A 284,378-nucleotide genomic window follows, 5' to 3' on the forward strand; every position below is an offset into this window, starting at 1 on the left:
CGCCGGGATTGGTGATGTCGGGTGTCGGCTTCGATGTCGAAAGGTTTTGGGGGGGCCTTGAGGGCCTTTTAATCAAATCCGAATTGTTGAGGGATTATTGTTAGTTTTAATGTTGTCACATCCTCCCGCTTCAAAGTTTTAAACAATGATATGCGTCCCCTCCATCGCAATTGTCTAGGCAAGGTCATGAAGATTAACGAAAGCTTTTAATCTTACTTTAATCCCGCGACGCATGAATTTCCGAGCCGAGCCGAGCTCGCCAGTCAATTGCGGATGATTTCTTTTCTTCCCGCACGGCACGACCCGGAAGGGCGGTTCCGATCTTCCGTTGCATTTCCTTAGATTGAGGTTTGTCCGATCCGAGCTAGCTGGGGCAAGACTTCTCGAGATGTGTGTGAATTCTTCCTCGTTCCCTTGCATCGGCTTACAACTAAACGGGGAAGATGCGCGTGAGCGTGAAGAGTCAAACTCTTCCCTTTTACGATTGAGAAGCATGTTTACCGTGTCCCCAAATGATATGCGAATCTTCTGATCTCGATTTAAGTAATCTAAATATAAAAAGGAAATTATTTATAAAAAAAGGGATAATGACACAAGTAGTCCCTGAACTTTGACTTAATGTGTAATTTGGTCCCTGAACTTTTAATTTGTTCAATGTAGTCCCTGAACTTTAACATAATGTTCAATTTGGTCCCTGAACTTTTAATTTGTTCAATGTGGTCCCTAAACTTTTAATATGTGTTCAATTTAGTCCCTGAACTATATGAAAATGTTCAATATAGTCCCTACACTTGAATTAATGGAAGGACTATATTGAACATTTTCAAATAGTTCAGGGACTAAATTGAACACATATTAAAAGTTCAGGGACCACATTGAACAAATCAAAAGTTCAGGGATCAAATTGCATATTAGGTTAAAGTTCAGGGACTACATTGAACAAATTAAAAGTTCAGGGATCAAATTGCATATTGGGTCAAAGTTCAGGGACTATTTGTGTCATTTTCTCTAAAAAAAAAAAGGGCCGAACAAGAAAAGAACTGAGAATGCTTTTTTTTTTGGTTGTTTTTTCGAGGGAGAACCGAGGGTGAGGCTCCAAGGCAAAGCCTCGTGGGGATGGCAATTCACGAACATCCACGAAAATTACATTTGATTGACGATGGTAGGCCTATGAAAACTACGTCGCTTCCTCTCTCTCTCTCCCCCTTCAATAACGACAACCCACCCGTCGTCTTCCTGTGTATTCAAATAAACAAAAGACGACGACGACGACGACGACGGCGGCCACGCGAGGGAAGGAAGGTGCGTGGTGGATGATGGCTTACTGTTTTTTTATATTGGGGGTGCGCTTCGCTTGGCTGAGGTTCACCTACCGTTTTTGACGCATGGCTTTTTACCCGTTCGCCCGCGATTTCCAGATGGATTAGTCAAACCTTGAAATTGCCACGATCACCGCCCCTCGATTGCCTAAAAGAAACACGACTCTATGCATTGAAGCAAAAGCAAAAGCAAAAGCAAAAGCAAAGCATGTTGGTGCGCTACAACCGCCATTGCAATTTGGCTATTTAGGGGACTCCGGAGAGTTGAATGCGAAGATCATCTTTTGCACCCTTTTCTCGTTCCTTTTCCTCCGTGTTGAGGAGTACATAATTCGCGACCTTCGGTTCTTACCCCCCCTTCCTTTCTCTTCTTCCTCACTCGATGTTTAACATTAAAAGGTTCGTGCTCGAGGGCGCTTCGAGGCAAAAGTTTACATTTGGGAATTCCTCCATTCCTGCAATTTTAATAGGTTGGCTTTTCGCAAAAAGGTTTGCTCGAGCAAGGAAATGCATATGTTATCGTTGGGTCACCTTTACGAGCATGCTCTAACGTCAGCACGTGATATAAACATCGAGATCGAGTGATTTTCAAATTCAATTGTAAGGAAAGAAAGAGAATTCGAAATTCGAAGAGTGTTTTGGATATCACATGTTCGGCATAGCAAAATCTACCCGGGAAAAATTTGTGGAGAGTGCAATGGAGTTTATATGGCTTTGGCGGCTTATGGCGACAAGGTGCTTGGGAAAAATCCTAGGAGAAACAGAGTTGCTAGTATATCGGTTCAGGATAGAATCGGGAAGCAAACCATACCTGCCATAAGAACCAATTCGGTTCTCGGTTTTCAAAAAAAGTGAAGTCGGTACCATGCGGTTTTGGTCAATCGGGAACCAAGGTTGAGCATGTTAGGATTGTGTTTGACCAATTACGTGGTAAGACTGTTGTATCGTGGACATCTATGATTCATGGGTACGCTCAGAATGGCTAGCCGATGGAAACTTTGACAATTTTCAGCCAGATGAGGAAATCGAACGTACATCCTGATTAGATTGCTCTTGTGATTATCTTGAACAAGGGAAATCTGTTCACAGTTCTGTCATCAAAGATGGATCTTGAACTTGAACCTGAACCAAACTTGCTTATATCTCTCACAGCTTTTCATGCTAAGTGCGGTCTTGCCTTTACTGCCCGAACATTTTTTGATCGGATGGAGATTGCCGAACTTTGAGGCAAAAGTTTAAATCTACTAATTTCACCATTGCTATGATTTAATAGAAAGATTTACATTGTGGACTTTTCGCAAAAGATAGCTCAAGCAAGAAATGCACATGATATCGTCGGTGGTTTTGTACATTCGTAGGATTATTTTCGTCGACACGAGCGGGACTTTGGGCACTGTGGTTGGGATTCAACTTCTCAAACACAACTTGGTTTTCGTAAGATTATCATTAAAATTAACTCTAAAGTCATCGTCAATCTTGTCAATCCAGTTTTGCAACTTCTCACTAATAATGCCGGCCTTGCTTTTGCTTTTAAAGATAATCATCCTGCTAACCGGCTTGCTAATCATCTTAGAATCGATAAGTGCTCGGACATTAGATTTTTTTTTCACTGCCCCATAGAGAAAATTACTTCATTTTTTATTATGTGGTAAAATAGGAATTGTAAATTTGCATTAAATTTTTGTATCCGGCTTTAATTTTTCCCAAATATGTCTGTATATGTGTGTGTATACATGGAAAAGACGATTCAGACGGCCAAGTTTAACGTCTATATTGACATTTTTGCAACTAGTTAAATTAAAAAAAAAAAAAAGAAGAAGGAAATTTCACTACAGGATACGGCCACTGCCGTATCCCACTGTATAAAAAGTCTCCGTACCCCAAGGGAGTACCGCGGATTCAAAAGTGGGCGGCGGAGTGCGCGTGCAGGGTAAAAGGGAGCCGCACCTGCACGCACCTAATAATTTCTTTCGTTTTTTCTTTTCACCCGCACGCACCTTTGATTATCATTTTTGTTAAGTCAAAAAAAAAAAACTTAAAAAAAGAAGAAAAGAAAAATTCGAAAAAATCAAGTATATTTTTTGTGCCCTATATATGTTCCCAATCTCTCTCTCCTGTCTTCTCTTTCTCTCCTTCATTTCCATTTCTCGTTCGCTCAGATCTTGCGAAGCAGTTGCCGCCGGTGTTCCTCCGTCGCCGATCGGATCCAGGGGCTTTCCGGCGAGGCCCGAATTGGTGTCCAGATTCGTCGGTTTCGGGCGGTGGATTGCGGCGGGGGAGGGGAGGGGAGGGTCTTTCTGCTTCGCGGGAGTGGGAGCGAGAATTCGAGGGGAGGCGGGTGTTGGGAGCGAATTAGGGCTTTGGGGAGAGGAGGATTTGGATGTTGTGTTGTTCCGTCGCGTGCAGCTACAAGAAGACGTCCAAGAGAGCGCTGAGGAGGGACTGTGGGCTCGTGATCAGGGGCAGGTCTCGCTGGGGCAAATGCGGCTGATTTGCTCTGCGATTCTATCTGGTTTCTGAGCTGGTCTCGGTGAATTTGGGGTTATAATTATCTGGGTGTGGTCTGATCCTTCGAAGAACGAGGAAGATTCTTTTTTTAAGTTTCCATAATTGTGCGATGACGCAAACGGATCGGCACTCGAAGAAGGTAAGAGTCCCTCCTTTCTTGCGTTGCTGCGTCCCTTTCTTGCGGGTATTTTGTTTGCGAGTCGCTTTCGGCTCGAAACTTGTCGTGTTGGAAAGACAAAATTCGATCTTGGTGGAGTTTGTTGAGACTTTTTTCGGAGAATTCATGTTCATCTCACGTGATTGATGTACCGTAATAACAGTAACAAATTTCGGGGCCGTAGGCTTGGATCTTGTGATTTGTTCTTTGGTGGGGTGGTTCATATTTTGTGATTGATTGATTATGAATCTATGATAACTTCCTTTTTGTGGGGGGTATTGGCTTCAATCTTTTGCGTCGTTTTCCCTGTTGATCCTGATTTAACTGCCCTTCTCCGAGTGCTTTTTGAAGAAGTGAGTTATATTGGTTCTAAGCCATGTCCTTATTGATTTTCTTTCTTCGAATTTCTCCGCGTGAAGCATTTATGTATTTACCTTCTACATGTGAAGTTTTTGCTAATATCTTTGTGGAAGATCTGCGATAGCAGTACTGAACTCGTATCTACTTGACGGATTGTATTTCTACTTGACGCATTTATATATTTACCTTTTACATGTGAAGTTTTTGCTGATATCTTTGTGGAAGATCTGCTGTTGCAGTACTGAACTCGTATAGCTTTTCTACTTGACGGATTGTATTTCGTACTTGGAACTTGCTTTTTGAGATGGGTCCAGGACACGATGCATAATGTGATTTATTTTCCTGTTGAACCTTTTTATGTTTGTTCGTGGTGTTTAAGACTCCTTAGGGATGATTGTGGTGGGAATCTTCACTTTTTGTGCCTTGCTGTAGCCTGCGAGTGGTTTGTTCTCAGCTGGTGTCTTGTTGGAAATGCCTCCCATTTCTATGTTTTTTTTACCATGACAATTTTTATTGGCTTCAGTCTGAAACAGCTCATTTTGTCCTCTGCAGCTGAAGGAGATGGAGTTCTTCACTGAGTATGGAGATGCCAATAGGTACAAAATCTTGGAGGTAATTGGTAAGGGAAGCTATGGAGTTGTTTGTGCAGCTATTGACACGCATACTGGGGAAAAAGTGGCTATAAAGAAAATAAACGATATCTTCGAGCACATTTCTGATGCCATTCGAATCGTTCGAGAAGTCAAGTTGCTCAGGCTTCTGCGACATCCTGATATTGTTGAAATCAAGAGCATCATGTTGACCCCCTCGAAGAGGGAATTCAAAGATATTTATGTTGTTTTTGAGCTCATGGAGTCTGATCTTCACCAAGTCATCAAAGCTAATGACGATTTGACCCGAGAACACCATCAATTTTTCCTTTATCAAATGCTACGGGCTTTGAAGTACATGCACACGGGTTTGTTATCAGCATACCATCTATTCTCACAATTTTGGCTTCTTCGCTCGAGTTGACGCTCTTAGCAGAAAGCTCTTGCTATGTCTAGATACTTCTGCTTTCATCCTTTTTTCTTTTTCTTTTTTTTATTTGGGCCAGTTCTTTTCACCTTCTTATTTTCGGGCCTTTGAGGGGCTTTCCTTCAAGATTTTGATTCTAATTGTTAGCTCTTTGGTTGCAGCAAATGTCTACCATCGAGATCTTAAACCAAAAAATATATTGGCAAATGCGAACTGTAAACTGAAAGTTTGTGATTTTGGATTAGCAAGAGTTGCTTTCAGTGACACGCCGACGACAATATTTTGGACGGTATGTTGTTTACTGTGAATTTGGTGACCTTGTGTTCCATGTTATGCATAGTGTGATGAGAGCACGTGGCAGCGCAATTACTTACTATGGTCGTTCCACTGGTCACCTCGCAGGACTATGTTGCTACAAGATGGTACAGGGCTCCAGAGCTATGTGGATCTTTTTTTTCCAAGGTATGGCTTGCGGAACATGTCCACCCTGTCTATCCATGGGTCCCATGGGAAATATACTGGAGTCTGATCTTTGTTTCCTCGGCTCAAGTTTGGTAAATTTGTTTTTGGCATAAGTGATAATCATGTGGTGTAGGTGAGACATTCAGCATCCTGTATATTTGTAAGTTCTTCTGCACGGAATAGTCTAGATATTAGAGATTTAGTGGTGTAATATGCACCATAAAACTGTTTTGAAGCTCACTTTTCGTGAATAGTTGGTGTTTTGGATAAATAGCCAAGCGATAAGTTACATACTGTGCAGAATGTGTTCTGGGTGCTTTATAGTAAGCAGTAATGCTAGATTAAAATAATTGTTGTTCAGGGAGGACTATTGAACTCTCCTGGAAGTTGAAATATCTTTAAATCAGGTAACAAGTGTCCGGTTATGCTGTTCTCCAAAAATGATTTAATGTCGTGGCTTCCTTTTTACTGCATGCTATACCTTTATCTGATCTGTTTCCAACTCGAATGCAGTATACACCGGCAATTGATATTTGGAGTATCGGTTGCATCTTTGCGGAAGTGTTGACTGGAAAACCATTGTTTCCTGGAAAAACCGTCGTTCACCAGTTAGATTTGATTACCGATCTTCTTGGAACACCTTCAGCAGAATCAGTATCTGGGGTATTGTATCTATTCTTTTATCTTCAGTGTCTTCTCAAGTTCGTTCTTCTTCGTAGATTGTGGTTTTCCTTTTCTTTCTCTAACCCTGCTTTAATGTGGAAATGCAGGTTCGCAATGACAAGGCAAGGAAATATTTGACAGAGATGCGAAGAAAGCAACCTGTGTCCTTTACCCAAAAATTTCCAAATGGAGATCCGCAGGCTCTCAGGCTGTTGCAAAGACTGTTGGCTTTTGATGCAAAGGATCGGCCTACTGCTGAGGAGGTTTGTTTGATCTCTGTTGTGGTCTCTTCCAAACATAAATCTTATAGTATTTATTAGGCGTAATGTGGAAAAGATGCTGATGAGAAGCGCCTGGTTGTTGATTCCTTTTGTATTATTCCTCTGAATTCAAATGAAAATTTTCTGCTCTTTTATTTAAACAGGCTCTTGCCGATCCTTACTTTAAGGGTCTAGCCAAGGTTGAGAGGGAGCCTTCTTCTCAGCCCATATCAAAGTTGGAGTTTGAGTTTGAGAGGAGAAGGTTAACTAAGGAAGATGCTAGGGAACTTTTATACCGGGAGATATTGGAATACCATCCACAGCTACGTAAGGACTACATGAACGGAACTGAAAGCACCAATTTTCTGTATCCTAGGTTCTACTCTAAATCCTTATTAAGTTCACTATCTCCTATTCCGATTGTTTACTGGCCCTTCTTATGATATAATGGTTTTATTCGTCGGAAGCAGTGCCATTGGTCAATTCAGGAGGCAGTTTGCACATCTCGAGGAACATGGTGGGAGAAGTTCTCCGGTTATACCTTTAGAGAGAAAGCACGCGTCTCTCCCAAGGTAGGACCTCTTTTTCTTTGTGGCCATTTGGTCTTTAGTCTTGAAGACATTGACTGACATTCCTATGTGGTTGTTCATTTTTGAAGAGTCTGCTTTACTATACTGGGTAGTTTTATTTTAGGTAACTACTTGCAGTTTCATTGTCTTATTACTGTGGCTGAGGTAGCCAATCAAGAGCAAGTGGGCTTCTTTTGAGTATGAGAGTTACATGGCAAAATAATTTCCTGGTCCCCCTTTTAAGTCTAAATTGTGACATACTGATGTAATTTGTTCTGCCTAGTTTCTTCAGAATTTGTCTGAACATCTGATGTGTATGATGATGCCAAAGGGCACAACAGAGCTGCACACTAAAATCAAGTCATTCCTTTGACAATTTGATATGGAATCAGAATGTTCCCTATTGTAGAACTCATGAATGTGGCAATAACTTTGTATTTTGATTTGTTTATATTATTTTGCAGGTCCACAGTGCACTCCAGTACAGTTTTTCCCAATCGTGATTCAAATTTTGCATCGAAAGATAATCAACAAGTTAGTGAGGAAGCGTCGAAGAACTTTGGATTAGTAGATGCTATTTCCAGCAATCCATCGAAGGCTATACGGCCACCTCCAAGGGTACCAAGTGGTATTGACATTTCTTTGCTTGGTTGCAGCTATTTTATGAATTTGTTTAACCAATTTCTAGAAGTTTTTTTTTTGAACATCACTTGTCATACTGGTATGAAAACTTCATATTGTTTCTTGACTGCGGAAACATTCTCGACTCTTTGTCGGGAGCTTATTAGGTGGATCTCTACTTCAATTTTTATTTGAGTGTGCATTTTCAGTTCGCCACATTCTACATGTCTGTTTTGGGGCTTGTGGCTGCTAGTTAGCTTTTTCACAATTAGTGTTTTGAGAACTGGATCGGACTGATCCATCCAATCTGGTTTGATCCCTGGTATTGCACTTAGCAGAAGACAGGTTGAAAAGATCAAACCAGTATATTGTGCTTTAATTAAAAAAAAAAATGGGAGGCAAAGCCGGAGAAAAATTAAAGTAAGAAGCGATAGAAGCTTGCATACTAATTAACTTATACATTCTGCTGATTTGCTTGCAGCAAGGCCAGGCAGAGTTGTCGGACCAGTACTACCTTATGAGAATGGTAGAAACATGAAGGTTGATTCTGACAACAGAACTGCCTTCTACAGAAGTGCCGCAGTTCCCTCTCAATCCATCTCTCCACAATGTCTTATCAGGCCACATTCGGCGAACCAAGAGAAGCTGGCAAGAGAAACTGACAGTAGCCATCTACAAGAAAAACGAACACAAGGCTCCCAATACAAGATGGCAGTGAATCCGGTCCCTGGCATGGCCAAGATAGATGTAAATACAAATCCGTATTTCCCAACCCAGGCCGAGGTAGGGGTAGGGCAGTTAAAGGATAGAATTGCTATAGAAGCTAAAGTGTTTCAGGCACAATCTCAGTTTGGGCCCGTCGGTGCTGCTGCTGTTGCCATCTCGGCTCACAGGAATGTGGGTTCGGTTCAGTATGGCTAGTATCCGCGCGAGTCGTCCCTTCCCGAATGTCCTGCATGGCCGGTCGAGAGGGTCTTCTCAGGGACTCCATACGTGGCTGATTTGAGTTTAGTGGACTCCTTGTGTCATTATTTAGGGCCTTGTATGATTTTACAGATGTACGCCATTGATTTACTAGTGAAAATAACCCGTCATTCTTCCAGAACGTCTTCGCCCTTTGTATGTCAATCCATTCAAATTTAACACGCACCAGCACCCTCCTCGCTGCTTCTTTCCAAGAATCGACTGTTTAAAAAGAAATCCCTTGGTCGGATGGTTTTTATATTCAGCTCGCTTTCTCTTAGTTGTCTACTGTGCTTGACTATAGATAATAAGGGAAATACTTAATGGACGTATAAACCTACGAAAATGCGTTGTCCGTTGAATGTTGAATTTTAAAGATACTGTTTTGACCGCGTGGCTTGGCAATTGTTGTCTAACGCGTACAGCCGAAATAGCACAGCATTCTTGTAACGAATCACGCGAGCAGCGTCATGACATCCCCATGCTTTTCAGATTCCCGAACATAAAGTGAGAAAAAGAGGCAGCTCCCTTTGGCAAAATGGTCTAGATTGGCGACTTCAAATCGAAGACTGGTGTCATCCATTTTCTTATTTTCCAGCTACCTATCGGTTGCCCTAAAAGGCTCTTGTCAATGCGTGTTGTAACAAGAAAAAAGGTACATCCTAATATTGATGTGTAATATATACTTATATTAGGTTGATTTGACCATTCAACGTGCGCTGATATAGGTGTTTAGCTCTCAATGGCAAATATGACTAGTGAAATGTATGGACGAATACACGCCAGAGTCCTAAAATCTGTCACGTTAGTCCTTCCATAAGTTCCGCTAATTTATAGTGAACGAAATAGTCTCGGGTGGTAACTTTTTCGTCCACGTGGCCGTTAATAAGCTTACGGAACGTTTTTAAAACTAAAAAAATACGTTTTGTGTTAAAAAAAAACTGAAAAATGAAAGAAACAAAGTAAAAAAAAAAATTAAAAGGAGGGAGCAGGGGATCGGGGGCGGGGGCGGGGCAGGGGCTGTGCCGCTGCCTCCTCTGTAGCTGGCGAGGGTGGCCGGAGTAGGCGAGGGCTTGTTGCCGTCGCCTAGGTTGGGGCAAGCGCAAGGGCCCTTGCCCAGCATGCATTGAGCTAGGGCAGCAGGCCTTTGCATGCTCCATCCGGGGGCATAGGGCAAGGGTCGCCACCCTTGCTAACACGGTGACAAAAGAGGCAATGAACCACCCCGCCGCCTTTCGATGATCTCTATTTTGCGCCACATCAGTGTTTGCTTGGGCGAAAAATAAAAGAAATATCAATAAAAACTGTCACATAGATTTTCTATCCATGAACGTAAGAAAGGGTGACAAGTTTTAGAATTTAAAATGTACGATGGAAAGCTTTAAGACTTGACACGAGTTTAAGAACTCATAGTGTAATCGTCCCTCAAATGTAAGAGTCCCGCAATCTTTAGAATTCTAAGCATGGTGTTCTTAATTACCAATCCTCACATAAAAATCTTGCCAATCAATTTCAATGAATGAATAAGCAAATATCAAACCATAAAATGAATCTAGAAATCGCCAAATTTGATTCCGGGAATCGATTCATTATAATGTTGACCAAACATGTAAGTGGTAACCATCCCCATCCTTCTAGGATTTGTTGTATTTTGCTCATTGGATCAGGTAATTGTCAGCGTCTTTCACGTGTTTATGCGTACGAAGCATTGCTCGATAGTTTTCGACAGGTTACAGAAGAAGAAAAGTGGTAAGCATGGGATCATTCCACTAATTGTATTCTTATATAAGAAAGAAACATGTCATGAACTACAAACGAAATTTTCGACAACGGTATGATATGCTATCCTATGGTTTCACTGGTCAAGCAAAATTCCTATCATGCTATGCTGTTCTATACTTTTAGTATTAAAAAAAAAAAAGCATCGTACTCATCATATGCCTTCCGACGGAACAATTATGTCGAAGTCGCTTACAGTCCATTCGGCGACTTGATTATCGTTCACGTATATTTCTGTTCCCAAATCGATTGATGGCCAATGCCTTTCAACGGGTTCAGTGCCTGGATCCTGCAATTTGCAAAGTTGAAAAGACCCATCTCGAGTAATGTCATATTTGCATCGTTCATATGAAACGTCACCTGACAATGCATGTTCTTACCTGGTAAAAGTAAAGTGAATGAGAGAGCCTTCCAACATCAAGATACCAAGTCCTAGGATCACCGATCCAACCCTCACCCTTCTTTGTAGGGTACCCGTACTCTCCCCACACCGGATGCGGCAGGATTTGCAGTATTTCTTGGGCCTGGGGATTGCTGTACGCGTCGCACGGGCCGTATGGCTCCTCCTGGACTTTGGCGTTCCCGGGAGCGCAGTACACGTGGTAGGCTTCGTAGGGGAAGTTGGCCTCGTCCGTGCGGTGTACTCTGGTCCCATTCGGGAAGGTGTGGATCGGTGGGCAGTTCTTGAGGTTGTCCGGCCGGCACCACGCCTCCATCTCGGGATTTATGATCATCTCGCTGTACCTGGTAATGTCTGTCTTTACATTGCCGTCGCACGGCTTCCCGTTGTTCTTCCAACAGCTTCCAATGTCCATTAGGTAGAATTGGCTGCTTGGTCCTCCTCCTTGCTTTATGTCTAATGTGAACTTCACCTTGAAATTGGGTGATTTTGGAACCTATACATGGAAAATTTGCAGTGAAAAGTACCATTTTGATTGCGTCAATTCTATAAAACTGTCCTGTCATTGATACATAATTTTGATTTCTGGATAGATGAAAACATAGATGTAATGTGAGGTGAAATCAACTGTCCTGTCAAAGCACGCTTGCTATTTCACTGAGGAGCATTGTACTTACTATTTTAGTCATTCCCCTAGTTTCATAGTGATAACCTCCCGAGAAGCCCGTCGTGGCGTCCGACCTCAAGTAGAGCATCAGCCATGGATACTTCTTCGATGTCTTCAACAGATGATGAAACACCCAACTCCCGTTTCCGATCTCCTTCTCCCACGTCACCGAGAAAAAAGAAGTCTCGTTGGCATGAATTGCCTTCTTGACGTCAGTATCCAAGTCCCATGTCCCATAATACCTGCCTCTGAGTTTATTAGGATTCCGGATGCTGGTGTAGTCGTGGTAAATCAATGGCATGTTCATGCATCCGTCTCCGAAGCATGGGAACCTCGACTCGGGTGGGAAAATGGGCGCCTCTTTGCCGTTTTCCTTGCACCTTTGGGACACGGTGTCCAAATTGCCGCTCTTGAGCATGATCATCCAGAACTGCCACGGCATCGGTATATCGACTACTTCGCACTTATTGCCCAAGTACACTTCTTTCCGAGCTGCGTACCCGTTCACGTCAGACGCCTTTATTCCTTGGTATGTTGTAGAGTTCAATATGCCGAGCCGGTTTTCTATTTCGTTCACCTTGTGATTCAACTGCACTGTAAATCGGATCGAACAACATGGACTAATCACTAATGCACTTCACCATGTCGGGCAAAAACCAGATCTAGTGAAAAATAAATCGAGATGAGTTTTCTTTTTTCTTTCTATCAACAGAGATGAACTTACTTGGTGTGGAAGAATAGTCGACATCAAAGCAATCTGCCATTCTAGGACTGCCCATATTAGGGGCTTCTTCGCCGACCTCGTTGCACTGATTCCAGGCTTCGATCGCGACCCTTAGATTGTCATTTTTCATGCCGGGTTGCCCAACTGCTGAGACATATTTCGAAGCAGGCCACTGGATTGCCGTAACGTTTTCTTCCGCGGCAACCATGCATGGTCCAAGGAGACAGAGGGAGAGCAAGAATGACGAGAGGAGTCTGAACTTAGCCATTCTTATGCTCCACACGAGTAGCCAATGTAGTCAAATGCACAGTTTACCAGATGTCTACAGGATGTATTTATAGAACTGGTTAGAGCTAGCAAACTTAACAGAGCATCGGATGAGAACTCGTCTCAATCTTCTGTTCAGTGGCTTAATCACAACAAGATTCAAAACATGTACGTTTTGTTTTGTTAGTTGCTCAGATTTATCTTATCGTTCTATCAAATGTATAATTCAAACTTCATCTAGTGAGCAAAAGAAGCACAAGCTCCGTACAGAGTCCACAGACCCTCATCGTGAGTTTGCACAGAAAAGGATGGATAAGATGTCACTAAGCATAGTTTCTTATGGCTTTCTAAGTTCACTAGCCGAAGACCAATATAAAATGATGAACCTATATAAAAAGCATAAACGTCTTATTTAATCTGTGCACCAATTACAATATATTAATCAATAAAACAACAAAACTTATAAGTAATATCGACAGTTATGTTGGTATATCGTCTTAAATTATATCCCAGTTAGAGTTTAGAAAAGGGCGTGACTACCTAAATTCGTATAATTTTAATAATCTAGTAAAGTATCTTTAATAGATACAAATATCCTTACAGTCGTTATAAATATGGCCGTGGAAGACTCTATCAATCTACAAATATGACATAAAATACCAGAAGAAATTGTTTAAATTTGAAAATGATGGCTATCCGCAGGAAGTGACTGAGGAATAGGATAAAAAAATATTGCTTGAGGCGGTTATGAAGTTTTTCAATGTGGGTAGGCGGTTGGATTTGAGATTTAAATTGTAATTACGTTTAGAAACCTTACAGAAAATTTGTTGTAAGTTCAAAAATGGTGCTTAGCACAATTCTGCAATTCAGTGAGGGAAGTTTAACAGGAAGTTATCCCAGAAATCTTGTGATGGTCAGGCAAAGAGATCATATGTATAGTTGAGGTTCCTCTTTTGACAAGCTAAAAACATGTTTGAGGCAAGCGATCAGGACTATGAAACAGTGTAAAATGTTTGTGGTTCGGAGTAAATAGGAAGAGGTAATTCATCAGTAGCCCATGAACACCTCGTGAATTGCTTTCATTGGGATCTTGTACTTACTTATCGGTGGCTATATCCCTCCACCAACGGCTATGACCATCATGAGCATGGAAATGGCCCCAAAAGCCCAAACAAAGCGGTGAACCTTCACGTGAACCCATCAACCCTTCCCACTTTCATCTATAAAGAAAAAAACATTCCATTCCAATCCATCACCAGCACAAGATCTTCTTGACACAAAAAGATGTGCACCAAGTCTTAGAGTTCAAGGGGATGGAAGCATTGTGGAACTTGGAAGACAAATGGAAAGTGTCGACCCAAGAAGCCTTCTTGCTATTTGGGTGCACTGCTTTTGCTGTGGCTGGGCTTGGAGCTGTTGCAGCATTCCTCAAGAGAGCAAGAAAAAAGCAAGTGCAAGTCACCAATGTGAGCCAAGAACTGACTGGGAGTCACTCTTTCCATGAAGAATGGCCAGAGCCAAGCTGTGGATGGGTTGCAATAAAGAGGGTGTTGATGGGTTCGCTGAGGTGGAGCAGAGCGAGCAAGTGGGAGGAGAAGAATATGGGGGGATGGGGGGAGAGGCGGCCGCCGCCGCTGCTTGCGTTGGAAGGTGATGTTGTGGGGTGGCAGAGCCACAACTCGGAGTCGCTTGTGTGGCAGAGGCCAATATTAATGGGAGAGAAGTGCGAGCTCCCGAGGTTTAGCGGGCTTATTCTGTACGATGAGCGAGGTCAGCCCCTTAGTGGTTCGTCAGAGGATGCCGGCACCGATCAGGTCATCAAACTCTGCTTCTTTTCTTCTTCCTTTCCTTTTGACCAGATATTAGAAATAGAATCACTTGAAGTGTCCGAGTAGTCCTGGAATGCGAGCAGTTAATTAGGCTAGAGCATTTCTTCAGTGTGCTCGGCAGATATCATTTGATGAATGTTGATCATTGGCAAAAATAGCTCAGTTGGAAAACCCAGGGATAGATCGTCTCGGTATGCCATTATGAGTATGAGAATTTAGAATGCAGCATCTCGCAAGAATCAAATATTCATGCAAAAACTCTACCTATGAGATAGAGCCAAAGAATATGATGCCCAGCAATTCCGATGGAAACATCTTAGAGTCTGCTATTGCCATATTTGAGCAATAGACAAAGCAACAGCACTTCCTCCCTATTCTGTCTATTATTGCTGCGATACTTTGCTCGCAAGTGACATGGTTTGTTTTTTTGGTCGAAAAGTGACATGGTTTAGCTTGTGTTACATGCAGGAGAAAAAAACCAGTGGTGGGAGCACAACTCTGAAGGATTTGCTGTGATTTGCTTGTCAAATTTGTCAGTATTCTTCTAGCTGTAGGCAAAGGGGGTTTCTCCTGGATATTGTAACCTCTCCTATGTGAATGAAGCCTTTGATCGGACAGTCTTCACATAAACTAGTATGAACTAAATAGCGTCTCAGTAGAAATGATTGGCAGCTTAAGTTCATACATAGAAGAAGATCAGATTGCCTGGTCAAACGTCATTAGAGGTATCTAGGTTTCTTTCACAGCATTTAAGACTTGCTAGATGAGTAGAGATGTTGCAGTTCATTCATTTGAGGCATTTCAAGAGAAACAATTTTGATCAGAATAGGAACTTTCTTGGAGCACTCTTCCTTCATTCGCTACACAATGTCTTCTGAAAAAAACCCTAATTCTCATCTGACTGCTGGAAGCAAATTGAATGATGCCAGGCTATCTTTCCTCATTTAATATTTTCCAGGTGGTATTGCACCGTCTGCTTTCTGCCTCACTTTGGCAACTTATTTATCCACCCATTGCCAATAGTGGACGTAGTTCTTATAAAGTTGAGCCGTGCCACGGGTTTCCAATTTAACCGCATCAGTCTTGACCAGCACTGCCATCTCTCCCAGAATTCACCAGTAGTGAATTAGCCTATCTTGAGAACTGAGGCCCACCTTATTAACCTACTTCCGCACAAGTCCTGATCAGAGTGAGAAAACAAATAAACTCAAACAGCTGGATATGCCCCTTAACTTAAGTTGAATGATTAAGTCGTTAGATCCTCATTATAGGTGCCAAAGAGCCATTAACCAAATCTCTAGCACTTACACTTAACTCCTGAAGAATATTGGGCAATAACAATGACCGGGACAGCAACTAGTTACCGTTTGAGCAATAAAAAGAAAAATCCTCAACACTGCATCATCAAATTGGTTCAATATGCTCTTTTTGTTGCTAATTATTAGAAAAAGATTACCTCACTCAGTTTCAAGTTTCATTAGATCAAATCATGCTAAGCTGCCCAAATAAATAAAAGAATAATTTAGGGGGTACAACTCAGGTAGCATTTGCACCAAGACTACAGGGACAGCATTTTCCAAAACAGGACGAAGATAGTCAAAGTCATAATTCCTTAGCTGAAATTGGGGCAGCAGAGATATGATCAGCAGCAAGACACTCACGAGACCAAACTACGTTAACCATCCCAAGAAGGACTTAGAGCACGTGTGCAGTGTGGGAAAGGATCAATTGGGAAATTATACTGTGTTGGAATTTGTTATTTAGCTGTCATAGCTATTAATTAGCATGTTGGAATGTGTTATTTAGCTGTCATAGCTATTAATTAGCTATTAATTAGATCCTACCAACTACCTATTAAATAGGTTTTTAAATAGGACTTATCTCTTACTAGTTCCTGTTGTGTATAAATAGAGACTTGTTGTAACTATTGTGTATATGAGAAATAGATACGTCAGTATTTTCTCTTTCAACATGGTATCAAAGCAGGTCTCTGTTGCATCATCACTTCTCTCCTAAGAAGAGCCACCAGCCTCTCCCTTACGTCCAAAAAAAAAAAAAAAATTTCTGGTCTCTCTCTTTGATCATTTGATCACTATGTTAGAAGAATCATCAATCACTCAGTCTAATCCCCCATCACTTCTTCCAAAATCCACCGAACCTCATCCTATTCAAATCACTTCCATTAAGCTTAATGGAGATAACTTTCTTCAGTGGTCTCAATCTGTCCGAATGTATATACGAGGCAGAGGAAAGATTGGCTATCTGACTGGAGATACCGCAGAACCAGCGATAAATGACCCCACTTGGGCTGTCTGGGATGCGGAGAATTCGACGATTATGACGTGGCTGACCAACTCAATGGAAGAAGATATTGGTGCAAACTATCTGGGCTATCATACTGCTAAGGAACTTTGGGATGCCGTGTGTGAGATGTATTCAGATTTGGGAAATCAATCTCAAATCTATGAGTTAACCTTGAAACTGGGGAAGATGCGGCAAGGAGAGGAAATTGTTACAAAATACTTTCACTCTTTGAAATGTTTGTGGCACGAGCTAGATTTATTCAATGACCATGAGTGGAATTGTACTGACGATGGTAATCGGTACAGGAAAATTGTAGAAGCCGAACGTATCTACGCTTTCCTGGCAGGACTTCGAGATGAGTTTGATGAAGTTCGTGGCAGAATACTTGGGAAGCAACCTCTTCCACCTATTGGAGAGGTCTTCTCAGAGGTTCGGAGAGAAGAAAGTAGACGGGGAATAATGCTGGGCAAGGCGACAACCAGTGGAAAGGATGGATCATTGGATGGTTCGGCATTGGCAACTTCCGAAGACAAGAAGAGCCATGTTCCTACAACAAGGGTCTCCGGGCCAAATGTAAGCAGAATCCCTGCTAACTTGCGAAGATCAGATGGGAGACCTCGTATTTGGTGTGATGTTTGCAACAAACCTCGTCATACACGGGAGACATGTTGGAGGATTCATGGCCGACCAGCTTCATTTAGCCGTGATAATAAGCCATCTCAGCGTGTGCCTCCTGCAGCTAACGAGGCCACCATATCCCCTTTCAGCAAAGAACAACTAGACCATCTTTTGCAACTACTTCAAGCTGGGTCTGTATCGGGTAATCCTACTGCTTCGATTGCCCACCAAGGTAGAAATTTTAAAGCCCTCTCCTGTTGTTCGCAATCTGTACCTTGGATCATCGATTCAGGGGCATCTGACCATATGACTAATATTCCATATTTATTCACATCTTATGTTCCTTGTCCCGGCAACAAAAAAATTCGGATTGCCGATGGGAGTTTTTCGTCTATTGCAGGCAAAGGATCAATTCCACTTTCAGATTCTATTACACTTCATAATGTTCTGCATGTTCCTAAGTTAGCTTGTAACCTACTGTCTGTTAGTAAACTTTCCAAAGAGTCTAACTGTCGTGTTGTCTTTTTTGCTTCCCATTGTGAGTTTCAGGATCAGATCTCGGGGAAGATGATTGGCAATGCTAAGATGAGGGATGGTCTCTACTATTTTGAAGAGTTTTTCTTTGATAAAAAAGCTCAGGCGTTTGGAACTTTCAGCTCTTCCTCTGTTTTCAGTTCTTCCTCTGTTCCAGAAAAAATAATGGTTTGGCACCAAAGATTAGGCCATCCTAGCTTTGGCTACTTGAAATATTTATTTCCTCATTTGTTCAAAGGTGTGGATGTTTCTTCGCTACATTGTGACAATTGTGTTTTTTCTAAAAGTCATCGTACTCATTATAGTCCAAAACAGTATCGTGCATCATCACCATTTTATTTAATCCATAGTGATGTTTGGGGTCCTTCACCCGTGCCAACAAAAACTGGGAAACGATGGTTTGTCACCTTTATAGATGATCATACCCGTTTATGTTGGACATACTTGATGAGTGCTAAGTCTGAAGCGGAGTCTATGTTCAAAATTTTTTATCAAATGGTTGTGACTCAATTCAGCACTACTATTAAAATTCTTCGTACGGATAATGGTACTGAATATTATAACCAGTATTTGGGGAGTTTTTTGAGAGAAAAAGGCATTTTTCACCAGTCCACTTGCCGAATTACACCCCAACAGAATGGCATTGCTGAACGCAAAAATCACCATCTCCTTGAAGTATCTCGTGCCCTTAAGTTTTCAATGTTTGTGCCTAAATATTTATGGGGGGAAGCTATGTTAACAGCATCTTATCTAATTAATAGGCTGCCTACTCGGGTATTAAATTACATTACTCCCTTAGATTGCTTCAAAAAAGTGTATCCCACTGCCCGTATTTTTTCTGATATTCCTTTAAGGGTGTTTGGTTGCACTGCATTTGTCCACCTCCCAAGTCAGTGTCGATCTAAATTGGATCCTCGGGCTGAAAAGTGTGCGTTTATAGGATATGCACCTAACCAAAGAGGTTACAAGTGTTACAATCCACATACTGGCAAAACTCATGTCACTATGGATGTCACATTCTTAGAGTTGCAATCGTTTTTTTCCAACACATCTCTTCAGGGGGAGAATGCTGAGGTTAGTGAAGAGATTTTGTGGCAATCAAACTCTCCTGTTCTTCCCACTCCTTTGTCTAAAAACTCTCCTGTTCTTCCCACTCCTTTGTCTGAGTCTTTGGAAAAACCTTTGCCAGACCTTGATGTGTCAAAGACAGGGGGAGAGACAGGGGGAGAAAAAGTTCAAAATATGATCAACAAGCCCGAGCTTCAGGTTTATACTAGAAGAAAAACTCTTCAAAAGGTTGCTGATCAGAACTTTGTCTTGGAGCCTCATATGTCTGCAACCCCGAGAGATGATTCCTTGCCTTTGTCATCAGGTGATCCTAGTAGTACTTTTTTTCCCTCCATTCCAGTCTCAAATTCTGATATTAATACCTCTAATCTTGATATGCCTATAGCTCTTAGAAAAGGGGTTAGATCATGTACTCAGCATCCTATATCAAAATATGTGTCGTACCAAAAATTGTCTCATCATCATAAAGCGTTTGTGTCAAACTTGTCTCACATATCCATTCCTAGAAATATCCATGACGCTTTGAAGGATCCAAAGTGGAAGATGGCACTAGAGGATGAAATGCAGGCTCTTACAAAGAATGGCACATGGGAATTGGTTGATACACCGGAAGAAAAAAAGATTGTTGGTTGTAAATGGGTATTTACTATAAAATGTAAACCTGATGGGAGTGTTGAGCGGTATAAAGCCAGGCTAGTGGCAAAGGGGTTCACTCAGACTTATGGAGTAGACTATCAAGAGACTTTTGCCCCAGTTGCCAAGATAAATTCTGTTCGGATTTTACTATCTTTGGCTGCTGTTTTTGATTGGCCCTTATACCAATTAGATGTGAAGAATGCGTTCTTGAATGGTGACTTGGAGGAGGAAGTGTTTATGAGTTTGCCACCAGGTTTTGCAGAAAATGAAGGCAAAGTCTGCAGATTGAAAAAGTCATTGTATGGACTTAAACAATCTCCAAGAGCGTGGTTTGAACGGTTCGGGAAAGTGATTAAAAGGTTCGGCTATCACCAAAGTCAAGGGGATCACACTCTATTCTATAAACACTCAAAGGAAGGTAAGCGTGCCATTCTAATTGTCTATGTTGATGATATAATACTGACCGGTGATGACAAAATTGAGTTGGAAAGCTTGCGAAAGAAGCTGGCTGAGGAGTTTGAAGTTAAGGATTTGGGTGTTTTGAAATATTTCCTTGGAATAGAATTTGCAAGATCCAAGAAAGGCATATTCGTAAACCAACGGAAATACACACTTGATTTGCTCAAAGAGACAGGTTTGTTAGGATGTAAAGCGGCGGATACACCCGTGGAGCCAAATCTGAAACTTGAACCAGCTAAGGCTGAAGAAGTGATAGACCGAGAAAGGTATCAAAGGCTTGTCGGTCGACTTATTTACTTATCTCACACTCGACCTGACATAGCGTTTTCCGTAAGTATGGTAAGTCAGTTCATGCACTCACCAGGGCCAAGGCATTTTGAAGCAGTATACAGAATTCTACGCTACCTAAAGGGAAGTCCTGGTAAGGGGCTAATGTTTGAGAAACATGGACATCTGGAAATTGAGGTGTTCACCGATGCAGATTGGGCTGGAAGCAGTATGGATAGGAGATCTACTTCAGGCTATTGCACGTTTGTTGGTGGAAATTTAGTCACTTGGAAGAGTAAAAAGCAGAGTGTGGTGGCAAGAAGTAGTGCTGAAGCTGAGTTTCGGTCCGTAGCACATGGTGTCTGCGAAGTTATGTGGATTAAAGGCATCTTGGATGAACTACAAATTTTGAGCTCCACACCAACGAAAGTGTATTGCGATAATAAGGCAGCAATTGCTATTGCTCATAATCCTGTGTTACATGAACGAACAAAGCATGTGGAAGTTGATAAACACTTCATCAAAGAAAAACTTGATAGAGGGCTAATTTGTATGCCGTATATTTCAAGTGATGAACAGGCTGCTGACATTCTGACCAAGGGACTGCACAGAAGACAATTTGACCGTCTAGTGAGCAAGCTGTCTATGGAAGATATCTTCATGCCAGCTTGAGGGGAGTGTTGGAATTTGTTATTTAGCTGTCATAGCTATTAATTAGCATGTTGGAATGTGTTATTTAGCTGTCATAGCTATTAATTAGCTATTAATTAGTGTTAGCTGTCATCCTACCAACTACCTATTAAATAGGTTTTTAAATAGGACTTATCTCTTACTAGTTCCTGTTGTGTATAAATAGAGACTTGTTGTAACTATTGTGTATATGAGAAATAGATACGTCAGTATTTTCTCTTTCAACATACTGCCAGGTGGTAGGAATCAGCTTTTTGTCAATGAAAAGAACAAAGGGAACAAATCGAAAAAGAACTTCCACCTTTTCGAAGCGATGATGCTCATGCAATCGGTGCCACCAAAGGTTCCTTCAACTTGTCTTTAGGTCTACACTTAAAGTAGAAGTACAATACCAATTGTATGATACCCAAGACAGTTCCAATCCCATTTGGAACCTGACATGTAGGGAAAAAGGTGAGACCATTTCTGTTTAATGAGTTTTAGTTTCAAAGTAAATTGAATAGAGGAAATTCTAAACTGAAATTAGCATTACAGATAACAATAAGAATAGTAGAATGAAATTAACAGGCTTACGTAAATGAAGACATCATCATTAAACAATCCATAGAGAAGGAAGGACGTGCTCATCAGGAATGTGGAAAGAGAGAGATAGAAGGGCATGAATTCAACACTCTTAGTCCGGATCACCAAATTCTGGAAGAGAGGTCTGATTGTTTAAGATCCTCGATAGCAAGTTAGCTAAAATAATGCAACCGCTTTGATGGATAAATAAAATAAAAGCCAGTCACTAAATGAACTTACAATTACAAAAAGTGGAGAAGCAAACATTGATATGAGAGAAGCACCACTCAACAACCCCACAGTGATCCTTCGCAGGGCAAGTTCAGGTATTTGTAAACTTCCGGCAACTACAACTGCAAATGCACCAATAATTGCCAGGAGAAATCCTGTCATCCTCACCTGCCAACAATATCAAGGATTTCTCAACACAAGCTTTCAAGAGCTTTAGAAAATACAAGCATGTGCAGAAAGGAAGATGTGCCTTTTGAATTAAAAAAGACGGGTTAACCTTGTTTGCTTTGTCAGCATATGTTATGAAGAGAATTATGTAAACAAACTGAAACACCGCACCCGCTGAATTGACCGTCATAACCAGGAGATTATCATCTGATACAAGGGGCGACCCATACCACATGCAAATCAAGCAATTTAGGAGGGCATATATGTATGGCAAGCCAGAGAAATGTTCCGTTGATTTGTTTCTGACAATTCTTCCGAATGTAGATCTGCAAATTAAGGAATTCAAGAACACGTTCAATAGAGAAACTTGTGACTCAAAATGGAAATGGAAATGGAAATGGAAGTACTTGATCTTGCATCTTACATTGGTGACACGAATAGGCCAATAGCAAAGATATTTCCTGCATCAGTGCATTGATCAGGCTCTATCACAACATATTGCTGAAACCAATTTTCAATCAAACCCTTCCCACATAAAATGCGAAAAAAAAAGATATGTATTCAGACATAGGTGGAAGTCTCTCCTTTGCTTGTACTTGTGTTGCATACCATTCTCTTACGCTGTTGCTGGATTCCTTTAGTGACTTCAACAAATGTAAAGTATTGCGAATCCTTTATTAGTCAAACAGCAAATCCTTATGCATTTCTTAAGGATCTCGCAGCACAAAGATGAAGAACACATACTCTCAAGATTAATCTCTCTGTTGTAGGCATTTGGAAGTCCTTGAAGAGACAAGCTTTTGGTTAACGTCAAGGTCTCAAGTTTTGCACCCTCGCATCGATGCTAAAATAAACAATTCTACGTGAGAGCAAAAAGTCCCAATTGGCATTCCTCATAAGTTTCGTCCCGTTTTTTCAAATCTAAATATAAAATTTTCGCCTGTAACCCATCTTCTTGTTCTTCTTCTACCTGGGTGCTGGGTACACGACCAGTTTTTTAAGCTGTTGTGAATTCAGATGATGAAGAAGCTCATGGTATTTCCTAGTCTAAGATCGCCAAAAGGCCATTCTATTCAGCTTCCAGTTTCGAGTTCAACTCCAAATGCGTGGTTTTGCAAAATCAAGAACTAACAACAATTTCAAAGAAAGGAAGACAAAAGACAAAGGACCCAGAAAAATCAGCCACAATACTTGAAGTTCAGGAATTTGAGAGAGAGAGAGAGAGAGAGACAGAGAAGGAAAAGTACCAGCTGCCCCAGCTGCATCTTTGCAAACTCTGGAGATCATATACAAATGCACGGGGGTCATCGCTTCTTCAACGCCCATGAACCTTGCAAAGTTTTCTGGGTTGGGGTCATTCAAGTCTGCGCCTTTTATGCGAGAAAGTGAAGAGCCCGTTTATGCAGAGGAATATGCCCCTGGTGGGTTGTTATTGGAGGGGGTTAAATTATAGGCGTTTTCACTGCTCCCCACCACGTCCTTTTCGGGAAGAAAGAGCCCGTGACACCATGTTCGGTCTATCTAATCCGACAATCAAATACAAGATTGTTTTTTTTTTCCTTTCCACGTCGAATGACCCTACACCAACACCACACACCACACACCACCATGAATGGTCTTTCTCCAGCCGACACTAGACAGGGACAAGAAGAAGACGATGATGTCTGCTTCAACTTATGAAAGGCACTTGGGCTTCTCCAAATGGCTCATGTGGTTCCCTACCATCTGGGTGATCATGCCTGTAATTTCTGTGCCTTGGTTGAATTCTGTTCTGCTGATAGTTTTCTTTTTTTAATAGTCAACCAAATAACAGGATAGTTAAAGAGAACAAAATTAAGAAAAGATTTGATTACTAAGTAACTAAGACAAAAAAAAAAAAACCGGAAGCTATTCAACTGCATATATATTACTCGGATGTAGAGTCTCAGGTGAGCACTATACCGATTCCTACATTACCACCTGAATGTTTGCAGCAATATTTATTTCTATAGTGTTATATCGGTCATATAGTGTCCAAGCCAATTTTCATGCATCTCGACTAATCCATCTCTCCAGTGCTCCAAAATCGGTCCGGCGCATTCGATGTTTTACTCTTAAATTGCATGAATTTGAACAAAGTAAGAAGTTTTGGGGGAAAACTCAATGGGTGGATTTTAACCTAAATAAACTGACCTTGAGTTGATGGCCAAAAATAAAAAACTGGACCTTTTAGTTTATGAAGCTTAAATTAGAAAAAGACAAATTTGAATGGAATTAGCCGTTCTCGTTAAGAATTGCTTACCTAAAATAGTATATTGGTACGAGGAAATTATGATCAAACAAGAACAAAAGTGATAGATTTATAGGCATTGTTTTGCGGTTGTACACTCTTGGTTCATGCCCATTTGTCATTTGCTGCCAGCCCAAAAAATTAGAGCACCCACTTTATGTGAAAAAAAAATAAACGAAAAACTTATATTAAAGAATGCAAGCTTTTCAAGATTTGTTCTTTATCGGGGTGAAAATTTCGGATTTTTATGTTTAGAAAGATAACTTACCAAAGATAATGAAGTTTTAGAATTGATTTTGGGAAAAAAAGAAGAAGTAGAGATTTATGATGTCGTTCTATGAAATGTTAAAGATTCTGTTTCCTTTTCAATGACGATTCTTTTCCTCGTATAATATGATACCATTGTAATTTGCCACAGGTTTGTCATGAAATTTAATAAAAATTTGAGATCACAATTCTCTTCTGGATTTACTTTATTATATAGAGAAATTTGACTTGGAGAGTAGCTCTTAAATCAAAAACATAAACTTGGTTCTGACTTTGGTAATATTAATCACCAAACATGATGAATTCTATCCTTGAAAATGTATAATTATGGTTATGTAATATCTGTATCTTTATTAAAAACAATGACACAAAAATAAAATAACTAAAAAAATGATGATCTTCAACACAAACTTCTATGATATTCACAACGACCAAAATCACGGATAAAAGCAAATCCCACTTTGAAGTTTACTTTCCTAGGTGTTTGGTATTCAAAATAAATGGTTAAGTTTATTGAAGGTCTTAAAACTTGTTATGAAAGTGCAATTAAGTCATGCATTTAAAAAAAAAATGCAATTAAATCCTTAAACTTATCACAAAAGTGCAATTGAATTCTAAAACTTTCAAAAAAATACAAACGAGTCCTAAAATTTGTCACGAAAGCGTAACCGAGTCCTAAAACTTTCAAAATATGGCGTGTTCGGCGTCGACTGGCGACTTGGACGAAGCCGCTCGCGTGTTGTTCCACCGCACGGTCGAGGTTGGGGGTCACCCCTGGAACCCGTGCGGCTCCCGATTGGCTCATGATGTTCGCGTCGATTGGCGGGCTGCTGGGATCTCTCCCGGTGACTACGCCTATACCGCGCTCCTCCGCGGTTTTTCCGTCGAAATGAAGTTGGAAGATGCGCAGCGAGTCCTGGTCGATATGGAAGAGACTGGCATTGTCCCCGATGTCATCCTGGCTATGTTGCCTTGATTCATTGGCAATGCAAGAGCTCCAATGTGGGGGCGAGCCTTCGCATCGGAATCGATGCATGACTTGCAATCATCGAGTCCCAATTTTCGTGTCATCAGCAGGCAGTAGAAATTCGTCGAGAGGGACATTCTCGCGTTATCGCAATTCGATGAAAGGAAAAGGTCCGGGTCCGATTCCTCTCGATCCTTACCCAATACTAACATTGTCGGTTCGAGATTGCAGGGCCGCGATTTTCCGGCGAGATTCCTTCACCGCACGCTCCAAATTCGCCAGCAGTCCGAAGGGCGAATCCGTCATTTCGGCTCGGCCGACGGCTTTCCGTAAAGGTCTCTCGTACCATGATGGTCGTCCTCAAACGAGGGCGGTATATATATATAAAATTACACACGCCGAGTTCCCCTGTTTTCCCTCTCCGAAATTCAATGATTTCTCCGCTCCTCGTTTTTGCGAAAAAACGCCCTGAGTCTTCGCGGTCGTCCTACATACATCCTCCTGCATTGATCAGGCATTGATCTTCGGTCAACCCCATTTCGCCGCGAATCCGGTTGGTGTGGCGTTGATGTTTGTTTTGCCGTTTGATTCGTTTGTTCTTGTTTGGTTTGATCAGAAAAATGTCGGGTTCGTCGTGGTTTGGTGATTCTGTGGTGATTATTAGTGTTGTTCCGCTCTGTTCGTCGCTTTGCAAGTTCTGGGTTTCTTGAAATCCGCGCTCGTCGTGCGTGGATCTGTTGCGAATGTAGGCGTCAGGCAACTGATCGGAAAGAGTGCGCGCTCGTGCTGGCATTCGTCTCTCGGTTTTCTCTCGAGTGTCTTTATGTTTGTAGTAGAATGAATTGAGGGCATATTCGTTCTTGAAGGCCAATAAACAGTGCAACTTTTCTTGTGTTGCTGCTGATATAATTGTCGTAAACACATTGACCTGCGTAAATTGTGTGATCAATGTATTGGGTTCTTACTTTTGGCGCGTCTGATAGCTTGTTTATTGTTTCTGTATATGTTACTGATCAGACTTTCGGTTCCGTGTTTGTTTTCTCGTTCATTCCCAGCAGAATCTCTATCGAGATGACGAGTTATACCCCCAAAAACATTCTCATTACCGGGGCTGCCGGTTTCATAGCATGCCATGTCACCAACCGTCTCACTCGCAACTTTAAGGAGTACAAGATTGTCGTGCTTGACAAGCTCGATTACTGCTCGAACCTGAAAAACCTCCTCCCGTCTAAATCCGCTGCCAATTTCAAGTTTGTGAAGGGAGACATTGCCAGCGCGGACCTTGTCAACCATCTTCTCATTACAGAATCCATTGACACGATAATGCACTTCGCCGCCCAGACCCATGTCGACAATTCTTTCGGCAACAGCTTTGAGTTTACCAAGAACAACATTTATGGCACTCATGTCCTGTTAGAAGCATGTAAGGTGACTGGCCAGATTAGGAGGTTCATCCATGTTAGCACCGACGAAGTTTATGGAGAGACAGATGAGGATGCCGTCGTAGGAAACCATGAGGCCTCTCAACTTCTCCCTACGAACCCCTACTCTGCCACGAAAGCCGGAGCAGAAATGCTTGTCATGGCATATGGCAGGTCCTATGGGCTACCGGTGATAACAACCCGAGGGAACAACGTCTACGGTCCAAATCAGTTCCCTGAAAAATTAATCCCGAAGTTTATCCTTTTGGCGATGGGAGGAAAGCCTCTTCCAATTCATGGAGATGGTTGTAATGTGAGGAGTTACCTCTACTGCGAAGATGTTGCCGAGGCTTTTGAGGTAATCCTACACAAAGGGGAGGTGGGTCATGTCTACAATATCGGGACAAAGAAGGAGAGGAGGGTGATTGACGTGGCGAAAGACATATGCAAGCTTTTCTCCATGGACCCGGAGACCTGCATCCAGTTCGTGGAAAATAGACCATTCAATGATCAGAGGTACTTCTTGGATGATCAGAAGCTGAAGAATTTGGGTTGGTCCGAACGGACTAGTTGGGAAGAAGGGCTGAAGAGGACAATGGAATGGTACGTCAAGAATCCTGACTGGTGGGGAGATGTGTCTGGCGCTCTGCTTCCTCATCCAAGAATGTTGATGATGGCTGGTGGGGTTGAGAGGCATTATGATGGGCTTGAAGAAGGCAAAACATCACCTCTTCCATCTAATTCTGATCAGACCAATATGGCAGTTTCAGGCGAGAAACCGTCGTTCAAGTTCCTGATATATGGTAGAACCGGATGGATTGGGGGCTTACTCGGAAAGCTGTGCCAGATGCAGGGGATTCCATTTGAGTATGGAAGAGGGCGTCTCGAGGACCGGTCACAGCTCTTGGCAGACATTGCGAATGTTAAACCGACACATGTTTTTAACGCTGCTGGTGTGACTGGTAGACCCAATGTGGACTGGTGTGAATCCCACAAAACCGAAACAATCCGCGCAAACGTTGCTGGAACGCTAACATTAGCCGATGTCTGTCGGGAACGTGGACTCCTTATGATGAACTTCGCCACTGGCTGTATATTTGAGTACAATGCTTCCCATCCAGAGGGCTCTGGCATTGGCTTTAAGGAAGTGGACAAGCCAAATTTCATTGGTTCCTTTTACTCCAAAACCAAGGCCATGGTAAGTTATACTTGGAATTTCTTTTCAGATTTGGCAAATGCTGTTGGGAAGCTAATAATTTGTTTCGCCTTTTCTTCTTAATCAGGTGGAAGAGCTTTTGAAGGAGTATGACAATGTCTGTACTCTCAGAGTCCGTATGCCTATCTCATCGGACCTAGACAACCCACGCAATTTCATCACCAAAATCTCTCGTTATAGCAAGGTGGTTAACATTCCCAACAGTATGACCGTCTTGGACGAACTCCTGCCGATTTCCATAGAGATGGCGAAGCGGAACCTGAGGGGTATATGGAACTTTACGAACCCCGGAGTTGTGAGCCACAATGAGATCCTGGAGATGTACAAGAGCTATATTGACCCCAAATTCCAGTGGGTTAACTTTACTTTGGAAGAGCAAGCGCAGGTGATCGTCGCCCCACGGAGCAACAACGAGATGGATGCGACCAAATTGAAGAACGAGTTCCCCGACTTGCTATCAATCAAGGACTCGCTCATCAAGTACGTATTCGAGCCGAACAAGAAAAGCATCACGAAGTAACTGGCTGTCAGAGTTAGGTATCCGGATTGGTTCGTGCTTAAATTACACGAGATGGTCTCTTACACTTCTTTAGCTTTCTTTAGAGTTATTGTTTGTTCGCAATTACCAGCATCAGGTCCTTCTCCTGTCAGAGAAACCGAAGTTGAACCAGTTAGGGACTTCTTTCTCTGTTTTTTTCAATTCTAGCTCACCCCATGTGATGGTGGTAGAAGCTAACTACGGAGATGCCATTATATTAATAAAGATGTAACCATTTTTTATGTGTTCATCCTGCGTGTTCATCCTACGTGTCATCCTACTTGTCTAGGAATTATTAACAATCACTCCACGTGTACTTAGGGCAATACTAAGAATGGGAGGGACATTTTTTGTCTTAACCACCGTTTTGTATCAATTTTCTCCAAACAGTCTCTAACCGCAATTTTTAGTAGGAAAGTAAATGGTGATCAACTGTTGAAAATGCAAACAGAAAGAAGCTCCATCTCCAGTTCCATGTATCCCTCATTGCTTTTATTCAACTACAAAATAATTGAGTATAATTATTTTTCTGTTCCCTTGAGAGAGATAAGATGAAGATGGTATGAGATGCTGAACAATCCATCATATCTCGCCTCATTGCGCATCGATGATCAGATTAACCGCCACAATGCAATGTAGGATCTAACCAGCCCAGCATTTAAAAGGAGGCATTGACCTGTCAGATGAAACTTAGCAACTCGATGGCAAATTTCTGGGAGTACGTGGTCGATGAACGAAAAGCCTGTCGTAGCTCATCTTATAGTTGTTGGAACCCAATAAAATGAAGATGAAAGGGGATATTCTTATTCACAGATATGACAAAAGGCAGTGAATCTCTCATCCTTTTATATAAATTGACCAATTTCTCATCCTTCTACTGCGGGATAATCCAGAGAAAGTCTCCAACTTAACATGATCAAAAGCTTCAGACATCTTGTTAGAATCTAAACATCGAACTGCTAGATCTTAGCATAGCTAACTTCTAAGGATCAAGAAGGCGTTCTTTCTTTCATGAATCAAAGATTCTTCAAGGATTCCTAGAGACTGCATAGCAATGAGTGTTAACTGAAAATATACACTTGACTATATGGACAAGGAAATGCAACAAAAAACTCAAGGCTTTAACTATACGCTATGGACATGGAGAAGAGAGAATAAGGTTTTCTCTGACTTGACAGCAATGGTTACACCCATCAGGTCAGGACAAACAAATCAGATGAGGTGATGAGATCCATCGAGACTGCAAAACAAGTCAGAAATATCATACAAGTCGATCAATATGCAAATTGTAGGTGAACATAAGCACCAAAGGACAGGTCAAAATTGCAAGGTACATGGACATACCTTTAACAAACTAACTTGCTTCAACATAAAGGGCTATAGCCTGGGTTGTGGATGACTTGAGCTCTGACATGAAGAAAATGCAAAACATTGAAATGGGCATGCATGAACGAGAAACAAAGAACTTGCGCAGGTATGAAACCACGTTAGCAATGAGCAAACCTTCTGATTCCATCTGCAACCAATCTCTCGTGCAAATCAATGCTTGTCGGATATCTGGGTCAAGTGAACTTTGAACTTGATCGAGCATTCTGGCCCCACTAGTAAATGTTGATTCTGGAGCGACAGTCGACATGGGGGTGCCTAAAACATCTCGTGCCATCATGGACAGTATAGGGTAGCGAGGAGTGTGAACCTTCCACCAATTTAAGATGTTAAAATCACAATTTCGAGGAAAGACTGGTTCTTCTAAGTACTTGTCCAAGTCAGATACCGCACTTTGACTCTGAGATGTCTCGTTAAGGAACTTGTCAAAGCCCTTCAGTCTATCTCTAGAGTCACCGCACGTACTAGGCAAGCTGCTGCCAGGTAAAGCCGAACCTTGATCAACCAATGAGGAGCAGATAGAATATGCATTGAACAATTGTTTAATCCCATCAGATATCTCTTTTATTCTATCCAGAGCTGTACTGCCATATATCTGAGAGTAGTAATACTCGACCAACTTCATCTTGAATCGCGGATCTAAAATGACTGCAGCAGCCAAAGACAAACTACATTTGTTCCAGTATTTGTCAAACTTAGTTCTCATCTTCTGCACCATGATACTAATGAAGTCATCAGGGTTCTTGCACCATTCAATCAACTGGATGTATACATGGCAAATCTCTGGGAAGTAGACATTCGCAGTTTGACATTTGTTGCTTGAAAGGACATTCGCAATGTCATACAAAACTTTCAAATATCCACAAACGGTCTTTGCCCATTCCCATTCTGCATCGCTTAAAGCAGATGTGTACAAGGGGTCATGCTCTTTCAAGAGAGAAAATGCACCCCTATACTCTAATGCTGCTTCAACCATGAGATATGTTGAGTTCCATTGAACTGGGCAATCAAGTGCCAAGCTCTTTGGGCTATTAATTCCAACTTGTTGAGCAAAATCATTGAGCTTCTCCAGATTTACCTTTGAACTCTTAATATATCTCACGCTTCCACGAATCTTGTGTGTCACCTCTCGCAGTGCTTCAATTGCATCTCGCACGATGTCAGTCACAACATGTGCAGCTGAACGAACATCCAATAATTGACCAGCACTCAAGTGAGGCTTGTTCTGAGAGATCTGCTCTTTAATTTTCAAGACAATACCCTCGTCGGCGGAACAATCATCAAATGTCACAGCAAACAACTTGCAGTCAACATTCCATTCCGTTAGGCAATTGATGATTACTTCTGAAAGCATATCTTCCGTGTGAGAAGAATCAAGTGTGACAAAATTAAGAATCTTCCTCTTCAGTCTCCACTTCTCGTCAATGTAATTTGCCGTCAAAGACAAATGTTCAGCATTTTCTATTGAGAACCACTTTTCAATATTGACATTGATTCTTCCTTGCAGATTATTTAATGCTAAACGCACTTTCTCCTTCTCTTTTCCGTAGATTTCCATGCAGGAATCCTCAACAGCACCATCAGATGTTACATCAAAAAGTGGCTGAAGGTTCTTGACAAATACTTTAAATCCAACGTGGTCAACCATGGCCAAAGGGTAACCATGCAAAATGATCATACGGGCAAGATCAAGCCTACTGCGATCTTGATCAAACTTACTGCTTCCAGGACTAATGATTTCATCACGCTTCACCTCATGATCATACTTTATAGCCAATGGCTTAGCATAATCTTCTTTTCTCTGTCCCTCGTCGTAGCTAATGCCAGCAAGGGCAAGCGTGCTTTCCTTTTTCCTTTTTTTTGCTGAAAGCAGCTGAGACACGTCGTAGTTAGATCGTTTCAAGCATCGCATCAAGTGATTCCTCAAATGTGTTGTTCCGCTATTACTTGATCCGCTGAGTTTCTTGTTACAGTGTAGACATACAGCATGACATATATCTGACTTTCGGACACGTTCAAAATGATTCCAAACAACGGATGTCAACCTTTTCGGTTTCTTAATGGCTGAATCGTTTGATATGTCCATAGCATCAGGTCAAGATGAACCAAAAGCTACACAGATGAAAACCATATGAGTGATGCATCCATCCGTTTTGCAGCAAGAAAAATCTCTCTCCTATAATTCCTATCCACAGGTTTTTATCACCTCCTGGACAAGCCCAACATCAAAATTAACACAAAAAGCACAACATGCAACTCTCTAAACACATTAACGCAACCTTTCCACAGGACACCACAACAATTCCTTTCTAAAGGTTGATGCAAGAACTCTTGTAATAGCACATGGGACCGCGTATACATAACGGGAGTAGAAGGACGATGAGCAGACGGAAAAAGAGAGATACTGATTGGTAGAGACCCAAAAACCTAAATCCACACCAATGCAGAAAGCACTCTAAACAGGGAACAAAACCCAATTGCATGCGTTCGACGTTACTCGAGAGACGGCGGAAACACATCGATACGTGCGCTAATCGTCCCGATACATTGCGCGAACGGAATAATCGACTCGTCGAGAGACACACAACCAGCCAAAACTACACCATGCAAGCCATGCACCATTTCAACCCCATGTCCTAAAATGACCACAATTCAGCACACGGGTTGGCAAAAATCCCAGATAAAAGCAACGCCAGCAAATGATTCGTTCCAAAAATCTTCCACTACACAACACCAGTCACTGCACGAAGCACTCGATCACCCACAACACAATTCCGAACCTCAATCAACATTTCAACAGGTTCTCCGAGGTAAGGTGAACAAAAAAACCCGGGTCGAGACAGATATCGGAGAAAACACGACCAAACGCCCGTAATCGGGAACGTAAGACGGGAATGCCATGATCGGCGGGATCGGGAAACTCGAGGAGGGAGGGAGAGGGGCGGGCAGTTCTTACCGGCGAGAACCGGGGCGGCAGTTGGTCGCGCTGGTCCGGAGTCCGATCGGAGGATCCGGTTTGGATTAGGGTTACGGGGTCGCGAAAATGGACTCTCCTCCGAACGATGGGTTTGGGTTGGGGCGAGATCCGAGTCGGGCGCTGATGAGATGGGGATTTGGGTGGTGTTCGGCGGGTCAACCCGAGATCTCGGGTTTATAAGATCCGGAGAAAACGGGGAGAAAGAAAGTGGGTGGAGCGACCCGGATCCGAACCATGGTGGGTCGGGAAGTGGTCATATCGAACCCGCCGTAGTTCGGGTCCGACGGTGGATTGCCGGACCTTTAGTCCTGTGTCCGGACCCCTTACCATTTGGCAATTGACAATTGGCAATTTGCGATTGGCCATGGTTTTTAAGAAAATCACAAATGCTTAATATATATATGAATTTTTTTTTGTTATAAGGGGAAATACTAAAAGAAATTTCTGGCAGATTATATAATTATACATTATGGGTATAGAGATCAAAAGGAAATTAGATTTGATGGATGTGGAAATGCAGTTCTTTGTGTGAGTTTACTAAATTCTTTTGTCTGCTTAGTTAACTTCTTAAGTAAAAAAATAAATTTGAACATTTCGGTCACTAGCAAGTGATCCCTTGTACACATATTAAACATCGTAATAAGGAAATTTTTTCATTTCCAAAAAAATAAAATAAAATAACCTTTCTAGTTAGGTGTAATCGGCGTGTTAAAAAATGAAAATAATTACTCAATAGGTATGGTTAGCAAGTATTCCAAAGACGCAAATTAGCAATAGCAAGACTCATTCGTAATTAATTTTGTTCATGGTAAAAGCAGATAAACTATTTTTGATAATATGGAAAAACGACTTTCAATATATCTATGAATAGTGACTTTTGCACAATGAATGACTTACATATCGATCTAGCTAGTGTTGGTATAATCAATCATTTAAAAATTTCTATTGAAAAAGCATTTCTCAAGGCACTGTTTAACATTTTGAATTTTGAATGAGATAATATTGCAATTTCCTATGCAACAACTAATTTTTTTGTAATACGTAGGGTCAATACTCGAAAAATTAAATATTATTTTCTCATAAATTTTTTATTCTTTTCTCCGGGTAAAATAGGGGTGGGCCCATTGGGCCTGGGTTCGTGGAACGAAGACCGGAGGAACGACAGAGCCATCTCGGAGAAGCCGAAGAGGAAGGGGGAAGACGGGGAAACGATTCAAAGCAAATCGTGCTCGAGCCGCCACGCCAATGCTCGCGACGGTGTCGACTGAAGAAGGAGAAGGAGAAGAAGAAGGAGAAGATGGCGAGCAGGAAGCTGCTGTTGCTGTTGAAGCCCTTGGATGACTACGCCGTCGCCGCCCAGTCCCACGGCCTCTCTCGCATCGCCAACCCCCAGGTCCTCTTTCCACTCGCCTTTCTTGCTCTCCACCTGTTTGACGAAATCCCCGATCGAAATGCGTGCGGAATCGATCGATCGATCCATCGATCTTGTTTCTTCGTGCTCGTGAACTTCGCTTAGCACGAGCGAGCAAGCGCGATTCTGGGTTTAGCCGGCGTTGGCTGATTTTTCCCTAGGTTAACATTGACATGGACTATGGTATTTGACGTTGAGGGATCAAGAACATTGTGGGCAATCTTCGTGCAATGTTTGTCTCGGCCGTTGTATGACGTGGTTTCCCCGATAATTTTTCTTTTTTAGATTCTGCATCATTTGGAGAGCAGGAGTAAGGTGCACCGCGAGGCCGTAGGGTTCTGCCAGAACGTGTTGCGGCGGAAGCTGGTTGACTGGGAGCCCATCTTACGCGACAATGTGTCCCAGCCGATACGGAACGTGGACATGGTCGTCACTGTCGGCGGCGATGGGACTCTGTTGCACGCCAGTCATTTCGTAGATGACTCGATTCCACTTCTCGGCGTGAACTCCGATCCCACGCGAGTCGCCGTGGTACTCGGTTTGTTTGATTTACTTGCGTTGTTTGTGGTTTGGCAAGTCTTTACATGGCAAGAAATGAAGGCCCCACAAGCTACGATGTTGCTCTGCTGTAGGTTGAGGAGTTTGGTAATCAATATGATGCAACGAGAAGCACTGGCTACCTCTGTGCAGCAACTGTCGATAATTTTGAGAAAGTAAGGTTTCCTTATTTGTCTATCCAAAAGTTAGGGATTTGTAGACCAATTTACTGTTCCATCTTCTGTAATCGAGTGGAAACTACTAGTTCAGTTGCACCATGACACAATCTTATGCCAACTTTTGTGTTAATGAGATAATATGTGCTAGAGTACTGGATTTTCTGGTATGAAGGGAGGGCTTTTGATGTATTGTCCTTCACATTACAAACACAATATGGTTTATGTATCTGGCATTGGCAATGCTTAAGTCCCTAGCTTGGTTCTGCCCGTCTTAGGTTTAAGATTTCAGATTTCTTGCTCAGCTGGCTTTCTTAGGTAGGTAGATCACTATTAATCTCAGTTGCAATGATGCTGATGCCGATATAATATACAAGTTTGAAAGTCATATTTAATATGGTAGAATCCGGTCACTCCACTGTTTTGTATCTCCAACAAAAGTCGACAATCTCCATGTCCCTCAGCAGAATCTCCAGTTTGACGGTGACATGAGTCTTAATGATTGGAGAATCTCTTCCAGATACTAGATGACATTCTCGAGGGTCAATTACTACCATCTGAACTATCAAGGATATCAATCTGTGTGAACTCAGCACCACTGTCAACATGTGCTCTCAATGATGTACTAATTGCACATCCATGCCCGGCGGCGGTCTCGCGATTTTCATTCAGGTCAGCAGTTCGATGCAGTGTGTTTGTTATATTACTCTCATTTTGGTTGGTCTTGTGGGCTACCTGAATGTCACCTACTTGTTTACAGAATCAAAAGCAATGGCCAGTCATGTTCCCCTGCGGTGAACTACCGATCAAGTGGTCTCAGAGTCTCGACTGCTGCTGGATCAACGGCTGCAATGCTCTCAGCTGGTGGATACCAAATGCCCATTTTATCTCAGGACCTTCAGTATATGGTAAGGGAGCCTATTTCACCCAGAGTGGCTTCTAATCTGATGCATGGATTTCTCAATCCTGACCAGAAGACGGAAGTTGCATGGTTTTGCAAAGAAGGTGCGATATATATCGATGGCTGTAATGTGTGTTGCACAGTCAAGGACGAGGACACACTTGAAATATCTTCCGAGGCCCCGGTTCTAAAAGTCTACTTGCCTCCTCGTTTATTAGAAAAGCAAGTACTCCCGATTAGGCGTACTTCTGACGCAGAGACACCGAAAGTGTCTTGCATGTAAATAACATTTAAATAGCATGTAAATAGGCTGATGTCTGTTGAACCTGTCTAGCTATGCTCCCAAGTCATTTGCTGCTTGAAGAGCGATGAATGGGTAGCGGATGCCTTCCTGGCGGTGGGCCGCTTATCAAAATGTGTCGTTGACAAAAGCTAGAACTAACGAATTTGACAATCTTGTGAAGTTGATTATTAATTACAGTTCCTAATGTGCATTATGATCTTACGTTGGTGGAGTAGTTTATGTGGTTATCATGGTTTTCTAGTGCATATTCGAAGCATTCAGAAACGGTCGGCAAACTTTGGGTTCGTAACTTTTCAGACTATCTGTTGTTGCGATGGCAATGGATGGTCTTTCTGACCTGGATAAGCATATGTTTAAATTGAATGGTGTTGCCCGGCGGCCATTTGCCTTGATGCTTCATCTGCCTTACCATTTATGTCCAGCAATGGGATTGGGATGGGAATTAAATGCAACTTAGTTTGAGTTTCTGCAACTGTAGTTGGGAACTTTGAGACTCCAGAAGCAATTGGTAACTATATTAAGGCCCAAGCCCCTTCCACCCCAAGCCCCTTCCACCTGACTCCAGGTAGCTATTTTCTTCCCACTGCTCCATCTGAAAATCAAGCTGCATTCTAGCATCTGCAGGAGGAAAGTGGGATTCTGTTTTCTTCCCACTACCGCTTCCACCTGACTCCAGGTTTATTTGTGTAGTTGCGCCTTTCCGACGCATGACACAGAGAGCCCCAGCGCATCGCGAAACTCATTATTTTCACGAATGCAGACCACTTGATGTCTGCTCTGTTGTGGGTACGCTCGAAAAGGCCCTCTTGCAGGCGTGTTTCTTTTCGGCGATGTGAATATCTGACACCAGCAATTGGCATCGCTATGGACCACAGAAGATTGAACAAGCTGCGACGTACCAGCATATAACTCCCGAGTGCTTAGGTACCCAATCATTCATTCCAGCAGTTAATGTTACCCAACAAGGTAAAAGTTCCCTCTCGCTAAGTTGACAGAAAACCATGACTAAAAAGAGTCCTCAGATGCCAGCTAGAAACAACTCAGCTAGAAACAACTCGAGTCTTTATCAGGATTAGGTGTCGACCTTGGCTAGCGGTGAAATTTCTTGAAATGCCTCCAAATGGGTTTGCCGTGGAATCTTGTCACCTTTGAAGAACACCGGCAGATCATTAGCGAAACACATGAATAATTATCAAAAGGAAGTCGTAAAGCTACGGTACAAATGTCAATTCAGTCCTAAATTTTTTTTAATTAAATCAACTTAGTCCTAAATCTTTTAACAATTTACCAATGAAATTGACTGGAAAATTGCTGACATGAACGCCGGCCATCTTACGTGCCATTGTTGACGTTGATATAGATAATTTTTGTAATATTTTTATGAATTTTTCTTTTAATTTATCCATATCAGCGCCGGTATGTACGATAACCAATGTTCACGTCAGCGATTTTGTCCAGAAATTGATGAAAAATGATTACATTGATCAAATTGAAAAGTTCGTCACGGAGCACTACCCCCGCACAATTTAGGATCCTTTTGCTGATAATATAAAACGGGTGGAGATTAAGCCTTTGGACCAGCACGTTAGGGACACTGATAATAAGCGTGATCCAAACGATGGGGATGGATCCCCGAGAGAGAGCCTACTAAGGGCTTGTTTGGTTCAACTTTGAAAATGCTATTTGGGGGAATGCAAATACCTTTGGATGAAAGCCCATTGGGGAAATACAAATGGTATTTGGTAAAAATATTTTGTAAAGCTACTTTGGGCAAAATATAGTGTTTGGTGAATTTTTTTTGCAAATGGACTTTGAGAATTATCTTATTTATTAAAAAAAAAACTAACCTACCCATCGCCGGAGCCGGTCGCCGGCGAGATAGATCTGGCGCCGGCGGCCGTCGCCTGAGGTCGGGCGACCCCCGGCAAGCCAGATCTGCCGCCGCCGGCGCTCGCCTGAGGCTAGGTGACCCTCGGCGGGGGTCGCGCGACCTCAGGCGGCCGTCGCCTGGGCGGTCGCCCGATCCCAAGCGACCTCGCCGGCTGCATGGTGAAGAAGATGAACAGCTTTAAAAAAAAATAAAAGAGACGTGAACAGTAACATTCGTGAAATCTTTGAAAGCTCGAAATTTGGTCGGGCCAGAACCACTTGGGCTTCAACATTTGAAATGCTAGCATTGGCCAAATGCTAGCATGAAAGCTGAACCAAACACCCTAGCATTTTGAGAAGGGCTTTCGAGGCTCAAAACCCCTCTCCAAAGCTGAACCAAACACCCCCTAAGTGGTGGTATCTTTTCGGCCTCCCCGCCGATACAGCGAATGCGGTCTCCTGTGCCAGGAACAGGACACGCTGACTTTCAAACCCCGCCCACGTGTCCCCATCTCCGCCTCCCACACGGCCTCACAAAAAATATCCTCCATTTTCCCCCAATTTTTTTATTTTAATATTCATTCCGCCCCCCCGCCCCCACACTTCCCTTTTTTAAAAATTAATAAAATAATAATTCTCCCTCTAAAAGGAACCAGCAAAAAGAATGGGAATCCCACTTTCCTCACGCCCTTATCCCCCCTTGCGGTCTCTCCCCCACGCTCGACTTAAACCCTCTCCACATCTTCCTCCTCCTCCTCCTCCCCCTTCGACGCGCATTAAATTCCTTGCGACTCGACAAATATCTCTCCCCTCAAAATAGCGAGCGCAGAGAAAAATCGCAGTTCAAATCCCTAGATTTCTTCGGCCCCCCCGCTCTCTCTCTCTCTCTCTCTAGAACAATCCGCTCTGGTTGAGCTGGAGGGGTGGACCGGAGGAGGCGCCGGCGGTCGTGGGGCGAGATCAAGTTCTGGGGGATTCCGGTCGCTGCGTGTGTATGTGTGCCTGGGGGGCGTTGTGATTGATTGTGTGGATATGAAGATACAGTGCAACGTGTGCGAGGCCGCGGAGGCGAGCGTCCTGTGCTGCGCCGACGAGGCGGCCCTGTGCTGGGCCTGCGACGAGAAGGTGCACGCCGCCAACAAGCTCGCCAGCAAGCACCAGCGCGTCCCGCTCTCCACCTCCGCTTCTCAGATGCCCAAGTGCGATATCTGTCAGGTAACGTACGGCTGCGGGTCGGGTCCTCTTCTTCTCCGTGTGTGTTCTTTCGCCCCGATTCCCCGTGTTCGTTTCCTTCCGCGTGGCCCGCCCTCTCGAGCCTCGCGTTTGCTTTCCGGCGGTGCTGGGTTAGTTGGGGATGAATCGGTTTTGTGTCTTTTTTTTTTTGTTTTCCGTTTCGTCGGCGAATCGCCGGCGATGAGTGATTTCTTGTGTTCTTGCGTTAGTCTTTGTTGGCGTCTGCCTGGTCTGTGCACTTTGAGGATTTTAGAAGGGCAGGTGACAAAATATTAGAAGTTGTGTTGTCCTGTCTTTTCTTTTTCTTTTTTTTTCCGATGAAGAGCTCCCGAAAGATATTTCTTGCCTCTGGATCGATTGGTTATAGATTGTTTCGTATCTGACTGGTGGTAGGAGTAGACTGGAAATCCTTAATTCGCTAATTTGCTTAGAAATTTAAAAGAAAAAAAAATGAAATCTGTTAACTTGAAATTAATAACACATTTGAAAAGTTACCATCGTTTGTTAAAAGTATATTCTTTGTAAATAATGCGGCTTGTAATCTATTCTTAAACGATTGACACCCATCACCATTGATTGGGATAGTTGGTCAGATTTTCAAATTATGACTACCTATGTCGAGGTGACGGAGGCTGCCTGCGTAACAAATAGTATTTGTTACCCAGGCTGTGTACCATACGCAAATCCAGAAAACATTGCCATTCGCAGATCAAGAGATGTAGTTTCAGCTCAGCTGAAATGTTCGGTTGTATAAGCTTTTTGTCTACTCTCCTTATAAGGAAGAGCCTATCATGTGATTAGTGATCCAGCTGAAATGAGCAGAGGATTTCCATTTGTCTTATTTATTTGATGAATGATCAGTTCTCATCCATTGAGTAAGTCTCTGATTGCCAAATAGTATTTCATCTGACTGCCTTTGCTTGGATTTTAAAGAAAATGTAATCCTCTCTCTATATGTTGAAAGAAGAGAGGTTTTACGCAACCTGTGGGGAAAGTTGATGTAATTTCCATACATTTTGAAGATGGCATTGCCACCACTTCGGCTGGATTTACAATTTTCACTTCTCGGATGTCTTTCAAACGAAAAAGGGTGCATTTTCTTTGTCAAATATAATTGATGCAATGCGCATTCCCTTGACAGGAGACAGCTGGATTTTTCTTCTGTCTAGAGGATCGAGCATTACTCTGTAGGAAATGTGATATAGCCATACACACAGCGAATACATATGTGTCTGCTCACCAAAGGTTTCTTCTTACTGGAGTGAAAGTGGGTCTTGAATCTACCGAGCCTCATCCCTCCTCTTCATCGATAAATTCACAGCCTGGGGAAAAGATCTCTGAAAAATCAAAATCTTCTTCTTTGTCAAACGGAGGCACCCAATTGCCATCACACAATGAGTATAACAATATCCAACCTGTACACACTGATGGCGTTGGAAGCTTGATAACCACTAAGTTTCCATTTTCTGGGGGTTCTGCAGCTGCAAGCATGCCACAGTGGCATTTAGATGAACTTCTTGGATTCAGCGACTTTAATCAAAGTTTCAGCTACATGGGCAATGGCTCGTCTAAGGTATGTGTTAGGCCAATTGTTTTTCGTGTTTCCTGTCACTGTTCAGGTGATTTTGTCAATTCTCCACAATCAATGCCATTGTTTTGATGTGTTCCATCTGTTGTGGGTGGGTTGTGCTTCTGGTGGGATAGATGGCAGAACCTCAATTCTCGGTCCTCCATTGGGTGGGTCATTCACTTTCTTGTTTGATCCATGTTCTTACCTTCATGTGACACGAGCAAAAGATGCTGCTAGTCTTGCAAGAAGGTGGAATTTTTTGGCAGCTCATCATTTTCGTATGATGTCTCCTGCTACAGTTTGTGTCATTTTCAATTTTTCTATCATTTTTGAAATTTGGTTCATGTAAGACCGAGTCAAAATTGCAGGTCAAGGAGCTTTGGATTTGAATTGTTGTTGTGCACAATGTCTCCTGCTACAGTTTGTGTCGTTTTCAATTTATTAATCATTTTTGAAATTTGGTTCATGTCAGACCGAGTCAAAATTGCAGGTCAAGCCTCTTATTCCATCGGAAGTTCTACATGTGGGTCTGTAGGTGTTTGGAAAACTGCCTGTTGCTTTGAAATGTGATTGAGCAGTTTTCCTAGAAATAATCTGAATTGAGTGGTTGAGAGGTAAGAGATTGTTTTAGCGGTGGTCCAGCCAGGACCGACATCAATAGGGTCCAGTGTTCCATTCCTAAAATCTGACCCCATGTCTACCTTTTAATAGAAAAAAGGAAAAAAGGAAGGAAGAAAGAATCGGGTGCTCTTTGGTCTTGAGTATTGATGTACTCCAATTTTTTCACATCTGAGTCATGCAGGGGTAGAGTTATCTGTAACTAACAATACTATAGCAACTCTGTGTCAGTGTGCTCATAAATAATGGCTAACGCAGTCTGTAATTTTTTGTTGTTTTTCCGAGGTCTTCCAGGCTGACAGCGGCAAGCTCGGAGACTCTGATTGCTCCTCAATCATGAGAAGTTCCGAAGAAACAGGTGACGAATGCTTGGGCCAGGTTCCAGATACTTATTGGGCTGTGCCTCAGATGTCTTCACCTCCTACAGCTTCAGGTTTATACTGGCCAAAGAGTGCTCGGCGTCAACTCGATGCTGCTGCTTATGTTCCCGATATATCTTCCACACCAGAGAACGACTTCCTGTGTCAAAGAAATGATCGCAGCTTAAAACGTCGAAGACAATCTTAGACCATTGGTTTAGCACAATCTGGTCGTGTAAAGAGGGGGGGAGAGAGTGGGATTTCCTTTTGTGGTGTGCCTTCTTAACGTATTTCAGTGGTCTCGTTCTGTCTTATCGCTAACAGTTTAAAGCTTCCCAAGTTCTGTAGTAGGCCTGGCCTGTCTAAGTAGATATCTCAAGATGGGATGACGGATCGAGAAAGCCGAAGTGAAAATTCAGGCAAGAACTCGTTGATAGGCGTTAGTTCGAGTTTGCTGTATGGTAAATGATTCACAGGTTGTATGCTGGACAAAGTAAATTCAATTTCAATAATAGTATTTTCGTCATTCCGGGTACAGAGGACTGCCATGATAAGTGGATGATCCCCTTCGGTTAATACATAAAGTTACGGATGTATGGTGGCGGAATCCGTTGGATTGCAAAACAATGAGTTGGGCGACGGTAACAATATGACGGTGAAACTTTCACTCCTCCTACGTGAAGGCTCTTTTGCTGCTTTGGTTTGCCTGCCCACCTGTCTGTCCTCATGGATAAAGATATGACCGGTCTCGATTCTTTTAGCTAGACCAGTCGACGACACTTCCGCGACTACGAAAACACACGAAATCCGACGATCTACGAAAGCTCACGTCCGGACCATCGGACCAAAGATTCCGTTATGACTGTAGGTCCGATGCCCCAAAACAAAAAGATCTGTCCTGTCTTGTCCTGTTCTGTTTAGCCTTCCCACGCCCGCATATGTCCGGGTCGAACTCGACGGTATCCATCCGCGTCGCCAGTTCACTTCGCCGGCACTCAAAAAGACCAAAGATGTCTTCTTTGTCAACTCTCCTCCTCCTCAACTATAAACCCCCTCCGATTCCTCCCTCTCGCTTCTTCCTCCTCCCCTCGCCGACTCTCCAGAAACCGCCGCCGCCGCCGCTCCTCCTCCTCCTCCCGAATCATCTCCGCCGCAAGCCTCGGCTCTCCCGACCGGTGGCGGCGCTGCCGGACGCGATGTCGGCGCAGGGAGCTCTCTCGGAGGCCCTGGCCCTGATCCAGTCGGCCCCTCCCACGTGGAAGTCCGCCGTCTTCAGCAACCTCCTGATCTTCGTCGCCGGCTCTCCCATTCTCGTCGCCGGCCTCTCCGCGTACGGCATCGGGGCGGCTTTCCTCCTGGGGACTCTCACCTGGCGTGCCTTCGGTCCCTCCGGGTTTCTCCTCGTCGCCGCCTACTTCGTCATCGTAAGCTCGAAACCCTCGAGATCCTGAATTTGATTTCCGTTGCTTATAGCTTTCGCATTTTAGCGCTTCGCGGACCTTTATCTCCATTTAGTGAGGGACTTTGATTTGCAGCGTCCTGATCGTTGTTGAGTATGTTCCTGGTCGGTAATCGCTATTGGCATGTTCCGATTGGTAGTCATGTCTGCTTTTGATTGTGATTGGGTTTTCTCATTCTATCTGTGTACGGTCCTCCTCTGCTGCTCTCGCTTCTAAGCTGCCACTCATGGTCGGTGTAGTCGATTGCTGTGTTCTGAATTTGAGATTTGAGGTCTTTATCTGTTGTTAATTGAACTGGATCCGTTAGGGAACAGCAGCGACCAAGGTGAAAATGGCACAGAAGGAAGCTCAGGGGGTTGCCGAGAAGAGGAAAGGAAGAAGAGGGCCCGGAAGTGTCATTGGTTCCAGTGCGGCAGGTTGTGTCTGTGCTTTCCTCTCTATATTTGGCATAGGAGGCAAGGCGTTCTCGCATCTCTGGTTACTTGGGTTTATCGCTAGTTTCTGTACTAAGTTGAGCGATACAGTTTCGAGTGAGATCGGCAAGGCTTATGGAAAAACGACGTGAGTAATGTTTCTCACCTGCACTTGAGTTGAAGTTTGATACTTGATTCTTGTGTTTGTGATGATAACTCATCACTTTTGTATTAGCTCATGATATGTTCTTCAAAATCGATTCCATTTTCAACTCCCCTGTTTCTTCTGTGATTTCATGCTGCCCGTAATATTCTTCCTGTTTTTTACTAGTACTTCACACTCCTCATGTCATTTTGCCTTGAGATTGATGTAATGGCTGCAGAATACATCGAATTATTACTAAGAGGCTGAAGAATGATAGTGATACTAGTGATTACATGAATAGATCTATTGGTCTAGAGAGCACAACTACTTGCTTGGCAGTGTAGTTAGGTCATGTTGCATGAGATGTAGAATCATAGAAGTTCATGTGCACACATATTGAGAGGGAGGGAGGGATGGAAGGAGATAGATTCCCTAGGAATTGATCAGTTTTATCATAATGGAACCGTCAGTTATGTAATATGAGGAAACTTCTGTTATTTCTTTCTAGTAACCAGACAGCTAACTTTGGGCGAACTTGGTGGTTGTCGTTGTGAAAGTGGATATCATGCTTGAATGCTTTTGCTGTTTAGTTCCTGGATACTATTTGCTTTCACCATGCACCATATATGTACCTCATCATGTATTAATGGTTTTTCTTCATCAGTTATTTAGTGACCACCTTTAAGATTGTTCCTCGTGGAACGGAAGGCGCTGTAAGTCTCGAGGGAACAATTGCTGGGATTGTGGTATCAGTTCTTCTGGCCTTAGCCAGTTTTCTCCTGGGGCAGGTACTTTGGTCTTCTCAATCCGGGCATTATTATGAAACATTTTGCCTGGACTTATTTTCTGATTCCTTTACTTAATCATGTGTGCGTTATATAGGGCCTTTCTTATTTGCTCTACCGTGCTTGCTAATGCTGTGGACACTGACTAGGCTATGTTAGCTTCAAGTTTTAATGATCTGGCATTTAATCTCCTTGCATGTCCATACCCAAGTTTAAATTTGATTCGTGCTTCTGTTTGGATTCATCAAGTTAACGTGTGACCTTTCTTTGTCTGTCATTTATTTACTCTCTCTCTCTCTCTCTCTCTCTCTCTCTCTCTCTCTCTCTCTCTTGTTGGGTCGAGACAGATAAAAGCACCTGAAGCCGTCATATGTGTCGTAGCTTCACAGATTGCTAATCTTGGCGAGAGTATAATAGGGGCTGCCTTCCAAGAGAAGGAAGGATTCCGTTGGGTAAGGACTCATTTTGATTCCATCACATTTATTTCCTGTCTGAGTTCAAAACTTAAAAGTGCCTATTACTAGATGATCACTAATACACCGTGAGTGATGACAAATTACGGAGATCCATCTGTGTTGTCAATTGCCAGCTGCAGTTTCTCTCAGATATGGATAAAGCTGGTCTGCTTCATTGCATTACATCCTAATATTGCTCACAATTTCTCTGGCTCCCTCATGCAGCTCAACAACGATGCTGTCAATATCATTAATATCTCCATGGGCAGCATATTGGCCGTTCTGATGCAGCAAGTTATTGTTCCAAATTTGTGACGGCATAATTGTCAACAGTACGAGCTCTCAAACATCGATAAAATCAGGCCAATTTACACATGCGGAAGGGCAAACGAAGAGAGAGATAGAGAGATCCTTATGCTCAAAGCGGAGATACCAGATTTGGACGACGGTTACACTACTGTGGATGGGGGACATTTAGATCCCTTCAAATTCAGCAGCAGCATTCAATTACATTCGTCTTGCCGAGTGCTTAAGGCCAGACTGAGGACGGCATCTGGGGGAAGGACGGTCTCAATGTTAGGTCGATGTAATTACGGCATTCTTGTTTGCCAATGCGATTTATGCTGTGCAAGCATTGTACAGTTCTGCTACATGACGTTTCGGTATCCATATCGATGAGAAAGGGGATGCATATCTTGAAGCCATTTATCAGGAACCAAAACACCAAACAATATCTTTCACGATTAAGAGAATAGAGCGCGAATAGCCTGCTTTATCTAGAACTTCATGCCATCGTTTGGTCACATGCGGCTCTTTCATTTTCATTCAAAGTCAAATGCTCGAAATCTTTTAAACTATACAAACAACACACGTAATCATAACTTTTTACTAGTTTTCAAGAACTCCGAGACCTTTCGACCTTTTCATGTTTTGAGGGGAAAAAAATTTGAAAAAATTGAGAGAAGCACGTTTTGGTGTACATCAAAACGAAAAGTTAACTTTAATTTAATAGGAAAAAAATGGTGGGCAGGCGGTAAACTTGTTGTCCATCCACGAGACGTCAATGCTGCTAGCAGTTTAACCTTAATTTTATCGAATGTAACATGCAAACTACATTTTTGTTAGTGTAAAAAAAAGTTAAATAATTTGTGGAAAGAATGAAAGAGGCCATATAGGCCCAGCCCATGAACTCCGAGGACTCCTTATCCACTTATCAAAAATCGAACAGATAGACAGAAGAACAGGACGCGACCTTTGGCTCACTGCTCTTGAGCGAGCGAGAGAGAAATGGCGGTCCTCTGCGCATCATCGTCATCATCTTCTTCTTCTTCAGCATTCTTCGCGTCCGCCAAATGCAACCCCTCCCTCTCTCCTCTCTCTTCCAAGAGAAGCGTCGCCGGACCTTCGTTCGCCCTCACCAAGCCCGTCGCCGCCACGGTCGGCAGGCGCAGCCTCGCCGTCCGGTGCCAGAAGGACCTCTCCGTCGTCCCTCTCGACCAGCGGTGGATGTTCGAGGAGTCCGAGGTCGACGGACCTGTAAAACCTCTCTCTCTCTCTCTCTCTCGGCGTTCTTTGTGCCCTTAGTGTTAATTGTACGCCTGTCCCGTCCGTTTGGCTGCTGTTGTAAATGGATTGTAGGAATAAATTTTGTGGGCTTCTGATTCTTTGTGTGAGAGGGATTTTGGGCAATGGGAGTTTCCCCGTTTGGTTGCTCTTTAATGGGGAAGGTCAGCGATGTTGGAGGTTTTGCGATGTCATGCGTGTTGCGGTTTGTTTGTAGGACATTTGGAATAAGACGTGGTATCCTAAAGCTGGAGACCATGTGAACACGGAGAAGCCGTGGTACATAGTGGACGCCACGGATAAGATACTCGGTAGACTCGCGTCGACCATCGCTGTTCACATCCGTGGCAAGAATCTGGTGACGTACACTCCCAGTGTGGACATGGGGGCTTTTGTGATTGTGGTATGTACTTGAATACGGTTATGCATTGCAGTATATTGCATTCACTGATCGAAGTAGACTAGCCGATAATTTAAGTCCCAGTCATTTCTTATTGAGAAGTAAACGTTGCAAGGTACACACCATGGCCGAATTAGTACCTTCTTGTCTCGGTTCCGATATGTGTTCGCCTCTCCCGATTAGGCACATGTTTAATATGGTTGATCTACGATCAATCAGTCCTTACGACACTACACAATTTGGACCACAAAAGCAGTTGAAAACATTGGACTTTAGATAATATTGCCTTCTTGCTGATGCTAATTCAAATTCGTGTAGCCCTATTCTCTTTGGTTAGGTATACCCGAAATTCTCCCTATGAATATGCTAAAACAACTGCTTTTGCCAGTTTGATAATCAATTAGTTCTTATGTTGGAACTTTTCGAATTGAAGTTCACTCGATAAAGTTTCTGACCTGGTACTTTATCACTCTTTAGGGTAAGCTAGAAAAAATAAGGTTCATGCTGTTTCCTTTACCATGAGAGGAGAAGCAGCCAGTATGATGAGAATGTTTACTTCTCCGTGACAGTTGAAACTTGCTATGGATTCTGCTGCAAGGATTTCAGATCAGTTCCTGTCATTCAATATAACTGTGTGAGAAGCAAGAGAACTTGATGTGTCATTACCATTTACTCGTGCGTATCTCTAGGTAAATGCTGAAAAGGTTGCTGTATCTGGAAAGAAGAGGACCCAAAAGCTCTACAGGAGGCATTCAGGAAGACCCGGTGGTATGAAAGTCGAGACATTCGACCAACTGCAGCAGAGAATTCCTGAGAGGATTATTGAACACGCTGTTCGGGGCATGCTTCCCAAAGGAAGGGTAAGTTTTTAAGTCTTGATAATCAAATCCACACGCCTTCACCCCTCCTCCTTTTGCATTACATGGGCAGATTTAATGGTTGCTCTCCACCATAGCCACAAGCTTTCCCCCCCTTTGAGATGAGTATCTTCCATTCTATTATTTGCCTCAACTTTTCAGACTGGTATTTCTCTGTGGCATTCTCTGTGGGATCATGGGATGGGAGATGGAGGACATTAAGATATTTTATTTGCTGCCTAGAAATACCAGAAGTTTCGGTACCGACATATATACAGCTGTCAAAATGTAAGTAGAATTGAAGTGATCTAGATGCAAGAAATGAGAATGCTTAATACTATTTTACTCCAGCAATAGTGTGGCACCCTTAACGCTCTTTCAAAATGACCAAGTCTTACTTGGTGGCAATAGTAATTTCTTTTCAATTTTTATATTTTTTAAAATCAGGATACGGCTTAGCTTACATTCATTCAGTCGATTAATTTAAGCATCATCATGGCTCCTGGTATTCTCTTAAAATTCCACCCTTTAACTTAAGGATGTAGTAGCCATACATTCCCTTATAGTAGAATTTATAGTTGCCAGCATCTTTCTGTGAGGGATTGAACTATGCTTTGTGTGGCTGTTCAGTGGCATCATATGAAGGTATGAGAGCGGATATTGTATGGCTCACAGTATGTACCTCGTTAACTGTTAGCTGTTGCCCTGTACTTTATATTTGATATTTGAACTCTTCTAGGGACTCACCTTGCTTCTTTTAAGTTCTTCCGCAATGCCTAAGATCATTCCAAGTAATAGAGTTTTTTTTTTGGTTGAACAAGTAATAGAGTTTAGCAGCTTAGAATGAGGTCTTTTGCGTGCAGCTTGGCAGAGCATTGTTCAACCACCTTAAGGTTTACAAGGGCCCAGAACACCCCCACGAGGCGCAAAAGCCCATTGAGCTTCCCATCAGGGACAAGAGGATACAGAAGGAGAGATGAATGAGAATTGGTATTTTGCTGAAGAGAATTATAACAATTATGAATTGTACTCGTAAAGAATTGCTAGTCTTTAGTTTCTTTTTTGTGCAATGAAGTTTGAATTTTATTCACAGGGCTCTGCTTCCCTCCATTTCAGTCTTGTTGTCTTTTCCGCTTTGTGCGATAGATGCAGGCATGCCACACTGAAGTCTAGTCTGCCATTGTTTACACTGACTGCTGAAGTTGAGTTTACTCTGCTAATCCATCTACAGTTCTTTGGATTTGAAGAAATGAGGTGGAGGGTTCTGTAATTTAATGCAATTCATTGAATGTTTTGCATCAACAGAGAATTTTTTTAGATTGGTTATCTCGTGAAAGAATCGTTCATCTTTCAGTAATGCGAACCATGGAACCGAGATGCCTGTCCTAAGAGTGCTTATGTGGGTATTGGGTATGGAATGCACCATATTGCTCTGAGGGTTGCTTTAGTATGCAAATGTTAGTTGGCTTTAGTGAATGGTACTTTCTTTCTACAACATATCATATTTAAGGATGATGTTATCTCTTGAAAATAACTATTGATGAACTTTGAACCCACATTCATAAAGCTAGAAAAAGGATTGAGGTATAGCTGAGGCTGTAGTGGATCGACTATGTGAACTTTAGCTTGTAGCATTTGTAGATGGGCATGGAGTTCATATGTTAGTAGCGCACGGGACTTAAATGGGAGCACAAAGCACAACGAAAGTTCTGGTTTTGGTTTACATAACTGTATCAGAATTACATTAGGCTCTATAATTCGGCATCTCAAAATTTCTCTGTGGATGGCATTAGAGCTAGGTTCACTTGTTTTTCGCTCTAAAAAAAGATAAGTAGAATATCGCTACTTCAAGCCTTATGAAACATGAACTACTGCTTAATCCTGTTCTAGCTTTATTAACAACGAAGCCCTACATAAGATTAATAAGGTTCACATGTTTTTGGCTATCGAATAATTCGTTAAAAATAAATAGAATGAGAGGTCACCCTCAGAGCAGCAAAATCAAGAATAAAACAGGAGCTAATTCAACAAAAACAAATCCGACATGCGCTGGTAACACAGCATGCCCAGCTGATTTGTGTCCATGATGGGAAGGTGGAGCTGCCTCCGGTTGAGGACTGGATGCAGGAGCCACCGGCGCCGGAGGACTATAACTGGAAGGTGGAGCCCCCGCCACTGGTTGAGGACTTGGAGCCGGAGGCGCCTCTGGTGGACTGGAGCTGGAAGGTGGAGCCCCTGCCACGGGTTGAGGACTTGGAGCTGGAGGTGCCTGTGGTGGACTGGAGCCGGAAGGTGGAGCCCCTGCCACTGGTTGACGACTTGGAGCCGGAGACGCCTGTGGTGGACTGGAGCTGGAAGGTGGAGCCCCCGCCACCGGTTGAGGACTTGGAGCCGGAGGAGACTCTGGTTGTGGACTGGCAGCCGGCCCCGCCCCTGAAGTTCCGTTCGGGTTGCTGGAAAATAAAATAAAGGAAATTCAGCGTGAAGTTATGATTCTCTCCTTATGTAAGATTTCAGGAAAGAGAAGATTATGAGGGAATTACATCAGGATTAGGACCGTGTTGAGGAGCTCATTCCAAGTGTCCGGGACTCCGGCGAGACACCAGTGACTGCAGTCGTCGATTGACTTTCCTTGGCCAGTGAAAATGGAAGGATGGCCATCTTTCCGGAGCTGTGTGAGCAATGTCAAGTCGAGTAGTTTCGCCGGCTTCTGCATCAGACTAATCACTTTCTTAACAGTATCCTCTCCTGGAATACTAGGGCCCGGATAAACCGATCCCTTCACCGGTTCCATCTGTCCTTCGCAGGTCTGTGTGCTGGTTTCATTCCATTCACTGCCACTAAATTTCATTCGAAGGAGGGAGGTTCAGGAAAATTCATTAGCACAGATTATTACTGTTAAATGGACTCGTACTACGAAGGTGGTGTGAACTTATAGCACTGTGAGAAAAAAAAATTGCAGACTACTATTCAATCTCAGATCCGCTGAAGCTATTTGAGAAAGTGTGCCTAGATAACAATTCTCTTAAAATCATAAAGACCAATTGCGAAATCAAAGTTAAAACTGAGAAAGAATCAGTGAGAAACATGAACCTAGTATGAAATGCACAGAACTCAGAATTTGCCTGACCTGTGCATTGTAGTGTATCCTAGAAAGTCCTATGACTGGCAGAATACTTTTAAGATGGTATACTATAAAATGTAAAAGGCCGAAAGAGTAAGAAAAGGTGAGGCAGATCGTAGCTTACTCGAAATGAGCAGCAGAAACTCCCTGGAAGAAGACTTGAGTGTCCACCGGATCGATATTGGCATCGATCCATCTGGACCAAGTTGTGAGCGCTATCTCGTACGCTTCCATGCGGTCCATTTCTTTCACCGTCATGTTTCCTACTTGGAAGTAATCCCACCTGCATTACACATGACGAGATCATTTTTGTCGTTCCGTTTCATCATCTCATATAATTTTTTAAGGGAAATAAAAATATTGATTGACTGATGCGAATCGTCCCCTCACGTCTTCGATTGTCCTTGGTGCAACCACCAATGGTATGTGTTGAATATCAACATGTCATTGCCTAACCATTCGTTGCCGGTGGTGATACGGTCCAGCTTCAGTACTCGTCCGATTTTCTCTGTCACCACATCTACCAGGAATCCATTTTTCAACCACATCACTGAAACTCCGTATTCCTAGAGACAAGCACAAGGTTAAAAACTACTGAGAACTGAAAAGAATCGTCGCACAACCAAGTTGGTCGGAACTCAGCATTTTGTGATGTAGCAATCTGAACGAATTGATCATACCGGAATAGAAAAAGTCGAGAGCTTCCCTTGTTCTGTTAAGTCGTACTTAGACCCTGGAACGGCAGAGTGAAGCGCGCATGTCAGCGACTGCCACATGTTTTTGCTCAGGGAATCCCCGACAAACATTATCTTCTTGCCCCTTTCCCTCTCCAGAAAATCGCGGCCGATGAACCTGCCATCAACGAAGTGCTTTAGGTGACATATTTCTCTAGGATCTTCCGGGGCTTGAATGAGGCAATTGAATGTATGCATAACAGCAGCCAGTAGCATCATCCAACGCGCAAAATTCAAACGAGTCCTATGACTGACTTAAGTCTAATTGTAACCAGAATCTAATAGCTCTATGCCCTTGTCTCATCCTTAAGCAAAAACAAAAACAACAAAGCCAAAGTAAATATTGCATTCTGGACTGTGATAGACATCGATGACATACCGTGGAAGGTCGCATCCGCTCGGCTTCCATCTGTACTTAAGGTAATCCTTATCAGTCCTGCCATTTTTCAGGCAGTCAAATCCTTGGTCTATGAAGGGGCAGTTCGAAGCTTCATAGATGGGGTGTGAATCATCATGAACCCAACTCCCTTCGTACAGATTGCAGTTCCTTAGCTGGTCGTCGATGTGCAGTTCATCTGCGATCCCCTGGCAAGACAGAGACCCTATCCCAAACACAAAGAAAGCCACAAGGCAATGCCAGGAACCGAACCCAGAAGCCATTTTCGACAGAGTCTTTGGGAGAAAGTCTACGAGCACTGAATTTTCCAACGCAGAAGAAGGAATCGGATATGACTCACACCCTCAATAAATCACAAAGCAAGGCAAGAAATCTTCTCTTCCGCGTTTCTTATTCTGGAAGCACTGCCACTGCATGCCACAAAGAATTTCCTTTTCTTAACTAAACTTAGCGCGGGACGATCTTCTCTACACGGAAAGAAACGATCCTCCATATCAAATTATTCTGACAGGAAACGCAGAGAGAGAGAGAGAGAGAGAGAGAGAGAGAGAGAGAGAGAGAGAGAGAGAGAGAGAGAGAGAGAGAGATTTGTTTCCCACTTATTCGTTCGGCTTCTGGAAATCTAGCTGGATTAAATAAAGATACTGGCTTGAGATAGAGCATGGAAGGTAACAATCTTCCATTTATAGTGTTGCCATTATAAGAACTTCTCTTAACCATTACCACCGATCCTTATCTTTGATATACCAGCACATCAATGGATATCTCTTAGGAAAAACATAGAAAAGGAAACGAAATTACTCATACTCACTACTTCCTTAAACAATTGATTGACCGAGGAGGTACATGATCGTTGCTCTTAATGACCACTTTTCGAATTTTATGCGGACACCAATATCCTCGAGGCGTGTGCGTGCGTGTGTGTGCTTATACGGAATTCGTGTCGAGAATAGCACGCAGTATTTCGTTCCAAGTGTCGGGAACGCCGGCGAGACACCAATGACTGCAATCAATCTTTGCTTTGCCGTGAATTCCGCCATATCTAGATGGGTGCCCGTCTTTCCTCAGCTGCGACAGCGTTGTTATGTCAAGCAAAGTGACGGCCTCGGCAGTTGTGGACATGTTGGCTAAGACTTCCTTCACCACGGTCACCGCCGGAGGCAGACCTGCAGGATACACGGGCCCTTTAACGGGTTCCGTTTGCCCGCTACATGTTGATTTTGGTTCTTTCCATTCCTCGCCCCTGCAATCATATTATAAGATGTCAAAGAAATGAAGCATGCCGATATATGTATCTATATACATGTATCAATTAGTCTTTCTATCACATCATTGGGTAGAACACAGCGTTGTATGTACCACCTGATAATATCTTGTCAAACTAATGAAAGTTTAAGAGAGATTACTTGTAATGTGTGGGAGAAATTCCCTGAAAGAACACTTTAGTAGCGGTCGGATCGATGTTGGATTCTACCCATTTCGACCATGTGGTCAGTCCGTCTCGGAAAGCAACCAAGCGGTCCATATCTTTGAGTACTGTGTCGCCTATTTGAATATAGTCCCACCTGATACACCAAAAATATATCAGTAGCTCAAGAATGACAGTTTTTCTTCATAGTGTTTTGATCTCATTTTGAAAAGCATGGTTAAAACTATGCTCGAACGAGGAGTTCCAATTCCTATTACAGGTGAATTTGTTGACTTCGTTGAAACTATTCTCTCACGATTCATTCCCTATACATCAGACTTAACACTTGACGCGCAGCAATATCTCACGGTTGCATCTTGCCTCTGTGAAGCCACCAGTGCCATGTGTTGAAAATTAGAACGTCGTATCCTTTCCATGCGCTGCCGTTAGCAATAGAGTCGACCTTTAGGACTCTCCCTATCTTCTCCTCGACAATATCCACAAGGAAATTGTTTCTTGATAGCACAATGGATATCCCATAATCCTGCAAAACAGTATATTAGTTTTCTAACATCGGTTCACTTTATAGTCAATGAACCAGAATGATGATCGATGTGAATGACTCGCGTTAATTTATGCCTCGAGTTTCAGCCAATTCGATGGATGCAAATCGATCCGAGCGATTTTAGGAGCGCGACGAAATCGTCTAAGTTGGTCAGAATTTCTTCACCAACTTCGCGCGAAAAGAAATATCCGAAGTTTTGTCCCTGAAGGATCGCACGGGACTGAAGCAAGGTCAGAGAGAGATTTGCTTCAGCTGAAAAAGGAGGTCTCCACGATCTTTGCATTTATTCTCTTTCTTGGTTTTACGTAGAGACTCCACCGCAAGAAGAATTGACCAAAGAAAAAAGTTGTGGGGTTGTTTTTTCCTCTTTCATTAACTTCTTTGTTTCTTTCCTTAGCTTTTTCCTTTGGTTGTAAAGGAAAGAACAATGAAGCTTCCATGTAAGGACCTGCGGCTACCACTATGTAATATTGTCCGTTTTGAGCCAATTGACCCTTTAAAACCTTATCAACTAGCCCAGGACTCCCCCCTCGGCAATGTGAGATAAGAGACGTGCGCTCAGCCTCGCCCTGCGCATGTCCAGGGTAGAGGCGCAACCTCTCCTGCTATCCCTCATCCTGTGCCCGCCACTTGGGGTCTGGGTCGTCACATTCCATGTGCGCATTAATTGAAGGAGCTGAACGACAATGGACAAGATCTGTGAAGACGGCGACCCACACCTTCTTATGATTATCTTCAAAGGTTATGGGCGCCTTCTTGACTTCCTTCTCTCTTGAAATTGCTCCCCGCTTCCATAAAAGCAAGAGACGGAAGAAGAAGAGAGAATGACGGACTTTAGAGAGCTCCAGAGATGAAAAGGGAAGGAGGAGCTCTCAAGAGACGGAGAGATTTGTGCCAAGAGCGAGTCCATCGAGTTGAGTTATTAAACATTGCGGGTGTTGGGTATATACTAGGATTGGAAAATACTCGAACGTGTGAGTGATTGTAAATTCTGTATTTCTCCTATTTATTAGTGGATAATTTGTTGGCTCTCCTCCGTGGATGTAGGTTCCGATATTCGGACGGAACCACGTAAATTTTTTCGTGTCCTTTTATCGTTCCTCGTTTTACTTCTCTGTTGGTTTCTATAGCTCCCAACTTAATTGCAAAGTTACAATCCGCTTCCGCTGTGTCACCGAAATTAACAACTCGTACGAAGTAAATAGTGTACAACTCATTGTAGTAGGCAGGCTAATATCGATAGCGAAACTCACCGGGAGGATGAAAGCGGAGAGAACATTGTTTGTGGAGAGTGTGTACTTGGACTTGGGAACCGAAGCATGCAATATACAGGTGAGTGACTGCCACTGATTGACGCTCAGCGAGTCGCCCACAAATAGCATCTTCTTCCCCTTCATCCTCCTCAGGAAATCCTGGCTATCGAACCTGCATCACATCATCCGATAGGAATCACTCGCTCCCCCTGAAGAAATTACAGTATCCAACCACTCCAAATATTCGTAAATCATCAAAACAGTCGCGACTTCAAAATCCAGGACGGCTTTATTTCCTTGAATATGAGACAATTTTGTGAAAAAGATCAAAGAAATGGACAGAGAGTTCAAGATTGCGACGTGTATACTTGGGTAGTGCACAAACACTAGGCTTCCATCTGTAATGCAAGTAGAATTTATCAGGTCGTCCATTCCCCTGGCAATCAAACTGTTTCTGGATGAATGGGCATGTCGAGGTGTTGTATAGAGGGTATGATGTGTCATCATACACCCAACTCCCTTGGAATAAATCACAATCACCAGGGTGTTCATTTGGCTCTCCCTTGGCAATGCCTTTGGCTCGGAGAAGACCCCAAATTAACAGAACGGCATACGCCGAGCTGATCCGACTTTTGAGACCCATATTTTTGGGCATGAGCGCGAGAGTGCACACCAGATCGAGATGATTGGACCCCAGTAGGTTGAGAGAGAATTTATATGAAAAATGTAAATCACATGGAGTTTGCCATGTTTTTTTCGAAACTTTACCTATTCTCCACGGCAGAGAAACTATGTCATGGGTTTTGAGTGTCTACTCAGAGGAATAAGAGTGCATGATTGTTCTTAGTTCAGTTCTCAAAAACTGAGGTCAATCATTCTTTCGTTCAGGGTTCTGCTGTTTAGTCCTCCAAAGCCTCAAATATAATTTCTTGAATTGTCTCAAGAACATAAACCATGAAAACAGATTTGCAAACTTTCGTAGTACTTACGGAAAAAAAGTGGCGGGTCTGTTATTCATTTGCTTATGTTAGATGAGTTTTTCTTGTGGCTGGTTCTATCTGGTAGGTCTGTTGTCTGAGAGTTTCATTAGGAGAAAAATGAACAAGAAGAAACAAGATTACCATATATCAATTTGGTAATGCAATATGAAGAGGCAACCAATCCAACAAATTCTATTGCTTTATTATCTCCTAATTCAAATTTCTCATTATGAATGGGACCCGAGATGAGCCTCTCTTTGTTAAAGAATGAGATTGTAAAGAATCTCGTTCCAAGTATCTGGAACGCCTGCTAAGCACCAATGGCTACAATCCGTCGCCGTTCTCCCACCAAGGCCATATATTGAAGGATGTCCATCTTTACGCAGCAGCGACAAATTTGTTATGTCCAGTAACACCACAGGCTTCTTGATCTTACTCAGTACACCCTTCAAGACCGCCACAGCTGGTGGCAGGCCCCCTGGATAAGTCGAGCCAAGCACCGGCTGCTTCTGGCCTAAGCAACTCTTTGCGCTTGGTTCACCCCATAGAGTTCCACTGATACATTAAAACATACATGAATTAGAAGAATTACGACATATGTTGAATATTTAAGAACTTTCATAGGGTCATTCCAAATGGTTTTGAGGATCAGTACTCGTAATGAGAGGGAGAAATTCCTTGGAAGAAAACTTTAGACTTGGCTGGGTCGATGTTGGTGTCGACCCACCCAGCCCAAGTCGTTAGTGCCTTCTCGAAAGCGACCATACGATCCATGTCTTTGTAAATCTGCTTACCTTCTTGTATATAATCCCACCTGGGGCAACGACAAAGCATATGAAAACATTAGTCCAATTTCTCCCATATAGATCTGATATTAAGGAAGTCGTTCTCTGTCTGTTGCTACAATGACACTGTTCTTAATCACGTAGAGACGTACGGTTGAGTGGGCCCTCGGCGGTTCCACCAGTGCCAGGTATTGAAGATGAGCAGATCAATCCCCATCCATAGTTTGCCTCCTTGGATCGAGTCGAGCTTCAGGACCCGTCCGATTGGTTCTCGCACCACATCCACTAGGAACACATTGCGATCAAGCATCACTTTAACCCCATAGTCCTGCGAAAGTACAAATCATGCCTCGGACAACATGTATCTCGATACAAGCACACAAATAGGAACTTGCTCGTGCTCCTCTGTTAGTTCTTGCTCAGCATGCCTCATCAGTTCGTGATGTTACGCTTTCAATGTGACATAAGAAACGAAAAGTGCGATTACAGCTAAAAAGGATTACAATGCGCGCGAGGAGCAGCGATTTCGCGCCTTTTTTCAAGCGACTTTTTGGGGGGGGAATGGAAAGGACAATCAATTTGCAGTTTTGCAGGAACGGAAAACTAACTTTTAAGAACACTCGCATGCAAAAGATGGGGCAAGAGGACCAAATGGTCGGCCAAATAAATGACAAAAGCTACTGTCGTTAGCCCTGGGATTCATGTGTGGCTCTCAGATAGATGAGGGTGAGACAGATCGAATTTTTAATAGAATCTCCCATGAAAGCTGCTGCTCCTTTAAGTTTATATAATAGTTCAGAAGCAGCTCAACTTTTCTCTGGGTTTTAGCAGACACTGGCAGAGTCAATGAATGTCAGCTAATGAACAACTGTTGCACATGCAAGGTCTATAATGACATTGCAGTCAGGAAAACATGGTCATTGTAGATGAAAAAACAATGAGATCTGAAGACTTCAAAATATGGTCAATTCATATGGCCACTGAGATCCCAACCAGATTCCTAGTAAGAAATCCTGCAAATAAGATCTGTGCTACCTCTGATCTCACATAATCTAATCCAATCTAATCTAATTTCAAACCAGAGTGGAAGAATGAAAGCAATGAGACACGTACCGTTAAGGCGAAAGTGGAGACGTCGCCTTGTCTCGTAACGTTGTACTTGGCGTCGGGCACCGCCGAGTGAAGCATGCACGTCAAAGACTGCCACTGATTCCGGCTAAGCGAATCCCCCACGAACATGATCGCCTTCCCCCTCATCCTCTCCAAAAAGTCACGGCCATCAAACCTACGGAATCGACAAGCCAAAATCGATAAATCATCCCCTCCTAGAAACGGAACCCAATCCTGATCCACAGTTACAAAAGCCGGAAGGAGCTATTTCAATAGTAAACCATGCACGATCTTTGGTTTAACTAACACGAAATCTATAAGGGGCGCGCACTTATATAACTTATTGTTAATTCGTCGAATTAATTATAAAAATTATTAAACGTGACCGCTTAAGAGTCTCCCTAATCGAAGTATTATTACATACATAATATTTAATTGTTAGAATTTGATAAATCTCTCACGTGAAGTACCGCAAATTTTAAAAATGAAATTTTGTCAAATTCAATGCAACGCTAGTTGCTGCTGCAGCCCGTGACCGTCCGTGAGCTTGACGGAACTCACCAACCGGTGAGCTTTGAGTTTCCCGGGGGAAAAGCAATCTCTGTCGTATTTTTCCGCTCTAGCTATTTCCACGCGCTCCGCCTGAGCGTGGCATGGACAGCCCAATCGACGCGCGAGTAGCTCCTACTGTCCTTATACAGTGATGAACACGCGCTGCCGCTCCGTGGAAATAGTAGGCGTGAAAATCATTAGCTGTGTCGCTTCACGAGATGCCACCCGGACACGAAAGTGATGGAATAAAAAAAAGATTTTTGTTGATAAATTTCGTTATTATAAATACTAAATTACTAATTTAAGGGAATGTTTAACAAGGAATGTAAATATCGATTACGCGTAACATTAAAAAAAACTTTTCATGTTTGGAGCAAAATCGAATATCGAAATAGCAACATATACTTCTCTTTTAATAACGGGAATAATGAATATCTTGAAAATCGAAGATTCCTCCCTATACTTGACTGCTAAGTAGGTTAAATGGACCCATAACCTATTTATGGTGAGCTTTTTAACTTATGATCCCTTTATAACCCGTATCTTAATTTTAAAACGAACCCGGTTATGACCCATTTTCATAACTTTGAGTTAAGATATGGATTTTTGACATATTTTAACAGTTCTAAGGCGAGCCAAAAATCTTTCTTTCTTCCTGAAAAAGGGTGTTTGTTGGTAGTCAAAATGACAACATCTATAACCAGGATTATATCGGCAAATTCAGAAGCCATGTTACAACGGGGGTGAGCTTGACAAAGGAAAGCAAAATCCGTCACCTTGATTAATTGTATGATTTATTAAAGATTTGTTATCAGATTTAAAGGCGGTGGCTTCTACGATAGGGGGGGCGCAAAATCACTTGAAAGTTTAGTATTAACAAATCGTTGCTGTTGTCCACTGTCGGTGGGGACATATTTGTTGGCACAGCAATTGTCAAAAAGAGAGAAAACTTTTTGGGTTACGAAACCATGGTTGTTGCGAGGGAGCTCCGCGACCGCACGAAATGGGACCATTACAGAACACACACAGACGCCCATCAAGCTAATCCAATCAATGCCGCAATGGGTTTCGTTTCCTGCACCTAAGGAAGCGATAAAGGCGAGCGGAGAGGAGGGAGAGTACCTGGACAAGGAGCAGCCGCGGCCGAGGGGCTGCCACCGGTACTTGGCGAAGGAGAGGTCGGGGCGGCCGTTCCTGAGGCAGGCGAACTCGCGCTCGATGAAGGGACAGACGGAGGAGTTGTAGAGAGGGTAGGATTGGTCCGCCACCCAGCTCCCCTGGAACACATCACACCCGGGGTCCCTGTTGCCGCTTCCTAGCGCTGCTTCCGCGCCCCAGGTCCCTCCCCATATCAGCAACGTCAAGACCAGTTTCCAATGGAAAGAATGCGAAGGAGAAGCCCATCTGCATTGCCTCTGTACCCACCAACCCCAACCCATTTTTTCTCTCACAGCAACATAGCAAACACAAAAGGCTCTTTTTGCAGAGAGAGAGAGAGAGAGAGAGTGAGTTTGGATTCTGGGTTAAGATTTAAGGTGGGGGGTGAGAGAAACCACAGGTTATGGTCCACTGAGATACAGGCGTTTGTTGGATTCTACTTAATGTACCTTCTTTGGTTTTTCTTTTCTGGCTAGTCGCTTAATACAGGATTTGGTTTCCGTTTTCGGTAGAGGGCTGGGTTAGGAATTATAGGATTTAGGAAGTCGCAGCAGATTTGACCTTTTTCGGCTTTGCTGAGCTAGTTGTAGTTGTAGGAGTAGCAGCCAATCACCGCCTTTGATGTTGACACTTCAGGTTGGTGGGGCCCACCACCTCGTCGTGGGATGTCAAGTTAGTCATCTCGGATCTCGGAGGGAGCAAACGAGCCCATTGAAATTCAACTTGTTTGATTCTCGAGAAAATGACACAAGTAGTTCATGAATTTTGGCTCAGTATGTAATATGGTCCATAAACTTTTAATTTATTCAATGTAGTACCTGAAATTTAACTCAATGTGCAATATGGTCCATGAACTTTTAATTTGTTCAATGTGATCTCTAAACTTTTGATATATGTTCAATTTAGTTCATAAACTATATGAAAATATTAAATACAATCATTCCATTAATTCAAGATCAAGGACTACATTAAAGGTTTTCATATAGCTTAGGGACTACATTGAATGTGTACCAAGAGTTAATGGGCTAAATTGAACGAATTAAAAGTTTATGGATCACATTGAACATTGTGCCAAAATTCAAGGACCACGTTGAATAAATTAAAAGTTCAGAAACCACATTACATATTGGGTTAAAGTTCAGGGACCATTTGTGTTATTATCCATCGATTCTTTTGACATTAACTTAAGACCGTTTTCACATTGATTCAAACCGTTTCTACAGTTTTTGTTTTTTTGGTTGTAAATGTAGTATTCCCTTTTATCGTTTATCAAAGATGGGATAGATGAAGTTGGCTAATTGTCATGCCCCGAACCCCATCGAGCTCGCGACATCTCGCTCCGGTCGAAATGTTGCGACGTCCCAGGAACGTCGCCGACCCAATCCAAACATCAGAGCCACATGCGGAAGCGAATAACAAAATCCCGGACAAATATTGACGATAAACGGGTAGAACAATGAACAATCCAAAGAACCACATATTCATACAACACCAAATATACAAACATCATATTACGTACATAAATACGACTAACATCCTCAGTCACCGTTTAAACAAAAGTTCAGGGGTTTGGTTATCTTAACTTCACTATCGGATAACCCAAGTTATACAACCCCTAAAACACCCTAGGGAAAAACCTAAGGGTCGCCATCTTCCATTCTCGCTTCGAATTTTCGGCTTGAATCTCCGGAACTCACCGCAGCCTCCACCGGCACCAACAACAGCCTCCCTGACTTCCAAAAAGAAAAGGCACACTTCCCGGTTTAGGGCCGGGTTCGAAAGTGGCGGTTATACAACCGTGAGACGAATCTCAATAAGTGTACAACCCCAAACCCCACGTAGGCACTCGCGCACCGCCGCACGAAAACACACATAACACACAACGATCGGCCAAACTAACAATCACATGCGACCCTACCGGAATCCATCACGCACGTTCCCGCACGTTAGACAATAACACACCAACACATCACAAAGAAGGAATCACAGACGCGCGTACCTCAATTATAAGACAGAAACCACTGGGCACGTCCCATACCGTGCCTAGCAGTTTCTACCCCATAATTAAGCATCACATCGCGCGATACAAACACACTCGCACGCTACTCACACCATGCGTCACTTTCCACAATCCTCTCGCTTGTCTTGCCAAATCCCACTCATTCTCAACCTTTCCACCACTACCGCGCCCGCGTAAAACGCATCAGGCCAACGGTCTTCTGACCTCGTCAGGCATCGTCACCCCGTCGGGCCGGGCATCGTTACCTTGTCAGGGACGGCATCGTCCCGCGTAAACGTACACGCCTCAGGACGGAATCCTACACACACTTTCCTTCTACCGCGCCCGCGTAAAACGCATCAGGCCAACGGTCTTCTGACCATGTCAGGCATCGACACCCTGTCGGGCCGGGCATCGTCACCTCGTCAGGGACGGCATCGTTCCGCGTAAACGTACACGCCTCAGGACGGATCCTTTCCAACCAATCCTACATTTCCGTACCCTCGTTCCACTCAAACCACACTTACACATGGCCAGCAACACTCACGGTCATACACAACCTCACGCCTTACACACAATCCACCACGTATGGTCAAACATACACACCTCACACACATTTCACGATTACTCATTCTCGTCACACGAACACGCACACATAACCACACACTCTTGGTACACAAATTCATTGCACAATCACACTCCCATACTCACACACCTCACGGCCACACACACGAGGCACACGGCCAAGCCACATTCAGTCCGAAACACACACCAAACAAGCCAACCATCACGAGCCACACAACCATATACAAAGTGCCATTCGAGGCATAATTCTACCAATCAATCGCACAATTCAGTCACAATCAATCCACAACACCTCAGCCATCATCGAGCCTCCTAAACCTCGCAAATTTCCTTGCCAACTCAGTCTTCGATTCAGCCCACAACAACCCCACAATCAGCCTTCAATTTAGTCCTAAAATAGCCACATGAACTACCCGAACTAAATCCTAAACATGCCCTACGATACCCGAACTCCTAAATGACATTTGGGGAAAACACTTACCCAAAAAGGCGAGACAGAACGGGCCGGAACGGGTCGGACAGCAGCAAGAATGGGAGTAGCGCCGGCGACGTCACGGACGGTGTGAACGCATTTACTTTTCGTAGCTGTACACCGTACGGACAGTGGCTGGGACGTGGCCTGGCGAGGTGCCGGTGGGATAACATGCCGCGCAAAGCGTCCGTACGGTCCGGCGTGAACAGTGATCCGTACGGACGGTGAACAGTACCCCCCGTTACGGACACTGTACGGACGGTACTGGGCGGCGACGTATGGACGTGCCGGACGGCCGGGTGTCAACGAACAGCGATCGAGCTCCGCGAAGCTCCGGCGTGCATCTTTGCGTAACGGGAAGAGAGAAAAAAGAGAGAGAGAGGGTTATGGATCGAAACCGGGCCGTGGTGGCCGAACAGTGAGAGGGAGGTCCAAGGGTGCTGTGGCGACGGCTGGTGGGCGGCCAAGCATCCCTGGGTAATGCTTCGCCGTGAACAAGCACTTAGGCTTGAGCGAAACGTAAACTGCAGAAATGGAAACGGGAAAAGAGAGAAAATTTTGGGGGAAATGGCTGAATGGTCTTCACGAGAAAGAGAATAGTCTGGTCAAATGAGTCAAAGTTTGGTGTGAGTGGAATCCATGTGTCTCAATCTAGGCCAATTGGACAATTTTGCCCTTGATCCAATGGCTATCTTTCCTTCTCATCCAATAATTTAGGGGTGAAATGGTCTTTTGTCCCTAACCATGGTTGACCAGACCTGGTTTAATCCCAATTAACCTTGGTTAACCCCAAAATTTTGACCAATTTTCGGAATTAAATAAAATGGTCTTAGGGGCATTTTCGTAATTTTCCGATCCCGAACCGAAATTCCAATTTTCGCACATACATGTTCCATATGTGCGTGGCCAACATAATATGGCGTCGGAATCGCGAAATTCATTGCGCAAGCCCTCGAAAATCCATGTCAAAGTCTCGGGAATAAAATAATATTATTTTTCCAATTTTTGTCGAAATTCCAATTTTTGGCCAAAACCACTCTGAATGTGCGTGGCCACCCCAAAATGACCTTGGCCGCGAAAAATAACCTCAAACGGCCTCCGAATCCAGCTCTGCCCAGGGGCAAAACCGTAATTTTTCCGCCCTGACCGAAATCCATTTTTTTGCGTAAATGGGTGGCCCCAAGGTTGGCCAAGCCAAAAACGTCATCGGCCGTCCAAAATTGTCACTTTCAAAATTCTCGATTCCCGGGCCCGAATTCCAAGAAATGACTAAAATCGAACAATCGCGATTTTAGCTTATCTCTGGCTAACGGGTGGCTCATTGGGATTACGCGCTCTCGACCCGTGACTGACACTAAGTCAAATCACGTTTAAGTTTACTCCACCCGGGACGACCTCGGTTGTCATATAATTGCGAGGGTCTCTGTCGCTAGTTCCTTCGGACACGATCAATCAAGTAGACCGGTCTCTTGGCTCAAAACATTCCCTCGTCAATCCATATGGTCAAAGATTGAACCCAGGTCGAGTTCTTTGGTCGTGCGAACTCAATCCCGTAACGGCCCTACCCCTAAGGTTAGCATCCCGAGAATGCGCATTTCCGGGTGAGATCTCACTATAAGTGCATTGATCAAATTCATTTCCTAAATCCCGGGAAAATGATCGAAAATTCAGACTGTTACACTGGTCATCATCCACACTAAAGAGAGAAACTCCATTTTCTTTAAACAATTCACGAGTAGCAACATATAACAGGTCCAACTCGGGAACAAAACACATCCATAGCAAGAACGTGCCGCTTCGCACATCTCACCATTCAAACAATGGCAAGATTCCCACCCTTGCAGTGGCAACCATCCACATCATTAATGTGTGAAGAAGTCGTAACATCGTCTCTGTACGAATAACAATATTGAAAGAAACAGCACGAATACAACCATCAAACAACAAGCCTTCAGTCTTTTGGCTTTCCCCTGTAATTAGTTCACAATACACAATTATTGCACTGCATAATAGTCGTCGTTTTCTTTATAGTATCGATACCTTCAATTTCAAATGCGAACAAAAGAGAAATTCGAAGCGAAATTTAAGAGTTCCTTTCGATGGATTACCAAATAAAGCCCTAGTTCTTTAAAAAACGAATTAACTTAGAAGATAGCAAATTATTTCTTATTTTCTGTTCTGCCAGTAATCAGTGTCCAGATTTATCGGATAGAGATCATTAGCAGATGTAGAAGAAGCGGTTCCAGTCCATGGCCCTTCAGTGGACATGCTCTTGGTGATATTCTCACCAACTTCCTGATCTTCTTCACCTTTGAAATGCTTCCTCATCGCCTCAATTGTCTCCTCCGTTGCAATAGCACCCTCAGTGTCCAGCACTGGAACAGCAGCCTTGCCTTCGAGCATGCTAACCACAGATGACATCGGCGGCCTGAGTGCCGGAGTCGCATTAGTACACAGCAGAGCTACCTTTATCATCGCCAACACCTCCTCTTGGTCAAATTGAGAACCCAGCCTCCGATCAACTAGATCCATCAAATTTCCTTTCTCCTTCAAAAGTCGTGCCTAGAAGTAGAAATAAAAAGGAAGATATTTCCCTCTCAAGCTTCAGGTACTGATCAGTTGCAGAATATGCTCAGAATACTAAAACAGGAAGAAAGGAAATATATTCTGCCCTCAATAATTCCATGACAAAAGCAGTTGATGAGCACCTGCTAGCTTTTCATCTTCGTTTTAAGTTACAAATGGAAGGAAAAAATCTAAAGAGTCGATCCAGATGAAACATGATTTCTTTACCAATTTTAAGTAGAAGTTAGTAAACTCAAACATTAGTTGATCACTTGCTAGCTAACGGTTAACCGGTCGCAAAAAAATTACCACCACTGATTTAAAATTACCAGCTCTAATCGAGTTTTACAGGCAGGAATTATTTGTCAGTTTGTCATTACATGAAACAAACAGTAGAATCGTCCATCAATGGTTTACACCATTCGTTGCCTTTTACTCTCAATTCTAGTTTAACAAGAATTACCTGATTATGAAACTTAGGTGAAAATCAGATTTAACGGGGACTAATAATGATTGGTTTACTCAAAGCGAAATAAGACCTAACGTAAGGACTCAATTATATGGATGCCATTTAAACTCAAATCCAAATGGAAAGTGTATGAATATTTGGGTCAAGACATGGTCTTGAAAACTTTTTAAATCCCACAGTAACTGTCAAAACTCAAAAGTACTCGAAGGACTCGTTTGGCGCTAATGAAACTACAGGGAGTACGAATGTCACGCATAAAACTATAAGGACTAAAACTAAACTAACCCAAGTTTTAAGGAACCCAAATTTCAATGAATAGAATTGTCTTCAATCCAAAGAAAGAATCTACACGATTCCTTCAAATCAGGCGGTAGCCCGTTGTTTTGAGTTTCAATGTGTCACTAGGTAGGTTCCAGTTTCAATTTCTTAGAACCAGACTAATCCGTGACCGCCCGCACCCCAAGTCGCACATCTTAAGCATGAACACCATCGACTAGCTATCTCAAGGATTACTTTCTCCTTTCAAATTCAGTGTAGACCAACATAATAAGAAGAATTGGATTAATTTGAAATGACAGATTGCACTTAATGGCATGAAAATTGGTTAAAAGGGTTTCAATAGCTGGTAATTGTAACTCTCCTTTGCAACCATTAAAAGTGCATATGAGGAGTTACATGCTATGTTCACGCTTCCTTAATCCATCTTTCAACCAGCACTAGCAGAGATTTAAATATGGATACTATCATAATAAGAAACTTTTGAATGCTAGAGTTAATTACCCAATCAAGAAGATAAAAGCATTTCTCCTTCTTTTGGTAACTGGTGTTGCTCCTGCCACTAACAACTTCTAAGGCGACGATGCCAAAACTATAAATGTCGGCTTTGTCAGTGAGGTAACCATGCATTGCGTACTCCGGAGCCATATATCCACTGCATAACAAGAAAAGAGCTTGTGTCTGTAACAAGGCAAATGTCTTAGATAGCACTTAATATTTTCTTCCGAAGATACATTTTGCTCGTCCCTCTTATCTTCCTAAAATACAAAATAAGGAGATATTCCTAACTGTGACACCATGGTCTCAAGAGTCAGAGGAACAAAACAAGTGCATCCTAGAAATTTTTTAATAGGATTCCGCCGACAATATTTCAAAATAAGAAAGAACATTTGTGGTTCTATATAACTTTCAGGGTTTACGTAGCTTCGTAGTTGGAAAACAAGTGCATCCTTATAACTTGGAAAAGAGGCTCTTTAACTGAAAAAAGAGTTGGAAGCAGCTGAGACAAGATCTGAATACATAGGCAGCAGCTGTAGGAGGATTCCTAAAGCCAAGCCCAGAGGCAAAAAAGCTTCGTAGTTCTGTTGTTGTCATTGTTGCTGTAATTTTCTAAAGCCAAGCCCATTTTTTGAGCACCGTGCTTTGGGATGATGTGAGTCAACCACAAAGCTCTATTCAACTCACTTTCCTTGAATTAGACGAGATTTTTCTACTCCATTCTTTTATGCTGTCACTGGCTCCTAATTAGGTAAACAGGAACACAAAGCAAGAAACTTACTAAGTTCCAGCAATCTTGGTGCTAATATGTGTGTTGTCCTCCTCATCAAGCTTTGCTAAACCAAAATCTGATATTTTGGGGTTGAGATCCTTATCCAGTAAAACATTAGTAGCTTTGATGTCTCTATGCACAATCTTCAGCCTTGATTCTTCATGAAGATATGCCAACCCCCTGGCAATACCCACACATATCTTGTGTCTTGTCTGCCAATCCAACTTTAACTGAAATTCTTCAGGACCTTCAATTGTATCAGAAGACATCAAAACTGCTTTACTGCCATGTCATTAACTGAAGTCAGTGAAGCACAATGTGATATCAAATTACCAAATAAAGCGCGAGCAAGACTGTTATTTTCCATGTACTCGTAAACCAACAAAAGTTGATTTCCTTCAATGCAGCATCCATAGAGTTTCACAAGATGCGGATGTTGAAGAGCAGAAATCATCCCAAGCTCAGTCACAAACTCACGATTTCCTTGCTTTGATTTGGATGAAAGCTGCTTCACTGCTATAGTGGTGCCATCTGACAGAAGACCCTGCAATCGAACTTTGGCATCAGATCTATGCTGTGAAGATTTAGACATTGAATGCTGCTTTTCTACAGATATTTTTTGTTGGGGATTGGGGGAAGTTGGCTCACCGATTTTCCAGCATACCTTGTATACAGAACCAAAACCACCTTCTCCAATCTTATTGGCAGCATCAAAATTGTTTGTAGCAGCTTTAATCTGTCGCAAGGTAAATGAACCAATTTGCAACGCTAGAACCTTCAAATCTGCACAAAGTTTTGGAACTTCTCAGAATTTGGAGGAGTCAACAGCTAAAGTATGTAATCTACTATCTAACAAAGACGTAGCAACTCCTTCACAATGTACCAGAAAACCTTATTATGACTATTTGGTCTGAGCAAGCTCAGGACAATATATCTTAGCATCTTGAAAATTATTTTCTAGGAAGCTCTGGCTTCGGTTGGCAGTATGTACTTCGAAAGATGAAATGAGAATGTCCTCAGGGTATTTAGTAGTGGGGGAAAAGAAAAATCATAGAAAAAACCCACTTTGGAAATGTAAGGCAAGGTTTGTATGTTTTTTTTTTTTGGTAAGGAAGGTTTGTATGTTTTGATGTCTGGTGTATCCGAAGTTCCAGCATTTATTTTCGATGGCTTGAAACATAGACTTAGTATGTATATGGTCGATCATGCCCCCAAGGAGACCCAATACACACACACACATCTAAGAAAAAATCTACAGTCCTCTTCCCATAACTATTTATCACTTCATTTTTAGGATTTTTAAATAAAAACTTAGTTCATTGAGTGTAACAAATGGATCGATGAAACTTTAGCTGTATTATGGCTTACCAATAATTTCTTTTCTTTTTGTGTCAAATCGAATTTCCAATGTAATGCACAAATGCTGTGCATCAACAGTCAGGAGAACTGTGTAATCTAGTTGCAGTATTGATGATGCATTGTGATTACCCCATCCCCCACCAGAAAAGGTAAGAAGAAGGAGAAGAAGAAGAGTCACGCACCAACAGTTTGACAGGACAACTGTGTGAAATATAAATGATGAAAGGGGGAATGTATTCAGAATGCATAACGTTCTATTTCTTGACAGATATATGTGAACAAAATAACAGAGATAATTCCAGGTAAGCAACTACCTTGTGCCAATTCATCTTCACGTCCAAGACATCCTCTCCACCAAAGGATAACCAGGATAAGGAAAACTACAAAAACTACAGCAGCCACAATCCCGACCATTGTGCCAGCAGATATGCTGGTCGACTCTGCTGGGGGTTCAAAGTCTGATGAAGAAAGAACACAAATATTTCGGATAAATGGGGTAGACATAAATGCGGAAAAATATCTGTAGCTTCTTGTTGAACACAGAAAGCAATAGATGGGACAGCACACTAACTGAGAATAAAAAAACATGAAAACCGCTCAGAGTACTCTACAGAAACTATCAGATAAATGAGCACAGGAAGAAATCATCTTTGGAATATGTAATACTAAATACAAAGCGAAAAAGAAAAGGAAACAAAATATGCTCTTCATTCTCCAGGCTGTACTGTATAATACAGGCGCAATGGTCATTGATCCATAGCAGAAAAGTGAACGAGGCTATCATTTCACAGTCTAAATAGAAGGATTAATACAGAGAAAACATGCTCAGCTAGAAAGAAAACAAAGTAAAACTATAACCAATTTTCACCCTCTTAAGAGAAGAATAATGGATCTATGTCAGCTACTATGAAAATTGATTCGATCAACTGTAACGTATGCCAATGGCCTGAATCCAACAGTGAACATTTGCAACCAAACCAAGTAACTGAATAGCCTATTGATGACTTCTGGGGCAAGACAAAATATGGGTATTTTTTTCCAATATGAACACGAGTAACTTTCTCAATGGAGAAGCACCAAGTGAAATGTGGAAGCGTCTGTCTGCATACCAGGATAGACGGAGATAGCAGATATAAGAGGACCATAGACTCCTTTGGTAGGTATAATATTGGTTCCTTTCCCAGCCCAATAGAAGCGTATCTCCAGAGTGCCATTGGTCACATTGGCAGTAAAATTTTTTACGACCTCCTTTCCAACTCCACCTGCTTCACTCTCAATGTTGAAATCTTCCAAGACTAATTTCCCCTGAAATAATGTTTAATCTGATTCAAGTTGAGTGTCTCCACATTGAACATGGTGAAACTTTCAGTCTCAGTAGAATGTAGAAATTGTGATCAGATCATGATTTGCAAATACGAGATATTTAGATAAAACAACCCAACCATCACATATTGAGCGCTTATATGCTTTACATATTAGAACCAGCATTGCATGATGCCCAAAATTTACCTGTATATAAACATTAAAAGCTCGCCTTCCAAGGCTTGTGTAACTTTCGTTGCCCGTGAACGTTATCTCCGCAAAATGAAGGCTTACATTGTAGATCTCATTCATCAGACAAAAACCATAATAAGTTAGAGAGATAGCAGAACGCCGTGCTGTCATGTAAAGCTGGGGATTTTCCATGGACAGTACGGATACATTGGCAGCTACATATCTATCTGGATCGACACCGTCATCAAGGAAGTGACCAGTGTTACTGTAGCCCCAGTAATTTGCACTCGAGAAGGAACTTGAAGCAGCTCTAAGCAACGGCCATGTATCATCGTTGTATGTGTTGTCCCCTATTCTTTCTTCGCTCCCACCGCAATTTATGAAGAGATTATACCGATCTGGATGGAGTAAAGAAATAGCCACAAAGAGAAAAATCGAGTTTTCTTCTTTTTGTTAATATGGAGTGGACTTTCCAAACACACTAAATGAACCGGCATTCACTTATATGAAAATCACATAGAAACTCCCAAGTTTATGAGCAACATGTTATTTCATGGACGTGGCTTTCAAAATTTCTAGACTAATTAGCATTAACCATCAAAGATTGACACAATAGCCAAGAGGAGAGTTGACAAGGAGATACACAGAGAGTATGATACAATATCAGGATCTGATGATAATGATAGGATATACAGCAGATTAACTTACCTTTTGTGCAAGGTTGATGATTTTTCAAACATGAGACAAGTCCACTTGTGGCATGATATGAGGTTCTGAGCAAGTCAATAAAGATTTTAATGTTACAATCATCATCATTCTGAATGAAGTTCAACGCTACGTACATAAAAATTTAAAATGCAGGTCCTTGGAAATCCAAGTCTCTTGGTGAAAAATTTAATCTCAAACATACACATTGTCAACCGCCGAGCTTGCGAACAAGTTGCTGTAGAGAAAATACAAAATCAACATTCAGTAGAGAAATGGAAATCTTGTATACAGGATTATAAGTTACTCATAACCGCACATTTGAGGGGAGCCCTGGACTTAGAATGAAGGAAGTAGTACATACACATCTCGTACTTGACATCCTCCCCCTCCATCATTGAAGTTGTTGTATGATAGATCACTACACAGAGAGATAGTCAACCATTTCCAAAATCTCATCAATTTGAAGAATACACTGACAGTCATTCCATCAAATGATTATTATGTACAAAAAGGGAGATCAGTTGCAAAATAGGGACAGGTAAGGCAAGTTGAAAGGCAAAAACATCATAAGGTGATGAAAGTAATATGTTATCTTTATTCAAGATATCTTATCTTAAAATATTAAAAGGACAAAGACAAATTGGAGTGAACGGAGACTTTAGAACTAGTTGGAGTACATTAATACATTTTTACCTAGTAACAGTACAACAAACATGATGTATAAGGCAAAGAGGAAAAAATATGACTATGATTCCAACGACTCCTAAGTCGGATATTCTTATTAGAAAATATCCAGACCACCATTTAATCGTTAACACTAGCTCATAAAAGCTTCATTGTTATGCCCATAAGATAATATCAACTTTCTCCTAGGTACACTCATTTTGGTTGTATAGTTTCTCAAATACACAAAACCATAAACATGCCCAAGCAACTAATCATATTGTGCGGGTGATGCGTTAGACAAACTTTCAAAGAGGATTTATAGGAAGCAAAAAATTTCTTAATGTTGTTTTATCATTCCAAGAGGTTTGAAAAAGATCTAGAGCTGGCGAGGGCTGTCTGTGTAGAGGAAAGTGGGGGCTAACTTGGCACTTCCAAGAAAATCCACTGTATATTCTTTCATGCATACCAATTCAGCCTCGTCTTACATATAACTTTCCAAAAAACAGATGCCAACAAGGAGAAAGGTACTTATGATGTTTCCATTTAACTCCGTAAGCTACAAACCATAAAGACGCAAGATGGGAATGCATAATTGCTTACTACAGTGCAAGATTAGCGAGATAGAGCTAGAGGCAAATTCGTGATTAAACAAGATGGGCAGCAAAGCTTACGCATATTTTACTTCCTCCAGGATCCAATCAGGGACTTCTCCAGTCAATTGGTTTCCAGTCAGATAGCTAAACAAGATTGTTTGATTGAGTCAGTTCCTCGTGATTATAGAGTTATACCTCAAAAACGCATTATTTAGCCGATTAAAAGCATTTAATCATTAGAGGTGTAGAAAAAAATCAATAAACTCATGATATCAACATAGAGCTTTCAGCTGGAGATGAAAGATGAAGGAAATCAATGACAGAGGAAAACCTTGATCCTTGCAAAACTTGCAGAGCCCGGGTTGCCATAACACTAATACACAAAGGGCGCGCATGATAACCATTCTGTTTTTGTCTATAATTAATTTTCTGTTCCCGAAAACAAGTTTGGAACAAAAATCCATTTGGTAACACAATTCCATTTTTCTATTTCTGGAACAAAAATCAAAATAAAAAAAAAGTAGGTTTTTTGTTTCTGGACGAGAAATGAAAACCATTTTTAAAATAATCTGTCTTCTCTCTTCAAAACACATCTTTTCCTAAATTTGGCCCCGGTCTGACCTGGTTAGACCGGTCCGAACCGATTTGGTTCGGTTTATTCCCGATGGGGAAAATAAAAAAAATTCTAAAAAAAATCAGAAAAACTGTAAAAAAAAAATTAGAAAATTCAAAAAAATCAGAAAAAAAAAATCAAAAAATTCAGAAAATTAAAAAAATAGAAAATCCTGAAAATTCCTAAAAATCTCAAAAAAAATTTCTGAAAATCCATAAAAATTGAAAAATTCCGGAAAAATTCATAAAAATTTCCAGAAAATAAAAAAAATTCAGATTTCGGGAAAATAGGAAATTTGATGAATTTTTTCAAAAAAAAATCAAAAAATCAAAAATTTCAAAACTTCACAGAATAGCTTAGAATACCTGTGGCCACTCATTTTGAGTGAAATTTTAATTTTTTGAAGTGCCCAAATGGTATTTTTGAAGACTCCTTAGTTTAGGGATTTAAAAGGGGTTTTAACCCCTAAAAAACTGTAAAAGGGGTTTAACCCCCAAAAGGGGTTCTAAAAAAAATAGATTTCTGTTCCGGGAAATAGGAATTTGTGTTGTTATCAAACGAGTTTCTTTCCTCAGAAACTCGTTCTGGGATCTGTTCCAGGAATTGTTTCTGGAACAGAATGATTATCATTCGCGCCCAAAGCTGAACATAATGAAGGATACTATAATGCAAGCTTATTAACTATTTCCTCGCAAAAATGTTCTTGTCCTTCTAAGACATAAAATAAATAAGGGTTAATACCACGAAAAATCCTAAACTGGTACACTTGTGACACATTTACCCCAAACTATTTTTTTGACCATAAAAAACCCCAAACTGGTACACCTGTGACAATTTTACCCTGAACTATTTTTTTGACCACCAAAAACCCCAAACTGGTACACCTGTGACAATTTTACCCTGAACTTACCACAAAAAACCCCAAACTGGTACATATGTGACAATTTTACCCTGAATTAAAATTTTAATATTATTTTTTATTTTTTTTCGAATTTTTATTTATTTTTTATTCTTTTCTTTTCTTTTTTTTCTTTTTCATCTTCAAACTCTGGCCGGTCGCCGGTCCGGCGACCGGCCAGAGGCGGAAGCCGGCGAGGGCGGCCCTCGCCGGTGTCGGGCGAGGGCCGCCCTCGCCGGTGTCGGGCGAGGGCTGCCCTCGCCAGATCCGGCAAGGGCGACCCTCGCTGCGTAGGGCGAGGGCTGCGCCTCGCCGGACTGGCGAGGGCGACCCTCGCCCGACGCAAGCGAGGGTCGCCTCGCCCGACGCCGGCGAGGGCGGCCCTCGCCGGCTTCCGCCTCTGGCCGGTCACCGGACCGGCGACCGGCCAGAGGTTGCAGGTGAAGGAAAAAAAAAGAAAAGAAAAAATTCAAAAAAATAATATTAAAAATTAGTTCGGGGTAAAATTGTCACATGTGTACCAGTTTAGGGTTTTTTGTGGTATGTTTGGGGTAAAATTGTCACAGGTGTACCAGTTTGGGGTTTTTTATGGTCAAAAAAATAGTTTGGGGTAAATGTGTCACAAATGTACCAGTTTAGGGTTTTTCGTGGTATTAACCCAATAAATAATGAGGGAAGATGTGCCGATATCAAATAGTCAACTGTTGAGCATAAAGATGAAAAGATGAGCCATTGTTAAACAGTCCAAGAAGCTTAGGACTGCAGGCTTTCATCATTAGGGAAAAGACATCAAGGTCCTATCTGCAGACCTTCTAGACCCCGCGAGAACTACACTCACCAAACAATCTAGGGCCATTGTTGTGTAAGAACCAAATAGAGAGCCTAAGGACTTTTGCTATGTTTAATCTCCTATACATCATAAAACAGGCGCACCGGGCATGCATTAAGCACATGCACATACGACTGTCAAATACTTAAGCAACACTGATCCATTTAACTCTGCCAGCGTAAACATGTAACTCTATTGAACTTTGTGAATCATGCTCTTTAAGCAACATAATATCATCCTTCTATGTCTGCTCCAAGACTAGAGTCCCACCAAGATAATTTGTTGACAATAACCATAAATTCATAACCCAAATCATTGTAAAATAAGGATGGTGAAACAATAAGCATTCAAGACACGAGGCCTTTAAGGGTTATTAACTGGACGTGTTATCGCGGTCTAAGTTCTATTGATAGCTCAACTACTTTATAGTAAGAGTTGCCTATAGCTTCGCCAGTGGAACAACTTGAGATTTTAGATCCTTATACAAAATATGAAAAAGAAGCCTACGTTCAGCATCAAAGTACTTACATATAATCTACTACTTTCAGGCTATTGAAGGAGAGAGGGATTATGCCACTCAGTTTGTTGAAGCTGAGGTCTCTGCAAAACAATTAAATGGAAAGGAGACGAATATAATGAGAAGATTGTTTTAACTGACTCCCACCGGACACTGTTTGAGTATACTTTGGAGGATTGTACAAACACAGACAACATCAATGAACCTACAAGTCCAGTTCAGATGTTTAGACATACAGGTGAATTCCCTGGTACCTATGGTTTCTAGCAGACATTCATTTCCAGAGGCATTCATCGCATAAAATCGCTGTTCATCAAGTTGGTCACACGCTGTAAATATACAAGAATTCTGCGGTAAATCAAATTTACAACTTGGAAATATCAATTTATATAACTAGAAATGCTACGCGGGCACTAAATTCAATGCATCCCTTGGCATGCAACATATTATAGTTCAAATTGGGAGATTCCATTTATCTAATAGGACCAAAACTAAAGCTAACCATAATTTTTTGAACATGTCTCCTTCATAACATTCTATTCATGAATAAAGGGTGGCTTCTAAATACTTGGGTGCTTAGAAAGTAGAATATCAGATTGAGTGAATAAAAAATCAAAATAAAGTGAGCATTTCAAAGAACAGGAAAGCATGATAGTGCAGTCCAATATAATTGTTGTTGGAGAAATTACAACCTAGTCGAACCTAAAGAAAAGGAAATGGAGTATATGATAAGCTGCAGCAGAACCGCAGAAATTCGGTAATTCAAGATGTCAGAAAATCAAAGAATAAGCGTTGATGGCTGATGATGACAGAATGGCAAAAAATTGCCGCTAAATGTAACATTTATAAAATCTTACAGAGATGACCAGATGAATAAGAAGAATTGACTTGTACAGAGATGCACTTGAAGCCATGCTCTTGTTCGAACTAAGAACGTCATGGCGGACAAATATACGACAGTCAAGCATAAACTCCAGTTAGATCTTGTGGGGCTGAGTTCAAGAATGTAAACCACTCAAAGGAAAGTTTCCAGACAATCAACCACTAGAAGTCTCCATTTTGCCTTAATTCTCTTGAGAAGTAAAGATAATAGATCAAAGCAAAAGTAAATTAGACGAAATGGGCACCACAACCAAGGTAAGAATTCTTTTGGTTTCTATTCCTGGAAAAGTGAAAACAGAGAGAGAAAAGGTCCATATACTTTTGCGCGAAAATGTATATTCTAGGGCAGAGGCCACAATCACCAGAAACTTAAATGCCACATCACAGTCCACAATTCAGCAATATCAACATAAAAGATTAAAACACCAATGAAGTCGGTAAGGGACCTTCAAGCCATCTTAAATGAGGTTTTTAACGGCAACATATAGTAAGGGGAAAGCCTTTTTACTCACAATATTTTTAGCTTCGTCATTTTTGCTAGATAATCAGGTAGCTCTCCTGTGAGATTGCAGCTCCTCAGCATCCTATAAGAGAAAAAGCACTGATATTGTCACTTTGGTAAGACAATTTGGCTCTTTTGCATTAAGTAAACTATTTGTGAAGGAGCATCGGTCTCACAATCTCTCAATATCTGTACAGTTAAGTTGTGGAACTTGGGACTCGGGTCCATCGAGGTCAGTTATTCTCCTGCATATCAAAATCAAATAGCGAACTTTATGAGATTGACACCATTTTAAGAAAGGAGAGATCAGATCGAAATGCCAAAATTCTACACTGACAAGTCGGACAATTTCTCCAAAAGTGAGATCCCGGAGGGAATTGGCCCTTTCAATCCACTTGCTTGAATAATCCTGATCAAACAATTCATAGATTGAATTATCTTGGGGGTATATCTATATAGACTGACTTAAAAAGGTGAAGAAGCATTAAGCCTTACAGTTCTTCAAGATTTGTCAAGTTCTGAATAAAATCAGGTATCTTTCCCGTGAATTGATTATCACTGAGTCGCCTGCAGTGAATTAAACAACAAGATTCATGTGAAGAAGAAAGAGTAGAAGTATCTAAATATTAGTAGAGTTTTGTGGAAACTAGAAACTAACAGCTGTTGCAATTTCGTCAAATTAACAAATGTTTGAGGCAGCTCCTCGGTGAAATTATTTGAGGTAAGGTGCCTGGAACAAGAAAATACCAATGGGATCACATTGGTTAATTGAAGATGAATGCTAATCTCTCGACAGATCTCTCCAATGGATAAAATTCCCTCGCCAGATACAACATCATCAGCAAATAAAAGCTCGATGTCTAATGCATAAATTTGCATCAAGAGACTCACAATATAAGTAACTGGGACAAGTTCCCCAGCTCTAGAGGTAGAGGTCCAGAAAGCTGATTGCTCTCGACGACTCTGAGTCAGAAGAGAGTTAACATCTTCAAACATGAACCAAATTTAACAAAGTGAAGAGGCCAAACGGGAGCGGCGGGATGAGTGATCACTTACAATTTCTCCAATGTGGATATGTTCCCCAGCTCCTTCGGGATTGGACCGGTTAATCGGTTTCCGAGTATAGAACTGCACCAACATCATTGCGTTTCCCCCAATCAATAGAAGATACACACTCTATGCCGTAGTGTGTGTGTGCGTGCGTGTCACAGAGAGAGACAAAGAGTACATACATGTTGACCAACTTCGTAGAGCCCCATTCTGTAGGAATAATGTTGTTCAGGTAGTTGCGAGTGACATCACTGTTTAGAGAGAGAGATTATCATGATGCTTGTGAAGAAGAAGGAGGAGGAGGAGGATAATGGAGGCTTACAAGTTTTGGAGGTGAGGCAATCTGAACAGTTGGGGCGGAAGAGTGCCGGAAAGAGACTGCTCCTTGAGAACTCTGTTTTCACATGACACAAAGGCTTGTATTCTATCTCTACTTGAAAACTAGGCATGAAGCATACTTTATGATTTGTATTTAATCAAAAAACATGTTATTCTATTATTAAAAGTAGTTTATGATATAAATAATATTATGATTGAAATAATAATTATATAACAATTCGAGCATTAATTCATATAATTAGCAATAAACATCGTTATATGATGAACAATACAAAATTAAGTTTCGACAATTTAGATAACCGTACCTAATAGTAAGCAACTATTTTTATTGTATTAATTTTAATACGATAAATGATTATATACCGTCAAGATAATATTGACCTATTATTTAATATCTTAATACTAAACTCGAGCGGTGATGGACGCACTAACAAATACCACTAATTTAAATTGGAACGTTATCGCTTTACCGAAGACTCTAAACATGCCCTTCCAGATCAACGTTGAGAAAGCACCTTTAGCCAATTACCCTAGTAAAACTACCCCTATTTCTTTTAGAGGTATATCAATTCGAATTGAAAGTTTGACCAGAAGTGGATTATATAACTACGACATGATAGAAATTACAAGTGACAGACATCTTTTTTATTCTTTTTCTTCCCATTCCATCTTCACGGTTTCGAATTTCAAAACGAAAATACTATTTGCAAGGGCGGCTTATTTTCATGGGTAAGTTTCAACCGCGATCCTCGAATTTAGTGCATTTTGCAATCCAACTTCTGGACTTTGATTTCAATGCCCTAATCCACTGAAATTCCACATTCTTTTTTGTGCTCAACACATTTTTGACCAAAATATAGATCGATCTTTTCGGTGAATGCTAACATAGTGTCCAGATCAGTTCGGTGTTCACCACATCAGCCAGCTGACTTTATAACGAGATAAAAAGATTGGTGCGCAATCACATGATTGATATTGAAGTTTAAGCTATAGGAATCTATGATTGTAAAATTCACGAAATTGAAATTTTTCTAGCCAATTTATTTGGAGAGAGAGAGAGAGAGAGAGAGAGAGAGAGAGACATGCTGACGACATGGGGAACGGTGTTATTGTCGGCGTCGGTGAAATTTTGGCAGGTGACAGCGTTGGAAGTTTCATCAATCACTTTGTTGTCACCCCATCCACCCTCTAAGTCTACACCGCATGGATCTGCGTCGAAATCCCAGTCCTTTTTCCCCAACGTCGCTGCTATTTCTCGCAATGCATCCACTGAAAAGGATGAAGAGCCGACAAGTCAAAAGTGACAGTGATATCTCATGCAAAACAAGCACAAACGTTATCAGATTCGTGTGTGCTTGGGGTTGAATATATGTATAACGTCTTTCTTAACCTTATGAAAGAAAGCACAAACAAATACAACTCGGTGTACGTGCGAGCCCAAAACAGGAGGAGGAGGAAAAGGAACAGTACGATGAAAGCGGTACAAGATTGGTGGGTTTCTTTATTTTCTTCTCACCTTCGTCGTTGGGCAGAAGAGTGGAGGCAGCAGCAAAGTGAATAGCGCAAAGAAGGACGAAAACAGAGAAGAGAGATCGAGCCGAGAAGAGAATCATCATCATTTCAGTCTCGAGCTCAACCGACAGAGAGAGAGAGAGAGATGAGAGAGATGAGAGAGAGAGAGAGAGAGATATGATTGTTAAGTAAGTGGGTCTTAGCTTCATGCATTTATGTACATGTACGAAAAGAGGGAGGGGGGAACAACGCTCTTGTACGTCTACATGTGAGAGAGACGACGACCCCCAAGTCTTCCTCGAATGGATGGATATTCCACCTAGAAGAATGCAGTAGTAAAGCTTTTTGTCCAACCTTCTTACGTAAATTACTTATTTTTTTATATTGAAATAATTAAATGACAGTTTTTAATTTATTTTGAGAATAATAGTCTAGATCACAAAAAAAAAAAATTTATAAGTTGTTGTGAGATTTACTTCTTCAAAAATTTGTGACTCCCAACATGTTGTTACTTTTACAATGGCTCAAAAATTATTACGCTAGCAAAGCTCACTTTGTCATACTGCCAGTTTACCTAATAAAAGTCTCTTCATTTCTTAAAGGGGAAATACCATCAAAAACCCCAAATTATGCCACTTGTGACAAATTTACTATAAACTTTTTTTTGTGATACAAAAACCCCAAACTATGCCACTTGTGACAAATTTATCATGACTTTTTTTTGTGACACAAAAATATAAAATTATGCTACTTATAATACATTTCACCAGGCGACGGCGGCGGCGGCCGGCGGCGGGCGACCGGCGGCGGCGGCGGGTGACCGGCGCGACGGCGGCCGGCGAGCTGCTGCAGGGGGCGGCGGCTACGGCGGCGGCGGGGGGCGACGGCTGGCGGTTAGCGACCGGCGGCCAACGGTGGTGACCGGCGATCAACTTCCTCTTCCACGGAAAATATTTTCCCTCCCATGGGCAATTTTGTCTTCAATTTGAGGGAAAATGATTTCCTTTTTGTGAAAAGAGGAAATCATTTTCCTCAAAACAATGAAAGATTTGGGAGTGGGGAAGGAAAATGTTTTCCCACGGAAAATATTTTCCGCCCCCGAACACCGGAAAACGCGAAACCGCAAACGAACACAGCCTAAACGAAGAAAAATCAAACTCGTTGAAAGTAGGACCTGAGTCAACATCGGTGTGTTTGTTTCGTCCACGTAAAGCCCCCAAAACTTTTTGATTTTTCAAAAAGGTTGTCCTTTTCCTACCCAAAAAAATAAAAAATAAAAAGGGGGTCGTCATTTTCTTCCTTTTCTTTTTCTTTTTGTCTTTGCTTTTTTGCTTTCTGCTTTTTCCAATTTCCACTTGCAATGACTGGCTCTTATCTTGGCTTTATCTACTCCCGATTTTACCGTCGACTCCTTACCACGTGTCTCTAGAAGGTTTCTCAGAGGGGGCCAAAAGAGTAACTTCCCACTTCGAGGAGTCGTCGGGCGATTCGACGAGACTGTGTTCCAGACCGAACATTGTTCTCACGGATCGAAAGGGGAAAAGTCGTTGTTCAGGTCTTGTTAAAAGCTGTCATAAAACGTTCGTTAAGCACTTGATAAAAGAAATTTTGTAATTTTCAATGCGTTATCTATTTCGTGTATTTGAAAATGAAAATATCTCTCTAATGGGCATGGTTATCGAGTACATCAAAACATTGAGTAATAAGATCCAACCATTTTTTGTTTTTTCTTTCGTTTTCTATGGTTCAACCGAAAATTGCGCATGTTCATGAAACTTGTCTGGCCGCCCAACAAAGAAAAAGGCTGGCTAGCGTTATTCGCAGGCTACACTACGGCGGTCAAATGCCTTTTTCTTTATAATTTTTGTTTGTTTTTGCTCTCACACTTTAGAAGGAGAAATTTCCCCATGGATGGAAATGTCTCGTCGTGTTCAAAAAATTATTGATTTTTCACGCCTAAATGGTACTTTCATGAATATCCTTTCACATTCCAATCGCAAATATATTATTGCATGCATTAACGCAGTCGAGAGTTGATCTGAACGCCAATGAAAATACGTGTGGACTAAATAGAGAATCTTCATCCAACTGCCGAATGATTAAGATATGGGAAAAATTATCATATCAAGCAGGAAAAGTATGATTTTCAGCATATGAATATGAGACGAAGAGTCTAATGCCTTGTTTTAAACTTTGAAGCCCATATTTTTCCTTCGGGCTAACAATAAGCACACATATGTAAATTCTCTATTCCTTTATAATATCCCAATTCGATTTACATGTTTCCGATCTCTGTAATTTCCAACTTTATTTTGGCCTAAAATGCACATGTCATGATTGTCATCATCCAATGAGAGGAACGCGGATTAAAAGACAATGTGAATAGATGAGCTCGAGAAAAACCATTTCCATGCTTTGCGAATTTCTTGACATCAACTCCTTTCCAATTTTTAAACCTTCGTATGTCCTAATAAGAATAGTCTAAACCATTTAATGCTTTTCCATTACCAAGATGGTCGTTGGTCTTCATTTGAAAACCTGCCCCATCCATGAGCCATGGGAAAAGTATCTCGCCTATCGAATATATAGCGTGCCACCCAATTTTAACTTAAACTAAAATTTGAGTCCATTTCTTTTCGTAGGGATATGCAATCATCAAATTGAGGATAATTATTAGACTGACAAAAAAAGAGCCCACCTGAATATCACTGTTTAAATAAAATTTCACTAATGATTGCATTCATCGTCAGAAATTGAACCTAAACCTAAGTGATTGACGAACCATAGATAGATGGGAAAAAATAAGTCATCTTACCTCTATAGTGATTGGCCATTGCACCGTGCCAATAATATCAGAGTCACGAATAAATCTCCATCCGACGTGATGGGCTCCAACTCCAAGTGGATGCGATGGCCCGCTCATTGTACGCAGTCCAGCTTGCATTCTCTGACCCACCCAAGTTGCGCAGGTAAAACCAAGAACCAACGGTCAACGTCACCTCCACAGGGGAATTGACTTCACTTAGTTCCCAAAATTTAATGCTTTGCATTGCACGGAATCGAACCTATTCTTGCTAAATTTTTTAATGCAGAGTTAAAAAAAAAAAAGAGAAGTAAGGAATTGTTTGATATTGAATTGTTAGATTCTATTTATGATTCGACAAGAAAGTAAAAGAATATCTCCTAGAGTTCATGGTCGACTGAGATATAAGTGTTTTTCCTTCAAATTTGTCACGGGTGTGTCAGTTTGAGGTTTTTTATGGTTAAAAAATTAGTTTTTGGTAAATTTGTCATTAGTGCACTAGTTTGAGGTTTTTCGTAGTAAAAAAATTAGTTTGCCCACAATGCTAGATAATAGAATAAATCACATAAAAGGAGGATAATACTATCTTAATATTATACTATTGTAAAAAATGTCATTAATTTATTATACTATTACTAATTTAGTTCTAAACCTTTTAATTGTATCAATCGAGTCCTAAACCTTTTCACTTTTGCCAATTGAATCTATCCAACCATTTTTTGCTGGAAATCACTGATGTGGACGCTAGCCATCCTACTACGTGGCACAACCCGCGTTAACGTGGATAATTTTTAAGAATATTTTAATTTTTTTTTCAATTTTTTCTTTTTGAATTTTTTTTCTTTTCTTCTATTTTCCTTCTTTACTTTTTTATTTTTTTTTCCATTTTCTCTTCTTTTCTTTTATTTTTTATTCTTTTTATTTTTCCCTTTTTCCCTCTGCCGACATTAGGCGAGGGCAACCCTCACCCTTGCCCGATCTTGCGAAGGGTTGCCCTCGCCAGCCTAGGCCTGGGCGTCCCTCACCTTAGGCCGGCGACCTTTGCTGGCCATCGATGAGGTCTAGTGATGGTTGGCAGAGGGATGAAGAGAAAAGGAAAAAAAAAAAGAAAAAAAGAGAAAAGGAAAAAAAACGAAAAAGTAACGAAGGAAAAGAGAAAAAATGAATAAAATGAAAAAACAAATAAAAAATTTCAAAAAATACTAAAATATTATTAAAAATTATTTTCGCGGACACCAGCTGTGACATTCCGAATTTCGGCCCATAGTTGGGATTTATAAAACGTGTAATTCGTCAGTGTGCTTATAGTAAAATCTCGCCCGGGAACTGATCACTCTCGGTTATTGTTTTAAAATTGAGATTTCGCTAGAATCGCGCTCGATCGAATTTGGCCGTTATTTAGACCCCGAACTTGACAGTCGATTTTCGGGAGTTTCAGGACGAAATAAATTGGACGGTGTCAATATTATCGTAGCCAGCGTTGAGATTGTCAGGAATAATGGAAAAAGGGAGTTTTTGACCGGGTGCGAATTTGGACTAGTAGACCTCCCTCGATATAGTTTGATTTAATTAATTTGGCCTTTGTCCCTTTTTATATGCGAGGCTTATTTTGGACCGGTAGATCACTTTCGATTTTGAATTTGGGTCATCGGATCGCATTTAATATTTGATTGAAGTTAAATTTTTTTATTTTTTTTCTCTCTCTCTCTCTCTCTCCCCGGTCACCTCCCCCTGCGCACGTCTATCCCTTCTCCCCTGTGTCAGACCCATCCCTTCTCCTTCTCTCTCTTCCTTTTTCTTTTTCTTCTTCCTTCTTTCTTCTTCTTCTTCCTCCTCCTTCGCCGCTCGATCGTTTACGCACGCTCGCACCGGCCCGACGCCGACCGAGGCTCGCCTCCGGCCCCGTCGCCATCGGTGCCGTCGCCGCCGTCGCCCGACCGAGCCGTGCCGCCGCTCGTCGCCCGCGACCGCCGCTCGACGGCCTTGTCCCCCTGTCGCCGGCCACATCCCGCACGCGCACGCGAGCAGACGGCTTGCAGCTGCGTCCGCCGTGGTCCGGCGTTGCCTGGCCGTCCGCCGGCTGTCCTCCGTCGCCCGGCCACCCGAGACGCCGCCGTGCCACCTCCGGCCGCCGCGCGACCCTCTCCCCCTGTTTCTCTCTTCCCGACGCCTTCCCAGGTTTCGGCTCCCGGCCTCGCCGCCGCCGCGTGCCGTCGTTCCGGCCGCCGCCGCTCGGCCTCCGCCACCCAGTCTCTCCCCTCAGCCACCTCCGCCGACCTGCCGCTACCCCCCTTGGCCGCCACCACCTTTCTTCCTCTGTTTTTCTTCCTCCCCGACGCCTCCCCTGTTTTGGGCTCTCCCCGGCGCCGCCTCGACCAGCAGCCGCGCGCCGCCGTACCGGCCGCCGTCGCTGCCCCGTCTACCACCACCTAGCCCCGGCGACCCTGCCCAGCCAGCCCGAGAGTGCCCCGAACCGTGGCCGAGCCCGCGCCCTTGCTCGTACGGTTCAGCCGAGGGGGGAGGGGCGTCACTGTTCATTCCGGGGGTACTGTTCATCCGGGGCCCGTTACTGTTCATTCCGAGTACTGTTCATCGAGGCCCATTACTGTTCATTCCGAACACTGTTCATCAGGGCGTTACTGTTCATTCGGCACTGTTCATTCGGCCCGTTTTTGAGCCCGTGCGGGTTTTTCCCGAGCCAAATTGAAGTAAGTGACTTCCTAAACCCTACCTAGTACTTTGGGTATTTTATGACTTGTCTCGGGTTTAGAACGGTTAGAGCGTGATTTAATTTAATTATATTATGATATAATTGTGCTAATTGGATTGGATAAAATGATGTGCATGATTTGGGTGATCGTACGTGGCCGACTTGAACGTCGGGTTTGTGGATTGACGTGGTGAGTTGTGAATATGGATGGTTTAATGCAATTGGCGTGAAATTGATTGAATTGAATGGCGTGTGCATGCCTGTCGATTATAAGCCCGGATTGATCGGAGGGCTACGGACTTGGGACGTGTTGACGGCGGTCCGTGTGAAGGCATGAATGGCCGATGTGCCAAATGGATTCGGGCTTGAGACGTGTTGACGGTGGCCCGTTAAAGGTGTGTTGGACCGGGACGTGTTTACGTCGGTCATTGGAATTTGAGCCCGGATTGATCGGAGGGCTACGGACTTGGGACGTGTTGACGGCGGTCCGTGAAAGGAAAGTGTGGCTTGGGACGTGTTGACGGCGGCCACTGGAATTGATTGAATGGTATGGCTTGGGACGTGTTGACGGCGGCCATTGAAATTAATCGAATTGTGTGGCTTGTATGCCTGTGAGACCGGACTTGAGACGTGTTGACGGTGGTCCGTGAGAGGAAAGTTGGTTGGACACGTGTGTGCGATGTGATTGATTGGATTGGTTAAACGTACGTGTGGTTGCTTGGTTGAATTGGTTGAATGTGAGTGGGAACGTGTGTGCCGGGTGATTGTGATATGGTGGTGAACTATTCTTGCATTGTCATGTTTGGACTAATATGCAGGGTTGGCTCGTGATTCGAGGGCAAGGTAAGTACAATGATGTGAACTATATATGTTAAGGGATAGATTGCATGTACGACTTGTCTGGGTACGCATTGGCCTACGTGGGGTATAGGGGGTTGCTTATTGAGACTCGTTCTCACGGTTATTATATAACCATTTCAGATCCGCGACCGTGATCGATTCGGAGATGCCGCTAGAGCTCCACAGGAATTGAAAGATAGATCATTTACCCTGTCTTTTGAGTACCTTTTGTAGAGGAGATAAGTTTGTCAACCACCGCCCCCTTTTGAAAATTGTGGCTTTAAATTTGGTAGACTGGGTTATTGTTTTGTAATAGTGACTGATTTATGATGTATGCAATTACTGTTGCGTGCTATCCCTTTGTTATTGTTTATTGTCTGGGTTAATTAATTTCGCTTCCGTTTGCCTTTATTGTTGGGTATTTCGTTTGGGTCGGCGACGCGTCCTGGGACGTCGCGTTCAATACGACCGTGGAAGGGGTGTCGCGAGCCCGTTGGGGTTCGGGGCGTGACACCAGCCGTGCAATGCCACGTAGGACGGCCAGTGTCTACGTTAATCATTTTCGCTCAAATTGATCGAATGGACTCAATTGACAACACGTGAAAATATTTATGACTTAATTGGCACATTTAAAAAGTTTATGCCTGAATTGACAAAAGTGCAATAGGTTAGAACTTTTTGGACAGCTTTTTTCTTAATATTAAGCATTTCAAATTTGGAAAAGAAATAAATGACAGTTAACATTGAAGTTCAAAAAGTAAAAATTGTAGTCTTTCTTGACTACAACGGTTGGCCTATTTTCGAGCCTATTTGGATGTCTAATAATTGTCCCTAAGTAACCAGGGACTATTTGTCAAATGCGTCGTGCTCGTTGTTTTTTTTTGTTTTTTTGTTTTTATCGAAGAGCGCATCAGTTTACACCGTCCCAGTATTCCTCTAGGATGCTCTTCAACAAATGTCCCATTCCCATCTGTGGGACGTGTGTATGGGACATTAGAAAACATGTGAATTTTTGTGTCAAATTTGGGCAAGGAGTCACGGCCCTCCCCTAGACCGGGCGAGGGCTGCTACTGGCGGGGGTCGGCCACCATTGGTGACCCTGGGCCAAGTCTGGGCGAGGGCCGGCGACCCTCATCGTGTCTGGGGGAGGGCCGTGACCCTTCGCCTGTCGTCGATGAGGGTCGCCGGCCCTTGGCTAGTCCGGTGACTCCTGCTTGCCGTCCCCCACCCTTGTTGGTCCCTCTTGGCGATGATGGGGCGGCGGTGAGGCTTGCAAGCTGCGGCCCTCCCTCCTCGCCTGTCCTCCTCCCCCTTTTTTTTTTTTTTTTTTTCTTTTTTAAATTTAGCTTTTTTAAAAAAAATTATATAAAATAAAATCAATATTAAAATAATAAAAAGTCACATCATCGCCACTCAGCATGATTGAATCGATTTGATAAGGAGGAGAACATTAGGCATCAATCGGAGAACTAGCCTAACCTCACATACTAGCCTTCATGTAGGTCAAGGGTATTATAAGATGGAGGGCAGAAGGACTCGAATTTGGGATCAGTCACCCACAAGCCCAAAGCCCTTACCACTCCACCATCCCCCTGCATGTGTCCATGCAAGACTTTCTTTGTTTTGGCTTCTAAGGCTGCGAATGACAACCATTTTGTTTCAAAAATTAATTTCTATTCCTGGATGAGTTTCTGAGTAAAAAACGACGTTTAATAACGATACAAAATTTTTGTTCCCGAAACAAAAATTTATTTACTAACGGCACAAAATTTCTCCCTCTTGGGTGGCCGGTGAGTGGATGGCAAGCGAATGATGGCTGGAGGCAGCAGGCGACGGGAGGAGGGCAACGGCAGGAGGAGGGCGGCCTGTAGCAGGAGATGATGGCCGGTGGACGGCGGGCGGCGGCCCATGGTGGTCAACGGCAGGAGACAAGCGGTGGCAGGGGGAGGGTGGCTGGCGGCGGGAGCGATGGCCAGTGGACGGCGGGCGGCGGCCCACGGCAGCCGATGAAGGGAGGCGGGCAACAGCGGGAGGAGGGCAGCCGACAGTGGGAGACGGTGGTTGGTGGATGGCGGGCGGCGGCGGCTGGCAGGGGGAGGAGGGTGGCGGTGGGAGGAGGGCGATCGGCGGTGGGAGTGGTGGCGGGTGGACGCCGGGAGGAGGCGGGCGGTGGCGAGAAGAGGGGGGCTGGCGGCGGGAGACGAGGCCGGTGGATGGCAGGCGGCAGGGGGAGGCGGGCGGCAACGGGAGGAGGGCGGCCGATGGCGAGAGATGGTGGACAGTAGGCAGTGGTCCAATGCGATCGGCGGTGGGAGGCAGCCGGCGACTGGAGGCGACCGGCGATGGGAGGCGAGAGATGGTGGACGGTAGGCAGCGGTCCAGTGCGATCGGCGGTGGGAGGTGGCCGGCGACTGGAGGCGGGCGGCAGCAAGAGAAGGGCGGCCATCGACGGGAGACGGTGGCCGGTGGACGGCGTGCTGTGGCCCACGGCGACTGGCGGTAGGAGATGGCGAATGGCGGCAGGTGAGCGATCGGGTAGTAGCGAGGGCAAGCGATGAGAAGAATTTACTCTTCTCATTTCTGTTTCAGAAATAGAATAGCAAAAATTTTTAACTTCTAATTTATGTTCCAAACCTATTTCTGGAACAAAAATTTGTTCCAGAAATAGAAAATGAAATTATGTTACCAAACATATTTTTGTTTCAAATCTATATCTGGAACAGAAATAGAAAAACAGAATCGTTATCATTCGCAGCCTAAAAATTCAATAATTTTTAAACTCAAATATTTGAAAATTTATAAAAATATTATATGAGAACTATTGTGGCAAATGAAAGTTTCAATTGCTTATAAATTAAAAAAATAGTCCAAATTATGTGCGTAGCTGGAGATTTGAAGAAACTTTTAACTGTTTACATAGTCATCGTCGAAAAAGGCTGAAATTTTCCAATCAGAGTACGAGTCATGGAGTCGTCGATGGAGCATGTTCTAGATTTGGTCGAATTTGGAACCGGAGCGAGGGGTGTTTGTTGCACTTTGACTTGCTTTTGGCCTAACATGGCCTCTGTTATCTCCGTTCCATGTTATAAATGTAGACACCAACCGCAGAAAAACCACGGCACGTGAACCTAAGTTTAGACTTAGACCACATAATAATGGTTCCACGGACGAAGTCATGCACAAGACTTAATCAAGACTTAATCAAAACGTCATCTTCTATGCATGTCTAATCAGATTAATGTCGAGTCGTTGACGGTTATTTTTAATATTGTCAACAAACGCAATTATATTCAACACGCAAGTTTAGGAGAGCTTTGCAAATTCCAAGTTGACTTTAAACGAAGAATTCTAAGCATGTAATCTCGTCACTTACCTTGAAGTCTTTCTTGACTACGAGAAACCATGTAGATTGGAACAATTTTTTAGCATGTTTGGGATGTCTAACAATCGTTCCTGAGTTTTTTTTTTTTGGAGCAATCGTCCCCGAGTAAATAGGCACAATTTGTTAAATGTGCCAAGAACGTCAGGGTTTACACTGTCCCAATTTCCTCTGGGATGCTCCTCAACAAACGTGCCAAAGATGGGACGTGTGCATGTGAAGTTAAAAAACTTGTGAATTTATCGTGTCATTCCTATGGGTTGATCAGCGAATGTATCTTTGTGATCAATATGTCTTGAGCAAAAGGGCAAACACTCTCACAATGTAACCCTCGTCCCTCCGCATGATATTTGTTGCGAGCATCGGACTTGAACCCCATAAACAACCTATAACATATAGCTTCAATTAGTATCCATGTATAAAAGATATGAAGAGACTATTATATTGAGAGAAGGATTACCTTTCAATAGGGTACATGTATATTATTAGCACTAGTCCACCAAGTTTGCCTCATCTACGAAGTGAACGATTGGGTGAACCATAATGGTGAAGAATTCGGGAGGAATTTTTTTTTAGATATGACTAAGAACCAAGCTTACTTCTCAAATCAGAAAGGATGATTCGGATTCAACCATTGCCTGTGTCTCATATGTTATAAATTTTGGAATAAAAAAAATTATCTGAATTTATAGTTTATTTTATTGAAATAGTGTCTGTTTAGAATGCAACGTTTTCAAAGAAAGGTTGCATCTGTTTTAGAAAACATTGATCTATGTTCATCATTTCTGTCTCAATATTTTTAACTTCTCGTTGTTCCTTTCTTAAAAATACGGTCATTGTTTTCAATTATTTCCCTTTTGAGACATCTTGAAGAAATACCAGAATTGCTAACTAATATTCTCATTTGAGCCTTTGTTGTATCCTTGAGGATTTTTGCCGGTAACCATTAGTAACACTATGGAGCAAATAATTCCTTAAAGACAGTGTCTTTATGCCTTAAAGTCTAATTCCATTCTTCCCGATTGATTTTTCCCAACTGAAATAAGAGCACAATGAAGGACAATTTCGTGAAGCACGCACAATTTTGATAAAGAGGTTCATCACAAGCTCTCAACAAGTTACCATGAAGATTCATATCTTCAAGAGTCGTGTGGCTCCTCATCACAATCACCACTATTGTCAACAATTTGGTAGTTTTTCTGCTTCATAAGATATTAATAGTTTATCAACAATTTGATCAAGAAAAAATAATGTTTTTACTGAACTAATGTCGTTTCGAAGATCTTTATAGATGTTGAAAAGATGGAGTATACTGATTGAAAAAAGCATATAAAAGGATAGATTTCAGAGACACGCCACACAAGTTTTCAAAATTCCCATTCTTATTGAAATTTTTTGGTTTTTCAAATTAAACATGTATTCAGGAAAAGAAAAAATCGAAAATGAAAATTGAAAGCTATCCAATACATTTGATAATAGCAGTAGATATATACTTTCATATTGTATTAGGCCATAACAAATTAAATTGATTTAATTAATATTGGCTTAATAAAGGTATGAAATGAAAGATAATTCATTATAAATAAAGTTAAATTTAAAAATATATACTTACACAGAAGGAATTTCTTATGAATCCATTAAAAATGAACTAATTTTGTAAAATGAAAATGATAGTTTTCCTGCTTCATAACGAAATTGATAGTTTATCAACAATCTGATCAAGAAAAAATGTCTTTAACGGTTTAATCTCATTTTACAACACAATCGAAAATTGATTATATTTTGAATTTCACTTAAATGAAGGGTGTGTTTGTTTGAGTATAAGAAATTCCCGCGAATTAATTTTCTGGACTTTCGTGTGTTTTGTTTGCCGAAAATGAAAAACCATTCGCGGTCAAATAGAAATATCCATACTTAAAATAAAAGGAAAATGAATTCCCTAATGTGAAAAAGGGGAAAAGCTTTTTTCTCGAAAATGATTTTTATGAAAAGCACATTTTTTTATCATGAAATTTTTCCCGAAACAAACATGTCCATAAATTGAAAACATTTTCACGAACCAAACGGGCTCGAAGGTTGAGTCTCCGAGAGTATCTCACGTGAGAATCGCACAGGACCTCGTGCCCCCGTTAACATCATGCAGGAGGCACGACGTGAGAAAAACGTCGTCGTACGACAAGATCCACGGACATCCTAAACGAAGAAAAATCACAACTCGTTAAAAGTAGGACCTAGTCAGTTTACTTGTCAAGCCGCCCGACAAAGAAAAAGGCTAGCTAACGTTATTAGCAGACTGCACTACGTCGGTCAAACGCCTTTTCTCTTTTTTTTTTTCTTTATTATCTTTGTTTGATTTCGACGGAAATAAGGAGCCCTAGCTAGCTCCATGATTTGGCAATTTGCTTTTGCTTTCACACTTTAGGAGAAATTTATGCCGATTGGCTTCTTTTGAACTTTCCATGTCCCCTTTTTTCTTGTGATCGGAAATTTCCCCGTGGATGGAAATGTTTCATCGTGTTCAAAAAAGATGTCGGATTTTCACGCCTGAAAGGTACTTTCATGAATGTCCTTTCACATTCTAACCGCGAATATATTAGTGCATGCATTAATGCGGTTGAGAGTTTGATTCGAATGCCAATGAAAATATGTGTGGACCGGATAGAGGATCTTCATCCAATTGCTGAATGATTAAGATGCGGGGAAAATTATCATATTAAGCAGGAAAGATATGATTTTCAGCATATGAATATGAGACAAAGAGTCTAATGCCCTATCTTAAACTTTGAAACCCATTTTTTTTCTTCGAGCCAACAATAACCATACTTATGTAAATTCTTTATTCCTTTATGATATCCCAATTCGATTTAAATGTTTCTGATCTCGATAATTTCTAACTTTATTTTGGTCTTAAATGCAAATGTCATCTTCCAACAAGAGGAGTGCAGATTAAAAGACAATGTGAATAGATGAGGTCAAGAAAAACCATTTCTATGCTTTGCGAATTTCTTGACATTTAACTCCTTTCCAATTTCTAAACCTTCGTATGTCCAAAAAAAAACAGTTTAAACCATTCAATTTCTAAACTTTCATATGAAACACCCTGCAAACCCTATAAACCAGTTAAGTCCAATTCTTTGGCTCCCGACCTAAAATAATTTGCACGCAATTGGTCGTACCATATATGTTGAATATAAACAATGGAAAAAGTTGTCTTGTCAAAGTGGTTCCAAAAGAAAATATAAATCATATATATGGAGTAATAATACTTCAGGATTTTTAGGATAATAATTGAGTTGTACCGTTGTCGAGTCCAAAATATTTTGCACCATAGTTTATATCTCATTCATTAAGGGTTGCTTGTACATAAGCATATCTAAATCTCTATCGATGTTGACAAGGGTTTCAACCCATTCAAAATGGAATCATTCGAAATATAGACAAATCCAGGGAAAAGTGCCAAAAAAATCCTAAACCTTTTGCATTTGTGCCAATTTAATCCTAAACCTTTTTTTGGTGTCAATTCAGTCCTAAACCTTTTACATTTGTGCCAATTTAGTCCTAAACCTTTTTTTTGTGCCAATTCAGTCCTAAACCTTTTGCATTGGTGCCAATTCAGTCCTAAACCTTTTGTCTTTGTGCCAATTCAGTCCTTCCGATCAATTTTGGCCGGATTTTGCTGATATGGACGCCGGCCGGTCACCGATGCTGACGTGGACAACTTTAATAATATTTTAATATTTTTTGAATTTTTTTCTTTTTTTCTTCCCTCCCCTCCCTCCTTCCTCCAGCCAGTCGCCGCACCGGCGACCGGCCAGAGGCCGGCGCCGACGAGGCTCGCCCTCGCCGGCCACTGGCGAGGCCCAACCTCACCGGATCTGGCTAGGTCGGGCCTTGCCCGTGGCCGGCGAGGTCGACCTCGCCGGCCTCTGGCCTTTGGCCGGTCGCCGGTCCGGCGACCGGCTGGAGGAAGGAGGGAGGGGACGGGGAAAAAAAAAGAAAAAAAAAATAAAAATTCAAAGAATATTAAAAATATTATTAAATTTGTCTACGTCAGCGCCGGTGATCGGCCGTCGGCCGGTCGGTGTCTACGTCAACAAAATCCGATTAAAATTGATCGGAATGACTAAATTGGCGTAAAAACAAAAGGTTTAGGACTGAATTGGCACCATAAAAAAGGTTTAGGACTAAATTGGCATAAATGCAAAAAGTTTAGGACTGAATTGACACAAAAAAAGGTTAAGGACTCAATTGCACTAATGTAAAAGGTTTAGGACTTCTTCGGCACTTTTCCCAACAAATCCAAGTCAACTATGCAACGCTCTTTCTTGGGCTGCTCATAAAAGCTCTTTTAACTTGGTCATGAGATAACAACAATTGATTAATACCAGAAAAAAAATTAATGTCTGTAGATCAGACGAGTGGGGAGATGCATGTGTCCATGCTCGACTTTCTTTGTCTTGGCATTTAAAAAGGTCAAATGATTTTTTTTTTACCTGTCCCACCAAATTTAAAATAAACCCTCGAATATTTGAAAAATTTATAAAAAAGATCATGTGAGAACTATTGTGGCAAATGAAAGTTTCAAGTGCTTATAAATTTTATAATAAAAAAAAAAATCAAATAGCTATCAGTAGAGATTTGAAGAATAGTCATCGTTGTAAAATTTTGTACTTTGTCTTGCTTTTGGCCTGACATGGCCTCTTTTATCTCCGTTCCATATTATAAAGGGTTAATATCACGAAAAATTCTAAACTTGTATACTTGTGATAATTTTACTCCAAACTATTTTTTTGACCATAAAAAACCCAAAACTGGTACACTTATGACAAATCTACCCTGAACTATTTTTCTGACCACCAAAAATCCAAAACTAGTATACCTGTGACAATTTTACCCCGAACTAATTTTTTAATATTATTTTTATTTTTCGAATTTTTTATTAAATTTTTAGTTTTTCTTTACTTTTTTTTTCCTTTCTCTTCAACCTCTGGCCGGTCGCCGGACCGGCGACCGGCCAGAGGCGGAAGCCGGCGAGGTCGGCCTCGCCGGCCACTGGCGAGGCTCGACCTCGCCGGCGTTGGGCGAGGTCGGCCTCGCCTTGCAACGGCGAGGTCGAGCCTCGCCAACGCCGGCGAGGCCGACCCGCCCAATGCTGGCGAGGTCGGCCTCGCCTTGCAATGGCGGGGCCGGGCCCTCGCCCGGATCACCGAGGCTCGACCTCGCCGGCGTTGGGCGAGGCCGACCTCGCTGTTGCCCAGATCCGGGCGAGGCTCGACCTTGCCGTTGCGTGGCGAGGCCGACCTCGCCCAATGCCGGCGAGGTCGACCTCGCCCAACGCCGGCAAGGTCGAGCCTCGCCAGCGGCCAGCGGGGCCGACCTCGCCGGCTTCTGCCTTTGGCCGGTCGCCGGACCGGACCGGCCAGAGGTTGAAGAGAAAGGAAAAAAAAGTAAAGAAAAAATAAAAAAATAAATAAAAAATTTGAAAAATAAAAAATAATATTAAAAAATTAGTTCGGGGTAAAATTGTCACAAGTATACCAGTTTGGGGTTTTTGGTGGTCAAAAAAATAGTTCGGGGTAGATTTGTCACAAGTGTACCAGTTTGGGGTTTTTATGGTAAAAAAAAATAGTTTGGGGTAAAATTGTCATAAATGTACCAGTTTAGGGTTTTTCGTGGTATTAACCCTATTATAAATGTAAGACACCAACCGCAGAAAAACCACGGCACGTGAACCTAAGTTTACACTTACACGAAATAATAATGGTTCCGCGAACGACGTCATCCACAAGACTTAGGGTGTATTTGTTTCATGAAAAACGTAACGTTTCTGAAATATATTTTTTGGAAAATCATTTTCCAGAAAAAAATGGTTAATTTTCCTTTATTTGGTGATATATGATTGAAAAAGTTTTCTGGTGTTTGGATCTCATTTGAAAAATAATTTCAAAATGCGTTTGTTTCGCCAACCCGTGCTTGTGGCCTGTCGCTGAGGCTGGCGACCGGCGGAGGGAGGAAGAAGGAAAAAGAAAAAGAAACAAAAGAAAAAGAAAAAATAAAAGAAAAAAGAAAAAGAAAAAAAATAAAATAGTAACAAATTCAAGATAAGCAATTTCACAAAGTGTTTTCACCTTCTTAGATTAGGAAATTCATTTTCCAAATTTTATACAAGAATGCTTTCCTTAATCGAAAAGTGTTTTCGGTTGACTTATCATTTTCGGTAAACTAAAGAGTGAAAGTTCAGAAAATGGATTCGAAGAAAATACTTTCTCTCATACAAACGCACCCTTAACCAAAACGTCATCTTCTATGCATGTCTTAATCAGATTAATGTCGAGTCGTTGAGGGTTATTCTTAATATCGTCGACCAACGCAATTATATTCAACACGCAAGTTTAGGGGAGCTTTTGAAGATTCCAATTTATACTTTAAATGATGAATTCTCAGCATGTGATCTCGTCCCTTACCTTGAAGTCTTTCCCGACAACGAGAAATCATGTAGATTGGGACAATTTTCGAGCGTGTTTGAGACGTCTTACAATCGTCCCTGAGTAACTAGGGACGATTTGTTAAATGTGCCAAGCACGTTGGGTTTTACACCGTCCCAGTAATCCTCTGGGATGCTCCTCATCAAACGTTCCAAAGATGGGACATGCGCATGCAACGTTAAAAAACATGTGAATTTATCATGTCATTCCTATAGGGTCGGTCAACCAATGTATCACTACAAAAAAATATGAAATTAGCGACGGAAATTTGCGATGGGAAATTTTTCATCGCTAATTTGCGACGAACTTTGCGACAGATTTATAAATCCGTCGCAAATTAGCGACGGAATTATTTTTCGTCACAAATTTGCGACGGAAAATTGGTCGTCGCTAATTCCGTCGTAAATTAGCGACGACGAATTTTCCGTTGTAAATTTGCGACGAAATTCGCGACGAACTAAAATTTGAGTCCATTTCTTTTCGTAGTGATATGCAATCATCAAATTGAGGATAATTGTTAGACCGACGAAAAAAGAGCCCACCTGAATATCACTGTTTAAATAAAATTTCACTAATGATTGCATTCATCGTCATAAATTGAACCTAAACCTAAGTGATTGACGAACCATAGATAGATGGGAAAATAAGTCATCCTACCTCTATAGTGATTGGCCATTGCACCGTGCCAATAATATCAGAGTCACGAATAAATCTCCATCCGACGTGATGGGCTCCAACTCCAAGTGGATGCGATGGCCCGCTCATTGTACGCAGTCCAGCTTGCATTCTCTGCCCCACCCAAGTTGCCAAAATTTAATGCTTTGCATTGCCTGGAATCGAACCTATTTAATGCTTCCACAGCGGAATTGACTTCACTTAGTTCCCAAAATTTAATGCTTTGCATTGCATGGAATCGAACCTATTTTTGCAAATTTTTTTAATGCAGAGTTAAAAAAAAAAAAGAGAAGTAAGGAATTGTTTGACATTGAATTGTAGATTCTATATATTAATTCGATAAGAAAGTAAAAAAATATCTCCTAGAGGTCATGGTTCACTGAGATATAAGCGTTTCTCGGATTCTACTTTATATATCTTCCTTTTTGTTCTTTTTTGGTTAGTTACTGGAATATGGGATTTGGTTTCCACTTTCGGTAGAGGGCGGGGCTAGGAATTAGGAATTACGAAGGTGCAGCAGACTTGCTTTCTGCTTTGCTGAGTTGTAGTTGTAGGAATAGCAGTGAAGCGCCGCCTTTGATTGTGGACACTCCAATTGGTGGAATGACTAGTTATGATCCCATTGATATTTCAACTTGTTTGATTCTTTTGACATTAACCTAAGATCGTTTTTGGCAGTGACTCATAATACAGAACCATTGATGGAACGAAGGAGTCCGCCGATGAGGTAGTAATCCATCTAAAAGGAACGGTGAATATAAATGCAAGTTTCTACGGATAAATTATTTGTGGGTACAGTATTCTCTTTCATCACTTCTCAAAGATGGGACAGATGAAGTTGGTGGAGCATCATCCCCACCAAAGAGAGAAAAACTCGCATTTTCTTAGAATAGTGCCTAGGTAGCAATATATAACAGGTCGAGATCGGGAGCAAAACACATCTAGAACAAGAATGCGCCACTTCGCACATCTCGCCATTCAAACAATGAAAAACTTTTGTAGTAGATTCCCACCCTTGCAGTGGCAACCATCCACGTCGCTATTGATTGAAGAGGAAAAGTAGCAACATCGCCTCTGTTCGAATAACAATATCGAAAGAAACAGCGTGAGCACAACCACCAAAACACAAGCAATTTTCTTATGGCTTTCCCCAATAATTAGTTCGCAATACACAACTACTGCACTGCATAACATCTAGCCAATATTAGAGGTACATAGCTGCAACAGTATCAAGAGCATCATTCTTAACAATACACATGAATTTCACAATAGATCAACCCACAAAAACCTGATGTAGGAAGCACGAATCGACCTCCGATCGTCAGCTTGATGAAAATCGGACAGAACTATTTTTTTTCACATTTTCTGCTCTCACTTTCTCTCTTGCTATTACTTCACGGTTGTTGACACCTAAATTTTGGCTCATCATTTAGAAATAATTACACAAAAATTAGGGACTAAACTTTAGCCCATGACAAAAATTTTAAAGTTAAATTGCATAACATTTAGTTTTAATAACATTTATTAAGTAGCTGCATTTGTATCGGACCGGTGGCGGATAGTTCTGAACTTAATTGAGCCCGTGTGGATTGGGAACTTGGCCAAGCCCATTCATTATTATGGCTGAATTTTTTTTGCACGTGGGGGAATTTAAAAAATATATATACACAGAAGTTCGCGATCTTGGCAAGGGAAAAATATAAAACGTGCGGATCTTTATCTTTGGAATGAGCAGAAAGGAAATTGCGATAGGCGTGATGCGAAGGAACGATCTTTAAGAAAGCCTATATTTCTAATTCGGTGTCACTTGGTCAATAATAGAAGAACAAAGTACCCACAATTCATTCTTGACCGAGATGGGCGTTTAGGCACGTGTCCGAAAATATCCTCTTTGATCTGCTGGAGATATCCATAATTCCTTGGGCATTACTTTTCGGTCGTTTGAGGGAATAAGTAAAAGTGAGTGAGATTCGGAAAACAGTAAATATGAAGAAGATGGCAAGATCAATTTTAGTGGGTATGGGCAATAATCGGCTAAGCAAGGACAAGAAAGAAGATATCCAAATGTTTTCAGTGAAGGCAAGCATTCGAAAGCGATATTGCACGCTCATGTCCATATGGCAAACATCTTTACAAGAATTGGAATCTGGGAAATCTCACCCAAAAAATCAAAAGCTTGGATTAGAAAAAGAGAGTTGACAGAGCAGGAATCGGTCAACAAAGGGGAGGAATAAGATATAAAATATTCAGGGTGTCCGTCAAAGGAAAGAAAACTTTGTTCTTTCCTTGAAGAGATTCAGCTATCCCGCTTATAAAAGCAAACCAACTACGTCTTCGCTTGCTCTACTGATCTGTCCATCTAAGTCTCGTTGTGTCGTGGCATTAGTTGTTGTTCTGCGCTGAGTTGCTGATCCGGCGACGTCCTGCCGTTACTGCACTGAGCAGACGACCGCTCCAGCTTGTTCCTATAATCTTAGCACCAAACTAGCGAACCAAGGTGAATTCTAGCAGGTTCTCAATGAGTATGAATCTCCTCGGCATCCTCTTAGTCCCTAATTGCTAGTTCCCACGGTGATAGAAGACAACCCGAGGTTGTCCCGAGGTTGATCAGCAAAGCAAAGATCGTGACTTGTTTTGGCTTTTGGTCAAAGCAGTGGAACTTGTCTCCTATTGCATGGTGAATTGCCTGTGAAGTCTTGAGAAAGAAGCAAAAAGGTCGTGATTCTCGGCGGAGATTATTTGGTCAAACTAAAAGACCAAGAATTAATTTACTAGGATCTCCTTTGGCGAGCCGCCACAGTTTTCCGATTAACCAAGTATAACTTCACCGGCCACACGAGCTATTCCTTTGGAGTTCAAATTTGGAAAGTTATTTGCGCATTTAGGTAAATATCTTATCCGAGTCAATTTGGATATTTTATTTCTTATTATGTGCTTATCGTTATCTAACTTTGCATATTTGTGCAATAGGCACAATTTCAATTAGGATTTATCTCCTAATCCGCAACGCGATATGATCTTTTGATTCTGTCTATTACCTTTTAGATTGAATTATTAGATTGCGCGGTTAGAAAATCTATCTTGATCTTTAAGCCTTAAGATTAGGATATTGATTCTATTTTTGCGGAAATATCAAGTTGATGGGATAACGTTTCTAATTGTTGTTGTCTTTGGTGGGTGATGTTTTGTTTATCTTTGATTGCTTACTCTAATGGTAGAAAATGCAAAAAAAATTTACCTGTTATATAGGTTAATTTTAAGATGAAAGAAAACGCCCAAAAATACCTGATTGACTTGGTGTGTTGATTTCGTTACTTTGTTGATGATTGTTCTTTTAATGATTGCGCACCTGCATGATCACTCCCTGCATGTTAGTAATCTAGCTTAAAATTAATCCAAGCTACTTGCATAAACGTTTTCAAGAAAATGAAGTGGTATTGAAAAGGCATTAAAGAAATCTAGCGTAATCAAGTCCCCGAATTCATTTAATCTCTTGTTCGTAGAAATAGAGTAATTCTCCCACACTTTACTTTGGCTTCTAATCGACCCACTAAAAATAGATTAGTGACGATTCTTAGATAATAATCATTTGCATGTTAAGAACTTGAACTTAAAGTTGCGAATTGGCATGAGTTTGGGAGAGCCCGAGCTAGATTTTGGCTTAGTAATCTATTAGCCGAATCCCGTCGCGACAACGTTAATTATTCTTTGTGGCTACCACATATAATAGAGATAAACCCTATTTATGTAGGTCAAATATGGCCGCTCATTATTTTTCCAGATTATCATATAGGCTCAAGCTTTTTAATTTGCATTTCATTAGGCTTTTTCCATATGAGAGTGAGCCCCACCCAACAGATTGGTGGATCTTTTTTATTATTTTCACCTTCGTCATCGGGCGGAAGAGCGGATGCAACATCTAAGTTAGTAGCGCAAAAGAAGAACGAGCACAGAAATGAGAGATCGAGCTGAGCAGAGATTCGTCATCATCCCTCTCTCCAGTTCAACCCAAAGAGAGAGAGAGAGATCTCCAGTTCTTTAACCGAAGTCTGCAAAAGCAAAACTTGGCTAAGTGAGAGAGAGAGAGAGAGAGAGAGAGAGAGAGAGAGAAAGAGAGAGAGAGAGTTGATTGTTAAGTGAGTGGTCTAACTTCATGCATTAATGTACGAAAAAAGAGAGTTGATTGTTAAGTGAGTGGTCTAACTTCATGCATTAATGTACGAAAAAAGGGAGAAGGGACAGAGACCTTCCGCTCCTGTATGTCTACATGTGAGAGTGAGAGCAAGAGGGAGAGCGAGAGCGATGTCTGAAAGTGAGAGACGACCCTAAGCCTTCCTTGTATCATATTCATCGGAATGGAGTAAGCTTTGTTCCAATTCTTCTTGCGGAATAACTTTTTTGTACCGCCAGTTCACCTAATAAGACTCCATTTATTTCTTGAAAAATAAATAATTTAAAAAATATTTTATAAAAAATGATCGCTTGTATCATTTGAAATAATTATCCAATAAAAAATATTTTCATTCTACATAATAATAATAATAATAATAATAATAATAATAATAATAATATATGTAAACATTTTTTTGGACAATGAAAATATTTTTTGTTAATTCATTTTTGTAAGCGATATAAGCCATCATTTTTAGGAAAATATTTTCCGAATCATTCATTTTTTCACGAAACAAACGGAGCCAAAAAATCTCATTCTTTTCCTTTAAATTTTTCCCCTCTCTCATTTTGTTCTTCCAAAGATGGTAGTCTTTTCAATTGCTTTGATTTTGCTATGATCACGACTCAGATTTGAGTTATTAGACCATCCATCAACGGTAGAGTCCAAATTCCACGATTCTTACAAATTTCGTCAGTTGATTGAGTTGTGCCAAAAAAAATTATATTCACTTTTTTTGACAAATAATTTTTTTCTCTTTTTTTTTTTCAGTTCGGTTGAAACAAATTATTTTCTTTTTAATAATCCAGATGCACAGATGCGGAAACCTGGCTATTTTGAAGCTAATGAAACACCCTATAAGCTCTATGAACCATTAATTATAGGTTTTTGATCTGTTGGTCAAAGTGATTACTCATACTATAATGGGTTAATATCACGAAAAATCATAAATTGATATATATGTGACAATTTTATCCTGAATTAATTTTTTGACCACCAAAAATCCCAAACTGGTACACCTATGACAATTTTACCAAAAACTAATTTTTTGACCATAAAAAACTCCAAACTGATATACCTGTGATAAATTTACCCTATGTTAGTTTCCGATAAATTTTACCGTCAAATTACTGAGTTTGATAACACGCGGTAGTTGACGGATATACCAATTTGGGATTTTACCTCTCTATTTGTCACAAGTTTGCGAATTTGTGATTTTTCGTGATATTAATCTAATTTAACGGAGGGTAAATTTATCACAAGTGTACCAATTTAGGGTTTTTGATGATCAAAAAATTAGTTGAGGTAAAATTGTCATATGTGTACCATTTTAAAGTTTTTCATAATAAAAAAATTAGTTCGAGATAAAATTGTTACAGGTGTACCAGTTTTGAATTTTTCGTGATCAAAAAATTAATTTAAGATAAATTTATCGTAAATATATTAATTTTAAATTTTTTATTATAAACAATTAATTCAAAATAAAATTATTATATATATTAATTTAAAATTTTTCGTGATATTAACACTACTTTAATAAATATCTCAGGACTTTCAAACAATAATTGAGTTGTGCGATCGTGGAATCCGAAACAGTTTGTCCCTCAGTCTATATCCCATTCATTAATGGTTTGCTTGTACATTAGCACAGATTCGAAATGGAATATATTCGAAACAGTTTGTCTCTATCGATGTTGACAAGTGTAGCACCCACTGAAAATTGAATATATATATTCGAAATAGACTCTTGCTTGAGCTGCTCTTAAAAGCTCTTTAACTTGTCCAGAGATAACAACAATTAACTAAAAAGTAATACCAGAAGAATTATATACGTAGATCAGACACGTGGAGATACATGTGTCCGTGCACGAATTTCTTTGTTTTGGCTTCTAAAACTCCAAATAACTTTTTTTTTGGGGCGTGGATCATTGTCCCGTCTACCGGAAAGGACGAGGAGCAGGCAGGGGTTTCGGGGGCTGCCCCGGTAGGGGTTCATAGCTGGTAGTGCTCTCGCGAAGCCATATGACTTTTATAGTTTGGACTCGTATTTTATTGATAATTTAGATTTTGACCCATAAATATCTACTGTTGCCTATATATATTATCTTTATCTTGTATAAGGGATGTAACAGAGAGGTGCAATGTGCGAATTATAGTAAAATCCTCTGCTGGACGTAGCCCAGATTAAAATGTGAATCGGGATAAAAACCTTGTGTTTTGATTTCTTTTTTTCGCTTTTACTTTCTATTTCTTTATGATTGTGTGCCGAATCCTAACATTTTTTACCTTCCCACCAAATTTAAAATAAAACTCAAGTTTCGAAAAATTGTACAAAAAATATATGAGAACTTATGTGGCAAATATATGAATCCTATTGATTGAAGAGGAAAAGTAGCAACATCATCTTTGGTCGAATAACAATATTGAAAGAAACGGCACGAATACAACCACTAAACCACAAGCAATTGTCTTTTGCCTTTCCCCAATAATTAGTTCACAATACATAATTACTGCACTGCATAACAGTCGCTGTTTTCTTATTATTATCTGCACCTTCAGTTTCAGATGTGAGTGAAAGAGAAACTTCAAAGCGAAATTTAAGAGTTCCGTTGAAAGGACCAAATATCGCCTAGTTCTTTCAAGAACTAATTTACTTAGAACACAGAAAACTGTTTCTTATTTTCTGTTTTGCTAGAAATCAGTATCCAGAAGTATTGGACAGATATCATTACCAGATGCAGACGAAGCGGTTCCAGTCCATGGCCCTTCAGTGGACATACTCTTGGTGATATTCTCACCAACCGCCTGATGTTCGCCACCTCTAAAATGCTTCCTCATGGCCTCAATTTTCTCCTCAGTCATGATAGCGCCCTCAGAGTCCAGCACTGGAACAACAGCCTTGCCTTCAAGCATGCTAACCACAGATGACATCGGCGGCCTGAGTGCTGGAATCGCATTAGTACACATCAGAGCTACCTTTATCAATGCCAGCACCTCCTCTTTGTCAAAGTGAGAACCGAGCCTCCAATCAACTAAATCTATCAAATTTCCTCTCTCCTTCAAAACTCGTGCCTAGAAACAGAAACAGAAACGGAAAGTGAAGATATTTCCCTTTCAAGCTTCAGGTACTGATCAGTTGCAAAATATGCTCTAAATACTAAAGCAGGAAGAAGGAAATATATTATATCCCTCGATAATTTCGTGACAAAGGCAGTTGATAAGTGCCTGCTAGTTTTTCATCTTCGTTAGAGGGTATAAATGGATAAAAAGAATCGAATGAGTCAATACAGATCAAACATGATTTTTTTACCCATTTTAAATAAAAGTTAGTAAACTCCAACATCACTAACCGTTTGCCAAAAAATTACAAACACTGCTTTAAAATCACCAACTCTTATTGAGTTTTACCAGCACGAATTATTTGTCAGTGTCATGAGATGAAATAGTAGACTCGTCCTTGAATGGTTTACACCATTCATTGCCTTTTACTTTCAATTTTAGTCTAACAAGAAATACCTGATTATGCAACTCAGGTGATAACTAGATTTAACGGGGACTACTAATGATTGTTTTTGCTAATGATTGGCATACTCAAAGAAAAACAAAATCTAACTTAAGGAATCAATTATATGAATGTGAAAAAAGTTATCCTCAATCGAAAGTTCATGGATATTTGGGTCAAGACATGGTCTTGAAACTTTTTAATTTAACAGTAATTGCCAGAATTCAATAGTAGTTGAAGGACTTGTTTGGCGCTAATGAAAGTACAGGGAGTATGAATGTCAAGCATAAAAACATAAAGACTAAAACCGAACTACCCCAAAATTTGACCCCAAATTTCAAGGAATAGAATTTTCTTCAAATCCAAAAAAAAAACAAAAAACAAATCTACATGATTCCTTCGGTCAGGAGGCAGGCCCCTGTTTCGAGTTTCAATGTGTCACCATGTAGGTTACAGTTTCAATTTCTTAGAACCAAACTAACCCGTTACTGCCCCCACCCCAAGTCGCACGTCTTGAGCATTAACACTATAGACTGGCTATTGCAAGGATTACTTTCTCCTTTCAAATTCAGCGTAGACCAACATAATAAGAAGAATTAAATTAATTTGAAATGACTAATTGCACTTAACGGCATTGAAATTCGTTAAACAGTTTTCAATAGCTAATAACTGAAACGCTCCTTCGCAATCATTAAAAGTACATATGAGGAGTTATATACTATGCTCACGCTTCTTTAATCCATCCTTCCACCGGCACAAGCAGAGATTTAAATATGGATATGATCATGATCGACAACTTTTGAATGCTAGAGTTGATTACCCAATCGAGTAGATAAAAGCATTCCTCCTTTTTTTGGGAACTAGTGTTGCTCCAGCCACTAACAACTTCTAAGGCAACCACGCCAAAACTATAGATGTCAGCTTTGTCAGTGAGGTAACCATGCATTGCGTACTCCGGTGCCATATATCCACTGCACAACAAGAAAAGAGCTTGTGTTTGCAACAAGGTAACTGTCTAAAATAGCACATACTTAATATTCCTAAAATACGAAAGAAAGATATATTCCTAAATGTGACGCTATGGTCTCAAGAGTAGAGGAAAAAACAAGGGCATCGCAAAAAATTTTTTTTGATTGAATTTACCGAGAATATTTCAAAAAAAAGAAAAAAGACCATTGTTGTTCTATATAATTATCATGGTACAAATATGACTTTAGAACTTGGAAAAGAGGCTCTCCGACCGAAAAAAGAGTTGGAAACAGGCTGAGCCAAGGTCTGTGAATACATGGGCAGCAGCCGTATGAGGATTGCTAAAGCCAAGCCTAGGGGCAGAAAAGCTTCTTAGTTTTGTTGTCATCGTGCTTGCTTTGTATATTTTGGTTTTAGTTTTTAGTAATTCACTTGAAAGTGCATCATCTATGTCAATGTCATGTGACACATATTTACTAAAAATTGTGTTTTTCATGCAAAGGAGGATATATAGATTATATATATTGAAATTTTTAACATACAGTAGTTGTCGTTGTTCATTAAATTGTTTTGCATTAAGTTGATTGTCATTGGGTTAACATAATAAAAACAATTAAATTACGTATATAGGTTGTTAAAATGAATTGCATCATAATTGTATCATAATAATTTCACAAGCTTTTTGTCCGAGTGAACACATTAGGGGGCACATTGAATTAACATAAGCAATGTTTATCTTGAATTGTTCTTATGTAGTAAATGGAGCAGGTAGGATATTATCAATCTTTTTGAGTAAAATCTCGCGTAGGAGGATATGAACTTTCCAGAAATTGTATTAGATTATCTAAGTTTGTTGAGATAACGGAAATTTGTTAATGCTATAGTTCTTCTTTGTTGAATTAATGTTAGAGTTTGTAGAACGAACTTACAGTTTTATCTTTTCCCTAATTAATCACATTCTTTTCATCGACAAGTTGACTTTTCACACATGCCAACGCAAACGTCTAAAACATGTGAACATGCTTATTTATGTTTTTCCGCGTGTAGACAACAGAAACGTAGGGGAATTAGCTCGGGAAAAGTACCAAAAAAGTCCTAAACCTTTTGCATTAGTGCCAATTTAGTCCTAAACTTTTTTTTGGTGCCAATTCAGTCCTAAATCTTTTGCATTGGTGCCAATTTAGTCCTAAACCTTTTTTTGGTGCCAATTCAGTCCTAAACCTTTTATTTTTGTGTCAATTTAGTCCTTCCGGCCAATTTTGACCGGAATTTGCCGACGTGGACGCCTGCCGGCCGGTCACCGGCGCTGACGTGGCGCCGACGTGGATAACTTTAATATTATTTTAATATTTTTTTGAATTTTTATTTTTTTTCCTTTTTTATCTTTTTTTTTTCAATTTTTTTTTTGATCTCTCCCTCCTCCCTCTGGCAGGTCGCCGGTCCGGCGACCGGCCAGAGGCCAGAGGCCGGCGAGCTCGACCTCGCCGGCCACTGGCGAGGGCGAGCCTCGCCTTGGTCGGGCGAGGCTCGACCTCCCAGATCTGGCGAGGTCGAGCCTCGCCCGACCAAGGCGAGGCTCAAGCCCTCGCTGGAGGCCGCGGCGAGGGCGAGCCTCGCCATTGTCGGGCGAGGCCCGACCTCGCCGGATCGGCGTGGTCGAGCCTCGCCCGGCGACCTCGCCGGATCCGGCGAGGTCGGGCCTCGCCCGACCAAGGCGAGGCTCGAGCCCTCGTGGAGGCCGCGGTGAGGTCGGGCCCGGCCCGACCATGGCAAGGCTCGCCCTCGCCGCGGCCTCCGGCGAGGGCTCGAGCCTCGACATGGTCGGGCGGGGCCCGACCTCGCCGGGATTTGCGAGGTCGAGCCTCGCCCGACCAAGGCGAGGCCCGCCCTCGCCGGGCGAGGCCGCCCTTCCCAGTGGCCGGCGAGGTCGAGCTCGCCAGCCTCTGGCCTCTGGCCGGTCGCCGGACCGGCGACCGGCCAGAGGGAGGAGGGAGAGACCAAAAAAAAAAAGGAAAAAAAAAGAAAAAAAAGGAAAAAAAAATTTCAAAAAAAATATTAAAATAATATTAAAGTTGTCCACGTCGGCTCCACGTCAATAGCGTGACCGCGACAGGCGTCCACGTCGGCAAATTCGGTCAAAATTGGCCGGAAGGACTAAATTGGCACAAAAATAAAAGGTTTAGGACCGAATTGGCATCAATTTAAAAGGTTTAGGACTGAATTGGCACCAAAAAAAGGTTTAGGACTAAATTGGCACCAATGCAAAAGGTTTATGACTGAATTGACACCAAAAAAAGGTTTAGGACTAAATTGGCACTAATGCAAAAGGTTTAGGACTTTTTTGGCACTTTTCCCGAATTAGCTCTATTGCCTATAATACTAAGTTATATTCAAATTAACAAATACATGAGTCAATAATCAATATCAGAGTATCATTACTTAATGGTAGGTTATGTGACATAATTAACATTGTTTCCTAATTAACGTGAAGAGTGGTGGGACAGGCATAAAGCTTTGTGGTTAAGCTACATTTGTTGAGTACCGTGCTTTGGAATGATATGAATCAAACGCAAAGCTCCATTCAACTCACTTTTCTTAAATCAGACTAAATGTTTCTATTCCATGCTTTTATGTTGTCACTGGCTCCAAATTAGGTTAACAGGAACATAAAGCATGAAACTTACTAAGTTCCAGCAATCTTGGTACTGATATGTGTGTTGTCCTCGTCATCAAGCTTTGCTAAACCAAAATCTGATATTTTAGGGTTGAGATCCTTATCCAGTAAAACATTAGTAGCTTTGATGTCTCTATGCACAATCTTCAGCCTCGATTCTTCATGAAGATATGCCAAGCCCCTGGCAATGCCCACGCATATCTTGTGTCTTGTCCTCCAGTCCAACTTTAACTGAAATTCTTCAGGACCTTCAATTGTATCAAAAGACATCAAAACTACTTTATTCCCGTGTCATTAGTTGAAGTCAGTGAAGAACAGTGTGATATCAAATTACCAAATAAAGCACGAGCAAGACTGTTATTTTCCATGTACTCGTAAACCAGCAAAAGTTGATTTCCTTCGATGCAGCATCCATAGAGTTTCACAAGATGTGGATGTTGAAGAGCAGAAATCATCCCAATCTCAGTCACAAACTCACGATTTCCTTGCTTGGATTTGGATGAAAGCTGCTTCACTGCTATAGTGGTGCCATCTGACAGAAGACCCTGCAATTGAACTTTGGCATCAGATCTATGCTGTGAAGATTCAGTTACATTGATTGCTGCTTTCTACAGATCTTTTCTGTTGGGAATTGGGGGAAGTTGGGCACGGATTTTCCTATATACCTTGTACACAGAACCAAAACCACCTTCTCCAATCTTATTGGCAGCATCAAAATTGTTTGTGGCAGCTTTAATCTGTCGCAAGGTAAATGAACCAATTTGCAACTCTAGACCCTTCAAATCTGCACCACGTTTAAGTTTGTAATCCACTATCTAACAAAGACGTAGCAATTCCTTCTCAATTGTACCAGAAATATTGTTATCTGAGCAAGTTCAGTACTGAATATCTTAGCATCCTCAAACTGATTTTCTAGGAAAGTCTGGCATTGGTTGGCAGTATGTACTATGGAAAGTAAAATGAGAATGTCTTCAGGGTATTTAGCAGTGAAGGAAAAGAAAAAATCATAGAAAAAGCCCACTTTGGAAATGCAAGGCAAGGTTTGTATGTTTCAATGTCTCATATATGCGAAGATCCGGCCTTTAGTTTCAATGTCTTGAAACATAGACTTAGTATATATTTGGCCAAGTGTGCCCCCAAGGAGGGCCCGGTTTATATGTACACACATCTGAGAAACAATTTAACATTCTCTCCCTATAACTATCTATCCCTTCGTTGGGTGAACCAAATGGATCTATGATACTTTAGCTCTATTATGGCCTAATAATAATTTATTATCTCTTTGTGTCAAATGGAATTCCAAGTGGAAAGCACAAATGCCATCCATTGGGTGAACCAAATGAATCTATGAACTGCGTAATCTAGTCGCAGTATTAATGATGCATTGTGATTACCTCTTCACCCACCAGAAAAGGAAAGAAGAAGAAGTAGAGTCACAACTGTGTGATCAAGCTGAAATATAAATGATGCAATGTGATTACCCCTCTCCCCCACCAGAATATGGAAAGGGGAAAATGTATTCAGAGTGCATAACATTCTCATATTTCTTGACAGTTATATGTGAACTAAATAACAGAGATTCCAGGTAAGCAACTACCTTGTGCCATTTTATCTTCGCGTCCAAGACATCCTCTCCACCAAAGGAAAACCAGGATAAGGAAAAAAATAAAAACTACAGCAGCCACAATCCCGACCACTGTGCCAGCAGATATGCTGGCTGACTCTCGTGAGCTGGCCGGCTCTTCTGGGGGTTCAAAGTCTGATGAAGAAAGAACACAAATATTTACGCAAAACTATTTGGTTAAATGGGGTAGACATAAATGCATAAAAATATCTGTATCTTCTTAGTGAACACAGAAAACAATAGATGGGACAGCACACTAATTGAGAATAAAAAAAAAAAAATGAAAACCGCTCAGAATACTCTACAGAAACTATAAGATAAAAATGAGCACAGGAAGTATCATCTTTGGAACACGAATACTAAATACAAAGGGATTACGAAAAAGAAAAAAATAATCTACTTTTCATTCTCGAGGCTGTACTATATAATACAGGTGCAATGGTCATTATCCATAGCAGAAAAGCAAACGAGGCTATCATTTCATAGTCTGAATAGAAGGATTGAAGATACACAGAGAAAACATGCTCAGATAGAAAGAAAACAAAGCAAAATCTGACCAATTTTCGCCTCTTAAGAGAAAAATTATAGATCCTAGTCAGCTACTGTGGAAATTGATCTGATCTACTGTAACATAAGCCAATGACCTGAACCCAACAGTGGCCATTTGCAACCAAACCAAGTAACTGAACATCCTATTGATGACTTCTGGTGAAAGACAAGATAGGGTATTTTGTTCAACATGAATATGAGTAACTTTCTCAACGGAGAAGCACAAAGTGAAACATGGAAGTGTCTGTCTGCATACTAGGATTGACGGAGATAGCAGATATAAGGGGACCATAGAATCCTCTGGTAGGTATATTTTGGGTTCCTTTCCCAGCCCAATAGAAGCGTATCTCCAGAGTGCCATTGGACACTGTGGCGCTAAAATTTTTTATGACCGCCTTTCCGACTCCACCTGCGTGAATCTCAATGTTGAAATCTTCCAGCACCAATTTTCCCTGAAATGATGTTATTAATCTGGTTCAAGTTGAGTGTCTCCATACAGAACAAAGTGAAACTTTCAGTCTCAATAGAATGTACAAATTGTAAAAAGATAATGATTTGCAAATATGAGATATTTAGATAAACTTCCCAACCATAACATATTGAATGATTTATATGCTTTACATATTAGAACCGGCACTACATAATGCCCAAAAGTTACCTGTATATAAACATTAAAAACTCGCCTTCCAAGGCTGCTATAAGTTTTGTCGCCTGTGAACACTATCTCCGCAAAATGAAGGCTTACATTGTAGGGTCCATTCATCAGACAAAAACCATAATAAGTTAGAGAGATAGGAGAACATCGTGCGTTCATATAAAGTTGGGCATTATTCATGGACAGTCTGGATGCATTTTCAACTATATAGTTATCTATATTCCTGGAGTCATCAAGGAAGTGACCAGTGCTACTGTAGGCCCAGTTATCCCCCAGGAAGAAACTTGAAGGTGTAGGCTGCGCTATATCACCATTGTATTTGTTGTCTCCTATTTTTACTTCGCTCCCACCACAATTTATGAAGAGGTTATGCTGACCTGGTTGGAGTAAAGAAATAGTCACAGAAAAATCAAGTTTTTTTTTTTTTTTGGAGCCCAGACACACTAAATAAACAAGCATTCCCTTTTGAAAAATTACATAGAAACTCCCGAGTTTATGAGCACCACATTATTTCACAGAGGCGGCTTTTGAAATTTTTAGAGCAATTATGCATTAAATAACAAAGATTGACACAATAACCAATAGGAGAGTTGACAAGGAGATAAATTTGATGAGAAAAGACATAGAGTATGATGCAATATCAGGATCTGATGATAATGATAGGATATACAGCAGATCAACTTACTTTTTGTACAATGGTGATTTTTCAAACATGAGACAAGTCCACTTGAGGCAGAATATAAGGTTCTGAGCAAGTCAGCAAAGATTTTAATGTTATAACCATCATCATTCTGAATGAAGTTAAATGCTACATACATAGACAATTAAAATGCAGGTCCTTGGAAAATCCAAGTCTCTTTGTGAAAAGTTTAATCGTAGACATACATATTATTAAGTGCCGAGCCTGCAAACAAGTTGCTGTAGAGAAAAGGCAAAATCAACATTCAGTAGAGAAATGGATATTGTGTTCACATACAGGATTATAAGCAACTCATAACTGCGCATTTGAGGGGATCCCCAGACTTAGACTGAAGGAAGTAGTACATACACAGATTTGTTTTGACATTCTGAACCTCCAGCAGTGAAGGAGTTGTATGATAGATCACTACACAGAGAAATAGTCAACCGTTTAAAAAATCTCATCAATTTGAAGAATACACTGAAAGTCATTCCATCAAATAACTATTATGTACAAAGATGTAGACCGTTTGCAACATATGGACAGGCAAGGCAAGTTGAAAGATGAAAACATGACAAGGTGAGTAAGTAATATTTTATCTTAATTGAAGATATCTTATCTTAAATTATTAAAAGGAGAAAGACTAATTGAAGTGAACAGAGACTTTAGAACTAGTTGGAGTGCATAGATACATTTTTACCCTGTGAGAGTATAACAGTCATGACATATAATACAAAGAGGCAATAATAGAACTGTGATTCCAATGGCTTCTAAGTCGCATCTTCTTATAAGAAAAAATCCACACCACAATTTAAATGTCAAAACTACCTCATAAGAACTTCGTTCTTACGTCCATAAAATAATATCAACTTTCTCCTGGATACATTCATTATGGTTGCGGAGTTTCTCAATTACACAAACCCACAGAAACATTGTTATCAGCAATCAATAGCCCAAGCAACTAATCATATTGTGCGGGTGATGCGTTAGACAAACTTTCAAAGAGTATCCTTCCAAGAGGTTTGAAAAAGATCTAGAGCTGGGAACAGCTTTTTGTATAGGCGAAAGTGGGGCAAACTTGGCACTTCCAAGAAAATCCACTTTATACTCTTTCATGTGTACCATACAATTCAGTCTCGTCTTACATATAACTTTCCAATTAACAGATCCCAACAAGGAGTAAGGTAGTTATGATGTTTCCATTTATCTCCATAGGCTATAATCCATAAAGATGCAAGATGGGAATGCATAGTTGCTAATCGCAGGACAATTTTAGCAGGATAGAGCTAGAAGCAAATTCATAATTAAACAGACATTTTCTTCAGGCAGCAAAGCTTACACATTGTCTCCACTGTCCAGGATCCAATCGGGGATTGCTCCAGTCAATTGGTTTCCAGTCAGATAGCTAAGCAAGATTATTTGATTGAGTCAGTTCCTCATGTACTTTACGCACAAACTATAATTATTTTTAAGTTATACCTCAAAAACACATCATTTAGCAATTAAAAAGCATTTAATTACTAGTGGTGTAGAAAAAAAATCAGTTAAGTCTTGATAACAATATAAAGCTTCAGCTAGAGATGAAAGATAAAGGAAATCAATGACAAAGGAAAAACTAGGTCCTTGTAAAACTTGGAGTGCATGGAGAAACATTACCATAACACAAGCATAAAAAGCCAAACATATTGAAGGATACTATTGTACTAGTGTCAAAGTCCGATTACTCCCGTATTTATGTGGGCTGAAAATTGGGGCTTTGTGGTGTCAAGGTGAAGAGTGAGAAAGCAGAATTGTTGAATTGTTGGCCTATTTTTGTCTAGAATTCTCTAGTCCAACGTAGGACGCAAGAAAAGCTAGCTGCAAAAGTCTTAGGCGGTGGCTAAATTGTCAATATTTGCAGAAAAAAAATCTTGAAGAGTCCGTTGTTGAAGTAAAAAATTGTAGGACAAAAAATCTGTAAAAAGTCTAAAATTGTTAGCTCCATAGTCGGTGAAATTTGCCTATAAATAGGGAAGGACGATCAGCCTGGGAAATAACAATTAGTGTGTCAACTATCACACGCACACACGTCCTCCTCTTGTAATACTGAAACTATTTAATAAACATTTCCTTTGTACCTTCATTCCCTTGCCAATTCCTGTCAACCTTTGTCCATTTGCCTGATTGTTGCATGAAGAACTCACGCACATCCACTTGCACACACTCACCAAAAATTAATTCACGCTTCCGCATACACCAACTGTGGTATCAGAGCTACGTTTTTTGTTGGTATTGGGCGTTTGTCCGAACCACCCGGTCCTAAAACTACCCATCCAACTATCCAACAACTAACCTATGGCTAACGCTGCCTCATCCTCATTTCCCATTCCTATTTTCGATGGGAATAACTATGACTATTGGAGCATTAAAATGACTACTTTCTTGATGGCCCAAGATTTGTGGGACATCGTAGAAAAGGGTTATGAGGCTCCGCAAGAAGGTGCAAGCGTTCTGAAGGATCAACTACAAAAGGACGCAAGGGCGTTATGTGTTATTCAGCAAGCACTCTCGGAAACAGTATTTCCGAGGATAATTGGAGCAAAGATGGCAAAGAAGGCTTGGGAGATACTGCGAGAAGAATTCCAAGGATCAGAAAAGGTACGCACTATTCGGCTTCAAACACTGAGAAGGGAATTTGAGAATTCTAAAATGAAAATAAATGAGATTGTTCAAGAATATTGTGGAAAATTAAAAGAACTAGTCAATAAAATGAGAGCCTATGGAGATGAAATTACTGACCAAAGGGTTGTAGAAAAAATATTGGTTTCACTTACTAGAAAATACAATCCTATTGTCACCACTATAGAAGGAACTAAGGATTTGACTACCCTGTCAGTAAGTGAATTAATTAATTGGCTCTCTAGAAGCACATGAGAAAAGTTGATGGCACAAGATGAAGATTCAGTTGAAAGTGCCTTTCAGTCTAAAATAAACATACGATATCATCAATCTAAAAATGGAGGAAGGGGCTCTTGGAAAAATAAAAGAGGAGGAGAAACTACTCAAAAGGGAAAAATATCCACCTTGTGGTATTTGCAAGAACACTAATCATCTGGAGAAAGATTGGGTTTAAAAATAAATCCCAATGCCACTTTTGTAAAAGATATGGCCACATAGAAAAATATTGTCACTCGAAAACAAATAATCGAGCCAAATATGTTGAAGAAAAAGAAATTGAAGACAACACATTCTACGCAGGCGAAGCGGCAAATGATAAGAAAAATGACACGTGGTACATTGATAGTGGGTGTAGCAATCATATGACAGGGAATGAATCTATATTTGCCAATATTGATACGTCGGTGAAATCTCAAGTGAAATTAGGCAACGGCGAATTAGTCGATGTGAAAGGAAAAGGTACTATCACCGTTGAAACAAATAAAGGCCCAAAATATATTCATACTGTTTATCTAGTCCCCAGTCTTGCACAAAATCTTTTGAGTGTGGGCCAAATGATACAAAGTGGTTATTTGCTATACTTTAGAGGATATGCCTGCATTATTTATGATAAATACAAAAATATTATTGCCTCTATTAAAATGGAGAATAGGAATTTTCCTATTCGATGGAACTATGTCAGAGATATAGCCATGAAAGCTCAACTTGATGATTCATGGTTATGGCATCGAAGATTCAGCTACTTCAACTTTGCTGGGCTAAAAATTCTCCATTAGAAAAATATGATGAGAGACTTTCCAACAATTACAGAAATTTCAGATGTTTGTGAAGGCTGTCTTCTTGAAAAACAACAAAAGCAGTCCTTCCCATTTGGAAATGCATGGAGAGCAAAAAGACCGTTGGAAATGCGGTCCAATGAGGACCCCAACACCCAGCCAAAATAAGTATTTCATTAATTTCATTGATGACTATACTAGAATGACGTGGGTTTACTTTCTTCGAGAAAGATCAGAGATTTTCTCTATTTTCAAGAAATTCAAGAACCACGTTGAGAATCAAAGTGGCTAAAGAATCAAAGTACTAAGGAGCGACAGAGGCACGGAATACAACTCAAGGGAGTTTAATAAATTCTGTGAAGACGAAGGAGTCCATCATCAACTAACTGTTGGCTACGCCTCAGAGCAAAATAGAGTAGTAGAAAGGAAGAATAGAACAGTCATGGAGATGGCAAGGTCTATGCTAAAGCAGAAAGGCATTCCCAACTCGTTCTGGCAGAAGCAGTCTACACGGCTGTGTATATCTTAAATAGGTGTCCAACTAGAGCAGTTCACAATAAAACTCCAGTCGAAGCATGGAGCGGACGGAAGCCTTCGGTGAAGCATCTCAAAGTCTTCGGCTGTATATGCTACATCCACATTCTTGCTCAAAAAAGGAGCTAGCTCGATGAGAAGACGGAAAAAGGAATCTTCCTCGGCTACAGTGACCAATCAAAAGGCTATCGGGTCTACAACATAAGAACTAAAAAGCTCATGATCAGTCGAGACGTCGAGTTTGATGAGAATGCCGCCTGGAACTGGGAGGAGGAGAAGATCGAGAAGAAGTATGTCACCTTGCCAGACAGACTACCAGCACGTGAGGAATCAACTACACAAGAAGAAGGTGAAGCGTCCGAATCCACCACTCACATTGTAACACCACCATCCTCTCCAAGAGTGACGCAGGAAGACTCTACTCCGGAGTCTCCAATTCTAAGGGTAAAATCTCTTAGAAAAGTTAATGAAACATGCAACTTTGCAGCTTTAAAACTAGAGAACTATGAAGAGGTTGGCAAAGAAGAAGTTTGGATTGAAGCTATGAAGGAAGAAATCAAGATGATAGAGAAGAATGAAACGTGGGAGCTCGTTGATCGCCTCGAAGACAAAGAAATTATTGGCTTTAAGCGGGTCTACAAGACGAAGCTCAATGCAGATGGATCTATTCAGAATCATAAGGCAAGACTCGTGGCGAAAGGATACTTGCAACAACTAGGTATCGACTATACTGAAACTTTCGCTCCTGTTGCTCGTCTTGATACTATTCGTGCACTTATAGCTCTAGCAGCTCAAAAAGAATGGAAGATCTATCAACTGGATGTAAAGTCCGCATTCCTTAATGGATATCTTCAAGAAGAAATACATGTGGAACAACCACAAGGCTTTACCATCAAAGGCCAAGAAGAAAAAGTCCTCAAGCTCAAGAAGGCCCTCTACGGGTTAAAGCAAGCACCACGAGCGTAGTATAGCAGAATAGATGAATACTTCACCAAGCAAGGATTCAAGAGGAGCATGAGCAAGCCAATGCTCTACATCAAGACCCACGGTAAGTTAGACACTTTCATCGTCTCTCTGTATGTGGATGATCTCATATATACAGGGAACAATGAGAAGATGATTCAAGAATTCAAAGAAGAAATGATGAAGACATTCGAGATGACGGACTTGGGCTTGATGCACTACTTTCTCAACATTGAGATCGACCAAAATGAAGGAGTCTTTATCTCGCAGAAGAAATATGCTGAGAATCTCCTTAAGAAATTCAAGATGAACTATTGCAATGCAGTTGCAACACCGCTCGTGACAAATGAGAAACTACTAAAGGAAGATGGAGCAGAAAAAGCTGACGCCTCCCTCTACAGAAGCTTGATTGGCAGTCTACTATATCTCACAGCTGCACGACTGGATATCATGTACGCGACAAGTCTACTATCACGATTCATGCAGAGTCCGAGGCAAATACACTTTGGAGCTGCTAAAAGAATTATAAGATACTTACGAGGAACTACAAACTACGGCATTTGGTATCGCCCAAGTGCAATGGATAAGCTCATTGGCTACACTAATAGCGATTGGGCAAGATCAGCTGATGACAGGAGGAGCACCACAGGCTATGCATTTACACTGGGTTCTGGAATATTTTCATGGACATCCAAAAAACAAGACTCAATGGCACAATCTACTACAGAAGCTAAATACATCGAGGCTGCTACGACCACTGGTCAAGCAATATGGCTTCGAAGAATTCTAGAAGACATTGGAGAAGCACAGAAGGAATCGACTCCGATATATTGCAACAACAAGTCCTCGATCGCCATATCAAAAAATCCTGTCTTCCATGGAAGAACCAAATATATAGACATCAAATATCACTTCATCTGTGAAGTGCAAAATAATGGAGAGATCGAGCTCAAATATTGCAAGACCGAAGATCAAGTCACGGACATATTCACTAAAGCACTACCACTAGTCAAGTTCGAGATGTTAAGAAGCATGCTTAGAGTAACACAAAAATGGATCAAGGAGGAGTGTTGAATTGTTGACCCATTTTTGTCTAGAATTCTCTAGTCCAACGTAGGAAGCAAGAAAAGCTAGCTGCAAAAGTCTTAGGCGGTGGCCAAATTGTCAATATTTGCAGAAAAAACTCTTGAAGAGTCGGTTGTTGAAGTAAAAAATTGTAGGACAAAAAATCTGTAAAAAGTCTAAAATTGTTGGCTCCATAGTCGGTGAAATTTGCCTATAATTAGGGAAGGACGATCAGCCTAGGAAATAACAATTAGTATATCAACTATCACACGCACACACGTCCTCCTCTTGTAATACTCAAACTATTTAATAAACATTTCCTTTGTACCTTCATTCCCTTGCCAATTCCTGTCAACCTTTGTCCATTTGCCTGATTGTTGCGTGAAGAACTCACGCACATCCACTTGCACACACTCACCAAAAATTAACTCACGCTTCCGCAAACACCAACTGATATTGAAGGATACTATTGTACTAGTGTCATAGTCCGATTTCTCCCATATTTATGTGGCCGAAAATTGGGGCTTTGTAGTGTCAAGGTGAAGAGTGAGAAAGTAGAAGGTTTGATACAACTAATTGGTGGGAATAGCGTAAGGGTGTTTGTGCTAGAAATCTAGGAATGGGATGATTATCATTTTAGAGAATCTCCTAAGGCATGTCTGGTCTCCGGTGCACAAACTAGTCGAGAGCTAATGCCTTTCTCCTTATAATGGCCATAGTAGGCCGAAACCAATTGTTGTGTTGAAGTGATATGTAGGTCTTGCTTGAGGGACTAGATGCTCTTGCTGAACTGGGCATCATACGATTCAAAATAAAGATGTCATTTGCCATACTGTCCTCGGGAATGATCTATTTAGGGAAGGCTGGCCTAGAGTTCTCAATTTATCAAGCACCACACTGGCTCATACTCAAGAAACTTTCAACTCATGACAAGTGGTACCAGAGCAGGTTTGCCAAACTGTATAGGCGGATGCCAAGAAGAGATAAGTTGCCATGTTTCCGACAAGAAGAGAAACCTCCGTTAGTTTGCTAAAAGCAAGAGAAGCCCAATTGGTGAAAGACAGCGCCACCAAGGGTTGGCTCGGGAACCACAGTTGTTGACTCGGGAGAGCACAAGTGATTAGAGATTCGCTAACAGCTTTGATAGGAAGAAGCAGTCGATGGATTGGAGTGGCCTATTGTGTTAAGTGAGCGTTTTCCATTCACGTAAGTCCCAAGGGAGTGGCAGGGATAGGTTCTTCAAGGAAGCGACAGAATATCGCACAACAAAGGTGTTGCGGAAATTGGGAGGGGGAGAGTGTCACAATCCGAATTCTCCCATACCCTTGTGGGCTAAAAAGTGGGGCTTTGTGGTATCAGGGGTGAAGAGTGAGAGATACAAAACAGTAGATACAACTGGTTCGTGAGATAATCGTCAAGGTGTTTGGTCTAAAAATCTAGGAATCGGATGATTATCATCTCAGAGGCTCTCTGAAGGCCAGGTTGGTTTTCCATGCATGATGATGGCCATGGCTAGCCATGGCAGGGCAAAAGAAGTTTTGCTAAAGTGATCAGTATGTCCTGCTTGAGGGACTGGATGCCTAAACTGAATTGGGCGTGATACGATTCGGTGTGAGAATGCAATTCGTCACTCTATCAACGGGAACAATCTATTTAGGGAAGGTTGACCCAGTGTTCTTGGCTCATCAAGTGCCGTCGGGGATCGTCCTCTGCTGGGAAACTTTCAGCCCATGACACTCACTTACTAATTATTTCCTCACCATAAAGTTTTTGCCCTTCTAAGACATAAAACAAATGGTTAAGGAAGATGTGTTGTTGTAAAATAGTCAATCGTCAGGCAAAAAGATGAAAAGATGTGCCAATGTTAAACAGTACAAGAAGCTTAAGACTATAGCTTCTTAGCATTTTCAAAACTAGGGACACGACATCAAGGTCCTATCCGCAGACCTTCTAAACAATCTAGGCCCATTGTTGTGGAAAGAACCAAATAGAGAGCCTAAGACTTTTGCTATCTTTAATCTCCTATGCATAACAAAATAGGAGCACAGGACATACATTAAGCGCATACACATACAACTATCAAATACTCAAGTAACAATGATCCATTTAACTCTACCAGCGTAAACAAGTAACTCGACTGAAACTAGTGAATCATGCTCTTAAGATCGATCTATGTTTAGCTCCAAGACTAGAATCATGCTCTACTAAACTTGTGAATCATGCTCTTTAAGCAACAGAACATCATCGACCTATGTCTGCTCCAAGACTAGAGTCCAACCAGAAAAATTAGTTAACAATAATCATAGATTCATAACCCAAATCATTGTATAATCTGGATGGTGAAACAATAAGCATTCACGACACGAGGACATTGAGGGTTATAAACTGGACACATTATTGCAGTCTAAGTTCTATTGATAGTTCAACTACTTTATGGTAAGAGTTGCCTATAGCTTGGCCATTGGAACAACTTGAGATTTTAGATTCTTATACCAAAGTACGAAGAAGAAGCCTAAGTTCAGCATCAAAGTACTTACAGATAGTTTACATTTCCGAAGGAGCTAGAGATTGTGCCACTCAGTTTGTTGAAGCTGAGGTCTCTGCAAAACAAGTATGATGAGAAAAGAGTTTTGATTGACTCCCACCAGACACTCTTTGAGGATACTTGGGAGGATTGTAGAAACACAGACAACATCAATGAACATACAAGTCCAGTTCAGATGTTTAGACATACTGGTCAACTGCCTAGAGCCTATGCCTTCTAATAGACATTCGTTTCCAAAGGCATTTATCGCATAATATCCATGTCCATCAAGTTGGTCATATGCTGTAAATATAGAAAACTCCGTAAATCAAATTTACAACTTGGAAATTTCAATTTTTTAAATAGAAATTATATTCGGGCACTAAATTGAATGCATCCCGAGGAATGCAACATATTATAGTTCAAATTTGAGATTCCATTTATTTAATAGGACCAAATCCAAGGGTAATCATAATTTATTGAACAGATTTTCTTCTTAAAGGAACGACGACTCAATACTAGGGTGCTTGGAACATATAATATCAGCTTGAGCGAATAAAAAATAGAAAGCAAAGTGAGGATTTCAAAAAACAGGAAAGCATGGCTCTGCAGTCCAACATAATTAATGATGGAGAAATTACAACCAAGTCGAACGTAAAAAGAAAAGAAAAAGGAATGGAGTATGTGATAAGCCATAGCATAACCACAGAAATTCTGTTATTCAGAATGTCAGAGAAACAAAATAAGTGTGGATGGCTGATGATGAGAGAATGGCAAAAAATTGCTGTTAAAATGTAGCATTTATAAAATCATATAAAGATGACCAGATGCATAAGGAGAATTGACTTGTATAGAGATGCATTTGAAGCCATGCTCTCGTTCAAACTGAGAATGTTATGGCTGACAAATACTCAACAATCGAGCATAAAACTTCACTGAGATAATATGGGGCTGAGATTAATGTAAACCATTAGAAGGTAAGTTTCCAGACAATCAACCACCAGAAGCCTCCTGTTTTGCATCAATGCTCTTACGAAGTGAAGATAAAAATCAAAGCAAAGTACATTAGACAAAATGGGGACCACAACCAAGGTAAGAATTCTTGTGGTTTCTATTCCTGGAAATAATGTGAACAAAAAGAGAAACAGTCCACACGCTTCTGTGAAAAACTGTATATTCCACAGCAGAGGCCACGATCACCAGAAACTTAAATGCCACATCACAATTCACAATTCAGCAATATCAACAGAAAAGATCAAGACACTGTTGAAGCGAGTAAGGCACTGCTGACGTTCAAGGCATCTTAAACGAAAACTAGTAGAAATTTCACTCATTAAGGGTAAGACTATTTGTTCTGCTTGGAATAGGCAAAGGGGGAAGTCGATTTCCACTCACAATATATTTAAATTTGTCATTTCTGCTAGATAATCAGGTAGCTCTCCTATGAGATTGCAGCTCCTAAGAATCCTGTGAGGAAAAAAGCCAATATTGTCACATTGCTGAGACGATTTGGCTCTTTTGCATAAACTAAACTATTGGAATAAAGACACAAATGGTCCATGAACTTTGGCCTAACGTGCAATGTCATCCCTGAATGTTCAATTTGGTCCTTGAACTTTAATCCAATGTGCAATGTTGTCCTTGAACTTATAATTTGTTCAGCGTGATTTCTGAACTTTTGATAAATGTTAAATTTAGTCCCTAGACTACATGAAAATATCTATTGTTATCCTTCCATTAATTCAAGTTCAGGCACAACATTAAATATTTTCATATAATCCAAATACTAATTAAACATACACAAAAAGTTCAAATACCACATTGAAAAATTGAAAGTTTAGGGACGACACTGCACATTAAGCAAAAGTTCAGGGACCACAATAGACAAATTAAAATTTGAGAGCGACATTATATATTGGGCCAAAGTTCAGGGAACGTCTGTTTCATTTTCCCTAAACTATTTGTGAAGGAGTAGTGGTCTTACAATGTCTTGATATTTGATCTATTAAGACGTGGAATTTGGGACTCGGTTCCATTGAGGTCACTTATCCTCCTGCATGTCAAAATCAAATACGGAACCGTATTAGATTGATACCATCTTAGGGAAAGAGAGATCAAACTAAAATGCTAAAACTCCATACTGACAGGTCGGACAGTTTCTCTAAAAGTGCAATTCCAGAGGGAATTGGCCCTTGCAATCCACTTGCTTGAATAAACCTGATGGTACAATTAATAGATTGAATTTTCCTGAAGGTATAACTACATAGACCGACGTAAAAGGTGAAGAAGCATTAAACCTTACAGTTTGCTGAGATTTGTCAAGTTATGAATAAAATCAGGTATCCTTCCAGTGAACTGATTATCACCAAGTCTCCTACAGTGCATTAAACAATAAGATTCATATGAAGAAAAAAGAATAGTAGTATCAAAATATTAGCAGAGTCTGTGGAAACTGGGAACTAACAAGTCCTGCAATGTCGTCAATCTAACAAATGTTTGAGGCAGTTCCCCGATGAAATTATTTGAAGTAATTTGCCTGAACAAGAAAACCCCATGATATCTCATTGGTTAATTGAACTTGAACGCCGATCTCTCAACAGATCGCTCCAATTGATCCCCCACCAGATACAAAATGACCAGCCAATAAGTATTAAATGCCTAATGCAGAGATTTGCATCAAGAGACTCACAATTGAATTAACTGGGACAAGTTCCCCAGGTCTGGAGGAAGATGTCCAGAAAGCTGATTGCTCTCAACATTTCTGAGCAGAAGAGAGGTAATATCTTCCACATCAATCCAATTTAAAACAACGAAGAAGCCAAACGCGAGTGGTGGACTGAGTGATCACTTACAATTCCTGAAGCGTGGATATGTTTCCCAGCTCCTTCGGGATTGGACCAGTCAATCGGTTTATAACTACAGAACTACACCAACATTATCACGTTTTCCCAATCAATAGAAGATACACCCGCATCTCTATGTTTGTGTGCCGTAGTGAGTTTGTTTGTGTGTGTGTGTGTGTGTGTGTGTGTGTTAGAGAGACAGAGAGACAGAGCACGTACATGTTGACCAACTTCGTAGAGCCCCATTCTTTAGGAATAGTGCCGTTCAAGTAGTTGCGGGTGACATCACTGTAAAGAGAGATGATGATGATGATGTTGCTTGTGAAGAAGGAGGAGGCGGAGGATAATGGAGAGGCTTACAAGTTTCGGAGGTAAGGCAATCTGAACAGTCGAGGCGGAAGAGCTCCGGGGAGAGACTGATTCCTAAGAACTCTGTTTTCACAAGACAAAAGGGCTCGTTCTATCTTTACTTAAAGCAAGGCATCAAAATGATGTTAAAAAGTGGCTATATACATCTACATATCAATCGATTCTAATTGAAAAACAAAAGTTTTCGAAAATTGCCTCAAAAGAGGAAGGTTTTGTTTAAGCAAATGAATATATAGCTTATGTGAAAAGCATGCATCACTCCAAGCACAACCCTGCCATCCATGGCAAATCCATAAGCTTATTTAGTTACAGCACTGAATTAAGGCCGTAATGTAATTGCGTTGATCACATTGTTTGCTTACATGAATGACATATTTAATAAGAAGAGAATAGCATCGGAATTCTCAAATTACCCCTAAACATAAAGTAAGAGGGAATATAACAATTATCACTTTGATATTCAATCATGATTTTTGAGTTTAACACTCCCATTAATCACTAAAAATATAATTTATAATGTCAAACATTTGTTTGTATTTTAATAACTCATATATGATTATAATAAATGTTAAGCACATAACATGTGATTGTATTAATTAAAACTATGAAAATTTAGATAATCATATCGTGAGAAATTAAAATTATGCTCATAATTACCTCATGAATAATTTTAATATGATAAATGATTTATGTATCGTCAATGCATTTTCGACACAAAAATAGGCCAATTTTTTCAATAAAATACAAATATATGGTGCAAAGAGAACCGGTTCAGTGTTTACCACATCAGCTATGACTCTATAAAGAGATAAAAGATTGGTGCACGATCGCTTGATTGATATCAAATTCTAATTAGGAATCTATGATCGTAAAATATAGGAAATCGAGAGAGAGACATGCTGACGACATGGGAAACGGTGTTATTGTTGGCGTCGGTGATATTTTGGCATGTGACGGCGTTGGTAGTTGCACCGATCACTTTGTTGTCACCCCATCCACCCTCTACACCGCATGGATCTGCGTTGAAATCCCAGTCCGATTTCCCTAATGTCTCTCCTATTTCTCTCAACGCATCCACTGCAAAGGATAAAGAGCCAACAAGTCAAAGAGACAGCAATATCTCATGCAAAACAAGCACAAACGAGGTCAATATGGCGTTACACGTTCGAGCCAAAGCCAGAAGAAGGAAAAGGAACAGTGAGAAAGCAATACAAGATTAGTGGGGTTCTTTTCGATTGTTTCACCTTCATCATCGGGCAGAAGAGTGGAGACAGCAACAAAGTGAATGGCGCAGAGAAGGACGAGCGCAGAGAAGAGAGGTCGAGCCGAGAAGAGATTCAACATCATTTCAGTCTCAAGTTCAACCCAGAGAGAGAGAGAGAGAGATCGATCTCACGCTCTTCAACCGGAGTCTGCCATGGCAAAACTTGGCTAAGCGAGAGAGAGAGAGATGATTGTAAGGTGAGTTCATGCATTTATGCACAAAAAAGGACGGGAGAGGGGACGTAGACTTTTTGGTGAGTGGTCCAACTTCATGCATTTATGCACAAAAAGGGACGGGAGAGGGGACGTAGACTTTCGCTCTTGGACGTCCGTATGTAGTCATGGCCATGGGCCGGTTTTGGCTCGGAACCGGCCCGGTCAAACCCGGGCCCGGCCCATTGACCGGGCCCGCGGTTCGAAACCGGAACCGGCCCGTGGCCTACGGGCCCGGTTCCGGCTCCAAAATTTTTGAACCGGAACCGGCGGTTCCGGTTCCGGTTCCAAATTATTTTTAAAAAAAAAAATTTAATATTTAAAAAAAAATTCATTATTTAATTTTTTTTTATAAAACAAATTGAACTTTAATTGCCATGCATTGTAAGTGCATTGATCTCCAATTACAATGCTTGGCTTGAGTGTATTGAACTCTAATTACAAAGCTTGGCTTGGGTTTTATAAACAACCCCTTTGATGGTCTCTTCATTCCCAATCGATGTGGGACTCTCGGCTTGCCTTGAACACCTTCAATGTGAGACTCTTGGCTTGTCTTCATGCAAATGCCAAGAGTCCCACATCGAATGGGAATGAAGAGACCATCAAAGGGGTTGTTTATAAAACCCAAGCCAAGCCATGAGCATGTGAAGTTGTATGCATTTTGTGGTTACGATCCTTTGCTAGTTAAGAGCAAAGGGTTCCATTGGACCGCCTAGAACCGGACCGGACCAATGGTCCGGTTCCCGGTTCTATGATTTGCCGGTCCGGTTCCTAGTTCTAAAATTAAAGGACCGGTCTTACCGGTTCGGTTCCCGGTTCCGACCGGGAACCTATAATTTTCATTTTGATTATAATTTATATTGAATAATTCATTATTTCATATTTTTATAATTCATTATTTTTTTTATTTCATAATTTATTTTTAAAATTTTTAAATTACGAACCGGAACCGGCCGGTTCCGGTTCGGACATGGCCACGAACCGGAACCGGCCGGTTCCGAACCGTGGCCATGACTATCCGTATGTGAGAGCGAGCGAGAGGGGTGTGAAAGTGAGAGAGACGACCCCAAGTCTTCCTCGAATTGATATTCCATCTAGAATTGAGTAAAGCCTTTTTGCCCTCTTTTCGTTTTGTTCTTCCAATGACAATATTCTTTTCATGATCATGATCTCGGATTTTGGTAATTATACCTTCTATCAATGACGGAGTCAGAATGCCACGATCAGCTGATTAAGCTGTCCATAAAATATTTTCGCTTTTTTGGACAAATCTTTTTTTTCTCTCTTTCCGTTTACTTCAGTTGTTTTTTTTTGTGTGTAAATGTAAGTAGTATTTATAAGATGACGTACAGAAGCTTAGGGGCATTCCCCAGCATTACAAATAGAACTAAGATCACAAAAAAATGGAGTGGGGGAGTCTCCATATAGTAGCCAAAGTTTCATTTGTTCGGGACGGTCTAAAAGATTTGTAGTGCGAAGCTCGCATTCTGACAAGTTTGCGAACTTTAGCCAAAATGATAAGGGCGTCATTTGACTTTTGTTGGAAGCGTCTACGATTACGTTCCATCCAAATGCAGTATATGATCGCTAGGAAAGATACCTTCAGAAGTCTCGCCGCCAAGTCCTCACCTTTTGTAGCCTTGATAATCCATTTAAGTTCATCATTCCATCCTTCTACAGGGCGTCGAATTCCGTATTGTGCAAGAATAGTGCGCCAAATGCTTCTGGTCCAGGTGCACTGGAAGAATAGATGGTCTTTGCTTTCCAGACCAAACATACAAAAATTGCAATGAATATCTACTTCAGGCTTCCAACGTGATATGATTTCTGCTGTTTGTAGTCTATCTCTACAAACTAGCCAGCCGATGAAGTTATGCTTGCTAATACCTCCTTTCCAGATCAATTTGGACCATTCCACAGCCGATCTCACATTTATGGTTTCATCGTATACCTCTTGGCAACAATATCTTGGTCTAGATATGATTGAAGCTAAAGCCGGTCTTAGTTGAAGAATACAACGCCAACTCCATGCCATAGAGCCCTTGATTTCAAGCTGCATAATCGAATTGCCTCTACACTTGGTGTCACGCCCCGAACCCCATCGGGCACGCGACACCCTTATCTGGTCGATTTATGCGACATCCCAGGATTATCGCCGGCCTCAAATCGCCATCAGAGATTTACAACCACAGCGGATACTAACAATTAACCCGGACAATTAAACTGGGGAGAATATTCAGGGAGAATACACATATTCGATTTCCATTAACATTCTTATAGAATATTCACAACTTACAACCGCCACAATTTACAACCATCACATACACTTGCACACCGTATTACAAACCATCAATATACCAAAAAGATCGATGACCTGACTTTCTATCCCAAAAAATGTTACTTTCCAAAAACCTACTAGGAACCCCTGAACTAACCCCTATGCCCCTTGCTAGGCGTCCATTCTGAGTCTGACTCATCATCACCGGAGTCTGAACTCCCCTGATCCGATGGCTCCTCCGAAGACTCCGGCTCCGCCTCAATCACAATCGGATGATCAATGTCACCCGACTCAGCTGGAGCAGCGTTCTGATACTCCTCAGCTAGAAAATCGAAGAAATTATACTCCGGCACGTAATTGGGATCCATATATTCCTCAAACGGGAGTATAGACTCCGGGTCTCCTGCCGGCTCATCCGACTCCTCAGACTCGACCTCGGGCTCCACTTCTTCGGGTTCCTCCTCGTCTGGTTCCTCCTCCTCTGGTTCCTCCTCGAGGATTGGTTCTAAATCTATGTCCATCGGGTCATCCTCAGCTTGCGATGCTTCGGGCTCGGGCTCATACTCAGCCTCCGAAGATCCCTGAGCGGTTGGTGCTGGATGCATCCCAGACTGCGCTACGCTAACCTCCGTACTGGTCAACTCTCCATCAATCGGGGGTATAGCAGTCGGGTCCCAATCCTCAACTAAATCAAACGGAATATCGAAACCCCTAACGGGCCCGAACTCATCCCCGTCAGCATCTCGGAAGAACCAGGCAATGTACTTATGCTCTTCCCAAAGAGGCAAACCTACATCTATAAACACGGTAGAAGTGTGCTTAATCCAGGTCATCCCATCTCCCATCGGAAATTCTATAGCGTCAACCTCGGTGTGCATTGGGACTCCAAAACGTTCTGGTGGTAACGGTGGAGGATTCATGGTTCCTGTCGGGGTTCTGAAATTGTCGGTTGAAACAACCGTGAGAACACTTCTCAGCAAGTTCACCCCTAAACCCCACCTAGGCTATCACGTACCTTCAGACAATCACCCAAACACACAATCACACACATACCATCATCACATAGCAGGTACATCAACACAATCACTAGCATGCACAATTCTCATGTCATGCGCTCGTTCCGTTCTCATCATATCTCCTCCACATTCCTCGCTAGTGACCTGCGTAAACGTACACGCCTCAGGTACACTGCGACCTCGTTCTCATCATATCCCATTCACATTCCTCGCCAGTGACCCGCGTACACGTACACGCCTCAAGTACACTGCGACCTCTTTCCACAACACTTCCAGGCCCTCGTAAACGTACACGCCTCAGGCCATGTTTCTTGCCCGCGTAAACGCACACGTCTCAGGCTCAACACCTACCACCTACTGCGTAACCCGCGTTGAAGTACACGCCTCAGGCTAGCAGTCTTCCGGTAATACCGAGCATCGTCCCGCGTAAACATACACGCTTCAGGACGGCACAATTTTCCACAATCACGCGTCATGCCACATTTCTTTCTCACACAGGCACATGCTCAACATGTATTTACCAAACACAACTGGCTAATCACACGTGGCCCGTGCACGCATCAATTACACACAATCCCATGCTCACTCAGCATTTAACACGGCCAATAATAATAATTAAAATAATCTGGCCCACGCGTGCACCCAACAACCATAATTAACTCAACCAATCGCACAATCACACATTTAATTTCACCATCCCAACTCAATTATATTCCAAACGCACAATAAACACAGAAATTGCTATTTTTCTCTAACCAAACGACGTCAAATCGATTCCGGTCCTTCACAGGACTTTCTCACCATAAATTCTCGGTTCTAAAAATCTAACTTGCATCCCGATCGGCCCATCACGGCCCCATGAACAGTAGACCATAGCCACTGATACTTTCGAATTTCCGATAAATAATGCCCGAATTAAATCCTACGGCCCGCCACAAAATTTCTACTCCCAATTCATGTAATTCCGCACCTAACTTTTACCAGATTTCGCCCAAAAATCGCCCGTCGATACCCGACGTCCTAAATTGGGTTTAGAGCGCGACTTACTCGCGTTCTAGACTATCGCGGCTAGAACGGAAAGAGGCGGCGCTCAATCGGGAACGGCGGCGACGAAGAACGGCTCCCGGCGGCGGCGATCGGCTTGGGTGGCGACGGCGCGGCTTGGGCGGTGGCCGGTGGGGCTCACGGCCAAAGGGAGGACCGAAAAGGAAGAGAGAGAGAACGGCGGGATGGGGGCGGCGTGAGGGGTGCGAGGCGGCGGGTCGGTGGCGCGGCGCGGCACGGCGGCGATCCAAGCGGCGGCGATCCAAGCGACGGCGCGGCGGTGATCGGCAAAGAGAGAGAGAGAGAGAGAGAGAGAGAGAGAGAGAGAGAGAGAGAGAGACAGAGACAGAGAGAGAGAGAGAGAGAGAGAGAGAGAGAGAGAGAGAGAGAGAGAGAGAGAGAGTATACGGTGGAGGGGGAGAGGCTCACGGCAAAGAGGAGATTTCACGGGGAGAGGGGGGGAAAGAAGAGAGAGAGGAGAGAGAGAAAGGGGGGGGGGTCAAGGGCTTATATCCAATTTTGATCAATTTTTGGTAATTTACCAAAATACCATTGCCCTTTAAAACATGCCCTTTGATAACTCTCAAGGGTAAAATGGTCCGATTCTCCGTTTCTCATCAAAATCAAGTTTTTCTGAAGGATTCGGGCACAACAAAAATTGCACGTTACAACCGCAACGTCGTCCTAACGTCCCGTTGTGACTTCCAAATTTTTCGGTGTCCGATTTGGGCTGAATTAAATAATTCAATTCTATTAAACGTAACTCGAGCGTTTCTCAAACTAACGGGTGGCTTGTTGGGGAAATTCGCTTATTTGACCCGTGACTGACACTAAATCGAGTCACGTGCAATTTATTCAGACCGTCACGACTTCGGTTGTCAATAAAATCGCGAGGATCAATTACTAGATCCGTGGGGCACGATCATTCGGTATAGGTTCAGGATCGTTCGTCAATTCATTTCGTGGTCCAGCGGTATCACCCGCGATCCACTACTGTGACAGTGGCGAATTGACCCATGACTATCCTTAGATCGGCCAACAGTGGCTCAAAATATCACCTCGACGATTTAATGGTCGAAAGTCAATTCATGATCGAATTTTATTTAGTCGTACGAATTTAATTTCCCCGATTAGCCTTTCCCTAATGGTTAGCATCCAAGGAATGATCAGTTCCGGACGAGAACTAACTACGAGTACATTCAGAAAACTCAGTATTTTACAAATCCCAAATGAACTATTTTTCAGGATGTCACACTTGGTACTATGAACCCATTTACTCCACAAGGAAGATGACGGACAATTTATGAGGTTCCAAAGCATACGGCCAAGCAAAACTTTGTTCCATAATTTTAGATGAGGCAACTCTAGACCTCCTTCCTTTTTTGGCGAACAAACAACTTCCCAAGCAACTTTGTGTGATCCGTGGCCTTCATCCGTTTACTTCAGTTGTTACCGGCTACTATTTTTTTTAATACTCCAAGCACCCGCACCCGGAAACTCAGTTTATTTAGAGCCTTGGAGGCCAATGAAAATAACCAATAAGCCCTATAAATCGGTTAAATCTAGTTTCTTTGTCCCCTGACTCAAAATAATTTGCATGTAATTCATGGTATCATATAAATTTGAATATAGACAATAAAAAATTTGTCTTAGTTGAAGTGATTACACGAAAAAAAATAGCATATATGTTGAATTTGGAATTCATTGTCGGTGGACGGCATAATAATGCCTTAGGCAACAATACTGAACAAGCTTGTCATTCATTAAAGAGAATACAAAAGATTAGTTTTCTTGGCATTACGGTTCAAATAAATATAACTAAAATGAGAAGTTATTGCGTGAATCGATACTAAGGGTGAGCTGTTTCATGTTCCGTATAGGTTCCACTCATGATAATAGGTTCCTCATTTTTTGGAACTTGAAACCTACCCTATCACAGGTTCGAAAGTCGGTTCCAGAGTCTACTCAGGTTCCACCTATATTAATTGAACAATTGCAGTGAATCATCACCTTTAATAACCATCACTTACTGCTATGATCCACTAACCACAACTTATATTTAGATACACGAAGAATATGAAACATTAACAAGTCTTAAAATGAAAACTCAGACTAGTGGTTCCAGATCATACACCCATCATCTAATGCCATGAAACACCGTAGGATCACGAGAAGACAGGTTCAGGTTCTAGGTTCCAGGTTCCACCTACCTAGAACCTGGAACCTACCCGTCGAAGCAGGTTCCCCAATTTTTTAAACCTAGAATCTACTCTGCATATCTTAGAACTTAGAACCTACAGGTTCCCATGGGTCAAGTTTTCAGGTTCCAAGGTAGAACCTGGAACTATGCTCACCCCTACTCTCTCTCGAACAGATTTTGAATGCGTGCATGCATTAGGGGTGAGCATGGTTCTAGGGTAGAACCTGGAACCTGAGAACCTGATCTGTGGAAACTTGTAGGTTCCAAATTTCAAGGTATGAAGGGTAGGTTCCAGGTTTTAAAAATTGGGGAACCTGTTTCGACGGGTAGGTTCCAGACCCAAGTTCTAGGTAGGTGGAACCTGGAACCTGGAACCTAAAACTTAAATAATTTTTTTGTGTTTTTCTTAGTCTATGTATTCACGTGATCCTGCAGTGTTTCGTGGCGTGAGATGATAAGTATATAATCTGGAACCACTAGTCTGAACTTTCATTTTATGACTTTTTAATGTTTCATATTCTTCATGTGTCTAAATATAAGTTATGGTCAGTGGATCATAGTAGCAAGTGGTGGTCATTAAAGGTGATGATTTACTGCAATTGTCAATTAATAATACAGGCGGAACTTGGGTAGACCTTGGAACCTATGATAGGATAAGTTTCAAGTGCAAAAAATGAGGAACTGATTCTCACGGGTAGGTTCTAGATTCCAAGTGAAACCTGTACGGAACATGACCCTGAGTATCGATTCACGCAATGACTTCTCATTTTGATTGTTTTTATTTGAACCATAATGCCAGGAAAACTAATTTTTTGTATTCTCTTTGGTGAATGATAAGCTTGTTAAGTATTATTACGTTTATTTTCGTTTTGTTTAACTAAAAATGAAAAAAAAAGAACCTGTTAGATCCTGGAACATATAAGAGAGTAGGTTTCAGATTCCAAATTCCGACGGATAGGTTTCAGGTTCTAAAAAATGATGAATATGTACCCGAGAATAAGTTTCAGGTTCCAAGTTAAATCTGTAAAGAACTTGAAATCGCTCACCCCTAACATGCATGGGGTGCGTACAATCAGAATGTTAAAGAATGAAGAGTAAACGTCTTGCAGTACGCGGTACTCAGTTTGTGTCGATACCTTCTTTTGAAAACGAAACTGAGATGTGAGGTAAATATCAAAGCTTTATATAGATCTGAAAGTTTAACGTGACCCCATATGATCTTATCACTTATCCAATTAAAATTCTGTGATGTTGACATTATACAGTATTTTAGATATTTTTCTATATTGAATTCATTCTGTCAGACCAGTGGTCTTGTGTCGGGTAGCAATAATTGAGATTGATGGGCCTTCCTGAATATTTCCACCAATTCACATGAAGACGACCTGCAATTCGCAGCACTGATCTTGCTATGCATGGAAAAATTTCTGCTCTTTTTAAAAGGGAAAGAAAAGGTACCATCACATAATTATGTGAGAAGCAATATAATTATCACGAAATAAAGATTCTCTCTATCATCAGCCAGCTAGTACCCACCAGCAATAAGATGGCTGAGTAAATGGCATTATTTCTTGGGTGCGAAACTGCACTCTGGATTGCAATGTGAATGGACCAATTGGTTTTTTGACCCCCCTGATTTGGTCTAACTTGAGAAGATAGCTGACTAGTCCTCTCTCACCTAGCATATATATACATTGTTTACGTTTCCCACATCAAGTGTAGATTAAATGTCCTGCTGGTCAACCCTCTGTTTGTGACTTTTCTTATGCTATACTAAAATGGAAGGTGGCATTGACATTGTATTTTGATGACAATGAAATGACTCTTGATCACTGATAACTACTTATCTTGCAAGCTCATCTTCCCATACATGCAGCTTGTATAAGCACTTAGTTTTTAATTGAATCAAGTAAATATGATGCGCTGTCCGGACTCTACTCGTTGCTCTACAGTCTCGAGATTGAATAAGCCTTTCTTACTTGAGGACGAGCCGATCTTAATCATCTTAACCAAGGGGCGCTACCTTCCCTGGCTCCAAATCATTCTGTGCTTATCCACAAAACATGCCACGTAAAATAAGTACTTAGAAGAGCTTGTATGCCTGGAGTCTAGTATTACCAGGGTCAAATTCAATTCAAATGGACATTTGAGACTTCAAACAACGGAAAACTTAAACCGACTCACACATACCTGCTAGTGTACTTGTTCATTTGTTCCTTCTTAATCTCTTTTATATCTCCATCAATGGATACTAGTAATTAACTGATTTTCAACTTCTGGTTTGTGCTTGCAGTTGATACACTAAACACAATCGCCATTAAAATGCAAAACCCATACTGCCATGTAACTGAAACAATATGCAGTGAGGGTATAGGTCTAAACGTAACGATCTTGCCTTTCAGAATAATAAGCAGCGTGACTTGCAACTGTTCCTTCATTAACAGCACAGTTTGCCATGTTACGAGGATGTGTCGCGACCTAAATTCCTCAGGCTAATGGATTATTAAGACTAAGCCTAACTCGGGCCCTCCCAAGCCCTATCAATTCGCAACTTAAGGTTTAAGTTTTTAACATGCAAAAGTTTTCATGCTTGGAGTCGCCACTAATCTATTTGTGGTAGATCGATTAGAAACCTAAATAAAACATAGGGAGATATGTTTTATTCCTATGAACCAGAGATTCTAAGCTCGGGGACTTGGTTACGCTAGATCTAGCCTAACGCCCTTTCGGTACCTTTTCTTTTCAAAAAAATATTTATGCAAGCAGTCTAGATCCATTTTATTACCTAATCACTAACATGTAAGGTGTTCATGCGAGTGCGCAAACCACCAATTTAACACCCAAGAAAGCAATAAATAAATTGCAAGATTAGGAGAATTACGTACCTTAGAGCAACGCAAGCATCTGCATTGTTAGTAGAAAATCACACAGACAATCCTAATATGATTTCTAATTAACAAAGCAAGGCACTCAAGATGTTCTTTAGGGTTTACACTTTATTAAAATGCAAACTAACCTATATGCAATAACGTGCAAAAAATGACATGCGATTAATGCGAACTATATGACATGCGACAATATGACCTATTTCTAATGACGGGCAAATGATTTATTTTTGGTATTTTTCCAATGAAATTCGGAATTAAAAAATAACCTAAATAATCTATTAGGATTAGTATAATACCTAATTTAAACTAGGAAATAAATTATCTCAAGTCCTAATTTAAATTAAATAATTATCCTATCTTCTAGATACATTTAGGGTTCCCTAAATGTGCAAAACTTCTAATTTAAATCCTAACTAACATATTTTTGGATTTTCTTTATTTAAAAAAAAAATCAAACAAAGATAACAACCGCACTCAAACAATCCACGCAATCCGCAAGATTCTTCTTATCAAATTTGAATTAGGAAAAGAAATCAAATTAACAGTCATATCTATAGGGTTATAGATATCGACGGAAAACTGATTATTCGAATTTGGAAAGCAAATAAAATCTATTATTGTATCCAAGTAATTATGGATAAGATAACGATTTTTCGTATCGCCGCGTATCGTACCTTAAGGATAAGGTCGGATAGTCGTCCAGATACGTTTGCCAAATTAGAAAAAATTCTTAATTTAGGGTATTTTAGAATATTGCAGATATCGCAAATAATCCTAAGGTATCTAATCAATCACGCAATATTCACGGAATATTCAAAATATTCAAACAAAGAATTTAAATATTTTGAAAAAATACCGGATAGAGATTTTTACCTGATTTGCGGATTACTTTCCAAGTTTGGACTGGCGGATGGAGACGGGGTGGCTGGCGGCGGGCGCGGCCGCGAAGACCGCGGCGACGGTGAGCCGGCCTTGCGTGGGATGGTGTTGCTTCGGTGTGGACGGCAGCTCGCGGCTAGGGGAATGACTCGCGGTTAGGCTCCACGGCGTGGTACCTCACCTTTATGAAGTCCACACCCTGAGATTTGTGGCCCGCTTGATGAATGTCAGTAAATTTGCAAGAAAGAACAAATGTGGACTGCAAAGCACGGGCAAAAACAAAACTTTGGGGCCGGCGGACTCTCTCTTTGATGGTTCCCTAAATCCGGCGAGAATAGACCAAAGATTCTCCTTCTCTCGATGTGCGCTGAACAGAGAAATTCTAGTTGAATTCGCCCTTCGACTGCCGAAGAAAAATCGCCACCGCTTCAGTCCCTCTCTTCTTGTTTCGAAATTTCCACCAAAGCTCTTTGATCACCGCTTGGACTTTTTCCTTTGACCGAAGATCTGACCTTCCTGCTTTGTCAATTGTGGCGTAAAGAACTTGAAGGAATGATGGTGGAAGGATGGTGGTGGTGATAATAGATGATTGCCTAGCACCGGAGGAACCACCGCGGGAGGAGAGGACTTCTCTTCTTTTTTCACCGGGAATCTCTCTCTCACCCTTTCAATCTCACGTGTGTCTCTCGTGCTCTCAAAGATTGTCTTCTTGAAAATTATGAGAGTCCCTTTCATTGAAGGGTATAATCACATATTTATATTGCAACCCTCAAATGGGCTAAATTAATTTGGGCTGATTTAAGCTCAAATTAAAATAACAAAGCCTTTTAGACTTGTGAATTTCGGCCCCCGTCTTCTGAGCGAGACAAGCTTTGTTCGGTACTCGAGCTTGATTTATGCAACGGATTTTCAACTTGCTCACTGCTGCCGGTCCGATGTTGAATGCAATTAAACTATATGATCCTAAACTATATGCTATGCGATTTTGATATTGTTGTTTAGGGGTTAAAATTTAATCCCTAAGTTTCTATGTAATTAATCATTAAATGATGTGCCAAAATTTAGGTGTCAACAGGATGTAAGTATGAACTGGCAGTTTTCTTTTTTTTGTTTCCCTCGGTATCCTTCTTTCACATGCATCAATTGCAATTCACCTATTCTTCTTCGTTTTGCAGCCAGCTGCAGGGACTCAATTTGACAGGGATTTTTCCTGATGAATTCGGTAACCTCACTTACCTAACAGAAATGTGAGTTAGACTTGACTGCATGAGATCTTCCCATCTGGAAGATAATTAGGCCAAAGAACTTGAATGCGTATGATGGGCCATGGCTCTTTATTTTCGTGGGGAAATCACAGAAAAGCATGCTATGAGTTGGGTGAAGACTATTCTGGTTACACCTTATCTTATTATTGACCATGTTTTCCATAATTCTTTATTGATCTTTCTTAAGCACCAGGTTATCAATCAAGCATGTATTTGTCTGAGAAATGTAGCAATCGTGTAAATCTAAACCAACCAATTTGTCGGAAGTTTGGCAAACTATTGCTTGAGAATTGTAAAAGTTCTAAAGCATGCGTTCTTTGCAAGCAGAGACCTCACTCGTAACCGCATCAGTGGACTGCTCCTCCCTACTCTTACTCAGATACCACTTACCATTCTGTAAGTTAATCTTATCATACATCATTTATCATTGTTACAATTTAATTAGGAGTTCTTAAAAAAGAAGCATAATTTTGTTTTCAGTTTGGTACTTCAGGTCAGCACTTGGAAATCGCATAAGTGGTATTCCCAAGGAAATTGGCAACATTAGCACGCTGGAAGAGCTGTAAGACTTGCTGTAAATTAGATGCTTTTGTATTGAGGATTTGTTTGACCTGATAGTGATAATTTTATGCCTATGATAGTGTACTAGAGGACAATATGCTTGAAGGCGCTCTTGAGCCAAACATTGGAAACTTGAGCCGCTTAAAGAGACCGTAAGTAAATTGGAGTGCATTAATTGACACACTTTTGCCTGGACAACACATTTCAGAAGTCCTTGCTTAGGGTGTGCATGGCAACGATTTTGTTCCCGGGAACTGATTCTGTTCAGAAATGATTCTTTTTTATTCTGTGCTCGAGAACTGATTCTGAGCATTTGAAGGCGTTTGGTAACAGCCCAAAAATTCCATTTCTGAAATAGTAAAAGAACAGAAATGCGTTTGGTAACGGCATAAAATTTCTTTTTATTAATAATATTTTAAATATTTTAATATTTCTTTTTTTTTTCTTCTCCTCCTTGGCCATGGCCAGTAAAATATTTTTTTTATTAATAATACTTTTATTAAAAATAATTTTTTTTATTTTTTTGGCCATGGCCGGTAAAATATTTTTTTATAAATAAATTTTTTTATTAAAATATTTTAGTAAAAAATATTTTTATTGAAAATATTTTTTTCTTTTTCTTTTCGCCATGGTCTGGTCGCTGGCCATGGCGGGTAAAATATTTTTTTTATTAATAATATTTTTATTAATAATTTAATAAAAAATATTTTTATTGAAATTATTTTTTTTATTTTTTTCGTCATGGCCTGGTCGCTGGCCATGGCCGGTAAAATATTTTTTTTATAAATAAATTTTTTTATTAAAATATTTTAATAAAAAATATTTTTATTGAAAATATTTTTTTTATTTTTTTTTCCATGGCCTGGTCGCTGGCCATGGCCGGTAAAAATTTTTTTATTAATAATTTTTTTAAATTTTTTTCACCATGGCCTGGTCGGTGGCCATGGCCGGTAAAATTTTTTTTATTAAAATATTTTAATCTCGCCAGATACGGCGAGGGTGGCCCTCGCGCCGGACATTAGAAGTTACATTAAAAACCAAGAAAAAGAAGAAGAAAAAAAAACTGATTCTCATTTTTGTTCCCAGAATCAAGAAGCTACTTTTTTTTTATTCTTGATTCTGCTTCAAAACTGATTCTGGGCACAAATTTGCAAGAATTTGTGCCCAGAATCAAAAAATTAAACAAACGGATTTCTATTCCCAAACTGATTCCGGGAACAAAAGAACAGAATCAAACACTATTTGGCAAGTTGCCATACGCAGCCTTAATGTTTGTGAGCTCTACTGATTGTGAGATTATGAAATAAAAGATTTGACTTTAATCTTCCTGCTTAAATTGGAAAGAAGATTCTCTTTGTTTGGGGATTTAAAAATGAACTTTGTTCTATGTTCTATGCACTTATACATTGAGACTTGATCCTTCATTGTTCCTTATTCCTGGATTGTTTTTTTTTCCTTTGCAGCCTTCTGTCTGCTAATAATTTCACGGGAACGATACCCGAATCCTTTGGCAATATGAAGAACTTAGAAGATTTGTAAGTGGCATCATATCACCTTTTTTTTAATTTCTCAACATACTGAATTTCGTTTGAGGGATTTTGATTTATAGACCACTTGCAGTCGTATAGATGGAAGCACATTATCAGGAAAGATACCTGATTTTATCGGGAATTGGACCAAAATTACAAGATATTGCGTCTCCCAATCCTTCTCAATTAGGGCCAAAAAGATTTATTTATATGATTTATGAGATACTCGAAAGTTGTTCTTATATTACAGCAATAAATTTTTAGGGCAAAAGTACACTAGAAGTGCCATAACTTATGTACGGCGATCACTTTGGTGCCACAACTTTTTTTTGGATCACTTTGGTGCCAACATTTTTGAAAATCGATCACTTTAGTGCCAATGCTGACGTGGCTCGCCGGAAATCCGATGTGGCGCTGACACGGCTCGCCGGAGAGGTCCAGTCAGCATTAAAAACAAAAAACGACGCCGTTTAGCCCGCTGACGTGTACTTTTTTTTAAAAAAAATTAAATTATATTTAAATTTAAATTTTAAAAAAAAAACCTGAAACTTGCAGCAGCGGCGAGGGATCCCTCGCCGCTACTGCCGCCAACCCACCACCGCCGGGAAGGGCCGGCGGTGGTGGGCGTAGTGGTCGGCGAGGGTCGCTGCCCCGGCCGGGGCCGGCGACCGTCGCCGAGCCCGGCCGAGTGGTCGCCGGCCCCGGCCGGGCCCGGCGACCTCGCCGAGCCCGGCCGAGGGCTGGATCCGGCGAGGCGAGACCTCGCCGTCGCGACCCTGAGCGACGGCGAGGCGAGCCTCGCCCAGCAAAGCGACGCCGGACCTCGCCGTCGCACGGGTCGCGACGGCGAGGTCTCGCCTCGCCGGACGAAGCGAGGCCGGACTCGCCGTCGCCCGGGTCGCGAGGCGAGGTGGCGAGGCGAGACCTCGCCGTCGCGACCCGGGCGAAGGCGAGGTCTCGGCCTCGCCTTTGCTGGGCGAGGCGAGTCCTCGCCGTCGCCGGGTCGTGACGGCGAGGTCTCGCCTCGCCCGGCGAACGCGAGGCCGACCTCGCCGTCGCCGGGTCACGACGACGAGGTCGGCCTCGCCTTCGCGGGCGAGGCCGACCTCGCCGTCGTGACCGGCGAGGTCGGCTCGCCTTCGGCCGGGCGAGGCGAGACCTCGCCGTCGCGACCCGAGCGACGGCGAGGTCGGCCTCTCCTTCGGCCGGGCGAGGCGAGACCTTGCCGTCGCGACCCGGGCGACGGCGAGGTCTCACCTCACCCGGCGAAGGCGAGGCCAGACCTCGCCGTCGCTGGGTCGCGACAGCGAGGCCGGACCTCGCCGTCGCCCGGGTCGCGACGGCGAGGTCTCGCCTCGCCGGATCCGGCCCTCGGCCCGGGCTCGGCGAGGGTCGCCGGATCCGGCCCTCCCGGGCTCGGCGAGGGTCGCCGGGCCCGGCCGGGCCGGCGACCCTCGCCGACCCGCTCGCCCACCACCGCCGGCCCTTCCGGCGGTGGTGGGTTAGGGCGGCAGCGGCGAGGGCTCCCTCGCCGCTGCTGCAACTTTTTTTTTAAAAAAAATTAAAAAATTCAAAAAAAAGCCACGTAATTTCCATCGTGTACAAGTCAGACCATTTTTTTAATATAAATGCCAGGTCAGCTTTTTGGCCGGAGTCACTAAAGTGATCGATTTTCCTCCGACTTGGCACCAAAGTGATCCGAAAAAAAGTTATGGCACCAAAGTGATCGCCGTACACAAGTTATGGCACTTCTAGTGTACTTTTGCCAAATTTTTAGGGACATGCAAGGCACATCTATGGAGGGACCTATTCCTTCAAGCATATCTTTGTTGACAAATTTGAAGGAGTTATGAGCATTCGATCCTGACCAATTATTCTTTTTTTTTTTTTTGATAACCCAGGGAACCCCTGCACGGCCGACATCTGGGGAGTAAACCCTGGGGGCGACACGTGCTAGCCACCACACACGTGCCACTGGTTAAGTCACCCTGCGGCGCCCGGGATTCGAACACTCAACCTTTTGCGAGAGGAAGAGTGCGCGTTCCAGCAGCGCCACCCAGGCGGGTGGTCTGACCAATTATTCTGTCTCTTATAATCTTGTAAGCCTGTGTTTTATCACAAAAGGGTAGAATGGATCTTAATGTTATGCGATGGACTGGTTTTTTATGCTTCCAGGAGAATATCTGATTTGAAAGGTGCAAGTTCAAATTTTCCTAATTTGAATGGGCATGAACATGGAAATATTGTGAGCTCCATATCATGAATAATTGATTTGTTTCTTTTGTCTCTTTTTTATAGCTAAATTACCACTAACAATTGTTTTTCACATCTCAGGATTCTGAGAAATTGCTTGCTTACTGGCTCAATTCCAGATTACACTGGGGAATGGAAAAGTTTGAAAATATTGTAAGTTGCTATAATGAGGTGGATATTTCATTTGATATCAACATATTCGCGTGCTATATCTTCTTTTCTTTGAAAAGTCTAGTGGAACGGTTATTAAGCACCGACAGATTTTGGACTTGTCCCAGCAGATTATTGCATATTTTGAGAAGAGACTTGTTTCTCGAATGAGGAAGGCCTCAATCTGAAGATCAAATTACATGAACTTCTGCATTTTCTTGAGAAAACTATTTGATTTGTCTCCTTTGTTTTATCTTTGAGTGGAGACCTGAGCTTCAACAGATTGACCGGTCAAGTTCCCGACACGATGGGAGATTCTATAGATTACATGTAATTACAAATTTTCTTGACTTCTTATAATGTCTCAGCAACTATGTAGTTGACTTTCCTTCCTCATTAGTATCATATTCACCTCATATAGTTGGATTCCGAACAATTCTATGGACAAGTTACATAACTTTTATTTGTGAACGTAGGTTCCTGACAAACAACTCCCTTACTGGAGCAGTACCCAGTTGGGTAACAAGCAGCAATCGTTATCTGTTAGTCTCCTATGAACATATCCTATTTTTTGTTCTTAGTTTTCCATACGATCGTCATAGATTGCGGGATTCGACTCATAATTCTTAGGGGAAAAGTGCCAAAAAAGTCCTAAACCTTTTGCATTAGTGCCAATTTAGTCCTAAACTTTTTTTTGGTGCCAATTCAGTAATAAATCTTTTGCATTGGTGCCAATTTAGTCCTAAACCTTTTTTTGGTGCCAATTCAGTCCTAAACCTTTTAAATTGGTGCCAATTCAGTCCTAAGCCTTTTATTTTTGTGCCAATTTAGTTCTTCCGGCCAATTTTGACCGGAATTTGCCGACGTGGACGCCTGCCGGTCACCGGCGCTGACGTGGCGCCGACGTGGATAACTTTAATATTATTTTGAATTTTTATTTTTTTTCCTTTTTTATCTTTTTTTTTCCATTTTTTTTTTGGTATCTCCCTCCTCCCTCTGGCAGGTCGCCGGTTCGGCGACCGGCAACCGGCCAGAGGCCGGCGAGCTCGACCTCGCCGGCCACTGGCGAGGGCAGCCTCGCCCGGCGAGGGCGAGCCTCGCCTTGGTCGGGCGAGGCTCGACCTCCCAGATCCGGCGAGGTCGGGCCTCGCCCGACCATGGCGAGGCTCGAGCCCTCGCCGGAGGTCGCGGCGAGGGCGAGCCTCGCCATGGTGGGGCGAGGCCCGACCTCGCCGGATCGGCGAGGTCGAGCCTCGCCCGACCAAGGCAAGGCTCGAGCCCTCGCCGGAGGCCGCGGCGAGGCGAGCTTCGCCATGGTCGGGCGAGGCCCGACCTCGCCGGATCGGGCGAGGTCGAGCCTCGCCCGCCGACCTCGCCGGATCCGGCGAGGTCGGGCCTCGCTCGACCAAGGCGAGGCTCGAGCCCTCGCCGGAGGCCGCGGCGAGGTCGGGCCCCGCCCGACCATGGCGAGGCTCGCCCTCGCTGCGGCCTCCGGCGAGGGCTCGAGCCTCGACATGATCGGGCGAGGCCCGACCTCGCCGGATCTGGCGAGGTCGAGCCTCGCCCGACCAAGGCGAGGCCCGCCCTCCCCAGTGGCCGGCGAGGTCTAGCTCGCCGGCCTCTGGCCTCTGGCCCGTCGCCGGACCGGCGACCGGCTAGAGGGAGGAGGGAGAGACCAAAAAAAAAAATTGGAAAAAAAAAGAAAAAAAAAGGAAAAAAATAAAAATTCAAAAAAATTATTAAAATAATATTAAAGTTGTCCACGTCAGCGCCGGTGACCGGCCGCCGGCCGGCAGGCGTCCACGTCGGCAAAATCCGGTCAAAATTGACCGGAAGGACTAAATTGGCACAAAAACAAAAGGTTTAGGACTGAATTGGCACCAATTTAAAAGGTTTAGGACTGAATTGGCACCAAAAAAAGGTTTAGGACTAAATTGGCACCAATGCAAAAGGTTTATGACTGAATTGGCACCAAAAAAAGGTTTAGGACCAAATTGGCACTAATGCAAAAGGTTTATGACTTTTTTGGCACTTTTCCCTAATTCTTAGTGTGAGACTCGTGGGTTCACATCTGATATATCACTCTTCAATGTTGTACTACAATTATTTGCGGGGGTGAATATGCGCACTAACTAGGTCAAGCTATGAACTGCAGCGACTTATCCTACGACAATTTCACCAGTTCTTCTACAACCAGTTGTCAGCAATCACTAGTGTGAGTCAATGCACATTCTCTCTTTAGGCAGAAATTTTCTAGTTTTGTCTCGTTCCCACATTTCTGGAGTACGTTATTATCTTACTCATTGTGTCGCTTTCCAGTAATTTGGTTTCCAGCTATTCATCCAACGGAAACAACTCGTAAGTTTCTTTGACTAAGACCTATACCAATTGTTGATAATTGCATGTGAACATTATTATCGACAATCTTTCTGGTTTATCCCATTAGGCTCTGGTGCTTGGAGAAGGATCTACCCTGCAGCGGGAAAGCACAATGTGAGTTTTACTACGTTTGAATTGTTGTTGAGCATGAACTGTCGAGCTACTTTTGTCCCCTATCATGTCTTATGCAATATCATCCAACGACACATGCAGACAATTCCTTGTTTATCAATTGTGGAGGAACCGAAATTACTAATGACGGGAATCAATATGAATCGGACACTAGTCCGTACGGGCCATCATTTTTCTCTTCTTCTTCTTCAAAAAAGTGGGCTTACAACACCACAGGGGTTTATATGGGAAATGATGCCGCTGAGTACATAGCGAATTACCCACATTTTTTGAATGTGAATGGCTCAGGAGTTTACCAAACGGCTCGCCTTTCCCCTTGGTCGATCAGATACTATGGCCTTTGCTTGATGAAAGGAAGTTACAAAGAGTAGCTCCATTTTGCTGAATTTCAATATTCTGATGACGAAACATTTAGCATCCTCGGGAGACGTATATTCGATATATCGATACAAGTAAGTGAAGTGAAATTTGGCACCTGATTATAATTTTAGTTTCATCTATTTTGTTGAGTTATCGTCTTTTGTTGAGGAATTTGACTTGGGAAATTGTTTTTTTTTTTTGGGTAAATGTAAGTAGTATTTATAAGATGACGTACAGAAACTTAGGGGCATTCCCCAGCATTACAAATAGAACTAAAATTACAAAAAATGGAGTGGGGGAGTCTCCATATAGTAGCCAAAGTTTCATTTGTTTGGGACGGTATAAAAGATTTGTAGTGCGAAGCTCGCCCTCTGACAAGTTTGCGAACTTTAGCCAAAATGATAAGGGCGTCATTTGACTTTTGTTGGAAGCGTCTACGATTACGCTCCATCCAAATGCAGTATATGATCGCTAGAAAAGATACCTTCAGAAGTCTCGCCGCCAAGTCCTTACCTTTTGTAGCCTCGATCATCCATTTAAGTTCATCATTCCATCCTTCTACAGGGCGTCGAATTCCGTATTGTGCAAGAATAGTACGCCAAATGCTTCCGATCCAGGTGCACTGGAAGAATAGATGGTCTCTGCTTTCCAGACCAGACATACAAAAATTGCAATGAATATCTACTTGAGGCTTCCAACGTGATATGATTTCTGCTGTTTGTAGTCTATCTCTACAGACTAGCTAGCCGATGAAGTTATGCTTGCTAATACCTCCTTTCCAGATCAATTGGGACCATTCCACAGCCGGTCTCACATTTCTGGTTTCATCGTATACCTCTTGGCAACAATATCTTGGTCTAGATATGATTGAAGCTAAAGCCGGTCTTAGTTGAAGAATACAACGCCAACTCTATGCCATAGAGCCCTTGATTTCAAGCTGCATAATCGAATTGCCTCTACACTTGGTACTATGAACCCATTTACTCCACAAGGAAGATGACGGACAATTTATGAGGTTCCAAAGCATACGGCCAAGCAAAACTTTGTTCCATAATCTTAGATGAGGCAACCCTGGACCTCCTTCCTTTTTTGGCTAACAAACAACTTCCCAAGCAACTTTGTGTGATCCGTGTCCTTCTGTATTTCCAACCCACAAAAAATGTCTAATCTTCTTTTCAATTTCATATATAGTTATTATGACTTGGTGTGCGATAGGGCTGCACACAACAATCCCACAAGAGCACCATCTTTTCTTATTGAAAATCTTGTTAATTCTGCAGGGCAATCAAGTGTTGAAGGATTTTAATATTGCAAAGGAAGCGAGAGGTGTTGGCAAGAGCATAATCATGGACTTCAATAATATTTATGTTAGTGGCAGTACTTTGGAGGTTCATTTATATTGGTTAAGGAAGGGAACCACAGCCATTCCTTATAGAGGTACCTATGGACCACTTATTTCTGCTATTGCAATGACACGAAGTAAGTCAACGCTGATGTAGAGATCTCTCATATTCTTTTCTCATGTGGTCATAGAAGCATTCACGTATAAATCTGTCATTTTTTTCCTGCTCGTAGACGCTGATGCTGGAAGCGCTAGACTATCGGCTAGAGCAATCACTGGAATCGCAGTAGCTTCAGTGGTTCTCCTTGTATTGATATTACTAGTCCTTTGGCTAACAGGATTATTAGGTGGCAGAGAAGTTGGAGATCCAGGTGAGACTATCATACTAATATGTCTACTCACGCAGGAATCTTTCACTCTTTGATTCATCGTACAAGTATGATGCTTAAATCAAGGCTATATTTATCTACTTTCTTTGTATTTTTTGTGGAGTTCTTATGAATAAACCGTGACACCAAAAGTTGGCCTTTTTTCTATTAACTAGGATTGCGTGTCTATGAGGCATGTCCATATAGGTGAATCCTCCTCAAATTGAGTGTTTGTTGTAGAATTGTGCTTTTCCTTCGGTTATTATTATTGCATTCCTGATGTGTACACCTTGTGTTTTTTTTTTTTTTTCAGAATTACATGGGCTAGATCTCCAAACTGGCCATTTCACTTCAAGGCAAATCAAAGCTGCTAGGGGCAACTTCGACTCTATGAATAAGATAGGTGAAGGAGGGTTTGGGCCAGTTTATAAGGTAATTCACAATATGTTCATAACTTCATCCTCCATTCAATGTGAAGGAAGTGTTTGATAAATTCAATGTGTCTTTGTTTTAGACTTACCAACCCGGATCTTGTCAAGCTAACCATTTTTTTGTAATGAAATAACATGTGACCAGTTATGAGTCATAAATTCATATGATTAATCTCAGGGAACACTGTTAGATGGAATTATAATTGCTGTGAAGCAGCTTTCTTCTAAATCAAAGCAAGGCAATCGTGAATTTGTCAACGAGATAAGCTTGGTATCTGCTCTCCAGCACCCAAATCTCATAAACCTTTACAGCTGCTGCATTGAAGGAAATCAGTTGTTGCTAGTTTATGAATATCTAGAGAACAATAGTCTTGCCCGCGCACTTTTTGGTAAAGGATGCTTTCCCTAAACTGACTAATATGCTATTAATGAGCATTTAACTGAAAACTCTCTCTCTCTCTCTCTCTCTCTCTCTCTCTCTCTCTCTCTCTCTCTCTCTCTCTCTTCCCAGGACGAGATGAGCAGCAGATCGAGTTGGACTGGGCCACGAGAAAGAAAATATGTTTGGGAAAAGCCAGGGGATTGGCTTACCTTCACGAGGAATCTAGGTTGAAAATTGTTCATAGGGACATAAAAGCGGCAAATGTGCTGCTTGATAAGGAACTAAATGCCAAAATCTCAGATTTTGGTTTGGCCAAACTCGATGAAGAAGAGAATACGCATATCAGCACGAGGATAGCTGGAACAATGTAAGTCTTCTGTTATTCTGGTTAATTCTCTTCCTTTAATTTGCTTTATCTAATGAACTTTTGATTGCTAAATATCTATAATGTTTTCCCGGAATGTCCTCCTTCTATTGCCATATTCACCATTACTATTTTGGCTTGCCTCAGAGGTTATATGGCTCCTGAATATGCAATGAGGGGCCACTTGACAGACAAAGCCGATGTCTACAGCTTTGGAGTCGTCGCTTTGGAAATTGTCAGCGGAAAGAGCAACACGAATTCTAGGTCGAAGGAAGAATTTGTTTATCTCCTTGACTGGGTAACGTATAGCGTCTTTAAGTTCTATAGAAATTATGCAGCCAAGCTTTTATTGGACTTGAAGCTCTCTTTCTCTACTTTCTGCGGGTTTGCTTTGGGGGCTTGCAAGTAGAATGATGGCATGTGACTTCATAATTAAATGATGGAACAAGCTATTAGGGACAAATTCGATCAGAGTAAATAAATAAATGGAGTAATTTCTCTAAAGGACTTCTCCCTAAAAAGAAAAAGAAAAAAGAAAAAGAAAAGATGGGTTAGAAGCTTAGAATATTGATATGTATGCATGAGCATGCTCAGCGGTGGAGAATATGAATGAATGCATGAACATGATGAGATTCCATCTTAATTGTTCCTAAAACTGTTTTCTAAAAGCAAGATAACCCACTAATCTTCTATTTCTATTTGTACATGATGAAAGGCCCATGAGTTACAAGAGCAAGGGAACATTCTTGAATTTCTCCAACTGCCACTTCCTAGCGAACATCCTTAACACTTCCAATCATTGAAGAGTGATAAATACTTCTGCAACGGATGAATCAGAAGCTTCCCAGAATGGTTGTTTTGCTGCTCCTTGCAGATTTGAGCCAAAGATTCAAACTTCATCTCACTTGATTAAGTGAGATAATGAAGGATTGGAATTATAAGAAATTTGCAGTGGATGGGGCTGACAAGATAATGAAGGATTGGAATTATCAGAAATTCAGCTCATCTGATGAGGTCCACCGAGATCTTTCCGGGGAAAATGGTGAAGTTCAACCCTTTAATTCTGGCGTGAATGGTCGCGAGCAAGCAATGGAAAATGCAGCTTCGAGGGCAAAGGATGAAGCAGGCTTCACTATAAATGCAAATGCCGAGGCACAAGTTAAACCATATCAAAGGAGAGATTTAAATCAAACAAATGGAAGAACGACCAAATATAAGTGGCGCACTCAAGTGTCAGATACAGACGATGCTCGATCAGTAAGTAATGATGAATTGCACTATAACACGATAATTTTCTTGGCAGTTCTGATCATTAAGTTTGCCGCATTGCAAATGAGATTCATGACTAGATTCTTGGCGTTTCCAATCTGGTTTTCATACGACTCCCTTCACGTTTTTGCTGTTTCCACTTCAAACGCTGGATCACATCAAGGCAACTCTCAAGAAAAAAGAACGGAAGATTTGCGAAGTAACAATAGCAGGAGTCACATTTCTGATATCAAAGTGGCTGAGCGACAGTAAAAGAAACCTGCATTTGGCGTTGAGATTTTGTTGGGCCCTATGCTGCTCAATCTACGTTTTCCTCATGCTTCTCGGATTACTAATCTTAGGGTTTGTAATGGGTGGTTTTGCAGTGAAACACTTGATGATCAAACCAATTCAGACAACAGAGACCCTGAATTTTGATTACACTAAACCTAACCCAGTAGCCTTGTGCCGTTTACGCTGTTTTTCTGCATCGATAGCTCTTCCAATGAACACACTGTTCATCATTTGGAAGTGACCATTGCAAAGAGCAATAATGGCATTCCCCATAACCAAGAACTGAAGGTCACAGTTTCACTCAATATGCCGGAGTCTGAACACAACCGAAAGCTTGGCGTCTTTGAGCTATTAAATCTTGTTGAGAGTAAGCATGTCTATAAATGATCTTTCTTTCGCATTCTGTTTCATTATCCGAGGAACAATGATAGGCAGGATGAGTCGTAGATAACTTGGGTTTTGGAGATATATCTTTAGAGTGCTAGAATTTCTATTGAACTACTTTGAAGGTGAGACTGGAATTTCTTTCTGCAAATGGAGTCGCAGCAAGTTCGAGCTACCCGACCATGCTGCGCTTCAAAAGTCAATCCACTTGCTTCGCGGAGACCTTTCTCAATTGTGCTCCTCGCATAGTTGGTCTCCAATTAGAGTCACAAGTGCTCAACATACACATGACCGAACACATCAATGCACCGGAGCCAACTTCCTGCCTGAAGGTGATCGTGGAAGCAAGAGCCGACAACCAGCCTGGTGGTGGCATACCAGAGATATACTCTGCGTCACTTGAGCTCAAATCTCATCTCTCTTGCTTAAAGAGGATTGTTTCGAATTGGCAAAAGACGGTCTTCATTTGGGTCGGTATGGTGTCATATTCTGTGGAGTTGGTCTTAGTTCTTCTCTTCTGTCACGCCCCGAACCCGAACGGCTCGCGACACCCCTTCGATGGTCGTATTGAATGCGACGTCCCAGGACGCGTCGCCGACCCATACGAAACACTCAACGATAAAGGCAAGCGGAAGCGAAATAGAAATAACCCAGACAATAAAATAATGACCAAATTGTAGCACTACAACAATCACAAATACACAACAACAAAGGAAACCGTGGTTTGGGTAGCCTACTACACTATACAAGAGAGGGGCACCCAAATATGAGACGAGGCGACGGCGACGGGGCCGGAGGCGAGCTCGGTCGGCGTCGGCTGGGCGAGCAGAAGCAGAAACCAAAGCAGCCGCGGGCGAAGAGAAAACCAGAGAAGAAAAACGAAGAAGAAGAAAAAGGGGAAGAAGAAAGGAAGAGAGAGAGAGAGGGGACAGAGAGAGATGGGTCTGTCAGGGGGGAGGGGACGCACGCGGGGTGAGGGGAGGAGAGAGAGAGAGAGAGTGAGAAAAGTCAAATATTGCACTCGAGTGCGATTCGACGGTCACGATTCGAACCCAAAAATCGATCTAACGGTCCACGAAAATTCTAATTAATTATTAGGAAAAAGGGCCAGAAGAAATCAAATAGAACACACTACGAGGGAGGTTTACTAGTCCAAATCTGCACCCGGTCAAAAATTCACTTTTCACATATCCCGGGCAACATCGAGGCTGGCCACAATAATATCAACACCGTCCAATTAAATTCGTCCCGAAACTCCGAGAAATTCGACACCAAAGTTTGAGCTCTCAATAACGGCCAAATTCGATCGAGTGCGATTCTAGCGAAATGTCTAATTTAAAAATAATAACCGAGAGTGATCAATTACCGGGCAAGATTTTACTATAAGCACACTAACGAATTACACATTTTATAAATCCCAAAAATGGGCCAAAATTCGGGATGTCACAACTCTTCCCCCCTTACAAAAATTTTGTCCTCGAAATTCACAATCCAATCCAACTATTCAAACAAATGGGGGTACTGGTGTAGCATCAACTCTTCACTTTCCCATGTCGCACCTTCGGTTCCATGGTGCTCCCAAATCACCTTGACCGTTTCGACTGACCGCTGAACCAACTCGGGACCCGTGATACTCTTCTCACCCACTTCATCCCAACAAACCAGTGTTCTGCAAACTCTGCCATACAATGCTTCAAACGGTGACATTCTGATACTCTGCTAATAGCTATTGTTGTAGGCAAATTCAACCAAATGCAATTGTTCCTCCCGGCTACCTTTAAAATCCAATACACATGCCCGTAGCATATCCTCCAAAGTCTGAATTGTCCTTTCAGACTGGCCATCTGTCTGTGGATGATAGGTCGTTCTAAATTATAACTTTGTTCCTAATGCCATATGAAGACTTTTCCAAAAAGCGGCAGTGAATTTAGGATCACGGTCTAAGGTAATCATCACTAGCACTCCATGTAGACGAACTATCTGTTGCACGTACAGCTCTGCGTACCTTTCTAGCGCGAAGTCCTTTCATACTAGCAGAAAATGTGCTGACTTTGTTAGTCGGTCGACTACCACCCAAATCGAATCATGACCCCTTTTGACTTCTCAGTAAACCCATCACAAAGTCCATCTTTATGTGTTCCCATTTCCACTCGAGAATTTCCAATGGCTGCAACATTCCACCCGGCTTGCAGTATTGCGCTTTCACTTGCTGACATGTTAAACACTTGGCCACGTGTTTGGCTACATCTACTTTCATGCCGTTCCACCAATAATGTTGTCGCAAGTTCTGATACATCTTCGTACTACCCGGGTGAATACTGTAATTACTACGGTGAGCTTCTGACAAAATCTCCTCCTTAAGCTCTGCATCACAGGGTACACACAACCGTCCCCGGAACTTCAGAATCCCATCCTCGGATACCTAAAAGTCCGATTTCCTCTTTATGATATCCATACTCAGAATCTTTTGAATCTCTGGGTCCGTCGACTGTAAGGCCTTGATCTTAGTTTGAATTTCCGGCTCAATCCTTAATGCGGCAAGCAGACTTGAGACCCGACTCACCTCAAACTTAAATTCCGAATCCCACACTCCCTCTAACAGAGTCCATTCCTTGACCATCATATGCGCGATGCTCGATTTTCGACTCAGTGCATCCGCTACTTTATTAGCTTTTCCAGGGTGATACATAATATTGCAGTCATAGTCCTTAAGGAGTTCCATCTAACGACGCTGTCTCAAGTTCAATTCCTTTTGGGAGAACAAGTATCTTAAACTTTGATGGTCCGTATAAATCTGAAATTTCTCCCCACACAGGTAATGTCTCCAAATCTTAAGAGCGAAAATAATCGCAGCCAACTCCAAGTCATGCGTCGGATAATTCTGCTCATGTGGCCTCAATTGTCGCGATGCGTATGCCACTACTCTTCCATGTTGCACTAGCATGCATCTCAATTCTCTTAGCGACGCATCACTGTAAATCTCATATCCTCCCGGACCTGACGGAATTGTAAACTCCTTTTGCACTTATCCGTCCATTCAAACTTCGTTTATTTCTTTAGTAATTGCATCAACGGCGTCGCTAATGCCGAAAATCTCTCTACGAAGCGTCTGTAATAACCCGCTAGACCCAAGAAGCTCCGAACCTCGGTCATTGTTGTTAGCCTCGGCCAATTCGTGACGGTCTCATTCTTTGTCGGGTCTACCGTAATTCCTTCTCCGGATACCACATGTCCTAAGAATACTACCCGATTTAGCCAGAACTCACACTTACTAAACTTGGCATAGAGTGCGTGTTCTTTTAAATTCCGTAGAACCATCCGTAGATGTTGCTCGTGCTCCTCAAGGCTCCTTGAATACACTAAGATATCGTCGATGAATACAATAACAACTGATCCAAGAATTCCCTAAACACCCGATTCATTAAATCCATAAACGCAGTAAGGGTGTTAGTCAATCCAAATAGCATCACTGTAAACTCGTAGTGTCCATACCTCGTCCTAAATGCCATCTTCGGCACATCCTATTTCTTAATCCTCAATTGGTGATAGCCAGTCCTCAAGTCGATCTTTGAGAATGTCGACGCTCCTTGTAACTGATCAAACAAGTCATCAATCCTTGGCAACGGGTACTTATTCTTAATAGTCACCTAGTTCAGTTATCTCTAGTCAATGCACAACCTCAATGATCCATCCTTTTTCCTCACGAACAATACTGGTGCTCCCCATGGAGACGCACTCGGACGAATAAAACCTTTATCCAATAATTCCTACTTTTGGACATTTAATGCCTTTAGTTCTGACAGCGACATTCTGTAGGGTGCTTTTGAAATCGGTTCTGTACCAGGGCCAACTCAATTACAAACTCCACTTCCCTATCAGGTGGCAATCCCGGCAATTCCTGAGGAAAGACATCGGGAAGATTACACACCTCGGCTATGTCCTTTAGCCTTGGTTCCTCAACCAACTAGTCAGCCACAAAATAATTATCTTTCTATGCCTCAAAAACAAAGCTCAATCTACCCAATTTCAATCTAACGGTCTCCCAAAAACAATCGCCCTAGTTCTTTACAAAATCTCAAACTTCCAAGCGAAAGCTCATTCATCCAAATCTTGTCAAAGGATATCGTCAGTAATTCCAAAATACAAAAACTGATTGCGTCAATTTACCATGAGCAATTATACATCTTACACGACCATTCGAATCTAAAATTTCCAAAAATCACTTCTAATACACCCAATATCCTTACACATCGTACTTAAAACCCTTAAGACAAGTCCTCCGCTTCCTTCCCAGCCACAACTTACACTTTTCCTTACGCCCGTAGTCGATTCTGATTATTCGGTGGAGCAGCTCCCGCTTGATGTTCTACTCACGGTTGCCACGGTTGCATCGGCGGCCTAACCCGTCGGTTTGGGCAGTTTCTCACTTGGTGACCTCGCCCACCACATCCAAAGCATACTCCACCCCTACTCGGGCAAGGTCCATTTCCATGTCTTCCCCCACAAAGTCGACAAGTCGAATTCGAATGGTGAGCCGGCTTCCCGATATTCTTCCTAACGGGAGGGACGAAGCGACTATTTCCCATCATTGGCCTCCTTCCAACTTGACGATCGTCCCCAGCCGGGGCATACCGCGATCTAGGGGCGGCAGCCCGACCTATCAAATCACGCTCAATTGCCTGGGCCCGATCATAAATCTCATTATAGCCCCTCAAGTTCAATGAGATCATCTGACTGCGAAGGTCCGACTTTAGTCCATCTCGGAACCTCCTGGCTTTGTCCGCTGGGTCCTCTACCATTCTTGGGGCAAACTTGGACAGCCTTGCGAACTCGGCCTCATATTGATCTACCGACATCTGACCCTGGCGAAGCCTCATGAATTCTGCTAATTTCTGCTCTCGGGCACTTTCCGAGAAATACTTGCCATTGAAGGTCTCGGTAAAAACAGTCCAATTCGGGGCAGTACCAGCGGGGAATACTTGACCTCGGGTGGCTCTCCACCAATCACTTGCATTATTCTGAAGCTGGTAGACTGCTAGCGTTACCTTTTCTTCCTCAGTACACCCCAGCATCTCAAAAGCTTTCTCTAGCTCTTCTACCCATCTCGGTGCAGCCTCGGGATCGCCTCTCCCATCAAACTTCGGGGGTTTCAACCTCAGAAACTGTTCGACCAGCTTAGACATTGGTCTGATTGCATTTACTTGGCCCTGAGCTGGATTCCCATCATTCCCGTTGTTCCCATTGTTTCCATTAGCCCTAATAGCGGCCTCTGCAGCAGCAGCGACAGTAGCATTTCGCTCTTCAGTCTGTCTACCCATTAGAATCCCGACTTCTTGTAGTGCCCTCAAAATTCCATCCACCCGGGGATCCTCGACAACTCTAGCTTGCGGGGCCACACGACCTCGACCTCGACCTCTTCCTCGGCTACTCATTCTCACTGGATCTCACACCCGCCTACCTGCTATAATTCCACTCAGGAATTAGAGACCTAGACCAACTATACCAGTCTAAAGCCCTAGGCAGTGAATCACCACAATTTACTTAGCAGATAGTCAATCACAAACAACACCCAATCACAACTAATAGGGTTCATGCACTTACCTCAAGTCCTGACGCACCTGCATTTCACATAATATTGCATAAAATCACTCCGCAATCACAATCACACAGTCTGGGGTACGCATGTCACACAAGTCTCCCTAACTAACTACCCCAAAGTCATCGCTCCTTATCACTCCAGGTTTCGACCAACTTGGATCGAGCTAACCTTGCTCTGATACCAAATCAACCGGGATGTCACGCCCCGAACCCCAACGGCTCGCGACACCCCTTCGATGGTCGTATTGAATGCGACGTCCCAGGACGCGTCGCCGACCCATACGAAACACTCAACGATAAAGGCAAGCGGAAGTGAAATAGAAATAACCCAGACAATAAAATAATGACCAAATTGTAGCACTACAACAATCACAAATACACAACAACAAAGGAAACCGTGGTTTGGGTAGCCTACTACACTATACAAGAGAGGGGCACCCAAATATGAGACGAGGCATCAAATGCCCCAGGTCATTCCCGGTTTCTGAACCGCACATGACGACTATCCGTCACTCCAAACCTGAAAATGTTTAACAACGGGGAATGAGATAAATCTCAATAAGCAGACAACCTAAACCCAACCTAGGCCAATGCGTACCCAGACAAGTCTAAACATGCAATCTAACTATCCACATAACAAATTTCACATAATGTACTTACCTTGCCTCAAATCACACGCCATCTCAGCACATTAGTCAAATCATGGTAATTCAATAATATCCCGAAAATATAACACAATCACTCGAGCGCCATTCACACTTGCACTCAACCAATCCAACCAAACATCCACACGTACATTCAACCAATTCAACCACTCACATTACGCACACGTGTCCAACCAACTATCCACGACCCGCGTCAACGCGCCTTAGGTCCATTCTCACAGCCCGCGTAAACACGCCTCAAGCCTAGTCACACGACCCGCGTCAACACGCCTCAAGCCCAACTTTCTTTCCAATGACCCGCGTAAACACGCCTCAGGTCCAACTTTCCTTCCACAGCCCGCGTAAACACGCCTCAGGCTCAATCACATTGCCCGCGTAAACACGCCTCAGGCCCAACTTTCTTTCCAATGACCCGCGTAAACATGCCTCAGGTCCAACTTTCCTTCCACAGCCCGCGTAAACACGCCTCAGGCTCATTCAGACAAGCGCATGCGCCACATTTCATGGAGCACATACAATCGCCACTAGACAAATCTCAATAATCCGCCAACCCATCTCATATAATGCTCAATCACACGCCAAGGCCAATCTACCAAATTCACATTCAAGCATTAAATCACACATGGACCATCACAAGTTAACCCGCCATTCAAACACTCCCGGCTCCTCATTCAATCACACCAAGCCGGTCCTTAGACCGCCACAACTCAGTTTACACTTTCTCATTAACTCGGCCCAAACAAACCAACACGAACAATCGCCAATCGAACATTGAATCACAAGCGAACAACTAATAAACTCAACATAAATTTCCAGCATTATACGACCTCTAAACCAGTCATAAAATCATCAATAAACCACCCCGATTCAGCCCATACTCTGGGCCATTCGTTCACCTCGAACCAGCCCACAATTCAGCCACCAAATTTCGCTAAACGGCCACCAAAACCACGCCGAACAGCCCATGACAGCCACTATATCCTCTATATTCAGCCCACACACGAACCCCTAAACAAGTCTAGCATTACCCATCATCCTAAGCCGGGATTAGGAAGTTGCTTACCTCGACTTGAGCACGAAACGGGCAAGGGCAGCGGGGACTCGCCGGAACAGTAGCGACAACGGCGATCAACGAGACTCTCGGCCACTGCCGGGCGACAGGGGCGGCAAGGGAGCTCTGGCTGAGGCGGCAGCAGGGACGAGCAAGGGCCTCGCCGGAACAGCAGCAGCTCCGGCGACGGCGGGCGGCGACGGCGACGGGAGAGTAACAGGGGAAGGAAGCAGCAGCAACGTCGTCTGGGTTGTGGCAAGGCGGGCGGCGGCGAGTTGGACGGAAGAAGTAGCAACGTCTCGGGACAGCAGCAGCTCCGGCGTTCGGCGGCGGCCCACGGCGGCGGCGGTCGGAGTAGGGACGAGAGAGAGAGAGAAAGGAGAGGAAAGGGAGGGGAGCGGTGGCCGGAACAGAGGAGCAGCGGCCACAGTGGCGCCGGCGGCAGCGGGGGCGGCGACCAAGCAGAAAAAGGGGAGCTGGGTGGTAGTGGTGAGCCGGTAAGGGCAGCGGCGGCCGAGACGGCGGCGTGCGACGGTTTCTGGCGAAACAGGGGAAGGCGCCGGGGAAGAGAGAAATAGGGGGGGAAACTGGTCTCGCGGCGGCCGGAGGCGGCACGGTCGAGGGAGGACAGGCCGGCGGGAGGCTGGGCAGCGCCGAGTCGCGGCGGTCGCAGCCGACAAGCTTGCTTCGCGCGCGCCTCAGCGGCAAAGCCCGGCGATGGGCGATTGCGGCGACGGACGGCGACGCGGCTCGGTCGAGGCGGCTCATGCGGCGACGGCGACGGGGCGGGAGGCGAGCTCGGTCCGGCGTCGGGCCGGGCGAGCGTAAGCGAAACCAAAGCAGCCGCGGGCGAAGAGAAAACCAGAGAAGAAAAACGAAGAAGAAGGGGAAGAAGAAAGGAAGAGAGAGAGAGAAAGGGGACAGAGAGAGATGGGTTTGTCAGGGGGGAGGGGACGCACGCGGGGTGAGGGGAGGAGAGAGAGAGAGAGAAAAGTCAAATATTGCACTCGAGTGCGATCCGACGGTCACGATTCGAACCCAAAAATCGATCTAACGGTCCACGAAAATTCTAATTAATTATTAGGAAAAAGGGCCAGAAGAAATCAAATAGAACACACTACGAGAGAGGTCTACTAGTCCAAATCCGCACCCGGTCAAAAATTCACTTTTCACATATCCCGGGCAACATCGAGGCTGGCCACAATAATATCGACACCGTCCAATTAAATTCGTCCCGAAACTCCGAGAAATTCAACACCAAAGTTTGAGCTCTCAATAACGGCCAAATTCGATCGAGTGCGATTCTAGCGAAATCTCTAATTTAAAAATAATAACCGAGAGTAATCAATTCCCGGGCGAGATTTTACTATAAGCACACTGACGAATTACACATTTTATAAATCCCAAAAATGGGCCGAAATTCGGGATGTCACATCTTCCGTAGAGGAGTAATTATTCCCAAAGGAAGGGCGTAGACCATGGCAAAAAGGCACCACATGAACATCACATCCCCGCACAAGAGCAGATGAAGAAATGACTTGAAGCTGAAGCAAGCGCTCAGCCTTCGGTACATCTTTCTTCCTACTTGGAGTAATTTGGGAAGGTACTTAGCTTCCATGACCGACCGCTACTGCTGATTTTGAATAATTCAGGAAGATGGATATTTTGAGTTGCTCGAAAGCAATTCAAACAAACCACATTTGTATCAGCTCAAACGAGAGATCTTTTTCTCACCTGACTGACAGTATTAGTGTGGAATGATTATTTACAATCGAATAAACGGCACTTTTCATGGTTTAGGCCTTCAACGTTTGTTACACTCTAGTATTTCCTAGTGTCATTCCATGAATTTATTCAAGCTCAGCTACTACTCTTAAACAAACATGATTCCTCTGCAAACAAGATTAGTGAAGAGACAGGCCCTACATGCTTAAATTCTTGGCACGCCATTAACTTAAACATTAGGTATCGTATGTTCTTAGCGTTAGCAAAATGATAATATATGACCCCTCGATGATAAAGACAGAGGCATTACGTTTTCATGGCTTGAAATATAGAACCCACCATGTCAAACTTTGTGCCAAAGAAACAGAGTGACGCATGGAGCTAAAAGGGCTTCCTCTAAAATTCAGGAAAAGAATTGGGATCAATTTGGTAATCTGCTTCTGAAATCATCAACTTTCATTCTCCCAAAAGTGCAAGAGATGTAAAATGCGGACAAATAAAAACTCATCCATTGCCTCAAAAGTGGGGAAATACTCACATGGTATCCTGTGCTAAACATACGTAACACTATGTACACTTCCAACTGCAAATTAAGGGTGTGATGCAGTCAAAACTCAACACCGCTGCTTATCTGAACGGAGAAAGAAGGTCTACCGACAGTGGAGAGCGGCGCATCCACTCTGACAACTACTACTGAGCTTCCCACATTCCCATTCCACTTAGATCTCCCAATCTGCGTAAGACCCAGGGAGGGATTAACACGCAAGGACTCAAAAGAGGCCACGACGCCCCTCGCCCAGAGGCTAGGGTTGGCCTGCAACCTCGCCAGCCTAAGATAAGGGAAATATATATATATATATATATATATATATATATATATATATATATATATAATTAAAAAATTAAAAAATTTATCTATATTAGCAATTTCCGGTCAAAATTTACTGGAATGATTAAATTGGCAAATTGTCAAAAGGTTTGAGGACTAACTTGGCACAATTGAAGGATTTAAAACTGAATTGTCGCAAATGCAATAAGTTTATGACTAAATTGGCCAAATTGAAAGACTTATAGCTATATTAATACAAATGTAACAGGTTTAAGACAGGTGCTCCTTTGGGGACTCGAGAGAAGCATCCCTAGTAGCTTGGACAGGGAACTTGACTTGGCATCCCGATTTTTGACCTAGGGACGTCTAGAAAACGTCCTAGACTTATATAGAGAGGAGTATGGTTCTCACACGACAAACACACAAAACTTTGTGCCCATTGGTATCAAACCAATATCGATTCATACAAGATAAATTTTCTAATCAATAATTAGGCCAAAGAAAGAACTTTAATTTAATTAGTTTTTTTTTTATCAAAATGTTTTATTTTATCCAAAAAATCACCAAAGTTTTTTACGTTGTTGCAAAACATTGGATTTTTATGAATACCATTTCTCTTTCTCCAATTGAGAGGATAGAATTCTTAATTCTCTATGTCCTTTACTTGATAAAACTTTTTCGGGAACAAACAACAAATCATAATGATTTTTGTATCTATTTTCAGCCATTTTTTAATGTCTTGCAATGGATTTATCCAAATTAATCTTAGCAGCATAGCCTTTTTCTCGGTATCTGTGATTAATTTAGTTCTTACTCTTATGAACCAAATTAATAGTTAGACTTTGGTACATACTAAATTGTCCTAAGTCATTCTTTATACCCCGTTAACACCACGCAAGTGCTCTGGGGGACACGACAAAATCATCCCCGATAGCTTTGTACAGAAAACTTGTGGGGCGTCGTCTGATCAAATTAAGGCATCCCAGCTTTTGACTTAAAGATGTCCGGAAACGTCCCAGTGGCTTGAATAGAAAACTTGCGAGAAGCTTCCTCAGCGTCGTCCCAATTTGCAAAATTCAGGGACGTCTAGGAAAACGTTTTTTGGGGCTTGTTTGGGCTATCGTCCCCATGCAGAAGGCATGGCGTGAAAAAGACATCCTCGTGCTTGAAGATCTCAGGACATATCAAGAAAGGCGTCCCAAGGGTGGGACGTGATTATGATGACGCCCTAATAATTGACAAGCCAAGGACTCTTTACTTAGTTTAGTTGTCCCATAAAACATGTCCCAACTTATACTGTTTATTGCAGTACTTTCTTTACTCTATCTATATATATATTGAAAAAAAAAAAAACTTCAATCCTAACTTTCATATGCTGCTTTCCAAAAGTTAAAGTACTTAATATTAACTAAAAATCAAATTGAAAATCTACAATTGGCTAATAGGCACAGCCCCTCGAATAAGATTCAAGGTATCAGAATCTGTGGGGCATCTTTTTTTCTCTCTTATTCCCCGATCTCTTTGTGGCCAATTAATTAGCTTTTATTTTCTCAGGCATTTTCTATGGATGATCCTACCGATTTTTCTCTTCTTCCTTTTTTTTTTTGGCTATTTTTTCCCCCATAAACATTTTAGGCTCCGTTCCTGAAGCATGGAAGAAGCCCCATGAACTCTCAAGTAGAGACAAAAAAAGAAAACAGCCAAATCTCAATCACCTCCCCTTTTGCGAGAAAATATTAGGTGGTCCCGGCGCTCCACGTCGGTGTGATCCCGGATCACTCATGAAGCGCCACGTGGATCCACTTGGCGCCGTGGGGCCGGCGAAATTTTTGCCACAAAAAATAATCCTCTTTTCTCTCGATCTCATTAGCCTGCACGCTAGGCTAGCTCTGCGCCCCCCCTCTCTCTCTCTCTCTCCACATTTATCTCTTCTCTCTCTTCTTCTACGTTCTTTTCCTTTGAAGAAGAAAACCCAACGCCCTTCCCTCTCTCGCTCTCAAATTTCGCTCGGTGTTCCCAGTTGCTCCGGCGCACGCTGCATCGCCATGTTGCTGCTTCGGCTTTCCTTGGCCCCCGCCGTCGCCGACGAAGCACACCGCCTTGCTCCGACGAAGCAAAGCCCTCGTCCTCCACTCTCTCCCTCCGGCGCTCCCTCTATGCTCGGGCGCAGCTTTCCTTCGCTGGGTGGCCGAGATCCGGGGATCCCATTTTGACTTCATTCAGGTAGGAATGATGAAACTCGCATTACTCTATTTGCTTTCTTGAATCTACATCTCTGCCATGCCCAATCAAACGCTGAGATATGTTTGGAGTCTTGATTTCTTTTACCCTTTTTCTAATACTTTTAAGATGGAAAATTTTAATTTTGAGTTCATTGAATATGAACTTGTTATGGCATCACTTGATGAGCCATGTTTGTATGTCGGGTGACCACAAGGATTTCTGCTGTTTAGGCGTGTTCTGCCAGTGATTATGCTGGTTGGCAGGGTTATGGCATGACCGAGTCAACTGCAGTTGGAACCTGAGGCTTCAGTACTAAGAAGTGTCGAAAAATTTCTTCCATTGGACTTTGGGCTTCAAATATGCAAGCCAAGGTGTTGGGCTGCAAGACTGGATCCTTCTTGCCTCCAGGCAGTAGTGGCGAGCTTTTGTTACGAGGACTTTCAAATCCGAAAGGTAAAATTTTCTGTTTTTTTTTTTTTTTTTAATTTCTCATTGGACTTTCAAGCAGGTAGTGAGAATTTTGTTTTGCTAGATTTGTTTTAACTTCTGGAGAAGAACCACGTGCATACTGATGTGCTTGAATTACTTTCCAACTGCAGTACTGTGTCTGTTTATTAACTGCAAAAATCTGTTTTATAGGCTGCATATGACCTCCATGCTTAGAGTACTCTTCTAGTGTTTCTTTACTTCTTTCTGGCTTCTGGGGATTCCATAATTGTGCAAGCAGTCAACGACCATAAGCTTACCAGTACCCCTCCAACTCCCAGTAGTTCTGGCTGGGCATTTTGGGACGAGCGTGCAGGGATGAGCTCAACTATAGTTCCTGACCAGCATCATCAGTCCAGCTGCCGATCTAGCCTTGGTTCTGATGGGGTTGCATCTCCTTATGCAGGAGGAGAAGCTAGCCATTTTCATAGAGCAAGAGAGGATTTGCAATCAATGGTCAAAAGCCATTTGAAATGCCTTTCGAGAGAAATTGGTTTAGGTATGCGAGTTATATATATGCTCTAGTAGATTTTTGGTCCTATTATTATGCATTTTATGCTCTAGAATCCCATGCTTGTTCTCTTTATGACGCTTTCTTTCAAGTGCTTATTGCATTTGTTTTTTCCTGGATGGGCAAGGTGCATTTCATGTGGTGAACTTATCGATATAATCGTCGATGCAGGTCATGGTGAGTTTAAGGAAATAGCGAGGTGTTCCGCTCACTGTCTTGGCTGCTTGCAGCCCTGAGCGAAGGAGGAGCGAGCTCTAGATGATCCCTCCGCCATCCGTTTGTTCCCATAGGGACAAAATGGCAACTGGACAGACAAGTCTGATGAGAGGAGTTTTGCTCAAACATGTTTCGATGTTTTCATCAGAGGTGTAACCCAAAACATAAGGTACACAAGACTACCACCACGTTGGCTAAGTTTAGGTCTTTACGAATTGACAAACATGGGTTGCCACTTTTTGCACGTCCATCCTTTCTTGGCGGATTTAGATGAGAAGTAGGGGGATTTTTGTCCATACTGATACTAGATTTATTGTTCCCAAGAGGATCCATTTTTCTGTGATTACATTGATGACATTTATTTTTTGGCTGAAGGGGTCCTACTTCTGGAAAGAGGTGGGTTGATCAATCTCAATAGTACTCTTTTTTCTTCCCAGGCGGTTCTCTCACTTGTCCATCTAATTCAATTGAATAGGAGTGGTTAATTCACTTTTCAGAGAGTAAATTCAGACATTTTCAACTAGTCAAAAGTTTAAATGTGGCATGGAATGTTCTCGTTCCTATGTGCTATGATTTGGTCACTGGAAACAGAGGAAAATGTCATCAAGCAAGACTAGCATTGACTGATGATATTTTTTCACTTGAATGAATATAAGAATGCCTGAATGCGATGCCAGGAACCGTGAAAATCCTACCTCCACTCCATTCCTAACACTTCCAAGTTCTAACTACGGAAAAATTTGGCTATTCTTACTCGATATTCCTTGCTTTTTTGACAGTGCTTGTATGAATTTATGGATAATACATGGAACATAGACGTAAAGAAAAGTTCTTCAATATCGTTACCCAAGCATCACATAGGAGCTATGCACGTCGAAGCACATCATTCCCATTTAAACTTAACAATGATAAACAACAAACGAGGATGATACAGCATTTTTCCTAAGGCCAAAATCAAAGTCGACAAGCAATGAATTACATTTTATCTTATAAACCTTATTCCCTTGCTTCCTATTTTAATACATCAGCAGACAACACATTCAGCCTGGACCAACCATAAAGATTGCAGGGCGAATTCTTGGTCAAGTAAGCTCCAGACCACCCGTCATTCTGCTCCTACTCATAAATTATCATGACAGTGGACCATAATAGCTCAGACACAATTCACATTTGTTTTCCCTCCCTCTCTTCACGATCCTTGTCCAACAAAGGCAATGCTTGACTGCGGCTGGCACCAACAAAAGGCACATGTTAGAAACAAGAACACCACTCTCACATGACAAGTGATAAATTGTTCAACGAAAATGTTGAGATTGTTCCGCTAAGGCCTTTAACAGCAGAACAAATTCACCACAGAATTCAGCCTATCTCTTAACAGTAGTAAGAAATTGAAACATTGATTCTTTGCTTGTCATCAAAACAAGATGTAGCTGAGAAAAAAATCCCGCAGCAATACTCACCCCGTCCAACATGGCCATCAAAATGCTCGCTCCAACCAGGAAAATTCTAGCATTTTTCTTCCAGGCTTGTTCAAATTGGGGCAGCTCATCTAGATAGTCATGGTGTTACATATATGAGCTATATGAATAAACCTTTTTTCGGAATCCGGCATCCAACAAACAAGAAAATTCAATACCTTCATTTAGGTTGGGCAGAGTCTGCATGGTATCCACCTTAGCATCAGAATTAACCTTCCTAGAAATAACATGGCCCTGTAGCAAGTATTGCTGTGGGTGTTGGTCATCTCTCGAATATGCCTTTTACATAAACCATTCCCTTCTCACTGAGCTGAAGCTCCTTCCTCATCTGCTCTACTTGCTGATCATCCCCCTGAACAACAATCTCTGATAGCGTCCCGTCTTCCACCACATCTTTACCTTAATTTGCTCCTTCCTCGATGCCCTCTTCTAAAAGAACCACTGCAAAATATCATATCAAGGGTTCAGAATATTCACGCGTGATTTCCGTTCTTCAGAAATGAGGAACACTAGAACTCAGACTCTTCAAGGAAAGCTCAATGCAATGATCCAAAACTAGTTGTTACCCGGAACAGTTATTGTAACAACAAGGCCAACGCTAGCAAGGCCAATGCAGGAGCAGAATGTCAGCAATGCCGCTTGCCCTTGGCTCGGACTGATCATCCCTTCAAACCTTCAAACAAGGACACAAACACAAAGCAAATTAATCAGCAGCCCTTTTAGAATAGAGCATCATGCTTGGGTTTGTTTTCATTTGCCGTAACAATGGTGGCAAAAAATCATAAGGGGACTCCCTCTTCCCCCACCCCCCATTTTGTACCGAACCCACCACCACCAAAGAGAAAAGAGAATGAAAAGACCAATGTTCGTGGATCAAAGCATGTAAGGCGTAGTGAATTGGTCAATGCAGATAAGGGAAATAAAAGAACGACTTTGGAGGAAGAGCGACGAAGAGAGAGAGGGCTTCGTGCGGCTTTATGGAGAAGAACAGAGGCGGGCGACCGATCGAGCGACGGAGCGAGCGCCGGAGCAGAGTGCGAGTTTTGGCTCCAAACATATCTCAATGTTTGATTGGGCATGGCAGAGATGTAGATTCAAGAAAACAAATAGAGTAATGCAAGTTCATCATCCCTACCTGAATGAAGTCAAAATGGGATCCCCTGATCTCGGCTACCCAGCGAAGGAAAGCTGTGCCGAAGCAGAGACGGAGCGAACGCCCGAGCGTAGAGTGAGCGCCGGAGGGAGAGAGTCGAGGACGAGGGCTTTGCTTCTTCGGAGTGGGGCGGTGTGCTTCGTCAGCGACGGCTGGGGGCAAGGAAAGCCGAAGCAACAACATGGCGACGGAACATACGCCGGAGCAACTAAGGGCTCCTTTGGCAAGTTGCCAAATAGTAAAAGTTTTTATTTTTTTATTCTCAGAATCAGTTGAAAACAGAAATTCATTTGTTAAATTTTTTGTGCCCGGGCACAATTTTGCAAAAAATTGTTCTCAAAATCAGTTTTGGAACAGAATTAAGAAGAAAAAAAAGTAGCTTCTTGATTCTGAAGCAATTTTTTCATTTTTGGATTCTTCTTAGTTTTTTTTCTTTTTTTTTTGGTTTGTTGCTCTTCTTCTTCCCGACCGACCACTAGCCGCCGACGAGGGTACCCCTCACCGCTTGGGTGAGGGCGGCTTGCGGCCGCGACAGCAAGGCCTCGCCCAACTGAGGCGAGGTCGGCGGCGAGGGCCGCGACACCCTCGCTGGCCCTGGCCTGTGGCCGGTCGCCGGTGTCGGCCGCCGGCTATGGCCAAGGAAGGAAAGGGAAAGAAAGAAAAAAAAAAGAGAAAGAAATATTAAAAAATTCAAAATATTATTAAAATATTATTAATAAAATGAAATTTCATGTAATTACCAAACGTATTTTTATTCTTTTTCTATTCTAAGAATAGAAATTTTGAGCAGGTATCAAATATTTTCAAATACTTAGAAATTATTTTCGGGCACGAAATAAAAAAAAATCATTTCTGAGTAGAATCAATGGATATCTCTTAGGAAAAACATAGAAAAGGAAACGAAATTACTCATACTCACTACTTCCTTAAACAATTGATTGACCGAGGAGGTACATGATCGTCGCTCTTAATGACCATTTTTCGAATTTTATGCGGGTGCCAATATCCTCGAGGCGAGTGTGTGTGTGCTTATACGGAATTCGCGATGAGAATAGCACGTAGTATTTCGTTCCAAGTGTCGGGAACGCCAGCGAGACACCAATGACTGCAGTCAATCTTTGCTTTGCCGCGAATTCCACCATATCTAGATGGGTGCCCGTCTTTCCTCAGCTGCGACAGCGTTGTTATGTCAAGCAAAGTGACGGCCTCGGCGGTTGTGGACATGTTGGCTAAGACTTCCTTCACCACGGTCACTGCCGGCGGCAGACCTGCAGGATACACGGACCCTTTGACGGGTTCCCTTTGCCCGCTACATGTTGATTTTGGTTCTTTCCATTCCTCGCCCCTGCAATCATCATAAGATGTCAAAGAAAGGAAGCATGCCGATATATATCCATACACATGTATCAATTAGTCTTTCTATCACATCATTGGGTAGAACACAGCGTTGTATGTACCACCTGATAATATCTTGTCAAACTAATGAAAGTTTAAGAGAGATTACTTGTAATGTGTGGGAGAAATTCCCTGAAAGAACACTTTTGTAGCGGTTGGATCGATGTTGGATTGTACCCATTTCGACCATTTGGTCAGTCCGTCTCGGAAAGCAACCAAGCGGTCCATATCTTTGAGTACTGTGTCTCCTATTTGAATATAGTCCCACCTGATACACCAAAAATATATCAGTAGCTCAAGAATGACAGTTTTTCTTCATAGTGTTTTGATCTCATTTTGAAAAGCATGGTTAAAACTATGCTCGAACGAGGAGTTCCAATTCCTATTAAAGGTGAATTTGTTGACTTCGTTGAAACTATTCTCTCATGATTCATTCACTATACATCAGACTTAACACTCGACGCGCAGCAATATCTCACGGTTGCATCTTGCCTCTGTGAAGCCACCAGTGCCATGTGTTGAAAATTAGAACGTCGAATCCTTTCCATGCGCTGCCGTTAGCAATAGAGTCAAGCTTTAGGACTCTCCCTATCTTCTCCTCGACAATATCCACAAGGAAATTGTTTCTTGATAGGACAATGGATATCCCATAATCCTGCAAAATAGTATCTTAGTTATCTATCATCGGTTCACTTTATAGTCAATGAACCAGAATGATGATCGATGTGAATGACTCATGTTAATTTATGCCTCGAGTTTCAGCCAATTCAATGGATGCAAATCGATCAGGCGATTTTAGGAGGGCGACGAAATCGTCTAAGTTGGTCAGAATTTCTTCACCAACTTTGCGCGAAAAGAAATATCCGAAGTTTTGTTCCTGAAAAGCACTCCACGCGAAATGGCAGAGTTGTTCTCTTTCTCTTTGACTCACGCACGGGACTGAAGCAAAGTGAGAGAGAGAGAGAGAGAGATTTGCTTCAGCTGAAAAAAGGAGGTCTCCACGATCTTTGCATTTGTTCTCTTTCTTGGTTTTGCATAGAGACTCCATCGCAAGTAAGAATTGACCAAAGAAAAAAGTTGTGGGGTTGTTTTGTCCTCTTTCATTAACTTCTTTGTCTCTTTCCTCAGCCATTTCCTTTGGTTGTAAAGGAAAGAACAATGAAGCTTCCATGTAACCATGTGTAATATTGTCCGTTTTCGGCCTATTGGCTCTCATGGCTTTAAAAGCTTATCAACTAGCCCAAGACTCCTCCCCCAGCGATATGGAACAAGAGACATGCGCTTAGCCTCCCCTGTCATCCCTCATCCTGCGCCCATCACCTAGAGTCTGGATCGTCACATTCTCCACCCCTTACGAGCATAGGATGCATAGGACCCTTGCTGTGGCCCAACATAGTGTTGAGAGTCGGCTTTGGTACCACCTGTAAGGACCTGGGGCTAACACTGTGTAATATTGTTCGCTTTTGGCTTACTGGCCCTCACTGCTTTAAAATGCGTTACACAGAATAGAGAACCTCAAGCCTTATCAACTAGCCCAGGACTCCTCCTCTCGGCGATGTGGGATAAGAGACATGCGCTTAGCCTCGCCCCGCGCATGTCCAGGGTAGAGGCACGGCCTCCATTGTCATCCCTCATCCTGCTTTCGCTGCCTAGGGTCTTGGTCGTCACATTCCATGTGCACATTAATCGAAGGAACTGAATGTCAATGGACAAGATCTGTGAAGACGGCGACCTACGCCTTATTATGATTATCTTCAAAGGTTATGGGCGCATTCTTGACTTCTTCTTTCTTGAAATTGCTCCCTACTTCCATAAAAGCAAGAGACGGAAGAAGAAGAGAGAATGACGGACTCTAGAGAGCTCCAGAGACGAAAAGCAAAGGAGGAGCTCTCAAGAGACAGAGAGATTTGTGCCGAGAGCGAGTCCATGGAGTTGAGTTATTAAACATAGCAGGTGTTGGGTATATACTAGTATTGGGAAATACTCGAGTGTGTAAACTCTATATTTCTCCAATTTATTAGCGGATAATTTGTTGGCTCTCTCCCGTGGACGTGGATTCCGAAATTTGGACCAAATCACGTAAATTTTTTTGTATCTTTTTATCGTTCCTCGTTTTGCTTCTCTTTCGGTTTATATAGCTCTCAACTTAATTGCAAAGTTACAATCCGTTTCCACTGTGTCGCCGAAATTAACAACTCGTACGAAGTAAATACTGTGCAACTCATAGTAGTAGGCAGGCTAATAGCGATAGCGAAACTCACCAGGAGGATGAAAGTGGAGAGAACATTGTTTGTGGAGAGAGTGTACTTGGACTTGGGAACCGAAGCATGCAATATACAGGTCAGTGACTGCCACTGATTGACGCTCAGCGAGTCGCCCACAAATAGTATCTTCTTCCCCTTCATTCTCCTCAGGAAATCCTGGCTATCGAACCTGCATCACATCATCCGATACGGATCACTCGCTCCCCTGAAGATATTACAGTATCCAACCACTCCAAATATTCGTAATCATCAAAACAGTCAGCGACTTCAAAATCCAGGGCAGCTTTATTTCCTTGAATATGAGACAATTTTGTGAAAAAGATCAAAGAAATGGACAGAGAGTTCAAGATTGCGACGTGTATACTTGGGTAGTGCACAAGCACTAGGCTTCCATCTGTAATGCAAGTAGAATTTATCAGGTCGTCCATTCCCCTGGCAATCAAACTGTTTCTGGATGAATGGGCATGTCGAGGTGTTGTATAGAGGGTATGATGTGTCATCATACACCCAACTCCCTTGGAATAAATCACAATCACCAGGGTGTTCATTTGGCTCTCCCTTGGCAATGCCTTTGGCTCGGAGAAGACCCCAAATAAACAGAACGGCATACGCCGAGTGGATCCGACTTTTGAGACCCATATTTTTGGGCATGAGCGCGAGAGTGCACACCAGATCGAGATGATTGGACCCCAGTAGGTTGAGAGAGAATTTATATGAAAAATGTAAATCACATGGAGTTTGCCATGTTTTTTTCGAAACTTTACCTATTCTCCACGGCAGAGAAACTATGTCATGGGTTTTGAGTGTCAACTCAGAGGAATAAGAGCGCATGATTGTTCTTAGTTCAGTTCTCAAAAACTGAGGTCAATCATTCTTTCGTTCAGGGTTCTGCTGTTTAGTCCTCCAAAGCCTCAAATATAATTTCTTGAATTGTCTCAAGAACATAAACCATGAAAACAGATTTGCAAACTTTCGTAGTACTCACGGAAAAAAGGGGCGGGTCTGTTATTCATTTGCTTATGTCAGATGAGTTTTTCTTGTGGCTGGTTCTATCTGGTAGGTCTGTTGTCTGAGAGTTTCATTAGGAGAAAAATGAACAAGAAGAAACAAGATTATTATATATCAATTTGGTGATGCAATATGAGGAGGCAACCAATCCAACAAATTCTATTGCTTTATTATCTCCTAATTCAAATTTCTCATTATGAATGGGACCCGAAATGAGCCTATCTTTGCTAAAGAATGAGATTGTAAAGAATCTCGTTCCAAGTATCTGGAACGCCTGCTAAGCACCAATGGCTACAATCCGTCGCCGTTCTCCCACCAAGGCCATATATTGAAGGATGTCCATCTTTACGCAGCAGCGACAAATTTGTTATGTCCAGTAACACTACAGGCTTCTTGATCTTACTCAGTAACACTACGACATATGTTGAATATTTAAGAACTTTCATAGGATCATTCCAAATGGTTTTGAGGATCAGTACTTGTAATGAGAGGGAGAAATTCCTTGGAAGAAAACTTTAGACTTGGCTGGGTCAATGTTGGTGTCGACCCACCTAGCCCAAGTCGTTAGTGCCTTCTCGAAAGCGACCATACGATCCATGTCTTTGTAAATCTGCTTACCTTCTTGTATATAATCCCACCTGGGGCAACAACAAAGCATATGAAAACATTAGTCCAATTTCTCCCATATAGATCTGATATTAAGGAAGTCGTTTTCTGTCTGTTGCTACGATGACACTGTTCTTAATCACGTAGAGACGTACGGTTGAGTGGGCCCTCGGCGGTTCCACCAGTGCCAGGTATTGAAGATGAGCAGATCAATCCCCATCCATAGTTTGCCTCCTTGGATCGAGTCGAGCTTCAGGACCCGTCCGATTGGTTCTCGCACCGCATCCACTAGGAACACATTGGGATCAAGCATCACTTTAACCCCATAGTCCTGCGAAAGTACAAATCATGCCTCGGACAACATGTATCTCGATACAAGCACACAAATAGGAACTTGCTCGTGCTACTCTGTTAGTTCTTGCTCAGCATGCCTCATCAGTTCGTGATGTTATGCTTTCAATGTGACATAAGAAACGAAAAGTGCGATTACAGCTAAAAAGGATTACAATGCGCGCGAGGAGCAGCGATTTCGCGCCTTTTTTCAAGCGACTTTTTGGGGGGGAAAGGAAAGGACAATCAATTTGCAGTTTTGCAGGAACGGAAAACTAACTTTTAAGAACACTCGCATGCAAAAGATGGGGCAAGAGGACCAAATGGTCGGCCAAATAAATGACAAAAGCTACTGTCGTTAGCCCTGGGATTCATGTGTGGCTCTCAGATAGATGAGGGTGAGACAGATCGAATTTTTAATAGAATCTCCCATGAAAGCTGCTGCTCCTTTAAGTTTATATAATAGTTCAGAAGCAGCTCAACTTTTCTCTGGGTTTTAGCAGACACTGGCAGAGTCAATGAATGTCAGCTAATGAACAACTGTTGCACATGCAAGGTCTATAATGACATTGCAGTCAGGAAAACATGGTCATTGTAGATGAAAAAACAATGAGATATGAAGACTTCAAAATATGGTCAATTCATATGGCCACTGAGATCCCAACCAGATTCCTAGTAAGAAATCCTGCAAATAAGATCTGTGCTACCACTGATGTCACTTAATCTAATCCAATCTAATCTAATTCAAACCAGAGTGGAAGAATGAAAGCAATGAGACACATACCGTGAAGGCGAAAGTAGAGACGTCGCCTTGTCTCGTGATGTTGTACTTGGCGTCGGGGCACCGCCGAGTGAAGATGCACGTCAACGACTGCCACTGATTCCGGCTAAGCGAATCCCCCACGAACATGATCGCCTTCCTCCTCATCCTCTCCAAAAAGTCGCAGCCATCAAACCTACGGAATCGACAAACCAAAACCGATAAATCATCCCCTCCTAGAAACGGAATCCAATTGCGATCCACAATTATAAAAGCCGGAAGGAGCTATTTCAACAGTAAACCACGCACGATCTTTATTTTAACCAACATGAAATCTATAAGGGGCACGCGCTTATATAACCTATTGTTAATTTGTCGAATTAATTATAAAAATTATTAAACGTGACTGCTTAAGAGTCTCCCTAATCGAAGTGTTATTACATACATAATATTTAATTGTTAGAATTTGATAAATCTCTCACGTGAAGTACCACGAATTTTAAAATGAAATTTTGTCAAATTCAATGCAACGCTAGTTGCTGCTGCAGCAGCTCGTGACCGTCCGTGAGCTTGACGGAACTCATCAACCGGTGAGTTTTGAGTTTCCCGGGGGAAAAGGAATCTCTGTCGTATTTTTCCGCTCTAGTTAATCCCACGCGCTCCTCCAACGCGTGGCATGGACAGCCCAATCGACACGCGAGTAGCTCCTACTGTCCTTATAACGTGACGGACACGCGCTGCCGCTCCGTGGAAATAGCAGGGCGTGAAAATCATTAGCTGTGTCGCTTCACGGGATGCCACCCGGACACGAAAGTGATGGAATAAAAAAAAGATTTTTGTTGGTAAATTCCTTTATTATAAATACTAAATTACTAATTTGACAGAATGTTTAACAAGGAATGCAAATTTTTTTTTTTTGGGTAAGGTCAAGGAATGTAAATATTGATTTACGCGTAACATTAAAAAAACTTTTCATGTTTGGAGCAAAATCGAATATCGAAATAGCAACGTATACTTCTCTTTTAATAACGCGAATAATGAATATCTTGAAAAATCGAAAATTCCTCCCTAAACGTGACTGCTAAGCAGGTTAAATAGACCCATAATCCATTTATTGTAAGCTTTTTTGTTGAGGAAAACTCCTAATGATTTTGAAGTTGACAAAACTTTTCGTGTTATTGTAAATCTGATACTTATTCTGAACTATTTTATTCCAGGTATATATATTCTAGAAGCTCAGAAGGAAGTTTTTCAGACTTTACAAGCTGTCAAAATGAGTAGTTCAGACTTTAACATAAAAGAGATTCAGACTCAGAACGAGAAAGTTCAAACTCAGAATGAGAAGTTCAGACTTTAACATAAAAGACACTCAGACTTTATAGATTCATATCTTACTGAAGACCCACATAATCTTAGTTCTGAAAAGCTGACGCAGAAGTTATTCAGATGCAGACGCAGACGCAGAACATCTTCAGACGCAGACGCAGAACTCAGAACGAAAAATAACAGCTAGTGATCTGGTATGGATTTCATAGAAGAAAATTTTTTATTGTTTCAATCTAAGACTATAATTGATTGACAATCAAATACTATGACAAGTATGAATTACAACGGATAAAGCTTTACTTATGAAAACTAAGATTCTGATTGTATGGGCGACCAGAATCAACGTGATTCAGATTTTGTTAACCAACGGTTACTCAATCTATTTTATACAAATCTATCCAAGATGAAGATTGGAAGATGATCCTCTGAAAACTGTCCAACGGCTAGTTTGGCAGTAGAGGAGTATAAAAGGAGATCTATGAGAAGCAGAAGGAAGTACGAAATCGAGAATCAACAAGTCCAAAGTCTGAGCATACTCTGATCCTTTCTCTTGTCTTTCTTGAGCCAAATATCAAGATCTTGAGGGATACTTTGTAAAAGTGATTGTGTGATAGAGAGTCCTATCATACACAAGAGTGCTGTCACTCAAAAGCTGTAATTCCTCTTGATTACATAGTGAAATCCAGCCGGTAGGCTGTTAGCGTGGGAGAGTGGACGTAGGCTTGTTATAAGCCGAAACACTATAAACTTGTGTGCAGTTTTTCTATCTCTTATCTCTTACTTTACATACTGCACATCAAGAGCACTATCTATATAAACTGTTTTGAATCTGAATTTTATTCAGACTCAACTGTGTTCATTCATTTCCGCTTAAATTATTAAAAATTATTTAAGATTATCTATTCACCCCCCTCTAGGTGATCCTTGCTAGATATATCAATTGGTATCAAAGCAGGTTGCTCGTTTATTGAAGTGTTTTACTTCTGAGCTAACGATCTATATGGCTAGCTAGAGTGCTTCAGGTCTCATTGAAGGACAAAGCAACAACAGACCACCATATTTCGATGGCAAGGAATATAGTGTCTGGAAGAATAAGATGAAGGCATTCATAAAGTCAATTGATCACATGAAATGGGATGTCATCATCAGAGGAATCAAACCAAAATCTTCTGATTCAAAAGAAAAGACAGACGGAAGCATACCAACAGATCCTCCATTATCTCAAACTGAGATATTAAAAAGAGAAACCTTAGATTTCAAAGCAATTTATTCTTTTTATTGTGCCTTAGCACCTATTGAATATAAAAAAATTGCTTCTTATGAATCAGCTAAGGATATCTGGGATACTCTCTACATTACTTATGAAGGAACAGATCGAGCCAAGGAAACTCAAATCAATCTATTGCTTGGTCAATATGAAGCCTTCAAAATGAAGCTTGAAGAATCAATTGCTGATATGTATGACAGGTTTGCTGATATAGTAAAGAGTCTTGCATACCAAGGACAACCAGTCTCAGATGCGATGAAAGTCAACAAACTACTGAGAGGACTGTCAAAGCAGTGGGAAAATATCAAAACATCTCTTCGAGAGAGACAAAGGATCATGCCTCTATCAGTAAATGAGTTAATTGGAACTCTTCAATCATATGAAACTGAGCAACGGAATGAGGAGAATGAATCCAGAGGTAAAAAGTCAATTGCATTAAAAACTAACATTGATTCTGATGCAGATTCTGAAGATGAAGATGTTGATGATGAAGAGCTGGCTCTCTTCATAAAGAAGTATAAGAAGATGAAAATCAAAGGAAGAAACCTCAAAGGGAAGAAGCCTTTTGAGAAGAAGAAGGCTTTCGATGAAACAGAAAAATCAAAGGAAGTAATCTACTTTCACTGTAGGAAACATGGATATATCAAGCCAAATTGTCCACTTCTGAAAATAAAGACCAAATTTGAGAAATCAAAGAAGGCCTTAAAAGCAGAAACCTGGAATGATACAGAGTGTGAAGACAGTGATGAAGATATCTCAAACTTCTGTCTGATGGCTAAGTCAGACTCAGACTTAGATTCAGATTCTGATGCTAAATTTGAGATTGAGGTAAAGCATTCTGAAATGCCCATTGAAGTGTCAAATTACATTGATGAATTATGCTTTGAATTTAAGGCTGCTCTTAAAAGAATCTCTTCTTTGAAAAAGGAAAATTCATCACTGAGGTAACAGGGTGTTTCAAAAAAAGAAAAAATCGATTTCCTTCAAAAAGAATTTCATCAAGTCAAGGAAAGTCGAGATTTTCTTTCCAAAGAAAATGCTATTTTGAAAAAGGAAGTTTCAGAAATTACTTCCAAGTTTTCAAAAGGTTCAGAAACCTTGAAGCATATTCTTTCTATACAAATTCCTTACTACAACAAATCTGGTCTCGGATTTGTGAAGGAAAGTGATAGTTTAATTGATTTTCCAAAAGTCAAGGAGAGATTAAGGCAAAGACCTCCTCGACAAGTTTATAAAAATCATTTCAAAAGGAATTTTGTCAAACCTGTTGGCCAAAGTGCACTCAAGTGCTCAAAATGTGGAGATTCAGAACATTTTAAGAATGAATGTCCTAAAGTTTGGAGACCTATTCGAAGAGACTTTGTCACGCCCCGAACCCCCGTCGAGCCCGCGACATCCCGCTTCAGGTCGAACGGTTGCGACGTCCCAGGTTATCGCCGACCTCAACTAAACATCAGAGATTTAATCGTGCAAACGGAAACCATAAAACACCCGGACAACTTAGACTAGGGAGAATTGGGAGAATATACCTTTCCATTTCTTGTTCAACTTGTTCCACCATATATATAATAAAACAAACCTCTGACTACCAGTGCACACTTTACTGAAACTACCAAAATCAAAAAGGAGTCGATGACCTGACGTTTAACCTAAAAAATGGTTCCCATCTAAGGCAAGCTTTCCCACTTCTACAAACACGGTCATCGTGTGTCTTATCCAAGTCATCCCGTCACCCATCGGAAACTTAGCTACCTCATACTCCGTATGCACTGGTACTCCAAAACGTACTAGTGGCGGTGGTGGAGGGTTCATCGCTCAGGTTGGGATTCTGAAAATTGTTGGTTTACACAACCATGAGATTATATCTCAGCTAGTACAACCCTAAACCCAACCTAGGCTATCACGTACCTCCAGACAATTACGCAATCACACACATTCACGTACATCAAGTAATCACAAAAGCAGGCACATCAATTAATATGGTCAGGCTCAATCATGCGCACACCCGCACTCAATCACAACTACATCAGATGCAAACACGCGCATGTACCATTCTCATCCCACTGTTCCTTCCATCCTCATTCCTCTTTCATATTTCTCGCCAGTGACCCGCGTTGAAGTACACGCCTCAGGCACACTGCGATCATTCACCACATCCGGCCCGCGCACCCGTTCACGCCTCAGGCCCCAATCGCGACCTGAGCATCACACGCCCCAGGCCCGATCCCAACTCAGCCCGCGCCAAATGCGACAGGCCTACATGATTGAAACCCGAGCTTAAGATGCCTCGGTCCAATCCCGGTCTCACCCGAGCTGATCGTGCCTCGGACCGATTCTCATACTTGCTTTTTCAAGCCTCGGCCTGTGCCAAATGTAACAAACCTACGTGATCGCTGCCCGAGTTTACGATACTCGGCTCGATCCCATTCTCGTACTATCACACCTTCGCATACTTTCTCACAATCACTTGTCACACCACAACTTCTCCTTACTCATGCACATACTCGATATGCATTTACCACACGCAACTGGCCCAACACATGCGATCCGTGTACGCGTCGAGTCACACGCAGATAGAGTTCACTCAACAATTCACATGGCCAATATCAACAATTAATTCAATCTGGCCCACGCGTGCACCAAACAGACATATGTCCACTATATAAACACACAAATAAGCACTCAATTAAATCAACCCCATCCAGAATAATTCAAACATGCCTAAAACACGTAAATTGCCAATTTTCTCCAACCAAATGGCATCGAATTAATTCCGATCCTTCACGACACTTTCTTATCATTAAATAATGGTTCTAAAAATCCAACTCGCGTCCCGAACAAATCATCACAGCCCCGTGAATAGTAATTCGCAGCTTGTGAACAGTAACTCGCAGCTTGTGAACAGTAAATCACAGCTTGTAATTCACCTCAAATTGTCCTCTAAAAATTCCAAAAATAATCCTCAAGGCCCGCCACAACATTCCAATCATAAACCCCAAAATTGTCTCACAATTTTAATCCGACGGTCCCGATTCGATCTTATCTTGATCCGACGGCCGAGATCGATTCTTGCACAAAAATATCCAAGGGCATACTTGTAATTTCCCAAAAATCCAAGGGTAAAATTGTCCAATCAAAATTTTAGGAAAAAATTACCAAAATGCTCTTTACCCTTAAAGCTTGCCCTTTAATAAACCTAGGGGTATTTTGGTCACTTCCTCCGTTTCTTGTCCAAATCGAATTTTTCCGAAGGATTTGAGCGCACCAAAAATTCATACATGTCACGTGCAACGTCGTCCTAACATTCCGGTGTGACTTCCTAATTTTCCGGTATCCAATTTGGGCAAAAATTCCATAATTAAATTCTATTAAACGCAACTCGAGCGTTTCTCGAGCTAACGGGCGGCTTGCTGCGGAAATTCGCGAAATCGACCCATGACCGATACTAAATCGAGTCACGTGCAAGTCCGTTTGGTGCGTGACGATCTCGGTTGTCATTAAAATCGCGAAGATCAATCACTTGATCCGAGAGGTACGATCGTTCGGTATAATTTCAGAATTATTCGTCAAGTCATTTCGCGGTCCAACGGAATCACCCGCGATCCACTACTAGGACAGTGGCAAACTGACCCCTAAATATCCTCGGATCGGCCAATAGTGGTTCAAAATATCACTTCCGTGATTTAATGGTCGAAATCCATTCACGATCGAATTGTCTTTAGTCGCGCGAATTTAATTCCCCTACTAGCCTTTCCCTAATGGTTAGCATTCCTAGGAATGATCAGTTCCGGGCGAGAATTTACTGCGAACACATCTCATAAAACTCAATTATTCAATAAATTCCAATTGGTGGAATTTCGGAATGTCACAATCTTCCCCCCTTATAAAATTTCGTCCTCGAAATTTACAATCTCACTACTACTCAAAATTTACAATTATTACTGCTACTCTAACAACTGGGGGTACTGACGTTGCATCATTTCTTCGCTTTCTCAGGTTGCGCTTTTAGTCCCGTGGTGCTCCTAGATAACCTTGACCATTGGGATCGTCTTATTTCTCAGAACCCGTTCTTTGCGATCTTCAATCCTGACCGGTCTCTCGACATACGATACCTTATCATCCACTTCTATCTCTTCATAATTCAACACATGCGTCGGGTCCGGTTCATATTTCCTCAACATTGATACGTGAAACACGTTATGCACCTGCGACATATTTGGCGGTAACGCAAGGCGATACGCCATATCTCCAATTCTTTCTAGCACTTCAAAGGGTCCCACATATCTCGGACTCAACTTCCCCTTCTTACCAAACCGAGACAATCCTCGCATGGGCGATACTTTTAGAAATACGTGATCCCCTACTTGGAATTCCAGAGGTCTTCGCCTTCGATCTGCATAACTTTTCCGACGGCTATGCGCTGTCCTCAACCTTTCACGAATGATCTTAACTGCTTCAATCGACTGCTCAATCAACTCCGGCCCTGTTATAGCTCTTTCTCCCACTTCGTGCCAACACACGGGTGTTCTACAAGCACAATCGTAAAGCGCTTCAAAAGGCGCCATTCCTATGCTCTGCTGGAAGCTGTTATTGTAAGCAAACTCCACTAAAGGCAGTTGCTCTTCACATTTACCCTGAAAATCCATCACACACGCCCTGAACATATCCTCCAAGGTCTGAATCGTCCTCTCAGACTGGCCATCTGTCTGAGGATGGTAAGCTGTACTGAACTGTAACTTAGATCCTAACGACGTCTGCTGACTTTTCCAAAAATTGACGGTAAACCTAGGATCACGATCTGATGTTATAGACACTGGTACTCCATGCAGGCGAACTATCTGATGCACATACAACTCCGCATACCGTTCTAACGCAAAATCTTTGCGCACTACCAAAAAGTGTGTCGACTTGATCAATCTGTCGACAATCACCCAAATACTATCGTGGTCTCGTTGACTTCTCGGCAATCCTGACACAAAATCCATGGTTATATGCTCCCATTTCCACTTTGGGATTTCCAACGGTCGCAACAAACCTCCAGGTTTACAATGTTGCGCCTTCACCTGCTGACACGTCAGACATTTAGCCACGTGTTTAGCTATATCCGACTTCATACCATTCCACCAATAAAATTGTCTCAAATTCCTGTACATTTTGGTACTGCCGGGGTGGATACTGTACTGGCTACGATGCGCTTCGGACAAAATTTCTTCCTTAACTCCCGCATTGTCTGGCACACATAACCTTCCACGAAATTTCAACACACCGTCCGACTTTCTCTTAGTAACATCCATCCCAACAACCTTCTGTATCTCTGGGTCCGTAGACTACAAAGCTTTAACTTTAGCCTGGATCTCCGGTTCAATCCTTAACGTAGCTAACAGACTCGAGACTTGACTTACTTCAAACTTGAACTCCGAGTCTCGCACATTCTCCAATAGGATCCACTCCTTGACCATTAAATGCGCGATGCTTGACTTTCGGCTCAACGCATCCGCAACTCGGTTTGCCTTTCCAGGGTGATATAGAATATCACAATCATAATCTTTCAATAATTCCATCCAGCATTGTTGCCTCATATTCAACTCTTTCTGCGAAAATAAATACTTGAGGCTCTGATGGTCAGTATATATCTGAAATCTCTCTCCGCATAAATAATGTCGCCAAATTTTCAGGGCGAACACTATTGCGGCTAACTCCAAGTCATGCGTCGGATAATTCAATTCATGTGGCCTCAACTGCCTGGATGCATAGGCTACCACTCGCCCATGTTGCATCAATACACACTCTAGTCCTTTCAACGACGCATCACTATATATTTCATATTCTCCCGGTCCTGATGGAATCGTCAACACTGGTGCCGTTGTCAACCTGTGCTTCAACTCTTGAAAACTTCCTTCACACTCATCTGTCCATTCAAATCTCGTCTCCTTTTTCAATAAATTTGTCAACGGCATTGCTATCGACGAAAATCCTTCCACAAAGCGACGATAATATCCAGCCAGACCCAGAAAACTCCGAACTTCTATCACCGTCGTCGGTCTAGGCTACTTCGTTATAGCTTCTATCTTCGCTGGATCCACAGAAATTCCTTCTCCCGAAATTACATGACCGAGAAATGCTACTCGACTAAGCCAAAACTCGCACTTGCTAAACTTAGCATATGGTGCGTGCTTCCTCAAAGTCTGCAACACTTGGTGCAAATGAAATTCATGCTCCTCCAGGCTTTTCGAGTACACCGGTATATCGTCGATAAAGACAATCACAAACTGATCTAGAAATTCTTTAAATACTCGATTCATCAGTTCCATAAAGGCAGCAGGGGCGTTCGTCAATCCAAACGGCATCACCGTAAATTCATAATGCCCGTATCTCGTTCTAAACGCCGTCTTCGGTATATCCTCCTTCCTAATTCTCAACTGATGATACCCCGTTCTCAAATCAATTTTACAGAACACCGAAGCCCATTGTAACTGATCAAACAAATCATCAATCCTTGGCAAAGGATACTTATTTTTAATTGTCACCTGATTCAGCTGCCTGTAATCTATACACAATCTCAATGATCCATCTTTCTTCCTTACAAATAGAATTGGCGCTCCCCACGGAGACGCACTGGGACGGATAAACCCCTTATCTAACAACTCTTGCATCTGCACCTTTAATTCCTTTAACTCCGATAGCGACATTCTATAAGGTGCCTTCGAGATTGGCTCAGTTCCAGGTGCCAACTCGATTACAAACTCTACTTCCCTTTCCGGCGGTAATCCCGGTAATTCTTGAGGAAACACATCGGGATATTCACACACTACCGCTATATCCTCCAGTTTCGGCTCTTCAGCCGTTGAATCCACTACTGCAGCTAAAAAGTCTTGACATCCCTCATTCAGCAATTTTGTCATTTCTATTGAGGATATCAACGGAATAGAGGGTCCTCCTAGACTTCCCACAAATTTAAATTCCGGATGTCCAACAGGATTAAATTGGATCACCCTGCTATTGCAATCCATTACGGCCCTCTGCCTAGATAACCAATCCATCCCTATTATCACATCAAAGTCATATATATCTAGAACTACCAAATCAATCAATTCCTCCCTATTCCCAATCACAATCTTATAGTTTGGACAACCCAGAGATATCAACATCTTATTGTTTAAAGGAGTCGTCACACATAGCACAATATCAAGCAATTGCGGTTCTATTCCCACTAACTCCACAAACTGTTTCGATATAAAGGAATGTGACGCTCCAGGATCAAATAAAGCATACGCAGCATGGTTGCACAGAGAAATCGTACCTGTGACAACCCCTAGTGCGTTCTCAGCCTCTCGTCTGGCCATCGCATACACTCGTCCTTGCGCTGGAGGCCTATTCTGATTCAGATTCGCTGTCTGGGCCACTCCCGTCTGATTCTCATTCCGAGGTGGCGGCAAAGCAAGCGGTCTATTCTGCCTCGAATTGGGGCAATTCTTTATATGATGCCCAAATCCTCCACATCCAAAACAAGCTCCACCCCTGGTTGGACAAGGCCCGTTTCCGTGTCGACCTCCACAAATCCTACACGGACCATTCCCAATCCGGATTGGCTTTCCAATATTCCTTTTAACTGGTGGAGTAAAACGCCTATTATCCACCATCGGCCTCTTTCCCAGATTACGGTTATTCCAACCCTGGACAAACTTCGATCCAGATGCGGCGGCTCTATCCATCTGATCCCGCTCAAGAATCTGGGCCCTATCAAATATCTGCTTATACGTTCCCAGATTTACTAGTAACAACTGGCTACGGATGTCAGCTCTCAATCCATCCAAAAATCTCCGCGCCTTATCCTTAGGATATTCCACCATTCTCGGCGCGAACTTAGATAATCTCGCGAATTCCGCCTCATACTGATCTACTGTCATCTGGCCCTGGCGGAGTCTCATAAATTCCGCGAGTTTTCTTTCTCTAGCACTAGCTGAAAAGTATTTCTCATAAAAACTCTCAGTAAAAACAGCCCAAGTTTTGGCAGTACCTTCAGGAAAAATCCTATCCCTGGTGGCTTTCCACCAATCGTTCGCATTATCCTGCAGCTGATAGACTACTAAAGTCACCCTCTCGTGATCATTACACTTCAGTACCTCAAAAGCCTTCTCCAATTCCTCTACCCACCGAGGTGCAACCTCAGGATCTCCTTTCCCAGAAAACTTAGGTGGTTTCAACTTAATAAACTGCTCTACCAACTGGTGCATAGGTCTATTAGCAACCACTTGCCCCTGACCCTGGTTCTCGTTATTATCAGCAACAGTAACAGCCTCGGCAGCTTGGGCAATCGGAGCAGCTCGCTCCTGAGTCTGCCGTTTTATTATATCACCAATCCGTTCCAACGTTCTCATTACAGCTTCCATTCTCGGGTCCATAACAGGTCTAACTTCTATTCCGGGGTTTGCTGCTACTCCAGCATCAACTCCTAAATTTTCCATCGCTCTAGCACCCATTCCAAGATCCTCTACGGCTCTAGCTCGAGCACGTCCTCTACCCCTGGATCCTCTACCAGAGCCCCTTCTTGGGACTCTCCCTACTCCTCTTCCTTCGCTGCTCATCGTCACGATTCTACCACTCTACTACATGCTGTAATTTCATTCAGGAATTAGCAGTCTAAACCAACTAGCTCAATCCAATTCTAAGCAGCGAATTAACACATCCGTTTACTCAACAAGCAATTCCCCACAACAAATCACGAAATCACCATTATCAGAGTCTGAACACTTACCTCAAGTTTAGACGCGCCTGCAATTCAATTACCACACACAATTGACTTACACAAACAATCACAACAAATAATCTGGAGGCACGTGTAGCTCACTCTACCCTACACCCCACTAAGATCTCCCCAATTACTACCCCAAGGTTTTCGCTCCTTATCACTCCAAGTTTTGACCAATTCTAGATCGAGCTGACCTTGCTCTGATACCAATTTAAACTGGGTTGTCACGCCCCGAACCCCCGTCGAGCCCGCGACATCTCGCTTCACGTCGAACGGTTGCGACGTCCCAGGTTATCGCCGACCTCAACTAAACATCAGAGATTTAATCGCGCAAACGGAAACCATAAAACACCCGGACAACTTAGACTAGGGAGAATTGGGAGAATATACATTTCCATTTCTTGTTCAACTTGTTCTACCATATATACAATAAAACAAACCTCTGACTACAAGTGCACACTTCACTGAAACTACCAAAATCAATAAGGAGTCGATGACCTGACGTTCAACCTAAAAAATGGTTCATATCCAAGGCAAGCTTTCCCACTTCTACAAACACGGTCATTGTGTGTCTTATCCAGGTCATCCCGTCACCCATCGGAAACTCAGCTACCTCATACTCCGTATGCACTGGTACTCCAAAACGTACTGGTGGCGGTGATGGAGGGTTCATCGCTCAGGTCGGGGTTCTGAAAATTGTTGGTTTACACAACCATGAGATTATATCTCAGCTAGTACAACCCTAAACCCAACCTAGGCTATCACGTACCTCCAGATAATTACGCAATCACACACATTCATGTACATCAAGTAATCACAAAGCAGGCATATCAATTAATATGGTCAGGCTCAATCATGCGCACACCCGCACTCAATCACAACTACATCAGATGCAAACACGCGCATGTACCATTCTCATCCCACTGTTCCTTCCATCCTCATTCCTCTTTCATATTCCTCGCTAGTGACCCGCGTTGAAGTACACGCCTCAGGCACACTGCGATCATTCACCACATCCGGCCCGCGTACCCGTTCACGCCTCAGGCCCCAATTGCGACCTGAGCATCACACGCCCCAGGCCCGATCCCAACTCAGCCCGCGCCAAATGCGACAGGCCTACATGATTGAAACCCGAGCTTAAGATGCCTCGGTCCAATCCCGGTCTCACCCGAGCTGATCGTGCCTCGGACCGATTCTCATACTTGCTTTTTCAAGCCTCAGCCTGTGCCAAATGCAACAGACCTACGTGATCGCTGCCCGAGTTTACGATACTCGGCTCGATCCCATTCTCGTACTATCACACCTTCGCATACTTTCCCACAATCACTTGTCACACCACAACTTCTCCTTACTCATGCACATACTCGATATGCATTTACCACACGCAACTGGCCCAACACACGCGATCCGTGTACTCGTCGAGTCACACGCAGATAGAGTTCACTCAACAATTCACATGGCCAATATCAACAATTAATTCAATCTGGCCCACGCGTGCACCAAACAGACATATGTCCACTATATAAACACACAAATAAGCACTCAATTAAATCAACCCCATCCAGAATAATTCAAACATGCCTAAAACACGTAAATTGCTAATTTTCTCCAACCAAATGGCATCGAATTAATTCCGATCCTTCACGACACTTTCTTATCATTAAATAATGGTTCTAAAAATCCAACTTGCGTCCCGAAAAAATCATCACAGCCCCGTGAACAGTAATTCGCAGCTTGTGAATAGTAACTCGCAGCTTGTGAACAGTAAATCACAGCTTGTAATTCACCTCAAATTATCCTCCAAAAATTCCAAAAATAATCCTCAAGGCCCGCCACAACATTCCAATCATAAACCCCAATATTTCGCACCCGCATATTGCCAATTTCACCCCAAATCAAATTATCCGTCGATACCCAATATCCTAAATCGGGATTAGAGTGTGACTTGCCGAGTTGTAGACTTAAACGGCTAGAACGGGAAGCGGCGGCACTTAAACGGACACAGCGGGGACGGCGGCGAAGTTCGGCAACGGAGATTGGCTTGCGGCGGCGGTCCGGCCCTTTGGTTGTGGCTCACGGCCACTTGAGAGAGAGAGAGAGAGAGAGAGAGAGAGAGAGCAAGAGAGAGAGATGGTGAGGTTTGAGGTTGGTGGTGGCAGCGTATGGTGGCGTGGACGGCGGCTAGACGGCGGTCCGGCATGGTGGTGGCGAGTGGCGGCGCCGGCGGTGAAGAAGAACGGCCAAGGGAAGCTCACGGTGGGGGAAAGAAGGAAAAACCAAATGGGGGGGCTGATCGTGAAGAAGAAGAGGAGAGAATGGGAAGGAAGACAACATTTTTGACTCAAATAGTGATCATTGACCCAAGTGGAAAATGACCATATTACCCTTGTCTCACAATTTTAATACGACGGTCCCGATTCGATCTTATCTTGATCCGACGGCCGAGATCGATTCTTGCACAAAAATATCCAAGGGCATACTTGTAATTTCCCAAAAATCCAAGGGTAAAATTGTCCAATAAAAAATTTAGGGCAAAATTACCAAAATGCCCTTTACCCTTAAAGCTTGCCCTTTAATAAATCCTAGGGGTATTTTGGTCACTTCCTCCGTTTCTTGTCCAAATCGAATTTTTCCGAAGGATTTGAGCGCACAAAAAATTCATACATGTCATGTGCAACGTCGTCCTAACATTCCGGCGTGACTTCCTAATTTTCCGGTGTCCAATTTGGGCAAAAATTCCATAATTAAATTCTATTAAACGCAACTCGAGCGTTTCTCGAGCTAATGGGCGGCTTGCTACGGAAATTCGCGAAATCGACTCATGATTGATACTAAATCGAGTCACGTGCAAGTCCGTTCGGTGCGTGACGATCTCGGTTGTCATTAAAATCGCGAAGATCAATCACTTGATCCGAGGGGTACGATCGTTCGGTATAATTTCAGAATCATTCGTCAAGTCGTTTCATGGTTCAACGAAATCACCCGCGATCCACTACTAGGACTGTGGCGAACTGACCCCTAACTATCCTTGGATCGGCCAACAGCGGCTCAAAATATCACTTCCGCGATTTAATGGTCGAAATCCATTCACGATCGAATTTTCTTTAGTCGCGCGAATTTAATTCCCCTATTAGCCTTTCCCTAATGGTTAACATTCCCAGGAATGATCAGTTCCGGGCGAGAATTTACTGCAAGCACATCTCATAAAACTCAATTATTCAATAAATTCCAATTGGTGAAATTTCGGAATGTCACAGACTTTGTTAAGACAGCCTATACTAATTCTCAAGGACCCAAACAAATTTGGGTACAAAAGAAAACTTGAGATGTTATGACTTTTGCAGGTTACCACAAAGAGAAAAAGAAAGTGGTACCTAGACAATGGATATTCAAGACACATGACAGGAGATCCAAGCATATTCGTTGAACTACAAAGCCTGAATGGTGGAAAAGTTTCCTTTGGAGGAAATAACAAAGGAAAGATAGTTGGCAAAGGAACGGTTGAAATTGGAGGACTCACAATCAATGATGCGTCATTGGTAAAAGGACTCAATTACAACTTGATAAGCATAAGCCAACTATGTGATACAGGTTTTAGAATCAATTTTCAAGAAGATACATGCTTAGGAACAAGCAAAGATTCTTCTCAAACATTCACAGGAAGAAGACATGACAATATTTATCTTCTAGATGTCAATCCAAACTTCGCTCATTGCTTGATCTCAATCAAAGAGGATGAAGATCTATGGCATAGAAGATTGGGGCATATCAGTATGAAACAAATCTCAAAAATCTCAAACAAGAAATTGGTTCGAGGTCTGCCAGATTTGAAATACAAGAAAACAGAGTTATGCAATACCTGCACTCTAGGTAAACAAGTAAGAAGCTCTTTTAAGTTTATATATCATGTTTCCACTAATCGTACTTTGCAGCTTCTTTACATGGATCTTTTTGGACCAACCAAAACACAAAGTATTGGTGGTAAGAAATATTGTTTAGTTATTATTGATGACTTCACAAGATTTACATGGGTGTTCTTCCTTGCTCATAAAAATAAAGCATTTTCATATTTTTCAAAATTTGCAAGAAAAGTTCATAATGAAAAGGGCTATACCATTTCCTGCATTAAAACTGATCATTGGGGAGAATTTGAAAATCAAAGATTTTTAGATTTCTGTGAGGAAAATGGCTTTCAACACAATTTTTCTACTCCTTATACACCAGAACAAAATGGTGTTGTGGAAAGAAAAAATCGTTCTTTGCAAGAAATAACAAGAACTCTATTGATTGAAAGCAAGATTCCTTTTCATTTTTGGGCAGATGCAGTTTTTACAGCATGTTATATCATTAACAGAGCTTTTCTCAGACCCATTCTTGAGAAAACCCCCTATGAGCTTTACAAAGGTAGAAAGCCCAATATTTCATATTTTCGTGTATTTGGTTGTAAATGCTTTATACTCAAAATCCAAATGACCGCTCTGGTAAGTTTGATGAGAAAGCAGATGAAGGATTTTTTCTTGGATATTCTACTACAAGTAAAGCATACAGAGTCTTCAACAAGAATTCTCATACTGTGGAAGAAACAATGAATGTAAGGTTTGATGAAAATATTCAGACTCACAAAGATGAATATGAACCATCTTCCAATATTCAAGAGTTATCTTAAGCTCAACAAGAATCTCCAAAGATCGTTGAATCTGTAGAAGAAGGAAAAGAAGATACAATCCAGACTTAATCAGAACCTTCAGAGTTTGACGATATTTATAAGGAAAGATTTGACAGAAACTGGAAACATAAATCCAGTCATCCGAAGAACCTCATCATTGGAGAAATAGAAGATGGCATCAAAACTTGATCTAAACACAAAGAGAACATCAGCAACTTGGCGTTGATATCAGAAATAGAACCAAAAGAAGTTGGTGAAGCATTATCAGATGAAAGCTGGATCGAAGCTATGCAGGAGGAACTTCAGTAGTTCAAAATTAATAAAGTATGGGAATTTGTGCCAAGACCCAAAAATCATCCAGTAATTAGAACAAAATGGGTATTCAGAAACAAACTGGATGACAAAGGGAAAGTCATAAGAAACAAAGCAAGACTGGTAGCAAAAGGCTATTCTCAAGAAGAAGGCATAGATTATGATAAAACCTATGCACCAGTTGCCAGGTTAGAAGTCATTAGGCTACTATTAGCTTATGCTTGTTTTCATGACTTTAAATTATTTCAGATGGACGTGAAAAGTGCCTTCCTGAATGGTTACATCAAAGAAGAAGTATATGTTGAACAATTACCTGGTTTTGAAGAACCAAGGAAGACTGATTATGTCTATAAACTCAAAAAGGCCATTTACGGTCTGAAACAAGCACCCCGTGCTTGGTATGAAAAGTCAAGTGATTTTCTTCTGCAAAATGACTTTATCAAAGATAAGGTTGATACAACATTGTTTATTCAGAAAAAGGGTAAGGATTTCTTACTTGTTCAAACATATGTAGATGATATTATTTTTGGATCTTCTAATGAAATACTCTGCAAGGATTTTTCCAAATGCATGTAGAATGAATCCGAGATGAGCATGATAGGTGAATTGACATTTTTCCTTGGTCTACAAGTGAAACAAACCAAAGATGGTACATTCATCTGCCAAGAAAAATATGCAAACGAGGTTGTGAAGAAGTTTGGATTGCAGAACAGCAAGAAAACAGACACTCCAATGTCCCATACATCCAAACTGGACAAGGATGAACATGGTAAAAAGGTTGATAAGAAGGTATACAGAAGCATGATAGGGTCATTATTATATCTCACTGCATCTCGACCTGACATATTATTTAGTGTCTGTATGTGCGCAAGATTTCAATCGGACCCAAAGGAATCACTTTTTTCTACAGTAAAGAGGATAATCAAATACATTGGAACTCAACCGATGCTAGGTCTTTGGTATTCTAAAGGATCAAATTTCACTCTAACTGGTTATTCTGATGCGGATTTAGCTGGTTGCAAAGTGGACAGGAAAAGTACCTCAGGAACATGTCAACTACTAGGAAATATGTTGGTGTCCTGGTATTCAAAGAAGCAAAGCATAGTTGCACTTTCAACAGTAGAAGCAGAATATGTGGCATTGAAAAGTTGTTGTGCACAGATCTTGTGGATGAAACAGCAATTGAGAGATTTTGATATTGAAGAATCAAGTACTGCAATCAAATGCGACAACACAAGTGCAATCAACCTGACAAAGAATCCCATTCTTCATTCTTGAGCTAAGCATATTAAAATTAAACATCACTTCATTCGAGATCATGTTCATAACGGTGATGTGAATATTCAATTTATTGATTCTAAGAATCAATTAGTTGATATATTCACAAAACCTCTGAATAAATCTTCTTTTGAATTTATTAGGAATAAATTGTGTATTACTTATCATTTTTCTTGAAGGTTTTGACGGGAACCTTTCAGACTCAGACTCATCTCCGTCTGAATATCCTTCTCAGACTCAAATGTAAGGTACATCCTTAATTTAAAATTTTGGCGGGTATATTTTTGTTGTTCTGGCAGGATATTTGTTGGATATCAACATATATTTTATTTTTGGAAGCAAATCAGGTACATATTCTAATTTATCAATTTTCTTATTTGTGTGTGTGAATGACCATTATAGTATCATATTTTTTCAAAAAGGTAACTCTTTTCTCCCTATATATGCATAAAACCCTAACAGTATCATCTCAAGCCCATTTCCGTGTTTACGACATTCAGAGTCCGGTTCTCTCTAGTTCTCCTCCTTCTAAAAAATCAAAACTTTCTTCCTTAGCCTCTACCGATCACAATGCCTTTCAAGAGACGATCGACAAGGATTCTAAACAGAGACATTCAGCCGTCAGAGAAGCCAGAATTCATGGATATTTTTTATACAGACTCAGATCATGGCAATGAACCTTCTGAAGCGACGCAACAAGCACCGCGACCATCGTCATCTCCAAAAGATTCGGTAAAATTGATTTTTGCTTCCCGAACATCAAACAAGTATGGAAATCTTACGAAAGATTGAAAATGGGTAATGCATCTGAATCGGCTCTTAGTCAATGTTTAAAAGATAACAACTTTCCATCTGAAGAAGAGTTAGTTCGCTGCTACACTCGTCTGTTTCCTAATCTTGTCTCTCAGTCCAAAAGTACTGTCAGTAAAGGCAAAGTGAAGATTGGAGAATCATCTACTCCATCTCAGAGAAAACTAGTTCAGACAAGCCCTAAATCGCCCACTGATTCTAAGGCTACGGTCGATGATGATGCCAGACTTTACTACAATTTTAGCAAGAAGGTAGGCATTGCTTATGGTGAAAAGGGCAGCGGAGGTTTGTTTCTTTCTAAAGTTCACCATGAATATTACAAACTGTTGATGAATAGAGGAATTATGCATCATCGCAGCGTAGATTTTGATTATCTTAATCGGGTTGGCATTCTTGTGCAACATTTTTTTGGAGAAATTGGGTATGACAGAATTCTGCTTTCAATCTACACATACATATGCAGAACTAACTGCATATTTTTACTCGAATCTCTCAATTTTGTCACCCAATCAACTTCAATTCACTGTTGGAAGCAAGACTTATGATCTCAAAGTGAAAACTCTGGCTCGGATTATTGGTGTAAAAAATTACAAATTTACTCCATTTGAAGTGAGTTTGGAGGAAGCTTCTAAGGCTACATCAGAAAATCCATCTTTTGCCAGAGGTCCTAAACGTCTGATCTCTTATTCAGATTTAACCAGAAGAATAGTGATCTTACATAAGATCATTATTAATTGCTTGAGGCCTAAAGCTGCTTCTAAAACAGACTTATCCAAATCTGAGATCAAGCTTATATGGGCAATTCTGAATGGGCAACAATTTTCTCTTCCTCATATTATCATTTTTCACATGTACAGAATAGTTCTGAAGGACAAGGGACAACTCCCTTATGGCGCTCTTATCAGTAGGATATTTCATTTCTTAAATATCACTATTCTTAATAGTTTGTGCAAGACTCCTGTTCCTTTAATGCATGTTGGAGAGAAAATGCTCATCAAGATGAATTTGAAGCAATTTGACTATCGAAAAGAGAAAGTTGCTATTGATAGTGCAGAAAAAGGAAAGTCTATTCAGCAGTCAGAAGCAAAAACTGTGGAAAGGAAAGAAGAAACTGAGAGAGTAGCAAGAAAGAGAGCAAGATCAGCAAGGGCAAGCAAGCAGAGTGCTTCTTCAACTCCTTTGAAGGTGTATCGTAAGAAGAGAAAACTTCTTCTAAGAGATGAGGATGTAGAGTCTGAACACCTTGAAACAGGACATGATGTTGGTCCAGATCATGTCTCAGCATCTGCTGCACATGTTTCAGAACCAACACCTACTTCCAAAATTTCAGAACCAGTTTCTACTGCACAAGTTCAAGCACAAGCACCTGTTATAAGAGCTTCAGAACCAACAACTGAAGACTCTAATCTGCTTCAGATGGCACAATACATTGCTCCACTGAGGACAAATGTAAGTCAGTCTTCCCTTAACACTGAAGAACATGCTTCTGCAGACTATGCACCTTTTCAAGGGGAGATTCCAACAGAAACAGAAACTGGGTTCGATCAGACTGAACAAGCCAATGTCTAGAAACAGCCCTCAGACAATCAGACCATTCTAACCCTTCTACTCGAAATCAAAGACAAACAAGCTACACTTGAACAAGACGTGAAGAATCTATCGAAAATTGTTGAGAAAAACAATCAGACTCAACGTCTTCAGGCAGCAAAAGACAAAGCAAAACTTGAGACAGCTATTGCTCTGTGCTCAACAAACATGGAGAAAGCTATGGGTCAATGTTCTTCGAAGATTGAGGAAGCTGTCTCCATCTTAGAAAACTTTCAACTTGTTCGAACCCCATCCAAGAAATAGCCTGCTTTTTACCTTTTTTAAAAAACCATTGCTTTCAAAATTGGTCCTGTAATTTTTTTAACAATCCCTTTTGTTAGACTGTTTGGATGGTTTATATCAATGCTTTATTCTATCTATTATTCTTTTTGCTGATGATAAAAAGGGGGAAAATTTATATGTAGATAAATTGCCATACTAACATTAAATATGCAGATCATATGCAGGTTATATACAAAGGAAGAAAAAGACACAGATCTCAATAGAGTTTGCTCTTTCAATCTCAATCTGTGCCTCATGCGCTTAATATGCTTATTTATTTCAAATTAATTTCAAATTGATTCAATCTACAAGGAAGTTTTGTCACCATAAAAAAGAGGGAGATTGTCGAAGAAAACTCCTATTGATTTTGAAGTTGACAAAACTTTCCATGTTATTGTAAATCTGATGCTTATTCTGAACTATTTTATTCCAAGTATATAGGCAAAAGGACACTATAAGTGCCATAACTTGTGTACGGAGATCACTTTGGTGCCATAACATTTTTTCGGATCACTTTGGTGCCAAGTCGGAGGAAAAAGGATCACTTAAGTGTCATAAGTTTTTTTTGGATCACTTCAGTGCTAAAATTTTTGAAAAACGATCACTTAAGTGCTAAAATTTTTTAAAAACGATCATTTAAGTGCTAAAATTTTTGAAAAACGATCACTTAAGTGCCAATCTCCGGCGAGCCACGTCAGCTTCAGAAATTAATAAAAAAAATGCCACGTCGGATTTCCGGCGAAAAATTGTGTACAGCACCGGAGTTGGCACTTAAGTGATCGTTTTTCAAAAATTTTAGCACTTAAGTGATCGTTTTTCAAAAATTTTAGCACTAAAGTGATAAAAAAAAACTTATGGCACCAAAGTGAGCGCCGTACACAAGTTATGGCACTTGTAGTGTTCTTTTGCCCAAGTATATATATTCTGGAAGCTCAGAAGGAAGTTTTTCAGACTTTACAAGCTGTTAAAATGAGTAGTTCAGACTTTAACATAAAAGAGATTTAGACTCAGAACGAGAAAGTTTAAATTCAGAATGAGAAGTTCAGACTTTAACATAAAAGACACTCAGACTTTATAGATTCATATCTTACTGAAGACCCACATAATCTTAGTTCTGAAAAGCAGACGCAGAAGTTATTCAGATGCAGACGCAGACGTAGAACTCAGAACGAAAAATAACAGCTAGTGATCTGGTATGGATTTCATAGAAGAAGGTTTTTGATTGTTTCAATCTAAGACTATAATTGATTGACAATCAAATACTATGACAAGTATGTATTACAACGGATAAAGCTTTACTTATGGAAACTAAGATTCTGATTGTATGGGCGACCAGAATCAGTGGGATTCAGATTTTGTTAACCAACGACTACTCAATCTATTTTATATAAATCTGTCCAAGATGAAGATTGGAAGATGATTCTCTGAAGACTGTCCAATGGCTAGTTTGGTAGTAGAGGAGTATAAAAGGAGATCTATAAGAAGCAGAAAGAAGTACGAAATCGAGAATCAACAAGTCCAAAGTCTGAGCATAGTCCGATCCTTTCTCTTGTCTTTCTTGAGCCAAACATTAAGATCTTGAGGGATACTTTGTAAAAGTGATTGTGTGATAGAGAGTCCTATCATACACAAGAGTGCTGTCACTCAAAAGCTGTAATTCCTCTTGATTACATAGTGAAATCCAGCCGGTAGGCTGTCAGCGTGGGAGAATGGACGTAGGCTTGCTATAAGCCGAATCACTATAAACTTGTGTGCAGTTTTTCTATCCCCTATCTCTTACTTTACATAATGCATATCAAGAGTACTATCTATATAAACTATTTTGAATCTGAATTTTATTCAGACTCAACTGTGTTCATTTATTTCCGCTTAAATTATTAAAAATTGTTTAAGATCACCTATTCATCCTCTCTAGGTTATCCTTGCTAGCTATATCATTTTTAACTTACAATCTCTTTATAACCTATATCTTAATTTTAAAACGAACCCGGTTATGACCCATTTTCATAACTTCGGGTTCAGATATGGATTTCTGACATATTTTGACAGTTCTACGGCGAGCCAAAAATCTTTCTTTCTTCCCGAAAAAGGGTGTTTGATGGTAGTCAAAATGGCAACATCTATAACCATTATATTGGCAAATTCAGAAGCCATGTTACAATGGGGGTGAGCTTGACAAAGGAAAGCAAAATCCGTCACCTTGATTAATTGTATGATTTATTAAAGATTTGTTATAAGATTTAAAGGTGGTGGCTTCTACGATAGGGGGGCGCAAAATCACTTGAAAGTTTAGTATTAACAAATCGTTGCTGTTGTCCACTGTCGGTGGGGACATATTTGTGTGCACAGCAATTGTCAAAAAGAGAGAAACTTTTTGGGTTACGAAACCATGGTTGTTGCGAGGGAGCTCTGCGACCGCACGAAATGGGACCATTACAGAACACAGAGACGCCCATCAAGCTAATCCAATGGATGCCGCAATGGGTTTCGTTTCCTGCACCTAAGGAAGCGATAAAGGCGAGCGGAGAGGGAGAGTACCTGGACAAGGAGCAGCCGCGGCCGAGGGGCTACCACCGGTACTTGGCGAAGGAGAGGTCGGGGCGGCCGTTCCTGAGGCATTTGAACTCGCGCTCGATGAAGGGACAGACGGAGGAGTTGTAGAGAGGGTAGGATTGGTCCGCCACCCAGCTCCCCTGGAACACATCACACTCGGGGTCCCTGTTGCCGCTTCCTAGCGCTGGTTCTCAGCCCCAGGTCTCTCCCCATATCAGCAACGTCAAGACCAGTTTCCAATGAAAAGAATGCGAAGAAGAAGCCCATCTGCATTGCCTCTGTACCCACCAACCCCAACCCATTTTTTCCTCACAGCAACATAGCAAACACAAAAGTCTCTTTTTGCAGAGAGAGAGAGAGAGAGAGAGAGAGAGAGAGAGAGAGAGAGAGTTTGGATTCTGGGTTAAGATTTAAGGTGGGGGTTGAGAGAAACCACAGGTTATGGTCCACTGAGATACAGGCGTTTGTTGGATTCTACTTAATGTACCTTCTCTGGTTTTTCTTTTCTGGTTAGTCGCTTAATACAGGATTTGGTTTCCATTTTCGGTAGAGTGCTGGGTTAGGAATCATAGGATTTAGGAAGTCGCAGCAGATTTGACCTTTTTTTGGCTTTGCTGAGCTGTTGTAGTTGTAGGAGTAGCAGCCAATCACCGCCTTTGATGTTGACACTTCAGCTTGGTGGGGACCACCACCTCGTCTTGGGATGTCAAGTTAGTCATCTTGGATCTCGGGGGGAGCAAACGAGCCCATTGAAATTCAACTTGTTTGATTCCTGAGAAAATGACATAAATTGTTCATGAATTTTGATTCAATATATAATGTGGTCCCTAAACTTTTAATTTATTGAGTGTAGTACCTGAAATTTAACTCAATATGCAATATGATCCATGAACTTTTAATTTGTTCAATGTGATCTCTGAACTTTTGATATATGTTCAATTTAACTCATAAACTATATGAAATAATATTCAATATAATCATTTCGTTACTTCAAGATCAAGGACTACATTAAATATTTTTATATAGCCTAGGGACTACATTGAACGTATATTAAGAGTTCATGGACCATATTGAACAAATTAAAAGTTCACGGAGCATATTGAATATTGGGCCAAAACTCAAGGATCACATTGAATAAATTAAAAATTCAAAGACCACATTACACATTGAGTTAAAGTTCAAAAACTATTTGTGTCATTATCCCTTGATCTTTTGATAGAATGAAGTAATCTGCTGATGAGGTAATAATCCGTTTGGAAGAAATAGTGATCACACTTGCAAGTTTCTACAGATTTTTTTTTTGTTGTAAATGTAGTAATCCCTTCTATCGTTTACCAAAGATGGGATAGATGAAGTTGGCTGATCATCATCCACACTAAAGAGAGAAACTCCATTTTCTTAAAACAATTCACGAGTAGCAACATATAACAGGTCCAGCTCGAGAACAAAACACATCCAGACCAAGAACGTGCTGCTTCGCACATCTCGCCATTCAAACAATGGCTAGATTCCCACCCTTGCAATGGCAACCATCCACATCATTAATGTGTGAAGAAGTCGTAACATCGTCTCTGTACGAATAACAATATCGAAAGAAACAACATGAATACAACCATCAAACAACAAGCCTTCAGTCTTTTGGCTTTCCCCAATAATTAGTTCACAATACACAATTATTGCACTGCATAATAGTCGTCGTTTTCTTTATAGTATCGATACCTTCAATTTCAAATGCGAACAAAAGAGAAATTCGAAGCGAAATTTAAGAGTTCCTTTCGATGGATTACCAAATAAAGCCCTAGTTCTTTGAAAAACGAATTAACTTAGAAGATAGCAAATTATTTCTTATTTTCTGTTCTGCCAGTAATCAGTATCCAGATTTATCGGATAGAGATCATTAGCAGATGTAGAAGAAGCGGTTCCAGTCCATGACCCTTCAGTGGACATGCTCTTGGTGATGTTCTCAGAGACTTCCTGATCTTCGTCACCTTTGAAATGCTTCCTCATCGCCTCAATTGTCTCCTCTGTTGCGATAGCACCCTCAGAGTCCAGCACTGGAACAGCGACCTTGCCTTCAAGCATGCTAACCACAGATGACATTGGCGGCCTGAGTGCCGGAGTCGCATTAGTACACAGCAGAGCTACCTTTATCATCGCCAACACCTCCTCTTGGTCAAAATGAGAACCCAGCCTCCGATCAACTAGATCCATCAAATTTCCTCTCTCCTTCAAAAGTCGTGCCTAGAAGTAGAAATAAAAAGGAAGATATTTCCCTCTCAAGCTTCAGGTACTGATCAGTCACAGAATATGCTTAGAATACTAAAACAGGAAGAAAGGAAATAAATTCTGCCCTCAATAATTCCATGACAAAAGCAGTTGATGAGCACCTGCTAGCTTTTCATCTTCGTTTTAAGTTATAAATGGAAGGAAAAAATCTAAAGAGTCGATCCAGATAAAACATGATTTCTTTACCAATTTTAAGTAAAAGTTACTAAACTCAAACATTAGTTGATCACTTACTAACGGTTAACCGGTCGCAAAAAAATTACCACCACTGATTTAAAATTACCAGCTCTAATCGAGTTTTACAGGCAGGAATTATTTGTCAGTTTGTCATTACATGAAACAAACAGTAGAATCGTCCATCAATGGTTTACACCATTCATTGCCTTTTACTCTCAATTCTAGTTTAACAAGAATTACCTGATTATGCAGCTTAGGTGAAAATCAGATTTAACGGGGACTAATAATGATTGGTTTACTCAAAGCGAAATAAAACCTAACGTAAGGACTCAATTATATGGATGCCATTTAAACTCAAATCCAAATGGAAAGTGTATGAATATTTGGGTCAAGACATGGTCTTGAAAACTTTTTAAATCCCATAGTAACTGTCAAAACTCGAAAGTACTCGAAGAACTCGTTTGGCGCTAATGAAACTATAGGGAGTAAGAATGTCACGCATAAAACTATAAGGACTAAAACTAAACTAACCCAAATTTTAAGGAACCCAAACTTCAGTGAATAGAATTGTCTTCAATCCAAAAAAGAATCTACACGATTCCTTCAAATCAGGCGGTAGCCCGTTGTTTCGAGTTTCAATGTGTCACTAGGTAGGTTCCAGTTTCATTTTCTTAGAACCAGACTAATCGGTGACCGCCCCCACCCCAAGTTGCACATCTTAAGCGTGAACACCATGGACTAGCTATTGCAAGGATTACTTTCTCCTTTCAAATTCAGTGTAGACCAACATAATAAGAAGAACTGGATTAATTTGAAATGACAGATTGCACTTAATGGCATGAAAATTCGTTTAAAAAGGTTTCAATAGCCGGTAATTGTAACTCTCCTTTGCAACCATTAAAAGTGCATATGAGGAGTTATATGCTATGTTCACGCTTCCTTAATCCATCTTTCAACCAGCACAAGCAGAGATTTAAATATGGATACTATCATAATAAGAAACTTTAGAATGCTAGAGTTAATTACCCAATCGAGAAGATAAAAGCATTTCTCCTTCTTTTGGTAACTGGTGTTGGTCCGACCACTAACAACTTCTAAGGCAACGATGCCAAAACTATAGATGTCGGCTTTGTCAGTGAGGTAACCGTGCATCGCGTACTCCGGAGCCATATATCCACTGCATAACAAGAAAAGAGCTTGTGGTAACAAGGCAAATATCTTAGATAGCACTTAATATTTTCTTCCAAACATACATTTTGCTCGTCCCTCTTATCTTCCTAAAATGCAAAATAAGGAGATATTCCTAATTGTGACATGGTCTCAAGAGTCGAGGAAAAAACAAGTGCCTCCTAGAAATTTTTTAACAGGATTCCACCGACAATATTTCAAAATAAGAAAGGACATTTGTGGTTCTATATAACTTTCAGGGTACATGTAGCTTCGTAGTTGGAAACAGGCCGAGACAAGGTCTGAATACATAGGCAGCAGCTGTAGGGGGATTTCTAAAGCCAAGCCCAGGGGCAAGAAAGCTTCGTAGTTTTGTTGTTGTCGTTGTTGCTGTAGCAATAGAAAAACATCCTTTCACTTTCTCACTAGCTTTCTAGCCCTTGCGATTCACATGCTTGCCTTGTAATTTTTCTTTCGTTCTTTTGTAATTCACTTGAAAGTGCATCGTCTATGTTTATGTCTTTTGAATTATATCTACAAAAAAATTGCACTTTTCATGCAAAGGAGTATATATAGATAATTTATATTGAAATCTTTAACATATAGTAGTTGTTCTTGTTCATTAAATTGTTTTACATTAAGTTGATTGTCATTCGAAAAATATAATAAAAAAATCAAATTACATGTCAATATAGGTTGTTAAAATGTATTGCACCATAATTCTATCGTAATATTTTCATAAGCTTTTTGTCTGAGTGAATATATTAGGTAGGGCATACCGAATTACCTTACGAAATGTTTTTCTTGAATTGTTCTTAATGTGTTAAATGAAGCATGTAGAATATGATCAATCTTTTGAGTAAAATCTCTGGTAGGGGGATAAAAATTTCCCAGTAGTTCTATTACATCATCTTAATTTGTTGAGATAATGGAAATTAATTAATGTTATAGTTCTTTTTCGTTAAGCAATTAATTTTAGAGTTAGTAGAAGGAACTTGCAGTTCTATCTTTTCCCTAATTAATCGCATTCTTTTCATAAACAGGTTGACTTTCTACACATGTCAATACAAATGTCTGAAACATTTGAACATGTTTATTATATGTTTTTCCGCGTGTATATGACTTCTACATGCAAAAAATAGTTTCCCTATATAATAATCAACAGAAACATACGCGAATTAGCTCTATTACCTATAATATCAACTTATATTTAAAATTAACAATTACATAAGTTAATATTAATGGTAGAGTATGTGATATAATTAACATTTTTTACTACTTTACGTGAAGAGTGGTGGGAGAGGCGTGGAGCTTTGTGGTTAAGCCCCATTTGTTGAGCACCGTGCTTTGGGATGATGTGAGTCGACCACAAAGCTCTATTCAACTCACTTTTCTTAAATGAGACTACTATTCTATCCTTTTATGCTGTCACTGGCTCCTAATTAGGTTAACATGAACATAAACCAAGAAACTTACTAAGTTCCAGCGATCTTGGTGCTAATATGCGTGTTGTCCTCCTCATCAAGCTTTGCCAAACCAAAATCTGATATTTTAGGGTTGAGATCCTTATCCAATAAAACATTAGTAGCTTTGATGTCTCTATGCACAATCTTCAGCCTTGATTCTTCATGAAGATATGCCAAGCCCCTGGCAATACCCACGCATATCTTGTGTCTTGTCCGCCAATCCAACTTTAACTGAAATTCTTCAGGACCTTCAATTGTATTAGAAGACACCAAAACTGCTTTACTGTCATGTCATTAACTGAAGTCAGAGAAGCACAATGTGATATCAAATTACCGAATATAGCACGAGCAAGACTGTTATTTTCCATGTACTCGTAAACCAGCAAAAGTTGATTTCCTTCAATGCAGCATCCATAGAGTTTCACAAGATGCGGATGTTGAAGAGCAGAATTCATCCCAAGCTCAGTTACAAACTCACGATTTCCTTGCTTTGACTTGGACGAAAGCTGCTTCACTGCTATAGTGGTGCCATCTAACAGAAGACCCTGCAATTGAACTTTGGCATCAGATCTATGCTGTGAAGATTTAGACATTAAATGCTGCTTTCTACAGATCTTTTCTGTTGGGGATTAGGGGAAATTGGTTCGCCAATTTTCTAACATACCTTGTATACAGAACCAAAACCTCCTTCTCCAATCTTATTGGCTGCATCGAAATTGTTTGTGGCAGCTTTAATCTGTCGCAAGGTAAATGAACCAATTTGCAATGCTAGAACCTTCAAATCTGCACAATGTTTTGGAACTTCTCAGAATTTGGAGGAGTCAACAGCTAAAGTATGTAATCTACTATTTGACAAAGACGTAGCAATTCCTTCACAATGTACCAGAAAACCTTATTATGACTATTTGGTCTGAGCAAGTTCAGGACAGTATATCTTAGCATCTTGAAAATGATCTTCTAGGAAGCTCTGGCTTCGGTTGGCAGTATGTACTTTGAAAGATGAAATGAGAATGTCCTCAGGGTATTTAGTAGTGGGGGAAAAGAAAAATCATAGAAAAAACCCACTTTGGAAACGTAAGGCAAGGTTTGTATGTTTCGATGTCTGGTACATCCGAAGTTCCAGCTTTTATTTTCGATGTCTTGAAACATAGACTTAGTATATATATGGTCGATCATGCCCCCAAGGAGACCCAATACACACACACACACACACACATCTAAGAAACAATCTACAGTCCTCTTCCTATACCTATCTATCGCTTCATTTTTAGGATTTTTAAATAAAAATTTAGTTCGTTGAGTGTAACAAATGGATCAATGGCACGTTAGCTGTATTATGGCTTAACAATAATTTGTTTTCTTTTTGTGTCAAGTCGAATTTCCAATGTAATGCACAAATGTCGTGCATCAACAGTTTTACAGGAGAACTGTGTAACCTAGTTGCAGTGTTGAGAAGAAGAAGAAGAGTCGCGCACCAACAGTTCGACAATACAACTGTGTGATTTAGCTGAAATATAAATGATGCAATGTGATTACACCAACCCCCCACCAAAATAGGGAAGGGGGAAAATGTATTCAGAGTGCATAACATTCTCATATTTCTTGACAGATATATGTGAACTAACTAACAGAGACTCCAGGTAAGCAACTACCTTGTGCCGTTTCATCTTCACGTCCAAGACATCCTCTCCACCAAAGGATAACCAGGATAAGAAATACTACAAAAACTGTAGCAGCCACGATCCCGACCACTGTGCCAGCAGATATTATGGCCGACTCTCGTGGGATTTCAAAGCCTATAGTGAAGAAAGAACAACATATTTTTACTCAAAACTGTTCAAGCAAATGGGGTAGACATACATGCAGAAAAATATCTATAGCTTCTTGGTGAACAGAAAACAATAGATGGGACAGCACACAAATTGAGAATCAATAGGACATGAGAACCGCTCAGAGTACTCCACAGAAACTATTATATTAATGAGCACATGTAGATATCATCTTTGGAACATGTAATACTATATACAAAGGGAAAAAGAAAAAGAAAAATAAATATATTTTTCATTCTCAAGGCTGTTCTATATAATACAGGCGCAATGGTCGTTGATCCATAGTAGAAAAGTGAACGAGGCTATCGTTTCATAATCTGAATCCAAGGATTAAAGATACACAGAGAAAACATGCTTAGATAGAAAGAAAACAAAACAAACCATAGCCAATTTTCGCCTCTTCAGAGGCAAATAATAGATCCTAGTCAGCTACTATCGGATCAACTGCAACAGATGCCCATGGACTGAATCCAACAATGGACATTTGCAACGAAACCAAGTAACTGAAGAACCTATTGATGACTTCTGGTGCAAGACTAAAATGGGTATTTTTTTGTACAATAAGAATACGAGTAACTTTCTCAATAGAGAAGCAACAATTGAAACATGGAAGTATCTGTCTGCATACCTGGATAGACGGAGATAGCAGATATAAGAGGACCATAGACTCCTTCGGTAGGTATAGCATTGGTTCCTTTCCCAGCCCAATACAAGCGTATCTCCAGAGTGCCCTTGGTCACATTGGCAGTAAAATTTCTTATGACCTCTTTGCCAACTCCACCTGCTTCAATCTCAATATTGAAATCTTCCCACACCAATTTCCCCTAAAATAATATTTAATCTGATTCAAATTGAGTGTCTCCACACTATCACCTTCAGTCTCAATAAAATGTAGAATTTGTGATCAGATCATGATTTGCAAATACGAGATATTTAGATAAAACAACCCAACCATAACATATTGAGCGCTTTATATGCTTTACATATTAGAAGTAGCACTCCATGATGCCCAAAATTTACCTGTATATAAATATTAAAAGCTCGCCTTCCAAGGCTTGTATAACTTTCGTTGCCAGTGAACATTATCTCTGCAAAATGAAGGCTTACATGGTAGGTCCCATTCATCAGACAAAAACCATAATAAGTTAGAGAGATAGGAGAAAGCCGTGCTTTCGTGTAAAGTTGGGCATTATCCATGGACAGTACGGAATTATTGTCAACTATATATTGATCTGAATCTTTATTGTCATCAAGGAAGTGACCAGTGCTACTGTAGGCCCAGTTATCTCCACTCATGCCCATGTAGTTTGAAGCTGTAGGCGGCATTGAGTCATCGGCGTATGTGATGTCCCCTACTGTTACTTCATTCCCACCGCAATTTATGAGGAGTTTATTCCGACCTGGATGGAGTAAAGAAACAGCCACAAAGAGAAAAATCAAGTTTGTTTTTTCTTTTTCTTAATACGGAGTGGACTTTCCAGACACATTAGATTAACTTGCATTCCCTTATTGGAAAATCACATAGAGACTCCCAAGTTTACGAGCAAATTATTATTTCATAGAGGCGCCTTTTGAAATTTCTAGAGTAATTATGCACTAACCATCAAAGATTGACACAATAGCCAAGAGGAGAGTTGACAAGGAGATAAATTTGATGAGAAAATACACAGAGAGTACGATAACATCAGGATCTGATGATAATGATAGAATATACAGCAGATCAACTTACCTTCCTGACAATGCTGACTTTTCAAACATGAGACAAGTCCACTTGTGGCAGGATATGAGGTTCTGAGCAAGTCAGTAAAATTTCTAAAGTTACAATTATCATCGTTCTGAATGAAGTTCCATGCTAAGTACATAAACAATTAAAATTCAAGTCCTTGGAAATCCAAGTCTCTTGGTGAAAAAGTAATCTCAAACATACGCATTGTCAACCGCTGAGCTTGCGAACAAGTTGCTGTAGAGAAAAGACAAGATCAACATTCAGTAGAGAAATGGAAATCTTGTACACATGCAGGGTTATAAGTTACTCATAACCGCACATTTGAGGGGAGCCCTGGACTTAGACGGAAGGAAGTAGTACATACACATTTCGTACTTGACATTCTGGGTCTCCAGCAGTGAAGTTGTTGTATGATAGATCACTACACAGAGAAATAGTCAACCGTTTCCAAAGTATCATCAATTTAAAGAATACACTGAAAGTCATTCCATCAAATGATTAGTATGTACAAAAAGGGAGACCAGTTGCAAAATATGGACAGGTAAGGCAAAGTTGAACGGCGAAAACATCACAAGGTGATGAAAGTAATATTTAATCTTTATTCAAGATATCTTATATTAATTAATTGAAAGGAGAAAGACCAATTGGAGTCAACGGAGACTCTAGAACTAGTTGGAGTGCATAAATACATTTTTACCCACTAACATTACAACAGACATGATGTATAAGGCAAAACAGCAAAAATAGAACCGTGATTCCAACACCTACCAAGTCAGATCATCTAATTAGAAAATATCCAGACCATTCAAATGTCTAAACTACCTCAGAAGAGCTTCAATCTTACGCCCATAAGATAATATCAACTTACTTTTAGGTACACTCATTTTGGTTGTAGAATTTCTCAAATAGACAAAACTATAAACATGCCCAAGCTACTAATCATATTGTGCGGGTGATGCGTTAGACAAACTTTCAAAGAGGATTTATAGGAAGCAAAAATTTTCCAAATGTTATTTTTGTCATTCCAAGAGGTTTGAAAAAGATCTGGAGCTGGGAAGGGCTTTCTGTATAGGGGAAAGTGGGGGCTAACTTGGCACTTCCAAGAAAATCCACTTTATATTCTTTCATCCATACCATACAATTCAGCCTCGTCTTACATATAACTTTCCAAAAAACAGATGCCAACAGGGAGAAAGGTACTTATGATGTTTCCATTTAACTCCGTAAGCTACAAACCATAAAGATGCAAGATAGGAATCCACAATTGCTTACTACAGTGCAAGATTAGCGAGATAGAGCTAGAAGCAAATTCGTGATTAAACAAGATGGGTAGCAAAGCTTACACATTTTCTGCTTTCTCCAGGATCCAAGGAGGGACTACCCCAGTCAATTGGTTTCCAGTTAGATAGCTAAACAAGATTATTTGATTGAGTCAGTTCCTCGTGTACTTTACGCACTCAAACCGAAAAATTATAGAGTTCTACCTCAAAAACCCATTATTTAGCAGATTAAAATCATTTAATTATTAGAGGTCTACAAAAAAATCAGTTAACTCATGATATCAATATAGAGCTTTCAACTGGAGATGAAAGATAAAGGAAATCAATGACAGAGGAAAAACCTGATCCTTGCAAAACTTGGAGTGCATGGGTTGCCATAACACTAGTACACAAAGCTGAACGTAACGAAGGATACTATCATACTAGCTTATTAACTATTTCCTCGCGATAATGTTCTTGTCCTTCTAAGACATAAAATAAATAACGAGGGAAGATGAGCCAATGTCAAACAGTCAATCGTTGAGCAGAAAGATGAAAAGATGTGCCACTGTTAAACAGTCCAAGAAGCTTAGGACTTCAGTTTCTCATCATTTTCAAGACCAGGGACAAGACATCAAGGTCCTATCTGCAGTCCTTCTAGATAGCACGTAAGAACTGCACTCACCAAACAATCTAGGGCCATTGTTGTGGATGGAAAGAACCAAATAGAGAGCCTAAGGACTTTTGCCATGTTTAATCTCCTATACATCATTAAACAGGCGCACACAAGATGCATTAAGTACATACACATATAGCTGTCAAATACCTAAGTATCACTAATCCATTTAACTTTTACAGCGTAAACAAGTAAATCTATTGAACCTTGTGAATCAGCCTCTTTAAGCAACAGAATGTCATCGATCTATGTCTGCTCCAAGAGTAGAGTACCCCCAAAAAAATTAGTTGGCAATAATCATAAACTCATAGCCCAAATCATTGAAAATTTGGATGGTGAAATAATAAGCATTGAAGACACGAGGACTTTAGGGGTTACAAACTGGACATGTTATCGCGGTCCAAGTTCTATCAATAGCTCAACTACTTTATAGTAAGAGTTGCCTATAGCGTGGCCACTCGAACAACTTGAGATTTTAGATTCTTGTACAAAATATGAAAAAGAAGCCTAAGTTCAGCATCAAAGTACTTACATATAAGCTACTTTGTCCAGGCTGCTGAAGGAGCTAGGGATTTTGCCACTCAGTTTGTTGAAGCTGAGGTCTCTGCAAAACAATTGAATGGAAAGGAGACGAATATAATGAGAAGATAGTTTTAACTGACTCCCACCGGACACTCTTTAAGTATACTTTGGAGGATTGTACAAACAGAGACAACATCAATGAACCTACAGGTCCAGTTTAGATGTTTAGACATACAGGTCAACTGCCCGGTGCCTATGGTTTCCACCAGACATTCATATCCAGAGGCATTCATCGCATAAAATTCATGTTCATTAAGTTGGTCACACATTGTAAATATACAAGAATTCTGCGGTAAATCAAATTTACAACTTGGAAATATCAATTTATATAACTAGAAATGCTATGCGGGCACTAAATTGAATGCATCCCTTGGCATGCAACATATTATAGTTCAAATTGGGAGATTCCATTTATCTAATAGGACCAAAACTAAAGCTAACCATAATTTATTGAACAGATCTCCTTCATAACACTTTATTCATGAATAAAGGGATGGCGATGAAATACTAGTGCTTAGAAAGTAGAATATTAGATTGAGTGAATAAAAAATCAAAATAAAGTGAGGATTTCAAAAAAACAGGAAAGCATGATAGTGCAGTCCAATATATTGTTGTTGGAGAAATTACAACCTAGTTGAACCTAAAGAAAAGGAAATGGAGTATATGATAAGCCGCAGCAAAACCACAGAAATTAGGTAATTCAAGATGTCAGAAAATCAAAGAATAAGCGTTGATGGCGGATGATGACAGAATAGCAAAACATTGCTGCTAAATGTAGCATTTATAAAATCTTACGGAGATGAACAGATGAATAAGAAGAATTGACTTGTATAGAGATGCACTTGAAGCCATGCTCTCGTTCGAACTAAGAGCGTCATGGCTGACAAATATACGAAAGTCAAGCATAAACTCCAGTTAGATCTTGTGGGGCTGAGATTCGAGAATGTAAACCGCTAGAAGGAAAGTTTTCAGACAATCAACCACTAGAAGTCTCCATTTTGCCTTAATGCTCTTAAGAAGTTAAGATAACAAATCAAAGTAAAAGTAAATTAGACGAAATGGGCACCACAACCAAGGTCAGAATTCTTGTGGTTTCTATTCCTGGAAAAGTGAAAACAAAGAGGGAGAAGGTCCACATACTGTATATTCTGCAGCAAAGGCCACAATCACCAGAAACTTATAATGCCACATCACAATCCACAATTCAGCAATATCAACAGAAAAGACTAAAACGCCAATGAAGTCAGTAAGGGACCTTCAAGCCATCTTAAGTGGGTTCTTTAACGGTAACAGATAGTCAATCATAAACTAGTAGAAATTTCACTCATTAAGGGCAAAATTATCTATTCTGCTTGGAACAGGAAAAGGCGAAAGCCGTTTTCCACTCACAATATTTGTAGGTTCGTCATTTTTGCTAGATAATCAGGTAGCTTTCCCATGAGATTGCAGCTCCTCAGTATCCTATAAAAAAAAGCCCTGATATTGTCACATTGGTAAGACGATTTGGCTCTTTTGCATAAACTAGACTATCAGTGAAGGAGCATCAGTCTCACAGTATCTTAATATTTGTATTGCTAAGTTGTGGAACTTGGGACTCAGGTCCATCGAGGTCAGTTATTCTCCTGCATATCAAAATCAAATAGGGAACTTTTTGAGATTGATACCATTTTAAGGAAAGGAGAGATAAGATCGAAATACCAAAATTCCATACTGACAAGTCAGACAATTTCTCCAAAAGTGAGATCCCGGGGGGAATTGGCCCTTTCAATCCACTTGCTTGAATAATCCTGATCAAACAATTCTTAGATTGAATTATCTTAGGGGTATATCTATATAGACCGACTTAAAAGGTGAAGAAGCATTAAGCCTTACAGTTGGTCGAGATTTTTCAAGTTCTGAATAAAATCAGGTATCTTTCCCGTGAACTGATTATCACTGAGTCGCCTACAGTACATTAAACAACAAGATTCATATGAAGAAAAAAGAATAGAAGTGTCTAAGTATTAGCAGAGTTTATGGAAACTCGAAACTAACAGCTCCTTCAATGTCATCAATTTAGCAAATGTTTGAGGCAGCTCCTCAGTGAAATTATTTGACGTAAGGTGCCTGGAACAAGAAAATACCAATGATAACACATTAGTTAATTGAACATGAATGCTGATCTCTCAACAAGATCACTCCAATGGATAAAATTCCCTCGCCAAATACAAAATCATCAGCAAATAATAACTCGATGCCGAACACAGAAATTTACATCAAGAGACTCACAGTATACGTAGCTGGGGCAAGTTCCCCAGCTCTGGAGGAAGAGGTCCAGAAAGCTGATTGATCTCGACAACTCTGAGCATAAGAGAGTTAATATCTTCAACATCAACCAAATTTAACAAAGCGAAGAGGCCAAACGCGAGCGGCGGGATGAGTGATCACTTACAATTTCTCCAGTGTGGATATGTTCCCCAGCTCCTTCGGGATTGGACCAATTAGTCGGTTTCCGAGTAGAGAACTGCACTAATATCATCGCGTTTCTCCAATCAATAGAAGATACACTCGTGTGTGTGTGTGTGTGTGTGTGTGAGAGAGAGAGAGAGAGAGAGAGAGAGAGAGAGAGCACATACATGTTGACCAACTTCGTAAATCCCCATTCTTTAGGAATAGTTCCATTCAAATAGTTGCGGGTGACATCACTGTTTACAGAGAGATGATGATGATGATGACGACGACGGCGACGACGACGACGACGCTTTTGAAGAAGAAGAAGAAGAAGGATGGATGGATGATAATGGAGGCTTACAAGTTTAGGAGGGAAGGCAATCGAAACAATCGAGGCGGAAGAGACCCGGGAAGAGACTGATTCTTGAGAACTCTGTTTTCACATGATAATTCTTGAGATTAACTCCCACATAGATCACTAATATATGACTTATTATATCATATATTTATTTGTATTTTAATTACTCATTCATGATTATAATTAAATATTCAGTGATTAGTGTAATACCTCTCATATATTATCAAGATATTACAATGACATACGGTTAGGATTTGTATTTAATAAAAAATATGTTATTCTTTATTAAAAGTAATTGATGACATAAATAATAGTACGATTGAAATAATAATTATATAACAATTCGAGCATTAATTCACATAATTAGCAATAAACATCATTATTGATGAACGATACAAAATTAAATTATGACAATTTAGATAACCTACCTAATAGTAAGCAACTATTATTACTGTTTTAATGAATTTAATACAATAAATGATTATATACTGTCAACATAATATTTTCCTATTATTTAATATCTTAATACGAAACTTGAGCGGCGATGGGACTCGCTTGCAAATACCACTAATTTAAATTGGAACGTTATGGCTTTACCAAAAACTCTAACGATCTCCTTCCTGATCAATTTTGAGAAAGCACCTTTAGCCAATTACCCTAGTAAAACTACCCCTATTTCTTTTAAAGGTATATCATTGTCGAATTGAAAGTTTGACAAGAAGTGGATCATATAACTACGACATGATAGAAATTACAAGGGACGACATCTCTTGTACTCTTTTTCTTCCTAGTTCATATTTATGGTATCAAATTTTCAAAACGAAAATTCTATTCGCAAGTGTGGCTTATTTTGACAGGTAAGTTTCAATCGCAATCCTTGAATTCAGTGGATTTTGCAATCGAACAGTCGAACTTTGATTTCAGTGCCCTAGTCCAATGAAATTTCACATTCTTTTTTGTACTCAACACATTTTTTGACCCAAAAATATGTTAATCTTTTCGGTGAAATGTTAACATGGTGTCCAAATCAATTCGGTGTTCACCACATCAGCCAGCTGACTTTATAACAAGATAAAAAGATTGGTGCGCAATCATGTGATTGATATCAAAGTTTTAGCTATAGGAATCTATGATTGTAAAATTCACAAAATTGAAATTTTTCTAGCCAATTTATTTGGAAAGAGAGAGAGAGAGAGAGAGAGAGACATGCTGACGACATGGGAAACGGTGTTATTGTCGACGTCGGTGGAATTTTGGCAGGTGACGGCGTTGGAAGTTTCATCACTCGCTTTGTCGCCCCCCCATCCACCCTCTTCCCCGCATGGATCTGCGGTGAAATCCCAGTCGTTTTTTCCCAACGTCGCTGCTATTTCTCTCAACGCGTCCACTGCAAAGGATAAAGAGCCGACAAGTCAAAAGAGAGCGATATCTCATGCAAAACAAGCACACACTTTGTCAGATTCGCGTGTGCTTGTGGTTGAATATATGTATAATGCCTTTCTTTGCCTTATGAAAGCACAAACAAATGCAACTCGGTGTACGTGCGAGCCCAAAACAGGAGGAGGAGGAAAAGGAACAGTACGGTGAAAGCGGTACAAGATTGGTGGATTTCTTTATTTTCTTCTCACCTTCGTCGTCGGGCAGAAGAGTGGAGGCAGCAGCAAAGTGAATAGCGCAGAGAAGGACGAAAATAGAGACGAGAGATCGAGCCGAGAAGAGAATCGTCATCATTTCAGTCTCGAGCTCAAGCCAGAGAGAGAGAAAGATGATTGTTAAGTGAGTGGTCTTAGCTTCATGCATTTATGTACGAAAAGAGGAGGGGGCACAACGCTCTTGTACGTCTGCATGTGAGGGCGAGAGCGATGTCCGAAGGTGAGAGAGACGACGACCCCCAAGTCTTCCTCGAATGGATGCATATTCCATCTAGAAGAATGCAGTAGTAAAGCTTTTTGTCCAACCTTCTTGTGTAAATTTACCTTTTTTTATAGAAATGATTAGCTAACGGTTTTTAATTTATTTTGAGAATAACAGCCTGGACCACAAAAAAAACAAAAAATAAATAATTATAAGTTGTCGTGAGGTTTACTTCTTCAAGAATTTGTGACTCACAACATGTTACTCTTACAGTGGCTAAAAAATTGTTATGCTAGCAAAGCTCATTTTTTCATACCGCCGGTTTACCTAATAAAAGTCTCTTCATTTCTTAAACCCTCTTTTCATTTTGTTATTCCAATGACAAAAATCTTTCCATTGCTCTGATTTTGCAATTACCACGTCTCAAATTTATAGGTAATTATATAGTCTGTCGATGCCGGAGTCCAAATTCCACGATTCTTAGAAACTTCATTTGTTTATTAAGTTGTATGGAAAATAATTAAATTCACTCTTTTTTTGGACAAATCCTTTTTCTCCTCTTTCTTTTTACTTCAGTTGTAACAATTAATATACTTTTTTTTAAAATAATCCAGGGGTATGGTGGCGGAGACCCGGTCATGTGGAGGCCAATGAAACAACCCGCAAACCCTATGAACAAGTTAAATCCAATTCTTCAGCTCCCGACCTAAAATAGTTTGCACACAATTTGTCGTATTTTATATGTTGAATATAATCAATGGAAAAAGTTGTCTTGTCAAAGTGGAGCAAAAAAAATCATATATATGAAGTAATAATACTTCAGGATTTTTTAGGACAATAAACGAGTTGTACGGTTGTGGAGTCCAAATACCTTGTACCTTAGTCTATATCTCATTCATTAATGGTTGCTTGTACATTAGCATGTATGAGTCTCTATGGATGTTGACAAGTGTTTCAACCCATTCAAAATGGAATCATTCAAGATAGATTAATCCAATTGGGGAGATGCATGTGTCCGTGCACGACTTTCTTTGTTTTGGCATCCAAAATGGTCAAATGATTATTTTGACCTTTCCCACCAAAATAAAATAAAACTCAAATATCTGAAAAATTATAAAAAAGAGATTATGAGAGAACTATTGTGGCAAAAGAGAGTTTCAAGTGCTTATAAATTTATAAAAAAAAATCAAATTATGTGGGTAGCTGTCACTTAGAGATTTGAAGAATAGTCATCGTTGAAAAAGGCTGAAATTTCCAATCACAGTACGAGTCATGGAGTCATCGACGGAGCCAATGCTCTAGATTTGATCGAATTTGGAACCAGATCAAGGGGGGGTTTTGTACTTCGACTTGCTTTTGGCCTAGCATGGCCTCTTTTATCTCCGTTCCATGTTATAAATGTAAGACACCAACCGCAGAAAAATCACGGCACGCGAACCTAAGTTTAGACTTGGACGAAATAATAATGGTTCCACGGACGACGTCATGCACAAGACTTAAGCAAAATGTCATCTTCTAAGCATGTCTAATCGGATTAATGTCGAGTCGTTGGAGTTATTTTAAAATTGTCAACAGATGCAATTATATTCAACACGCAAGTTTAGGGGAGCTTTGAAGATTCCAAGTTTAACTTTAAACGATGAATTCTAAGCATGTAATCTCGTCGCTTGCCTTGAAGTCTTTCTTGACTCTGAGAGACCATGTAGATTGGGTCAATTTTCAAATGTGTTTGAGACGTCCTACGATCGTCCATGAGTAACTAGGGACAATTTGCTAAATGTGCCAAGCACGTCGGGGTTTACACCGTCCCGGTAATTAATCCTCTGGGATGCTCCTCATCAAACGCTCCAAAGATGGGATGTGTGCATGCCACGTTAAAAAATATGTGAATTTACTGTGCCATTCCTATTGGGTTGGTTGACCAATGTATCTTCGTGATCATTATGTCTTGAGATAAAAGGTCAAACACTCTCACAATGTAACCCTTGTCCCTCCGCATGATATTTGTTGCGAATATCGGACTTGAACCCAATTAATAACCAATAACATATAGCTTTGATTATTGTCCGTGTATAAAAGATATGAAGAGACTATTAAATTGGGGAAAATCACCAATAACTTATTTTTTTGTCATTTCAGTCCTAAACCTTTTATAATTGTGTCAATTCAGTCCATCCGGCCACTTTTGGCCAGCCGGCGATGACGTGGACGCCGGCCGGCTGACGTGGCATTATTTTACATTTTTTTTCCTTTATTGTTTTCCTTCTTCCCCCTATCCGGTCCGGCCAGGGGGAGGCTCGCCGGCGAGGTGACCTCGCCGGCCATGGGCGATGGCGAGGCCTCGCCCAGATCTGGCGAGACCTCACCGTCGCTGGGTGAGGTCGAGCTCGCCCGGCGACGGCAAGGTCTCGCTAGATATGGGCAAGGCCTCGCCGTCGCCCATGGCCGGCGAGCTCGACCTTGCCATGGCCGGGCGAGGTCGACCTCGCCCATGGCCAGCGAGGTCGGCCTCGCCAGCGAGCCTCCCCCTAGCCAGTCCGGCCAGGGGGAAGAAGGAAAAAAAATTAAAATAATGCCATGTCAGCCGGCCGGCATCCACGTCATCCACATCAGCGCCGGCCAACCAAAAGTGGCCTGATGGACTGATTTTGCACAATTGTAAAAGGTTTAAGACTGAAATGGCAAAAAAAAAAAGGTTTAGGACTGAATTGGCACAATTGCAAAAGGTTTAGGACTTTTTTGGTAATTTTCCCATTAAATTGAGAGAAGGATTATTTTTCAATAGGGTACATGTATATAAATTGCACTGGTCCACCAAGTTTGCTTCATCTATGAAGTGAACAATCAGGTGAACCATAATGGTGAAGAATCCGGGACGAATTTTAAAAAGATGGAGTATACTAATTGAAAAAAAGCATATAAAAGGATGGACTTCAAAGACACGCCAAACATGTTTTCAAAATGCCTATTCTTATTGAAATTTTTTGGTTTTTCAAATTAAACATGCACTCAGGAATAGAAAAAATCGAAAATGAAAACTGAAAACTATTCAATACATCTGATAATAGCAGTAAATATTTACTTTCATATTGTATTAAGCAATAACAGAGTAAATTGATTTAAGTACACGTTGGTTAAATAAAAAGATAAAATGAAAGATGAATCACTACAAATACAGTTAAATTCAAAAATATATAATTGCATAGAAGGAATTTCTTATGAATCCATTACAAAATGAACTAATTTTGGAAAAAAAATGATAGTTTTCCAGCTTCACAACGAAATTAATAGTTTCTCACCAATCCGATCAAGAAAAAATAATGTCTTTAACGTGTTAATCTCATTTTACAATAAAAATCGAAATCTGATTTAATTTTGAATTTCACCGAAATGAAGGGTGTGTTTGTTTGAGTAAAATAAATTCTCGTCCGGACTTTCATGTATTTAGTTTGCCGAGAATGATTAGTCAACGGAAAATCATTTACGGTCAAAGAAAAATACCCATGCTTAAAATAAAATTAAAATGAATTTCCTAATCTGAAAGGGAATTTTTTTTTCTCAAAAGCAATTTTTATGCTTTTCTTTCATGAAATTTTTCTTGAAATAAGCACGTCCGAAATTTGAAAATATTTTCACGAACCAAATGGGCTCGAAGGTTGAGAATGTGAGAGTATCTCACGTGAGAATCGCACAGAACCTTGCGCCCCCGGTTAAACATCAGGTAGAAAGGCAGAACATTTTAAACGAAGAAAAATCAAACTCGTTGAAAGTAGGACCTGAGTTGACATCCGTGTGTTTGTTTCGTCCACATAAAGCCCCCAAAACTTTTTTATTTTTCAAAAAGGTTGTCCTTTACGGACCCCAAAAAAAAAATAATAATAATAAAAAGGGGGTCGTCATTTTCTTCTTTTTCTTTTTCTTTTTGTCTTTGCTTTTCTGCTTTTTCCAATTTCCACTTGCATGACTGGCTCTTATCTTGGCTTTATCTACCCCCAACTTTACCGTCGGCTCCTTACCACGTGTCTCTAGAAGGTTTCTCGGAGGGGGCTAAAAGAGTAACTTCCCACTTCAAGGAGTCGTCCGGCAGTTCGACGAGGCTGTGATCCAGACCGAACTTTTTTTGTCACGGATCGAAAGCGGAAAAGTCGTTGTTCAGGTCTTGTTAAAAACTGTCGTGAAACGTTCGTTAAGCACTTGATTAAAGAAATTTTGTAATTTTCAATGTGTTATCTATTTCGTGTATTTGAAAATGAAAATATCTCTCTAATGGATATGATTAACGAGTACATCCAAACACTGACTAACAAGATTCAACTATTTTTCGCTTCCTCTTTCATTTTATATGGTTCAACCGGAAATTGAGTATGTTCATGAAACTTGTCTAGCCGCCTGACAAAAGAAAAAGGCTAGCTAACGGTATTCGCAGAATACACTACGACAGTCAAACGCCTTTTTCTTCCTTTTACTTTGTAATTTTTGTTTGCTTTTGCCCTCACAATTTAGGAGGAGAAATTTCCCCATGGACGGAAATGTCTCATCGTGTTCAAAAAATTGTCGGTTTTACACGCCGAAATGGTACTCTCATGAATATCCTTTCACATTTCAACCGCAAATATATTATTGCATGCATTAACGTGGTCAAGAGTTGATCTGAACGCCAATGAAAATACGTGTGGACTAGATAAAGAATCTTCATCCAATTGCCGAATGATTAAGATGCGGGGAAAATTATCATATCAGGCAGGAAAGATATAATTTTCAGCATATGAATATGAGACGAAGAGTCTAATGCCCCGTCTTAAACTTTGAAACCCATATTTTTCCTTCAGGCTAACAATAAGCACACGTATGTAAATTCTCTATTCCTTTATAATATCCCAATTCGATTTACATGTTTCCGATCTCTATAATTTCCAACTTTATTTTGGTCTAAAATGCACATGTCATCATCCAATGAGGGGAACGCGGATTAAAAGACAATGTGAATAGATGAGGTCGAAAACTATATCCATGCTTTGCGAATTTCTCGACATCAACTCCTTTCCAATTTTTAAACCTTCGTATGTCCTAATAAGAATAGTCTAAACCATTTAATGCTCTTCCATTAGCAAGATGGTCGTTGGTCTTCATTTGAAAACCTACCCCATCCATGAGCCATGGAAAAAGTATCTCGCCTATCGAATATATAGCGTGCCACCCAATTTTAATTTAAACTCAAATTTGAGTCCATTTCTTTTTGTAGTGATATGCAATCATCAAATTGAGGATAATTATTAGACTGACAAAAAAAGTGCCCACCCGAATATCACTGTTTAAATAAAATTTCACTAATGATTGCATTCATCGTCATAAATTGAGCCTAAACCTAAGTGATTGACGAACCACAGATAGATGGGAAAAGAAGTCATCCTACCTTTTATAGTGATTGGCCATTGCACCGTGCCAATAATATCAGAGTCACGAATAAATCTCCATCCGACGTGATGGGCTCCAACTCCCAAGTCGATGCGATGGCCCGCTCATTGAACGCAGTCCAGCTTGCATTCTCTGACCCACCCAAGTTGCACAGGTAAAACCAAGAACCAACGGTCAACGTCACCTCCGGAGCGGAATTGACTTCACTTAGTTCCCAAAATTTAATGCTTTGCATTGCATGGAATCGAACCTATTTTTGCTAAATATTTTAATGCAGAGTTAAAAAAAAAAAAGAGAAGTAAGGAATTGTTTGACATTGAATTGTAGATTCTATATATTAATTCGATATGAAAGTAAAAAAATATCTCCTAGAGGTCATGGTTCACTGAGATATAAGTGTTTCTCGGATTCTACTTTATATACCTTCCTTTTTGTGCTTTTATATGGGATTTGGTTTCCACTTTCGGTAGAGGGCGGGGCTAGGAATTAGGAATTACGAAGGTGCAGCAGACTTGCTTTCTGCTTTGCTGAGTTGTAGTTGTAGGAATAGCAGTGAAGCGCCTCCTTTGATTGTGGACACTTCAATTGGTGGAATGACTAGTTATGATCCCATTGATATTTCAACTTGTTTGATTCTTTTGACATTAACCTAAGATCGTTTTTGGTAGGGACTCATAATACAGAACCATTGATGGAACGAAGGAGTCTGCCGATGAGGTAGTAATCCATCTGAAAGGAACGGTGACTAGAAATGCTAGTTTCTATAGATAAATTATTTGTGATTATAGCATTCTCTTTCATCACTTCTCAAAGATGGGACAGATGAAGTTCGGCAGAGCATCATCCCCACCAAAGAGAGAAAAACTCGCATTTTCTTAGAATAGTGCTTGATTAGCAATATATAACAAGTTGAGCTCGGGAACAAAAGACATCCAGAGCAAGAATGCGCCACTTCGCACATCTCGCCATTCAAACAATGAAAGACTTTCTTAATAGATTCCCACCCTTGCAATGGCAACTATCCACATCGCTATTGGTTGAAGAGGAAAAGTAGCAACATCGCCTCTGTTCGAATAATAATATTGAAAGAAACAGCATGAATACAACCACCAAAACACAAGCAATTGTCTTCTGGCTTTCCCCAATAATTAGTTCGCAATACACAACTATTGCACTACATAACATCTAGCTAATATTAGAGGTACATAGCTGCAACAGTATCAAGAGCACCATTTTTAACAATACACATGAATTTCACAATAGATCAACCCACAAAAACCTGATGTAGGAAGCACGAATTGACCTCCGATCGTCAGCTTTATAAAAATCGGACAGAACCATTTTTCCAAATTTTCTGCTCTCACTTTCTCTCTTGCTATTACCTCACGTTAATTATTCTTTGTGGCTACCACATATAATAGAGAGAAACCCTATTTATGTAGGTCAAATATAGCCTCCCATTATTTTTCCGAATTATCATATAGGCTCAAACCTTTTGACTTGCATTCCATTAGGCTTTCTCCGTATGGGAGTGAACCCAGCCCAACAGATTGGTGGATCTTTTTTATTTTTTTCACCTTCGTCAGCGGGTGGAAGAGTGGATGCAGCAGCTAAGTTAGTAGCAAAGAGAAGAACAAGCACAGAAATGAGAGAATTAGCCGAGCAGAGATTCGTCATCATCCCTATCTCCAGTTCAACCCAGAGAGAGAGAGAGAGAGAGAGAGAGAAAGAGAGATCTCCCGTTCTTTAACCGAAGTGAGAGAGAGAGAGAGATGACTGTTAAGTGAGTGGTCTAACTTGAGGCATTAATGTACGAAAAGAGGGAGAGGGGACAAAGGCCCTTCGCGCCTGTACGTCTACGTGAGAGAGCGAAAGAGAGAGGAAGAGGGAGAGCGAGAGAGAGAACGATGTCCGAAAGTTAGAGACTACCCTAAGTCTTCCCCGTATTGATTTTCATCTGGAATGGAGTAAGCTTTGTTCCAATTCTTCTTGCAAAAAAACTTTTTTGTACCGCCAGTTCACCTAAATAAGACTCCGTTTGTTTCGTGAAAAATGAATGATTTGGAAAATATTTTATCGAAAACGATCGTTTGTATCATTTGAATAATTAGCCAATAGAAAATATTTTCATTCTACATAATAATAATTTATGTAAACATTTTTGTGGACAATGAAAATATTTTTTGTTCATTTATTTTTGTAAGCGATACAAGCGACCATTTTTAAAAAGTTTTTTTGTCACGCCCCGAACCCCATCGAGTTCGCGACATCCCGCTCCTTGGTAGAATTATTGCGATGTCCCAGGAACATCGCCGACCCAACCCAAATATCAGAAACACATGCGGAAGCGAATACAAAACCCCTGACTATAAAGACGACGATGGGATAGATCACCAAGACAATCAACAACAACGACCATTTTTATACAACACCATGGCACCAAACATACAATTATCATATCACAAACAAACTTAACAGACGAGCATTCACAACCACCGATATAACACAAGGATCAGGTGGCTTGGTTAACTTAACTTCACTATAGGTCGACCCAACTATCAGAAGGGTTCTGGTCAGACCTATTCTACACAACCCCTAAAATACCCTAGGGGAAACCTACTGGTCGCCCTCCTTCATTCAGCTCCTGAGTCTTCTGGCTTCTGCTCCGGAGGATCACCTGCAACTCCACTCGGCACCATGGGCGGCTCTTCAAACTCCAAAAAGAGGAGGCGGGCCTCCTGGGTCTAAGGTTGGGGGTCTGAAATTGTGGATTATACAACTATGAGACGAATCTCAATAAGTGTACAACCCCAAACCCCACATAGGCTCTCACGTACCGCTAGACGGAACACGCACAACATATAACAATTAACCAAACTAACAATCACATGCGATCCTACCTGGAACCCATCATGCACGTTCCTGCACGTTAGATAATGACAGCCAACATGCCACAGCAATGCATCACAGTTGCGCGCGTGCCTCGATTATAAGGCAAAACCTACTTAAGCACGTCCCATACCATGCCTAGCAGATTTTACCCCATAATCGAGCACTACAACACGCGATACAAACCACACTCGCACACGAACTCACACCACGCGTCAACTTTCGCCATCCTCACACGTCTTGCTAAGTCCAACTCATTCTCAACCTTTCCACCACTACCGCGCCCGCGTAAAACGCATTAGGCCAACGGTCTTCTGACCTCGTCAGGCATCGTCACCCCGTCGGGCCGGGCATCGTCACCTCGTCAGGGACGACATCGTCCCGCGTAAACGAACACGCCTCAGGACGGAATCCTACACTCAACTTGCCTTCTACCGCGCCCGCGTAATACGCATCAGGCCAACGGTATTCTGACCTCGTCAGGCATCGTCACCCCGTCGGGCCGGGCATCGTCACCTCGTCAGGGACGGCATCGTCCCGCGTAAACGAACACGCCTCAGGACGAACCTTATCTAACCAATCCTACATTCCCGTACCTTCGTTCCACACTCTCCACACGTACCACAGGGCCACACACAATCACCCACCTCACATACACTTCACAAACACACGTCCTCGTCACACGAACACACCACCCGATCACACATTCTTGGCATACGAATTAATTTCACAATCACACCACCACACCCACGGCACACACGGCCACACATACGCAGCACACAACCACACCACATCCAGTCTAACTATTACTCAGAAATCAGCCAATCATCATAAATCGTATAATCATTCAATTAAGTCCAATCAAGTCCTAAAACCACCAATAAAACGCACGATTCAACTATAATCATTCCTCATCGTCACAGCCCAATCCGTACCTCCAAAACCACGCATTTCCAATCCCCAAATCAGTCCACAACCACCAAATACTCAGCCATCATCACAACCCCAAAACAGCCACTAAAATCACCTAAATCGAGTCCTAAACGAGCCTAGCAATACCCGAGGTCCTAGGGAGGGTTTAGGGAAGTCACTTACCTCAAATAGGTGTGACAAGCTGGCTGGATAGAGGCCGGAACGGCAGAACAGCAGCGGCGGTGGCGGCGCCGGCGGCCAGGGGGCGAGCTGCTGGGCTGCCATGGGCGGGTGGCTGGTGGGCGGCGATCGGGCTGCTGTGGGCGGCGATGGTGACGTACAGGGCAGGGGAGGACGGCCTGGGGTGGCTTGGCGACGGCGGGGCTGAACAGGACAGCGAAACAGTGAGAAAGGGAACGGCGGGTGGTGATGGTGCTTCGTCGAGAAAGGGAAGAAGCGGCGGCGCGGACGGCGGGGCTGGGCGGCGACCGGTGTCGGCGAGCTGGTGGCCGGCCAGGGGGGGCTTCACGCACGGGAGAGGAGAGAGAGAGGGGGTCGGTTTGGTGGAGGGGGGGTGAGGAGAGAGAATGAGAGAGAGAAAAAATGAGAGAGAAAGAGAGAGAAATGATATAAATAATCCAACCCCAATAATTGCACTCCGGAAATTACTAAAGCACCCCTCTAACTACCCTCCGATCCAATGGCCACGATTCGATCTCATCCAAAATCCAACGGCCCACGATCATCCTTATCCAAAAATCCAAGGGCAAAAGAGTAATTACTCAAAAAGGGAGAGGGGCATTCCTGTTCTTATAATTTCGGCCACACAGGATATTTCTCAATCCTCCGACTTAATCCAGTCCTTAAAATTCGTTCGCGGTCCCAGGGGCAAAACGGTCATTTTTTCGGTCCCGGACCGAAATCCATTTTTTTGCAGAAATGGGTGGCCCCAAGGTTGGTCAAGCCAAAATCGTCATCGGCCGCTCAAAATTGTCACTTTCAAAATTCTCGATTCCCGAGCCCGAATTCTAAGAAATGACTAGTATCGCACAATCGCCACTTTAGCTTATCTCTTGCTAAAGAGTGGCTCATTGGGATTGCGCGCTCTTGACCCGTGACCGACACTAAGTCAAATCACGTTTAAGTTTGCTCGAACCAAGGCGACCTCGATTGTCATATAATTACGAGGGTCTGTCGCTAGTTCCCTTCGGACACGATCAATCAGGTAGATCGCTCTCTGTTAGCCCAAAACATTCCCTCGTCAATCCTTATGGTCGAAGGTCGAACCAAGGTCAAGTTGTTCGGTCGTGCGAACTCAATCCCGTAATAGCCTTACCCCTAAGGTTAGCATCCCGTGAATGCGCGGTTCCGGGTAAGATCTCACTATAAGTGCATTGACCAAAATATTCATTTCATGAATCCCGGGAAAAGGATTGAAAATTCAGACTGTTACAATTCTCTCCCCCTAATAAAAATTTTGTCCTCGAAATTTACAACTATCCTCAGCCATCCAACAAATGGGGGTGATGACGTTTCAATCCTCCTTTCTCCCACTTCATCCCACCAATAATGCTACCAAAATTTCTGGCATATTTTCGTGCTGCCCGATAAATACTATACTGCTCCTATGAGCTCCCGATAAAATCTCTTCTTAAGCTCCAAATTACCGGGCATACAGGTCATCCACCAAAACTTTCAAATTCCATCCTCGGACACTTAGTAACTGTCTCAATATTCGTCAGATCCACAGACAATTCATTACAGCATTCTGTTTAACTAACCAATTCACGCCCACAATCGCATCATAATCATACCTAGTCAAAACAGCTTAATCTATCTTGCTTCCTATACCACCAATCACGATTTTACAGTCTAAGCATCTTAACAACACGCCTATCTCATTCCTTAATGGTGTGGTCACCCGCACTTGCACTTCCAAACACGGTTTCAATCCAGCCTATTTAACAAGTCAAGCAGACACAAACAAGTGCAACGCCCCGGAATCAATAAAACAACTGCCACATAAATTTACAAAGAAACCATACCCGGGATTACGCCTGGCATATCCTCAACTCCTTTTCGCATCAGGGCGTACATACGTCCCTGTGCCGGCGGTCGGTTCAAATTAGTCGGCGGGGCTGCACTAGTCGGATTCCCAATCCAAGGTGTCTGCGATGGTGGGGGTGGTCGAACCTGAAGATTCGGACAATTCCTTATGTGATGTCCCATTCCACCACATCCAAAGCATGCCCCAGTCACACCTGGGCAGGGACCACTCCCATGATGTCTCCCACAACGTCTACAGGCTGAATTAGACGGATGTGCCGATTTCCCAATACTCCTTCTTACCGGAGGAGCAAAACGTCGGTTTTCCATCATCGGCCTTTTCCTTTGCCGACGATCATCCCCGGCTGAGGTATACTGCGATCCAGATGCAGCGGCCCTATCCGTCATATCTTGTTCGATTATCTGAGCCCTCTCATACAATTCTTCATAGGTCCTCAAATTCACCAATAACATTTGGCTGCGAATGTCAGCCCTCAACCCATCCCGAAACCTTCGCGCCTTATCCTCAGGATGTTCTACCATTCTCGGCGCAAACTTAGACAGCCTGGCAAATTCTGCCTCATATTCATCCACGATCATTTGGTTCTGCTGCAATCTAAGGAAAGCTGTCATCTTCCTTTCTCGGGCACTTACCGAGAAATACTTCTCATTAAAGGCCTGAACGAAGGCCATCCAATTCCGATCCACACCTACTGGAAACACTCGGCCTTGCGTGGCTTTCCACCAGTCGCTCGCATTACCCTGTAGCTGGTACACTGCCAGCGTTACTTTCTCCGCTTCAGTACACCCCAACAATTCAAAAGCTTTTTCCAACTCCTCAACCCATTTAGAAGCAGCTTCCGGATCCCTACTCCTTCAAACTTGGGTGGTTTCAATTTCAGAAATTGCTCTACTATTTGATGCATCTGTCGATTCCCATTTCCGTTACCAGCATTCTCATTAACTACCGCAGCTGCAGCCTCAGCAGCTGAGACGGTCGCATTCTCTCGCTCTTGAGCTTGTCTGTCCAACATATTTCCAATCCTCTCTAACACTCCGAGGACTCCTTCCATACGCGGATCTTCCGCAGGCCTAACATCAGCTCTGGGGTCCACTGCAGCTCCAACATCAACTCCCAGGTTTTCTACCGCTCTAGCACCTATACCGAGATCCTCTACAGCTCTAGCTCGAGCACGACCTCCACCTCTTGTTCCTCTTCCTACGCCCCTTCTTGGGACTCTTCCTACACCTTTTTCCCCACTGCTCATTGTATCCGCTTCCTACCACTCTCCTACCTGCTATAAGTCCATACGGGAATTAGGGACCTAGGCCAACTATACGAGTCCAAATCCCTAGGCACAAAACTCACTAACCAACACTCGACACCCAACACCCAATCATTAAACCCATCACATAACCTCAAGCCAACATCACCAAACAATCGACAAGGTTCTCGTACTCACCTCAAGTCCTGCCGCACCTTCGTCTCAATCAATATCACAACCATAATAAACCACTCAGCAATCACAAGCGCGTATTCACAGGACATGCATAACCAACATAAACACACAATCTACAAAGGGCTCCCTAACTGACTACCCCGAAGTCGTCGCTCCTTATCACTCCAGATCTCGACCTTACCGATATCAAGCAAACCTTGTTCTGATACCAATTCAAACCGGGATGTCACGCCCCGAACTTCATCGAGCTCGCGACATCCCGCTCCTTGGTCGAATTATTGCGACGTCCCAGGAACATCGCCGACCTAACCCAAATATCAGAAACACATGCGGAAGCGAATACAAAACCCCTGACTATAAAGACGACGATGGGGTAGATCACCAAGACAATCAACAACAACAACAACAACACCATGGCACCAAACATACAATTATCATATCACAAACAAACTTAACAGACGAGCATTCACAACCACCGATATAACACAAGGATCAGGTGGCTTGGTTAACTTAACTTCACTATAGGTCGACCCAACTATCAAAAGGGTTCTGGTCAGACCTATTCTACACAACCCCTAAAATACCCTAGGGGAAACCTACTGGTCACCCTCCTTCATTCAGCTCCCGAGTCTTCTAGCTTCTGCTCCGGAGGATCACCTGCAACTCCACTAGGCACCATGGGCGGCTCTTCAAACTCCAAAAAGAGGAGGCGGGCCTCCTGGGTCTAAGGTTGGGGGTCTGAAATTGTGGATTATACAACTATGAGACGAATCTCAATAAGTGTACAACCCCAAACCCCACATAAGCTCTCACGTACCGCTAGACGGAACACGCACAACATATAACAATTAACCAAACTAACAATCACATGCGATTTTACCTGGAACCCATCATGCACGTTCCTGCACGTTAGATAATGACAGCCAACATGCCACAGCAATGCATCACAGTTGCGCGCGCGCCTCGATTATAAGGCAAAACCTACTTAAGCACGTCCCATACCATGCCTAGCAGATTTTACTCCATAATCGAGCACTACAACACGCGATACAAACCACACTCGCACACGAACTCACACCACGCGTCAACTTTCGCCATCCTCACACGTCTTGCTAAGTCCAACTCATTCTCAACCTTTCCACCACTACCGCGCCCGCGTAAAGCGCATCAGGCCAACGGTCTTCTGACCTCGTCAGGCATCGTCACCCCATCGAACCGGGCATCGTTACCTCGTCAGGGACGGCATCGTCCCGCGTAAACGAACACGCCTCAGGACGGAATCCTACACTCAACTTGCCTTCTACCGCGCCCGTGTAAAACGCATCAGGCCAACGGTCTTCTGACCTCGTCAGGCATCGTCACCCCGTCGGGCCGGGCATCGTCACCTCGTCAGGGACGGCATCATCCCGCGTAAACGAACACGCCTCAGGACGGACCTTATCCAACCAATCCTACATTCCCGCACCTTCGTTCCACACTCTCCACACGTACCACAGGGCCACACACAATCACCCACCTCACATACACTTCACAAACACACGTCCTCGTCACACGAACACACCACCCGATCACACATTCTTGGCATACGAATTAATTTCACAATCACACCACCACACCCACGGCACACACGGCCACACATATGCAGCACACAACCACACCACATCCAGTCTAACTATTACTTAGAAATCAGCCAATCATCATAAATCGCACAATCATTCAATTAAGTCCAATCAAGTCCTAAAACCACCAATAAAACGCACGATTCAACTATAATCATTCCTCATCGTCACAGCCCAATCCGTACCTCCAAAACCACGCATTTCCAATCCCCAAATCAGTCTACAATCACCAAATACTCAGCCCTCATCACAACCCCAAAACAGCCACTAAAATCACCTAAATCGAGTCCTAAACGAACCTAGCAATACCCGAGGTCCTAGGGAGGGTTTGGGGAAGTCACTTACCTCAAATAGGTGTGACAAGCTGGCTGGATAGAGGCCGGAACGGCGGAACAGCAGCAGCAGTAGTAGCGCCGGCGGCCAAGGGGGCGAACGGCTGGGCTGCCTTGGGCGGATGGCTGGTGGGCGGCGATCGGGCTGCTATGGGCGGCGATGGTGACGTACAGGGCAGGGGAGGACGGCCTGGGGTGGCTCGGCGACGGCGGGGCTAAACAGGACAGCAAAACAGTGAGAGAGGGAATGGCGGGCGGTGATGGTGCTTGGTCGAGAAAGGGAAGAAGCGGCGGCGCGGACGGCGGGGCTGGGCGGCGACCGGTGTCGGCGAGCTGGTGGCCGGCCAGGGGGGGCTTCACGCACGGGAGAGGAGAGAGAGAGGGGGTCGGTTTGGTGGAGGGGGGGTGAGGAGAGAGAATGAGAGAGAGAAAAAATGAGAGAGAAAGAGAGAGAAATGATATAAATAATCCAACCCCAATAATTGCACTCCGGAAATTACAAAAGCACCCCTCTAACTATCCTCCGATCCAATGGCCACGATTCGATCTCATCCAAAATCCAACGGCCCACGATCATCCTTATCTAAAAATCCAAGGGCAAAAGAGTAATTACTCAAAAGGGGAGAGGGGCATTCCTGTCCTTATAATTTCGGCCACACAGGATATTTCTCAGTACTCCGACTTAATCCAGTCCTTAAAATTCGTTCGCTATCCCAGGGGCAAAACGGTCATTTTTCCGGTCCCGGACCGAAATCCATTTTTTTGCAAAAATGGGTGGCCTCAAGGTTGGCCAAGCCAAAAACGTCATCGGCCGCTCAAAATTGTCACTTTCAAAATTCTCGATTCCCGAGTCCGAATTCCAAGAAATGACTAGTATCGCACAATCGCGACTTTAGTTTATCTCTTGCTAACGGGTGGCTCATTGGGATTGCGCGCTCTCGACCCGTGACCGACACTAAGTCAAATCACGTTTAAGTTTGCTCGAACCAAGGCGACCTCGATTGTCATATAATTGCGAGGGTCTGTCGCTAGTTCCCTTCGGACACGATCAATCAGGTAGATCGCTCTCTGTTGGCCCAAAATATTCCCTCGTCAATCCTTATGGTCGAAGATCGAACCAAGGTCAAGTTGTTCGGTCGTGCGAACTCAATCCCGTAATAGCCTTACCCCTAAGGTTAGCATCCCGTGAAAGCGCGGTTCTAGGTGAGATCTCACTATAAGTGCATTGGCCAAAATATTCATTTCATGAATCCCGGGAAAATGATTGAAAATTCAGACTGTTACATTTTTTTCGAATCATTCATTTTTTCACGAAACAATAGAGCCAAAAAATCTCATTCTTTTCCTTTAAAATTTTCCCCTCTTTCATTTTGTTCTTCCAAAGATGGTAGTCTTTTCAATTGCTTTGATTTTGCTATGATCATGACTCAGATTTGAGTTATTAGACCGTCCATCAATGGTAGAGTCCAAATTCCACGATTCTTACAAATTTCATCAGTTGATTGAGTTGTGCCAAAAAAAATTATATTCACTTTTTTGGACAAATATCTTTTTCTCTTTCTTTTCAGTTTGGTTGAAATCAATTATTGTCTTTTTAATAATTCAGATGCACAGACGCGGTGACCTAGCTATTTGGAAGCTAACGAAACACCTTACAAGCTTTATGAACCATTAATTTTAGGTTTTTGATCTGTGGTCAAAGTGATTATTCATATTATAATAATACCTCGGGACTTTCAAACAATAATTGAGTTGTACGGTCGTGGAATCCCGAAACAATTTGTTCCTCTGTCTGTATCCCATTCATTAATGGTTTGCTTGTACATTAGCACAGATTCGTAATGGAATATATTCGAAACAGTTTGTCTCTATCGATGTTGACAAGTGTAGCACCCACTGAAAATTGAATATATATTCGAAATAGACTCTTGAGCTGCTCTTAAAAGCTCATTAACTTGTCCAGAGATAACGACAATTAACTGAAAAGTAATACCAGAAGAATTATATACGTAGATCACACGTGTGGAGATGCATGTGTCGATGCATGAATTTCTTTGTTTTGATCGGAAAGGACGAGGGTCCCGCTCCTCAGTTAGCAGGCAGAGGTTTCGGGGGCTGCCTCATTGGGGATTTGTAGGGGATAGCGCTCCCGCGAAGTCAGAGGACTTTTGTAATTTGGATTAGTATTTTATTGATAATTTAGATTTGGGGTCCTGAATATCTACTGTTGCCTATATATATTATCTTTCTGTTATATAAGGGATGTAGCAGATAGGTCTGAGGTGCGAATTATAGTAAAATCCTCTACTAGACATAGCTCAAGTTAAAAGGTGAATCAAGATAAAAACTTTGTGTCTCGATTTCTTTTTTTTTGCTTTTACTTTATATTTACTTGTGATTGTGTGCCGAATCCTAACATTTTTTTACCTTCCCACCAAATTTACAATAAAACTCAATTTTCGAAAAATTGTAAGAAGAATATATGAGAACTTACGTGGCAAATGAAAGTTTCAAGTGTTTATATATTTCTTTTTAAAAGGCAAATCGTGTGCACCACTAGAGATTTGAAAAAATTTGAACTGTTCACATGGTCATCGTTGAAAAAGGCTGAAATTTCCCAATTACAGTATGAGTCAATGTAGTCGTTCTATGGAGCATGTTCTAGACTTGGTCGAATTTGAAGCCAAGCGACGAGGGGGTTTTCTACTTGACCGTGGCAGATACTAATCTTTGCTTTGGCCTAACACGGCCTCCTTTATCTTCGTTCCATGTTAGAAAAGCAGACACCGACAACAGAAAAACCACGGCAAGTGAACTCGAAATAAATAATGATTGGTTCGACGGGACGATGTCATGCACAAGACTTGAGCAAAAAGGTCATCTTCTAGGCGTGTCTAATCGGATTAATGTCGAGTCATCGAGGGTTATTTTAATCTTGTCAAGGCACGCAGTTAAATTCACCATGCAAGTTTAGGCGAGCTTTGAAACTTCCATGTTTAACTAAGCATGTACTTCCGTCATTAACCTATTAAGTGCAATCATGTGCCTTTGTGGTTATAAATCAACTCGAAGAATAAGGTAAACCAACAACCATACAATGAGAAGTCTATTTCCTCTGAGCATGGAGATAAGTTTGCCCACAATGCTAGATTGTAGAATAAATCACACTAAGAGATAAGGAGACCAATACTATGACAAACTTAATAATGTGTTCTTTAAATTTTGAAAAGAAATAAATGAAAGTAAACATTGAAGTTGAAAAGGTTAAAATTGAAGTCTTTTTATTTATTTATTTGAAGAGATGGTGTGCATATCGGGACAATTTTCATGCCTATTCGAAACGTTTAATAATCGTTCCCGAGTAACTAGGGATGATTTTGGAAATATCCCGAGCGCATAGGTATTTACACCATCCTAGTGGAATACTCGGACACTCCCCAAACGTCCCAAAGATGGGACGGGTGTGTGGGATGTCAAGAAACATGTGAATTCACTTTATCATTCTTATGGAGCCCATCGACCAATGTATCTTTACAATCAAAATATCTTGAACAAAATGTCAAACGCTATCTCTCACAATGTATTCCTCGGCAATTGATCCCTCCGCATGACATTTGTTGCGAACATCAGACCTGGAACCCCATTTAACAACACATTAAAATATAGCATTGATTAGGATCCATGCATAAAGGATATGAAGAGACCACTAAATTGAGGGAAGGATTGCCTTTAATAGGATACATGTATCTGAATTGCACCAGTGCACCAAGCGTGCTTCGTCTACTAAGTGAATTATCAGGTGAACCATGACAATGAAGAATCCGGGAGGAAAGATCTTTGCCATATCACTAAGGACCAAGCTTGCTTCTCAAATCGGAAAGGATGATTCAGATTCGACCATCGGCCGTGTCACATGTAAGAAAACTTTCTTTCATGACTTAACCATTTTGAGTCGGTCAAATCAGCACGGGAAGGACATGCAGTGCGTCCCTTCGTACTCCAGCCAGATAAATTAGCATAAACGGGAAAATCATTAATCGCCTAGATATGAGTCGCTTGCAATCTGAAACTTTCTTTCGTGGAGGCATCAAACGCATCAATCCCCCTCCCGCAGTAACTTCATCTCCTCTATCAATGGTCGAAGATAAGTATCAATGTCTTTTCCCTGTCCCTTTTCACCAGGATTGACTATTTGTACAAAAAATTTCTTTGAATTTCTGATTTTTTTCAATCCTTTTCTTTCTTTTATTTCTTTTCCTTTTCTTTTCCTTTTTGCCTGTGACTGATCTTGGTGATGGCCAACAATTGACATTGGCCACAAGCAAGGGCCATGATCGCCGGTCACTGGCGAGGGTTGGTCTAGAAGGGCCCTAATGCCCTCGCCCAAATCTGCGCGAGCATGGTCCTGGCCGGTGACTGATCACAGGCGAAAAGGAAAAAAAAAAGAAAAGAAAGGAAGGAAAAGGAAAAAGGAGAAAAAAATTTGAGAAAATTATTTAAAAAATGCAAAAAATCGTCCACGTTAGGTCAAAATTTGCTAGAAAAAATACATTGGAAGATCGTCAAAATGTTTAAGATTAAATTGACCAAAGTTTCGACCAAAAAAAATTGACCAAAGTAAAATATTTAGAACTAAATTGGCCACTATACGATAAGTTTAAGATTTTTTGGTTAATTATCCATCGGAAAAGCTGTCTTGTCAAAGTGGTCACACAAAAAGAAAATTCTTACATGTTCGCATTTGAAATTCACTGTGGATGGACGGAATAATAGCCTTACACGACTTATACGAGATTAGTGGGGTTCTTTTCAATTGTTTCACCTTCGTCGTCGGGCAGAAGAGTGGAGACAGCAGCAAAGTGAATGGCGCAGAGAAGGACGAGCGCAGAGAAGAGAGGTCGAGCCGAGAAGAGATTCAACATCATTTTAGTCTCAAGTTCAACCCAGAGAGAGAGAGAGAGAGAGATCTCGCGCACTTCAACCGGAGTCTGCCAAGGCAAAACTTGGCTAAGAGAGAGAGAGATCTCGCGCACTTCAACCGGAGTCTGCCAAGGCAAAACTTGGCTAAGAGAGAGAGAGATGATTGTTAAATGAGTGGTCTAACTTCATGCATTTATGCACAAAAAAGGACGGGAGAGGGCATGTAGACTTTTTTGTGAGTGCTTTAACTTCTTGCATTTATGCACAAAAAAGGACGGGAGATGGGACGTAGACTTTTTTGGGAGTGCTCTAACTTCATGCATTTATGCACATAAAGGGACAGGAGAGGGGATGTTGCACAAAAAAGGACGGGAGAGGGGACGTAGACTTTTCTGTGAGTGCTCTAACTTCATGCATTTATGCACAAAAAAGGACGGGAGAGGGGACGTAGACTTTTTTGTGACTGCTCTAACTAAGGACGGGAGAGGGGACGTAGACTTTTTTGTGAGTGCTCTAACTTCATGCATTTATGCACAAAAAAAGACGGGAGAGGGGACGTAGACTTTTCCTCTCCCGTAGACTTTTTTGTGAGTGCTCTAACTTCCAAGGGGACGTAGACTTTTTTGTGAGTGCTCTAACTTCATGCATTTATGCACAAAAAGGGGCGGGAGAGGGGACGTTGCACAAAAAAGGACGGGAGAGGGGATGTAGACTTTTTTGTGAGTGCTCTAACTTCATGCATTTATGCACAAAAAAAGACGGGAGAAGGGACGTAGACTTTTTTGTGAGTGCTCTAACTTCATGCATTTATGCACAAAAAAGGACGGGAGAGGGGACGTAGACTTTCGCTCTTGGACGTCCGTATGTGAGAGCGAGCCAGAGTGATGTGTGAGAGCGAGAGAGACGGCCCCAAGTCTTCCCCGAATTGATATTCATCTAAAATTGAGTAAAGCCTTCTTTCCCTCTTTTCATTTTGTTCTTCCAATGAAAATATTCTTTTCATGATCACGGCCTCAGATTTTGGTTATTATACCTTCTATCAATGACGGAGTCCGAATTCCATGACCGCATAGAAACTTCATTAGCTGATTAAATTGTCCAGAAAATATTTAGTTTCGCTTTTTTGGACAAATCTTTTTTTTTTTTGCTCTTTCTGTTTACTTCAGTTGTAGCCAATTACTATTTTTTCTCATAATCTAGGTGCTTGGACACTCAGTTTATTTAGAGCCTTGGAGGCCAATGAAAATATCCAACAAGTCCTATGAATCGGTTAAATCTAATTCTTTATCTCCCGATTCAGAATAGTTTGCACGCAATTGATGGTATCATATAAGTTTGAATATAGACAATGAATAATTTGTCTCGGTTGAAGTGATTACATGAAAAAAATAATATCATATATGTTGAATTTGGAATCCACTATCGGTGGACGGCATAATAATGCCTTAGGACTTTTTGGACAACAATTGAATTGTTTTTTCGGACAATAATTGAATTGTCTCTAAGTCTCTATCAATGTTGACAAGTGTGTCCCCCATTAAAAAATGGAAATAGATTAGTCCAAGTCAAAATATGCAACGCACTTATGTGGCAAAGGAAAGTTTCGAGTGCTTGTAAATTTTAAGAAAAAAGGTCAGATAGTTTGCGTGGCTAGAGATTTGAAAAAAGGTCGAACTGTTTACATAATCAGCGTTGAAAGAGGCTGAAATTTTCCAATCGCAGTACGAGTCATGAAGTCGTCGATGGGCCATGTTCTAGATTTGATCGAATCTGGAACAGGAGCGAGGCGGCTTTTGTACTTTGACCGCAGAATCAAACTCTTTGCTTTGGCCTAACATGGCCTCTTTTATCTCCCTTCCATGTTAGAAGTTGTTTCACCGAAAATGCGGATGAAATATCCTCAAAGAATATGGATGGATCGATATGCCAATCAACAACGGCTACGAATGGTTCTTTGTTGATTTTGAATAATAAAGTAAACGATAAGAAAATTAAAAGTGCGAAAACTGGAGGCAATCACACCAGGCCATTTAAATTGTGAAAAAATAAAGATAAAGATAAATTTACAAAGAATGTTGAGTTCTATGATTGATTGGGGTGCTTTACGAAGAATTCGATGTTGCTATTTATAACCCACAATCAACGATTACGAACACTTATTGAATTTAAGAATATAAATTACTCATCATATCTTCACAACAAATAAATTTATAATAAGAAATTACATTATCCACCATTTTCTATTATCTAGTAACACTTCAAAAAGAAGAAGTTACATATCCGAAAATATAGCTAGTCGGCAGTTATGTCGATGACTTCATCCCAGTGATGGTTCTCATTAATAACTTATGTTTGTTATCAATAACTTCATTAGCAAGTTGCCGATGCTCTTCAAGTTGTCAACTATTTTAATTACCGAACTTTGCTATTATCGACGAATTCTGTCACTTGTCTATTATAACCAAAAGTTGGTCATTTTTGGGTGTCGACATATGCCCATTTTTAAAGAATTAAATAATTTATAGATCATTTGATTCTTTAAAATTAAATAATCAAGGGTCATTATATACCCCCTTGTCATCGGCAAATTTAATTTTTCCCTACCAAATTGACTCTTGAATTGTTTTCTTGGAAACAACACAATTTGGCTACACGAGTGCTGCCACCTGCAATATTTTTTGTTTACTAAAACTTCTTTACACAGGATAATTTGGCCTTCCGTTAATAACTCATGGAGGTCATGGTCAGATTCTATTTATCAATTTGATAAGGAAGTAAAAAAAATAACTCAAAGAGACCATGGTCCACTGAGATACAGGCGTTTGTTGGATTCTGCTTTATGTAGCTTTTTTTTTTGGTTAGTTACTTGAATGCAGGATTTGGCTTCCATTATCGGTAGAGGGCGGGGCTAGGAATTCGGATTTTTAGGAAGTTGCAGCAGATTTGCTTTCTGCTTTGCTGAGTTGTAGTTGTAGGAATAGCAGCGAATCACTGCCTTTGATGTGGAGCCTTCAATTGGTGGAATGACTCGTTAGTGGTCTCCGATCTCAGGGGGAGCAAATGAGCCCATTAAGGTTTCAACTTGTTTAATTCTTCTTATATTAACCTAAGATCGTTTTGGGCATTGACTCATAATACAGAACCATTGATGGAATGAAGTACTATGCCGATGATGCAGTAATCCATCTGAAAGAAACAGTGACAAAAATTGCAAGTTTCTCCAGATAAATTTTTTGTAGGTATAGTATTCTCTTTTATCATTTCTCAAAGATGGGAAAGATGAAGTTGGCCGACCATCATCCACACTAAAGACAGAAAAATTTGAATTTTCTGAGACAAATTATTGAGTAGCAACAAATAACAGGTTGAGCTCGTGACCAAAACAAGTCCAGAGCAAGGATGTGCCACTTCGCACATCTCGCCATTCAAACAATGAAAAGCTTCCGTAATAGATTTCCACCCTTGCAGTGGCAACCATCCACATCGCTATTGATTGAAGAGGAAAAGTAGCAACATCATCTCTGTTCGAATAACAATATCGAAAGAAACGGCACCAATACAACCACCAATCCACAAGCAATTGTCTTCTGCCTTTCCCCAATAATTAGTTCACAATACACAATTACTCCACTACTGCATAACAGTCGTCGTTTTCTTTATATTATCTATACCTTAAGTTTCAAATGTGAGCGAAAGAGAAACTTCGCAGCGAAATTTAAGAGTTCCGTTGCAAGGATTACCAAATAAAGCCTAGCTCTTTCAAGAACTAATTTACTTAGAACCCAACAAACCATTTCTTATTCTCTCTTCTGCCAGTTATCAGTATCCAGAAGTATTGGATAGAGATCATTAGCAGATGCAGACAAAGTGGTTCCAGTCCATGGCCCATTAGTGGTGTCACGCCCCGGTCCCATGGGAACGCGAACATCACTCCATGGTCGTTAAGTTGCGACGTCCCAAGACGCGTCGCCAACCCATTCTTTTTATCTTTCAATTAAATGCATGCGGAAGCGTACTCAAATCTCCCAATCAACAAACATAGCAAGGGATAGTAAGGAAAATACTTTGAGACACAAAACAACTAAGCCATTTTATAAACATATAGTCGGGTTAATTACAAGCCTATCCCAAGGCTACTTCCTGGAAGACCACTCATACAAAAAGGGATCGGATGGTCGGGTTAATTTAAACTTCTTTACAAGAAGGTAGCCAAAAAGATGTGCATCTAGTGCCCATCACCACCCTTGGTTTTTGAACCGCACGTGACGACTATTCGTCACTACGAGCCTGAAAATATTTAAACAACAATGGGTGAGAGCAAGTTAGGAGAGTACGTTGTCTCTAGATCGCGCTAAACATGCAAGTCACTATCGATGGCAGATCAATAGCAAAGCCTTTGCTTTGCCTTAACTATTCACATGAGGCAATTCACTCATCCTTTCTAACCATCATATGCTCCAACGAGCATATAAATAGATCACATTAAATCACCTGATCAGGAGGCACAATCAAGGATATCATATTGCATAATCATGCACCACAACAATTTAATAATCCAGACATAATCAATCATCACTCTCAGACACGTCGCACTCATCGATGCACATCACACTCATGATAGTCCAAATTATTAAACGACCCCTCAGGCTATGGCACATCTCAAAGGAAGGCGGTCTTCCAGCATGACCGGGCATTGTCCCGCTTTGTCGGGCACGGCAACGTCTAGTCCTTGCCACTGCGGCATCAGACGGCATTCCAAAAGGAGTATCGACTGAAACCCCCGCCATTGCGGCATCAGACATCATTCCAAAAGGAGCATCGGTTTAGCCTCCACTGTGACTCGACATCGTCTGGAACCCCCACCACTGCGGCATCATATGGCATCCAATTGACCACGTCTCAGGTTTAGGTTAATATTCAGTTTATCGATGGTGGAGTCCAAATTCCACGATTCTTAGAAACTCCATTTGCTTATTACGTTGTCCGGAAAATAATTAAATTCACTTTTTTTTACAGATGTTTTCTCCTCTTTTTTTTTTTATGTCAGTTGTAATAAATTGCTGTGTTTTATAATAATCTAGGGATATAGCCATAGAGACCCAGTTATTTGGAGGCTAATGAAACACCCTACAAGCACTACAAACAAGTTAAATCCAATTCATTGACCAATTAGACATCTTTCATTGATCAATTATTTCAAGCGATAGAAATGATCAGTTTTAGGAAATTATTTTCCAAATCATTTATTTTTCACGAAACAAACGGAACCTTAAACAAATTAATAATGGTTCCACGGAGGATTATAACAATTTTCAAGCCAATTTGGGACATTTAATAATCATCCCTCACTAGGGACGATTTAATAAATGTCCCGAGCGCGTAGGGATTTACACCGTCCCAATGAATACTCGGACGCCCGACAAAAGTCACAAAGATGGGACATGCGTATGGGACATTAAAAAACATGTGAATATACTTTATCACTATATACACTGATAGGAATTGAAGAATATTGGAGGAATTGTAATTGTATTGTTGTATATTGTGTACATGTAATGTTGACACATATTTTAATTGGCCCAAAAATTAATTACACAAAATTTAGGAGTTAATTTTTATTAATTCCTAAAACAAAAAAATATTTCTATCTAAATGCATTGCATATAAGCATTAGGGGTATTTGCATTAATAGGGCCTATTTGAGCTTTTTTTCTTAATTAAAAAAAAAATCGAGTCGAGCCGGGTCGGGGCTGGGCTGACCCGGCCCTTTTCTTTTTTTCTTTTTTCTTCCTTTCCCCGGCGTGGGCTCGGCCCACTTTTCTTTTTCTTTTTCTTCCCGCGCGAGCTGAGCCCGGCCCGGCCCAACTCCCTTCCTTCTTCCCCCTCGCCAAGCCGTCGCTCTCCTTCCCCCTGTTCTCCTCTGCCGCTGACGCAGAGGCGACGAGCGGCTGAGCGCGGCCGCCCCGTCCCCATCCGGCCAGAACAGGACCGAGGCAGCACGCCACAGGGACTGACCATTAAGGCCAGTCCCTTCTCCCCCCGTTTCCCGGTCTCTCTCTCTCTCTCTCTCTCTCTCTCTCTCTCTCTCTCTCTCTCTCTCTCTCTCTCCTCTTTGTCTCTGCACATTGAACGGCCCCCCTGCTCTGCACTGGCCTGCCATAGCCACGAAAGTCGTGGGGTGGCGTAGGCCGATGCAGGCCATCGTCACGCCGACGCGGCCGGGCCCAGACTTGTCGTTGTCGGCTATGAAAGACAGAAAGAGAGAGAGAGAGAGGGTCGGCCGTTTTACGAAAGAAACAGAGCAGAGAGAAGCCGGGAGAGAAAGAAAGAGATTGAGCGAGACTGAGAGACTGAGAGCTCTTCCGGCGACCGCCGTGCTCGTACCGCGACCATAAAAGACCAGAGAAAGAGCCGGAGAGGAGTCGGTCGGCCATTTTTAGAGAGAAACGGAGAGAGAGAACAGAGAGAGAATAGAGAGAGAGAGAGAGAGAGAGAGCAAACCGAGTGTTCGTCGGAGCAAGAAGGAGAAACAGCAGCGTCGCCGTCGCCCACGGAGCAGCCGGAAGGCCACCCAGACGTGCCGTTGACCGGTGAACCCCCCCGGCCGAGAAGCTCCTCTGTTTTTCCCTGTTTTTTGGCATGGTCGGGTCGGGACTCGCGCCGGCCGTTTCGCACGAATCCCGGCCCATACCGTCGTCGGTCCCGACTCCTAGTCGTCGTCGGAGGTGAACCCAAGCCGCTGGAGTAGACCGGATCGCCGGAGGAGGTCGGAATCCCCCCTTTTTCCACGCGCCCGCCAGGCGTTCAACGAAATGCCTCAACCAAGCTGGTTTTTGTTCCATCGCCGGCCGGCGAACGGTGGTCCGACGGCGGTTCAGGTGAGTGGCACAGCCCAGAGGCGGTCCTAGTCGGGCGATTTGGGGGCGGCGCTGGCCTGGGTCGGCCGGCGGTCGGCCAATTCTGGCTTCGCCGGCGCCCCTCTCCCCGCGGGTCTGTGAGTTCGGGTTGGATTCGACCCGAATCAGTAGATTCGACCCGGGTCAACGCCCGGGTCGGATCCGTTGACCCGGGTCGGACCTGACCGACCCGACCCGGTCATTATTATTATTTTTTTAAAAAAATAATAATTAAAAAAATTTTAAAAAATTAATTAATTTAAAAAAAGTTTTCTTTCTTTTGTACTTTTTTTTTCTTTTGTACTTTTTTTTTTCTTTTTCCCGAAAAAAAAAATTTTGGGGTTTATCTAAGTGTTTTAATTTATGGTTGTATTATTATGCATGCTGTTATAATTGCATAATTTACCATGTTTAAATTAGATAAGCCTAGAATTGCGCGGTAGTATTTTGCATGTTAATTTTATTACCATTGTGTTATTATGCATGTTTTTAATACAATTGCATGAACTGTTGTGTTTTGAATGTCATCTGACTTAGTTAAAGTTGGAACCTTCGGCTGCATGAATTATTGTGTTTTTGACTGCTAATCGTTTCTGATTATGCACTCGCTTGATCACCTCACATGTTAGGAGAAAGGTCCTAAAATCAATCTAAATTGCCTGACAAATGTTTTCATGAAATGAACAGGGTAAAAAGGTACCGAAAGGGTATTAGTTATCCAACTAGTGTAACCAAGTCCCCGAATTCAGTTAATCTCTGGTTCGCAGGAATAGGGTGATTCTCCCATCACCCTATTTGGGTTTCTAATCGACCCACCCCAAATCGATTAGTGGCGACTCCTTGATATAAACCACTTGCATGTTAAAAACTTAAACCCTAAGTCGCGATATGGTATGGGCTTGGGAGAGCCCGAGTCAAGTCCCGAACCTAGACTTAGCACGTACCAGGCGAGACCCCCCTCTTTTGTTAAAAAGGGAGCTCGGGAATTCGGTCGCGACAGACTGGCGACTCCGCTGGGGACTTGCATTTTTTAAAGTGGACTTAGGCAAAAAAATTTTATCCTGTTCAAAATGATTTTTTATTGGCAGCAAGAACTCCAGGTACGATACTAACATTAAGGTGTTATTTGTGCTTGCAGGTTCGAATTGATTGTTTATAATTTGTTGTGCATGCTTTAATGATTTAGCACTACATCGTTGCACACACAACCACGCTGCCGGACCTGGGTAGCGATAGGGCATTTTAGGATAGTGTTAAGAAAAATACGACCTCGAACGCGAGCCCGCGATGTAGAGGTTGCCTTTCTTTTCCCCGAAATTTATTTCTAAAAATCGTAAAGAAGTATCTTTAGCCGCTATTCGCGTGACTATAAGATATTCCTTTCGATTTGGCCGAGGTTAAAAGGACTTGACACCAACGCGAGATCGCGACGGTCGGGCACCCTTTTAACTTCATTTTGCTGAGCCAGTCTAGATAGAAATCGAACCTCACTCCTCATGTGCATGTTGTTGTGATTGCCATGGTTCAAGGAAAGGTATATATTCTATCCCTTCTCATTTTTATACGGCCTACTTATTCAATTGATTTGTTACTGTTAGGCCACCCGTTGATTGCATTCTATATGCGATGGGAAGAGTTGATATCTAATTCGTCTCCGCTCCTAAGAAAGAGTTTCTAGCATGGTGGGACCGACGAGACGAGCGATACGCTTCTTGCGGAACTTGTCCGTGAAAATAAGCGGCTCCGAGAGACTGTAGCTTCCCCATCGTTTATAGAATGAGCATCCGGGAATGGTACCCTTTTTGTTAAAAGCCCCTGTCTTTCATATTTCCCTGTATTTATGTTTAGGGGTTTTGGTTTTTATCTTTAAAGCTGTTTATGGGTTGTACTAATGTTAATATAACTCAGGCCGCTTTTTATACTATAAATAAAATTTTTTGCCCCTTAATGACACCATCGCGGCCTTCGGCCCAGTGGTATCCGGGGATGTAGCGTCACGGTCCGAGGCGACCGGGGTTCGAACCCCGGGGACGCCGTCCGTAATGTTAATATTAATAAAAACCCTTTATGCTTATTTTTTCTTTGCAAATAAAGAAAATATGCAATAATAATATGACTAAGTCATAGAATGATTCTTTATTGGGCATTATACTCATTCATATCAGCGTTTTCCCAGGTAGCTACAAAAAATGGCCGAAGAAAACGTCCGTCTCAATAACATGGAGGACGAGATGAAGATGGTCCTCAATGCGATCCAAAATCTCACAAAACAGGTGGAATCCATTCAGGGCAAGCTCACACCCACGCATGCAGCAATTGAAGTGGTGTTACCACCACCGTCTACTGGAAAAGACAAAGCCTTCGCCAGTGATAGTAAAATGCCCCTGCTGGAGGACGATCCGCTTCCCCTTGCTATCAGGAAGCCTGAATCTGAAGCTGTACCGATGACCGAGCATGACAAACGCCTTACAAAGGTCGAAGAGATGCTGAAACAGCTACAAGGCCCGCAACAGGCTGTCCCACTTGACCTGTCTATCTACAAACGGGTCAAAGTACCAGAAAAGTTCAAGATGCCGGAATTTGAGAAGTATGATGGCACCTCATGCCCCAGACATCATTTGCACATGTATCATGTGCGGATGACCCAGTACGTTGATAATGAACCCCTCATGATTCAGACCTTTCAAGCGAGTTTGACGGGACCAGCCTTGACATAGTATATGTCGAAAGATGTGGATACTTTTAAGTCTTGGGATGATGCCGCTGATGCATTCCTCAAGCATTATCAATTCAACCTCGACGTCACCTTTACTCGTGACGATCTGGAACGCGCTGAGAAGAAGAAGAGTGAGTCCTTCAAAGAATATGCCACCAGATGGAGAAACTTGGCCGCCCAGGTCACCCCACAACTCATTGATCATGAACAAGTGAAGTTGTTCATAAAGTCACTTCCGTATGAATACAGACACCGCCTGGTTGGTGCCACTGCTGAATCCCTTAATCGTCTTGTTCCTGTAGGTGAACGAATTGAAACGGGACTGCGTGAGGGGTGGTTCACAGACCCCACTTCCAAGAAACTCGGCATGAAGAAGGAGAAAGAACCGTTGACAGATGGGAACATTGCATACACCCAAACCGTTCGTCCTTCCCCAATGATTCAGATGAGCAGTGGACAACAACCGGTCTCAGGCCACAAGCCACCCTAAAGGTGAAACAATAAAAAGCAGTTCACGCCACTCCCTTTGCCTATGTCTCAGATCCTGCCTATTCTTCTGAAAAAGAGGTTGATTGCTAAAGAGCCAAAGCGTGAAAATCCTGAGCGTTTCCCCGACTACGATCCCTCCGAGGCATGTGACTATCATTTGGGTGAAACGGGACATTCCGTCAATGACTGTGTTGTCTTGAAAAATAAAGTCCAGAAATTGTTGGATGTAAAGATGTTTTCATTCCGCAACGCACCACCAAATCAAGCAGGAGGCGCAGATGTCGTCATTGAGTAAACTGAAGACTCAATTTTCCTCCTTTAGAATAGAGGCATATTTAATAGTTTGAATCCTCCTATGTTGGAGCTTTTTTTTGCTTTATAAAGTTTCAACTGTTTTCTAAGATTCCCAGTTTTCTGAATTTTTAATTATGCTTGGAATTTTAGTATTGCAATTTCCATTCCAACAAATGTAATTCGCCTGAATTATTCAAAAGAATTACAAATGTTTTGTTTTGAGGGCATGAGGTAGTATACCAAACCGGCCCGTTGATGACATCCAGCCATGTAAAGGAAAGTGTTCTGAGGCCCGGACTTCCTCATGCTTCCTTGTTTCTAAGCTTTTGAAAATAAAACAAATGTTTTATCATTTTTCAAAAGGGCAAAAAAGAACAGCGGTGAAAAAGCATGCATGCTCATAGCCCTGTGTGTTTTTCTAACTCGCTCACTTCGTGTCTCAGAGTATACTCCTTTTTGATTTTTTATTACAAAGAGGATATTTGGAAATGGCACAAACTGAAGAGCACATAAGACCCTAGTGACGTTAGCGGACCAACTCGCCTGATAGGGGCAGTCCAAGCAAAGATCATCCAACCTTCAAATGAAACATGGGGCAAATCTCATTACAATCAGTGGACGATATCAGCCCCAGAGAGTCAAAGAGAATGCTGAGCATTCCTTGATTCCATGATGAGCGAAACATCATTTTGTACAAAAGTCGGGGGGCAGATCAAGAAAAGATTACCCCTTTTGAAAGAAAAAGGTATGTCTTATTCCTTGACATATTTTGGAAATGACATTCCATCCCTTTTCTTTTACAGATAATGAACTGGGGAACATGCTAGACTCTGACGTGCTAGCGAGCCGGATAGAGCACCAATGTTGGAACCTCTCGAATGAAACATGACGAAGAAGTGCTTAATTGGAAGAGTAGACTAGGGGGCATGCGATCTCCCAGTCCATCAAAAAGGATGTATTTCGTTCCTAAAAGTTCATCCACTTTAGTACAGAAATGACATATCTTTTCCTTTTACATAGGACAAAATTGAGTAAAGAACACTCATGGTAGCAAGTCTAACCAGAAAGGGTTTCGCACATGACAAAATTGCGTCAAAGCCGATCCTGGCAAGCACGGAAGTCTCGATGGTAGTCACGCCCATGTCCGTCAAAGACCTTTAAAGCAGAGATTAGCTTTGCTGCGAAGTTCCCCATGCAAGCAATTGCACATGCCTGTGCAGTCAGGAATTGGAGCATTCGCGAGAAACTCCTCAACATGCTGGAACCACATTGACACAGCATGCGCTGACAATAAAATCCTCTATCTGGAAGTGCCCCTAATTATAGAGGATTTCATTCGAGCTTCGAGACCAAGAGTATGGAGAAGCAGACTGAGACAGATAAGGCTGAACAAAGTAAAGAGGAGAAAAGACTCTACTAACTTTGAAGGCAAAATTGAAGAAGGGTAATTTGTATCGTTCCCAATTTACCCTCAATGCTCTCATTTCTAACATAAGCTCCCGTTTTTGTCAGGAGGGAATTATCAACATCCGAAAAAACTCAAGGAGTTGTCAATTTATTGTCAAATGAGGGGAATCATGAAGGGTAATGTTATATCGTTCCCAATTCATGTCCCTTAAAGAGCCGTTCATTAACACGGTCTTTCTTATTCCCTTACAGGTTTACCTCGTCGCTGATTCAGCATAGGTAAGTATTTCTTTCCCTTAAAACTTTAAGAGTTGAAAGAATCAAAAGAAAGAGAAAGCATGTTAAAGCAAATAAATGCTTAACCCTCCCCCATGTGCATTGCATGTCTTTTGGAAAGTAATTTTGCATGGTAATTTTACCTGTTTAATTCACCAATTCCCTGTGAAAATCTTAACAATTCGACGAATGGTGTCGAACTGCTCCGATGTATTGAACGAGGTATGTCAGGATGATGAGAAGCAATCCTTAGTCTATACACATTCTCACATACCAAACTCTTGCAAGATGAGCGAAAGGGTGTCATTTCTACAAGGTGAAGGGATTTCTCGCATAAGGTACGGTAGCCAAAATGACGAGAGGCAGTTCATTTCTCTACCCCATACACTACTATTGATCCTTTGCTTGACCATTCTTGAGCCCATACACTCGGAGGTTCCTTTTAAATTACCCTTGTCAAGAACCACCCCACATTGGGGTAGCTTGAGGTAAACCAGCATCACAGGGAGAATTCAAATTCAAAGGGAGCAAGAGGAGCGTCCCTCCCTTTCGATCACCACTCCCGTGGCTTCGGCCTCGTCATCTTTACGGATCCGGCGGTCCTCGACAGAGTCCTCCAAGACAAGCACACCATCGACGGCAGGACGGTCGAGGCTAAGAAGGCTTTGTCAAAAGAGGAGCAGTAAACTAAAGCCTGTTCAAAATGCCAACATCTTATTGATAACAGTGATGTTTTCACCTAGGAATTGAGCAAGACAAGAAGGATGAGGAGTTTGTAATATCTAAAATTTTCTATGATCATCAGCTGCAATAGCTCTCACAAGGTGAAAAAGATGAATAGAAATTTTCTTGCTCTCACTTGCATTAATCTTTGAGTGTTATTATTGCATGTGAACTCTCACGATAATTTAAGTGCCCTAGGATGACGAAGAGCGGTTCTTCTTCTATCCCATATACTCATATCCCTTGCTAGCCCAATTGAGCCGGCGATTTCATTCGTACCAACCCAGTTGGTGATCATCCCCTACACCGAGGCAAGGCAAAAGTCACCACAGTTTGAGCATCAGGGTCCAAAGTACCGAATGATAGATGAAGACTCCAAGAGCCTAATAACATTGTTCTGCTCAAACTTGTTTAGGCTAGTCCTGACAACACCAAAAGAGCAGCAAAAAAATGCTGAAAACTAGGGGCATGAAAAGCAGTGTGCTTGGTAAAAGCAAGGCCAATGCCCATGAATAAAAAAACAAAGAAAAAGAAAAAGGAAAAGAAGAAAAACGATGAAAAAGACGACCCCAAAGGGTTAAACTTGAGTTCTTCTTCGATACAAATTCCTACTTTAGGAACTCTGTCTTGACAAAGATCTGTCACATGATAGATGAAGACAAACCTATTCTTGAGAAAGCAATTGGAACAGAGATAGAATGGTATCCAGGAAAATGCTTGACGCAGAAGCTCCTCAAGAAAAAGTTGTCAAAGAAGCTAAAACACGGGATTACCCAGGGAGTTTTCCAAAAGAGTCCCGACGGTGGAGAAGAAGGCTGGTGACAACGCCAAGATGATCACCAACTTTCACCCTTACACACATTTTTTAGCCTAACGATCCTTTCGTTTCTCAACCTGTGAACTGAGCCCACGTTACATCCCTCATGAAGTCTCTTCTGACTAGGGCACATGAATTATCGTGGAATTTCAAATGTTTATAAATAACGCTCGAGGAAGTGCGAGCAAGACTATTTCTATATCGTTTTGCAGGGTTCTTGACTTGTAAACCCGGAGATGATTGCAGAATATTTTCTTTCATGGCCTTGACTCGGACAGTCTCCTTCGTTAAGCCATTGACCAAGCCTACATTACGACCCTGAAGAAGACCTCTCAGATTGGCAGCGTCGTACCGCTTGCGAGAAAACTCAGACCCTTGCGGATGTGATAACGGTCAGATTGAGTGTTTTCGATGTTCCCGCATTAATGGACGGGATAAATAGCCATTTTCAATGAGAGCGAGTGGAAAGTCCTTTCTAACTGAAGATCCCTCGTTCAGCATCTCGAGAAGTCCACCTCCCAAGCGAAAATTGTCTTGATTGACCCTCGGTGGATGTTTGGTGATGCAAACATGGCAAAATCATCATGCATGAACTTTCAAATACACATTCTGGGATAGCCTAGCTTGTCTATCCTTGATGAATGCATGCATGTTTGCGCTAACCCTCTTTGACAGGTAAAATATCCTCAAAGACTCAAAGAACATATGACCGTTGGAGCGTCTCCAAAGATGTCACAGAAAATTTTTTCTGCTCTCCAAGTGGAATTGACACAGCATGCTTTTGCAGCTCAGAGTTTTAATCCCCAGTGATAGAACACGAAAATTCGGGCACTGGAGAAGCCCTCATTATCATCACAAAAGAGATGCCCTGAAAAAGGTCGGGTATTCAGCAGATGATACATCAAACCTCCGGGTAAGAAATCCCAGGTATTTCATCAGAATTCTTTTCAAACTACCCAGAAGGTAAATTGGGTGTTCCTTTGAAAAAGAAAAGCATCTTGGCTTGCTGGCCAAGATATTTCATATGATATTCTAGAATAGCCTTAATTGTCTATTTCTTCGATGAATACATATGTGTTTGTACAAAGAAAAACTTGTCTGACAGGAGACACGCCCTTAAGAGGCAGGAACGTGCCCAGATAAGTACATTCTACCCGTGCCTGGTTCCAAAAATCCATTGTACCTACGATTGTTATGGTACCCTCTGAACATTGGATTGACCCCTTTGTTCACCCTCTGAATATCAGATTGACCCCGTTGTTTATCCTCTGAACATCAGATTGACCCCTTTGTTCACCCTCTGAACATCGGATTGACCCCGTTGTTCACCCTCTGAACATCGGATTGACCCCGTTGTTCACTTTCCTGAGCACGGAACTGACTCCCTCTGTTCACATCAAATCCTCGGGCGAGGACCCCCAGGTGCTCATCGTTTGAGCTTTTTCAAGACCTGCTGGCGAGGACCTACCAGGCAAACAATCAAATCCTCGGGCGAGGACCCCTAGGTACTCATCGTTTGAGCTTTTTCAAGACCTGCTGGCGAGGACCCACCAGGCAAACCAACAAATCCTCGGGCGAGGACCCCCAGGTGCTCATCGTTTGAGCCTTTTCAAGACCTGCTGGCGAGGACCCACCAGGCAAACCATCAAATCCTTGGGCGAGGACCCCCAGGTACTTTATCAAAACGAAATCCAGTCAAGGCGACCGAAGATAGGTTCGGGTCCTAGGCAAGCGATTTCCCCAGTCAAGGCAACCGAAGAAAGGTTCGGGTCTTAGACAAATGAAATCCAGTCAAGGCGACCGAAGATAGGTTCGGGTCCTAGGTAAGCGATTTCCCCAGTCAAGGCGACCGAAGAAAAGTTCGGGTCCGAGACAAATGAAATCCAGTCAAGGCGGCCGAAGATAGGTTCGGGTCCTAGGCAGACGATTTCCTCAGTCAAGGCGACCGAAGAAAGGTTCGGGTCCGAGACAAATGAAATCCAGTCAAGGCGACCGAAGATAGGTTCGGGTCCTAGACAAGCGATTCCCTCAGTCAAGGCGACTGAAAAATGGTTCGGGTCCTAGACAAAAGCAATCCCCGTCAAGACGACCGAAGATAGGTTCGGGTCCTAGACAAACCGTTTCGCCCCGTCAAGGCGACCGAAGACAGGTTCGGGTCCTCGACACACAATATTAGCTATCTGGAATTACTCTACCCTTCGGCAAGGTAAGTAGCCCCAGGTATGTTTTTATTTGCTTTAGCATGCATCATCTTATATCGCATCATAAAAATGGGACACCAGTTTCGCCAAAAATAGCATTCATCGAGCATGCATGGGCCAAATTTAGGTGTCATTTTTATCTTTGAATGTAACCTCTATGATTGCAAACTCTACGAGCTCACCTTCAAAGAGGAGCAGCTGTTGACACCTATTTTAATTGGCCCAAAAATTAATTGCACAAAATTTAGGAGTTAATTTTTATTAATTCCTAAAATAAAAAAATATTTCTATCTAAATGCATTGCATATAGGCATTATGGGTATTTGCATTAATAGGGCCTATCTGAGCTTTTTTTCTTAATTAATCCTTAAAAAAAAAAAATCGAGTCGGGTAGGGTCGGTGGCCGACACGGCCCTTTCTTTTTTCTTTTTCTTCCATTCCCGGCGTGGGCTCGGCCCACTTTTCTTTTTCTTTTTCTTCCCGCGCGAGCTGGGCCCGGCCCGGCCCAACTCCCTTCCTTCTTCCCCCTCGCCAAGCCGTCGCTCTCCTTCCCCCTGTTCTCCTCTGCCGCTGACGCAGAGGCGACGAGCGGCTGAGCGCGGCCGCCCCGTCCCCATCCGGCCAGAGCAGGACCGAGGCAGCACGCCACAGGGACTGGCCATTAAGGCCAGTCCCTTCTCCCCCCGTTTCCCGGTCTCTCTCTCTCTCTCTCTCTCTCTCTCTCTCTCTCTCTCTCTCATTCTCCTCTCTGTCTCTGCACATTGAACGGCCCCCCTGCTCTGCACCGGCCTGCCATAGCCACGAAAGTCGTGGGGTGGCGTAGGCCGGTGCAGGCCATCGTCACGCCGATGCGGCCGGGCCCAGACTTGTCGTTGTCGGCTATGAAAGACAGAAAGAGAGAGAGAGAGAGAGAGAGAGAGGGTCGGCCGTTTTACGAAAGAAACAGAGCAGAGAGAAGCCGGGAGAGAAAGAAAGAGATTGAGCGAGACTGAGAGACTGAGAGCTCTTCCGGCGACCGCCGTGCTCGTACCGCGACCATAAAAGACCAGAGAAAGAGCCGGAGAGGAGTCGGTCGGCCATTTTTAGAGAGAAACGGAGAGAGAGAACAGAGAGAGAATAGAGAGAGAGAGAGAGAGAGAGAGAGAGAGAGAGAGAGCAAACCGAGTGTTCGTCGGAGCAAGAAGGAGAAACAGCAGCGTCGTCGTCGCCCACGGAGCAGCCGGAAGGCCACCCAGACGCGCCGTCGACCGGTGAGCCCCCCCGACCGAGAAGCTCCTCTGTTTTCGCCTGTTTTTTGGCATGGTCGGGCCGAGACTCGCGCCGGCCGTTTCGCACGAATCCCGGCCCATACCGTCGTCGGTCCCGACTCCTAGTCGTCGTTGGAGGTGAACCCAAGCCGCTGGAGTTGACCGGATCGCCGGAGGAGGTCGGAATCCCCCGTTTTTCCATGCGCCCGCCAGGCGTTCGACGAAATGCCTCAACCAGGCTGGTTTTTGTTCCATCGCCGGCCGGCGAACGGTGGTCCGACGGCGGTTCAGGTGAGTGGCACAGCCCAGAGGCGGTCCTAGTCGGGCGATTTGGGGGCGGCGCTAGCCTGGGTCGGCCGGCGGTCGGCCAATTCTGGCTTCGCCGGCGCCCCTCTCCCCGCGAGTCTGTGAGTTCGGGTCGGATTCAACCCGAATCAGTAGATTCGACCCGGGTCAACGCTCGGGTCGAATCCGTTGACCCGAGTCGAACCTGACCGACCCGACCCGGTCATTATTATTATTATTTTAAAAAAATAATAATTAAAAAATTTTAAAAAAAATTAATTAATTTTAAAAAAAAATTTTAAAAAAAGTTTTCTTTCTTTTGTATTTTTTTTGTACTTTTTTTTTCTTTTTCCCGAAAAAAAAAATTTGGGGTTTATCTAAGTGTTTTAATTTATGGTTGTATTATTATGCATGCTGTTATAATTGCATAATTTACCATGTTTAAATTAGATAAGCCTAGAATTGCGCGGTAGTATTTTGCATGTTAATTTTATTACCGTTGTGTTATTATGCATGTTTTTAATACAATTGCATGAACTGTTGTGTTTTGAATGTCATCTGACTTAGTTAAAGTTGGAACCTTCGGCTGCATGAATTATTATGTTTTTTACTGCTAATCATTTCTGATTATGCACTCGCTTGATCACCTCACATGTTAGGAGAAAGGTCCTAAAATCAATCTAAATTGCCTGACAAATGTTTTCATGAAATGAACAGGGTAAAAAGGTACCGAAAGGGCATTAGTTATCCAACTAGTGTAACCAAGTCCCCGAATTCAGTTAATCTCTAGTTCGCAGGAATAGGGTGATTCTCCCATCACCCTATTTGGGTTTCTAATCGACCCACCCCAAATCGATTAGTGGCGACTCCTTGATATAAACCACTAGCATGTTAAAAACTTAAACCCTAAATCGCGATATGGTATGGGCTTGGGAGAGCCCGAGTCAAATCCCGAACCTAGACTTAGCACATACCAGGCGAGACCCCCCTCTTTTGTTAAAAAAGGGAGCTTGGGAATTCGGTCACGACATGTACATTGCTCTATTTATAATGCTAGAAAGAAAGGTGAAAACAGGAAAAAATATACAAGATTACATTTTCCTATATTGCCATACCAATCACGGATTGACTGAATCAATTAATTCACAATCAGAATCGGTATCTCAATGAGAATCAATTCATATCTCCAATGATATCGATTCATATCTCTGATAACATCAAATTATATTTCCAACACTCCCCCTCAAGCCGGTGACCTGTATATGTTGAGGGCACCTAGCTTACTCAGTAGGTATGCATGCTGTCTTTGACATAATGGTTTGGTAAAAATGTGTGTTGGTTGCTCTACAGTTCCAATTTCTCTTATTGTGATGATCCCTTCTTGTATCTTGTCATGAGTGAATGACAATCAACCTCTATATGCCTAGTTTTACCATGAAAGACTGGATTTGCTGCTTATTTTAGGGCAGCATCATTGTCGCAAAATAATTCACTGGGTCCATCAATTTGTACTTCAAAATTTGATAGTAGACCCCGTATCCAAATTATTTTGCAAACAGTCTTCACCATGGCTCGGTATTCTGATTCGGCTAACGATAGTGAGACGGTTGACTACTTCTTCGTTTTCCATGAAATGAGTGATTTTTTCAACTTGATACAAAAACCAGTGATGGACCTTCTGGTCATTAGACAAGTAGAGTAATCTATATCACAGTAGGTTGTCATCTTCATGTTGTAATCACGAGACAAAAAAATACCAAGTCCTGGGCATCTCTTTAAATACTTTACAGCCTTCAGTGCTGCATTCATCTGAGACTGTTTTGGGTTATACGTGAATTGACTGAGTATCTGCACTGCATAACATATATCAGGTTTTGTCGTTGTCGCTACCTCCCCGTCCCGAAAGGTTAGGCCAATAGGTATTTGTCGATAGATATGAACAACGATTGGTTCGTTTGAATAGTGAACCAAATGGTTCATTAATCTAAGGACCGAGGCACTCCCAAGCCTCATACCTTATGCGACGAGAATTATCTAAACTATTCATTCCATTGGAGTCGCCACTAGCCATGATCAAGGGTCGGCTAGAAACCCTAATCGAGACGCGGGAGCGTCGTCTCGATGCGTGCGAAAACCAGAGATTCCAAAATTCGAAGACTTGGTTACACTAGCGATCTAACTAGTGCCCTTTCGGTACCTAAACTTGAACATTCGCAAACTAACGTATCGGGCAGCCTATCGAAAAGCCTAAAGCTCGTTCTAACCATGCTAAAAATGGAAAATAACAACCAATGTATTTAAAGTGCACGACCAAAATAAACAACCAGCGACCTATCATCGTCTCTAGAAAGGAAAATGCAATCAAAAGCCTCAAGGTAAAGTCCTAATGGCTTGTCCGATTTTTGAGAATTTTTTAAAGGATTTTCTCAATTTTTACGAATTTTAAACTAAGCCCAGAATGAAATTAAAACTAATATCTAGTGAAATCAAGCCCAAAAAGTGATTTTTGAACATTTCCTAATTTTCTGAATTTTTTGGAATTTTTCCGAATTTTTTTAATTAATTTTTTTAAAATTTTCTGATTTTTTTAATATTTTTTATTTTATTACTTTTTTTGGATTTTTAAACATTTTCGAATTTTTTGAAATTTTTAATATTTTTTTATTTTTTTTTTGAATTTTTGAATTTTCAAATATTTTTATTTTAAAAAAAAATCCGGACCAGGTCCCCCGACCCGATTCGACCCGGCTTCTGACCCGATTCTCAAACCCGCCCGGAACCTCTTTTTCCTATTCTTTTCTTCTTCTTTTTTTCTTTTGATTTTCCCCTTTTTCTTTTTCCTTTTTCTTTTGTTTCTTTTCTGTTTTTCTATTTTTTATTATTCTTTCCTCCCCTACGTGCTTTTTCATGCACGTGAACTTCTTCATACAGTTCACCACCGAGACTTCTTCTTCTGCCGAGACCACGCCATGACCACTTCTCGGCCTCCGACCGACGGCGCGCGGCGCGAACGCCAACGACCGACATCGGGTTTTCACTCTCACCGCTGACCGCCACACCCACCGAACCGTCGGCTAACTCCGGCCACGAAAAAGGACACCGGCAACCAAACACCGATATCGACTTCCATTTTTTATATCTCGACATCTCAACCACATCTAAAACTCTAAATCTATACACACACAAAACACACAAAACAAGGATGGGAAACTGACCACGGCGGCCTCTAACCGCGGGCATCGCTCCGGCGAGAGGAGTGAGTCTCCGGAAGGTGCTCGTCCACGGCCGACGACGGGGATCGACAAGTATGCCACGAAATCACACGAAATTATGGAGGCAGTCAACAGAACATCAACCTTAAGAACGAATAAGACGTAGATCGAAGATTTTATAGACTGATTTCATGTTTATTTTCGGTTCGGCCTTTACTCGGGCATTTTACCAAACAGAAGGCCGACAAGCTCAAACAAAGGTTTAAGGTTAAGATTTGGTATGACTTTTGACTCAGACGTGATACATAAAACTCTAAATAACCATATTTCAATACAAATTCATCTCAGTTTAAAATGTCTCACTCAAGAACTCCAAGATCGACTTTGGTGTTCTGGGCATGTGATATTTCGTTCAGACATTTCAACGAACAGTCGATATGTGTAAAAAAGTATGCATTCCAGAGACACTTTTAAAGCACATCTCAGTCCAAACGCAAAGTCTTAGCCCTTAAACTCTTCCAAATCATCATGGACTTGTTTCGGTTTCGCTCGACTTGCTCGAAAAATCACTAGTTTGGTTTAATGCTCTCGAGTTGAAAAAAGCAAGACGAAACAGAGCATGAAATGGACGAGTTACCTGATTCGGGAAGGGCAGAAAGTCGGCGAAGTCAACGAAGGATGAGGCTGAGCTCGTCCCTTCGCTGCAGCTAAGGCTCGGTTTCGCAGCGACTTGGTCTCGGGCGGATTAGGAAGCCGGATGGTCTTCGGTCGAGGCCATCAGAAACTATGGCGGGAGGTGTTAGCAAAGAAGCGACTGGAAGGGGGAGGAAATTTGCCGGCGATCCTCTCGGAAAGAGGAACCGAAGTGCTTTCCTCTTCAAAACCCCTCCCTTTTCTCCATTTTCCCCCCTTCTACTCTTTAAGCTCCTCAAGCTTTATCCTCCCTATTCTCTCTCCAGTCAAACTTTCTCTTGACTCTCCCCTTCGATGTGCAAACTGTAGTTTTTCCTTTGTCGTGTATCTGCGAATGGAGACCAAAGAGAGAGAAAGAAAGGCCTCCCTCCCAGTCCATGAAAGAGCTCCCCCTTTTGTCTTTTGCTTCTCTTCTGTGCGCGTGCAGAGGGAGAGCTGTCCTTGGTGAAAAGCTCCTCTTTTGTCTTCTCTCTCGGAACTCTCTCCTCTGTGCCTCTGCCCCCTGCTCTGGCTTCTGCATTCTGCTTCTGCGTTCTGCTACCGTTCGTCTCCCCCGTACGCTTCAAAAGCGTTGACTGGGGGGAGAAGAAAGGGCGTGCGGGCCCGGCCGACGGGAAAAGGGCCGGCACGTGCGGAACATGCAACAAAGGAAAGAAAGAAGAGATGGGCCGCATGCAAGAAAAGAAACAAAATGGGCCTACTGAACTGGCCCGGAAATTTTTTGAAATTTTTTTTTATTTTTTATATACGGATATGTCCTAATAGGCCCTATTAATGCAAATGTGCCTAATGTCTACATGCCATGCAATTTAAAGAAAATATTTTTGGTTTAGGGGTTAAAAAATTAAACCCTAATTTTTATGCGATAAAACCCTAAATGAATAGACAAAATTTAGGTGTCAACGGTCGTGGTGAGATATATTAATTTTCCAACGATATCCCAACAGGTCTTTGAATGATCTTCGATAGATGAAGACGAGCTCACATCATAGTCATGTGTTGTCAGCTTTGAATTCTGTTCAATCGGTATAACAGTCGGTTTACATTCTGACAATCCTGCTTCTGAAACAATTTCCAAAACGAATTTACGCTGACTAAGGTAGATTCCTTTATCAAATCGAGCTATCTCAGTGCCAAGGAAATATTCGGGAGGCCCCAAATCCTTGATGTGGAAAGTAGAGTGAAGATCTTTTTTAAATTTGCAACAGCAGACTCATTATTCCCCATGATGAGTATCTCATCAACATATATCAATAAAAAAATTGATGAAGTACCTTCAATCCTTGTGAATAAAGTGTAGTCATGCTTAGAGTGCTGGAATCCTGCATTGGCTAGTGCAGTAGTGAACTTGGCATATCATTACCTAGAAGCTTGTTTAAGCCCATATAGGGATTTGTGTAGATGACATACTTGAGACTGCCCCTGTCTATTTAAACCCTATGGAAGCTCCATATAGATCTCTTCACCCAAATCCCCATGTAGAAAAGCATTGTGGACATCCATATGATGCAATGGCCAATTACAAAGAGCAACGATGGATAAAGAGTGTACAGTAACTTCTTTGGCCACTAGAAGAAAAGTCTCATGATAATCAAGACCTTTTTTTTTTTTGGTGTAAAATGTAAGTAGTATATAATAGATGATGTACAGCAGCTTAAGGGCATTCCCCGGCATTACAACTAGTACTAATAATTCGAGAATATGGAGGTAGGAAGTCTCCATAAAGTAGCTAAAACAACGTTAGCTTGCGAAGGTTTGATTTTTTGATATAGCGAAGCTCTATATGATAATCAAAACCTTCATGTTACGTGAATCGCTTCGTAACTAAATGAGGCTTGTCTCGTTCAACGGAGCCATCTACCTTGAATTTAATATTGTAACTTTATTTGTAGCCAATCATCTTTCAATGTGGGGGTACTGGAATAATATCCCAAGTATGGTTTTCCATGAGGGCATTTAGTTCAACCTCCATTGCATGTTGCCATTAGTGGTCACATGCTGCTTCATAATAAGAAGACAGTTCATGTTCTTCGGAAATGCGACCAATGCAACACATATGTTCTGGTGATGGTCGACTAAATGAAACCCATGAGGATACTAGGTCTTGTGTACCTGGAGAATCCAATGTAGGACATATGTAGTCTTTTGTCCATGTGGAGGATGAGTATGGCGCACAGAATGTCGAGGTTGCATAGTTCTTGTCTGTCCAAGAACTGGAGAGGATGACTCATGATGAATCTGCAGTGGAGAAGTCACTAAGGGATTAAGTAGGTGGATGTCCTCAGGTGATAAAACCGGTGATTCAACTGCTTGGTTTAAGGAGTCTGTCATGACCATCACACGTGGCTCGGGTGTAATGATTACATATTGTGAACCCACAGATAAGTCTTCTTCTGACAAAAAATGACGATGGTCGGATGCCGAGGTAGAGGATTGGGATGAAGATGCAATCTCTTGGAATGGAAAGATGTCTTCGTGAAAGAAAACATCTCCACTTACAAAGACATGCCCCGTAGATATCCCCATAATTTATAACCTTTATGCATAGAAGGATATCCCCTAAAAATTTATTAAATGGCACAGGGATCTATTTTATCCTAAAGACCCACAGTTGTTGCATAACGTAAACAGCCAAACACTCTAAGATAATCAATCATTGGTTGTTTTCCATAAAGCAACTCAAAAGGAGTTCGCCCATCAAGAATTTGAGTTGGCATGTGAGTAATCAAATAGGCTACCATGGCCACACAATCTCTCTAAAAATTTTCAGGTATCGAAGCTTGGTATTTGAGAGCGCGGACTACTTCCAAGAGATGTCGATGTTTGCGCTCAACAGTCCCATTTTGTTGGGAAGTGTAAGTACAAGAGCTTTTATGGAGTATTCCTTTAGAGGATAAGAAAGAAGTACATTTAGTAGTAAAGAACTCACGTCCTTTATCTGTACGGAATTGTTGGACAGATTTGTCGAATTGATTTTTAATTAGAAAGAGGAAATTAGACATATGAGAAAAAGTTTGACTCTTGGATTGGATAAGGAAAACCCAAGTAGTGCGAGTATAATCATTGACAATGATAAGAGAAAAGTGTGAGTCGTCATGATATGGGGTGTGATAGGGATCCCAGATATCCATATAAAGTAATGAGAAGGCACTAGTGACTCGAGATGTGCCAATTGGCAAGTGTGCTTGAGATTGTTTTGCCAAAGGGCATATTGGACATTTGAGATGAAGAAAACGCGCACTATGACCCAAGCGTTGATGAAAAATAAGATTTTTATGAACCATAATTGTAAAGAATAAGGGAGGAAAGATCTTTTCCATATGACAAAGAAGTAATGTAGCACGGTCTTGGAATTGATCAAGCCACTTAGGATCAAGCATTTTGAAAATAGGAAAATTATCAAAAAAATTATAAACCTATTGCAATTGTGCTAATTTAGTCATAAACCTTTTTTTTTCTAATTGAGTCTTAAATCTTTTACATTTGTGTCAATTCAGTCAATCCGGCCAATTTTGATTAGAAATCGCGGACATGGATGCCAGCCATCTTATGTGGCACGACTGGCGTTAACATTGACAAATTTTTATAATATTTTAATATTTTTTGGATTTTTTATTAATTTTTTATTTTCTTTCTTTACTTTTTATTTTTTTTTCCCCTAAACTTAGAGGTGCCAAAACCCTTGCCAGCCCTAAGTGCAGGGAAAGATAGAAAAAGTAAAGAAACGAAAAGAAAAATGAAAAAAAGAAAAAATATAAAAAAAAATTCAAAATATTATTTAAAAAAGTCAATGTCAACACTGGCCATGTTACGTAGGACGGCCGGCATACTCGTCAGCAATTTTCGGCCAAAATTAACTGGATGAATTGAATTGTCTCAAATGCAAAAGGTTTGGGACTAAATTGTCACAAAGAAAAATTTAGGATTGAATTGACACCATTACAATAGATTTGAAACTGGGAAAATTACCAATTCAGTCCTTAACCTATTACATTTGTGCCAATTCAGTCCTAAACCTTTCAATTTGGCCAATTCAGTCCTAAACCTTTTGCAAACCAGCCAATTCAGTCATTTTGGCCGGCCGGCGCTGATGTGGCCGCCGGCCGGCTGACGTGGACGCCGGCCGGCCTCCACGTGGCAATATTTTAATATTTTTTTATTATTCTTTTCAATTTTTTTTCCTTTTTCTTTTTTTTTTTCCTTCTCCCCCCTGGCCTGTCCGGCCAGGGGGGAGGCTCGCCGGCGAGGGCCCAGCTCCGGCGAGGCGAGCTGGGCCCTCGCCGCCGCTAGGCGAGGGCGGAGCTCGCCTAGCCAAGGCGAGCTCCGCCTCGCCGCCGGGCGCGGGCGGAGCTCGCCCGGCTCCGGCGAGGCGGAGCTCGCCCGGCCATGGCGAGCTCCCCTCGCTAGATCCGGGGCGAGGCGGAGCTCACCCATCCATGGTGAGTGGGCCCTCGCCGCTCGCCCAGCTCACCATGGCGGGCGAGCTCCGCCTCGCCCGGATCCGGCGAGGCGGAGCTCACCTTGGCCGGGCGAGCCGCCTCGCCCAGATCCGGCGAGGCGGAGCTCGCCCCGCCATGGCGAGCTCCGCCTCGCCCCGCCGGGCGAGCTCGCCTAGCTTCGGCGAGGCGGAGCTCGCCTTGGCCGGGCGAGCTCCGCCTCGCCCGGCCGGCGGCGAGGGCCCGCTCGCCTCGCCGGCCGGGCCCTCGCCGGTGAGCCTTCCCCCTAGCCGGACAGGCCAGGGGAGAGAAGGAAAAGAAAAAAAAAAGAAAAAAATTCGAAAATAAAAAATATATATATATTAAAATATTGCCACGTGGACGCCGGACGGTGCCACGTCAGCCGGCCGGCCAAAAGGACTGAATTGGCTGGTTTACAAAAGGTTTAGGACTGAATTGGCCAAATTGAAAGGTTTAGGACTAAATTGGCAAAAATGCAATAGGTTGAGGACTGAATTGGTAATTTTCCCGTTTTGAAACTTTTTTTTGGTAATTTTTCCTTTTGAAACACAGATCTATATAGAATGTCAATAACTAACAAACCACTATCAAGGCTTGTTTCGGCACGATTCCTCTTAAATTGGAGGGAGAAGATCTTGCATTAGGTTGTGACCATCACGACTCTTGAACCTATTGCCTTGCCATACGTGTTCGTCAAGTTCTCGAACATGATGTTTGGCCTTTTCATTATTGTTGGCACGGGTGATCTTTGGACTCGCCACAAACTGCCCAGTCAAACGATGCAACGAGGCGACGGTGTTTGACCGATGGAGATTTCCACGACAAGTAAGCATGCATGCATTGACAATAGGAGTTTCCGGAGCCAATTATTGGTTACTGCCGACACTGAGAACCCGAACTCCATGATTTGGCAATTTGCTTTTGCGTTCATACTCTAGAAGGAGAAATTTATGCCAATTAGCTTTTTTGAACTTTCCATGTTCCCCTGTTTTTTTCTTGTGATGGGAAACTTCCACGTGGATGTTACATCGTGTTCAAAAGAGATGTCGGTCTTTCATGTCTACATGATACTTCTATGAATGTTGTCACAACCGACCTCCGAGTTTTTGGCATAAAAAAGGGAGGTCTCGTCTGGTACGCGCTAAGTCTAGATTCGAGACTTAACTCGGGCTCTCCCAAGCTCATACCATATCGCGACTTAATTAGGGTTTAGTTTTTTTTAACCTGCAAGTGATTTTTATCTAGGAGTCGCCACTAATCGATTTGGGGTAAGTCGATTAGAAACCCAAGTAAGGTAACGGAAGAATCATTATACTCCTACGAACCAGATATTAAATGAGTTCGGAGACTTAGTTACATTAGTTAGATAATTAATGCCCTTTCGATACATTTTTACCCTGTTCATTTCTGAAAATACTTGTTAGACAATTTGGATTGATTTTATGACCTTTCTCCTAATATGTGAGGTGATCGAGCGAGTGCACAATCATTAACGATTAGCAGTCAAGATAAATATGCAACCTAGAGTTATAATCCTAACTACGGCGATAACATTCAAAACATTGCAATTTATGCAATTATATTCGAATTAGAAGCAACATGCATACAATAATACAACAGTATGTAAAAATAACACACAAAATCCTACCGAATAGCCCTATATGATTATCTGACTTAAAAATAATCATTAATCAAATAATTCACATAATTTAGAAAAATATTTAAAAATACTAATTTCTAAACTATTTCCTAATTTAAAAAGGAATAAATAAAAAAAATTATTATTTTTTAGAAATAATGATAATAATAATCACGAAAAAAAAATTTAAAATTTTTATTTTTTTAATTAATTTTTTTAAAAAAATATTTTTTAATTAAAAATAATATATTATAAATATAATAATAAAACGGGTTGGGTTGGGTCGGGTCGGATGATCCGGCTCGGGTCAGAACCGACCCGGGTCAACGGATCCGACCCATACTTGTTGACCCGGGTCGGATCTCCGGATCCGAACCAGGTCGGGGTAAACCCGGGTTCTGGACCGGATCGAGCCCGGTCAGGCAGAAATAAAAAAATAATAATAATAAAAATAAAAGTAAAAAAAGAAGGAAAAAAAAAAGGGGGAACCGGGTCAGGCATTTTTTTTTTGCCTAATCCGGCTCCGACCCGGATCTGCACCCCCACAAACCTGACTCTCCCCAGTTCCGCGCCCTCATGCCCTCGGCCGGCCCTAGCGCCAACGAATGGACTCTCCCTGCTCCGCGGCCGCTCCCTCGCCTGAGTCGCGCCTGCCGTGGCCATCCGCCATCGCCCCCGATGCCGCGACACCTCGGCTGTCCGCCGTTTCCCAGCCGGGAAAACAAACGGTGGTGGGACCCTCCACCTCCGGCCACGTCCGCCACTCGCCAAGGCCTCAAACATCGACCATGACCTCCCACGAAAGCCATCTCCTCGGCGACCGACGAACATAAAAGAAATGGACCAAGCGCGGAGGAAAATTTTCAGATCTAGCTCAGGTATATTGTCAAACAGTGGGAGTGCGCTATGAAAACTAAGGATTTCTAGCTCGATGGGGACTCAAACGGGACCGTAACTCACGACACAAGACATACGGAAGAGTGGGAGCAAAGACGAGGACGCCCTAGGCCGGAACTCGCACGAGTCGGATGACTACCAGCTCCGGCCGGCGTGCTCGAAACAGGGGAACAAAAACAGGGGAGGACCTTGATGCCGACGACGACCCTACCCGGCTCGGCGGCGAGGATTGATGGCTGAGGTTGAGGGCGGCGGCTCCCAAAAGCTCCCTCTCTCGGTCTCTCTCTCGGCTCTCTCTTGGCTTTCACCAGAACCGACTTGCCTCCTCCTCTGCTCTCTATGTTTTTTTTTTTCCACCAGAACCGAAACCCCTCGAGGCTTGGCATGGGGGAGGAGCGACGACCGCGAGTTATTGGTCGCGGCGCAAGCGTGGCGGTCGCCGGAAAAGCTCTCCGACTCTCTGTCCCGCTCAATCTCCCTCTGTATCTCTCAGTCCTCTCTCGCTCTCTTTCCTAAACCGACCCCCCTTCTCCTCTCTCTCTTCTCTGGCCTTTGTAGTCGGGGCTGCTACCTGCTTCGCCCCATAAGTCGTCGCCCTTAATGGCTCTCAACAGCTCTCTGCTCCACGACTTTGGTGGCCAAACTTGCGCGGTGGAGCAGCTTCCCCGCGTCGTCCCAGGCAGTGGCCAACACGGGAGAACAGGGGAAGGAGGAGAGAGGGAGAGAGAGGCCGGCTGTGGGGGAACTAGGGAGCGGGCTGGGCCGGGCCCAGCTCGCGTGGAAGGAAGGAAAGAGAGGAGATGGGCTGGGCCCGAGTGGGGGAAGAAGAGAGAGGGCCGGGTCGACCTGGCTCCTACCCGACCCATTCCGAATTTTTAAATTTTTTTAATTTTTTTAATTTTTTTTTAATTAAAAGAGAAAAAATATATTCTAATATTGCAAAATGCACCTATGTCTATATGCAATGCAATTGAAACTAAATGATAATATTTTTTTTTGTTTAAGAATTAAGGACATTAACCCCTAAATTTTATGTAATTAATTTTGGACAATTAAAAATAAGTGTCAACAAATGTCTTTGCACGTTGCAATTGGGAATGTATTAGTACTTCATTAATGCAGTTGAGAGTTGATTCAGACGCCAACGAGAGTAAGTGCGGGTTGGGTAGAAGATCTTCATTCAACTTGCGAGTGCGTCAAATGTGGGAAGATTATCATACTAGGTAGGTAGAATATGATTTTCAGCATATAAATATGAGACGAAAAGTCTAATGTGACCCATCCTAAAGTTTGAGACCTGCGTTTTCTCTTCGGGCTAACCAAAAGAAACCCATGACCCACACGTATTTTAATTCTCTATTCCTTTGTTATATTCCAGTTCAATTTACATGTTCCTAAGCTTGATATTTTCTATGCACATGTCATCATCCAAGAGGAACACAGAATAAAAGACGACGTGAATGGATGAGGTCCGCTACTTATTTTGAGGAAAACCATTTCTATGCTTTGCCAATTTCTTAACATCAACTCCTTTACACTTACATCAAGTCTAAACCTACCTGTGCCCTTTAAAAAAGGTCTAAACCTTTCAATGCTTTTCCATTGCCAAACTGGTCATCGGTATCCATTTGAAAACCTACCCCTTTTATGAGCCATGGAGAAAGTATCTCACTTATCAATTATATAGCGGGCCAACAATTTTATCTTAAATTAAGATTTAGGCACGCCATCATTAAAAAGCCTATCATATATCACTCTTTAAATAAAAATATTACTAAAGATTGCATTTATCATCATGAATTATCTAACTTTGAATTAAACCTAAATCTAGGCAATTTAAGAAATATAGATAGATAGAGAAATAAATCATTTTAGCTTATAGTGATTGGCCATCGCATTGTGCCAATAATATCACTGTCACGTACAAAACTCTATCCAACGCGATGGGCTCCTCCAAGTAGATGCGATGGCCCGCTCATTGAATGCAGTCCAACTTGCATTCATTGACCCACCAAATTGCAAAGTTCAAATAAAAACCAACGGTCGACGTCACCTCCCCAGCGGTATTGACTCCACTAGTCCCCAAATTCCCCAAAATTTAATGCTTTGCATTGCATAGAAACCAACCAATTTTAACTAAATTTGTAAAGTAAATGCTTGCGAGAAGAACGTAGGGTGGGATGGTCATGAGACTAAAACGCAAAAAGTAGAGTCATTATTTGTTATCTCATTAAAGAACTTAGTTGCGACATCTCGCTTTTAGGATGAAAGGGGAAAATAATATTGTTTCAAAAATCAACCATAAGATCAGAGTTGCCAAAATCAATTTCTATATTAGATAAAACGGAAAAGGAATTCGTGTTTTGAAAATTGTAAATTTTCTTTATCTAGTGAGATAGTCATACTAAATTATCGTTGATCTACATTAAATTATCGAAAACAATTGGTCGCAATTTAATAATGCGTGACTCCTTTTTGTAAAACTTTTCCATTGGACACGAGTATTTTGAACACTTTCAGACAAGGAAAGATATTTACTGGAATATTATATTCTCGACTTTCATAAATATTAGAGTATAATAGTGCATATGGCATTACAATTTAAGACATTGTTACACAAGACTCTATTTATTTCACGAAAAATGAATAATTGATAAAAGAAAGTTCCTAAAAATGATCGCTTATATCACTTAAAATAATTAGTTAATGAAAAATGTTTTCGTTACTGAAAGGAAAATAAATCAGTTTTAGGAAAATATTTGTCAAATTATTCACTAAAAATGAAATCCTGTTTCTTGATAAATCATAATTTTAGTTTTTCTCTCCAACAGCGATCCTCTCTCTCTCTCTCTCTCTCGGACAAACAGAATGCGCTCAAAAACTTTCATCTCACCTTCTCTCCAAAATCACTAATTTCCTGTGTCTCTTTGTGTTGTTTTGGTCGTGGTCGGGGCAGTTTCCCCGTCGTTTTGCACTAGCAAAAGGGTTTTTCGCGGGAATCGGAGTTGGGTCGGTGTCGCACGAGCGGGAATAGAGGGACGTTAGCGGAAGTTAACGGTGGTGGTGCCTCTGGGTTCAGTTTCCAGATCTGTTGACTGCGTTGTTCTTGTCGTGACTTGCTCTGCGGTCTTCGAGAGTGATGCTGAACTCTTTCCTTTAAGGTCTGTCTAAGTTTTTCTTATCGACCCTCTGTTCTTGGGACAATTGCTTTGTGAGTTCTGATCGTGAATCTCTCTCTTGCTCTTCTCTGTTGAGGTCTGCAAATGGAACTAAAAAGTTTGGAAATTGTTTCTCGACTAAAAAATTTTTAGAAACTTTTGGGGGGTGGGGAGGTATTTCTTCTACGCTTTCATTTGCGTTTTAGGAAAACTCTGCCTTGCAGACAGAGCAAAGGCCGAGGCGGTCGATGGCCGCTGCCGCCCCTGGGCGTTCTAAAAGTATTAACTTTGTGAGAAAATTTAAGCTTAAGTTTCATCTTGAGGTCCCTCAACCCAAATTCTACTACGATAATTAGATTATGGAACCTTTTCGAGTACTCTCTTTGCTCAATTTATTACATCGATAATCTTACTCTGTTGCTGCTGCCAGTACTTGGTGAAGCAGAGGTCGGGACAGCCGTTCTTGAGGCAGGCGAACTCGCGCTCGATGAAGGGACCGATGGAGTAAGTTGTAGAGAGGGTAGGATTGGGCCTTCACCCAACTCCCCTGGAACACATCCCACTTGGACTCTTTGTTGCTGCTTCCTTGCACTGCTTCCACACCCCAAGTCCCACCCCATATCATCAAACCAGTTTCCGATGAAAAGAACATGCCCATCTGCATTGCATTTGTACCCACCAACCCCAACCCTTATCTCACTGCAACATAGCAACACAAAAGGCTCTTTTTGCACAAAGAGAGAGTTTGGATTCTGAGTTGGGGGGTGAGAGAAGCCCCCATGTCATGTATATACAGGCGTTCGTTGGGTTCTACTTAATGTACCTTCTTTGTTATTCTTTTTTGGTTAGCTACTTCAATACAGGATTTGGATTCCATTTTCGGTAGAGGGCGGCATTACGAATTAGGATTTAGGAAGTTGCAGCAGATTTGCTTTCTGCTTTGCTGAGTTGTAGTTGTGGTAGCAGCAGCGAATCGCCGCCTTTGATGTGGACACTTCAATTTGTGGGGTCACCATCTCGTCGTGGAATGACAAGTTAGTCATTATTCACTCCGCCCCCACCTCTCAAATCAGATCTCATGGCGAGTAAATGAGCCCATTGAGGTTTTTAACTTGTTTGATTTTTTTGACATTAACCTTATACCGTTTTTGGCATTGACTTAGAATACAGAACCATCGATAGAATGAAGTACTCTGCTGATGAGGTAGTAATCCTTCTGAAAGAAATAGTGACTAGAAAAGCAAGTTTGCACAGATAAATTCTCAAAGACGGGGTGGATGAAGTTGGCTGATCATCATCTACACTAAAGAGAAAATTTCTCAAATTTTTTCAAAATAATTCTTGAATAGCAACATAACAGGTCAAGTACGTTAATAAACAAATCCAGAGCAAGAATGTTCCACTTCGCACATCTTGCCATTAGAACAATGAAAAGCTTCCATAATAAATTCCCCCCCTCCCTCCCTGGCGGTGGCAACCAGCCAGATCGTCATTGTTTGAAGAGGAAAAGTTGCAACATGCTCTCTGTTTGAAAAGGAATATCAAAAGAAACAGTGCGAATACAACCATCAGACAACAAACCATTAACTTTTGGCTTCCTAGTAATTAGTTAAATACACAATCAGTGCACTGCATAAAAGTCGCCGTTTTCTTTATAGCATCAATACCTTCAGTTTCAAACGTAATCCACCAAATGGATTACCAAATAAAGGCTAGTTCTTTCAAGAACTAAATAACTCAGAATGCTGCAAACCATTTCTTATTCTATGTTCTGGAAGTAATCAGTATCCAGAGGTATCCGAAAGAGATCGTTAGCAGATGGTAGAGAAGCGATTCCAGTGCTTGGCCCTTCAGTGAACATACTGTTGGTGATATTTTCGCCAACTGCCTGATCTTTGTCGCCTTTAAAATGCTTCCTCATGGCCTCAATTTTCTCCTCAGTCTTGATGGTGCCCTCAGAGTCTAGCTCTGTAACAGCAACCTTGCGTTCAAGCATGCTAACCACAGATGACATCACCGGCCTGAGTGTTGGAGTAGCATTAGTACACAGCAGAGCTACCTTTATCATTGCCAGCGCCTGCTCTTTGTCAAAGTGAGAACCCAGCCTCCCATCAACTAGATCTATCAAATTTCCTGTCTCCTTCAAATCGCGTGCCTAGAAACAGAAACGGAGAGTAATATATTTCCCTCTCAAATTTCAGGTACTGATCATTAGCAGAATATGTACAGAATACTACAAGAAGGAAATATATTCTGTCCTTAGAAAATTCCATGACAAATGCATTCAATAAACACCTGATAGTTTTTCATCTTCATTATAGGATATAAACGGAAGAAAAGAATCGAGTGAGTCAATACAGATGAAACATGATTTTTTAGACATATTTGAATAAAAAGTTAGTAAACTTCAGCATTAGCTGATCCCTTAATAACGGTTAACCTGTTGCAAAAAAATTGCCAGCGCTGCTCTAAAATCACTAGCTCTTATTGAGTTTTAACGGCACGAATAATTTGCCAGTTAGTCATTACAAGAAATGGCAGAATTGTCCATCAACTTTTTACTCCATTCATTGCATTTTACTCACAATTCCAGTTTAACAAGAATTACCTGATTACAAAAATTGGGTGAAAATAAGATTTAACAGGGACTCACAATGATTGTTTTTGCTAATGATTGACTCACTCAAAGCAAAATAAAATCTGAGAACTCAATTATGTGAATGGTAAAAAAGTCAAATCTAAATCGAAAGTATATGAATATTTGGGTCAAGACGTGGTCCTGAAAACTTTTTGATCCAACAGTAGTTGTCAAAACTCGAAAAGTACCCAAAGGACTTGTTTGGCCCTAATGAAACTACAGGGAGAATGAATGTCACGCATATAACTATAAAGACCAAAACTGAACTACCCCAAAGTTTAAGGACCCCAATTTCAAGGAAAAGAATTGTCTTCAATCCAAAATCTACATGATTCCTTTGGTCAGGAGGCAGCCCATCGTTTCAAGTTTCAATGTGTCACTGGGTAGTTTCCAGATTCAATTTCTTAGAACCAGCCTAATTCGTGACCGCCCCCCACCCCAAGTCGCATGTCTTGAGCATTGAACACCATAGACTGGCTATTGCAGGAGTTACCTTCTCCTTTCAAATTCAGTATAGAACAACATAATAAGAAGAATTGGATTAATTTGAAATGACAAACGCACTTAACGGCATGACAATTTGTTGAACATGTTTCAATAGCTAATAATTGTGACGCCTTCGCAACCATTAAAAGTGCATATGAGGAGTTATATACTATGCTCACGCTTCCTTAATCCATCTTTCCACTGGCACAAGCAGAGATTTAAATACGGATATGATCATAATTGAAAACTTTTGAATGCTAGAGTTAATTACCCAATCGAGTAGATAAAAGCATTCCTCCTTTTTTTGGTAACTAATGTTGCTCTGGCCACTAACAATTTCTAAGGCAACGACGCCAAAACTATAGATGTCAGCTTTGTTAGTGAGGTAACCATGCATTGCATACTCTGGTGCGATATATCCACTGTACAACAAGAAAAAGAGCATAAACCTTTTTTCGGAATCCGGCATCCAACAAACAAGAAAATTCAATACCTTCATTTAGGTTGGGCAGAGTCTGCATGGTATCCACCTTAGCATCACAATTAACCTTCCTAGAAATAACATGGCCCTGCAGCAAGTATTGCTGCGGGTGTTGGTCATCTCTCGAATATGCCTTTTACATAAACCATTCCCTTCTCACTGAGCTGAAGCTCCTTCCTCATCTGCTCTACTTGCTGATCATCCCCTGAACAACAATCTCTGATAGCATCCCGTCTTCCGCCACATCTTTACCTTAATTTGCTCCCTCCTCGATGCCCTCTTCCAATAGATCCACTGCAAAATATCATATCAATGGTTCAGAATATTCACGCGTGATTTCCGTTCTCGAGAAATGAGGAACACTAGAACTCGGACTCTTCAAGGAAAGCTCAATGCAATGATCCAAATCTAGTTGTTACTCGGAACAGTTATTGTAACAAGGCCAACGCTAGCAAGGCTAATGCAGAAGCAGAATGTCAGCAATGCCGCTTGCCCTTGGCTCGGACTCATCATCCCTTCAAACCTTCAAACAAGAACACAAACACAGAGCAAATTAATCAGCAGCCCTTTTAGAATAGAGCATCATGCTTGGGTTTGTTTTCATTTGCCGTAACAATGGTGGCAAAAAATCATAAGGGGACTCCCTCTGCCCCCACCCCCCATTTTGTACCGAACCCACCACCACCAAAGAGAAAAGAGATAGAAAAGACCAATGTTCGTGGATCAAAGCATGTAAGGCGTAGTGAATTGTTCAATGCAGATAAGGGAAAATAAAAGAACGACTTTGGAGGAAGAGCGACGAAGAGAGAGAGTGGGCTTCGTGCGGCTTTATGGAGAAGAACAGAGGCGGGCGACCGATCGAGCGACGGAGCGAGCGCCGGAGCAGGGAGCGAGTTTTGGCTCCAAACATATCTCAGTGTTTGATTGGGCATGGCAGAGATGTCGATTCAAGAAAACAAATAGAGTAATGCAAGTTTCGTCATCCCTACCTGAATGAAGTCAAAATGGGATCCCCAGATCTCGGCTACCCAGCGAAGGAAAGCTGTGGCGGAGCAGAGGCGGAGCGAACGCCCGAGCGTAGAGTGAGCACCGGAGGGAGAGAGTCAAGGACGAGGGCTTTGGTTCGTCGGAGCTGGGCGGTGTGCTTCGTCAGCAACGGCCGGGGGCAAGGAAAGCCGAAGCAACAACATGGCGACGGAACGTGCGCCGGAGCGACTAAGGCCCCGTTTGGCAAGTTGCCAAATAGTAAAAATTTCTATTTTTTTTTTCAAAATCAATTTGAAAACAAAATTTCATTTGTTAAATTTTTTATATTCGGGCATAATTTTGCAAAAAATTGTTCCAAAAATCAGTTTTGGAACAAAATCAAGAAGCAAAAAAAAGTAGCTTCTTGATTGTTGCTTCTTGATTCTGGAACAATTTTTCTATTGTCTAATTCTTTTTGGTTTTCTTCTTTTTTTTTGGTTTGTTGCTCTTCTTCTTCCCGACTGGCCACCGACCACCAGCCGCCGGCGAGGGTACCCCTCACCGCCTGGGCGAGGACAGCTTGAGGCCGCGACGGTGAGGCCTCGCCCAACTGAGGTCAGTAGCAAGGGTCGCGACGCCCTCGTCGGCTCTGGCTAGAGGTGGCCACGGGCCGGTTTTGGCCCGGAACCGGACCGGAACCGGCCCGGTCAAACCCGGGACCGGCCCGTTGACCGGGCCCGCGGTTCGGAACCGGAACCGGCCCGTGGCATACGGGCCCGGTTCCGTTAACATAAAAATTTGAACCGGCCCGGAACCGCCGGGTTCCGGCCCGGTTCTGCGAAAAAAAAAAATTAAAAAAAAAAAAAAAGCTGCGGGCAGGCTTCAACACAGCCTGCATTGCAGGCCATGCTGCAGCAGCAGCAGCCATGCCCTCCACGGCCGGCCATGGCCGGCCGGCGGAGATCGCCGGCGCGGCGAGGGGCCCTCGCCGGCGTCGGGCGAGGGGCGGCCCTCGCTCGGGCCGGGCGAGGCCGGCCTCGCCCGACGCCGGCGAGGCTCGGCCTCGCCTCGCAACCGGCGAGGCTCGACCTCGCCGGCGTCCGGGCGAGGCCGGCCCTCGCCTGGGCCGGGCGAGGCCGGCCTCGCCGGACGCCGGCGAGGCTCGGCCTCGCCGCAACCGGGCGAGGCTCGACCTCGCCGGCGTCGGGCGAGGCCGGCCCTCGCCCGGGCAGGAGAGGCCGGCCTCGCCTGAGGCCGGCGACCTCCGCGCCGACCCCGGCTATGGCCGGCCGCGGAGGAAGAAAAAAAAAAGAAAAGGAAAAGGAAAAGAAAAAAAACAGAAAAAAAAAAATCGGAACCGGCCCGGAACCGGTTCACACTTGGCCACGAACCGGAACCGCCGGTTTCGAACCGGAACCGGTCGGTTCCGAACCGTGGCCACCTCTAGCTCTGGCCATGGCCAAGGAAAGGAAGGAAAAAAAAAATATATTTAAATATTTAAAATATTATTAATAAAATGAAATTTTATGTAATTATCAATTGCATTTTTGTTTTTTTTCTATTATAAGAATAGAAATTTTGGACAAGTACCAAATATTTTTAAATGTTGAGAAATTATTTTTGGGCATAGAATAAAAAAAATTATTTCTGAGCAGAATTAATTTTTGAGCACAAAATCATTGTCATGTGTACCTTAAGAACACCGAGCGAAATCGCGGATTCAAAATAATTTGAGAGCGAGAGAGGGAAGGGAGTTGGGTTTTCTTCTTCAAAGGAAAGAACGTAGAAGAAGAGAGAGAAGAGATACATGCGGAGAGAGAGAGAGAGGGGGCGCAGGACTAGCCTAGCGTGCAGGGCTAATGATAGAGAAAGAGCAATTATTTTTTGTGGCAAAAATATTGCCGGCCCCACGGCGCCACATGGATCCACGTGGCGCTTCATAAGTGGTCCGAGACCACGGTGAAGCGCCGGGACCATCTAGTTTTTTCTCCGACTGATCAATCTGCCGGTGCAACGAGTGGAACTGGATGGTATTTGACTGATAATGATTTTCTACGTCAAGAAACCATGCATGTATCCATCGACGACAGCTCGTTTAAAGTCGGTGGGAGTTATCCGGAGACTATTCTTTGCTACTGGCGACATTGGGAACCACAGTCAAACGCCTTTTTCTTCTTTCTTTTGGTTGCTTTCGATAGAAAACGGGAACCCCAGCCCCACGGTTCGGCAATTTGCCTTTTGCTTTCACACTTTAGGCGGAGAAATTTATGCTGATTAGCTTTATTTTAATTGAACTTTCCGCGTCCCCTTTCCCTTCTTGTGATCGGAAACTTTCACGTGGATGGAATGTTTCGTCGTGTTCAAAAAAGGATGTTGGTCTTTCACACCCGCATGGTCGTTCCACGAATGTCTTTTCACATTCCAACCGCGAATATATTACTACATGCATTGATGCGGTTGAGAGTTGATTCGGACACCGCTGAGAACACGTGCGAGCCAAGTAGAGGATCTTCATCCAACTACCGAATGCTTCACATGCAGGCAAAATTATCATATTTGGTAGGTAAGATAGTATTAATACGGAATGAAGAGTCTAATATCCTATTTTAAATTTCAAAAACCACATATTTTTCTTCGACCTAACCATAAAAAAATCCATGACCCACGCGTATGTATGTTCTTTATTCCTTCATCATTTTTTAATTCGATTTATATATATCCGTTCTCGACATTTCCTAGCTTTATTTTTTTTTTTAATGTGAGGACCACGGATTAAAAGAGAATGTGAAGAGATGATTCCCTTTCCCCTTACATCAAAGCAAACCTTCCTCCGTCCTATAAAAAATAGTCCAAACCATTCAATGCTTTTTCATTGCCAAAAGTGGTCGTTGGTATTCATTTGAACACCTGCCCCCCTCTATGAGCCTTGGAGAAAGTATCTCACTTATCGATTATATAGCACGCCACCCTTTTATCTAAAATCGAAAAATTCGAGTTCAGTTCCTTCGTAATGGCACGCAATCATTAAAACTGATGGTAGCTATTGAATTTCACAAAATAATAACAAGCCCTATCGGGATATTGCTATTTGAATAATATTTTATAAAAGATCACATTTATGGTATTAAATTATCTAACTTCAAATTAAACCTAAACCTAAGTGATCTATGAAACATAGACAGAGGCAAATTGCATTGGGTCAATAATATCCAACGCGATGGGCTCCAACTCCAAGTAGATGCGATGGCTCGCTCATTGAATGCAGTCCAAGCTGCATTCTCTGACCCACCAAATTGCATAGCTAAAACCAAAACCAAAACGTAAGGATTTTGAACACTTCCAAAGAGGGAAAGATATTTACGGAATATTATATTCCTGATATTTGTTAGCGGAAAAGTAAAATAGTGCAGATGTCATTCATAAGACGAACTTTGTCACTGAAAATGACAACGAGGAAACTGTTGGCTCCTTTTTGTCGATAAATCTGTCATTCCCTCCAACGGCAACCCTGTCGCTCTCTCTCTCGGACAAACACAGAGCGCTCGAGAAACCTCATCTCACGTCCTCTCCCAAAAACCACTCCCTTCTGGTGTCTCTTTGCCCTGTTTTGGCCGTGGTCGAGGCAGCATTTCCGCGTCGGTTTGCACTCGCAAACGGTTTTTCTTCGAGGCGATCGAGGTCGGAGTTTGGGTCGGTGTCGCGCGCGCGCGCGCTCCGGGGGAAGCAGTGGAAGTTAACGATGGGGGTGCCTCTGGGTTCAGTTTCCAGAGCGGTTGTCTGCGTTGTTCTTGTCGTGATCTGCTCTGCGGTCTTCGAGTGTGATGCTCAACGCTTGCCACAGGATGAAGGTACGCGAGCATGACTAAAACCTTTTGCTTTAATGGCAGTTAAGTAGTTCTTCTTTTTGGCCCCCTGTTTTTTTGGGATGATTGCTCTACGAACTCTGGTCCTGAATCTCTCTCTTTCTGGCTCTTCTCTGTTGAGGTCTGCAAATTGAACTACAAAGTTTAGAGCTTCTATCACATTTCTCAGCCCTTTTTTCTTTACAATCTTGTTTCTGGTCCAAGAATTTGTTTTTGGAAATTTCTGGGGGTTGCGGGAGATACTTCTTCTGCAATTTCGTTTCCTTTTTTGAAAACTCTCCCTAGCAGACAAAGCAGGGACCGCCGTGCCCTGCCGCTCTAAAAGTTATATTTTAATGAGAAAATTTAAGCATAATTTTCATCCCCCATCTCTCAACCCAAAAATCCTACCTCCATAATTAGATCATCGAATCCTTTCCAAGTACTCCTCTCTCTTTGCTCAATTATTACACAGATAATCTTACTTCAACCGGTCGAACCGGCAGATTTTTGGTGAAGTTTTCCTTGTCGGGGAATAGGTTGGTGGCGAGGGCAATCTTTTTTTCCCAACTTCCTCTTCGATCCTAATCTTGTTAGGAAAAGAAATTTAGGACTCAAGAAAAATCAGCGGAAAAGAAGTTACTGGGTATTTGATTCAGTCAAACCTCATCTGTCTGGGCCCACACATGCCCATCTCTCGCTCGGACAGATTTTGAATGCGTGCATGCATGGGGGGTGCGTCCAATCAGAATGTTAAAGAATGAAGAGTAAACATCTTGCGGTACTCGGTTTAAATTGATACTTTCTTTTGGAAACGAAACTGAGATGTGAGGTATATATCAAAGCTTTATTTAGATCTGAAAGTTTAACGTGACTTCACATTTTCTTATCACTTGTCCAATTAAAATTCTGTGATGTTGATATTGCACAGTATTTTAGTTATCTTTCTATATTGAATTTATGCTGTCAGACTAGTGGTCTTGTGTCGGGTAGCAATAATTGTGATTGATGGGCCTTCCTGAATATTGCCACCAATTCGCATGAAGACGACCTGCAATTCGGTCGCACTGATCTTGATATGAATGGAAAAATTTCTGCTCTTTTTATAAGGGAAAGAAAAGGAACCATTACATAATTATGTTAGAAGCGATTTGATCATCACGAAATAAAGATTCTCTCTGTTATCAGCCAGCTAATACCCACCAGCGATAAGATGGTTGAATAAATGGCATTCATTTCTTGGGTGTAAACCTGCTCTCTGGATTGCAATGTGAAAGGAGCAGTTGGTTTTTTGACCCTCCTGATTTGGTAAAACATGAGAAGATAGGAGACTTGTCCTCTCTCACCTAATATATGTACATAGTTTACTTTTCCCAAACAAAGTGTGGATTAAATGTCCTGCAGGTCAACCCTCCGTTTGTGACTTTCTTCTGCTATTCTATTACGGAAGGAATTGCTTTCTTCTGCTATATGTACATTGTTTACTTTTCCCAAACAAAGTGTAGACTTTCTTGGCATTTAATATGCATGACAATGGAATGAATCTATCATGATCGCTTGTAACTATATCTAATCTTGCAAGCTCATATTCCCATGTATGCAGCTTGTATAAGCACCTAATTTTAATTGAATCAAGAAAATAGGATGCACTGTCTGAACTTTACTCGTTGCTCTACAGTCCCGAGATTGAATAAGCCTTTCTTTGGTCGAGCCGATTATAGTCATCTTAACCGAGGGGCGCTACCTTCGCTGGCTCCAAATTGTTATGTGCTAATGCACAAAACTTGTCACATAAAATAAGTACTTATCAGAGTTTGTACGGCTGGAGCCTTATTACCCCAAACAAACTCACAAGCACCTGCTAGTGCACTTGTTCGTTTGGTCCTTCTAAATCTCTTTCATATTTCTAGCAATAAATACTCATTGAACTTCTGGTTTGTGATTGCAGTTGATACGCTAAACACAATCGCCACGAAAATGCAAAACGAATACTGGAATGTAAACGAAACTTCATGCAATGGGGGTATTGGTCTAAACGTGACCTTGGCTTCGGGAATAATAAGCAACGTGACGTGCAACTGTTCCTTCAATGACAGCACAGTTTGCCATGTCACAAACATGTATGGAAGACCAGACAGTTATTTTCGATTCTTTCCGTATCCTTCTTTCACGTACATCAGTTGCAATTTACCTAATCTTCTTCGTCTCGCAGCCAGCTGAAGGGACTTAATTTGACAGGGATTTTTCCTGATGAATTCGGCAACCTCACTTACCTAACAGAAATGTAAGTTCGACTTGACCGCATGAGATCTTCCCATCTGGAAGGTAATTAGGCCATAGAACTTGAATATGTCTGATAGGCCATGCTTCTTTATTTTCGTGGGGACATCACGGAAAAGCATGCTATTTGTTGGGTGAAAATTATTCTGGTTCCGCCTTATCTTATTATTGACAATGTTTTCCGTAATTCTTGATTGATCTTTCTTTTTCTCAAGCATGTATCTGTCTGAGAAATGTAGCAATCATGGGAATCTAAATCGACTAAATGTCAGAAGTTTAGCAAATTATTACTTGAGAATTGTAATATTTCTAAAGGGAGCATTATTTGCAAGCAGAGACCTCACTCGTAACTACATCAATGGAACGATCCCCACAACTCTTACTCAAATACCACTTACCATTTTGTAAGTCGATCTTATCATCCATCAGATATCATTATCTCAATTTAATTTGGAGTTCTCAGAAGAAGGAAGCATTATTTTGTTTTCACTTTGGTGCTTCAGGTCAGCTCTTGGAAATCGCATAAGTGGTATTCCCAAGGAAATTGGCAACATCAGCACGCTGGAGGCACTGTAAGACCTGCTATAAATCGTATGCCTTTGTATTGAGAATGTGTTAGACCTGATGGTGATAAATTTATGTCTATGCTAGTGTATTGGAGGACAATCTGCTTGAAGGCGCTCTTGAGCCAAGCATTGGAAACTTGAGCCGTTTAACGAGACTGTAAGTAAATTGGAGTACATTATTGGCACACTTTTGCCTGGATAACACATTTTAGAAGTCCTTTCTTAATGTTCGGGAGCTCTTTTGATTGCGAGATCATGAAATAAAAGATCCGACTCTACTGTTCCTGCTTAAATTGGAACAAAGTTTCTCTATGTTTGGGGAGATGAAAATACACTCTGTTCTGTGTTATGTACACATACATTGAGATTTGATCTGTCAGTTTTCCTAATTCCCGGATCTTTTTTGTATTTGCAGCCTTCTGTCTGCTAATAATTTCACGGGATCAATACCCGAATCCTTTGGCAGTTTGAAGAACTTAGCTGATTTGTAAGTGGCATCATAATAGTTTTTATTTCTTAACACACTGAATTTTCTTTGAGGGATTTTGATTTATTGATCACTTGCAGTCGTATAGATGGAAGCACATTATCAGGAAAGATACCTGATTTTATCGGGAATTGGACCAAAATAACAAGATTGTGCGTATCCCAATCCTTCACAATTAGGACCAAAAAGATTTATTTATATGATCAATGAGATATTCGAAAGTTGTTCTTATATTATGGCATTAAGTTTTCAGGGACATGCAAGGCACGTCTATGGAGGGACCTATTCCTTCAAGCATATCTTTATTGACAAACTTGACCTCTTTGTGAGCATTCCATCCCGTGCAATTGTTCTTTGTCTCTTATAATCTTGTAAGATTGTGTTTTATCTCGAAAAGGTAGGATGGACGTTAATGTTATGTGATGGAGTGGTTTTATATGCGTCTAGGACAATATCTGATTTGAAAGGTCCAAGCTCGGATTTTCCTAATTTACAGGGCATGAGCATGATGCAGACTTTGTGAGTTCAATATCATGAATATTTGATTTGCTTCTTTTGTCTCTTTTTCTTATAACTGATTACCACTAACTATTGTTTTTCAAATCTCAGGATTCTGAGAAATTGCTTGCTTAGTGGCTCAATTCCCGATTACATTGGCGAAATGACAGGTTTGAAGACATTGTAAGTTGTTAAAATAAGGTGGATATTTCATTTGATCGTAAGATATATCTTCTGTTTTTTGTGAAGTCCAGTGGACCGGTTATTAAGCACCGACAGTGTATTGCATATTTTGAGAAGAGACTTGTTTCCTGAATGAGAAAGGCCTCAATCTGAATTACATGAACTTCTGCAAGTTTTATTGAGAAAACTATCTCATTTGTCTCCTTTTTTTCTTCTTTGGATAGAGACCTGAGCGACAACAGATTGACCGGTCATGTTCCTGACACGATGGGAGAGGGTCTGAATTACATGTAATTACAAATTTTCTTGACTACTCCTAATGTCTCAGCAAATATGTAGTTGACTTTCCTTCCTCATTAGTATTATAAACACCACATATAGTTGGATTCCGAACAATTCTTTGGACAAGTGTTACATGACTTTTATTTGTGAATGTAGGTTTTTGACAAACAACTCCCTTACTGGAACAGTACCCAGTTGGGTAACAAGCAGCAAGCAATCTCTGTTAGTCTCCTATGAAAATATCCAGTGTTTCGTTGTTGGTTTTCCATACGATTTTCATAGATTGCAGGATTTGACTCATAATTCTTAGTATGAGACTCATGGGTTCACATCTGATATGTAACTCTTTGATGTTGTACTATTATTATTTACGGAGGTGAATATGCACACTAACTAGGTCAAGGTATGAACTGCAGCGACTTATCTTATAACAATTTCACCGGTTCTCCTCCAATTAGTTGTCAGCAATCACAAGTGTGAGTCGATGCACATTCTCTCTTAAGGCAGAAATTTTATAGTTTTGTCTCGTCCCCACATTTCTAGAGTTATTATTTAATCCATTGTCTCTTTTCAGTAATTTGGTTTTCAGCTATTCATCCAACGGAAACAACTCGTAAGTCTCTTTGACTAAGAACTAAATTAATTGTTGATAATTGCATGTGAACATTATATTGCTGACAATCTATATGATTTATCCCATTAGGCTCTGGTGCTTGGAGAAGGATCTACCCTGCAGCGGGAAAGCACAATGTGGGTGTTACTATGTTTGAATTGTTGTTGAGCATAAATTGTCGAGCTACTTTTAGTCCCCTATCGTGTCTTATGCAATTTCATCCGACGACACATGCAGACCATTCCTTGTTTATCAATTGTGGAGGAAGCAAAATGACTTTTGAGGGGAATCAATATGAAGAGGACACCAGTCCGAATGGGCCATCAGTTTTCTCTTCTTCTTCTTCAGAAAATTGGGCTTACAGCAGCACCGGGGTTTATATTGGAAATGATGATGCTCCTTACACAGTGAATAACCCATTTTCTATGAATGTGATCGGCTCAGAATTTTACCAAACGGCTCGCCTTTCCCCTTGGTCGATCAGATACTATGGCCTTTGCATGATGGAAGGAAGTTACAAAGTGCGGCTCCATTTTGCCGAAATTCAATATTCCGATGATGAAACATTTAGCAGTCTCGGGAGACGTATATTCGATGTATCGATACAGGTAAGTGAAGTGAAATTTGGCACTTGATTATTATTTTAATTTCGTCTATTCTGCTGAGTTATCGTCTTTTGTTGAGGAATTTGACTTTGGAAATTGTTATTATGACTTGGTGTGTGACAGGGCTGCACACAACCATCTGACAAGAGCACTATCTTTTCTTATCGAAATTCTTGTTAATTCTGCAGGGCAATCAAGTGTTGAAGGATTTTAATATTGCAGAGGAAGCGGGAGGTGTTGGGAAGGGCATATACAGGGACTTCAATAATGTCACTGTGAATGGCAGTACTTTGGAGATTCATTTATATTGGTCAGGGAAGGGAACCACAGCCATTCCCGATAGAGGTGTCTATGGACCACTCATTTCTGCTATTGCAGTGACACCGAGTAAGTCAATGCTGAACTTACAGATCTCTATTATTCTATCCTCATGCGGTTATTGAAGCATTCATTTATAAATCTATCCTTTTTTTCCTACTCATAGACTTTGATGTTGGAAGTGCTGGACTATCAGCTGGAGCAATCACCGGAATTGTGGTAGCTTCAGTGGTTCTCCTCGTATTGATATTACTAGTCCTTCGACTGACTGGTTTCTTAGGCGGTAGGGAAGTTGAAGATCCAGGTGAGGTTATTATATAGACATGTCTGCTCACTTAGGAATCTGTCATTCTTTGATTCATCACACAAGTATGATACTTAATTTAAGACCGTATTTATCTGCTTTCTTTGTACCCTTTGTGGAATTCTTATTATTAAACTGTAACTTCACAAAATTGGCTTTCTTTATTTTAACGATGATGCTTGTCTGATGACGCATGACCATATAGGTGAATTACTCCTCAGTTGCAGAACTGTGCTTTCCCTTCAGCGCTAGTTATTTTTATCCCATTATTGATATATGCCTTGTTTTTTTTTTTACAGAATTACGTGGGCTAGATCTCCAAACTGGCCATTTCACTTTAAGGCAAATTAAAGCTGCTACACACAACTTCGACTCTGTGAATAAGATAGGTGAAGGAGGGTTTGGGCCAGTTTACAAGGTAATTCACAATATGGTCATAATTTTATCCTCCATTCATTGTGAAAAAAGTGTCTAATAAATTCAAAATGTCTTTTTGTTATTAGACGTACCAACCCAGATCTTGTCAAGCTAACCTTTTTTTTGTTAATACATTGGATCATCTATAAATCTTAAATTCATATGATTAATCTTAGGGAACATTGTTGGATGGAACTATAATTGCTGTGAAGCAACTTTCATCTAAATCAAAGCAAGGCAATCGTGAATTTCTCAACGAGATAGGCATGATATCTGCTCTCCAGCACCCAAATTTAGTTAAGCTTTATGGCTGCTGCATCGAAGGAAATCAGTTGTTGCTGATTTACGAATATCTGGTGAACAATAGTCTTGCCCGTGCACTATTTGGTAATAGATGCTTTCCCTAGCTGACTAATATGCTATTAATAAGCATTGGACTGAACTCTCTCTCTCTCTCTCTCTCTCTCTTCCCAGGACGAGATGATCAGCAGATTGAGTTGGACTGGGCCACGAGAAAGAAAATATGTTTGGGAATAGCAAGGGGATTGGCTTACCTTCACGAGGAATCTAGATTGAAAATCGTTCATAGAGACATAAAAGCAACAAATGTGCTACTTGATAAGGAACTAAATGCCAAGATCTCCGATTTTGGTTTGGCAAAACTTGATGAAGAAGAGAATACTCATATCAGCACAAGGATAGCTGGAACAATGTAAGTCTTCTGTTATTCTGGTTAACTCTCTTCTTCTAATTAGCTTTATCTAATGAGTTTTTGAGTGCTAATATCTGTAATGTTTTCCCTGAAAATCCTTCTATGGCCATATTCACCATTACTAATTTGCCTTACGTCAGAGGTTATATGGCTCCTGAATATGCGATGAGGGGCTACTTGACAGACAAAGCCGATGTCTACAGCTTTGGAGTCGTCGCTTTGGAAATTGTCAGTGGAAAAAGCAACACAAATTACAGGCCGAAGGAAGAATTTGTTTATCTGCTTGACTGGGTAATGTACAGCGACTTTGAGTTTTATAGAAATTATGCAGCCAATTGGACTTGAAGCTCTCTTTCTCTACTTTTTGAGGGTTTGCTTTGAGGACTTGCAAGTGGAATGATGGCATGTGACTTCATGATCAAATGATGGAACAAGCTATTAGGGACAAATTTGATCAGAGTAAAGAAATATATGAAGGAATAATTTCTTTGGACTTCTCCCTAAAAAGAAAAAGATAAAGAAAAGATGGGTTAGAAACTTAGAATATTGTCATATTGATATGTGTGCATGAGCATGCTCAGCAGTGGAAAACATGAATGCATGAACATGATGAGATTCCATCTATCAGTAACCTATTCCCCTTAATTATTCCTAAAACTGTTTTCTGTTTCTAAAAGCAAGATAACCGACTAATGTTCTATTTCTATTTGTACATGATGAAAGGCCTATGTGTTGCAAGAGCAAGGGAACGTTCTTGAACTCGTGGATCCACGTCTCGGCTCAAATTACTCTGAGGAAGAGGCAATGAGAATGCTAAACCTGGCACTACTATGCACCAATCCTTCACCAACTCTCAGGCCACCAATGTCATCTGTGGTGAGCATGCTCGAAGGAAAAAGTGCAATTCAAGCACCGATAATCAAGCGCACCGCAACAAATCCAGATCCTAGGTTCAAAGCCTTCGAGAGGCTAGCTAATGATAGCCAAACAAATGTCTCGACATTCTCTCAGGACACTCGCCAGCTGCCTGGAAGCATGTCCATAGAAGGTCCATGGATTGATTCTTCAGCTTCTTTCACAAGTAAGGATGATACTCGCAGCCATTCTTCTGAAAGCAAGCTTCGCCCAGATTTTTAGGACTCGGATTCGTTCAGTATTTATTATGTGTTCATCATTTTTTTTTTTGGTAAGGAATGTGTTCATCATTTTTTCTATCTAATAGTGCAAAGGAATTAGATGGTGGAAATATAGGGAATAAGAATATCGCTGAAGGATGTTATATAACCACGTTATTGTCCATCCAAGTCCTCTTATGAGAATAGAGCATGTGTTGGCCTTTAGGCACAAGGTCTGGCTTCATTTGGGTGACTCTCAATTGATATGAATTTTTCATACTTCAAATTTTTCGGTATAGTATGTGCATCATAAATTCACCCATTTTTGTCCATGAAAAATCAAACATACTCACGAGAACGGTTTGTTTCCTTTATCGTTTTAACTCGATTTGATGTGATAGAATCACCTAAAATGAACTAAGTTTCAGAAATGTCTAGTTGCTAAGCTCACGGTTTGGAAATTGTAGATTTATTGATTTCGGGCATTGTCTATGGTGTGCCCCCAACAAAAGTACACTAACAGAAGTTGACCTCTTAAAAAACACTCATTAGCATGACTTCATGTAATCTTCAACTCATCTTTATCATTGACTATTGAAGACTTGAAATTCCTCAATTTTCACATTCGTAATGAAGCTCGGGAAATGAACAAAACCCTGATGAGGCCATTTTCTTCTCATTACTATGATTCCATGGGGTTGCAATATGGTTTAGGATTAAAAAGTTCATAAATATATGAAGGTGAAGCCCATCAAGGTCACAGAAAAGTAGAAAAAATAATATAGTAAAAAGCCATGGAAAAATGTGCCTAGTATAAATCAGCAACAGCTTATCCTGAATCTTTCTGGGTGAAAAGATGACACCGAGTTCATGATCTTGACAAATTCTTATGGAACCTATCTTACTGGTTCATAGATCAAGATGACATAAACAATCTGATCTTTTTGCTTTCCAAAACAATTGACAGTTGTCCAATGTTCATCTTTTGTTTTTCCATATACCGGAATTTCTCCAACTTCCACTTCCTAGTGAACACCCTTAACACTTCCAATCATTGAAGAGTGATACATACTTCTGCAATGGATGAATCAGAAGCTTCCCAGAATGGTCGTTTTGCTGTAGATTTGAGAGAGGTCTGAGAGAACACCCTCATTGTAGATCTGAGAGAGGTTTGGCCCCGCCAAGATCTGTGGGGAGGGCCACGACCCTCGCCACCAAAGTGGCTCCTGTGAGTGGCAAAATCACAGACCTCGCCGACAAGTGTCAATGACGGCGAGGGCCACGCCCTTGCATAGCTATTTTCAGTAGCGGAGGTAGCCATGGTGTTTGGGCCAGCTTCCACTTATGCCCTTTGTCGGTGCGTGGGCTGTGGCGGCACCACGGCCCCCTCAGCTGCTAACTACCTCTACTTGATCGTTGCAGCTACCGATGTTTTTTTTTTTATAATTTCTTGTTTGATTTTTCCCTTTTTTTGCAGATTCTTTTTTGACAAAAATTTTAATTTTTTTAATTTATTCCTTTATTTATTTATTTCTTTTCATTTTTCCTTCTAATTTCTCTTAAACTTGATAATACTTTAGCAACAAGCTTTAAAATTTCTAACGTACTTATTCGTTTATTTAAACGTAAATCATCATCGAATTGGAAGTTTGACAAGATACTGATCATATAACTTCGACGTGATGGAAAGTACAAGTGATGACATCTCCCTACTCTTTTTCTTCCCAATTCTTTTTGAAGTTTTTGCATGCGAAACGAAAATGCCATCTGCAAGTGCAGCTAATTTTTATGGGTGGATTTCAATCATGATTCTTGAATTTCGATAAACTTTGCAATCGAATAGCAGAACTTTACTTTCAATTCCCTGATCCAATGGATTTTCATTTTGACCCAAAAAAATCGGCCGATTTTATCGATGAAATACTAATATGGTGCCCAGAGAATCGGTTCGGTGTTCACCACATCAACCAGTTGGCTCCGTAAAGAGATCAAAGATTGGTGCACAACTGAGTGTGCCCAGAGAATCTATGATTGTAAACTTAGCGAAATTGAAAATTTTCCTGCCTATATATTTGGAGTGAGGGAGGGAGAGAGAGAGAGTTACATGCCGATGACATGGCAAATGGTGTTGTTGTGGGCGTTAGTGAAATTGCAGTTGCAGGTGACGTAGTTAGTAGTGTCATCAGGCGGTAAGTGGTCACTCCATCCACCCTCTACACCGCATGGATCTGCGTTGAAATCCCAGTCCGATTTCCCTAATGTCGCTCCAATTTCTCTCGAAGCATCCACTGCAAGAGAAAAGAGCCGACAGGGGTCAAAGGAACAGCAATATATCATGCAAAACAAGCACAAACGATGTCAGATTCGCGTGTACTTGAGGTTGAATACATGTATAACATCTTTCTTTACCTGTGAAAGAAAGGACAGACAAGTACAACTCGGTGTACGCGGAAGCCAAAAACAGGAGGAGGAAAAGGAACGGTAAGATGAAAGCAATACAAGATTGGTGGGTTTCTTTATTTTTTTCACCTTCTTCTTATGGCAGGAGAGTGCCGGAAGCAGCTAAGTTATGTCACGACCTTCCCGTAGGTGAACCATCGGGGGAAGGCTAACGGACTTACTAAACGAGAACAAAGGTTCCTCTCACGAGGCAATCGTTCAAGTTTAGTGCGGACTCTCCGAAGCCCATCCGACCGCAACTTGGTACTCAATTCATCATGTAATTAATCTTAACATTTGGAGTCACCATTAATCGGTTATGGGTCGATTAGATACCGAAGTAAAATATGAGAGCATATTTTACTTCCACGAACCAGAAATTGAAGGGATTTGAGGACTCGGTACCTTTTCTCTTTATTGCAAAAAAATATTTTTACGGATCAATGAATCACGTCCAAATAATATTAAAGGTTTGACCTTAGAATCTAAAGGTCCAAACACCCTGATATATCTTGGTTAATGCAAAGAAAATATATAACTAGATAAGCTAAGGTTTTATTGACTAAATGACATGTAGTTAAAATCATGTATCGACAATCCACAAATTTAAACCGATCTCACCCTCACTTTGGTTTGAGCAAACCGCGAGAAATTGATAGTGAACCGTGGAAAGCACCCGAAGGTATGCAACAACAATGAACAGCAATGAACGGCAACAAACAATAGCGGACAGCAGAAGCAAACGGCAGCAAACAGCGGCAACAGTGGCGCAACGGCAACTGCGAATGACAAACGGCAATAATGAACAGAAAACAATGACGAGCAGTAGCAACGCAGCAAATGGCAGCGAACAGCGACAATGAGCAGCAGCAACAATAATGGCGAACAGCGGCAGCGAGGTAGCAGCAGCAACGAACAGCAGCAAACAACAACAAACAGTGGCGACACAGCAGTGACGAACAACAGTAGACAACAGCGAGCAGCAGCGACAAGCAACAGTGAGCAGCAGCGATGCAGCAGTGAACAGCAGTGACAGAGCAGCAAATAGCAGCGATGCAGCAGCAAACAACGATGAACAACAGTAGACAATAGCGAGCAGCAGTGACGAGCAACAGCGAGCAGCAGCAAACAGCAGCGATGCAGCAGCAAACAGCAAGAGCGACGCAATTAGGCTCACTAGAACAAAGGAATTTGCTGTGAATTACCGAAAAGAAGGATGTAGCCGAACCATAGCGATAGAAAAGAACTCTCTTGTTTCTCTCGTATTTTGAACTCTCTCTACTTCGAGCTCCACTCTATCCGCTGCAATGGCTCAACCAGCTCCCATTTTATAGCAAAAGACCTCCATTTATCATTGGAAAGTCTGAATCCGTGCTCCTATGATCGTGGGGATTGCCGAATTTTAGACTTGATTTGTCGCTATGAATTAGTGCTCCAAATATCGCCTCTCCTAGAAATCTTGAGGTTGCCCTTTCCGCCCCCACTCATATTGCCTTGAACGTGTCCACATTCACTCGCAATTATTTACGATTTCACGGTCAGCATTATCTCCTTGATTTCCTCTCCGCTCAATCTTTCCATTCCGCTTTTCGTGAGTGTTAATTCTTTCCATATTACTAGACAAATCCCACCGATTCCTATCACGATTTCAATTCTCTAGAATGTGTCTTGCCAAAAAGAATTTCATGAAATCTGGAGGTGCTCATGAAAGAATGGGGATTTGCTTCATCCTTATCACTTCAAGCTTCCAATTTTTCCATGATCAATTCTTTGACTGAGCTGTCCAATTCCTACCGTTAGAAAACAACTCCCATTGTTATGCTAAAGACAATCCTTGTGATATGATGGGGATGAGCTTTCCAATGTGGGAGATCTTTGCCATAGTTGAGGAGAATATTTCATGGAAATTTCTTTGCTTCAACTCTTTCTTTTCTTTATTCATCCCTTCAGTAGGAACCGAATCTCTTAATGGTCAAATATATGTGCATGAATGGACTCTTCGTGCGCAATTATCGGTGGCCAAATTTGAGCAAGGTCCTTGATAAAACATATTGAACCAACTTGAACATAATATGAAAATGCAATAATATTTTTGTTTAGAAGTCAGGATCGACTCCTAATTTTATGCAATAAATGAGTAAGTGGGAAAATTAAAATTTTGGTGTCAACAAGTTAGTAGTGCAAAGAAGGACGAGCACAGGGAAGAGAGATCAAGCCGAGAAGAGAATCGTCATCATTTCGGTCTCAAGATCAAACCACGGAGAGTGAGAGAGAGAGAGAGAGATCAAGCTCTTTAACTAGAGTCTGCGAAAGCAAAACTTGGCCACAAGAGAGAGATATGATTGTTTATGTCAATAGGCATGCAGCCCTGCTGGCAAAGGGATTGAGGGGTGGGGTTGCTTGTATCACAGGTACAGGATTCGACTTCTGTGCTCCATAAGATGTAGAGTAAAAGTCTAAGAGTAAGGAAGGTTAGTGATAGAATGATAAAAAAAAACTCATGCATTTAGGTACAGAAAAAGAGGGAGAGGTGACGTAGACTTTCGCTCTTGGACGTCCGTATGTGAGAGCGAGTGAGAGTGACGTGAAGTGAGAGTGAGGACCCCAAGTCTTCCTTGAATTAATGATATTCCATCTATAATTGAGTAAAGCCTTTTTCTTGCTCTTTTCATTTTGTTCGTCCAATGACAATAGTCTTTTCATTATCGCGTCTCAGATTTTGGTTATTATACCTTCTATCAATGACGGAGTCCGAATTCCACGATGGCACAGAAACTTCATTAGCTGATTAAGTTGTCCAGAAAATATTCACATTCGCTTTTTTAGACACATCTTTTTTTTCCTCTTTCTATTTACTTCAGTCGTAACCAATTGTTATTTTTTTTAATAATTCAGGCCCATACACTCAAACACTCGGTTATTTGGAGGCCAATGAAATATCCAACAAGCCCTATAAACCAGTTAATCCAATAGCTCCTGATCCTGCATAGTTTGCACGCAATTGATGATAGCATATTAAATATAAATAATGAAAACTTTGTCCTCGTTAAAGTGATTACACGAAAATGTATCATATATGTTGAATTTGGAATCCGCTGTCGGTGGACGGCACAATTATGCCTCAGGACTTTATCAGACAATAATTGAATTGCATCTTGGTCTCTATCGATGTTGACAAGTGTTTCACCCATTCAACAATGGAAATAGATTAGTCCAAGTCAAACTATGCAACGCACTTATGTGGCAAACGAAAGTTTCAGGTGCTTATAAGTTTTTAAAAAATTCAAATCGTGTGCATGGCTAGAGATTTGGACAAGGTCGAACTGTTTACACAGTCAGCGTTGAAAAAGGTTGAAATTTTTCAATCGCACTAGGAGTCATGGAGCCGTCAATGGAGCATGTTCTAGATTTCATCGAATCTGGAACAGGAGCGAGGGGGGTTTTTGTACTTTGACCGCAGAATCAAACTCTTTGCTCTGGCCTAACATGGTCTCTTTTATCTCCCTTCCATGTTCGAAGTTGTTTCACCGAAAATGCGGATGAAATTTCCTCGAAGAATATGGATGGATTGATATGCCAATCAATAAATGTTGTGAATGGTTCTTTGTTGATTTTGGAAAAGAAAGTAAACGATAATAAAATTAAAAGTGTGAAGACTTGAGGTAATCACAACTACCCATTGAAATTGCGGAAAAATAAAGATAAATTTGCAAAGAATATTGAGTTCTGTGATTAATTGTGGTGCTTTACAAAGAATTTGATGTGGCTGTTTATAACCAACAATCGACGATTACGAACACTTATTGAATTTAAAAAGATAACTTTCTAATCATATCTTCAAAAAAAATAAATTTCTAACATTAAGTTAAATTATCCACCATTTTCTATTATCTAGTAATACTTATAAAAAAGAAGTTACATATTTAAAAACATCGCTACTTAGCAGTTACGTGTCGATGTCAATGACTTCATCCTAGTAAAGGTTCTCATTAATAACTTATGCTCATTGTCAATAACTTACTTGGCGAGTTGTCGATACTTTTCAAGTTGTCAACTGTTTTGTTCACCAAACTCTACAATTATCGACTAAATTTGTCATTAGTCCATTATAACCAAAAGTTGGTCATTTTTTTGTGTCAACATATGCCCCTTTTAAAAGAATTGAATGATTTATCGATCATTCGATTCTTTAAAATTAAATAATCAAGGGTCATCATGTACCCTCTTGTCATCGGCAAATTTGATTTTTCCCTACCAAATTGCCTCTTGAATTGTTTCTTGGAAACTACACAATTTGGCTACACGAGTGGTGCCACTTGCAATATTTTTTGTTTACTAAATCTTCTTCACTCGTGATAATTTGGCCTTCCGTTAATAACTCATAGAGGTCATGGTCA

General features: G+C 41.7%; 17 protein-coding genes, 3 long non-coding RNA genes and 3 pseudogenes across 32 annotated transcripts; 11 read left to right on the forward strand and 12 right to left on the reverse strand.

The window, feature by feature from the left end:
- The first annotated feature begins 3,641 nt into the window (after positions 1-3,641).
- Positions 3,642-9,041, forward strand: LOC115681234 (mitogen-activated protein kinase 19-like). Its single transcript, XM_030605100.2, has 10 exons — positions 3,642-3,966; positions 4,897-5,302; positions 5,523-5,650; positions 5,764-5,823; positions 6,337-6,486; positions 6,594-6,749; positions 6,911-7,122; positions 7,217-7,318; positions 7,780-7,943; positions 8,418-9,041. The coding sequence occupies exons 1-10, from the start codon at positions 3,937-3,939 to the stop codon at positions 8,855-8,857; spliced, it is 1,848 nt and encodes a 615-aa protein (XP_030460960.1). The 5' UTR covers positions 3,642-3,936; the 3' UTR covers positions 8,858-9,041.
- A 1,676-nt stretch (positions 9,042-10,717) lies between these two features.
- LOC115681306 (uncharacterized) lies at positions 10,718-14,038 on the reverse strand. Its single transcript, XM_030605221.2, has 5 exons — positions 13,837-14,038; positions 12,470-12,791; positions 11,756-12,339; positions 11,059-11,574; positions 10,718-10,967 (listed from the first exon to the last, which is right to left on the reverse strand). The coding sequence occupies exons 2-5, from the start codon at positions 12,735-12,737 to the stop codon at positions 10,833-10,835; spliced, it is 1,503 nt and encodes a 500-aa protein (XP_030461081.1). The 5' UTR covers positions 12,738-12,791; positions 13,837-14,038; the 3' UTR covers positions 10,718-10,832.
- On the forward strand, positions 14,019-15,328 carry LOC115681211 (uncharacterized). Its single transcript, XM_030605077.2, has 2 exons — positions 14,019-14,550; positions 15,034-15,328. Exons 1-2 carry the CDS (start codon positions 14,050-14,052, stop codon positions 15,079-15,081), a joined length of 549 nt encoding a protein of 182 aa, XP_030460937.1. The 5' UTR covers positions 14,019-14,049; the 3' UTR covers positions 15,082-15,328.
- On the reverse strand, positions 14,497-23,598 carry LOC115681209 (bidirectional sugar transporter SWEET2-like). 6 transcript variants are annotated; one of them, XR_008817817.1, is made up of 8 exons: positions 23,349-23,598; positions 22,526-22,562; positions 22,211-22,427; positions 21,943-22,101; positions 21,715-21,834; positions 21,443-21,575; positions 16,227-16,306; positions 15,330-15,728 (listed from the first exon to the last, which is right to left on the reverse strand). XR_008817817.1 is itself a non-coding variant. In XM_056317316.1 (7 exons), exons 1-6 carry the CDS (start codon positions 23,425-23,427, stop codon positions 21,462-21,464), a joined length of 726 nt encoding a protein of 241 aa, XP_056173291.1. In that variant the 5' UTR covers positions 23,428-23,598; the 3' UTR covers positions 14,497-14,633; positions 21,443-21,461. The 6 variants fall into 6 exon arrangements, 4 of the variants coding, with proteins under 4 accessions (XP_056173291.1, XP_056173290.1, XP_056173289.1 ...); XR_008817816.1 differs by having other exon boundaries at positions 15,330-15,745; XM_056317316.1 differs by lacking the exons at positions 15,330-15,728; positions 16,227-16,306 and adding an exon at positions 14,497-14,633.
- Positions 23,599-26,538: 2,940 nt separating this feature from the next.
- On the forward strand, positions 26,539-29,029 carry LOC115681203 (trifunctional UDP-glucose 4,6-dehydratase/UDP-4-keto-6-deoxy-D-glucose 3,5-epimerase/UDP-4-keto-L-rhamnose-reductase RHM1-like). Its single transcript, XM_030605068.2, has 2 exons — positions 26,539-28,223; positions 28,309-29,029. The coding sequence occupies exons 1-2, from the start codon at positions 26,553-26,555 to the stop codon at positions 28,759-28,761; spliced, it is 2,124 nt and encodes a 707-aa protein (XP_030460928.2). The 5' UTR covers positions 26,539-26,552; the 3' UTR covers positions 28,762-29,029.
- Positions 29,030-29,595: 566 nt separating this feature from the next.
- On the reverse strand, positions 29,596-33,275 carry LOC115681201 (zinc finger BED domain-containing protein RICESLEEPER 1-like). 2 transcript variants are annotated; one of them, XM_030605067.2, is made up of 4 exons: positions 33,122-33,275; positions 30,283-32,277; positions 30,124-30,186; positions 29,596-30,019 (listed from the first exon to the last, which is right to left on the reverse strand). In XM_030605067.2, the coding sequence occupies exons 2-3, from the start codon at positions 32,249-32,251 to the stop codon at positions 30,134-30,136; spliced, it is 2,022 nt and encodes a 673-aa protein (XP_030460927.1). In that variant the 5' UTR covers positions 32,252-32,277; positions 33,122-33,275; the 3' UTR covers positions 29,596-30,019; positions 30,124-30,133. The 2 variants fall into 2 exon arrangements, with proteins under 2 accessions (XP_030460927.1, XP_056173147.1); XM_056317172.1 differs by having other exon boundaries at positions 30,283-32,374.
- A 1,050-nt stretch (positions 33,276-34,325) lies between these two features.
- LOC115681207 (NADH kinase) lies at positions 34,326-36,679 on the forward strand. 2 transcript variants are annotated; one of them, XM_056316943.1, is made up of 5 exons: positions 34,326-34,535; positions 34,839-35,084; positions 35,186-35,266; positions 35,775-35,938; positions 36,027-36,679. In XM_056316943.1, exons 1-5 carry the CDS (start codon positions 34,440-34,442, stop codon positions 36,448-36,450), a joined length of 1,011 nt encoding a protein of 336 aa, XP_056172918.1. In that variant the 5' UTR covers positions 34,326-34,439; the 3' UTR covers positions 36,451-36,679. The 2 variants fall into 2 exon arrangements, with proteins under 2 accessions (XP_056172918.1, XP_030460933.1); XM_030605073.2 differs by having other exon boundaries at positions 34,328-34,535; positions 35,787-35,938.
- A 2,609-nt stretch (positions 36,680-39,288) lies between these two features.
- On the forward strand, positions 39,289-42,646 carry LOC115681208 (B-box zinc finger protein 22). Its single transcript, XM_030605074.2, has 3 exons — positions 39,289-39,555; positions 40,715-41,146; positions 42,056-42,646. Exons 1-3 carry the CDS (start codon positions 39,373-39,375, stop codon positions 42,326-42,328), a joined length of 888 nt encoding a protein of 295 aa, XP_030460934.1. The 5' UTR covers positions 39,289-39,372; the 3' UTR covers positions 42,329-42,646.
- Positions 42,647-43,056: 410 nt separating this feature from the next.
- Positions 43,057-46,082, forward strand: LOC115681206 (protein VTE6, chloroplastic). The gene is made up of 5 exons (XM_030605072.2): positions 43,057-43,544; positions 43,888-44,141; positions 44,803-44,926; positions 45,271-45,375; positions 45,604-46,082. The coding sequence occupies exons 1-5, from the start codon at positions 43,059-43,061 to the stop codon at positions 45,691-45,693; spliced, it is 1,059 nt and encodes a 352-aa protein (XP_030460932.1). The 5' UTR covers positions 43,057-43,058; the 3' UTR covers positions 45,694-46,082.
- A 521-nt stretch (positions 46,083-46,603) lies between these two features.
- Positions 46,604-49,313, forward strand: LOC115681210 (50S ribosomal protein L13, chloroplastic). Its single transcript, XM_030605076.2, has 4 exons — positions 46,604-46,914; positions 47,159-47,344; positions 48,031-48,201; positions 49,062-49,313. The coding sequence occupies exons 1-4, from the start codon at positions 46,666-46,668 to the stop codon at positions 49,176-49,178; spliced, it is 723 nt and encodes a 240-aa protein (XP_030460936.1). The 5' UTR covers positions 46,604-46,665; the 3' UTR covers positions 49,179-49,313.
- Positions 49,314-50,067: 754 nt separating this feature from the next.
- Positions 50,068-52,837, reverse strand: LOC115681204 (protein trichome birefringence-like 42). The gene is made up of 6 exons (XM_030605069.2): positions 52,436-52,837; positions 52,003-52,174; positions 51,713-51,888; positions 51,447-51,605; positions 50,742-51,038; positions 50,068-50,651 (listed from the first exon to the last, which is right to left on the reverse strand). Exons 1-6 carry the CDS (start codon positions 52,714-52,716, stop codon positions 50,186-50,188), a joined length of 1,551 nt encoding a protein of 516 aa, XP_030460929.1. The 5' UTR covers positions 52,717-52,837; the 3' UTR covers positions 50,068-50,185.
- Positions 52,838-53,235: 398 nt separating this feature from the next.
- On the reverse strand, positions 53,236-56,349 carry LOC115681167 (protein trichome birefringence-like 41). The gene is made up of 5 exons (XM_030605013.2): positions 56,048-56,349; positions 55,680-55,851; positions 54,230-54,405; positions 53,860-54,018; positions 53,236-53,696 (listed from the first exon to the last, which is right to left on the reverse strand). Exons 1-5 carry the CDS (start codon positions 56,332-56,334, stop codon positions 53,381-53,383), a joined length of 1,110 nt encoding a protein of 369 aa, XP_030460873.1. The 5' UTR covers positions 56,335-56,349; the 3' UTR covers positions 53,236-53,380.
- A 428-nt stretch (positions 56,350-56,777) lies between these two features.
- LOC115681144 (protein trichome birefringence-like 41) lies at positions 56,778-60,690 on the reverse strand. The gene is made up of 5 exons (XM_030604992.2): positions 60,229-60,690; positions 58,558-58,729; positions 57,597-57,772; positions 57,315-57,473; positions 56,778-57,214 (listed from the first exon to the last, which is right to left on the reverse strand). The coding sequence occupies exons 1-5, from the start codon at positions 60,543-60,545 to the stop codon at positions 56,920-56,922; spliced, it is 1,119 nt and encodes a 372-aa protein (XP_030460852.1). The 5' UTR covers positions 60,546-60,690; the 3' UTR covers positions 56,778-56,919.
- Positions 60,691-65,218: 4,528 nt separating this feature from the next.
- LOC115666947 (probable leucine-rich repeat receptor-like serine/threonine-protein kinase At3g14840) lies at positions 65,219-129,782 on the reverse strand. Of its 2 annotated transcripts, XM_056317142.1 has the most exons (25): positions 129,749-129,782; positions 79,867-79,988; positions 79,433-79,619; positions 78,334-78,405; positions 78,194-78,262; positions 78,018-78,089; positions 77,853-77,924; positions 77,620-77,691; positions 77,457-77,528; positions 77,299-77,370; positions 77,138-77,206; positions 76,972-77,043; positions 75,589-75,660; positions 72,799-72,864; positions 71,823-71,879; positions 71,664-71,696; positions 71,462-71,526; positions 70,769-71,151; positions 70,369-70,564; positions 69,574-69,717; positions 68,565-68,683; positions 68,234-68,444; positions 67,910-68,147; positions 67,135-67,285; positions 65,219-65,882 (listed from the first exon to the last, which is right to left on the reverse strand). In XM_056317142.1, the coding sequence occupies exons 2-25, from the start codon at positions 79,967-79,969 to the stop codon at positions 65,487-65,489; spliced, it is 3,063 nt and encodes a 1,020-aa protein (XP_056173117.1). In that variant the 5' UTR covers positions 79,970-79,988; positions 129,749-129,782; the 3' UTR covers positions 65,219-65,486. The 2 variants fall into 2 exon arrangements, with proteins under 2 accessions (XP_056173117.1, XP_056173116.1); XM_056317141.1 differs by lacking the exon at positions 129,749-129,782 and having other exon boundaries at positions 79,867-80,002.
- On the forward strand, positions 68,692-109,507 carry LOC130139661 (uncharacterized). Its single transcript, XR_008817775.1, has 3 exons — positions 68,692-68,984; positions 69,016-69,408; positions 109,485-109,507. It is a non-coding gene; the product is annotated as an uncharacterized LOC130139661 (long non-coding RNA).
- Positions 103,372-124,989, reverse strand: LOC115681221 (probable leucine-rich repeat receptor-like serine/threonine-protein kinase At3g14840; annotated as a pseudogene).
- A 3,598-nt stretch (positions 129,783-133,380) lies between the features above and the next one.
- On the forward strand, positions 133,381-147,615 carry LOC115681229 (probable LRR receptor-like serine/threonine-protein kinase At1g53440; annotated as a pseudogene).
- A 13,000-nt stretch (positions 147,616-160,615) lies between these two features.
- Positions 160,616-162,489, forward strand: LOC115666523 (uncharacterized). Of its 2 annotated transcripts, none has more exons than XR_008817773.1 (4): positions 160,616-160,902; positions 161,133-161,355; positions 161,542-161,887; positions 162,071-162,489. It is a non-coding gene; the product is annotated as an uncharacterized LOC115666523 (long non-coding RNA). The 2 variants fall into 2 exon arrangements; XR_008817774.1 differs by having other exon boundaries at positions 161,166-161,355.
- A 588-nt stretch (positions 162,490-163,077) lies between these two features.
- LOC115666524 (uncharacterized) lies at positions 163,078-164,845 on the reverse strand. Of its 3 annotated transcripts, XR_008817772.1 has the most exons (5): positions 164,729-164,828; positions 164,160-164,266; positions 163,752-164,019; positions 163,576-163,664; positions 163,078-163,343 (listed from the first exon to the last, which is right to left on the reverse strand). It is a non-coding gene; the product is annotated as an uncharacterized LOC115666524 (long non-coding RNA). The 3 variants fall into 3 exon arrangements; XR_008817770.1 differs by having other exon boundaries at positions 163,752-164,266; positions 164,729-164,845; XR_008817771.1 differs by lacking the exon at positions 164,729-164,828 and having other exon boundaries at positions 164,160-164,368.
- Positions 164,846-165,769: 924 nt separating this feature from the next.
- LOC115681282 (protein trichome birefringence-like 41) lies at positions 165,770-169,066 on the reverse strand. The gene is made up of 5 exons (XM_030605182.2): positions 168,770-169,066; positions 168,403-168,574; positions 166,621-166,796; positions 166,251-166,409; positions 165,770-166,091 (listed from the first exon to the last, which is right to left on the reverse strand). The coding sequence occupies exons 1-5, from the start codon at positions 169,054-169,056 to the stop codon at positions 165,776-165,778; spliced, it is 1,110 nt and encodes a 369-aa protein (XP_030461042.1). The 5' UTR covers positions 169,057-169,066; the 3' UTR covers positions 165,770-165,775.
- A 495-nt stretch (positions 169,067-169,561) lies between these two features.
- On the reverse strand, positions 169,562-194,613 carry LOC115681226 (protein trichome birefringence-like 41; annotated as a pseudogene).
- A 943-nt stretch (positions 194,614-195,556) lies between these two features.
- On the reverse strand, positions 195,557-209,755 carry LOC115681219 (probable leucine-rich repeat receptor-like serine/threonine-protein kinase At3g14840). Of its 2 annotated transcripts, none has more exons than XM_056317140.1 (24): positions 209,524-209,755; positions 209,102-209,282; positions 207,899-207,970; positions 207,723-207,791; positions 207,539-207,610; positions 207,376-207,447; positions 207,142-207,213; positions 206,980-207,051; positions 206,823-206,894; positions 206,661-206,729; positions 206,497-206,568; positions 205,058-205,129; positions 203,934-203,999; positions 202,955-203,011; positions 202,792-202,824; positions 202,594-202,655; positions 201,885-202,264; positions 201,493-201,688; positions 200,688-200,831; positions 199,700-199,818; positions 199,514-199,580; positions 199,046-199,283; positions 197,429-197,579; positions 195,557-196,180 (listed from the first exon to the last, which is right to left on the reverse strand). In XM_056317140.1, exons 1-24 carry the CDS (start codon positions 209,693-209,695, stop codon positions 195,785-195,787), a joined length of 2,976 nt encoding a protein of 991 aa, XP_056173115.1. In that variant the 5' UTR covers positions 209,696-209,755; the 3' UTR covers positions 195,557-195,784. The 2 variants fall into 2 exon arrangements, with proteins under 2 accessions (XP_056173115.1, XP_030460946.2); XM_030605086.2 differs by having other exon boundaries at positions 199,370-199,580; positions 209,524-209,753.
- A 59,029-nt stretch (positions 209,756-268,784) lies between these two features.
- LOC115681222 (probable LRR receptor-like serine/threonine-protein kinase At1g53430) lies at positions 268,785-277,607 on the forward strand. Its single transcript, XM_030605093.2, has 24 exons — positions 268,785-269,168; positions 271,111-271,282; positions 271,375-271,446; positions 271,778-271,846; positions 271,946-272,014; positions 272,094-272,165; positions 272,424-272,495; positions 272,576-272,647; positions 272,749-272,820; positions 272,943-273,014; positions 273,105-273,176; positions 273,401-273,466; positions 273,615-273,680; positions 273,875-273,934; positions 274,033-274,071; positions 274,162-274,208; positions 274,309-274,679; positions 274,865-275,063; positions 275,161-275,298; positions 275,598-275,716; positions 275,892-276,102; positions 276,190-276,427; positions 276,568-276,718; positions 277,151-277,607. Exons 1-24 carry the CDS (start codon positions 269,060-269,062, stop codon positions 277,562-277,564), a joined length of 3,042 nt encoding a protein of 1,013 aa, XP_030460953.1. The 5' UTR covers positions 268,785-269,059; the 3' UTR covers positions 277,565-277,607.
- Positions 277,608-284,378: the final 6,771 nt, after the last annotated feature.

Source organism: Syzygium oleosum, unplaced genomic scaffold (genome assembly GCF_021117445.2).
Source record: "Syzygium oleosum isolate NSW1041296 unplaced genomic scaffold, Sole_v2.1 Sole_v2.13, whole genome shotgun sequence".
NCBI classification, from domain to species: domain Eukaryota; kingdom Viridiplantae; phylum Streptophyta; class Magnoliopsida; order Myrtales; family Myrtaceae; genus Syzygium; species Syzygium oleosum.

Coding starts and splice junctions, on each gene's coding strand:
- LOC115681201 (XM_030605067.2), bottom strand. CDS start 32,251: ATGGACATATCAAACGATTCAGCCATTAAGAAACCGAAAAGGTTGACA. Junction 30,187..30,282: donor GTTGCAGATGGAATCAGAAG/GTTTGCTCATTG, acceptor TCTTCATGTCAG/AGCTCAAGTCATCCACAACC.
- LOC115681208 (XM_030605074.2), top strand. CDS start 39,373: ATGAAGATACAGTGCAACGTGTGCGAGGCCGCGGAGGCGAGCGTCCTG. Junction 39,556..40,714: donor CCAAGTGCGATATCTGTCAG/GTAACGTACGGC, acceptor TTCCCTTGACAG/GAGACAGCTGGATTTTTCTT. Junction 41,147..42,055: donor TGGGCAATGGCTCGTCTAAG/GTATGTGTTAGG, acceptor GAGGTCTTCCAG/GCTGACAGCGGCAAGCTCGG.
- LOC115681211 (XM_030605077.2), top strand. CDS start 14,050: ATGGAAGCATTGTGGAACTTGGAAGACAAATGGAAAGTGTCGACCCAA. Junction 14,551..15,033: donor AGGATGCCGGCACCGATCAG/GTCATCAAACTC, acceptor TGTTACATGCAG/GAGAAAAAAACCAGTGGTGG.
- LOC115681204 (XM_030605069.2), bottom strand. CDS start 52,716: ATGGCTTCTGGGTTCGGTTCCTGGCATTGCCTTGTGGCTTTCTTTGTG. Junction 52,175..52,435: donor AGCGGATGCGACCTTCCACG/GTATGTCATCGA, acceptor CGTTGATGGCAG/GTTCATCGGCCGCGATTTTC. Junction 51,039..51,446: donor GTTTCTGCTGCTCATTTCGA/GTAAGCTACGAT, acceptor AATGAAATTTAG/TGGCAGTGAATGGAATGAAA.
- LOC115666947 (XM_056317142.1), bottom strand. CDS start 79,969: ATGATGATGATTCTCTTCTCGGCTCGATCTCTCTTCTCTGTTTTCGTC. Junction 79,620..79,866: donor TCTTCTGCCCAACGACGAAG/GTGAGAAGAAAA, acceptor CATCCTTTTCAG/TGGATGCATTGCGAGAAATA. Junction 77,529..77,619: donor TTGACGAAATTGCAACAGCT/GTTAGTTTCTAG, acceptor AATTCACTGCAG/GCGACTCAGTGATAATCAAT.
- LOC115681210 (XM_030605076.2), top strand. CDS start 46,666: ATGGCGGTCCTCTGCGCATCATCGTCATCATCTTCTTCTTCTTCAGCA. Junction 46,915..47,158: donor AGTCCGAGGTCGACGGACCT/GTAAAACCTCTC, acceptor GTTTGTTTGTAG/GACATTTGGAATAAGACGTG. Junction 48,202..49,061: donor GCATGCTTCCCAAAGGAAGG/GTAAGTTTTTAA, acceptor TTTTGCGTGCAG/CTTGGCAGAGCATTGTTCAA.
- LOC115681234 (XM_030605100.2), top strand. CDS start 3,937: ATGACGCAAACGGATCGGCACTCGAAGAAG. Junction 5,651..5,763: donor CGACGACAATATTTTGGACG/GTATGTTGTTTA, acceptor GTCACCTCGCAG/GACTATGTTGCTACAAGATG. Junction 7,123..7,216: donor ACCAATTTTCTGTATCCTAG/GTTCTACTCTAA, acceptor CGTCGGAAGCAG/TGCCATTGGTCAATTCAGGA.
- LOC115681206 (XM_030605072.2), top strand. CDS start 43,059: ATGTCCGGGTCGAACTCGACGGTATCCATCCGCGTCGCCAGTTCACTT. Junction 44,142..44,802: donor AAGGCTTATGGAAAAACGAC/GTGAGTAATGTT, acceptor TTTCTTCATCAG/TTATTTAGTGACCACCTTTA. Junction 44,927..45,270: donor CCAGTTTTCTCCTGGGGCAG/GTACTTTGGTCT, acceptor GGGTCGAGACAG/ATAAAAGCACCTGAAGCCGT.
- LOC115681219 (XM_030605086.2), bottom strand. CDS start 209,695: ATGCATGAAGCTAAGACCACTCACTTAACAATCATCTTTCTCTCTCTC. Junction 206,730..206,822: donor TTGGAGAAATTGTCTGACTT/GTCAGTATGGAA, acceptor TTTGATATGCAG/GAGAATAACTGACCTCGATG. Junction 205,130..206,496: donor ATGACGAACCTACAAATATT/GTGAGTGGAAAA, acceptor ATTGTTTTGCAG/AGACCTCAGCTTCAACAAAC.
- LOC115681222 (XM_030605093.2), top strand. CDS start 269,060: ATGGGGGTGCCTCTGGGTTCAGTTTCCAGAGCGGTTGTCTGCGTTGTT. Junction 271,847..271,945: donor CAAATACCACTTACCATTTT/GTAAGTCGATCT, acceptor TTGGTGCTTCAG/GTCAGCTCTTGGAAATCGCA. Junction 273,015..273,104: donor ATGAGCATGATGCAGACTTT/GTGAGTTCAATA, acceptor TTCAAATCTCAG/GATTCTGAGAAATTGCTTGC.
- LOC115681203 (XM_030605068.2), top strand. CDS start 26,553: ATGTATTGGGTTCTTACTTTTGGCGCGTCTGATAGCTTGTTTATTGTT. Junction 28,224..28,308: donor ACTCCAAAACCAAGGCCATG/GTAAGTTATACT, acceptor CTTCTTAATCAG/GTGGAAGAGCTTTTGAAGGA.
- LOC115681167 (XM_030605013.2), bottom strand. CDS start 56,334: ATGCCCAAAAATATGGGTCTCAAAAGTCGGATCAGCTCGGCGTATGCC. Junction 54,406..55,679: donor TCTCCGCTTTCATCCTCCCG/GTGAGTTTCGCT, acceptor ACTGTTTTGCAG/GATTATGGGATATCCATTGT. Junction 53,697..53,859: donor ATTTCTCCCACACATTACAA/GTAATCTCTCTT, acceptor ATATGATTGCAG/GGGCGAGGAATGGAAAGAAC.
- LOC115681282 (XM_030605182.2), bottom strand. CDS start 169,056: ATGCCCAAAAATATGGGTCTCAAAAGTCGGATCCACTCGGCGTATGCC. Junction 166,797..168,402: donor TCTCCACTTTCATCCTCCTG/GTGAGTTTCGCT, acceptor ACTATTTTGCAG/GATTATGGGATATCCATTGT. Junction 166,092..166,250: donor ATTTCTCCCACACATTACAA/GTAATCTCTCTT, acceptor TGATGATTGCAG/GGGCGAGGAATGGAAAGAAC.
- LOC115681306 (XM_030605221.2), bottom strand. CDS start 12,737: ATGGCTAAGTTCAGACTCCTCTCGTCATTCTTGCTCTCCCTCTGTCTC. Junction 12,340..12,469: donor CGACTATTCTTCCACACCAA/GTAAGTTCATCT, acceptor TCCGATTTACAG/TGCAGTTGAATCACAAGGTG. Junction 10,968..11,058: donor ATTCACTTTACTTTTACCAG/GTAAGAACATGC, acceptor TGCAAATTGCAG/GATCCAGGCACTGAACCCGT.
- LOC115681209 (XM_056317316.1), bottom strand. CDS start 23,427: ATGGGCGTTGAAGAAGCGATGACCCCCGTGCATTTGTATATGATCTCC. Junction 21,835..21,942: donor CTTCTCCACTTTTTGTAATT/GTAAGTTCATTT, acceptor CCTCTCTTCCAG/AATTTGGTGATCCGGACTAA. Junction 21,576..21,714: donor ATGATGATGTCTTCATTTAC/GTAAGCCTGTTA, acceptor CCTACATGTCAG/GTTCCAAATGGGATTGGAAC.
- LOC115681144 (XM_030604992.2), bottom strand. CDS start 60,545: ATGGGTTGGGGTTGGTGGGTACAGAGGCAATGCAGATGGGCTTCTCCT. Junction 58,730..60,228: donor CGCGGCTGCTCCTTGTCCAG/GTACTCTCCCTC, acceptor TCGATTCCGTAG/GTTTGATGGCCGTGACTTTT. Junction 57,773..58,557: donor TCTCCACTTTCGCCTTAACG/GTACGTGTCTCA, acceptor GTACTTTCGCAG/GACTATGGGGTTAAAGTGAT.
- LOC115681207 (XM_056316943.1), top strand. CDS start 34,440: ATGGCGAGCAGGAAGCTGCTGTTGCTGTTGAAGCCCTTGGATGACTAC. Junction 35,085..35,185: donor ATCCCACGCGAGTCGCCGTG/GTACTCGGTTTG, acceptor GCTCTGCTGTAG/GTTGAGGAGTTTGGTAATCA. Junction 35,267..35,774: donor CTGTCGATAATTTTGAGAAA/GTAAGGTTTCCT, acceptor TAATGATTGGAG/AATCTCTTCCAGATACTAGA.